This window comes from Rhinoraja longicauda, chromosome 4, assembly GCF_053455715.1.
Source record: "Rhinoraja longicauda isolate Sanriku21f chromosome 4, sRhiLon1.1, whole genome shotgun sequence".
In the NCBI taxonomy this organism is placed as follows: Eukaryota; Metazoa; Chordata; class Chondrichthyes; order Rajiformes; family Arhynchobatidae; genus Rhinoraja; species Rhinoraja longicauda.
The window spans coordinates 84,549,165-84,837,522 of NC_135956.1; the positions used below are offsets into that span (position 1 = coordinate 84,549,165).

The 288,358-nt window shown below is 42.9% G+C and overlaps 1 protein-coding gene across 1 annotated transcript; it reads left to right on the forward strand.

Moving 5' to 3' along the window:
* The first annotated feature begins 46,561 nt into the window (after positions 1–46,561).
* On the forward strand, positions 46,562–172,272 carry mib1 (MIB E3 ubiquitin protein ligase 1). The gene is made up of 21 exons (XM_078398243.1): positions 46,562–46,933; positions 60,977–61,148; positions 69,921–70,050; positions 77,583–77,687; positions 82,498–82,564; positions 84,568–84,772; positions 84,884–85,067; positions 87,853–87,997; positions 90,016–90,149; positions 90,785–90,892; positions 102,784–102,981; positions 104,567–104,718; positions 141,275–141,407; positions 143,789–143,875; positions 145,073–145,234; positions 150,980–151,161; positions 156,060–156,252; positions 157,423–157,501; positions 163,088–163,201; positions 165,928–166,028; positions 168,776–172,272. Exons 1-21 carry the CDS (start codon positions 46,705–46,707, stop codon positions 168,914–168,916), a joined length of 3,021 nt encoding a protein of 1,006 aa, XP_078254369.1. The 5' UTR covers positions 46,562–46,704; the 3' UTR covers positions 168,917–172,272.
* Positions 172,273–288,358: the final 116,086 nt, after the last annotated feature.

Here is a 288,358-nt window from a genome sequence, read left to right on the forward strand (position 1 = left end):
AAAATCAAGGGGGTTTCTGTACGTATGGAAGAAAGCCAAGTAGGAAATGCTGTTTTGACATTATAAAGTTACTCTATTGCTTTTTATGTAAGGTTAAATTACCAACTACTGTGTCAGAGAGAAATATTGAGACATGACATCAGATGTGCGAGTTGACAAATCTGTAACATTTAGATGCCTGAATCAGAATACTAAACATAGCACATGGTCTGATCGAGGGGGAGGCATCAAAGTGAAAAGCACCATGAGACAGCGATCTATGCATTTTGATTGAAAGTAGAACTAGATAGAACAAACAAAACCATCTGAACTGCTGGACTGCCAAGTAACTTAACTTAAAGCGTGAACACAGTTGAAGGAAAAGTTTATGACGTTTATGGAAGTGGCTATGGCAATAAAACAAAACAGAACAAAAATAAAGATGATATTGTATCTCATAGATCACACAGGGCAAGCATTGTACCATACCATAGAGCCTCAAATGAGACCTTGGAGAATAAATTATTTGTACTACAAGCACATTGCAACTTGCCAAGAAATAAAATAGAATTTATTTTTCACACACATAATTAGGAGCAGGGGAATCCTTTAAAAGTATTTTTTAGCAGTGGTGACATTTTTAACAGATAATTATAGATTTGAAGGACTCACACATTAGAGGACACATTATTTGTAGAATAATTGAGTCCAGTCTGAGAAAATACAAGACAGACTGTACACGAGACATGTAAATGCAGATGTGTAAAGCTACAAAAGCAATTTCTACAAATAGTGCATAATTTTAAAAAATCAATCAGGAGGATGAAATGAGCTGTGCAGGATAGAGTGCTGGGTCCTATTCAGAGAAACAGTTGAATAAATGGACCTAGTGCAAAACAAGATCAATTTTGCCTAAAAAACAGCACATAGATATATCCAAACTAAAAAGATTGTATAAGCACAAACAGTAACATTTCTATTTGACTCAGGAAAAATTTGTAGTCCTTCCAAAGCAAGCCAGAAAGTGAGGCAGTGCTTTTGCTCATGTTCTATTGGTGCTCAACGAGAATATATTGAAGACAGACTAAAGGTGTACTTTGAATGTGATGAAGCCGAAGGATGAAGATATGGAATTCTTTCCAGCAAACTAGAAAGATATCACCCTCAACCTGGAAGAATTCCAGAACAATAGATGGGATTGATAAACATACAGCATGAAAGAATCATGAAGATTGAATCATTTCAGCTGTAGGATGTAGGATAGTGCGAGAGTACAGAGTGATTGCAGGGACTCATGGACTCGTTGGGTTGTAGGGCCTGTTTTTGTGATGCATCTCTAAAATCTAAAGGTTCGTTGCAACAGACCACTCCCTCTGCTACATCACATTTGAAACAGGGAAAATGAAATACAACCACTATCCAACAAAATACGAGGAGGGGAAAGGTCAATTTGTAAATGGTCTTTATTAGGGGAAAATCCATAACCTAAAAAGGCTATTGTCATTAGTTTCAATGTCAAAACATGGCAGCACGGTGGCGCAGCGGTAGAATTGCTGCCTTACAGCGAATGCAGCATCTGAGACTCGGGTTCGATCCTGACAATGGGCGCCGTCTGTACGGAGTTTGTATGTTCTCCTCGTGACCTGCATGGGTTTTCTCCGAGATCTTCGGTTTCCTCCCACACTCCAAAGACGTACAGGTATGTAGGTTAATTGACTGGGTAAAATGTAAAAATTGTCCCTAGTGTGTAGGATAGTGTTAATGTGCGGGGATCGCTGGGCGGCGCGGACTCGGTGGGCCGAAGGGCCTGTTTCCGCGCTGTATCTCTAAATCTAAAAAAAATCTAAATCTAAATCTAAAACGCTGGTTGCATGCCAAATATCAATAATTTCATGAAAAAAAACGGGAAACAATTAAAAATACAACACAAGCATTTATGAAATTCAAATATGATATTTTAAATAATTAAATCTCAAATTGTGATAATAAAAGTCTACATAGTTTACTCACCCAGTGAAATATGCTAGATCCGTGAGCACTGATGAAGGGTCACTTACCTGAAATGTTGACTCTTTCTCTCTCCATAGATGCTCTTTGACCTGTTTGGCCATTCTGGCAAGTCTGTCAAAGATACTAGAGGAGCAAGATGAACCGCTCCGTCGAAATCGCCTATACTGAAGTGTAGTACGCAAAAGAGCGTAACGTCCGCCATTTTAGTAGGCAAAACCCGCCGTTCACTATGCCTCTCGCAGTGTAATCAGTGTTTTGGGGGAACAGTATGTGTGATGATACCATAAAAATGCAGAATATATCTCATCTATCAATTCACAGATTTTTGCCCTTTTTTCTTTTTAAATATTTCTGCAATATTCTGCCTACTAAAATGGCGCCATGAGATACTACGGTTTTTAGGGTCGAGTGGTCCATCTTGGTCTGCTCTATTATCTTTGGTATTTATTAAGATTCTGAGACGTCTTTTTATGATTGACATGGAAAGGATGAAGGGGAATATGGAAATAAACATCATCTCAAGATAAGGACTTGTCCTTTTTGAGACAGAGAAAATATATTTTATTCCCTCATAGGCCCATGAGCTAGGCTAATGGCAGCATAACTTCTTGCAGGCAGATGCTTGATAAGTAAGTGGGTGTAAGATACCTCAAGAACACCACTGAGGTTACCAAAGAGAAATTCCTAGGCTGAGAAGAACTGCAGCTAAATGAAGAGAGGGAGACAACAACTTGAAGTACATCCAACAGGTAGTAATGGTATAGGGACTTCAGGATCTGGTGGTTTGTCATCAAACAGTGCAAGTGGTGCCAGTTCCAGGAAAATGCCCACACTCACAGCAGCAATCAGCAGCAGCAGCAGCAATCAGCAGCAGCAGCAGCAGCAGCAATCAGCAGCAGCAGCAGCAGCAATCAGCAGCAGCAGCAGCAATCAGCAGCAGCAGCAGCAATCAGCAGCAGCAGCAGCAATCAGCAGCAGCAGCAGCAATCAGCAGCAGCAGCAGCAGCAATCAGCAGCAGCAGCAGCAGCAATCAGCAGCAGCAGCAGCAGCAGCAGCAATCAGCAGCAGCAGCAGCAGCAGCAGCAATCAGCAGCAGCAGCAATCAGCAGCAGCAGCAATCAGCAGCAGCAGCAATCAGCAGCAGCAGCAGCAATCAGCAGCAGCAGCAGCAATCAGCAGCAGCAGCAGCAATCAGCAGCAGCAGCAGCAATCAACAGCAACAGCAGCAATCAGCAGCAGCAGCAGCAATCAGCAGCAATCAGCAGCAATCATCAGCAGCAGTAATCAGCAGCAGCAGCAATCAGCAGCAGCAATCAGCAGCAGCAATCAGCAGCAGCAATCAGCAGCAGCAGCAGCAATCAGCAGCAGCAGCAGTAATCAGCAGCAGCAGCAGCAATCAGCAGCAGCAGCAGCAATCAGCAGCAGCAGCAGCAATCAGCAGCAGCAGCAGCAACCAGCAGCAGCAGCAGCAGCAGCAATCAGCAGCAGCAGCAGCAATCAGCAGCAGCAGCAGCAATCAGCAGCAGCCAGCAGCAGCGGCAGCAATCAGCAGCAGCGGCAGCAATCAGCAGCAGCGGCAGCAATCAGCAGCAGCGGCAGCAATCAGCAGCAGCGGCAGCAATCAGCAGCAGCGGCAGCAATCAGCAGCAGCGGCAGCAATCAGCAGCAGCGGCAGCAATCAGCAGCAGCGGCAGCAATCAGCAGCAGCAGCAGCTTGGGAAGTATTGTGTGGCGATAGTAAGGAGTAAGAACTGTGTGATCTTCCGGACAAGTTTCGATCGCCTAGCTTGGGGTCGGAGAGGAATTTCCCGGATTTTTTTTCCCAAATTGGCCTGGGTTTTTAATCCGGTTTTTCGCCTCTCCCAGGAGATCACTCAGTTCTTTTGGGTGGGCGGTTGGAGCGGGTGGAGTAGCGGCCGGGCGGTAGGTTTAGTAACCGAGCACGGGGCTTTGTTTGGAGAGTATGACTGCCAGGGCAGTTTTTTGTTCTGGGTGTCGGATGTGGGGAATCTGGGAGTCTGATAGTCTTCCAGACATCCACATCTGCACCAGGTGCGATGAGATGGGGCTCCTAAGGGACCGTATTAGGAACCTGGAGCGGCAGATTGATGACCTCCGTCTGGTTAGGGAGAGTGAGGAGGTTATAGAGAGGAGTTATAAAGAGGTGGTCACTCCAAGACCACGGGAGGTAGACAAGTGGGTCATGGTTAGGGGGGGCAAGGAGCAGAGGCAGGGACTAGAGAGTACCCCAGTGGATGTACCCCTTGGTAATAAATACTCCTGTTTAGGTGTTGTTGGGGAGTATAGCCTACCTGGGGGCAGCGACGGCGCCCGGGCCTCTGGCACGGAGTCCGGCCCTGTTGCTCAGAAGGGTAGGGAAAGGAAGAGGAGAGCGATAGTAATAGGGGACTCTATAGTGAGAGGGTCAGATAGGCGATTCTGTGGACGCAGTCGGGAGACCCGGATGGTGGTTTGCCTCCCTGGTGCCGGTGTCCGGGATGTGTCTGAGCGTGTCCAGGATATCCTGAAAGGGGAGGGAGAGGAGCCAGAGGTCGTGGTACATATAGGTACCAACAATATAGGTAGGATAAGGGAAGAGGTCCTGAAAGGAGAATTTAGGAGGCTAGGAAGAGAGTTAAAAAAAGGACTAGGTAGAGGATTGAAGTGTAGGACATCTAAGGTTGTAATCTCTGGATTACTCCCTGTGCCACGAGCTAGTGAGTATAGAAATAGGAGGATAGAACAGTTTAATGTGTGGCTCAGGAGTTGGAGCAGGGGGGAGGGATTTGTTTTTCTGGATAATTGGGCCTGTTTCTGGGAAAGGTGGGAACTGTATAGGCCGGACGGTCTCCACCTTAACCAGAGGGGGACCAATATCCTGGCGGGGAGGTTTGCTAGCACTGTTGGGGAGGGTTTAAACTAATTTGGCAGGGGGTTGGGATACAGCATGGAGCTAATATAGGGGGTGATGAGAAGGAAAATATAGAGGAAATAACTGGTCAGATTGGGAGGCAGAACAAGAATGCCCCAGCACAATGGGGTAGGGCAAGTCTGAACGACATTTATTTTAATGCAAGGAGTATTGGAAGCAAGGGGGATGAATTGAAGGTGTTACTGAACACATGGGAGTACGACATTGTTGCCATTACGGAAACATGGTTGAAGGAAGGGCAGGACTGGCAGCTCAATATTCCAGGGTATAGAATCTTCAGGAGAGACAGAGAGCAGGGAAAAAGGGGAGGGGGTGTTGCAGTATTAATCAAATAATCTATTTCTGCTGTAAGAAGGGATGACATATTAGCGGGTTCCTCAAATGAGGCTATTTGGGTAGAATTGAGAAATAGAAAAGGGGCATGCACCTTACTGGGTGTATACTACAGACCCCCAAACAGTCAGAGGGAAATAGAAGAACATATTTGTAGGCAAATCTCGGGGGTGTGTGAAAACAACAGGGTAGTAATAGTAGGGGATTTCAACTTCCCGAATATTGATTGGGATAGCCAAAGTGTCAAGGGCCCAGAGGGTGCAGAGTTCCTAAGGGTCATCCAGGAGGGCTTTTTGAGCCAATATGTTGAAAGTCCAACAAGGGAGGGGGCGGTATTGGACTTAATCTTGGGAAATGAGGCCGGACAGGTGGCTGAAGTGTCAGTGGCAGAGCATTTTGGTGACAGTGATCACAATTCAGTGATATTTAAGGTGGTAATGGAAAAGGATAAAGAGGGACCAGAGGAAAGAGGAAAATTTCTAAATTGGGGCAAGGCCGATTTTAATCTGATAAGGCAGAAGTTGGCCCTGGTGGACTGGGATCAGCTTCTCGTGGGGAGGACCGCATCAGAACAGTGGGAGTCATTCAAAGGAATAATTGAAAAAGTACAGAGGAAGCATGTTCCCCTAAAGTTTAAGGGTGGGACAAACAAGTCCAAAGACCTTGGATGTCGAACGATATAGTAGGATTGATTCGAAAAAAAAGGGGGGCTTTTGGAAGGCATAAAGAACTTAAGGCACAGACATCATTAGAGGAATACAGAAGGTGTAGGGCGGTTCTTAAAAAAGAAATTAAGAGAGCAAAAAGGGGCCATGAGATAGCACTAGCGGGCAAAATAAAAGAAAATCCCAAAGTGTTCTATAAGTATATCAAGGGTAAGAGGATAACGAGGGAAAGAGTGGGGCCCATCAGGGACCATAGTGGAAAGCTGTGTGTGGAGCCAGAGGATGTAGGAGATGTTTTAAATGATTTTTTTGCATCTGTTTTTACGAGGGAGGAGGGCGATGCGGACTTAGAAATGGAGCAGGAGGGTTGTGATGTTCTTGAGCATATTGCTATTGACAGGGAGGCGGTGCTGGAGGCTCTGGCAGGCTTAAAAGTGGATAGGTCTCCGGTCCCTGACGAGATGTATCCTAGGATGCTGAGAGAGGCAAGGGAGGAGATTGCGGGGGCTCTGGCACAAATTTTCAGAGCCTCTCTTGCAACAGGGGATGTACCGGAGGACTGGAGGATAGCTAATGTGGTGCCATTATTTAAAAAGGGCAGTAGGGATAAACCTGGGAACTACAGGCTGGTGAGTCTGACATCAGTGGTGGGGAAGCTGCTAGAAAAGATTCTGAGGGACAGAATCAGTCTTCACTTGGAGGATCGAGGGTTAATTAAGGATAGTCAACATGGCTTTGTTAAGGGAAGGTCGTGTCTGACTAACTTGATTGAATTTTTTGAAGGGGTGACCAAGGAGGTAGATGGGGGTAGTGCAGTGGATGTGGTATACATGGGTTTCAGTAAGGCTTTTGACAAGGTCCCACACAGGAGACGAGTCAAGAAGGTAAGAGCCCATGGGATCCAGGGCACCTTGGCAAAATGGATAAAAAACTGGCTTAGTGACAGAAGGCAGAGGGTGATGGTAGAAGGGTGCTTCTGTGACTGGAGGCCGGTGTCCAGTGGGGTGCCGCAGGGATCGGTGTTGGGTCCCCTACTGTTTGTAATCTACATAAATGATCTGGATGTTAACGTACAGGGCATGATCAGCAAGTTTGCAGATGACACAAAGGTAGGGGGGGGGGTGGTGAATAGCGAGGAAGGGATCTGCAAGCTGCAGGAAGATATAGATGAGATGGTCAGATGGGCGGAGCAGTGGCAGATGGAATTTAATCCTGAAAAGTGCGAGGTGATGCACTTTGGCAGAAATAACTTGGAGAGGGAGTACACCATGAATGGAAGGACCCTAGGGAAGACAGGGGTACAGAGGGACCTTGGAGTACAGGTACACAAGTCCTTGAAGGCAGCAGGACAGGTGGACAGGGTGGTCAAAAAGGCATATGGGTTACTGGCCTTCATTAGCCGGGGCATCGAATATAAAAGTAGGGGGGTAATGATGGAATTGTACAGAACACTGGTGAGGCCACAGCTGGAGTATTGTGTACAGTTCTGGTCACCACATTATAGAAAGGATGTGATAGCTTTGGAGAGGGTGCAGAGGAGATTCACCAGGATGCTGCCAGGGATGAAGGGCCTCGGCTATGAGGAGAGACTGGGCAGACTGGGGTTGTTTTCCCTGGAGCAGAGAAGGCTGAGAGGGGACATGATCGAGGTGTACAAGATCATGAGGGGCATTGATAAGGTCGATGGCGGGGAACTTCTTCCACTGGTGGAAGGTTCAACAACGAGGGGACATAGATACAGGGTAAGGGGAGGGAGGTTTCGGGGGGATGTGAGAAAGAACTTTTTCACCCAGAGGGTGGTTGGAGTCTGGAACTCACTGCCTGGGGTGGTGGTGGAGGCGGGAACACTCACAACGTTTAAGAGGCATTTGGATGGGCACTTGAAATGCTACAACATTCAGGGCTACGGTCCAAATGCGGGAAAATGGGATTAAAATTAGACTGTGCTTGGTAACGGGCGGCGCGGACACGATGGGCCGAAGGGCCTCTTTCTGTGCTGTAGGACTCTATGACTCTATGACTCACTGTGCGAGAAGAATGCAGCCCAGAGCCCGGACTTCAGCAATAGTACTTAGTGATCATAATACTTTATAGTGGATTATTGCCTTCATAGTTTTATTCTGATGGCAATCTATTGCTGGATATGGATGTCTCGTTCATCGAGTGCAATCACATTATTTCTCAGTTTAATAATAGGAAGAACCCATTAGGAGGCATCCTATTAGGATGGCTACTTTCGTGTGATCTGGGGAAAGTTGGTCAAGAGGTTTTATAGCTATTTCTATTGTCTGTGTAATGCTGTGCAGCTGTATACATTGGACATTCTATCTCATTTCAATATATATGCCTATAATTGTAATTTTTCCTGTTGGCTCCTCTAGTTCATCACCTTTAACAATATCTGAGATATATGGAGTACGGAGATGTCCGCACTTGTTTCAAAAGGGCAGGATCAGATTTGTCCAAAAGTATGGGCCTTGGCATACAGAACGGCAAGACTGGGCAAGTCTTTAACCTATTCATCATTCTCAGCATATTGATTAGAGTCGTTACTGGAATACTCCTGCTCTGTTTTTATTACATTAACATTGACCTTTCCCCTCCTCGCATTTTGTTGGAAAGTGGCTGTATTTCATTTTCCCTGCTCCAAATGTGATCTGTTGCAATGAACCTTTAGATTTTAGAGATACATCACGAAGACAGGGCCTACAGCCCACCGAGTCCACAGGTCGCAGTGATCACCCTGTACACTAGCACTATCCTACATACTAAGGACAACTTACAATTTTTGAAACCAAAACCAATTAACCTCCAACCCTGCACATCTTTGGAGTGTGGGAAGAAATCGGAGTACCCGGATAAAACCCACTTGGTCACGGGGAGAACGTACAGAGCTCCGCACAGACAGCACCTGTAGTCAGGATGGAACCGGGTCTCTAGCACTGTAAGGCAGCCACTCTGCCGCTGTGCCACTGTGCCACACTGACCTTTCCTATTTGTTTAGGGTGTTGCGAATGACAGAGCATACTCTATGGTGTCCCTTCAGTTTGATGTTCATATCCATAATACCTATAGAATCGCTGAATGTCTTATAATGTCTCTTGGTCTCAAAATAAATATCTTGGTTTACTAAAAAAAAGCACAAAGTGCTGCAGTAACTTAGCATCCCTGGAGAACATGGCGAGGTGATGTTTTGAGTTGGGACCCTCCTTCGGACTTCCAATTCACTACCTGAGTCCCTTTTCTCAATGGGTTTAGTTGTCAGTTCAATATTTCGAGCAGTGGGACTTCCCTCCCAACCATGGAGGAGATACTTCCAGCTAATAAAACATTTTAAACACAGTTATATTTATTAATGAAAAATGTTTAATTCTGAGGAGTAATTTCTACCAAGGTTATTATTTACAAAGGATTTCCAAAACACAAGTACAAAACTTACAATACTAGGAAACATAACAGTGGGTTGCAGGCAAACGAGTCTTTCATTGACGACAGAGGCCAAGGAGTGGATTCTGTGTCATTGCTCTGTAACCTCAACACTCTCACTGCCCTCTAACATTTATAAAGTTTTCCTAAACTTGGGTGACTTGGGCAGGTTGTGTGAGTGGGCGGATGCATGGCAGATGCAGTTTAATGTGGATAAGTGTGAGGTTACCCACTTTGGTGGTAAGAATAGGAAGGCAGATTATTATCTGAATGGTGTCAAGTTGGGAAAAGGGGACGTACAACAAGATCTGAGTGTCCTAGTGCATCAGTCACTGAAAGAAAGCATGCAGGTACAGCAGGCAGTGAAGAAAGCCAATGGAATGTTGGCCTTCATAACAAGGGGAGTTGAGTATGGGAGCAAAGAGGTCCTTCTGCAGTTGTACAGGGCCCTAGTGAGACCGCACCTGGAGTACTGTGTGCAGTTTTGGTCTCCAAATTTGAGGAAGGATATTCTTGCTATTGAGGGTGCGCAGCGTAGGTTTACTAGGTTAATTCCTGGAATGGCGGGACTGTCATATGTTGAAAGACTGGAGCGACTGGGCTTGTATACACTGGAATTTAGAAGGATGAGAAGCGATCTTATCGAAACGTATAAGATTATTAAGGGGTTGGACACGTTAGAGGCAGGAAACATGTTCCCAATGTTGGGGGAGTCCAGAACAAGGGGCAACAGTTTAAGAATAAGGGTTAGGCCATTTAGAACTGAGATGAGGAAAAACTTTTTCAGTCAGAGAGTTGTAAATCTGTGGAATTCTCTGCCTCAGAAGGCAGTGGAGGCCAATTCTCTGAATGCATTCAAGAGAGAGCTAGATAGAGCTCTTAAGGATAGCGGAGTCAGGAGGTATGGGGAGAAGGCAGGAATGGGGTACTGATTGAGAATGATCAGCCATGATCACATTGAATGGCGGTGCTGGCTCGACGGGCCAAATGGCCTCCTCCTGCACCTATTGTCTATTGTCTATTGTCTATTGTCTATAAACAATAGACAGCCTTCTTCCACCTCAAAAACATCGCCCGCTCCGTCCATCCCTCTCCTCCTCAGCTGCTGAAACCCTCATCCACGCCTTCATCACCTCCCGTCTGGACTACTGCAACAGCCTCCTCTATGCTTCACCCTCAAAAATCATCAACAAACTCAAACACATCCAGAACTCCGCTGCTCGTCTACTCACCCACTCCCCGATCCGTGACCATATCACCCCCGTCCTTTACAAGCTCCACTGGCTCCCCATCCCCCAGAGAATCCAGTACAAAATCCTCCTCATGACATACAAAGCCCTCCATAACCTGGCCCCATCCTACCTGACTGACCTCCTCCACAGACACACTCCCACCCGTACCCTCCGCTCTGCTGCTGCTAACCTCCTGTCCCCCCCCATCCGGACCAAACTCAGATCCTGGGGGGACAGGGCTTTCTCCATCGCTGCTCCCACCCTCTGGAACTCTCTACCCCAAACCGTCAGAGACTCCTCCTCACTCACCACATTCAAAACATCACTGAAGTCTCATCTGTTCAGCACTGCCTTCAATCACTGACCGTTACCTCATCTTCTTTTTCCTTTTCTCTTCGTTTACTCATTTATCTATTTATTTTCTTTTATGTTTTAGTAAACCTTGTAAAGCGTCTTTGAGTGTTAGAAAAGCGCTATATAAATGTAATGCATTATTATTATTATTATTATTATTATTAAACCTTGACGTCATCTGTATGAGATGATTTGCAACTACATTGACCAGGCCAAATGGATGGTGTAACTTGATTAAGTCAACATGGGCCTTATCACAATCTTGATATGGCCACTGTGGACACCATGGATCTTTTTTCTATCAGATCTTGGAGCAGTCGGATGATAATGTTAAGGTCATCATGGTCAGTATTGCTTTTCTTGATAATATCAAGATGATGGGCAAAGCATACTAGTCAGAAGCTTATCTTCATCTACTGTAAGCGTTTTGAACCTAAGTCAACTTCTGCTGCTAAGCGAGAAAACTGAGATCGGTAATAAATCTTTTGAACCTGGACAGCGAACATCCATTGCAATTGGTGCTTGTACAGAAATACGAAGCCAATCAAATGTTAATTGTCATGAATGCAGTGAAATCACTCAAACCTTTGAAGCAACATTGGTTCCAGATGAGAATGACGACTATCACTTGGGGCATTTTACATTTTCATCTGTATCTTTATCATAATAATTTATAAGTTGTGAAGGATCTTACGCCATTGATGAATCTACTAAATAATCCTAGCTGTGGTCCTCCCACATATCAAAAACTGAATATTTAAGTTCTAAGCATATGTTGATTATGTTGCTCCTCAGCTAAGAAAATTCTATTGATTACCTTTTGAATCAGACCATACTCACAACCAACCTCATTAGTTGAAGAGAAAATGCCTAAAGCAAATCAGTTATATAAGTGAGAATGCAGTGCCTAAAATGAAAAATGCATAATGATGCAAAATGTTGTTTTAGCACTGTGTACATCAACATTTCAATCTCGTCAAGGAAACTTCACTGTCACAAAATCACACAAGAACATAGAAACATAGAAAATAGGTGCAGGAGTAGGCCATTCGGCCCTTCGAGCCTGCACCGCCATTCAATATGATCATGGGGAGGAGCCAGCGCTGCCCTCGCAGCAGCGGCTTGCCTGCAGTCCATTTGTCTTTTGTGTTTTTTGTTGTTTTGTCTGAATTGTAGTTTAAATATTATGTAGTGTTTGTATGTTAATTGGGGGGGGGGGGGTGGGAGGGAACGGGAACTGTAACATTGTATCTTCCGTACGGAGACGCGACCTTTGTTTCTGTGTCGTGTCCCCGTTCCCGCTGCGGCCTACCACCGGCCATGCACCTGGGACCACCTGGGCTCTGGTTCACAGAGCCCGTGGCCCGGACTCACCACCTGCGGCGCTGGCCGCCTTCGGATGCTGTGGGAGCGGCTGCGACTCGTCTCCGGAGGCTCCGGTGCCGGCCGCCTGGACGTCGGAAGCCCGCAGGCTCTGCCCTGGGTGGGGGCCGACATCGGGAGCTCCGGCAGCGGCAGCGACAGCGTCTTCGCCCGCCCCGAATCGCGGACCTTTCACCACCCGGTGGGGGCTTCAATGTCGGGAGCCCCGACCGCCCCGACGTGGCAACTCCAACAGCCTGACCGCGGGAGAAGACGGCAGGGAAGAGAAAAGACATTCTGGCCTTCCATCACAGTGAGGAGGGACTGGAGGAGACTCACTGTGATGGATGTTTCTTTTGTTTGGTGTTAGTTTGTGATTGTATGTGTTATTGCATTTTTATTGAATATTCTTATTGGTCTTATTGTTGAACTGTGGGTAATGTTTCATTTCACTACACATTTATGTGTATGTGACAAATAAACGACTATTGACTATTGACTATTGGGTGATCATCCAGCTCAGTATCCCGTACCTGCCTTCTCTCCATACCCCCTGATCCCTTTAGCCACAAGGGCCACATCTAACTCCCTCTTAAATATAGCCAATGAAGAGTTGCAGAAACTTTTCGATGAGCTCATAACAGTGTTTACCTCACATCTTGTGCTGCAAGATAATCACATTGTCATCCTGAGATCATAAAAACGGAATATTTTAGTCATTGGTCACGAAGGTGATCACGTAATTGTGAAAATTAAACAGCACAGGGGATAGGGTGCAATTCAGATCATTTTGCTCAATGCAAATTCTACAGGTCTCATACCTGCAAAACTGATACTGATAATGTCAGGGTTCCCAAATAGTCCATAGATTAACACTATGCCCACTTCACACGCGTACTGTATCATGATAATTTGCTTGTTATTCTTCATCATAATGGAATAGAGGAGTCATTGAAATTGTCAGTTCAATATCAGCCAAAGTTACTTTCTCAAATCTTAATTATATTCATAAACAGTGAGGATGGATAGTGATCAGCCATTCGACAGAGATGATCTCAGAAAGTTTAGTCCACCTTAGGGCCTATCCCACTTAGGCGTTTTTTTTAGGCGACTGCCGGCGACTGTCATAGTCGTAGCAGGTTGCCGAGAAATTGGTGACTGGATCCCCCACCAACAATGTCTACGACAAGCTCCAACAACCAACCACCTAGTCGAAGTCAAGCTACGGCAAGCTACCGACAACCGGCGACCGGCGACCCAATCGTCGTGAGTAGGACGTCCACCTATGACCGCACCTATGACCACACAGGCGACAACCTACGACAACCAAAGTCAACCTATGTCCACTTGCGACAAGCTACGACAAGCTACGACCCTGTCGGCGACAAATGAAGACAATTCACGTCATTTTCGCCTCCGGTTTTGACACCGGTACCTGTTGACGTAGGTTGACATAGGTAGTCGCCAATGGAATTCACCGAACTCAGCACCGGTGACAACCTACGTCACCTGACGACAACCTACGACAGCACCTATGTCAGGATACGTCAAGCTACACTCATTGGCATCAAACTCACTGTCGGCGAAAATTTTCAACATTCTGAAAATCCAGCGGCGACCAGAAAGACGTTACGACTCTTTGGAGACGACTCACGACCATGCAGGCGACACCCCGGCCTAGTCGCCTGTAGTCGCCTAAAAAAATCGCCTGGATAAATCTTTTGTTTATTTATTCACAAAATGCTGGAGTAACTCAGCAGGTCAGGCAGCATCTCGGGAGAGAAGGAATGGGTGACGTTTCGGGTCGAGACCCTTCTTCAGACTGATGTCGGGGGTGGGACAAAGGAAGGATATAGGTGGAGACAGGAAGATAGAGGGAGATCTGGGAAGGAGGAGGGGAAGGGAGGGACAGAGGAGCTATCTGAAGTTGGAGAAGTCGACGTTCATACCACCGGGCCGCAAACTGCCCAGGTGAAATATGAGGTGCTGCTCCTCCAATTTCCGGCGGGCTTCACTATGGCACTGGAGGAGGCCCATGACAGAGAGGTCAGACTGGGAATGGGAGGGGGAGTTAAAGTGCTGGGCCACCGGGAGATCAGTTGCGTTAATGCGGACCGAGCGCAGGTGTTCAGCGAAGCGATCACCGAGCCTGCGCTTGGTTTCGCCGATATAAATAAGTTGACATCTAGAGCAGCGGATGCAATAGATGAGGTTGGAGGAGGTGCAGGTGAACCTCTGTCTCACCTGGAAAGATTGTTTGGGTCCTTTGATGGAGTTGAGGGGGGAGGTGAAGGGACAGGTGTTGCATCTCGTGCGGTTGCAAGGGAAAGTGCCCGGGGTTAGGGTGGTTTGGGTAGGAAGGGACGAGTGGACCAGGGAGTTGTGGAGGGAACGGTCTCTGCGGAACGCAGAGAGGGGAGGGGATGGGAAGATATGGCCAGTGGTGGGGTCCTGTTGCAGGTGACGGAAATGTTGGTGGATGATATGTTGGATCCGCTGGCTGGTGGGGTGAAAGGTGAGAACGAGGGGGATCCTGTCCTTGTTGCGAGTGGGGGGAGGGGGAGCAAGAGCGGAGCTGCGGGATGTAGAAGAGACCCTAGTGAGAGCCTCATCTATAATGGAGGAGGGGAAGCCCCGTTTTCTGAAAAACGAGGACATCTCGGAAGCCCTAGTCTGAAACACCTCATCCCGGGCGCAGATGCGGCGTAGACGGAGGAATTGGGAGTAGGGGATAGACTTTTTGCAGGGGACCGGGTGGGAAGAAGTGTAGTCCAGATAGCTGTGCGAGTCGGTGGGCTTGTAGAAAATGTCCGTCACTAGTTTTTCTCCTGTGATGGAGATGGTGAGGTCCAGAAACGGGAGGGAGATGTCAGAGATAGTCCAGGTATATTTAAGGGCAGGATGGAAATTGGAGGTGAAGTGTATGAAGTCAGTGAGTTCTGCATGGGTGCAAGAGGTAGCACCAATGCAGTCGTCGATGTAGCGGAAGTAGAGTTCGGGGATGGTGCCAGTGTACGTCTGGAACAGGGATTGTTCGACGTACCCGACAAAGAGGCAGGCGTAGCTAGGGCCCATGCGCGTGCCCATAGCTACGCCTCTGGTTTGGAGGAAGTGGGAGGAGTCAAAGGAGAAGTTGTTGAGGGTAAGAACTAGCTCTGCTAGGCGGAGGAGAGTGTTGGTCGATGGGGATTGGCTGGTTCTACGGTCGAGGAAGAAACGGAGGGCTTCGAGACCATCCTTGTGGGGGATGGAAGTGTAGAGTGACTGGACATCCATGGTGAAAATGAGGGAGTGGGGGCCTGGGAACCGGAAGTTATCCTGGAGATGGAGAGCGTGTGAGGTGTCTTGGACATAGGTGGGGAGGGATTTAACCAGGGGGGATAGGATGGAGTCGAGGTAGGTAGAGATAAGTTCGGTGGGGCATGAGCAGGCAGAGACAATGGGTCTGCCGGGACAGTTGTGTTTGTGGATTTTGGGTAGGAGGTAGAATCGGGCCGTGCGGGGCTGGGGAACTATGAGATTGGAGGCACTGAGGGGTAGATCGCCGGAGTTGGTGAGGTTGGTGATGGTGCTGCTGATGAAGGTCTGGTGTTTATCGGTGGGGTCATGGTCCAGGGATAGGTAAGAAGAGGTGCCTGCTGGTTGTCGTCTGGCCTCGGTGCGGTAGAGGTCAGCACGCCAGACTACCACAGCCCCTCCCTTGTCAGTGGGTTTAATTATTAAGTCCGGGTTGTTGCGGAGTGAGTGGAGGGCTGCACGTTCAGAAGGGGAGAGGTTGGAGTTAGTCAGGGGAGTGGAAAATTTGAGGCGGGCGATGTCACGCCGGCAGTTTGCGATAAAAAGTTCTAGTGAGGGTAGTAGGCCATACTGGGGGGTAAAAGTGGAGGGGGTCCGTTGGAGACGGGAGAAGGGGTCATCACTGGGGGGTCGGGGCTCCTTGCCATGGTAAAAGGCTCGGAGGCGGAGGCGGCGGAAGAAGAGCTCCACGTCATGGCGGACGCGGAACTCATTGATGTGGGGGCGGAGGGGAACAAAGGTAAGGCCTCTGCTGAGGACCGACCGTTCGGTGTCTGAAAGGGGGAGGTCAGGGGGGATGGTGAACACCCGGCAATGGTGTTTATTTAGTTTTATGTTTTATTTACTCTGTAAAGCGTCTTTGAGTTTCCAGAAAAGCGCTATATAAATTAAATATATTATTATTATTATTATTATGTGGGACAGGCCCTGTTTTCAAACATTACAAAATCACATCTTACTGTCCACAGGTTATTGGTGAAGTGGACAGATCTATATAAACGCGAAAGAATGTCAATTATATTCCTTACGCCAAAGACAAATCTTAGAAGCAAGAACTTTATCACTTTCATAACATTACAGAACGATATATTTAATGATATGAATGCTGCCACCTGCAGTCATTTTCCAAACATATGTACTCCCACAGGCCCCACAAGATGCTTGATTAACATTTTTGCGTGTCTGTCAAAAACCAAGAGAAATAGCATGCAAAAAAATGCTCAGAAACATGTGAAATTAAGATTACACCATGAGATATAGTTCCTGTGAAACATGGCAACCCCTTTGACAAACAAGCAACTTCACGTGACAAGTTACCATTTAAAGTGATTGACATAAAAAGATTACAGCGTCAATTGATTTGTAAAACAGCAAACACATTATTTTTCAGAGCACTCAGACACAATCCACGAAAGGTAAATATGAAATGGATGATCTTGATATCACAGGAAAACGAAGCCACTTCATTTTCAGGATGCAACAGGATGCCTTCACATCATGAAATACTCTCCATTATTGATTGTGTGAATATTAATTCCCTATAGAACTGAATGAATTTTTGAAAGGAGATACAATAAAAATATAAATTCTAGCAATATCAGAAAAAAATTATTCTAAGGGACAATTGTGGTGTTTTATTATCTATTGGTTTTGCTTTGTTGTTATATTTCCCCTTTACTATGAGTATTTTTATAAGTATGTTGTGCATGATTCTGAGTATTCCCAGTGTATTGGTTGCAGCAATAAATAAAGCAGGCATTGGTTACACCGTGTGTAAGAATGAACTGCAGATGCTGGTTAAAATCGAAGGTAGACACAAAATGTTGGAGCAACTCGGCGGGACAGGCAGCATCTCTGGAGAGAAGGAATGGGTGATGTTTCAGGTTGTGACCCTTCTTCAGACTTAAGAAGGGTCAATAGACAATGGACAATAGGTGCAGGAGGAGGCCATTCGGCCCTTTGAGCCGAAGCGTCACCTATTCCTTCTCTCCAGAGATGCTGCCTGTCCCGCTGAGTTAATCCAGCATTTTAGATTACACCATGTTCAGCAATGAGTCCATAAAAAGATAATGACAATTATAAGGTCTAAAAAGAGCTTACAATCTGCAGCTGACTTTTGAGGTTATTAAAAGTTATTCCCTCTGTCAGTGAAATTGGGGATAACTGGTTTGCATTTGTGAGACTTTATTCCTAGCTCTTTCTTTGTTTTGAAAGATATTATGTTATAATTTGTCTTCAGGAGCTTCCTTAGTGCATTTGTCTTTCTCTGTTTTGATCAAAGGCTGGTACCTATGCACCTTGTAACACTGAGACAAATGATACATTATTCCTAATACTGTCGTACTACTGTAGCGGCCAGCTTTATGCTTCCTTATAAAGTCCCAAAGCTTGCCGTTTGATGAGGGAATGGGAGCGCTGATTCTTGACTCAAATAACAACAAAGAGATCTTCACGACGTTGCAGTTAGTTAGTCGTTTATTGAAGCAAAATACAAAACAGGTTAGTATATCTCCCGTCGTTAACTTGTTTGTTTGTATGTCGTAAGAACTTCGTTTCTCAAGGTCACTCCTTCGTATCCTGTTATACTTGCAAAAACCTTATTATCTTAGCAGGCTTGACTTGTATGGCCTGCTCACCTTATATCAGCAGGTTTTTGGCATGTCACTCAGAAGCATTACGTCAGTGTGGGGCAAGTTATACTCATGATCAGACTCCTCCTATGGATTATGCTTCCTTATAAAGCCCCAAAGCTTAGCGTTTGATGAAGGAATGGGAGTGGTGGTTCTTGACTCAAATAACAACAACAAAGAGATCTTCACAACGTTGCAGTTAGTTAGTCATTTATTGCTGCATAGCAGCAATCAGCAGCAGCAATCAGCAGCAGTAGCAGCCAGCAGCAGCAATCAGCAGCAGCAATCAGCAGCAATCAGCAGCAGTAGCAGCCAGCAGCAGCAATCAGCAGCAATCAGCAAGCTGTGTTGCTTGGGAAGTATTGTGTGGGGATAGTAAGGAGTAAGACCTGTGTGATCTCCCGGACAAGTTTCGATCGCCTAGCTTGGGGTCGGAGAGGAATTTCCCGGATTTTTTTTCCCAAATTGGCCTGGGTTTTTTATCCGGTTTTTCGCCTCTCCCAGGAGATCACTCAGTTCTTTTGGGTGGGCGGTTGGAGCGGTTGGAGCAGCGGCCGGGCGGTAGGTTTAGAAACCGAGCACGGGGCTTTGTTTGGGGAGTATGAGTGCCAGGGCAGTTTATTGTTCTGGGTGTCGGATGTGGGGAATCTGGGAGTCTGATAGTCTTCCAGACATCCACATCTGCGCCAGGTGCGACGAGATGAGGCTCCTAAGGGACCGTATTAGGAACCTGGAGCGGCAGATTGATGACCACCGTCTGGTCAGGGAGAGTGAGGAGGTTATAGAGAGGAGTTACAGAGAGGTGGTCACTCCAAGACCATGGGAGGTAGACAAGTGGGTCACGGTTAGGGGGGACAAGGAGCAGAGGCAGGGACTAGAGAGTACCCCGGTGGCTGTACCCCTTGGAAATAAGTACTCCTGTTTAAGTACTATTGGGGGGAACAGCCTACCTGGGGGCAGCGACGGTGCCCGGGCCTCTGGCACGGAGTCCGGCCCTGTTGCTCAGAAGGGTAGGGAAAGGAAGAGGAGAGCGATAGTAATAGGGGACTCTATAGTGAGGGGGTCAGATTGGCGATTCTGTGGACGCAGTCGGGAGACCCGGATGGTGGTTTGCCTCCCTGGTGCCGGTGTCCGGGATGTGTCTGAGCGTGTCCAGGATATCCTGAAAGGGGAGGGAGTGGAGCCAGAGGTCGTGGTACATATAGGTACCAACAATATAGGTAGGATAACGGAAGAGGTCCTGAAAGGAGAATTTAGGGGGCTAGGAAGAGAGTTAAAAAAAAGGACTTCCAAAGCAATAATCTCAGGCTTACTGCCTGTGCCACGCGATAGTGAGAATAGGAATGGAGTGAGGTGGAGGATAAATACGTGGCTGAGGAACTGGTGCAGGGAGCAGGGATTCAAGTTTCTGGATCATTGGGACCTCTTCTGGGGAAAGTATGACCTGCACAAAAAGGACGGGTTGCATCTGAACCCGAGGGGAACCAATATCCTGGCGGGGAGATTTGCTAAGGTAATTGCGGAGACTTTAAACTAGTACGGTTGGGGGGAGGGACTCAAACACAGATAGCTAATAGGCAGTGTGTGGGGCAGGAGGCAGAAAAGGGAAACACTCAGACCCAATATGTAGGAGAGAAAGAAGTGAAAAGAAATAAACAGAATAAGAAATGATGGGTCCCTTAAATGTGTATATTTTAATGCTAGGAGCATTGTAAGAAAGGTGGATGAGCTTAGAGCCTGGATTGACATCTGGAAGTATGATGTTGTGGCGATCAGTGAAACATGGTTGCAGGAGGGTTGCGATTGGCAATTAAATATTCCAGGATTTCATTGTTTCAGATGTGATAGAATCGGAGGGGCAAGAGGTGGGGGTGTTGCATTGCTTGTCAGGGAGGATATCACAGCAGTGCTTTGGCAGGACAGACTAGAAGGCTCGATTAGGGAGGCTGTTTGGGTGGAACTCAGAAATGAGAAAGGTTTAGCAACACTTATAGGGGTGTATTATAGACCGCCAAATAGGGAACGAGAATTGGAAGAGCAAATATGTAAGGAGATAGCAGATATTAGTAGTAAGCACAGAGTAGTGATTGTGGGTGATTTCAATTTTCCGTACACAGACTGGGAATCACATTCTGTTAAAGGACTGGATGGTTTGGAGTTTGTAAAATGTGTGCAGGATAGTTTTTCGCAGCAATACGTAGAGGTACCTACCAGAGAAGGGGCAGTGTTGGACCTCCTGTTGGGAAATGAGACGGGTCAGGTGACGGAGGTATGTGTTGAGGAGCACTTTGGGTCTAGTGATCACAATGCCATTAGTTTCAATATAATTATGGAGAAGGTCAAATCTGGACCAAGGGTTGAGATTTTGGATTGGAGAAAGGCTAATTTTGAGGAGATGAGAAAGGATTTAAAAGGAGTGAAATGGAACTTTTTGTTTTATGAAAAGGATATAATAGAGAAATGGAGGATATTTAAAGGTGAAATTTTGAGAGTACAGAGTCTTTATGTCCCTGTTCGGTGGAAAGGAAAGAATAATAATTTGAAAGAGCCGTGGTTTTCCAGGGAAATTGAACACTTGGTTCGGAAAAAGAGGGAGATATACAATAAATATAAGCGGCAGGGAGTAAATGAGGTTCTTGAGGAATATAAAGAATGTAAAAGGAATCTTAAGAAGGAAATTAGAAAAGCGAAAAAAAGATATGAGGCTGCTTTGGCAAGTAATGTAAAAGTAAACTCCAAGGGGTTCTACAGATATGTCAATAGCAAAAGGATAGCGAGGGATAAAATTGGTCCATTAGAGAGTCAGAGTGGACAGCTATGTGCTGAGCCGGAAGAAATGGGGGAGATATTAAACAATTTCTTTTCTTCGGTATTCACCGAGGAGAAGGATATTGAATTATGTGAGGTAAGCGAAACAAGTAGAGTAGTGATGGAAATTATGAGGATTAAAGAAGAGGAGGTACGGACACATTTGAAAAATATAAAAGTGGATAAGTCTCCAGGTCCTGATAGGATATTCCCTAGGACATTGAGGGAAGTTAGTGCAGAAATAGCAGGGGCTATGACGGAAATATTTCAAACGTCATTAGAAACGGGGATGGTGCCGGAAGATTGGCGCATTGCGCATGTTGTGCCTTTGTTTAAAAAAGGTTCTAAAAGTAAACCTAGCAATTATAGACCTGTTAGTTTGACGTCTGTGGTGGGAAAATTAATGGAAAAGATACTTAGGGACAATATATATAATTATTTGGATAAACAAGGCCTGATTAGAAACAGTCAACATGGATTTGTGCCTGGAAGGTCATGTTTGACTAATCTTCTTGAATTTTTTGAAGAGGTTACCAGGGAAATTGATAAGGGCAAGGCTGTGGATGTTGTCTATTTGGACTTCAGTAAGGCATTTGACAAGGTTCCACATGGAAGGTTGATTAAGAAGGTTAAATCGTTGGGTATTAATAGTGAGGTTGCAAGATGGATTCAACAATGGCTGAATGTGAGATACCAGAGGGTAATGGTTGACAATTGTATGTCAGGTTGGAGGCCAGTGTCTAGTGGAGTACCCCAAGGATCTGTGTTGGGTCCACTGTTGTTTGTCATTTACATTAACGATCTGGCTGATGGTGTGGCAAATTGGATTAGTAAATATGCAGATGATACTAAGATAGGTGGTGTAGTTAATAATGAAGTAGAGTTTCAAAGTCTACAGAGAGACTTGGGCCTTTTGGAAGGGTGGGCTGAAAGATGGCAGATGGAGTTTAATGCTGATAAGTGTGAGGTGCTGCATTTTGGTAGGACAAATCAAAATAGAACGTTCAGGGTAAATGGTAGGGAATTGAGGAATGCAGTGGAACAGAGGGATCTGGGAATAACTGTGCATTGTTCCCTGAAGGTGGAATCTCATGTGGATAGGGTGGTGAAGAAGGCGTTTGGTATGCTTGCCTTTATAAATCAGAGCATCGAATATAGAAGTTGGGATGTAATGTTAAAATTGTACAGGGCATTGGTGAGGCCGAATCTGGAGTATGGTGTGCAGTTCTGGTCGCCAAATTATAGGAAGGATGTCGACAAAATGGAGAGGGTACAGAGGAGATTTACTAGAATGTTGCCAGGGTTTCAGCACTTAAGCTACAGAGAGAGGTTGAACAGGTTGGGTCTTTATTCTTTGGAGCGTAGAAGGTTGAGGGGGGACATGATAGAGGTTTTTAAAATTTTAAGAGGGACGGACAGAGTTGACGTGGGTAGGCTTTTCCCTTTGAGAGTGGGGAAGATTCCAACAAGGGGACATAGCTTCAGAATTGAGGGACAAAAGTTTAGGGGTAATATGAGGGGTAACTTCTTTACTCAGAGGGTGGTGGCTATACGGAATGGGCTTCCGGTGGAAGTGGTGGAGGCAGGCTCGATTTTATTATTTAAGAGTAAATTGGATAGGTATATAGATAAGAGGGGATTAGAGGGTTATGGTCTGAGAGCAGGTAGATGAGACTAGGTCAGAGAGAGTGGTCGGCGTGGACTGGTAGGGCCGAACGGGCCTGTTTCCGTGCTGTAGTTGTTATATGGTTATATGGTTATATGGTTATATTGAAGCAAAATACAAAACAGATTAGTATATCTCCCGTCATTAATTTGTTTGTTTGTATGTCCAAAGAACTTAGTTTCTCACTGACACTCCATCGTATTCTGTTATCTATTTATTAAAACTCTCGTTTGTTTGTTCGTTTGTTCCTGAACTACAGCCAAAATGGTACACGATAGCGCAACAATTTTAGGCCTACCTTACTCACCATTGCCCCTTTGGTGTGAATGGAAGAAGTTTCATTGAAATCGGTGTTATATTTTTTAAGTTATTCACATTTTTAATTTAAAATCTATCTTCTAGGGAGGGAGGGAGGGGGGGAGGGGGTGGAAGGAGGGAGGGGTTGGAGCGAGGGAGAGGGGAGGAGGGATAAGGGGGTTTGAGGGGGATGGAGTGGGGTGGAGGGGAAGGGGGAGGGGAAGGGGGAGGGTGGAGGGGAGGAGGGGAGAGGGAGGGGGGATGGGGAGGGGGAGAAGGGAGGGGGAGGGGGGGAGGGAGATGGGAGGGGGAGTGAGGGGGGAGGAGAGGGGAGGGGGGAGAAGGGAGGGGGATGGGGGGGGGGAGAAGGGAGGGGGATGGGGGGGGAGAGGTGAGGGGGAGGTGGGCAGGAGAGGGTGCTGCACCAATGCAGGAGAGGTTTGGGCCCAACGGGTCCACATGATCTAGTGGACACTAAATGCTACCAGAGCCTGCAACACCCTCATCTCATAAAAGGATGCGTAAGAAAATAACTGCAGATGCTGGTACAAATCGAAGGTATTTATTCACAAAGTGCTGGAGTAACTCAGCAGGTCAGGCAGCATCTCAGGAGAGAAGGAATGGGTGATGTTTCGGGTCGAGACCCTTCTTCATCCTTCATAAAAGGATGCCATCAGTTTAAACAACTAATCTTCTCAGGCAGAATGTTCTTTATTGCTCTGCTAGATCACTAAAAATGTTTATGATTCCCATATTGAACAAGCACAAAAATCCAAAGGATGCTATCAGTTACATTAGATAAAAATAGAAAACATCAATAGTTTCACCGAGTTCATACCTGGGTAAACAAGGCAATGTTTTAAGCCTGTGTTTAATGAACCAATGTGCCTCACAAAATAGGTTGTCTTTGACCGCTTCTGTAAAAGGTCTGGTGTTACCTCCACTACATGGTCTCCTAACCCAATTGACCATGAAGAATTCTACTGGCTTGATGAGCATGATCATGGACCTTAGTGCATGGCTACACTAAATAAATAGATACCATGCATCAACATTGTTAAATGTGTGATTTATCGTTATGATAGGGATTCACCTGAGCCCGGTAAGCACAAAAGCTTTCCCCAGCAATAGGAGGAGACGCTCAGGAATTCTTTAAATTAATCATGCAAAGGACAAAATAGACATTTTTCAAAATAACAGAACGCAGACAAAATATCAGAAGGAAAATAAGCAGTAACTCGCCTGTTTACTTGCATCAAGCCTAAAACAATGGAATCAGGCTCAAAACTGGACCAAATTTGCCCTGAGCAAACAAATAACATTTTTTATAAACTAACGGAATGAAAAATGTATAATGCAATTAAAATCCCTTATCTCCTGGACCTCTTTGGTATCAAAGCAAAATTACATAATTATCAGAAAAAGTTACATCATAATTATCATCATGGTCACGAAAGTGAATTATTTTTCATGAATGAGGTTTGAGGAATGTGCAGCTTTATTATTTAGCAATTTGTTATTTCTCACTCTGGAATACAACTGAGCCTGAAGATCACCATTAGAAATTGGGAACTATATAAATAATTTTGTCTGTCAATTACTGTACCTCATGCAACTCATCCTTTATTTAATTATATTCATGAAATATGGAAAGGTATTTTTAGTCACAGGCTCATCTTTTGATTTGAGTGGGTCTGCACATAAATCATCCCTTAAAAAAAAAATCATATCCACCGCAAATCCAAAATTGTATGAATAATTTTCCATCACTTCTTGATATTAAAGAATAATCTGAGCAAAAATAATGCTCTAAGTGGAGACAAATAAAAAGATCACATTAACTGTCCTTAAAGGGCGGCACGGTGGCGCAGCGGTAGAGTTGCTGCCTTACAGCGAATGCAGCGCCGGAGACTCAGGTTCGATCCTGACTACGGGCGCCGTCTGTACGGAGTTTGTACGTTCTCCCCGTGACCTGCGTGGGTTTTCTCCGAGATCTTTGGTTTCCTCCCACACTCCAAAGATGTACAGGTATGTAGGTTAATTGACTGGGTAAATGTAAAAATTGTCCCTTGTGTGTGTAGGATAGTGTCAATGTGCGGGGATCGCTGGACGGCGCGGACTAGGTGGGCCGAAGGGCCTGTTTCTGCACTGTATCTCTAAAAAAAAAATCTAAAGCGATTTTGCAAGTTACCGAATAGTCTAGCAAACCTCTATCGATGCACTTTAGAAAGTTCCCTGACTAATTGCATCACCTGGTATGGCAATTCCAACACACAGAAATGCAAAATGCAGCAGAGAGTGGTGGTCTCAACCTGGTTCATCAGAGGCACAGCCTTTCCCTCCATTGAAAGCATCTACATGAGGCGCTGCCTCAAGAAGGCAGCATTAAGGTAGACGAATTTCCTGGGCCAGATCAGATATATCCGAGGACACTGTACGAAACTAGAGAGGAAATTGTGGGAGCCCAGGCTGAAATTTATGAGTTGGCATTAATTACAAGCGAGGTGCCAGAAGACTGGAGGGTAGCAAATGTTATGCCTCTATTCAAAAAAGGCTGCAAGGAAATGGCTGGGAAATGTAGGCCAGTGAGCTTAACATCTGTTGTCAGAAAGTTACTGGAGTGTATTCTGATGGACAGGATATACATGCATTAAGATGAACAAGGGCTGATTAGGGATTGTGGGCATTGTTTTGTACGTGGGAGGTCGTGTCTCACAAATCTGATTATGTTTTTTGAAGAAAGAAAACTGTCTGAAGAAGGGTCTCGACCCGAAACGTCACCCATTCCCTCTCTCTTAGATGCTGCCTGACCTGCTGAGTTACTCCAGCATTTTGTGATACCTTTGATTTGTACCAGCATCTGCAGTTATTTTCCTAAACTTTTTTTGAAGATGTGACCTATAAGGTTGATGAGGGCAGAGCTGGAAATGTTCTATATATGGATCTGAGCAAAGTATTCGACAAGGTTCCGCATTGGTAGGCTGCTCTGGTTGTTAAAGAGCATGGGATCGCTGATAGAGATAACTGAATGGGTAGAAAACTGGCTTGGAGGAAGGAAGCAGAGGGTGATGGTGGAAGGTTGTGTCTTGGATTGGATGACTGTGACTAGTGGTGTGCCTCAGGGTTTGGTGCTGGAGCCATTACTGTTTGACATCTAAATGAATGATTTGGATGAGAATGTACATGGCAAGATTAGCAAGTTTGCAGATGATACAAAAAGTGGGTGGGATTGCAGATAGTGAAGATGGTTGTCAAAAACTTCAGCAGGATCTTGATCGGTTGGCCAGGTGGGCTGAGGAAAGATTGATGGAACTTAATACAGAGAAATGTGAGGTGGTGCATTTTGGAAAGTCTAACATGGGCAGGTCCTACACAGAGAATGGTATGCCTCTGGGAAGTGTTGTAGAGCAGAGGGATCTAGAAATGCAGGTACATAGTTCCTTGAAAGTGTCATCACAGGTAGATGGGGTGGTCAAAAAGGCTTTTGGCACATGGCCATTAGTCAGAGTTTTGAGTATAGAAGTTGGGAGGTCATTGCAGAGATATAAGACATCGGTGAGGCCACATTTAGTGCATCGTATTCAGTTCTGGGCACCATGGTATAGGAAAGATGTTGTTAAGTTGGAAAAGATTTACAGGAATGTTGCCAGGACTCGAGGATCTGAGCTATAGGGAGAGGTTGAGCAGGCTGGGACTCTATTCCCTGGAGTGCAGGAGGATGAGGGGTGATCTTTTTTTTTTTTTTCCATATATACAGCGCGGAAACAGGCCTTTTCGGCCCACCAAGTCCGCGCCGCCCAGCGATCCCCGCACACTAACACTATTAACACTATCCTACACACACTAGGGACAATTTTTACATTTACCCAGTCAATTAACCTATATACCTGTACGTCTTTGGAATCTTATTGAAGTGTATAAAATCATGAGAGGAATAGAGCGGGTGGACGCACAGAGCATCGCCCAGAGTGGGGGGTATCGAGAACCAGAGGGCATAGGTTTAAGATGAAGGGGGAAAGATTTTATAGAAATCTGAGCAATGAGCTTTTCATGCAAAGGGTCATGGGAGAGGCCGGAGGAGGTAGTTGAGGCAGGGACTATCGCAATGTTTAAGAAGCAATTAGACAGGTACATGGAGAGGACAAGTTGAGAGGGATATGGGCTAGACGCAGGCAAGTATGACTAGTGTAGATGGGACATGTTGGTTGGTGTGGGCAATTTGCGCTGAAGGGCCTGTTTCCACATTGTATGGCTGTATGACTCTATTGATCATCATGGATCCCCATGATCCAGGCCATGCCTTCTTCTTGCTGATACGATCGGACATGAAGGTCAGAAGCCTTACATTAAATGCCTTCAGCTTTCAGAATAGTTACTCTCCAACAGGTGGCGTGCACAACCTAATCTTGTCTTTTCATTATCACAGATGCACAAGCAAATTTTTCGTTATACTTGTACCTCACCGTACAAGTGACCATAAACTCAACTTGATTTGACTTATTTGTTTGTTTTATTCATTTGTACATCATGCAGATTTTGTTTTATATATTTGTTTTTAGGCCTGCATGTTCCATTGGCTAGACCAGCATTTATCATTTCTCCAAGTTGGTGTTGGTGGAAGGAGAATCTGCTAAAGGTCATTAGGCCCGGGGCATTGTCCTAAGGAACTCCTACAGCGACGTCCTGTAATGACTGATCTCTAATAAGCAAAACCATCTTCTTTTGTGCAATCATGATACCTATTTTCAGTTTTACCAGAGTGCCCTGAAGCCACATTCAATCAAATACTGCCATATAATAATATTTAAATAATACCTTATAATAATATTTTTTTATAATAAAATAATATTTCCAGCATTTTATGTCTTCATTTCAGATCTACTGCACTGACTATCGATCACCCGTTCACACTTGTTCTATGTTATTCTTCTTTCGCATCAACACCCTTCATTCTCATGGCATCTTATGGAGACCAATTAGCCTGCAGACCTGCACGTCTTTGGGATGTGGGAGGAAACTGGAGCACTCGGAGGAACCCTACACGATCACAGGGAGAACATGCAAACTCCACACAGACAGACCCGAGTTCAGGTTCATTCCCGGGTCTCTTGCGCTGTGAGGCAACGGCTCTACCAGCTTTGCCACTGTGCCGCCCAAAGTTGGTTTATTTCCTTTATGAAGGTAATGCCGAAAATTTAACAAGATTGTTATCAGTATGATCTTGCAAAAATCTCGATTCTAACATTATATATGCTGTCCAGGTATTTTAACATACAAATGTGAAGGAAACATCATTTGTCTACTGTTGTATGGTGATGAACTAATGAAATAAATGAAAATAAATGGCTCATGATTAATTTGCTTCAGTTGAAATTAGGTCACAAGAAAGCTGTTGGGTATTTGTTTGGGTTGGGTATTATTGAGCAGTGGGACATAATTTTTCATCCTAATAAAGACCCGATTTTCAGAAGGACTGTTGTCAAGTGAAAATGAGTCAGAGAGAGCTTATGAAACAGCTTGTAGAATGAAGAGAAGAGAATCAATAGGTGGCCAAAGAATCTATTCAGCAGCCATCATACGAGTAAGATTGCATGAATGAGATTGCAGGAGTGTTAAAGCAAATGCATGTGCTCATCCAGCAGACCAAAAAATAAAGCGTGATACGAGATAGTATAAAAATAAGTCTGAATAAAACCATAAGCAAACAGGTTATGCGGAAATGAATAGATATCTAAAAATAATTATTCATTTCAAATCCCATCATGTGAACTAAACTTGTAGCTTTCAACTTAGAGCATTTTTACATAATGTTTCTATTTTATAAAAGCATGCCACGCTGAATCTTAAAAGTGAAAATAATTCCAAAAATTGGTCAGAAGAGAATTATGGATTGACACTGAAACCTACCTTCGAAAGCACAAAGTCAGGTTGCATTATGGTTCTGTCACCAGAAAAAAAGATAGTGTGCAAATAAAGCTGAATTAAGAAGACTGAAACAAGTACACATCTCAGGTGATACACTTGAGAACATGAAGCACTTTGTTGAAAGATTTTGAACATAAAGTGATAGGTGTGGGGATCTGAAAGATGTTAATGGTAATTTTGCAGACAGGGTGAAAGGAAAGAATTCAAACAGCAAAGGCATGAATTTACACAGCATGGTTTACCAGAGACAAGCATAGAGGTCACAAACAGAACAGGAGGTTCAAAATTCATATTTGAGAGCACAATCTAAAGCCTAAATTAAAATAAGATGTTAATTTTTGAAATGGGATTACAGTATTTGCTCACAGTATTTGCTCACGGTATCTTTTCTCTTTCATAGAATGTTGCTTGGGCTTGTCGAGGACAATTTAATTTTGCTGCCTAACTATGTCAAGCGCCGATCTGAAATTTTAAATAGCTTGTGCCTTTTCATGCAGTTAACATGTGCTGATAGCTTTGCAGCTCAGTTCAAACAAATAATTAAGAGTTATGTTGAAATCAACATTTTATTGAACACATCATCCTGAAATTTTAAATGGCATGGGATAGCAATAATTACAAGTGTCAAAAGTGTGTATTTTTTAAAAAGTGAAGAAGAAATTGAAACTGGGAATTAAATAGTATGTTAAATTATTTTTTTAAAAGACACTCCCATTATATGTGTCGAAAAATAACTGCAGATGCTGGTACAAATCGAAGGTATCACAAAAAGCTGGTAACTCAGTGGATCAGGCAGCATCTCAGGGGAGAAGGAATGGGTGACGTTTCGGGTCGAGACCCTTCTTCAGTCTGAAGAACCTTCTCCCATTATATGAAGGAAAATAACCGCAGATGTTGGTACAAACATAAGTCATAGGAGAAGAATCAGGCCATGCGGTCCATCGAGTCTACTCTGTCATTCAATCATGGCTGATCTATCTTTCCCGCTGAACCCCACTCCTGCCTTCTCCCTGTAACATTCAACACCTTACTATTCAAGAACCTGTCAAAATCTCCACTCAAAAAAATATCCATAGAATTGGCCCCCACAGCTGTCTGTGGCAAAGAAATCTACACATTATCCACCCATTGGCTAAAGAAATTCCTCCTCATCTCCTTTCTAAAGGTACGTCCTTTTATTCTGAGGCTGTGCCCTCTGTTCATAGATTCTCCCACTAGTGGAAATATCTTCTCCACGTCCACTCTAGCTGGGCCTTTCATTATTCAGTAAGTTTCAGTGAGGTTCCCCCCTCATCCTCCTAAACTTCAGCAAGTATAGGCCCAGAGCCATCAAAGGCTCATCATACATTAACCCTGGATCATTTTCAGAAACCTCCTCTGACCCCTTTCCAATGCCAGTATATAATATATTCCTTTATTTGTCCCACACTGGGGAAATTTACAATAACAGTATATCCCTCCTCAGATATGGGGCCCAGAACTGCTCACAATACTCCATATACAGTCTGACCATTGCCTTATAAAGCTTCAGCATTACATCCCTGCTTTTACACATTTCCTTAAAGTGACTATGTTTATTAAGTTATTGATGATAGTGGGGGTGATGTGTTTGTGGGCTCTACTAGAAGACCTGCTAAAAGAAAAAAAGGCAGTTGTGAAGTAAAATACACTTTTATAACATAACATAACAGAACTTTATTGTCATTCGGTATAAATACCGAACGAAATTTCAGCAGTCACAAGACACAGCAAAAAAGAAAAGAACACAGGACACACGACCCCAACACAAACATCCATCACAGTGACTCCAAACACCCCCTCACTGTGATGGAAGGCAACAAAACTTCCACTCTCTTCCCCCCCGCACCCACGGACAGGCAGCTCGACCCCTACCGAGGCAAACGACATGCACAGCCCCCGCAAGGGGATGGAAGGCCCCGCGGCCGAGCCGCCCCGGGCACCGAAACGTCCCGCGGCCGTACCGGGCGATGTTAAGTCCAGCGGCCGAGCCGCGCCGGGCGATGGAAGGCCCCGTGGCTGCTGCTAAGTCCCGCGGCCGAGCCGCACCGGGCACTGAAACGTCCCGCGGCCGAGCCGCGCCGGGCACTGAAACGTCCCGCGGCCGAGCCGCACCGGGCACTGAAACGTCCCGCGGCCGAGCCGCGCCGGCGATGTTAAGTCCCGCAGCAGAGCCGCGCCGGGCGATGGAAGGCCCCGCGGCCACGCCGGGCGCTGAACCGTTCTGCGGCCGAGCCGCACCGGGCGATGGAAGGCCCCGCGGCCGAGCCGCGCCGGGCACTGTTAGGTCCCGCGGCCGAGCCGCGCCGGCGATGTTAAGTCCAGCGGCCGAGCCGCGCCGGGCGATGTAAGGCCCCGCGGCCGATGGAAGGCCCCGCGGCCGAGCTGCGCCCCGGGGAAGAGACCTAATAAAAGAAAGGTTTCCCCCACACCCCCACCCCCACACCCACACATACACAGCCAAAAACAGAAACAAAAACCATCTCAACACCGACACAAACAAAAAAAAGAAAAAAAGACAAACAGACTGCCAGAGCCGCAGCCGTTAGGCGCAGCCAGGACTGGACAAGCTCGATGCAGGAAAAATGTTCCCAATGTTGGGTGAGTCCAGAACCAGGGGCCACAGTCTTAGAATAAAGGGGAGGCCATTTAAAACTGAGGTGAGAAAAAAACTTTTTCACCCAGAGACTTGTGAATTTGTGGAATTCTCTGCCACAGAGGGCAGTGGAAGCCAAATCACTGGATGGATTTAAGAGAGAGTTAGATAGAGCTCTAGGGGCTAGTGGAATCAAGGGATATGGGGAGAAGGCAGGCACGGGTTATTGATTGGGGACGATCAGCCATGATCACAATGAATGGCGGTGCTGGCTCAAAGGGCTGAACGGCCTCCTCCTGCACCTATTTTCTATGTTTCTATGTTTCTAAAATGCTGGAGTAACTCAGTAGGTTAGGCTTCATCCCTGGAGAAAATGGATAGGTGATATTTCAATTGGGATCATTCTTCAGACTGATTGAAGTGGAGGGGGCAGAGGGTGGAGGTGGTGGACATCAATCGATAGGAAAAAGGAGAGAGGTGTCAGAGATAGGTCAGGTGTATTTGAGGGCAGGGTGGATGTTGGTGGTGAAATTAATGAAGTCCATGAGTTCTGAACGTGTGCAAGAGGCAGTCCTGATGCAGTCGTCAACGTAGAGGAGAAAGAGTTGTGGGATAGGACCAGTATACTCCGAGAACAACGACTGCTCGACATAACCTTTTATATGTTACACTTTTATATGTGCCTGCCATTCCACCAGAAGATGGTGCTCTTGCACATTATGTCATTGTCTGAATAAGGGTTCCGCTCCGAAAAGTCATCTCTCCATGTTCCCCAAAGATGCTGCCTGGCCTGCTGAGTTGCTCCAGCACTTGTGTCTTTTTTGACATTGTATTCACTATTTATCGAGGCAACTAACCGTAAACTTTAAACCTCCAAAATTAGTCTTTAGTTATTATTTTATGTCTTTCATTTGCTTAAATATCAAATACTTAAAACTACTGCCATCGAATGGATTTTCTTCATATTTCAAGAGATCTGGCACAAATCAGCATTAAATGTTATTGAATAATTTAGGTTTGGTCACAATTCAGTAATCATATAAATATTCAGGGACATTAATACTTTGGCATAAATAATGACGTGAACGAAAGACATTTCGGAATCATAGACTGCCAAGACACAGCAGGAGCTACTAAATGTTGTCTGTTCTTTCTTTATCAGATAAGAAATGACAACTCACTGTGATGGATGTTTCTTTTGTTTGGTGTTAGTGTATGATTGTACGTGTTATTGCATTTTTATTGATTATTCTTATTGGTCTTATTGTTGAACTGCGGGTAATGTTTCATTTCACTACACATTTATGTGTAAGTGACAAATAAACGACTATTGACTATTGACTGAGTAAAATAATCAAAATAAAGTGGAAGAGAATATACTGTATCACAGTTGTTTAATAATAACCAGATAAAAGTAGAAAGGAAAATAATTAGCTGTCTATGTTAACAGGGTGAGAAAGGTTCGGAAGAGGATTGTGTAGAACACAACCTATTGGGCCTTTTTCTTTGCTTCACATTCTATGTAGACGGAAAATATTTGCTGTGTTGGCCAACTTGTGGGAGCTATTTTAATGATGACACTGTATCATATTTTCATCATCTTACTTGGTTAACCTCTGCACATGAAAGTTAAAGCTATCATTTCAATTCACAAAGCATTTTATTTCACTTTGTCATTTTGATTGTTTTCTCCCTTTGGGTTATTCAGGTTTGTATATGACCTACAATGACAATCAAGATCCTTGTATATTGGAGCCCTATTGCAAAATTTGTCCTCAAGGCACAGCAGTGCCAGCTGGAAAGCCCAAGCTGATAGTCCTAAAATAATTGACTAGATATGATATTTAAATTTTCTATATCATTTTAATACTGCATGCAGCTAAGGTTCCCTATGGTAAACTAGGTAAATATTGAGTTTAGTTTGCAAAATGTTGATTAAATAAATTGTTTTGAATGATGTTTAATTAATTGAATGATTACATTTATTCAGGTGTGTGGTGTGCATGACATCCCCTTAGTAATCTGAGCCTTGCAATTGTGAAGAGAATTTGTGGAATCAGGAAGTAAATTATATGTCATCAAGTACACAGCTACTATTCTGCTTTTGTAGCCATTCTTGATGTGGTTATGAAGATTGGAGCAGGTAGCAATACTCTTCCTTGTTGAGAATAATCTTTACCCAGCAGATTTACTTAGCACAAACATTGCCTGTTGTTTGTCAATAGACAATAGGTGCAGGAGAAGGCCATTCGGCCCTTCCAGCCAGCATCATGCTGATCATGGCATGATCATGGCAGATCATGCACAATCAGTACCCCGTTCCTGCCTTCTCCCCATATCCCCTGACTCCGCTATCATTAAGAGCTCTATCTAACTCTCTCTTGAAAGCATCCAGAGAATTGGCCTCCACTGCCTTCTGAGGCAGATAATTCCACAGCTTCACAACTCTGAGTGAAAAAGTTCTTCCTCATCTCCATTCTAAATGGCCTACCCCTTAGCCTTAAACTGTGACTCCCCCAACATCGGGAACATGTTTCCTGCCTCTAGCGTGTCCAATCCCTTAATAATCTTATATGTTTCAATAAGATCCCCTCTCATCCGTCTAAATTCCAGAGTATACAAGCCCAGTCGCTCCAGTCTTTCAACGTACGACAGTCCTAAACATGTTCAAGGTTTTACTATTGATTGTTTACCTGCTTCATTATTGAAAGAGTAATTAAAGGAGCAAATTATGGCAAGCTAACCTTACTCCTGACTATGCGAGGAAGAAGATAACTATAACGCTTCGTTATAGCGTTCTTTCATTTTGGAGCCTAATTTTTCTAGCCGCGCCTTGGCTTCAATGATTGCTGGGGGGTTAAGCATAGAGGTGCTTTTCAAAGTGCTGTAGCGGAGATAAAATGATCGGTCGGAGCCGCTATGTTGGGTGTGCGGAGATGTTTAAGTGGCTGTGCCTCTGGAGTTACAGGCTCCTTCTGCTGGGTGAGTGTGGGTGATTTTCCTGGGAAATGAGGGACATTGGGGAGTACAATGAATGCAAGGGGATTATGGTACAGCATTCCCTCGGGTAAAGGTTCAGGGGCTCTCTGGGTTAGAGTCAGGCGGTAGACACGAGAAACTGCAGATTCTGGAATTTTGCTTAGAATAGTGAGTTCTGGAGTAACAGTGGTTCAGGCAGCATCTCTGGAGGCTCAATTGGATGTGGGAATCTAAGCAGTCGAGGAAATCGGGTATCACTTCCGAGGATCGCACCTCCATTTATGCTATGTTATAATGACTCCTTACAGCGTTGTTTCGTTGAGTGCTCCATTTTCTAGGAACGTTTGTAGAGTGCCCTAGTGAGACCTCACCTGGAGTACTGTGTGCAGTTTTGATCTCCAAATTTGAGGAAGGATATTCTTCCTATTGAGGGCGTGCAGCGTAGGTTTACTAGGTTAATTCCCGGAATGGCGGGACTGTCATATGTTGAAAGACTGGAGCAACTAGGCTTGTATACACTGGAATTTAAAAGGATGAGGGATCTTATTGAAACGTATAAGATTATTAAGGGGTTGGACACGTCAGAGGCAGGTAACATGTTCCCAATGTTGGGGGAGTCCAGAACAAGGGGCCACAGTTTAAGAATAAGGGGTAGGACATTTAGAACTGTGATGAGGAAAACCTTCTTCAGTCAGAGAGTTGTGAATCTGTGGAATTCTCTACCTCAGAAGGCAGTGGAGGACAATTCTCTGAAAGCATTCAAGAGAGAACTAGATAGAGCTCTTAAGGATAGCGGAGTCAGGGGGTATGGGGAGAAGGCAGGAATGGGGTACTGATTGAGAATGATCGGCCATGATCACGTTGAATGGCGGTGCTGGCTCGAAGGGCCGAATGGCCTCCTCCTGCACCTATTGTCTATTGTCTAATCAAGGTGTTGCTGCAGACCTTGGTATCTTCTTTTGTATGGGGAATGACTAGTTTAAAAAAATCCTTGTTGTTACCTACGCAGGGCTATATCGACCCCACTACCCAAGAAAATAATTATTTTGCTGAAAATCAAAAAGATGCAGAAGTAAAATTTGAAATAAAAGGAAAATGCTGGAAACTATCAGCAGTCAGGCAGCATCCGTGAAGAGGAACACAGAAGTAACATTTCTGTTCAATGACTTCACCTGATTGATTCTGTTTCCACATGGGAGGCCAAACCTGCAGAATATTTCCAGTATTTTGTTTAATCCCTTAAATGGAAATAATCTCAGATCAAATGGAAAAGATTTGTTATTGTCAACTTGGCAAAATATTTTTCCTTGATTTTGCTACAGAAAATCTGGACACCCAGGATGAAACCCATCCTACAAATGTTATTGTAGATGGGCTATTGCATGCTAGCCAATCGTAGTGCTTGTTAGTAGTAGTCCCGCCTAGTATGTGCTTTATAATATTAAGAACTCGCCTACGTCAGGCAGTAGATGTAGCAGCTCGGAGCTGTAATGTACTGCAGGTCCTATGATGTAAGTGCTTCAATAAAATGATGCGTTGTATCTTAGCATGGACTTAAGTACTTTATTACATGGTGTCAGAAGTGGCAACTACAACGTCAACGGGACACACAGAAGCGGTTCTTCGACAGGTCCAGTAAGCCACTCACACCTCTTGCACATGGACAAGTGGTTCGTCTGCAAACCGACAAGGGCCATGCACGACTGGGACACATTTACGGACCTTCCAAGGAGCCACGTTCATACCTGGTCGAAGTGGACGGGGTCATCTACAGACGCAACCGTCAACACATCCTTCTGGTGAAGGAACCGCGTCCTGCGACTCCGGGTCCTGACGCCCCGCATCTCGTGTTCACTCCCACAGTTGATTCACCACCAACTGTTGTTCCAGCCGCGGGTTCCCCACGTCGGTCGGTGCCTGGCGTGCCCATGTCATCTCCCACTAGTCCTGTCAAGTCGCCTGTTGCGTCCCCACTCTCCTCCCCTTGTTCTCCCGCGAAAGGAAGTGAGGCGGTCTCTTACCGCACGAGGGCCGGACGGGTTTGTAGGCCACCCGTTAGATATGGCGATTTTGTGTAACTTTGCTAGTATATTCTTCACATTTTTGTTTTTCATTGCTTAAGCTACCGTTGTTTCTTTATTTCAACAAGAAGAGATGTAGGTCCTATGATGTAAGTGCTTCAATAAAATGATGCGTTGTATCTTAGCAGGGACTTAAGTACTTTATTACAGTTATCATTTGAGAGCCAAATCCATATTGACAACTGCACTTTTCTCATGCCTCTATACATAACCTGAAGGCCTAGCAGCTGATTTGGATATCCAAACACGTAATGTTAACAAAAAGTATGACTGTGATAAAAGTTTAGCTAATGAAGGGGTTGGACACGTTAGAGGCAGGAAACATGTTCCCAATGTTGGGGGAGTCAAGGGGCCACAGTTTAAGAATAAGGGGTAGGCCATTTAGAACTGAGATGAGGAAAAGCTTTTTCAGTCAGAGAGTTGTAAATCTGTGGAATTCTCTGCCTCAGAAGGCAGTGGAGGCCAATTCTCTGAATGCATTCAAGAGAGAGCTAGATAGAGCTCTTAAGGATAGCGGAGTCAGGGGGTATGGGGAGAAGGTAGGAACAGGGTACTGATTGAGAATGATCAGCCATGATCACATTGAATGGCGGTGTTGGCTCGAAGGGCCGAATGGCCTCCTCCTGCACCTATTGTCTATTGTCTATTGAACGTATTCAAACTAAATAAAAAAGACTAATGCTAAAACTTTATTTTAAAATCTGTTTCAATAATTTAATGATTATATATTGAACCAATGTATGTCAGAAAAGGTAAATCATTTTGTACAAAGTATTAATGATGAAAGCTAGTGCAAAGCAACTTCAAGCATTTTCAGTGTTTGTCATGAATGCGTGAGATGCCTGTCGGGGATTCGAAAAGATGATCAGATTTCAATGATTAAACCCACCTCAAAATATCTCCAACTTAATCCCAACCATAATGTCAAAAACAAGTCCAGTCGCATTTTTTTGGATGATCTTTAAATTGAATTGACGAGGGCTTAGTTGAAGTTCTCATCAATGCAATTTAAAGATCATCCAAAAAATTGCGACTGGATTTCTAGTCAATGAAGTCATGCTGCAGATGTGTCACTCATATTGGTTTTCCACTCATATTACAGAAGAAATGTCAAACATACACATGAGGAATAGGTTCTACAAATTTTGACGTGTTGTTAAGTGTCTCCTGCAAATGTGAATACTATTTATTTTATCCACCAAACTATCATTTCAGCTTTGTTCTGCATGACATTTTGTGTCAAACATTGTAAAAAGAAAAGTAACAAGTAAAAGGGCAAATTGAAGTCTGATGATCCCAAGGTCTACCCAGGCTCAAATAAAACAATTTTTAAAATGACTTACGAAGGAATAAATAATATCTACTGAGATATTTCAGTGTATTAAAAATGTAAATCATTGTTATTGTCACTCACCTTCAAAATAATTGCTAAGATAATTAATATTTCTGTTCTGCAAGGAAAGGAAGTGAAGTCAAGTTGAGTTTATTGACATATGCAGATGCACGGTGAGGTACAGGTACATTGAAAGGCTTGCTTGGGCACATAGACTCAGCCAACACACGAGAACATAAGTTACACACAAATGACAATAGACAATAGACAATAGGTGCAAGAGGAGGCCATTCGGCCCTTCGAGCCAGCACCGCCATTCAATGTGATCATGGCTGATCATTCTCAATCAGTACCCCGTTCCTGCCTTCTCCCCATACCCCCTGACTCCGCTATCCTTAAGAGCGCTATCTAAATGATATGATTGATATAAGATTGTGAAAAAGACTGTGAAAAAACAAAAATTTAGTGCAAAACACAATTAGAAAAACATTGTGGTATAAGAGCTGGTCTGTACTGACGTGTTATTTAGAAATTAGGATTGAGCAGTTGGTTCAAGAATCTGATGGTGGCAGAAAAATAACTGTTCCTGACCTGGTGATGTCAGGTTATTGGTACCTCCTCCACAATGAGAAGGTGGCGTGACCCAGATTGGGTCTTTGATGATAAATTTTACCTTCTTCAGGCAGTGCCTCATGTAGATGCTTTCAATGGTGGGATCAGCTACACCCTTGATGAACAGAGTGGAGTCTACCATTCTTTGCATGTCGGAATTAGCATAGCGTGCCATGATCAAACATTCAGTGTACTTTCACAAGTGCTTTTGTAGAAGTTTGTTAGAGTATTTGGTGATACGTCAAATCTTTTTACACTTCTTCGTAGAGGCATGGAGCACCTTCTTTGTGATTACATCGATGTGCTGGGCCCAAGACAGCTCATCGGAGATGTTACCTTGCAGGAATTTAAAGCTGCTAACTCTCCACTGTCGACCCACAAATGAAAATTGGCAAAAAAAGACACAAAGTGCTGGAGTAACTTAGTGGGTTAGTCAGCATCTCTGGAGAACATGGATAAACACAGTTTCAGGTTAGAACTCTTCTTCAGACCTAACTTGATCGTTTCGCTGAACACCTTCGCTCAGTCTGCTTGGAGCTACCTGATCTCCCAGTTGTCAAACACTTCAATTCCCCTTTCCATTCCCACACTGGCCTTACTGCCCTAAGCCTCCTTCATCGTCAGAATGAGACCAATCGCAAATTGGAGGAACAGCATCTCATATTTTGCTTGGGCAGCTTACAACCCAGTGGTATGAATATTGAAGGTAGACACAAAATGTTGGAATAACTCAGCGGGACATGCGGCATCTCTGGAGAGAAGGAATGGGTGACGTTTCGGGTCGAGACTCTTCTTCAGACTATGAATATTGTTCATGGTAACATACTTCAGGGTACGAATATTGATTTCTCTAACTTCAAGTAACCCTTGTATCCCTCCCCCATCCAAGTAGTACCAGCTTCAGTTGTCTTGTTGAGTCTCATTGTCTATACTCGTTTTCACCAAGCATATAGCTAACAATGGCCTATTTCCTTTATCGTGTTACTTTTTGCATATGTTTCATTCATTTGTTCTACATCTCTTTATGTCACTGGCTATCTCTCGTTTCCCTTTTTGCCCTGACTCTCAGTCTGAGGAAAGGGTCTCGACCCGAAACGTCACCTATTCCTTTTTTCCAGAGATGCTGTCTGACCCGCTGAGTTACTCCAGCTTTTTGGGTCTATCTTTGGATTAAACCAGCATCTGCAGTTCCTTCCTACACTTTTTACACTTCTTCGTAGATTTTCCAATCCTTCATGGATTGAAGTCTGGTTATCATTTAAAAGTCAGTGACCGGTCCTTTACAGGTAGGCTGGGTGAATGTAACTAATGGAGTGAAACTAAGAGGTAAAGCTCTTAGGCTTCAATTGTTTAAACAATTTACATTAATGATCCTCCCTCTGCTTGCGTACATTTTTTCCACCATCTCCCATTACACACTGTTCCTTTCCCAATCTCTGAATGTGCTCCCCCATCCCTGTTCAATATTCCCCTTTATCCTTCCTCTTACCCTCCCACCTAGCCTCTTCCACCCATATCACTCCCTCTGGCATTACATTTCACACCTCTTTCTTTTCCTTATCCAACACCCTTTTCCCTTCTTTTTAACCTTTAGCCGTTGTGACTAACCACATCCATCTGCCAATCACCTCACCTCCACCCCCCCCCTTCCCTCTCCTCTACCCACTTATCATTTGCCACCCCCACCCCACCTCTTTTCCATATTTCTCCTCCCATTCTCCATTCTCGCTGAGTTTCTATATCCTTTTGTTTTTTTCTCAAGGTCCCAGCAATCTGCAATTCCAAGAGCTTTCTTGTGAATCTCTGTAATGTCATCAGAACAAGAATATATAGATGTTGATGTGTGAGTTTAGGTTAATCATTAAAAAGAGAAATTGGGAATTTGGGTCTTGTACATAATGTAATCTAATATAAATGCACAAACATTTCCTGAACTTCTAAAATATATTGTTTTGGCTTCAATTGGGAGTTTTATCTGCAGTTCTGGTTGTTCCATTTTAAGAAATTAAGCTAACACTAAACATAAGGTGCAGAGAGCCACTGACAGAGCTAAATGGTTCAACCATCAAAACTGTAGTGGCCTATAATCATATACAATGGAAATAGCCAAGAACTGTCAGGCAACTATAGACAATAGACAATAGGTGCAGGAGTAGGCCATTCGGCCCTTCGAGCCAGCACTGCCATTCAATGTGATCATGGCTGATCATTCACAATCAGTACCTCGATCCTGCCTTCTTCCCATACCTCCTGACTCCGCTATATTTAAGAGCTCTATCTAGCTCTCTCTTGAAAGCATCCAGAGAATTGGCGTCCACAGCCTTCTGAGGCATAGAATTCCATAGATTTATAACCCTCTGACTGAAAAAGTTATTCCTCATCTCCGTTCTAAATAGCCTACCCCTTCTTAAACTGTGGCCACTGGTTCTGGACTCCCCCAACATTGGGAACATGTTTCCTGCCTCTAATGTGTCCAATCCCTTAATAATCTTATATGTTTCAATAAGATCCCCTCTCATCCTTCTAAATTCCAGCATATACAAGCCTTGTCGCTCCAGTCTTTCGACATACGACAGTCCCGCCATTCCGGGAATTAACCTAGTGAACCTACGCTGCACGCCCTCAATAGAAAGAATATCCTTCCTCAAATTTGGAGACCAAAACTGCACATAGTACTCCAGGTGCGGACTCACTAGGGCCCTGTACAACTGCAGAAGGACCTCTTTGCTCCTATACTCAACTCCTCCTGCCATAAAGGCCAACATGCCATTAGCTTTCTTCACTGCCTGCTGTACCTGCATGCTGGTAATTACACATCAGAGCAGAGTTCCCCAGGGCTCTATTGTAGGGCATCTTCTGTTTAACATCTACATGCTTCCACTGGCTCAGATTATGGAAAACAACAAACTAAGTTACCATAATTATGCAGACGACACACAAATTTAAATAACCATATCACTTATGGACTATGGTCCAATACAAACACTGAGTAAGTGCATCGAACAAATCAACGATTGGATGTGCCAAAACTTTCTTCAAGACAAAACTGAGGTCGTTGTTTTTGGAGCCAAAGAGGAACGATTAAAAGTCAGCACTCAGCTTCAATCGGCAATGTTAAAAACCACGGACAAAGTCAGCCTACTATCACCTTAAGAATATATCAAGTCTTGCTATTGAGGGCGTGCAGCATAGGTTTACTAGGTTAATTCCCGGAATGGCGGGACTGTCATATGTTGAAAGACTGGAGCGACTAGGCTTGCATACACTGGAATTTAGAAGGATGAGAGGGGATCTTATCGAAACGTATAAGATTATTAAGGGGTTGGACACGTTAGAGGCAGGAAACATGTTCCCAATGTTGGGGGAGTCCAGAACCAGGGGCCACAGTTTAAAAATTACTCCGTGTAGCTTAATTAAATCTGTGCTGATGGCAGAACTGTGGATAACATGCAAAAAAGGCAACACCAGCCTACACTAATTGTGGCTACATCATGATTACACATTTATTACATGCTGCAATATTCGCAAGTGTTGCTTCCACATATATTATCTCTCAGATTCGCACCTCAGATCTCCACATGCAGCTATGTATCCGACGGGACGAAATTCTTCTTGGCTTGCCCAGGTAATCAAAACCCTGTCCAGAAGATTCTAAGGATCATAATTATTCCCAGCAAATCACAATACATTTACTTGAATCAAGCTGCCTTGTTCTACTGACCTAATTCAGAAATCAGCTAAGCTACATGAAGTATTAACTTCCCAATTCAAGATATCAATTACGTTTTCAGATCTTGATCAAATATGCAAAAATATCCTTAAAACTGCAGAGAAAATCTAATTCGATTAAGAATTAGTAAGCACCATTGCTCCCAATTGCGATGCAGTGAATCCTTTTGAAAATGAATTATATGCTGTTTTAGTGGTAATGACCTTAGCACAACTTTGATACGCTTAATAATGCAAATAAATTATATATACATGCATGGTCAAGGTCCACACCCAGAAGTGCAAAAGTAATTGGATAAAATCAATGTACATAAGGTTAACTGTGGTGCTTTACTTCATTGTAGTTCGCTCAACTGACTTTTTGATTGGCAGGCTGAATAATTAGGAAGGAAATGCAGATGCTGGTTTACACCATCATCTGAAGAAGGGTTTTGACCCGAAACGTCACCCATTCCTTCTCTCCAGAGATGCCCCCTGTCCCGCTGACTTACTCCAGCCTTTTACGTAGACTGGGCTATTCTTTCGCTGAACACCTTCGCTCAGTCCGCCTGGAAGTGGAAGTGGCTGCGGAAGTGGAAGTACTCCGGAAGTGGCTGCGCCTTGCAGCTGCGGCTCTCTGGTAGTCTGTCTGTCTTTTTTCTTTCTTTGTCTATTGTTAGCGTTTAGATGTATGTAATGACCTATTTTTAGCTGCGTATATGTGGGGGGGTGGGGGAAACATTAAAAAAAAATCTCTTCCTCAACGGAGATGCGACCCTTTCCCGTGTCGTATCTCCGTTCGCGCTACGGCCTAACACCGTGGAGTTGGCAGCCTCCAGCTGGGATCGACCTTGAAGACTCCGGTCGCAGGGCCTGGACTTACCATCTCTGAGCTGGCCGACTTTCGGAGGTTGTGGTGGCGCTGTGACTGTGGCTGCGACTCCATCTTCGGAGGCTTCGACCGCGGGCTCTGTGGACCGTAACATCGGGAGTTAGCAGGTCCCTGGCTGGCGACCGGCTTTCGGGAGCTCCAGCCTAGCAGCTTCGACCGCCCCGAATCGCAAGGTTCGATCGACCCGTTCTCAGGGCCTTCATCGCCCTGCGTGGCTCGGCCGCGGTACCTTCCATCGCCCGGTGGGGGTTCAGGACCTTCATCAGCCTGCTTGGCTCGGCCATGGGACCTTCCATCGCCCGGCGGGGGTTTCAATGTCGGGAGCCTCGATCGCCTCGAAGCAGCAGTCTGACTGCCTGACCGCGGGAGAAGAATGAGGAGGAGATAAGACTTTTCTTTGCCTTCCATCACAGTGAGGGTGTGCCTGGAGGAATCACTGTGATGGTTGTCTGTGTTAAACTTATGTAATTGTGTGTCTTGTGCTCTTTATTGTTTATGACTGCATGGTAACGACAATTTCATTCAAATCTATTTTTGAATTTGAATTTGACCTACCTGATCTCCTGGTTGCTAAACATTTGAATTCCCCATCTCATTCCCACACTGACCTTACTGTCCTAGGCCTCCTCCATTGTCAGCGTGAGGCTAAACACAAATTTGAGGAACATCTCATATTTCACTTGGGCAGCTTACAACCCAAGGTTGTAATGTAATTAATATTGATTTCTCTAACTTCAAGTAACCCCTGCATTCACTCTCTCTCCATCCCTCCCACACCCGTCACACCAGCTTTTTGTTCTTACCTAGCAAACTGCTAACAATGGTCTGTTTCCTTTATCGTTGTCACTTTCTTGCATATCATTTATTTGGTCTGTATCTCTCTACATCATCCTCTTCGTCTCTCGTTTCCCTTTCCCGTGACCTTCAGTCTGAAAAAGGGTCTCCACCCAAAACGCCATCCATTCCTTCTCTCCAGAGATGCTACCTGTTCCGTTGAGTTACTCCAGCATTTTGTGTCTACCTTCAGTTTAAACCAGCATCTGCAGTTCCTTCTTACATATATATACATTGACACATACATATATATATATACGCACACACACACATATATATATATATATATATATATACACACACATATATATAAATATATATATATATATAAACAAACAATAATAGTGCAAAAAAAGACAAAACCAATGTAGTTCAGAGCTAATTTGGAGGTTGTGGTGTTTAATAGCCTGATGGCTGCACTCGTTCTGGTTGATTACTGCGCAAACACCTCATAAGTGGTTATCTTGCGCACGTCGGAGTAGAGTAGTGATTAAATTTTGAAGTGGGCCTTTTTGACCAAGTTGAGATCTAGTTGCTCAATCCCCTTTTGTAAATGACGTAACACCACACGTGTGTTGGGTGGTAACATATTCCATTCCCTTATCGTCCTTGGGTAAAGGGAAAATTGGTAGCAACGTTTATTGAAATTTAGCGAGTTGATGATGTAGGGACCGGTATTTTGTCTTGTTTCATGGCAGTTGGTGTTCTGGGATGACGGGAGATTTGATGGTGTGATTTTGTGAATCTCCTTGTAAATTGCAATAAGTCTTAGCCCGATTCTGCTGAGCTCTAGGGTATCCCATCCGAGAGAAGTCAGCATATTATTCACGCTTGATTTGCACTTGTAGTCATTACATACAAAGCGGGCTGCTCGGCGTTGTATTTTCTCCTGGGTGATCTTGTTGTGGTTGTTGTTGAAAAGATTCCATAGGGCTCCACAATACTCCAGTTTGGGCCTGACCAAGGACTTGTAGGTGTTCTCTTTGACGGATGTACCTTAGGGACTTAGGCCCCCCTCCCCCCCGGTCATGGCAGACCATTGGTGATGCACCCTAGTTGGCTGCAAGCGGCTAGAGCAGCATCGTTTGTGGCTGAAGAGACCAATGTGGGAATGACAAGTCTGTCGCAAAGGTCACATTTGTACGTGGTCTCTGGTCTGTTGAAGTTGCTGCGCTCCTTTCTGCATGCCCGCTTGTCTGCAATGCATGTAGCACATCATGCGTGAAAATGTATTTTAAGAAGGTCGAGACTTCTATTTGCTTTGTTAAGACACTCGACTAATATGCTGATATCCTAAAAACATGCCTATACTGTACTTACCGTGAAGTGCAACGGTCACAACTCTTTTGACGTGTTAATCGTCGATTTTGTTTACAGTGTTTCCCTCCCCCTGTATGAAGAGCGAGGGTCATCTCTCTCCAGGCATTCATTTCCTCCCGCCTAGACTACTGCAACTCCCTATTAACACTGGGATCAGCCAATCATCCCTGTCCCGCCTGTAATTGGTCCAAAACGCCGCAGCGAGACTCCTGACGGGTACCCGTAAAAGGGACCACATCACCCCGATTCTGGCCTCTCTCCACTGGCTCCCAGTACGGTACAGAATCAACTTCAAGCTCCTCCTATTCACATACACGGGCTTGCCCCCCCCACCCTATATCAAAAATCTTCTAGCCCACCACTCTATCTCCAGGTCCCTCAGGTCGGCCAACTTGGGGCTACTGACTATCCCGCGGTCTAGGCTTAAGCTCAGGGGTGACCGCGCTTTTGCGGTTGCAGCTCCTAGACTGTGGAACAGCATCCCTCTCCCCATCAGAACTGCCCCCTCCATCGACTCCTTTAAGTCCAGGCTCAAAACCTATTTCTACTCCCTGGCGTTTGAGGCCCTCTGAGGGGGCGCTGTGAACTGTTTATGTATGTGTTGTTATGTTTGTGTGCTCATTTCTTAGTACCTGAACTGATGTACAGCACTTTGGTCAACGTGGGTTGTTTTTCAAATGTGCTATACAAATAAAATTGACTTGACTTCTATTTGCTTTGTTAAGACACTTGACTAATATGCTGATATCCTAAAACCTGCCTATACTGAACTTACCGTGAAGTGCAAGCGGTCACGACTCTTTTGACGTGTTAATCGTCGATTTTGTTTACATACAGTCTCCCCCCCCCCCCCCGTATGAAGAGCGAGGGTCATCTCTCTTCACATGAGAATCAACCGACAGATGGATGCGTTGCCAGGATTAAAGATGGCGGCGGCAAGGCGAACAGGCCGTGACCGCACATGCGCGGTGCCATCTTCCCCCTCCCTGTATGAAGAGCGAGGGTCATCTCTCTTCGCGTGAGAATTATCCGACAGATGGACGCGGCGTTGCCAGCATTAAAGATGGCGGCGGCAAGGCGAACTGGCCGTGACCGCACATGCGCGGTGCCATCCTCCCTCCTCTCCCTCCCCCCCTGTATGAAGAGAGAGGGTCATCACTCTTCACATGAGAATCATCCGACAGATGGACGCGGCGTTGCCAGGATTAAAGATGGCGGCGGCAAGGCGAACAGGCCGTGACCGCACATGCGCGGTGCCACCCTCCCTTCTCTCGATTGTGTGGAGGTCCCGGATTTCCCAGCACACACAAAAAAAAACCCGGTTGTGCGGCGTCCCCCGTGCAGGCCGAGGGGGTGCCGCCGCCGCCATCATCCTCCTCCTCCTCCACGGGCCGCGCTACTCCTCGGACTCACCATGAGCGGCACCAGGAACAACCGGGTGATGATGGAGGGAGTCGGGGCCCGAGTGGTGCGGGGCCCTGACTGGAAGTGGGGCAAACAGGACGGGGGAGAGGGGCATGTGGGCACCGTCAGGAGCTTCGAGAGCGCCGAGGAGGTGGTGGTGGTCTGGGATAACGGCACCGCAGCCAACTACCGCTGCTCCGGGGCCTACGACCTGCGCATTCTGGACAGCGCACCGACAGGTAGGTAGGGAGGGGAAGCCGGGGCCGGGGGGGGTCATCATTGTCAAACATCCCTGAAAATATGTACGGTGCATCCAGGGCCAGGCCCCACCCCGACGTCAGGCCGAGAATCCTCATTAAACCCGATGAACACAACACAGTTTAAAAGCTTCTGTGAAATTCCCTTCATTCACAATTAATGCATGGACTCAAATGCAGTGCAATTCATTCGAAATTGTAGCCACAGAGGAGGTAAATCACTGCATTTGAGAGTAATTAACAAATCAATTGACCGTTGTCGCCCAAAATTAAAATAACTCAATTGTTCAGGATCAAGTTTGTTAGAAACAAAAATAACCTTTCTTTTGAGTATGAAAATAACTGCAGATGCTGGTACTAATCGAAGGTATTTATTTCACAAAAATGCTGGAGTAACTCAGTACCTCAGCATTTGGAATTTAATATTTGCGTTATATTCACAAAATGCTGGAGTAACTCAGCAGGTCAGGCAGCATCTCGGGAGAGAAGGAATGGGTGACGTTTCGGGTCGAGACCCTTCTCTATTTGCGTTTTCGTTTTGTGAAACGTTCTCTGTTTCGGTTTTCGTGAGATGCCTTTTTTTGTGCGGTTTGGGAGGGATTTATTTAGTTGTGTAAAAACAGTGTACTTGTAGTTAAAGTTATTCAATTTATTTATAAACCTGGTTGTTTCAAAAATAATAACAAGCCTTGATTGTTTTTATTTGAAATGACACTTCACACACCCCCAAAACCCATCACCAGACATGCTCAGTATTTCTTATTCTATACAAACTTGGATAACATTTTGCATAAGATTTGCAAAATGTCATATAGGTTTTATGGGCGGCTTTAATTATTTGTTATTAAGGCAGAATTTACAGTTAAGCTTTAAATTAAATCACTGTCCAGTTTGAATTGTTTCCAAAGCTTTTTGTGATCTTTGGATCATTGTGATTTTTTTTTCTTCACTTATTGATTCTGGAATTTTCTGCTATTATCATGGACCTTTATATCAAAACTGACTCGATTACATTTGTGTCTCGTATTATCTGATTGGAAAGGATGCAAAAAACAAAGCTTTTCACTGTACACGTGACAGTAAACCTAAATCTAATTATCTAATTGTACTTGTGTAATTCTGCCAGATTTCTTGTGTCAGATGTAATGACTTTCAGAGGAAATGGATATTTGCAGAATCTAGCGATGGGTTGTCATGCAGGTTTATAGGTGTAATAAGCAATAATTAGGTATTACAAGTAGAAATATTAATGTTATAAACTGGGATACTTGTCTAATTTAATTGTTAGAATATCAATATATATGACCAAATACCCGGCTGATACCAAGATGTTTACAATCTAACACTGATAACTTATTACATCCAACCTTGTTGACTATCAAGCTGTGTAGCAAAGTGAGCTGGTAGACAGTTATAAATAATTTATGGTGGTGTATGTGGGTAGTGCAAACAATCTGGCATTAAAGTGTATTGTTGAAAATTGGGACGTTATTTTTGTAGAAAGAATAGAATAAATAATCTTCTTAAACGGTGAGAAAACATGAAAGATCGATTTGATTGTGCTTCTACGGAACACAGGAATGTATGATGAAGATACAATATGCAATTAGGAAGTAAAATAATCTGTTGACTTTTTGAGGGACTGGTAAGGTAGAAATTGAGAGTCTGTTTCCTCCATTGCATAGTCTTTTGGACAGAATCTCCGCAGAGTTGGGAATGTAAATAGCAGTTGATGAGAAATTTCTTCTTGCAGAAGGTTTTATGTCTGAATGATTTTACATTTTGAGCACTATGGATCCTCAAGAAAGATATTTGAATACAAAGGGAATAACTAAATACTGGGAATTGAGCAAGAATTCTGTAGTAATTAGGCCGTAAGCTGTGCTGTCATCTAAACATTTGAGGTCGTTGAACTTGAAACTACTCTATGATGACAATACAAGCATTTGCCACCTTATCTATCACTCAGCTCCAGTTACAGACTTTCAACATTTGTTGCCTTGAATGGATTTTCTGATGTAATTGAAGAAAGTGTTGTTGTTTACTGTGAGAGTAACTTTGGCTTAAGAAATTACATTTGGGGAATATGTGCTTGCATGCATTAATTGCTCCATTTTGCTTTGAGAAATTGAGCATGAATTTCCTCCTGATATTTTGCTGAACCTACTCAGTTTATAAACGATGGCAGAATGAACTCAACAAGCTCTTAACTGAGTGGTAAACATGACCTATGCATTTAGAATATGGAGGAAGCTCAGCTTCAGTGTTACTACAATTAACACTATTTCACAATTATGAATTATGGTTACCAGTGTACCGAGGTTTGAATGAATGGGCCATATTAACATTGTAGCGGGAAGGCCAGAGAAATGGCTCACCTGCTAAATTGGCAGGGTGGACTGTGAGGAGAATGAGATGAGACGTCAGAAAAACAGAGCTAGGTGAAATGAATGACCAAACAAACGCATGGATACAATATGGATATGGAAAATTCTAAATGGTGAGATTTTTTTTAATGTTGGGAGATTGAAAAGTGTTGCTGTTCAAAGGGATATATGTGCCTTTATTCATGGACCCAGTAAACCAAGGTATCATTAATAAAACAAATGGCACCTTGGCCTTTATTGCAAAAAGTACATGAGTAGAAAATTCTTCCTGCAATTATATAACGACCTGGTGACACTGCATTTTGGAATATTGATTACAGGTCTGGTCTATTGGAGAAGGGAACAGTTTTTGAACATTTACTAGATTGCATTCTTGCATAGTGTTTTTATCATATAGGAGAGATTAAGCAAACTGGGCATATAAGAATGAGCAATGTAATTTCACTGACATGTCTAAAATTGATAAAATGCTTGTCAGGGTAGACAAAGTTGATGTTTCCCATCGTTTGGGTGTTTATAATCAAGGGTTTCAGATCAAGGGGGCAAGTATCAAGGATAATCTATAATAAATAGAATGAGACATTTGCCACAACAAAAATTGAGAAGTACTTGAATTTTTTTGCAGACGCTGCCTTTCAACATGTGTTTGTAAATTATAAACTGGCTTGGTATGAATTTCACCACTGAATCAGCAGTTAGTTTGTTCAGAGTCAACTCCAAGACTTCAGCGTCCATTATGTACTAACACTTTAGTGCAACATTGGGAGTAGATGCTGTCTTTCGTCAGAGACATTGGTGTGATCTTGAAAAGGGTCTCGTGATGTCACTTGGGGAATTGTGGTTTTGGCCATGCCATTATCCGTCTCTATGGAAAACCACAAAGGAACAGTTTCAACTATTTCCTATTTGTGAGATTTTTCTTTCGCCAGAAAATTGGCAAATCCATTCCATTAATTTGTTGCATAATTTTAAACACATTTTAGTCCACTTGATGTATCTAAATTTGAGGGAATACAGACCAAATGTATGCAGCATGTCTCCTTAAATCTTTAAGCTCTATTGGATCAATGCTTAGGCCAATATATCTTTACTGTGAAGAGCACCCATACCGTAATGTTGTACTTCAAGTAAGGTTCTACCTAAAGCATTGTACAACAGATTTGATGTTCTGTCCCGAGCAATCCACACCTCCTCAGATAAAGGCAAACAATCAATCTATCAATGTTATTGATTACTTTTGGTAGGATGCTAATGCATGTTAAGTTTGATTTGTGAAAGGTTATGTGTAAGGTTCACAGTTCACAGTTAATCTTGAAAATAAGTTTGCGGCAAACGAAGGAAAGGGATGCTGCTTACACCGTACAGCTTCCAACAGGAGCATTGCATTACAAGCATTAATGGCAAACCCTGATTCAAAATTTAGAACTTTTTTTACAAATAACAAGCCTCTTTGGTTTAGTTTAGTTTATGTACAGTGAAAAGCTGTTTTTTTGCATGCAACTCTACCATTACACTGTTGTGCCACCCTGAAGAGCTGCAATGTAGTCTACTTGTACTGTTAATATTCGATTCTATAGATAAACAACAATACCATAAAGTGGTAAAACATTAGAGTCTTTATTACGCCAGCGGGAGTGGGAGAGTACAAGCTCTAATATCATTTGTGCATTATGTGACATTTTAAGCAATAGTTCATTGAATATCAGCAATAATATGATCCCCCTAACAGCTCTTAAATATAACTTCAGCCTAATAAATTTGAAAAGCATTCTGTAACTGGTATTTTCTAAGATTGCTTTGAAATGCTGTGATCTCGACTGAAAATATTTCCCTTGGCCAGCAGTTGATTATTCAGAGCAGCTCTTTCAACTGTATTAAGACAAATTAGACTGCATGGCTGAAACCTGATCCAGTTAGATTCACTGATCTAAGTAAAGAATGTCTTTGATGACGAATTCTGAAAAAACAAATAATTTATTACCTTTTTTTTACTAAACTGTTAATCTGAATTGGGTAACTTTTAAGTGTGACTGAGATTACTTAGTTACCTGAAGCAGTTTATGATATTGAGGGACAGCTTGCAGTTGCAAAGGTTTTATTTAAAAATTATTATATATTGAGGTAGATGATGTAGCATTGAATGCATGAGACACAGATACAGAATGGCTACAGTGAAAATGTCACTGGGTGTCTTATTTCAATATTAAATTGTGCAGTTTATATAACATCAGACTATGTGCTTTGCTACTAAATAGTATGGTACGGTAAATGCTGGCTCTCTGTTCTTCTTGGCAAGGGAGAAGTTTAGTGAAGCTGATTGGAGGACATCTGCGTTCCCTCAGGGAAAAATGTTATTTCCGTATATTTTTCCACACCTTCCAACAGTTGGTCATTACCTCAGGTTATCATATTGCCATTTATTTGTCTGAACATGTTGAGTAGATTACAATGGAGGGAAAATAAAATCCTAAAAATGAAAGGTTCTGCAGCTAAATTTTATTAGATTTTTAAATGTCGATGAAGATGTTGGAAAGCCTTTGGGGAGAAATAGTTTAGGCCATTATCTGAGATGAATTACCTTGAGGTTATCTGCTTAAACATGCACAGTTCTCGTTGGATTATGAATACCCTAATTTGGGCAACCAATATATACAGGTGCGTAGGAAGGAACTGCAGATGCTGGTTTAAACTGAAGATAGACACAAAATCTGGAGTCAGGCAGCATCTCTGGAGAGAAGGAATAGGTGACGTTTCGGGGGGAGACCCTTCAAACTGTTTAGGGATAAGGGAAACGAGAGATGTAGGCGATGGTGTAGTGAGATAAAGACCAATGAATTAAAGATATTGGAGAGCAGGAAGAATTACAAATGAGGAGCAGCGAGAGGATGTTGGAGAACTCTCGTCAGAGTGAGGAGAAGAGGCGGCACGGTGGCGCTGCGGTAGAGTTGCTGCCTTACAGCGAATGCAGCGCCGGATCCTGACTACGGGCGCCGTCTGTACGGAGTTTGTACGTTCTTCCCGTGACCTGCGTGGGTTTTCTCCGAGATCTTCGGTTTCCTCCCACACTCCAAAGACGTACAGGTATGTAGGTTAATTGACTGGGTAAATGTAAAAATTGTCCCTAGTGTGTGCAGGATAGTGTTAATGTGTGGGGATCACTGGGCGGCGCGGACTCGGTGGGCCGAAGGGCCTGTTTCTGCGTTGTATCTCTAAATCTAAATCTAAATCTAAACTTCTTCAAAGTAGACATACCTTGAGGGGATTTCGCAGTGGAGCAGATAAAATGTGTTGGAAGGTCCTGCAGATGCTGGTTTAAACCGAAGATAGACACAAAAATACAGGCGTGCATTTGAAAGGTCAGCAGCAGACCTCCCAACCCTTCCGAATTTGGCGGAAAGTTACCGCTTTCTTATTTCATTTCCGCCATTCAGATTTCGTATCACATTTTTCCGCAAAAAACATGCCTCGACGCTCGCCTCGACGCTGGCCCGGCCTCGACGCTGTACTCGCCCCGCCGCTGGCCCAGCCTCATCGCTGTTCTCGCCTCGCCGCTGGTCTTGCCTCGCCGCTGTACTCGCCTCGCCACTAGCCTGGCCTCGCCCCACTGCTGGCCCGGTCTCGCTGCTGTACACGCCTCGCCTTGCCACTGTACTCGCCTTGCCTCGCCGCTGGTCTCACCTCGCTGCTGGCCCGGCCTCGCCACTAGCCTCGCCTCATCTCGTCGCTCGCCCGGCCTCGCCTGGTCGCTGGCCCGGCCTCGCCTCGCCTTTCGCCACTGGCCTCGGCTCGCCGCTGGCTGCTCCTCGCTGTGGAGCGTGAGGCCTGTTGATGTTGAGAGGGGATGTGGGGGAGAGGATTAAGGTGTGGGGGAGGAGAGTGGGGGTGCAAGGGGAGTGGGGGAGGAGGGGTGGGGGAGTGGATTTGGGGGGGAAGGGGTGGAGGAGAGTGGGGGGTGGAGGGGTGGGGAGTAGAGGGAGTGGGAAGGCGTGGGGGGAGAAAGGGGTGCGGGGGAGGCGAGTGGGGGGGTAGGGTAGGGGGGAACATGGACCGTTGTGATTTGCTGTTGAAGACCACTGGAGCAAGTATGTCTTCAATTACATTACGTATGTGCTGTTTTTTAAATGAAAATCTTTCTTCATAACTTAGTCATACATTTTATGACCATTGTTCTTTTATTCAATACCAAGAGAATTGGTATGTGTAAGGAAAAAGCAAAATAGACAAGACAAAACAAAACAATTTTTTCTTTGTTGTAAAAAGTGTTTCTGTTCAATAACCTTTCTATAATAGTAGAATATACTCGTGATCGGCCTGACATTGTACATGTAGTCCAAGAACTACAGACTGTTGGAAATAATAGTCGTTTGTCACACATGAATGGAGCGCAACGCGTACGTGCATTTGGCATGCATACTTTTTTTTTGGATGAAAAGTTGCATTACGCGCCATATTAGGAATTTTGATGTAAAATTCTGAATTTTAGACATCAAAATTCTGAATTTGTAAAATCAAATGTTGGGAGGTCTGGACCAGGATGGATGTGGATGGAATTGTCAGCTGCAGCAGGGCTACAGATGACATCTTGCGGGTAGGAACAGGGTGTTTCCACTTATCTTTTCTTCCCACTCCCAGTCCCCAAGCTGTGACAATTGGGTTAGGTCGGGTTGAAACACAGAAACATAGAAAATAGGTGTAGGAGTAGGCCATTCGGCCCTTCGAGCCTGCACCGCCATTCAATATGATCATGGCTGATCATCCAACTCAGTATCCCGTACCTGCCTTCTCTCCATACCCCCTGATCCCTTTAGCCACAAGGGCCACATCTAACTCCCTCTTAAATATAGCCAATGAACTGGCCTCAACTACCTTCTGTGACAGAAAATTCCACAGACTCACCACTCTCTGTGTGAAGAAATGTTTTCTCATCTCGGTCCTAAAAGACTTCCCCCTTATCCTTAAGCTGTGACCCCTGGTTCTGGACTTCCCCAACATCGGGAACAATCTTCCCGCATCTCGCCTCTCCAACCCCTTAAGAATTTTATATGTTTCTATAAGATCCCCCCTCAGTCTTCTAAATTCCAGTGAGTACAAGCCTAGGCTATCCAGTCTTTCTTCATATGAAAGTCCTGCCATCCCAGGGATCAATCTGGTGAACCTTCTCTGTACTTCCTCTAAGGCTAGAATGTCTTTCCTCAGATTAGGAGACCAAAACTGTACACAATACTCCAGGTGCGGTCTCACCAAGGCCCTGTACAACTGCAGAAGAACCTACCTGCTCCTATACTCTTGCGGGTGACATCTTGCGGGTAGGAACAGGGTGTTTTCACTTGCCTTTTCTTCCCACTCCCAGTCCCCAAGCTGCGACAATTGGGTTGGGTCGGGTTGAGCCAAGTATTAGTGGGGGCCCTGAGCAGACTTGCTCATTCGCTGAGGCCAACTGATGGTTGCACATCCTGTGCTTAGTTGCTCTCCCGTCATCGTTCTTTCTGGGATCCTCTCCCACATACTGTATTTGTTCAGTACAGACTGCAAACAGTTCAAATTACAAACTGTTCTCGGGAACTGAATCCCATCGTAACTTGGAGACTTCCTGTATTTGTTACATGACTTCTTTCTAAATTTTAATTGATCTTTAACATATTTAATTGAGTGGTCATTCAAACAATATCACAAATTTTAGCCTTGTCCATTTGCCAATAAGAATAATATATAGAATTTAAGTGATCTGTTCACAATGCTTCTGCAATTTCAAAAGATTAAATGTCATGTTATAATTAAGGAGAAAGGTTACTTTTTCCTGTTGGAGTACAGTTCTACCACCAATGTTCTAGCAACTGCCGGTGTGGTACCTCCTTTAATCTGGACAAAATTACAAGAGTGCTTTTGAAATTCACTGGGAGGCCATGGATGGCATCACGTGTGGTGCGTGCTCTTGCATGGTCCGTCCCCAAAGATAATCGTTTACATCTACTGTTGTTGGTGGTGATCCCTCAGTTTTGTGCAATTCTTAGCTTACACTGAACCCTAGCTATGGCTTCTCAGCAAGGTCCAAGTGACAGTTGTGTTATCAAGTGTAAGTACAAGTCCATATCGAATACAAGACAAGGTAGAACTGTTGAAACAACTCGACCGTGGCGTTTCCATGCAGAAACTGTATGATGCGTATAGCATTGGTTTGTCAACTGCTTTAGAGACACAAGAGGGGTAACATTTGTGGGTATGAGGTGTATTGTTGAATTATTATTACATAACCGCTGTTTGTCTGACTAAACGGATAATCTGACAAGGCTCTGGAACCAAGGGAACTGGAAAATCGTTGGTGGACCTGTACCTATACTGGACCAGTCATTTGGACCAAAGTGGTTGTGCTCTTTCACATTTCCCAAGATCATGTTCACTCCCATTTTGAGGTGGCTCAGGCTGCAATCATGTTCAGCACTTCCTGATGGCACTAAATTTCCTTGGGCTATTAAGATTTGGAAGACATGGCAGAAGTCAAATCCTAACGTGGAATCAATATGTATTTACCAACTATACCAAAGTATTTTACTTGTTTCATTGATTTGAATCTTTTTAAAGCAAAGTTTGCAAAAAATGGAAAATATGGTTTATCATCTATTGTAGTTAGCTCTTTGATTTAAGTAGCCTTTCCATCAGAGAAAGAGAGCTCCATTAAATCCATTTGTAATGAGAAACATTGAATGAAATTCAACAGTATAGAATTTTGTCTACAGAATGTAAATGGGCCTTTTTACCAATAGGTATACAGTGGCTATCAAGTACCCATTTATCCTAATCTTACAGTTATGACTTACTCTCCTGATTCTTGTCAACTGTGCCCCGTTTCCACGAGAAGTTTCACTTACATTGCTGTGTAGCGTTTAATGATTATTTTGAATCTCCAGTTATATATTGTGTATTCTTTTTTCCATCCATGTCCCACAGACAGTTGAAAGAAAGGTTGGGATATAATTTCCCTAAAATTCCAATAGGATTTGGACTGCTTACTTTGTTTATTTACTACCTATTATACCATCCAATTTTATAGATATTTACTTGATTTCTAGAAGGCATTGAAGTTAAGTGAACCTAATATCTGGGAAACTTGTCGATGCTAATTTTTGATGTCGATGCTAATCTTGCCTTAAAAATACCCAATGACTTGACCTCCACAGTCGCCTGTGGCAATGAATTCCACAGATTCACCACCTGACTAAAGAAATGCCTCCTGATCATTCTAAAGGTACGCCCTTTTATTCTGAGGCTCTAGACTCTGGTCCGAGATTCTCCCACTGGTGGAAACATCCACTCCACATTTACTCTTGCCAGGTTTTTCACTATTCGCTAAGTTTCAATGAGGTCTCCCCTCATCCTTCTAAACTGAGTACAGGCCCAGTACCTTTAAACGCTCATCATATGTTAACCCAATCATCCCTGAGATAATTCTTATAAACTTCCTCTGGGTGCTCAGCATCTCCAGCACATCCTTCCTCAGATATGGGGCCCAAAACTGTTCGCAGTACTCCAAATGCAGCCTGACCAGTGCCTTATAAAGCTTCAGCATTACTTAAGCTATCTAGAGGTGAGGCTTATAGATCTGGGCATTTCTCTTCCACTTGATACCAGGGGTATGGGGAGAAGGCAGGAACGGGGTACTGATTGTGAATGATCAGCCATGATCACATTGAATGGCGGTGCTGGCTCGAAGGGCCGAATGGCCTACTCCTGCACCTATTGTCTATTGATGTTTGAAAACTAAAATATTTTATCCATTAATCCCAGTTTGCCTTAAATCGTTTTGATTTGGCTCCAATCACGTGTCTTGTAAGACAGAATAAAAAATAAATCAACTGCCTAATAGTGTTCTGAAAAGCCTTTATTTTTATTGACAATTTTCTTTTTGTGTTTTTTCTCAAAAGCTTGATTTTGAGTAGGACTATCTGTTCCAGACAAACTTTGCCATGAATGATTTATTCAAACTTGACAAGTGCACAGGTGCTACGGGAAAGAACTGGATAGCAACAAGGCGTTCGAATCCTGATTAATATTATTTCTTCTGGTTTCTTGGTCTCAGACCAAAGGGCTCGGGGAGCAGCAAGGTGTTAATAATCAAAAGAGTGTACCACATAACAAAATAACATTGTTTGTGGAAATAATAGGATTCAATTATTGGGAACAAAATGTCAGCTTTGGACAAAAAAAAGCTAAAAGAGTGTGCACAGTGCATTTGTAAAAGATATTGGCAGACAAATTGAATTTTGCTCTTTTGGGTACACTGAACAATTGTTACTCTGCACCACTGTCGAATCAGCTTCCTGGAAATTTAAAACAAAACCGTGAAATTAACTTAAAAGCCGCTTGACGGATTCGTACCAAGATATGTAAGTTAAATTGGGATGTGTGCTTCCCCGCAGATTCGCACTTAATTCTGTGCTCTGCTGACACTTTACAGGCACAGATAGCCAGAGAAGAGGGAGAGACAGCAAGAGAGGGAGGGGACCGAGGGTCAGGCAGCTAGAGAGGGAGGGGGCTGAAGGACAGGCAACGAGATTGAAAAAGCTCCACAAGTTGCACAATACGGTACTAAATCCAGCTGGGGAAGATGATAACTAGAAGGCTGATGGCATTGTTGTTAAACCCTTGTATACATCCGAAAGAGATGTTGTTACTGGAGAGCTGCAAGTAATGTTCACTGAAGCACCTTGTGAATGAAAATATTAGCGGCTGACTGCAAGGGTAAACATGCCATCAGTTTTTGCATTCCTTTCAAAGTCTACATTGCGCCTGAGTGGCTACATTAAACGGTGAAGCTGTTCAGTCAAGTCTTTGATTTTTGCAGAGGTTCTCCTTTTACGTTGGTGCAAGGCAAAGGTAACAGTGAGCATTGTGATGAAAAGTGTATGCAGCAAAATGGCAGGTGTGTCAAGGTGCATGATGGATAAAGGACCCAGTACTGTGAGCAAGATGCTATGAGGTTGCAGGGTGACTTGGACAGGTTGTATGAGTGGGCAGATGCATGGCAGATGCAGTTTAATGTGGATAAATGTGAGGTTATCCACTTTGGTGGTAAGAATGGGAAGGCAGATTATTATCTGTATGGTGTCAAGTTAGGAAAAGGGGATGTACAACGAGATTTGGGTGTCCTAGTGCATCTGTCACTGAAAGGAAGCATGCAGGTACAGCAGGCAGCGAAGAAAACCAATGGGATGTTGGCCTTCATAACAAGAGGAGTTGAGTATAGGAGCAAAGAGGTCCTTCTGCAGTTGTACAGGGCCCTAGTGAGACCGCACCTGGAGTACTATGTGCAGTTTTGGTCTCCAAATTTGAGGAAGGATATCCTTGCTATTGAGGGCATGCAGCGTAGGTTCACTAGGTTAATTCCCGGAATGGCGGGACTGTCGTATATTGAAAGACTGGAGCGACTAGGCTTGTATACACTGGAATTTAGAAGGATGAGAGGAGATATTATCGAAACATATAATATTATTAATGGATTGGACACGTTAGAGGCAGGAAACATGTTCCCAATGTTGGGGAAGTCCAGAACCAGGGGCCACAGTTTAAGAATAAGGGGTAGGCCATTTAGAACGGAGATGAGGAAAAACTTTTTCAGTCAGAGAGTTGTAAATCTGTGGAATTCTCTGCCTCAGAAGGCAGTGGAGGCCAATTCTCTGTATGCTTTCAAGAGAGAGCTAGATAGAGCTCTTAAAGATAGCAGTCAGGAGGTATGGGGAGAAGGCAGGAACGGGGTACTGATTGAGAATGATCAGCCATGATCACATTGAATGGTGGTGCTGGCTCGAAGGGCTGAATGGCCTACTCCTGCACCTATTGTCTATTGTACAATTTCATAATGAGTGTAATTTCATTAAGGAAAACAAATTAACTCGGTATTAAACAAATACTACTCTGATTATATTACTTAAGTTGTGCATAGAAAAATATCAACATCTAATTTATTTAATTTCTAAGCTGTAATATCCAATAAACATCATTGGATTTTTGAAGAACAAACTAATCTAGTGATTATTTTTAAGTGGGAAATGAGTGGCAGCGGCAGACACTGCTGTGCCTTGGCCAGAAAGGTTGCTAATAAAGTGCTGTCTATGGTGTTGTTGAAGCATTCAACAAGCAAAACAAAAACAAAATTGCAGATGCTGAAATAAAAACAGAAAATCCTGGGAGTATTCAGTTCAGGCAAGACCCATGGAGAAAAAAACATTATCTAAGGTTGACTAAAAAAGTTTGAAATCAAATATACTTGAACGATTTATAAGCCTTTCTGGCTATCTCTAAATTGGGACGCTGCTACCACCTCATATTCTCTCCTCTTTAGAACTGAGATGAGGAAAAACTTTTTCAGTCAGAGTTGTGAATCTGTGGAATTCTCTGCCTCAGAAGGCAGTGGAGACCAATTCTCTGAATGCATTCAAGAGAGAGCGAGATAGAGCTCTTAAGGATAGCGGAGTCAGGGGGTATGGGGAGAAGGCAGGAACGGAGTACTGATTGAGAATGATCAGCCATGATCACATTGTATGGCGGTGCTGGCCCGAGGGGCCGAATGGCCTCCTCCTGCACCTATTGTCTATTCGTATAAGAAAATAACTGCAGATGCTGGTACAAATCGAAGGTATTTATTCACAAAATGCTGGGTCTCGACCCGAAACTTCACCCATTCCTTCTCTCCCGAGATGCTGCCTGACCTGCTGAGTTACTCCAGCATTTTGTGAATAAATACCTCCTATTGTCTATTGTCTCTTCACCCTGCTTATCAGCAACATTTGGTCTCTAACTTATCTTTATTCTAATGGAATACCATCAACTTGAAATGTTAATTGTTCCTTCTCCACAGAACATTCCTAATCCGTTGATTATTTCCATCTTTCTGTGGTTACACCCCCTCGCCCCAAAATGAATCAATGATGTTCTATGGAATCATTCGTTTAAATGAAAAACAAATAACAATGTAGAATTTGAAACTGTTTTGATGTGGAGTTAGCTGGGATGTTGGGTATGTTCTGACTTCACAGCTTTATAATTGAATAAATTGATATTTAATTACACCTAATTAATTGGCATGCAGCAAATAGGATGGGAAGAAACAGAACAGTTAAGTTGCAAATAAATATATTTTGAGTGTGCAAACCTGGCATTGGAGTTCTATTGGAATTCAAGGGTATCCACTTTAAATGTAAAAAAGGGAAATAAGAATTTTCTAAACAATGAAAATTAAAACTTGGTGGATACAACACTATTCACGGTACAAATTCAAAACTAACTGCAAGATCATGCGCATGTCCAAAAATCAGTTGAAAAGTTAATAGATTGTGGTCAGAAGCAGACGATGTAATCTTAACATTGGAGTTAGATACTTTGTATATGTCAGGAAGCATTCCTTCAGGTTGAGTGGAAATTTGGGAGTCACTTTCCCCCAAAAGACGAGCTCCATTTGATTGAATGGTATAGATCCCCTGTAATCTGCTGGAATAGTGCTATTAATGTGATGAGCTGAGGTGTCAACTTGTGCTTTTTGGGAGGTGCCTCATGGGGCCAGTGAGCATTTGCTGTGAAAGCTATCTCTATTTAAAATCCAAATGGGAACTTAAGCTAACCTTTCTTTTGTTGACATTTTTCTAAGGAATCAAGCATGATGGAACAATGTGCGATACATGCCGTCAGCAGCCGATTATTGGAATTCGTTGGAAGTGTGCAGAGTGTACCAATTATGACCTTTGCACAGTTTGCTACCATGGCGATAAGCACCATCTGAGGCACAGATTCTATAGAATCACTATTCCTGGAAGCGAGAGGTAAGGTTATGGGTGAATTTGCAAAATTGCTTATGTTATTTGTTGATCTGTATCCTGTTGTGTAAAATGTACCATTTTAGAATAAGTTGTTTGTACATTTAATGCAACTAACTTTAATAGAGGCTTGTTAAACTAGTTCGGTGAGTGGCTAAGCTGTTTGGGCCGCAAGGACCCAGTTTCAATAGACAATAGGTGCAGGAGGAGGCCATTCGGCCCTTCGAGCCAGCACCGCCATTCAATGCGATCATGGCTGATCATTCTCAATCAGTACCCCATACCCCGTTTCATTTCCTAATCTAGTTGAGTTAGCTGATTTCATCCAGGTTGATGGAAGGCCATTGCTATTCGTTTTGGTGATTTGTGGTTGGCAAACATTACTGCTCCTGGCCAGTATTTACAACTGTCAATAACGTGTTGTGAGAATAGCATTGGGATCAGGTATGATATTACCTTCCATTTCTGGTCTATTTATCTAACTGCACTTTTACATGACTTGGATGTAAAGAGAGCCCTTTCACTATGTTACGGTTAAAGCTTTATTTACAACTGGTCAGAGCTGATTGTGATGAAATTACCTTTCTCCCCACTTCACCTTCTGTCTCCTTTCTCTGTTCGTTTATTTATTTACTTATTTATCTATTTATTCATTTCCCTATGTTCTCTAAATCTCTGTAAAGCGTCTTTGAGTATATGAAAAGTGCTATATAAATAAAATACATTATTATTATTATTATTATAAATAAAATAGCACTTCTGCAAATGAGGTGAGAATTTCATTTTTCCTTGATTGTGTTATTTGATTCCTATTTCCAGATCTCATTGTGCAACTCAATAAATTGCTATGCCGCTGTTGCATTCATTTGAAATTCTATGCTTTTGAATGGTTCAAGGTTTGTTTATTGTCACATGTACCAATTAAGGTACAGTGAAATTCAGATTGCCATGCAGTCATACCAATAAAGAGCAACAAGACACCCAAATAAAATTTTAACATGAACATCCACCACAGCTTCTCCCCCATATTCCTCATTGTGATGGAAGGCAAAAAAAGTTCAAACTTCTTCCCTTCTTTGTTCTCCCGCAGTGGGGGAACTCAAACCTTCTGTTGTCGGGGTGATCTTGACTCCCGCAACTGGCAGACGAGCCCTCCGCATCGGGGCGATCAAGCTCCCGCATCGGGGGGATCTCAGCTCCCCACGCCGGACGATCAGACTCTCGAGTCGGGGATGGTCAAACCTCCTGCGGCTTGGAGCTTCCCGACATCAGTCTCTACCCGAGACTGCGAGCTCCTCGGTGTTGAAATCTGCAGGTCGCGTTGGATTGTCAATCCCAGGCAAGGGATCGCAGGCGCGGATGGAAGGTCCACAGACCCATGGCAGGGCTCAAATTCAGTCTCGAGCAAGGCCACCAGCTCTATGATGTTAGGCTGCGACCAGAAATGCGATCCAGAGAAAAATGGCTTCTCCGGCAGGTTAAGAGATTGAAAAAAATCTTCCCCCAACCCCCACATTAAAACAAATCAGAGAACACTAAAACATACTCTTTAACACATAGTTAAAATAACAAAACAGAAGAAAGGACAGACAGACGGTTGGCGAGGCAGCCATTGCTGGAGCCACCCGGTGGATGATGTTTATGTTTTATGTATTATGTTTAGCATTAGCCAAAACTTTGCCACCTCTGCAAATTGCAATGATTGTATGGCACAACTCTTATTACCTGGTGGTTTGGAAATACAGATAGCTGGCTCATTTGTTCAGAATGTGAATCGGAGGTCCAAAGAGTGAAGGGGTGTACAGCTGGAGTAAAGGTCCAGACTGCAGGCTGGATTTTGGCCGGTTTCTATGCTGTGGGCTGGGTTTGCATCTGAAGTAAGAATTTCAGAGTGAAGACTTTACTGTAGCCTTGTTTGGCTCTGTGACTTGTGTACAGTGAGCCAGATATGCAGTTCATTTAGGTGTATTATCACATGTAATGAGTTACAGTGAAAAGCTTTGATTTGAGTGCCATTCAAACAGATCAGATATATCATATATAGATATAATCACTTCAAACTCAAGTACAAAGGAAAAGATAGAGTGCAGAATTGGACTTTGTCTAAGGATCGATGCGCTACAATGTCCTCAATGGGGTAGAGGTGAATCAAAAAGTTACTTAGCTAGACGAAGGACCATTCAGAAGTCTGACAATGGAGGGAAATAAACTGTTCCTGAGTTTAATTGTATGTTTGAGCTTGATTTGATGTTGAAAATGCAAACTGGAACTCACTGTGTTCTATTTCTCACTTTTCGTCTCGCCAGATTAAATGAAAAAAACTCAACTCTGTAGCATGTTATTTTTACAAAAAGGTAACATAATATTGCTTTGGGTATTAATAAAATCAATATCCAGTAGTCCATAAAATCTGTTAGTTCAGCGCCAACAAAAACCTGAGAGCACCAAATAATTGGAATTTTTCTGCAATTCTATTGCTTTGTTGAAATTCTGCTAAACCAAGATAGAAATTACTATTTTGTCAGATCTGGGTTTATAGACAATAGGTGCAGGAGTAGGCCATTCGGCCCTTCAAGCCAGTACCACCATTCAATGTGATCATGGCTGATCATTCTCAATCAATACTCCGTTCCTGCCTTCTCCCCATACCCCCTGACTCCGCTATCCTTAAGTGCTCTCTCTTGAATGCATTCAGAGAATTGGCCTCCACTGCCTTCTGAGGCAGTGAATTCCACAGATTTACAACTCTCTGACTGAAAAAGCTTTTCCTCATCTCCGTTCTAAATGGCCTACCCCATATTCTTAAACTGGCCCCTGATTCTAGACTCCCCCAACATTGGGAACATGTTTCCTTCCTCTAACGTGTCCAACCCCTTAATAATCTTATGTTTCGATAAGATCCCCTCTCATCCTTCTAAATTCCAGTGTATACAAGCCTAGTCGCTCCAGTCTTTCAACATACGACAGTCCCGCCATTCCGGGAATTAACCTAGTAAACCTACGCTGCACGCCCTCAACAACAAGAATATCCTTCCTCAAATTTGGAGACCAAAACTGCACACAGGTGCGGTCTCACTCGGGCCCTGTACAACTGCAGAAGGACCGCTTTGCTCCTATAATCAACTCCTCTTGTTATGAAGGCCAACATTCCATTCGCTTTCTTCACTGCCTGCTGTACCTGCATGCTTCCTTTCAGTGACTGATGCACTAGGACACCCAGATCTCGTTGTACGTCGCCTTTTCCTAACTTGACACCATTCAGATAATAATCTGCCTTCCTATTCTTGCCACCAAAGTCGATAACCTCACACTTATCCACATTAAACTGCATCTGCCATGCATCCGCCCACTCACACAACCTGTCCAAGTCACCCTGCAACCTCATAGCATCTTCCTCACAGCTCACACTACCACCCAGCTTTGTATCATCTGCAAATTTGCAAATGGTACTTTTAATCCCTTCATCCAAGTCATTAATGTATATTGTAAATAGCTGCGGTCCCAGCACCGAGCCTTGCGGTACCCCACTAGTCACTGCCTGCCATTCTGAAAGGGACCCATTTATCCCTACTCTTTGCTTTCTGTCTGTCAACCAATTTTCTATCCATGTCAGTACCCTACCTCCAATACCATGTGCTCTAATTTTGCCTACTAATCTCCTATGTGGGACCTTGTCGAAGGCTTTCTGGAAGTCGAGGTACACCACATCCACCGGCTCTCCCCTGTCAATTTTCCTAGTTACATCCTCAAAAAATTCCAGAAGATTAGTCAAGCATGATTTCCCCTTCGTAAATCCATGCTGACTCGGAACGATCCTGTTACTGCTATCCAAATGCTCTGCAATTTCGTCTTTTATAATTGACTCCAGCATCTTCCCCACCACTGATGTCAGACTAACTGGTCTATAATTTTTCGTTTTCTCTCTCCGTCCTTTCTTAAAAAGTGGGATAACATTAGCTACCCTCCAATCCACAGGAACTGATCTTGAATCTATAGAGCATTGGAAATTGATCACTAATGTGTCCACAATTTCTAGAGCCACCTCCTTAAGTACCCTGGGATGCAGACCATCAGGCCCTGTGGATTTATCAGCCTTCAGTCCCATCAGTCTACCCAACACCATTTCCTGCCTCATGTGGATTTCCTTCAGTTCCTGTAAGGAACTGTTTGCTGTTTGCTGTAAGTTAAGGCTTGAAATTAGCCCACCACCTGTTCTCTGAAAAATAAAATTGGTATTTGGACAACAATTGTGGTTTTCAAGTCATAGCTTGCTGAATGCATGTAAATAACTCAAGCATGAGTTTGAGCCATTACGATCTCAAACAAGGTTTGCTGCGTCGGAACTTGTTTCAAGTTTAATTATCAACCTAATTGCCCCTGAGTTCCGAATAATTTTAGGTAAAGTCATCACACTATTCTGTTGTATAAAATTACAACAAAATGAAGAGTGTGATAAGTTTATCTACTAGTGAGAGAGGACTGTATTCAATTCTGTTTACCTAGGATGTAATGGATGGAATACTTTATCACATGTGACTGGGCACAGTGAAATTCTTTGTTTGTATACCCAATGTATACAAATAGCAGCCACCTATGGCGCTGACAAAGTTACAAAGCACGCTGGCTCCTCCTCTGTTCTCCACCCCCCCCCCCCCAACAACAGCGGTTCCCCCTCACCGGGTCCCCATTGTCCTTTGTTCTCCCACCCTCCCCAATTGTCCCTTGTTCTCCCCTCACCTCCCTCACGGCGGTCCCCGCCATGCCGGCCGGTTCCTGCATTGTTCTTTCCCCCCCCCCCCCCCCCCCCCCTCCTCCCTCACAGTGGTCCCCCCACGCCGAGTCCTCCATTTTCCTTCCCATTCCCCCTCACGGTGGTCCTCCACGCACTCATCGACCGTCGACCCATGTGCAATCGCCGCTGCTGCGAGGCTTCACTACCGCCGAGGCCCCATCGTCGCAAGGCTTCACTGCTGCTACTTCGCCACCACTGAGGCCTCGCCGCTGTCGATGCGCCACTTCACACTTCCGTGGTGCCGACCCAGGCTGCAGTCGTGGGCTCCGTTGCCCGCTCCTCTGTCTGCCCCGCAAGGCCCGGCTCCTCTGTCTGATCCGCGAGGCCCGGCTCCTCCAACCGACCCTCGAGGCCTTGACCCGGGCTTCCACGCGGCGATCCGGGAGGCATCGAGACCGCGGTGCCTCGATAAGGCCTCTGGCAGCATTCCCAGTCCACAGACGTGGCCCATCAGCAAGCCCTGACGTTTGATGTGAAGTTAATAGTGGTATCTGGTCTTTCTTCCCTTTCAGATGGGATGAGAATTAATGATACTGCAGAGTCAAAGTGAAAGCAGTTCAGTTTTATGAATGTCAGGAATATCGCATTATTGTTTGCCGTTTTAAGTCAAGTTACTTTCATCAATGAACAAAATTTAAATTGAGCGTTAAATGTAATACTGATTTTAATTGAAAAGTGATGTTATTTAGTTGGTCTTTGTGCTTAGGTTAGTTCGGGATAGCTCTTTTTTAATGAAAAAAAAATCACTTCATAATGAATTAATTGGAAATATTTGATCCTTTGTTTAAACAAAAAAAAGAATTAAAAACTTCTGGAAATTGAACCATCAGTCCACATGATTGCCCTTTTGATCTCTCTCGCCCTCATTTGACGAAGGAGGCCTCTTGCAATTCAACTTGGTTCAGACACAGGACCCACCTCTACACTGCCTTCCCCAAATGTATTGATCTAATAAGTTGAGGAATGCCGTGGAGTGATCAGCAAGCATCTGGAAATTCTGGTAATGCTCCACTTTAGTTAGTGGGAGGCTGGTGTGTGCAAGTCAATATTGGAAACAGAACAAGCTGTTACACATCAGCAACCTTTAATCAAACCAAGGCTGCCTTATGATTGAGGACCTTCTGCAAAATATAGTTTACCGGAGAGTACCGAAGATCGCCCCTTTTGGAAGAATGGAGCAGAGGAAGGATACAACAACTCTTGGTTTGAGTGGGCAGCAGTGTCTCTGCATCTGTTGCTCTGAACCTGTCATCAGGCTACACTTTTCTCCTACTGGCCTAGCTTTTGCTCCAATCACTTATGGGCAGTGTGAGAGACCAAGAGTTAGGTAGGAGTTTTCCAACTTTTATCAGCAACCTCTCCTGACTATTCAACAAGGCCTGTATTTATGACAGGGTCCTGGCTCCCTGACTTGAGCCTCATGGGATCCATCGACATAAAGTGATGAATGCTTTCCTTTGAAACCTTGAGTTGGAGAAAATTGCATTGTAAAAGCCAGCTGTATCAATGGATGAAAGGGGATGAAGGGGTAGTGGGTTTCAGACTCTCAATACCAAAGATATTTTGCCTGCATGATTTTTTTTTAGAAAGGTCTTTTTAATAGCTGGAAGTTAATTTTTGTAACTGCAAACCTAAAATACAAAAGGCTGCATGTTATATTGTTTAATAGAATATCATTGCTCAAGTGTCACCGCAGTGGCCACCTGCAGTGAAAGTAACAGCTGTGTTCTTCAGTGATAATAGTGTCTAATTGCTGCAGGGAAGTTACATGAAAACAGTTCTTTTTGCTAGCCAGCTTTTTTTCTGATTGTCAATTTCCAAGGTGGTTCTCAAGTTCCTAATTGAAATCATGTTAGAATCAATTTGGCCCACATAATACAAGTGTGAAGAAGGGTGTTGACCAGAAATGTCACCTATTCCTTTTCTCCAGAGATGCAGTCGAACCCACTGAGTTACTGCAGCTTTTTGTGTCTATAATAGACAACAGGTGCAGGAGGAGGCCATTCGGCCCTTTGAGCCAGCACCGCCATTCAATGCGATCATGGCTGATCATTCTCAATCAGTACCCCATTCCTGCCTTCTCCCCATATCCCCTGACTTCCGCTATCCTTAAGAGCGCTATCTAGCTCTCTCCTGAATGCATTCAGAGAATTGGCCTCCACTGCCTTCTGAGGCAGAGAATTTCACAAATTCACAACTCTGACTGAAAACGTTTTTCCTCATCTCAGTTCTAAATGGCCTACCTCTTATTCTTAAACTGTGGCCCCTTGTTCTGGACTCCCCCAACATTGGGAACATGTTTCCTGCCTCTAAGGTGTCCAACCCCTTAATAATCTTATACGTTTCAATAAGATCTCCTCTCATCCTTCTAAATTCCAGTGGATAATCTTTCCTGGTTCATCAATCAGGTATTTAATTTGCGTGATGGAAATGTACATTAAAACAGGACAGGGTGGCACAGTGGTAGTGTTGCTGCTCTACATCATTTGCAGTGCCGGAGACCTGAGTTCAATCCCGACTACTGGTGCTGTCTGTACGGTGTCTGTACGTTCTCCCTGTGACCACGTGGGTTTTCTCCGAGATCTTCGGTTTCCTCCCACACTCCAAAGACGTACAGGTTTGTAGGTTAATCGGCTTGGTATAAGTGTAAATTGTCCCTAGTGTGTAGGATAGTGTTAATGTGCAGGGATCGCTGGTCAGTGCGGTCTCGGTGGGCTGAAGGGCCTGTTTCCGCACTGTATCTATAAACTAATGAAAGGAAGCATGCAGGTACAGCAGGCAGTGAAGAAAGCCAATGGAATGTTGGCCTTCGTAACAAGAGGAGTTGAGTATAGGAGCAAAGAGGTCCTTCTACAGTTGTACCGGGCCCTGGTGAGACCGCACCTGGAGTACTGTGTGCAGTTTTGGTCTCCAAATTTGAGGAAGGATATTCTTGCTATGGAGGGCGTGCAGCGTAGGTTCACTAGGTTAATTCCCGGAATGGCGGGACTGTCGTATGTTGAAAGGCTGGAGCGATTGGGCTTGTATACACTGGAATTTAGAAGGATGAGGGGGGATCTTATTGAAACATATAAGATAATTAGGGGATTGGACACATTAGAGGCAGGAAACATGTTCCCAATGTTGGGGGAGTCCAGAACAAGGGGCCACAGTTTAAGAATAAGGGGTAGGCCATTTAGAACGGAGAAGAGGAAGAACTTTTTCAGTCAGAGAGTGGTGAAGGTGTGGAATTCTCTGCCTCAGAAGGCAGTGGAGGCCAGTTCGTTGGATGCTTTCAAGAGAGAGCTGGATAGAGCTCTTAAGGATAGCGGAGTGAGGGGGTATGGGGAGAAGGCAGGAACGGGGTACTGATTGAGAGTGATCAGCCATGATCGCATTGAATAGCGGTGCTGGCTCGAAGGGCTGAATAGCCTACTCCTGCACCTATTGTCTATTGTCTAAACTAAACTTGTACATGTTTAGTTTGGAAGTTGTTTAGTTCTGAGATACAGCGTGCAAACAGGGCATTCAGACCACTGAGTCCGTGCCGACCAAACATTGCCCATACTCTAGTTCTATCCTGCACACTAGAGACGATTTACAGAAGCCAATTAACCTACAAACCTGCACATCTTTGGAATGTGAGAGGAAATCGGAGCACCACGAGAAAACACGCGTTCACAGGGAAAACGTACAAATTCCGCCAAAATTAAACCCGGGTCTCTGGCTCTGTAAGGCACAACTCTGCAGCTGCATCACTTTGGTACCCTGGTTGTTTTATCAAAAAAATAATGTCTTGATCATCAATTGTGTTTGGATTGGATGTGCGTGTGTTCAGATTAGATTTTAACATTGTTCTTAAGCAAATCTCTTGTACCTCTGATCCTTAAAAGAAGACAGTTTATTGATGTTTTGGAAGATGAGGGAATCGTTGTTTTACTGGATTGAATTAAAATGTTAACCCACATTTTATTTCCAGTTTTTAACTTTTGTTTTCTTTTGATTAGAGTTTTGTTGGAGTCTAGACGGAAATCAAAGAAGATAACAGCAAGAGGCATTTTTGCTGGTGCAAGGGTAGTACGTGGAGTGGATTGGCAGTGGGAGGACCAAGATGGGGGCAATGGACGAAGAGGAAAGGTGAGAAATCTGTTTGAACAACGGTTCGGGTTTGTTTAATGTTCAAGTTGCTTATATGGCAATATTACTGTAAAGTTGATATTAAGTATGTACTGAAAGACTCAGTTCAATACTTAGCATTCCCTCTTCTCCTGAGGTTGTTTTGCATGGACAATTAAATTGCTATTTCTCTAGCACTGCAGATTAATTTCAGTTACAGCCACCTTTTGATTTCTCCCACAATGAAAATGCTTCATTTTCTGAATAATAAAAAGTACGTTCTTCAAGGCAGTGAAACAAACTAAGGGTATCTTAGAAAACATCTAGGGGGTATTTTAGATTACACATAAGTGCCTTGTTTAATTTATCCCAACAAAAACGTGTTGCAATGTGAACATTGTGTTTCCCTTGGAGTGCAGTCCTGTGGTTTATACAAGTGTAACTTAAAAGCAGGAAAAAATGGACATTTTCTACTCTATCTTCGTTTTGCAGCATTAGAACATCTGTTTCTGACCAAATAATATATCGCACTTCTGAGGCAAGTAATTACTTACAAGTAATCATACATTTTAAGTGGTGGAGATTGTATTACTTTCAAGGATTTACATGAACAGGCAAATTTCCAGGTTGATACAAATGGATATAAAGCGATTTAAATTGCAATATATTTTAGCCGTCGATGGTTAATCATGAGAGAGAGAGAGAGAGACAGGAGGGAAAATAAGTTGAATTCGGTATGTTTTAATGCCATGTGAACAGATTAAAAATAAGCACAATGTACTGTTAATTAGATAGTACAGCACAAGAACACACCCTTTGACTGGCGATATCTGTGCCAAATATGACTCCAAATTAAACTAATCCCTTCTGCTTTATGTGATCCACATCCCTCCATTCCCTACATAATCATGTGCCCATATAAAAGTTACATAAACTAACCTATCATATCTGCTTCCACCAGAACTGGTAGCGTGTTCAAGGCCCCTACCACTCTGTAAAAAAAAAACACCTTACCCTGCATATTTCTGTTTTAACTTTCCTTCTCTGACAAAACTAAGCCCTCTAGTATTGGACTTTTCCACTCTGGGGGAGAAAGATTCTGACAGTCTATCCTATCTATGCCTTAATCTTGTGCCCAAGGTAAACGATTATTTCAATATAATTTCTGGGGTACATCTGAATCATCTTTACTTTATATATTGTACTTTACACTGACTTTGAATTTGATCATATGGCTTTTAGATATACCTACTTGTAGGTATATCAATGCATTTTCTAATTTACAGCTGCTTCCGTACAATGAAGTTGAAATAGATCAACGAATCAGTTAATTTTATGTCTGAGGTACATAGAGTGGCAATAAGCAACCTTAAAAACTTGCACATGTCCATGCAAATGGAGAACATCCTGATAAAGCAATACTCTGTACTGAACTCTGGACAATGAGACACAAATTAGTGAGAGTGAGGCCACAAGGTGGCAATTGTATGAGATTTGAAGATAGATAGCAGGATAGATGTTGATTATATGACAAAGATATCTGATAAAATAGTATGAATTACATTAAAAAAAAGTTTGAACTAGTAGCTGATACATATTCATGAACAACATGTGGAGGAAAATAACATGCTGGTACAAATCGAAGGTATCAAAAAATGCTGGAGTAACTCAGCAGGTCAGGCAGCATCTAGGAGAGAAGGAATGGGTGAACAATGTAGTTGTTCACCAACATTCATGAACAATGTAGTTGTTAATGTAATTGAATGAATACGGTTTTTAAGTTGTCACACTTTTTGCCCTGGCCTTGTATAATTAAATTGATCCTGCAGTGGAGATAATTTTAGACTTATTTTCAAGGAGTAAATTGCAGTGGGTTGATTAGCTATCTATAAGCATCATAGTCATGCAACTTTGTTTTAGTGCTTTTTAATTTGCAACGCCTCAAATATTTTAAATGTCTTGAAAATGGTATTGTAATGCTAATATTTCTGACCAAATAAATATTTTGTGTAATATTTTCCAATGATCTATATTGTTGAAATATATAATTTAAAGGCTGCATGGACTTTAAATTTAGAATGGAGAGAGGGGGAGACGATGATGAAAATATACTGAAAAGCAAAGCAATTGCAGTTGCTGGAAATTTGAAATAAGAACTAAAAAAGGAAAATATATATGCTACGTATTTCCAGCATTTTTCTATTATGGGGAGAATTTATTGTTTGTGCCCCAAGCAATGCAGGACAATGTCTAATTAAATCGTTGTTGATATTAAAATAATGACATTCATTACAATTGAGGGAGAAAACAGCTAGAAAAGGTTTTTGTGCAAGACTGAAGGGATAAATACTGGGTTAAAATAAATTCTCCACCTGGTCATTTTCCTCTGATTAAGGTAAGATTCCATCAGAGCCAGGCTATCAAAATTTAAAGTACTCTTGAAAACGAAAACGCTTAATGTATGATAAACAATATCAGTGATAAGTACGTTCATTTAAAAAAACAACTTGCATGCATTAATATCCAGTCGAAATAATAAAGGACCCACGTACAGATGGGTAAATTAATATTGTGGATAGAGAGTGGACAAAAATCACCTTGCGATTGAAGGTGTCGTCCACATTACTGCCTAGGTCTTCAGAGTCCTGTTAATTTTAAAAGTAAAAGCAATAGAGTGGACTGATCTAATAGTCAGATATTGCTTGTATTTTTTTTACCTCTTCTGTGAGTTTTATTGCGTCACTGTGCCTGTTGGTAATAGTTTTCTTCCTTTTGGTTATAAACGGCTTCTGCTGGAAGTGTGTGTGTGAATATTTGTGAATATTGGATGTTACAGTTAAATAGTTTACTTTGAATCCAGGCTCTGAGTTCATTTAAGTGAGCGAGGACGGGAGGAATTTTGCTGAAGCGCAATATTTAAGAAAACTTAATTTCGAACAGGATTGACATTGATCCTCAAATATTTATTATAGAGCAATCGTAGATTGTTTTGTGAAACATTGCTGCAAAAGCAAGGGAGGATATTATTTAATAGCTTTAGAAGATAGGATATGAATTTGGAATAAAAGTGAGGTTTTTTAAAATGTCAGGACATAGAAACATAGAAAATAGGTGCAGAAGTAGGCCATTCGGCCCTTCGAGCCTGCACCGCCATTCAATATGATCATGGCTGATCATCCAACTCAGTATCCTGTACCTGCCTTCTCTCCATACCCCCTGATCCCTTTAGCCACAAGGGCCACATCTAACTCCCTCTTAAATATAGCCAATGAACTGGCCTCAACTACCTTCTGTGGCAGAGAATTCCACAGATTCACCACTCTCTGTGTGAGAAAAAACTTTCTCATCTCGGTCCTAAAAGACTTCCCCCCTTATCCTTAAACTGTGACCCCTTGTTCTGGACTTCCCCAACATCGGGAACAATGTTCCTGCATCTAGCCTGTCCAACCCCTTAAGAATTTTGTACGTTTCTATAAGATCCCCCCTCAATCTTCTAAATTCCAGCGAGGAACATAAAAAGGATTGGTTGAAACAACATGAATGATGAGCTTTATTGGAATATGGAATAATGTAAAAGAAAGTGACCTAAATAGATGTAGAAGAAGAAGAAAGATGGATTCTTAATATTTGGAACACAAAGGCAAGTGAGATGAATTAAATAGCACTGTCCATGCTGTAAAATGTCACTTTTTTTAGTGGCAGCATAACCCAGTTTTGAGCTAGCCTCTGCTGCCTTTTGGACAAGGTAAAATAGTGTCCCAGTAAAGGGCCTGTTCCACTTAGGTGATTTTTTGGGGCATTTCAAAATCCAGCGGTGACCAGAAAAACACGACAACTCTTTGGAGACGACTCACGACCATACAGGCGACACCCCGGCGACCGTGTGGCGACAGCCTAGTCGCTTGTGGTCGCCTAAAAAATCGCCCAAGTGTGACAGGGGCTTAATTTTCCTTGCTACTCTCCAGATGTAACAGATTCTTTTGTATTGTTTTCAAGAAGAGGAATGCTACTTTTCCCCTTAATCATCACCAAAACATATTATCTAATCCTTATCACAATATGTTTGTATTTTTTCACAAAATGCTGGAGTAACTCAGCAGGTCAGGCAGCATCTCAGGAGAGAAGGAATGGGTGACATTTCGGGTCGAGACCCTTCTTCAGACCCTTCAGTCTGAAGAAGGGTCGAGACCCGAAACGTCACCCATTCCTTCTCTCCTGAGATCCTGCCTGACCTGCTGAGTTACTCCAGTATTTTGTGAATAAATACCTTCGATTTGTACCAGCATCTGCAGTTATTTTCTTGCATTATGTTTGTAGTTGTTTGTATTCAATTTAGCTCCTGTAATTCCTACATGACTACAATAAGTACTCTTGATAAGGTGCATCTCCTGGAAGGAAAGTGAAAGAAGGGGTATTGGCAAATTTAAAGTGGATTAATTCCCATGATGTGACCAAGTACATCCTTGAATGTTATGGGGAAGCTAGGGAGGAAACTGGGGAGACTGTTACAGAGATATTTGCATCATAGTTGGCCACAGGTAAAGTTCTGGAAGACAGGAGCGTGGCTAATATCGTACTATTATTTAAGAAGGACAATCCAGTGAACTACAGGTGGTGAGCCTGACTTCAGTAATGGGCAAGTTGTTAGAGGGGTTTCTTAGGGACATGATCTCTCAGCTTTCGGGGTTAGGCATGGCGAAGATTTGTGTATTGGAAGTTGTGTCTCAAAAATATGAAAGTTTAAAAAAAAAAAAGATTGCCAAGAGGATTGATGAGCAATGGACATTGTCTTTATGGATTTTAGCAAGGCCATCGTCAAGGTTCCTCATGGTAGGCTTGTCTGGAAGGGGAGATTACATGGCAAGCTGGTCAATCGGATTCAAAATTGGCTTGGAGGAAGGAGTCCAAGGATACTTTTGTGGAGATACTTTTTTTTCTGATTTGTGACTTGTGACCTGTGGTGTGCTGCAGGGGTCGTTGCTAGGTCTCCTGCTGTTTGTTAATACATTCATGATTTGGATGACAATGCAACTAATACTGTTAATAAATTTGCATATGACACTGAAATAGGTGGTATGTTAGATTGTGAAGAAGGCTCATTCCCAACCTCATTTGGGTTGGGCCAAGGAATGGCATATAGAATTTAACTCTGACAAGTGCAGAGAGTTGCACTTTCGTATGTCAAATCAGTGCAGGATTTGGTGGAGTCCTGGAGAGTGTTGCAAAAGAGAGAGTACTGGGAATGCAGGTACACAGTTCCTTAAAAGTGTTAAGTCAGGTGGACATTGTGGTGAAGAAGGCATTTAGCGGGTTGCCTTCATTGGGTAAGGTATTGAGTACAAAGGTTGGGACATCATGATGAAGTTGTACGAGTTTGAGACCATACTTGATGCCACGTATACTGAGGTACAGTTAAAGCTTTTTTGTTGCGTGCTATTCATTCAGCAGAAAAACCATACATGATTACAATCGAGTCGTTCAGTGTATAGTTACAGAATAAAGTGAATAACGTTTAGTGCAAGATAAAGTCTGATTAAAGATTGTTCGAAGGTTTCCAATGAGGTAGAAGGAGCTCAGGACCGCTTTCTAGTTGGTGACAGGGTGGTTCAGTTGGTTAACAGCTGGGATGAAACTGTCCCTGAATATGGAAGTATTCACTCTCACACTTTAGGACCTCTTGCTTGATGGGAGAGGGGAGAAGAGGGAGTGTTCGGTGTGAGAGTCGTCTTTAATTATGCTAGTGGCCTTGCCGAGGCACTGTGAAGTGTAGATGGAGTCAATGGAAGGGAGGTCGGTTTGTGTGTGTGTGTGGGCTGCATCCACAATTCTCTGCAATTGCTTGGGGTTTTGTATGGAGCTGTTCCCAAACCATGCTGTGATGCATTCTGATGACATATTTTCTACAGCACATCTATTGCGCTTGGTGAGAGTTGTTGGGGACATGCAGTACTTCCTAAGCCGTCTAATGAGTTGGAGGCATTGTTGTGCTTTCTTGACCATTGTTTCAACATTGCCAGACCAGGACATGTTGCTGGTGATATGTGCAGTTCTTGTAGCCCAGCCACAGGAAGGATGTCATTAAATTGGAAAGGGTGCAGAATCCTACTTAAGCTTGCAGGCTTGAGTTATAGGGAGAGATGAGATAGGCTGATACTTTTTTCTTTGGAGCTTAATAGGGTGAGGGGTGACCACATTGAAATATATTACCCTCTGAGTGAACAGATGCCTCTGAGATCCCTCACGAGGTGCATGGATAAAGTTAATGCTAACAGTCTTTTGACAAGTGTGGAGGTTCTAAAACTGGAGGACATAGGCTGAAGGTGAGAGGAAAGAGATTTAAGAGGGATTCGGGGACAACTTTTTCACTGTGAGGGTAGTCTGTATCTGGAATGAACTGTCAGAGGAAGTTATAGAAGTACATACAATTATGACTTTTAAGCAATATTTAGATAGATATATGGATATGAATGGTTTAGAGGGCTATGGGCAATTGCTAGCCCAATATGCCAACTTGGTTGGCATGTACAAAGTAAGCTGGAGGACCTGTTTCAGTGCTGTCTAGTTCTGTGATTCTATGATCTAATTCTTGGCAAACAAAGGTGCCCTATTTTATTATTTTTGAAAGGTAAAACTTCTTGGAAAAGTTGGCTGAAGTTTAGATGGGACAAGTATGAGACAACTCTCAAATATTTATTTAAACTCCTTTCCAATCTCACCACCTAAGAAGCACAAAAAGTTGGTGGCAGCTTTGCCAACTTTGCTTATAAGATTAATACCATTTCTTCAACTGCTATAGTTCTCACACTGCAGCTTGTCTAATCTCTGTTCTTAGCCGTTCTTTTAGTCCATGAGACTATTGTTTTTTCACGGCTCTTGACCATCTAATTTTCTTTTTTTTTAACCTCCATTGTTGCTGACATTGTAAACTCAGATGGAGTAGACACACTCTAAAGTCAATAAAATGCCTACCTTTGAGCCCTCTGTCTTTGAAGCAAACATTCCCATTTTTCAAACCACCTAACCCCTCAAATGCATTGCCATTTGTTTCCCGAAGTTCAATGTGTGAAACACTCCAGGTTTGTTTATAATAGTACTGGAATGGTCATGCTCCATATCTGTGATAATGGTAAATTGGCCTTTTTTTTGTTGCAGATTTCTGTGACAGATTATCTCGCTATCCCCATCTTGGGATCTTCTATCTATTTAAGAGAGCTGTCTACATTTACTTGTAATCTTAGTGGCCCAATTGTAAACTTTCTCATCCCATCACTGCACAGTTGTATTTTGTGTCTCTTGCAATGTTTGTATCTCAAGATAAACTGCTGAAACAGTCAGTGGGTCAGGCAGCATATGTGGAAACAAAGCGATATTTGATGTTTTGGATCGAGACCTTTCCATCCCTTTACCTCTTGGTGCTTTCCCCTACTTCAGTTCTTCTTGTGCATTCCTTACTTCCTGTGGTAGTTTTCTATTCTTTTGCAACTCTGTACTACTTCCAATTTATATGTAGATTTTCTGGCATTGCTGTAATGATGCAATTGTCTTTTTTCCAGGTGACTGAAATTCAAGATTGGAGTGCTTCTAGTCCTCACAGTGCATCATATGTTTTGTGGGACAATGGAGCCAAGAATTTATACAGAGTTGGGTTTGAAGGCATGGTAAGTAATACAAGACTATCATTGGGGTAAAGAGCTGGGATGTTGCAAGTCTTGTTGATTGTAATTCTCTGCCTCAGAAGGCAGTGAGGGCCAATTCTCTGGATGCTTTCAAGAGAGAGATAGATAGAGCTCTTAATGATAGCGGAGTCAGGGGGTATGGGGAGCAGGCAGGAACGGGGTACTGATTGTGAATGATCACCCATGATCACATTGAATGGCGGTGCTAGCTCGAAGGGCCAAATGGCCTACTCTTTGACCTATTGTCTATTGTAATGTGTCTTGTGTAGCAATTATGCTATAATATAGAGGGTAAAAAGTATTAGCTGTAAGACGAGGTTGGACAGCTTTGGATTCTTATCTGTGGAGCGTCGGCAGTTGAGGGACCTGGTAGAAGTTTATATAATTATGCGAGGCATAGCCAAGAAAGACATTCAGAACCTTTTTCCTAAGGTAGAAATGGCAAGGACTCGAGGACATAGCTTTAAAGTCAGATGGGGAAAGCTGAACCGAGATATGCATGGAAGTATTTTTTACACAGAGTGGTAGGTGTCTGGAACACTTTGCCAGGGGCGGTGGTGGAAGCAGAGATGATAACGGCATTTAAGATGCTTTTATATAGGCATAAGAATTTGCAGAAAATGGAGGGAGATGCAGCACGGAGGCAGAGATTTGTTTAACTCGGCATTGTGTTCAGCGCAGGCGTTGTGGGCTGATGTGCCTGTTCCTATGCTGTACTGTTCTATGTTCTAAAGAGTTTATCAATCAAGAAAGATAATGTATGCATAGGTCTTAACAAACAAATAATGTTAATAAAGATTACTGAAGAACTGTGACTTGTTACATACTCTGTGCAAGTTATAATTTTTAAAAATTGCAGGTGGACACAAAATGCTGGAATAAAACTCGGTGGGACAGGGGCAGTATCTGGAGGGAAGGAATGGGTGATGTTTCGGGTCGAGACCCTTCAGATCTCGATCTTCATTTCCTTCCTACACATTTAAAAAATAGCACCTTTGTGCTTTTGAGTTACTTTGCAGAGGCCAAAAAAACAAACATTTTGGTCCGCAATTTAGGTTTTTTTTTTAGTTTTAGTTTAGACAATAGACAATAGGTGCAGGAGGAGGCCATTAGGCCCTTCGAGCCAGCACCGCCATTCAATGTGATCATGGCTGATCATTCTCAATCAGTACCCCGTTCCTGCCTTCTCCCCATACCCCCTGACTCCTCTATCCTTAAGAGCTCTATCCAGCTCTCTCTTGAATGCTTAGAAATTTAGTTTAGAAATACAGTACGGAAGCAGGCACATCGGCGCACCAAACCCGCACCAACCAACTATCCCCACACATTAACACAAGCCTACACACACGAATAATAATTTACACTTATACCAAGTATACAAACCCAAGCCAATTAACATACAAACCTGTACGTCTTTGGAGTGTGGGATGAAACCCAGGATCTCGGGGGAAAAACGACGTGGTCGCGGGTAGAACGTACAAACTCCATACAGACAGCACCCATAGTTTGGATTGAACCCGGGTCTCCGACATTGCAAGTGCTGTAAGGCAGCAACTCTACTGCTGTGCCACTGTGCTGCCCACAACCAGAACACTGTTCCTGGTGAAAACCCGTTCCATTAACGTGAGCTAAAATCCAGCCTGGCACTTCACCATTACCTTTGAAGTTGTTCTTTTTCATCATGATGGGATAGTGAAACATAGAATAACACCGTCTTTGGATTGACTAAGATCTTGCAGTCAGTAACAAATGAAGAGCGAAAAGCAGAGTTGCCCCAATCCAGGTGCCTCAACTACCTCCTCCAACAACTTGTTCCGTACACCCACTACGCTTTGTGATTTAATAAAAAAAGTTACCCTCGGGTTCCTATTAAATCTCCCCCTCTCCTCACCTTAAACCTACGTCCTCTGGTTCTTTTTCCTCTACTCTGGGCAAAAGACTGTGCATTAACCTGATCTATTCCTCTCATGATTTTGTATACCTCCATGAGATCGTTCCTCATCTTCCTGCACTCAAAGGAATAAAGTCCTAGCCTGCTCAACCTCTCCCTATATCTCAGGCCCTCAAGTCCTGACAGCATCCTCGTAAATCTTCTCTGCACCCTTTCCAGGTTGGCATCATCTTTCCAATGACATGGTGACCAAAACTAACACAATACGCTAAATGTGGCCTCACCAACGTCTTCCACAGCTGCAACATGACGTCCCAACTTCTGTTACTCAATACTTTTGAGTGTACTAAAAGCCTTTTAAACCATCCTAACTACCTGTGACGCCACTTTCAAGGAACTATATACAGGTGGTCCCTGCCTTATGATGCTTCGACTTACGATATTTCGACTTTGCGATGGTGCAAACGGCAGCGACCCACTGCGAGCCGCAACTTCCTTCCGGCCACGTGATCACGTGTATTCAAGGCATCTCGACTTACAATATTTTCGGTTTCCGATGGGTTTCTCGGAACGTAACCCCATCGTAGGTTGAGGAGCACCTGTACCTGAATTCCTAGATCCCTCTGCTCTTACACTCCCCAAAGCCCTTACATTCACTGTGTAGATCCTGCCCTTGTTAGACTTCCCAAAATGCAACACCTTACATTTCTCGGTATTAAATTCCATCAACCTTTCCTTAGCCCACCTGCTCAACCGGTCAATATCCTGCTGTAATTTTTGACAACCATCTCCACTACCTCCCACGTTAGTGTCATATGTACTCATTCAGCTTTATCCTGCTATTTTAAAACTTAATTGCACCCAAATGCTCAAACATTTCTATGCGAAGGACAATGGTATAATCCTGAACAGTCGGATACCTCTGTAAATGTCTGCTCTGTTTTCATAATAACAGATGATTGTTTATCACCATTATTCATATCATTGAGTTGAATATTTTTAATCAACAGCCATGGAACTTTCAATTGCCTTGTGGAAAAATTGTATTAATCCAGTCAGTTTAAAACAATGCCCCAAATCCAAGAATGAAATACGTACCATTGCCAGAGGAATCCTTTAAAATTCTGAAATGAACGAGGCTTCGGCATTTATTTAATTAATATTTCAAAACATTCAAAGTGTTCTCCTTTAAAAGAAGTGTTATTTTTATTCCATTCAGTTGGAAGCTGACAATCGCTCCTTTGGACTGAGCGTAGGTGCTTTGCAAAGGGATACCCAGTCAATATATGGTTCCTCCAAAGTAGAGGAGGCCACATTGTGATCAGTGAATGCAGTACACTAGATTGGAAGAAGCTTGAACTAATTGTTCCTTCACCTGGAAGGACAGTGTGGTGAAAGGACAGGGGTTGTATCTCCTTTCTCTCCTTGCGTGGAAAAGCGCCATGAGCCAAGTGGAAGGTTGGGACAGAAGGAGTTACAAAGTGAGCATAGCCATAAATGCTTCAAGGGAGGGGAATTTGCATCTAGTCAAAGAAACAAAGAAGCTTGACTCTAACGTTACAGTTTTATCAGAAATATTCCGTTTGTTCTAACCATACTCATTCACTTCAGTTACCTTCTCTGCCCCTTCAAGTCGATCTGTTTTGTTTTCTGAAACAAATCTAGAAAATGCTGGAAATATGGGAAGAGAAACTGTTTCAGGTTGGAGACCTCTCTCAGAAACAATGACTCTGTTTCTCTTCCCACAGATGCAGACTAAACCTGCTGAGTATTTCCAACATTTTCTGTTTTTGTTATAGATTTATAACCTGGATTTTTTGACATTTGTTTTTTTCTTTCTTTTTCTATACCAGTTCTGATGAAGTGTTCCATACTGAACATGTTAGTTATTGATCTTTTCAGATGCTACCCTACCTGAATTTTCTGTTAGTAGTACTGAGCTTTAGCATCATGCAGTCAGTCAGGTTTATTAGACTAAGCAACTGTTGAATGTTAATCTTTTTTTCCTTAACATCTCTTTGGATTCTCCTTAACTTTATCTGCCAGAGCTACCTTAAGTCCCCTTATGGCCCTCCTGATTTCCCACTTAAATATGTTCCTCACCCCCTCTATTCCAGGAAAATGCTTGATCCTAGCTGCCTATACACCTGACCCACGTCTCCTAATGACCAGAGCCTCAATTTTTCTTGTCATCCAGGGTTCCTTACTCTTGCCTGCTTTGCCCTTCACTATAAAAGGGACATGCATATCTTGAACTCTCACTATCACACTTTTAAAGGCATGCCACTAGCCAGATGTCCTTTTCCCCGCAAACAACTATTCCAATCAACTTTTGCCAGTCCTCTTCTAATACCAACAAAGTTGGCCTTGGCCAAGTTTAGACTTTAACTTGTGGACCAGCTGTGTCCTTTTCCATAATTATTTTAAAGCTAATGGAAACGTGGTCAAAGTGCTTCCCCACTGACGGCTCAATCACTTCCCCTCCCTATTTCCTAAGAGTCGGTCAAGCTTTGCCCTTTCCCTTGTGGGATCCTCTATCTATTGCCCGAGGAAACGACAATGCATTTGACAAGTTCCACTGCATCTTGGGCCTTGGCATGATGGCAATCCCAGTCGTAAATTTGAAAGTTAAAATCCTCTACTATGACACCCCCTGTTGTTCTAGCAGCTGTAGGTAATTTCCCGGCGTTTGGTTTTGTCTCATTAATTGGATTTGGAAGCTCTGTGGTCTGTTTTAGTTACCTACACCAGAAGGTCGAGCCCCAAACCGTTTCTAAAATCGGATTAATATTTCTTGTGTTTGAGTAGAATATTTATATAACTCTTGTTTCTTGTGCAGCAGGAAGCAATGTATGTTTTGCAAGAGTGGTAACATTCTCCCTTTTCCCTCATTTTTATTAGTCCGACTTGAAATGCGTGCAAGATGCAAAAGGAGGTTCCTTTTACAGAGATCACTGTCCTGTTTTGGGTATGTAACTACAGCATCTTTTTAAAAAACCATCTCAGAAGCCAGCTAATTAGATGAATACATTACGCATTAACTCCCTATATTTTATTCCAGGATTCGGGTTTATTAGTCACTGCTCTCTTTCAGTAGTCATCTCAGTTTAAAAGCCACAACATTCTAATAGTGATAGAATTGTGATAACTCTTAAGAAAATCTCATTGTTTTTGGGCATATTCCTATCATTAAACCTATCATTGTTTTTTTGTTGAGAAATATCATTGGGTATGAGGGAATTTGGAGAATAATTTAAACTGCAGACAATTAAATTAAATCACATCTCAATTTGTTTCTTTTGATGCAACTTTATCTCGTAGTCTTTTCTATGGAAACAGAAACACAATTTTATTCCCTTGGATTTAAATCCTGTTGGGGGGTCCTTATTTAATATAAATAACAATATAAACTGTTTTGAGTAGCACTGATGTGCAAATAACGCCTGTTACATAATTGCCAACTGTACAAGACCACTTTACTCCCTAACATTTTTTTGTGTCCGGTGCACATGGATTTCCTCACAAGCACTGTGGTTTGATAGAGTTTTTACCTTGAAAGATTTTACAATACTGATTAAATGAATGCAATTGCATGAGTTTATTATAGGCTGGAGCAATATTTTTGGAGGAATAGAAATGATTAAAAATTTCGACCACCAGGTGGCAGCATTGATGCACACTTGTGACCATTTTCTGACAACATTAATTTTGTTGTACATTGCAAATTCCAAGCAACTACCTTCAATGAGCACAGGTTGAGGCGATCGGCACATACTGTTAACAGTGGGGTAAATCCACCAACTTGTTGTATGCGCATGCGCAGTTAATCATGGAATTCCAGGTTTATGTTGGTAGTTTGCTGATCCTTGCCACGATGCGTTATTTTGTAGCTTTCTGGAACAAAATCTTCAACAATCAATTTAAGTGACATGAACTTTGACTATTAAAAGCTGCTCTTATCAGTCAAAAATAAACCAAAATATTATTTGTTAAATTTGTATTCCTTGTACAAATAAGGTACACGGTTTTCTTTATAATAAACTGAATAATAATATGGTTGATCAGGTAGTATAAGAAAATAACTGCAGATGCTGGTACAAATCGAAGGTATTTATTCACAAAATGCTGGAGTAACTCAGCAGGTCAGGCAGCATCTCAGGAGAGAAGGAATGGGTAACGTTTCGGGTCGAGACCCTTCTTCAGACTGATGTCAGGGGGGCGGGACAAAGGAAGGATATAGGTGGAGACAGGAAGATAGAGGGAGATCTGGGAAGGACGAGGGGAAAAGAGGGACAGAAGAACTATGTAAAGTTGGAGACGTCGATGTTCATACCACTGGGCTGCAAGCTGCCCAGGCGAAATATGAGGTGCTGTTCCTCCAATTTCCGGTGGGCCTCACTATGGCACTGGAGGAGGCCCATGACCAAAAGGTCAGACTGGGAATGGGAGGGGGAGTTGAAGTGCTCGGCCACCGGGAGACCAGTTTGGCCAACGTGGACCGAGCGCAGGTGTTGAGCAAAGCGATCGCCGAGCCTGTGCTTGGTTTCACATTGGGGTCAAAAAATGTTTTAAATGTGAAGTCAAATTACCTTAGATCAATAAATACAATCAATTTTGTTGTTTCAGCTTGTACATGTCCAATTTTTTATTTAACTATGAAATGTTCAATAAATTAATTAAACTTGTGATGTTTTGATTCTTGGTTTGTCAGGAAAGAGTTTTTCAGCGTGATTGGCCACTGTCTATTTTGTGACATAAAATGTGCTGTATACCAGATATATGTAGCTTACACGGGAATCAAGTTTAACACCAAGGGCTAAATGTGCCTTTGAAATTGCTAGGATTTTTTTAGGATGCATGTCATTAATTATTTTGCCACTGATTGCCAAATCCAGACCATTGTTTTATGAGGGTATTTTTTACACGATAATGAAATGATTGTTTATGATTTATTTTTATTTTTGTCTCTAGGTGAACAAAATGGGAGCCGGAATCCTGGTGGCCTACAGATTGGTGATCTTGTAAATATTGATCTGGATTTAGAAATTGTTCAGTCATTGCAGCATGGGCACGGTGGTTGGACTGATGGCATGTTTGAGACATTAACTACCACTGGCACAGTCTGTGGCATTGATGAAGACCATGACATTGTCGTACTGTATCCAAGTGGGAACAGGTATGTACGAGAAAGAGAAAATCCCACAGAAATCATATATGTAAGAAATGAGATTTTAGTTCGTGCCACATTGGTTCTTAAAGTTGGTCTTTATTATTTTTTTGGCTGAAGGTGGACATTCAATCCTGCAGTTCTGACCAAGGCTAACATGGTTAGGAGTGGAGATATGGTGCAGGGAGCAGAGGGTGGATCATCACCATTCAATGTTGGCGATCTGGTTCAAATCTGTTATGATCTGGAACGGATCAAACTTCTGCAGCGGGGTCATGGAGAATGGGCTGAAGCTATGCTTCCTGTGAGTAAACGTTCTCGTGTCTTTAAAGTAGTTTAACATTATAATTTCGGTACAGGTTTAGATTTTTTTGGATGCTAAACTTTGGAGGCTTTACATTGTGTATGAAGTGCAGAGGGAATCCTTGGGGGGGGGGAAAAAAAGATTTTGGCAAATGCAAAAAAGAATATTTGTTCATGCCAGAAATGTGAAATAAAAACAAAATAGGCAACAGATAGATGACATGAATGAGGAGATGCAAAACACTTAATGTTACAGCTTGATGACCGTTTATGTGACAAAATAGACCATGGTTTTGTTGGACGATTAACAAAAAATAAACTGCTGGAAAAAATTCAGCAGGTTAGACTGTATCTGTGGAGGGAACGAAGATGTATCAATGGTTTGGGTCGAGACCCTGCATAGGTTGAGGGGAAGGGGGAGGGGTAGGTGGAGAAGAAAGATAGTCAATATATTCAGCATTCCTACTAATTGTTCTTTAAGATACCCAAGTGGACAATAGACAATAGGTGCAGGAGTAGGCCATTCAGCCCTTCGAGCCAGCACCGCCATTCAATGCGATCATGGCTGATCACTCTCAATCAGTACCCCGTTCGTGCCTTCTCCCCATACCCCCTCACTCCGCTATCCTTAAGAGCTCTATCCAGCTCTCTCTTGAAAGCATCCAACGAACTGGCCTCCACAGGTATATTTCTAGTTTTGTGTTTTGTCCTAACTGTGGCAGAGCACAGACAGACCAGATACAGGGATTTGGAGTTGAAATTAAATGTTCGAGGTTGTCTCCGAGTGTACCCTTGATCTTGCTGATGTAGAGAAGGCCACTTTGTAAGCATAGGTTGGAGGAGGTGCGTGTGAATCTCTGCCTGGCCTGGAAGGATTGTTGCAGGGGAAAGTTCCGGGTATGAGAAGGAGTGGCAGGGAAGTGATGAGCACACCAGGAAATCACCGAGGGTATCCCTGTGGGAAGTAAAAAGGGGGGCAGAGGGGAAAAGGTTACGGGTGACATGGTCTTATTGGAATTTGGGAAAATGGCGTAGGATGATATGCTGGGTGCAGACTCTGATGGGGACCAAGGGAACTCTATCTCGGTTCTGACTGGGAAGAGGGGAGTAACCGATCTGTAGGAAATAAAGGAAATTTGTGTGAAAAATCTAACCATGGCAGAGCGGAAAGCACATTTCCAGAAGGAGAACATTTTGCAAGTCCAAGAGCAGAAAACCTCCCTTTGAGGAGGGATGAAATGGAGAAACTAAGAAAAAGAGATGGTGTATTTACAGGAGAGGGACAAGAGGAAGGTGCCTTCAAAGTAGCTGTGGGAGTCAATGGATTTATCACAGCTATCGGGATGCATCGCAATTTGGTTTGCCAACAGTTCTTCCCAAGACTGCAAGAAATTGCAGGGCGTTGTGGATGCGCAACTACTTGTACCTATGCTGCCCTGTTCATCTCCCCCGTTTTGCAAGTAGGTGATAGCTCAAACCCGGGTGCCATCAGATTCAGGAACAGCTTCTTCCCACTGTTATTAGACAATTGAACAGCCTCCTCTTAAGTTAAGGTTGTAGCCCCAATCTCCTAAATTACCTCTTTTTGACTCTTGCACATTTTTTTTATCTGCACGATCTCAGTAATCGTAAAGCTATAACAATTAATACTATATTGTGCTCTTTTTTTGTTTTTTTTTGCTCAACCTATTATACTTGTGCGGTGGCTTCATTGCACTCATGTACAATATGATTTGACTGGATGGCACGCGATCAAAGTTTTTCACCGTATCCCAGTGCAAGTGTCAATAATAAACCAGTATCAGTTGAGTAAATGTTGGTCATTTGTCTCCTGAGATGGAGACCGATCCAGAAAAGGAAGAGAAGTGTCAGAGATATTTGAAGTGAACTTGAGGGTAGCGTGGAAGTTGGTGATAAAGGTCTTAAAATCTGTGAGTTTCACGTGACTGCAAGACACAGCATCGACGCAGTCTTCAGTTCTGCGAAGAAAGAGTCGGGAGGGGAGGGGGGGGGGGGGGGGGTGTTGCCAGAGTCGGTTTGAAACAAGAACCGTTCCATGCAGCCAACAAAAAGACAGGAGTGATGAGTTTCCATCATTTAATCTGTAGAAAGTGGGAAGAAATGAAAATGAAGTTGTTGAGGGTGATCTTTTACCTGTGAAATGTTACCTCTTTTGAGTCTCCACAGTTACTGGCTAACCTGCTGAGTGTTCCAAACTTTTTCTGTTTTTATTACATTGTCTTCGCACTGGTGTGGATTTATTATTATTGCATGTACTGAGAAATAGTGAAAAACATTGTTTTGCGTGCTTTCGAGGCAGATCATGCTACACGGGTCGTGCAGTGGTCCATCCATGGCTTCCAGTTGGGGATCATGTTTGGAATGATATAGCATACTTATCCAAGTTATCACAAAGTGCCGGAGTAACTCAGCAGGTCATGCAGCATCATGGAGAGAGAGAATGGGTGACGTTTCGGGTCAAGACCCTTCTTCATACTGAACATGAAGAAGGGTCTCGACCCGAAACGTCACCCATTCTCTCTCTCCTAGATGCTGCCTGGCCTGCTGAGTTACTCCAGCATTTTGTGAAACCTTCGATTTGTACCAGCATCTGCAGTTATTTTCCTACACAGCATACTTATCCAATATGTTGTCAAAAAGTGGAATATGATTAAATTTACAATGTCTCGGGTTCTTGGTTTTTGAAACATGTGTGTCATCTATCCACCTTTGACGGTCCCATCAATTGCAGGACATGTTACGTTTTTTGTTTTGTTTCAATGCAGACTTTGGGGAAAGTTGGGCGTGTGCAGCAGATTTACTCTGACAGCGATCTGAAAGTAGAAGTATGTGGGACATCTTGGACTTACAACCCTGCTGCTGTTACTAAAGTAGCATCGGCTGGATCTGCTGTGAGCAATGCTTCTGGTGGTAGGTATAAGCTTCAGAACAAATGTTACTTGTTTTTATCTCTTGTTCACTGTTACTTTTTTTGCATTTTGTTCGCTCCCTTTCAGCCAAGATTGCAAGTTGATACCTCAATTAACATACATCACAAGTAATCGGAACGTCAATTGTGGGAATAGCATGAAAGCCTTGTGCAGCAGGTTTAGGCCACAGCTTAAAGACTGTGTGCGTCTTTTGTGACCATACGATAGGAAGGATGTGATTGTGTGGGAAGGGTGCAGAGGAGATTCACCAGATGTTTCCTGTGATGCAATGGTTAAGTTTTAAGGAGAGACAGGACAGGTTGGGTTTCTTTTCCTTGTAGCAGAGGAGGTGAAGGAGGAACCATGTTGAGGTATGGTTTTATGGTGAGTATTGTTTTGGAGTGGATCTGAGATGGTTGAGGTTTGCCGACCAGACACCGCTCCAATTCCATTTTTAAATTCACCGACGGTACCAAAATTGTTGGACGAATTACGGGTAATGATGAGTTGGAGTATAGAAGGGAGATAGACACAAAAAGCTGGAGCAACTCAGCGGGTCAGACAGCATCTGTGGAGAAAAGGAATATGCAATGTTTTGGGTCAAAACCCTTCTTTAGACTGAGAGTCAGGTGAAAGGGAAACAAGAAATAGACGGTGATATGGAGAGATATAGAACAAATGAATGAATGAAAGATATGCAAAAAAGTAATAATGATCAAGGAAACGGCCCGTTGTAGAATGCAGGCAAGGTGACAACAACAATTATATAGACAACTATATAGACAATGAAACTCAACAGGACGACAGTGAAACTAGTACGACGACTAGGGTGGGGGAGGGGAGGAGAGAGAGGGGATGCAAGGATTACTCTGTTAGAGAAATCCATATTTGTACCGCTGGGTTGTAAGCTGCCCAAGCTAAATATGAAGTGTTTTAGATTTTTTTTTAGATTTGGAGATACAGCGCGGAAACAGGCCCTTCAGCCCACCGAGTCCGCGCTGCCCAGCGATCCCTGCACATTAACACTATCCTGCACACACTAGGGGCAATTTTTACATATTACCCAGTCAATTAACCTACATACCTGTACGTCTTTGGAGTGTGGGAGGAAACCGAAGATCTCGGAGAAAACCCACGCAAGTCACGGGGAGAACGTACAAACTCCGTACAGACGGCGCCCGTAGTCAGGATCGAACCTGAGTCCGGCGCTGCATTCGCTGTAAGGCAACAACTCTACTGCCGCGCCACCGTGCCACCCACGTTTGCTGTTCCTCCAATGTGTTTTTTCGCCCATAGTAAAGATAAGGGAACGAGGGTCAGGAAAATGGAAGTCAATAAAGAGACGAAGGGCGTGTGAGGTATTTTTGACATAGGTCGGGAGGGATTGGACCGGGGGGACCAGGGAGATTGGGGGGGGGGGGGTGTTATTGGAGGAGATCACGAGTTATTTGGATGCTCCTGACCTCGAGAAAGTTTGTTACAAGAAAGGTTGCTTGGGTTCGAGATCCCTTTTACCTTTTGGAATAGATAACGCTGAGTTGAGATTTAAGTGGTGTATGTATATCAGTTTGAGAAACCTAGACAGGTGAGCTTCCTGGCTGACTGGGCAATGGAAGCAGAAGGCTTGAAGTACCAAGGTGGGGTACTTGATGTGTCATTGCCTACGTATCTACAGGCGGAGAGCTGGAAGATCACATTACTTTCAATACTATTGTCGTCTGTTTCCCAACCTACACTGGTTTACTGTATTTGATTGCTGAGTTCCAGTGTGATGGATGTTCTCATTTAGTCTCTATTCTGCATTTGACTGATAACACCTCACAATTTATTACCAGTCTTGGCCTTTGAGCAACATTTTTCCTTTATCTGGTGCAAGTCATCCTCACCCAAGCTGCTGATTTTCAACTCTTGAACTATGTCAAGAGAAAGTGAACAAGTGAAATTGACAAGTTTGTTTGGTTAGAGTGGAGGTTTAATGCTGTGATTCATTATTTTATCCACAATATTTTGTTTCATCAGAGCGTTTGTCCCAACTATTGAAAAAACTATTTGAAACACAAGAATCGGGAGACATCAATGAAGAACTAGTTAAAGCTGCAGCCAATGGTGATGTTGCAAAAGTGGAAGAAATAATGGCACGGCCAGATGTTGATGTGAGTGCTTACAGTGTGTGTATTTCTGCCAGCATACTGATGTATTTTTGTAGAAATTAAGATGGAAAAAAAATTATATAGTGTATTGACAAGTCAGTATTCCGAATGGCTCTGCTTTTGTACATTTTCAGATTTGTATTCCTTGCCTCTAAGTTATTAAATCCAGCAATTACAGTTCTCTGATATAAACTTGGATTGTTGCATGGACAAATTTCCTAGTGGGGCATTTAACCATAACCCCACTGGTGACTGATGTGACTGCAGTTGATAAAATGCAGTTCTTTTACTGGCAGGTTTCATACTGTCAAGCTCACAAGGTTTTAACTGGTAATAAAACTAATGACTGTTTGAAGGACATTGCTGACATTGAATGATTATATTGACCATATTAAAATTCATTTTCTGAATATTTTATAAAATACTAATTTTGCATTATCCAGAAATAACTTGACAAGGAAATGGATTTCTCAATTTCAAGTTTTCAACAGTTCGTTCAGCTGCTCCTTTTAGAGCTGTACATATATATCTCAGTGCGATTTGTGTTGAAAATTTGCCAAGATAGAAGTGTTAATTTAGAATATCAATGGAACAGTGTTTATTGACTTGAATGATGTTTTATTTTCTCAATCGTGCAGGTGAATGGTCAGTGTGCAGGACACACTGCAATGCAGGCAGCTAGCCAGAATGGACATGTGGATGTCCTGAAGCTTCTCCTCAAACACAACGTTGACTTGGAAATTGAGGTCAGTTTATTTGGATGATATAAATATTCTCGGATAGAAAAGTATTCATTGTATTCTAGCAAGGACCAGAAAGTTAGTTCCCGAAATTAACTGCTGTGTGGTGGATGGGTACTGGTGGTACAGGATATTGTATTGGTTCCTTGCTCTAAAAACTAAGACATGAGCACAAAAAATCAATGGAGACACGAAAAATTGCAGATGCTGGAATCTTGAGCAAATCATGGCGGAAGAACTCAGCAGGTCAGGCAATGTCTGTGGACAATGTTTTGGGTTGGGATTCTTTTTAGTCTGAAGACGTGGTGGGGAGAAAGTTGTACAAATGAGATAGGGGCAAGCCACAACGAAGCCTCGAGGGCAGTGGTGTAGAACAGAGGAATCCAGAAGTACAGGCACAGTTCCTGAAAGTGGTGTCACAGGTAGGTAGGGTGATCAATAAGATCTTCAGTACATTGGCCTACAGAGTTTTGAGTATAGATGTTGGGGTGCTATTGTTACAGTTGTACAACACGTTAGTGAGGCCGCATGTGGAGTATTGTGTCAGGTTTGATTACCCTTCTATAGGAAGTATTGTGGCGCGTCGATAGAGGCCCGAAATAAAGGCAAGGAGCCAGGTATTTCGGGGACGTTATGTTTTATTATACCTCGGTTATCAGACGGGTCGAGTCTGCCGGAATGGCTTCGCGCCCAAAACCTTGTCCTTATATACATGGTACCGGACCGCCTCCCTGGACTGGTCCATTCCCGTGCCGAGGGGTCGGTGGTAGTATGGCCCGACCCTTGGGAGCCGCCACAGGACCCCCCCCCAGAACCGGAGGCACGAAAGGCACTGGTGGTCGCACAACCCGACCGGACCGCGTATGGTAATCGGTCGACAGAGGGGCCGGCGGAGGCACAGTTGGAGCGACAGGTGGTGGGTCCCGGAAGGGTGGGCGACCTCATGGCCGAGGCTGGGCAACCCGCACCGGTTGGTCGATGTCTAAGTGGGCCGGCTTCAGGCAGTCAATTGACACGGCCTCCGGCTGGCCCCCCATGTCCAAGACAAGGGTTGTCTGTCCATGCTCCAGCACCCGGTACGGGCCCTCATACGGCCTCTGGAGTGGCGTCCGGTGGGCGTCACGGCGCAGGAACACCTTGTCCTTATATACATGGTACCGGACCGCCTCCCTGGACTGGTCCATTCCCGTGCCGAGGGGTCGGTAGTAGTATGGCCCGACCCTTGGGAGCCGCCACAGTATGTTGTTAAGCTGGCAAGAATGCGGGCAAGATTTATGTGGATGTTTCCAGGAACTGTAGGGTCAGAACTGTCGGGCGAGGTTGGGCAGGCTAGGACTTTATTCCTTGAAGCGCAGGAAGCTGAGGAGTGATCTTGCAGAGGTGTATAAAATCATTGGGTTAATAGTTAGGGTGAATGCATAAAGTCTTTTATACAGAGTAGAGGAATCAGAGTAGAGGCACCAGATGATATAGGTTTAAGGTGAGTGGGAGAAGATTTAATCGGAATCTGAAGGTGATGGATAACATGGAATGAATGCCTGGGGAAGTAGTTGCGGCAAGTAGTATAACAACATTTAAAAGGTGTTTCATGATAGGAAGCAGAGGGTAGTGGTGGAATGCTCTTTTTTCAGATAGGAAGCCTGTGACTAGTGGTGTGCCTCAGGGATCTACGCTAGGCCCAATGCTGTTTGCCATCGATATCAACCATTTGGATGAGAATGTACAAGGCATTAGTAGTAAACTTACAGATAGCAGTAAAATCGTTGGTATAGTAAACGGTGGAGATGGCTATCAAGAATTACAACGCAATCTTGATCATCCAGGCTAAGGAATAGCTAATGGAGTTTAATTCAGATAACTGTATGATGTTGCACTTTGGGAAATCAAACCCGGACAGGACCTTTGCAATGAATAGTAGGGCCTTGGAAAATGTTGCAGAGCCGAAGATTCAAGTACATGTACCTAGTTCCCTGAAAGTGGTGTCACAGGTAGAAAGGGTGCTGAAGAACCCTATTGGCACACTAGTTTTCCCACCCATCAGTCATGGAATGGAGTAATGAAGTTGGGATGTTGTGTTACAATTGTACATAACTACCCCCACTTGTTCATTTTTGGCCATGCCGCTGTAGGAAAATTCCATTAAGCAGGAAAGATTTACGAGAGTGTTGCTGGGACTCGAGAGACAGAGCTATTGTGAAAGCTTGTGCGTTCTCAGACTTTATTCCATGAAGCGTGGGAGGCTAAGCATGATCTAAGTTGTATAAAATCATGAGGGGAATAGATGGGGTGCATGTGCAGTCTTTTTCTCAGATTAGGGGAATCAAAAGCCAGAGGCATAGCTTTAAGATGAAAGAGAAAATATTCAATAGGAATCAAAGGAGCAACTTTATCACACAGGGTGGTGGGTATATATACACCAGACTACCAGAGGAAGTAGTCGAGCCACCTAATAACAACATTCAAAAGACATTTTGACATTTGCACAGATAAATGGATCGGAAAGGTTTAAAGGGATACGGGCCCAACATGGGTAAATGGAGCTTGCAGAGATGGGGCAACCTGATCAGCCTGGACAAGTGGGCCCAAAGGACCTGTTTCCATGCTCGATGACTATGACAACTGGCAGGCCTGTAACACAATCCCCTCTAAAGTGATTTTTTTCCCCCCCCCTTATTTTTCTAAATTCTACAATTTTTTGAGGATGTGACAAGTAAAATGGATGAAGGGGAACCAGTGGATGTAGTGTATCTAGACTTTCAGAAAACCTTTGATAAGGTCCCGCACGGGAGATTGGTGAGCAAAATTAGAGCACATGGTATTGGCGGTAGAGTGGTGACATGGATGGAGAATTGGTTGGCAGACAGGAAGCAAAGAGGAGGAGTAAACGGGACCTTTTCAGAATGGCAGGCAGTGGCGAGTGGAGTGCCGCAAGGCTCGGTGTTGGGGCCACAACTATTTACCATATATATTAATGATTTGGATGAAGGAATTAGAAGTGACACTAGCAAATTTGCAGATGACGCGAAGCTGGGTGGCAGTGTGAACTGCGAAGAGGATGTTAGGAGGTTGCAGGGTGACCTGGACAGGTTGAGTGAGTGGGCAGATGCGTGGCAGATGCAGTATAACGTAGATAAATGTGAGGTTATCCACTTTGGCGGCAAAAACAAGGAGGCAGATTATTATCTCAATGGTGTCAGGCTAGGTAAGGGGGAAGTGCAGCGAGACCTGGGTGTCCTTGTACACCAGTCACTGAAAGTTGGCGTGCAGGTACAGCAGGCAGTGAAGAGAGCTGTTGGCATGTTGGCCTTCATAATGAGAGGATTTCGGTATAGGAGTAAAGAAGTTCTTCTGCAGTTGTATAGGGCCCTGGTAAGACCACATCTGGAGTATTGTGTACAGTTTTGGTCTCCTAATTTGAGGAAGGGCATCCTTGTAATTGAGGCAGTGCAGCGTAGGTTCACGAGATTGATCCCTGGGATGGTGGGACTGTCATATGAGGAAAGATTGAAAAGACTAAGCTTGTATTCACTGGCGTTTAGAAGGATGAGAGTGGATCTTATAGAGATTTATAAAAGGACTGGACAAGCTAGATGCAGGAAAAATGTTCCCAGAACCAGGGGCCACAGTCTTAGAATAAAGGGGAGGCCATTTAAAACTGAGGTGCAAAGGAACTTTTTCACCCAGCGAGTTGTGAATTTGTGGAATTCTCTGCCACAGAGGGCAGTGGAGGTCAAATCACTGGATGAATTTAAGAGCGAGTTAGACAGAGCTCTGGGGGCTAGTGGAATCAAGGGATATGGGGAGAAGTTGGGCACGGGTTACTGATTGTGGATGATCAGCCATGATCACAATGAATGGCCTCCTCCTGCACCTATTTTCTATGTTTCTATGTAATTAAGCCGCACTTGAAGATACCCTAATAATATCTCCTTCGAGCACTGCTGTTATGACCTCGCTGATCAAAAAAGCAACCTTCTCTCTTCTCTTACATGCATCTCCATACGCTGGAATATTTAGCTGCCAGTCCTGCCCTTCTCAGCCATGTTTCTGTTATAGCTAAAATATTGCATGTTATTCTGAAAAAACTCACAGTAAAATGGAAGTTACCACTCATTCGCCCATTTATTATGTGGAAATTTGAGATAGATTGTTCGACCTGTCCAAATTATTGGCTAGCTTAACATTTGTTAAGATCGCTTCGAAGTAAGTAATGTGTCGAGTAAATTCGAGCCTCAACCTAACTTTAACATGATGGCATTTATTGAGGCTAGTCAGCCAGATAGTCATGAGCAGGAGATAAAAAAATCCACATTGTCCAGTTATATTTTGCTGTCATTACAAAGCATAGCACTGGCTGAGATTTAAAGCTGCCCACCGACTATGGGCTTCCAAGGGTAGCTTATTGTCATTTGGCATCAAATGCAGCACATTGAGCTCTGCATGGGGATCTGTGTAAACAGGGCAGATTACAACATGCCTGCTGAAAAAAATCAAATTAAAGATTCCCTCACTGAGTAAACAAATTATTGGTTTTAATGTAATTTAGAATTATAAAATATGCTCTGAAATTCTGGTTGTGAAATATCTGAGGGTGGTGATGGTGGGCGAAAGATGAAATTATGAAATAAATAAAACAAAGGTAAAACACAAAAAAACATTTTAATTGTTCTTTAAAATCTTCAATAATATATATTTGTAGATAGGTTGGTGAGTAAGTTTGCAAATTACACCAAAATTGTGAGAAATTGCAGACTAAGGAATGCTGTCAGAAGATGCAGCGGGATATTGATCAGCTGCAGAAATGGGCAGAGAAATGGCAGATTGGGAGTTTAACCTGAGCAAGTGCCATGTGTTGCACTTTGGGAGGTTGATTGTAAGGAGAATTTATGCAGTTAATGGCAAGACCCTAAACAGCATTGAAATGCAGAATGATCTTGAAGTCCAGATCCATTGCTCACTAAAGGTGGCAGTGCAAGTGGATAAAGAAGGCATATGGTATGCTTGCCCCCATTGTTAGGGGCATTGAATATAAGAGTCAAGAAGCTACGATGTCGCTTTATAGGACTTTGGTTAGGTTGTATTTGGAGTGTATTTGGTGGGACTGTCATATGAGGAAAGGTTGTAAAGACTAGGCTTGTATTCACTGGAGTTTAGAAGGATGAGAGGGGGTCTTATAGAGATATATAAAATTATAAAAGGACTGGACAAGCTAGATGCAGGAAAAATGTTCCCAATGTTGGGCGGGTCCAGAACCATGTCTTAGAATAAAGGGGAGGCCATTTAAAACTGAGGTGAGACGGAACCTTTTCACCCAGAGAGTTGGAAATTTGTGGAATTCTCTGCCACAGAGGGCAATGAAGGCCAAATCACTGGATGGATTTAAGAGAGAGTTAGATAGAGCTCTAGGGGCTAATGGAATCTAGGGATATGGGGAGAATGCAGGCACGGGATTGTGGATGTTCAGCCATGATCACAATGAATGGCGGTGCTGGCGCGAAGGGCCAAATGCCCTCCTCCTGCACCTATTTTCTATGTTTCTATGAGTATTGTGTGCAGTTCAGGTCATTCCATTACTGGAAAGATGTGGAGGGTTTGGAGAGGGTACAGAGGAGGTTTATCGGAATGCTGCCTGGATTAGAGGGTTTCAGCTACAAGGAGAGGTTGGATAAAGTTGGATTGTTTTCTCTGGAACGTTGCTGTTTGATCGAAGGATATAAAACTATGAGAGACAGAGATAGGTAGACAGTCGGGACCTTTATTCCAGGGTGGGAATGCCCAACATTAGAGGGTGAAAGAAGGATGGTTTTATGGAGATGTGCGGGGCAAGTCTTTTTTTTTTTTTACACAGAGTGGTGAGGGCCTGGAATGCATTGCAGATATGATAGTGGCATTAAGAAGCTTTGTACATGTCAGTGGCACATGTCAGTGCGCAGAATAGAGGGATATGGGTCATGTATCGGCAGATTAGATGTGTTTAACTGGCCATCATGTTCGGCACAGATGTTGTGGCTGAAGGACCTATTCCTTTGTTTTACTGTTCTTTGCTCAATGTAATTAAAATCTGAATATGGGGATTTAATGTAAATTGATGTTTATTGCTGGCAGTAATGGACCCTGATCTTTACACTTATGGACCCTGATCTTTCCTGGCTTGTTTCACGGGTATCTGGAGGGTAAATACATAGAAACATAGAAAATAGGTGCAGGAGTAGGCCATTTGCCCTTCGAGCCTGCACCGCCATTCAATATGATCATGGCTGATCATCCAACTCAGTATCCCGTACCTGCCTTCTCTCCATACCCCCGATCCCTTTAGCCACAAGGGCCACATCTAACTCCCTCTTAAATATAGCCAATGAACTGGCCTCAACTACCTTCTGTGGCAGAGAATTCCACAGATTCACCACGCTCTGTGTGAAAAAAAACTTTCTCATCTCGGTCCTAAAAGACTTCCCCCTTATCCTTAAACTGTGACCCCTTGTTCTGGACTTCCCCAACATCGGGAACAATCTTCCTGCATCTAGCCTGTCCAACCCCTTAAGAATTTTGTAAGTTTCTATAAGATCCCCCCTCAATCTTCTAAATTCCAGCGAGTACAAGCCGAGTCTATCCAGTCTTTCTTCATATGAAAGTCCTGCCATCCCAGGATACAATCTGGTGAACCTTCTCTGTACTCCCTCTATGGCAAGAATGTCTTTCCTCACATTAAGAGACCAAAACTGTACGCAATACAACACTGTGATATGTGTCAGTGCCATGTATTCCAATGTTGTGTCTTACACCAAAGTATCATTGAAAGGGAAAGTAAATCAGACAACAAAGGACTGCATGATTTTTAGATATAGAAAATAGGCTTCAATGTACTTCCTAAAGAACATTGTTATTATGTCAAATCCAGACCAATGTCTTTTGGAAAAAATAGTAATTAAAAATGTGCCAGACTTGGAGGCTAATAAACCTCAAGGAGCCAATGATTAACATCCTGGAGTTTTAAAGTTGCTGGCTATGGCGATAGTGGAAGCTCTGGTTATCGTCTAACAAAATTCAGTAGAATCTGGAAATATATTCCTGTGAATTGAAAGGTACTAATAATGACCCTGCTATTTTAAAGGTTAGGGTTAGGTTTCAAAGGTCTTTTATTATCACGTGTGCCAATTGAGGTACAGTGATATATGAATTACTATATAGCCATACTAAAAAAAAAGCAACAAGACACACAGCTACATAAAAGTTAACATAAATATCCACCACACCGGATTCCTCACTGTGATGGAAGGCAATAAAGTCCAATCTTCCCTCTTTATTCTCGTGCGGTTGGGGCGATCGAAGCTCCCGAAGTCGGTCTCTAATCAGGGACCTTGAGCTCCATGATGTTAAAGTCCGCAGGTTCCCGCAGGTTGGAGCTCCCAAATCGATCTCCAGCAAGTGGCAGCCAACTCCACGATGTTAGGCCGCAGTATGGACGGAGATACGATACGGAAAAAAATCGCATCTCCGTCGAGGTAAGAGATTTAAAAAGTTTCCCCCAATCCCCCTCCCCCCAACCCCCACATAAAACAAGCTAAAGAACTCTAAAACATGCATTTAACACATACTATTAAAACAACAAAGAAGGAAGGGACAGACAGACAGACTGTGGATGAGGCAGCCATTGCTGGCGCCACCCGGTAATTGCTGACCTGCTAACTTAACATCAATAGTAGGGAGAATGCTGGAATTGACCATGAAGGATATAAATACAAAACACGTGGAAATAATAACATGCTTGAGCAGACCCAGTATAAATGTGTGCAAGGGAAATTATGTTTAATTACTATTCTGGTGGTGTTTGAGGATATGAAAATAATAAATAATTGGAAACCGGTGTTTGTAATTTCTCCCTTATTTGTGGATTGAAAATTGGTTGTGGGACAGTAAACAAAGAGTAGGATGGGGAGGGGGGGGGGACAATTTGAGGTAAATGTTACAGTTCAAGTTTGCTGATGATACTAAACAATATGAAATTGTTAGGATGGAGGAGAATGTGTAAAGCGGCTGAAGGCTAAGAAACAAGTTGAGTAAGAAGATGAGTACATGGCAGATGGAATACAATGTGGAAAAATATTAAAGCATGAGAAAATAATGTGATTGTAAATGGTGGCTGATTGGGTGGGGTTGATATTCAACAGGACCGAGGTGTGCACGTACATAAATCATTTATGGCCAACATGCAGATACAGCATCAGGAAAGCAAATGATAAGTTTTTATTTGAGAGGCTTTGAATACAGAAGTAAGGTAGTCTTAATTGCACTTGTGCAATGCCTTGTTGAGACTGCAGCTGAAGTACTGAACAGATTTGCTCTCATTGCCCAACAATGATTATCTTGCCTTAAAGAGAATGCAATGGAGAATCAGCAGACCAATCTCAAGGTAGTTGATTTTGCGAATTTGGGAGCCGGCAAGTAGATGAGGACTTTATTTTCTGGAGATTTAGAAAAACGAGAGGGGATCCAAGGACTCTTTTATAAAATTATAATGGGATAAGGTGCAAGGAGGGTGTCTCGGATGGTTGAAAAGTCCAACCGGGACTGTCTGCTTAGGACTGAGATGAGGAGCAACTTCTTCACCGAGAGGGTGGTGAATTGTTGGAATTCTTTATATTAAACAGTTGTAGCGGCTCAGTTTAGTTCATGGATAACGGAGATCAATAGGATTTCTAGATATAAGGGAATCGAGATTACGGATAGCGTAGAAAAATATCATGAAGCTGAAAGGATGTCATTCTGGCTTGGAGATCAGTCACCAGTGATGCTCTGCAGCTATCAGTGAGGGGATCTCTGTTGTTTGATATATGTAAATGCTTTTTGATGAAAATGTGGATGGGTTGGTTAGTAAATTTGTAGATGACACAAAAATTGCTGGAGTTGTGGACAATGAAAAAGGCTATCAGAGGAAACATAGATTAGTTGCAGATTTGGATGGAGAAGAGGCAGATCTGTCTGAAGAAGGGTCTCGACCCGAAACGTCACCCATTCCTTCTCTCCCGAGATGCTGCCTGACCTGCTGAGTTACTCCAGCATTTTGTGAATAAATCGATTTGTACCAGCATCTGCAGTTATTTTCTTATACTACAGATCGCGTTTGATCCAGACAAGTGTGAGGTGTTGCACTTTGGGAATGTACAGACACTCCCCAACATATGTAAGGGTTTCGATCTGTAAACCCTTGTGTAAGTGAGATTTTGTGCAAGTCAGAATCACCCTAAAACTAGGTAGAAGCAAATAAATACAGATGGTGCTTAATACACAATGACACAAGGTGCTGGAGTAACTCAGTGGATCAAGCAACATCTCTGCAGAACATGGATAGGTTGACGATTTGGATCGGGACCCTTCTTAAGACTAATTCAATGTGCTGAGTTATTCCAGCATTTTGTGTAGTTTCACCTTAAAAATAGGCGCCAATGCTGCTGGTATGCGCCAGCGAGCCCTTCGTCGCCAGCTGCCACACCGTGCAGTTGATGCGGCTGTTGTGGTTCACGTTGTAGCCCCTGGCCCACAGCGATTTCACTGCCCTTTTTGTTAAAATACAAATTATGTTAGAACAGTACAGCACAGGACAGGTCCTTTGACCCACAATGTCTGTGCCGAATGTGATGCCTAGACCATCACTTATTTACCTGCACATAATAATAATAATAATAATAATACATTTATTTTATATAGCGCTTATCAAGATACTCAAAGACGCTTTACAGAGCAAACAAGACATAAAAACAAACAAACAAACAAACAAAAGATTTGTCCACATAACCCATGTAATACATTTCCTGTGTGGGAAAGAACTGCAGATGCTGGTTTAAATTGAAGGTAAACACAAAATGCTGGAGTAACTCAGTGGTATAGGCAGCATCTCTGGAGAGAAGGAATGGGTGACCTTTTGGGTGCTGATTGTCCCGCTGAGTTACTCCAGCATTTTGTGTCTACCTTTAGTACATTCCCTGCATATCCATGTGCCTATCCAAAAGTCTTTTAAATCCCACTAACGTTTCTGCTTCAACCACCACCATCCCCAGCACTCGCCACCCGCTTTGTATAAGACCTTACTTACCCTGCACATGTCTTTTAAGCTTTGCCCTTCTCAACTTTAAGCTATGCCCTCTAGTATTTGATTTTTCCATCCTGCTAAACGATTCTGACTGTCTACCCTATCAATGTCTCTCATAATTTCTCATACTTCTATCGGGTCTCCCTGCAACCTCCGATGTTCCAGAGAAAACAATTCCAAGTTTGACTGACCTCTCCTTGTGGCTAATACCCCCTAATGCGACATAATTCTGGTAAACCTCGCCTATATTCTTTCCAAAGCCTCCGCATCTTATAATGGGGCAACCAGAAGTGGACACAATTCTCACTTGCAGCTTAACCATTTAATAAAAATGCATCATAACTTCCTGATTCTTATACTCGATGTCCTGACCTTTGAAAGCAAACATACCATATGCTGCCTTTACCACTCTTCCTGAAAGTGGCAACACTGGTAGATAGTTATGGACTAGGACCCCAAGGTCTCCCTCTACATTGATGCTGTTAAGGGTCATTCTATTAATTGTATATCAGGTATATCCCATTAGATCCTCGGGGATTTATCCACCTTAATGTTTTCAAAAGTCCAAAAACCACCCCCTCTGTAATCTCAAACTGTTCTTGCATATTAATTTTGTTCACATTGATCTCACTGTCCTCCATGTCTTGCTTGGTGAATACAGATGCAAAGTATTTGTTTAGTACCTCACCTACATCTCCAGACTCCAAACACAAATTCCCTCCTTTATCCTTGAGCAATCCTACCTTCTCCCTCATTATCCTCTAGTTTTATCCTCTTGGTATAAAAAGCTTTGGGAGTTTTTTTAATCCTGTCTCAGTTATAATATAGTCACCCTCTGCTAAAGCTGCAGTTTGTTGCAAATAGAGTCATGAATAATCTGAACCCTAATGCTTTGCGTTTGGCCCATCTGCCCAAGATGGTAATACATCTTCATGCCCAGAAAACATATTCAAGGTGATGACTCTATTTTTATGAGATTCTATTCATAATCCTATTTAAAACAACAAAATCTCTTTGGATTGGTCCAACCTGGTCTATTGTCTTTCTTCATCTGTTGTTCCACTGTTAACTTTATTCTGAAATCATTTTTTTTTCTGTGATTGGCTAAATCTACTCAATATATTTACTTTTTTAGTTTAATTTATCTGTTTAATCAATAAAGCTAACAGGTTATGGAATGGTACTATATTTTTCTTTTCATATGGCTGATTTGTATTGATTCAGACATTTCTCTAATGCATTACCCAAATTCCTCCTTTTACCGTAATCCTTGCCAGATTTGATCCACAGTCTGTTTTGTGGAGGTGATAATGTGCATCATTAATTACCCAATTATTTCCATACGCACTTGAGCTTTCTGCAAATTTTCTTATTTATTTCAAGCATGTTGGTAGTCTTTTTATGAATACCTCATATACTTGTGTCATCGGTTGAACCTCGAAATAAAACAAATGCAAAAAGAGTACTAAACTTTTGGCTTAATTCATTTCCCTTTCTGTGACTGAGGCATTGATTTGTGATAAACTAACTGGGTGTATTGCAGAGATCCAGGTGCGTGTTTTTAGTTTTTCATTTAACATCCATTGAAAGCAAACGTATCCATCCAGGAACATCTTGAGGATGTTTGTATTTTAGTCAGTGTTGTGCAGGTGACTAGGTGTTTCCTGTTGGAAGTGTTGGCAATGAACTCCGAAATGGTTAAATGCACTGTGATTGAAGAATGGTGTATTACCAAATCGTGTTATTAAAAAAAATGTTTGCAGTACAGTAAATAGCTTCTTCACAATATTTATAAAAATGTCTATTGAAGGATAAAGATGGGGACCGAGCTGTTCACCACGCATCATTTGGGGATGAAGGAGCAGTTATTGATGTTTTACACAGAGGAGGAGCCGATCTAAATGCTCGGAATAAACGGAGACAGACTCCATTGCACATTGCTGTAAATAAAGGTCATTTGCAAGTTGTCAAGACTTTACTAGATCTTGGATGCCACCCAAGCCTCCAGGTAAGAAATGTATTGTATTGCTTAAGTGTTTTATTTTATTATTTCATATTTCAGATACAGCGTGGAAACAGGCCTTTTCGGCCCACCAAGTCCGCACCGCCCAGCGATCCCCGCACACTAACACTATCCTACACCCACTAGGGACAATTTTTACATTTACCCAGTCAATTAACCTACATACCTGTACGTCTAGGAAACCGAAGATCTCGGAGAAAACCCACGCAGGTCACGGGGAGAACGTACAAACTCCTTACAGTACAGCGCCCGTAGTCAGGATCGAACCTGAGTCTCCGGCGCTGCATTCGCTGTAAAGCAGCAACTCTACCGCTGCGCTACCGTGCCGCCCAACTGTTCAAATGGATGTGTAAAAGATTTGCTGTGTACCATTTTTGGTTCACACCTCTTGGCATTTATTGTTGAGTTGATACGGTTGGTCATTAATTCTAAAACTAATGTTGATTTTAAACAAAATGAAATCCATTTTAAGTAAGTTTTTTTACAAAAGCTCTAAATGTCATTAATTATGGCATGGTTATCTTTTAAAGAATACTCCATATACCCATGTCAATGGCTGAACCCCGAAATAGAACATACATTTTGCAAAAGGGTAATATACCATATGTGGTTTAAATGTGGCTAAAATAAAATGGCAATGATTGTGGCGAGTAATAACCATATAACCATATAACAACTACAGCACGGAAACAGGCCCGTTCGGCCCTACCAGTCCACGCCGACCACTCTCTGACCTAGTCTCATCTACCTGCTCTCAGACCATAACCCTCCAATCCCCTCTCATCCATATACCGATCCAATTTACTCTTAAATAATAAAATCGAGCCTGCCTCCACCACTTCCACCGGAAGCTCATTCCATACAGCCACCACCCTCTGAGTAAAGAAATTACCCCTCGCGTCACCCCTAAATAATATCTACAGGGTGAGAAATTAAAAATTAAATTCTGTATAAACATAAATATTGTTTAATCCTCATGTAAGGGGTTAGATTTTCCCATCTTTTTACATTGTAATGAATAGTAAGTATATTTAATTCACTTTACACACTTTTTAAGAATACAATTTTCTTAGTTTTTACTTCAGTTTTTACTTCATTTTCACCAAGCAATCTCAATATAAATTTAATGTTCTTGGCAACTTGTGGAGTTTATTTTCTAGTTTTTAATCACACCAAATATTTTCATGATACTTACAGAGAAACATCATGCGATATGTTGACAATTTGTTTTGAATTAGTTCATCGTAAAACTTTTTTTATGGTTTGGGGAATATTATGAACAAAATATCATTTGATATATTTGGCACTATTATTTTGGAAAACTGCTGTTAAATTCAAGTGATTTTGGTCAGTAAATTTTCAGTAGTGCTGTTCTTAAACATGTGGTTCCAAACATTTTTTAATACATTTTGATATTTGTTTTTATGAGGAAAGACATAACGGCCTAGATTAATAACACTTTGAAGTACCCTTAGAAAATAATATCTTTACATCAATTGAATTTATTTCTCTACAAGCTTGTTTCTTTCTCGTCCTTTACGACATTCATAATGCATTATTATTTTTGCAGGACTCTGAAGGTGACACACCTCTTCACGATGCAATAAGCAAAAAACGGGATGATATGCTGTCTGTGCTGCTTGAATCAGGTGCAGATGTAACAATCACCAACAACAATGGTTTCAATGCTCTCCATCATGCAGCCCTGCGAGGAAACCCCAGGTATGGCTATTCTTATTGATTGCTAATTAGAGATTCTGCACATTTCAGAATTGGTAGCCATGTCTTTTCATGATGCGAAAATCTCAATTTGTTCTGCCATACTGATCATAAAACATTAAAATATTGCAGCTGTGTTGACTTTTAATTTTCAATTGTGGCTTTTTTTGTATATCTTTTTGAACGGTCCAAATGCAGAATTTTTAATATGCCATCTACTTGTGACAAATGAATAGCTATTCAAATTACAGCAAAAAGTAAATGGTATTTATAAAAACATTTGCAATGCAGTACAACGTTGGTGGATTGGCTCAACATTACTCTTCTACCCAGGACAATATATAATGCCAGTTTGGAGCAGCACAGAGGAATTACTATATTTTTTGTTGTAATTTTTGAAATGAAATATCAAACTAAGGTTTTGTATCCAATACTTTGGACTGATTTTCTGTTAGCCATAAGATAAATGAAGCTCGCTGCTGCCCTCAAAGTTTCTCGCAAAGATCGTTAAGTCTCTGGAACATGTGCTTTTCCTTTCTGTTGACTGCGATTGGTCATTAGTTCAAGAAAAATCTCTTGTTTTGGGGCAATATTGTCTTCAATGAGCACATTGAAAAAATGTAAGATTGAACGATTCTTGTAAAGAGGAAAAAAAATCCTATTTCGTTCAAAAATATTTAAACAAGTTAGCAAGAGCAAAGATTGGAAGTATGATATCATTCTCATTAAATATGAAAAGAGTTTTAAAATCTTGGAATAATTCAGAGAATGAGAATCTTCACATTTTTTAGATTCTGATATTGAAATAAAGTCAAGCTTCATTAAAAAAAGAACTGTAGCGTTTGCATAGTTTTTGTGTAATCTGAAGTTCTTATCAGTCCATTGCAGTCTTAAGTTACTCTGGTAAATCAAAAGAAATCGCGCTCAGCATCGCTGACAGCGGCTTCTGGATTTCTTCAGGGATGCATGATAGTACACAGATTCTCATGCCCAGGGTAGGGGAATCCAGAACCAGAGGACATATGTTTAAGTTGAGGGGAGAAAGATTTAATAGGAACCTGAGCGGTCACTTTATCGCACAAAGGGTGCTGGGTGTATGAGAAGAGCTGCTGGAGGAGGTAGTTGTGGCAGGTACTTTCACAACGTTTAGGAAACATTTAGACAGGTACATGGATAGGACACATTTAGAAGGATATGGGCCAAATGCAGGCAGATGGGGCTATTGTAGATGGGACATGTTGGGCGGTGTGGGCAAGTTGGGCAGAAAGGCTGGTTTCCACCTTGTAAGAAACTATGACTATATATGATGAAGGTGGAAAGTGGTTAGGATTGATGATGCTATTCTGGAGTCATAAAGATGTCAAAAGGGATTTGATAAGAATGTGATTCCCAAGATCTAATGTAGACTTGACTGGCCAAATTACTTCCTTGTGTGCTGTGACCATGTCATAAGTCAATTGTGTTTTATTGTCCAAACAGAACAATTAAATTCTTTCTTGCTACAGGACAACAGATATGTAAATGTAAACACCATAATAAACAAAAAAGTTAAATATATACAAAAACAAGCACACAGTAACAATGCTGCCAAGTCTATGTTGTTCAGAGCTTAGTTGGAGGTTTTAGTGTTTAATAGCTTAATAGTTGTTGGGGGAAAAAACAGCTCTTGAACCTGGACGTTAGAGTTTTCGGGCTCCTACACCACCTTCCCGATGGCAGGAGTAAAATGTAAGTCTAGCCAGAGTGGTGTGAGTCTCTGATGATGCTGGTTCAATATATAATGTACAATGTCCATCTTCAACAAAAATCCCCACATATGGTACTTCTGCAGTTGATTAACTTAACTGGACTTGCCACAACTGCTTTTTGTGGAATCAAAGATCAGAGGTTGTTTACCTGATTCCAAGATTCTTTTCCAGCCATAAGGAAGGAATGTGATTAGAGCATTTGCCATGGTGAATGGCATCTCAACAAAACTTACTGTGTCTTGTACACTATCCCTATATGCATTGTAGAAACTCACCAAGGCTTGATACCAAAATTACGATCTTTGCTAAATGCCTGTGGGTGGTGAGCATTGGGGCAACCACTTTTGTTGTGCTCCCCTCCAATTCATATGATCTAATTTGAAGATTCTTGATCCCAAAGCACACATCCTGAAGTGTACATCCTGAAGTATTCTGCGTTTCAAAAATGCAGTTTGCCACCATTCTAAGACTAGTTGGTGTGCAAAATATTGGTGATACCAATGGTGCTCATATTCTACAAAAAAATAAAAAAATAATGTTTAATGCCTTTGAACTGGAACAACAGTATTAAAGATGGACTTTTGTTTTTAGAACTGCAAAGGGATAATGAAAGATTATTTGCAAATTAGTGTCAAGGGATATTTTCAGAATCTTGGGAGAATGAGTTTATCTAAAATTGCTTTAAATTAATATAAAAATGTATAGAAAGACACAGCCACATGATTAGAATAGATAGATCCAATTGGATGTTTAACTCGAGTCAAATGAGCAATATGACCTAAATCTGTGTTTTAAATTTAATGAACTGAATTGTGCTATCTGGATATTTAATCCATGGGGAACTGCTGGCATGTAGCTGTTCCTTGTCAAGTTCTGGAAAAGTCAGGATTAGAAAATCATTAGACCTGTTGAGCAAGGTTAACATGTTTTTTTGGAAGGAAAATTGTGTTTTCTAAATTTTCTTTTATTCTTTGCTTGAGTCTGTATCAAACAGGGTTGGATAAAGGTGAACTAAGAGATGTAGGCTACTTGGAGTTGCAGAGGCATTTGATAAGGTGGCATGTAAAAGGCCATCAGAAAAATAGGTGCAGGAGTAGACCATTTGGCCCTTCGAGCCACTAATCATCTAAAATTAGTACCCCGTTCCTGCTTTTTCAAGATATCCCCTGATTCCTTTAGCCCTAAGAGCTAAATCCAACTATCTCTGGAAAACATACAGTGCCTTCTGTGGCAGAGAATTCCACAGATTCGCAACTCTCTGAGTGAAAAAGTTTGTTCTCATCTCAGTCCTAAATGGCCTACCCCTTATTCTTAAACTGTGACCCCTAGTTCTGGATTCCCCCAACATGGGGAACATTTTTCCTGCATCTAGCCTGTCCAATCCTTTAAGAATTTTATATGTTTCTATGAGATCTCCTCTCATCCTTCTCAATTCCAGTGAATACAAGCCCAGTCGACACATTCTTTCATCATATGTCAGTCCCGCCATCCCGGGAATTAACTTGGTGAACCTGCGCTGCACTCCCTCAATACCAATAATGTCCTTGCTCAAATTAGATCAAAATTGCACATAATACTCCAGGTGCAGTCTCACCAAGGCACTGTACAATTGCTTTAGGACCTCCTTGCTCCTAAACTCAAATCATCTCGCAATGAAGGCCAACAAGCTTTCTTCACTGCCTGCTGTACCTGCATGCTTACTTTCAGTGACTGATGTGCAAGCACACCCAGATCTCATTGTACCTCCCCTTTTCCTAATCTGAACCATTCAGAGAATAATCTGCCATCCTGTTCTTGCCACCAAAGTGGATAACTTTACATTTATCCACATTCTACTGCATCTGCCCACTCACCCAACCTATCCAAGTCACCCTGCCGTCTCATAGCATCCTCCTCGCAACTCACACTGCCACACAGCTTTTGTGTCGTCTGCAAACTTCGAGATGTCACATTTAATTCCCCCTTCTAAATTGTTCATATATATTGTAAATAACTGGGGTCCCAACACCGAGTCTTGTGGCACCCCACTAGTCACTGCCTGCCATTCTGCAAAGGACCCGTTAATTCCGACTCTTTGCTTCCTGTCTGCCAACCAGTTCTCTATCCATGTCAATACCCTATCCCCAATACCATGTGCTCCAATTTTGCACACTATCTCTTGTGTGGGACCTTGTCAAAAGCTTTTTGAAAGTCCAGATACACCATATTCACTGGTTCTCCCTTATCCATTCTACTTGTTACATCCTCAAAAAATTCCAGAATATTAGTCAAGCATGATTTCCCCTTCTTAAATCTATGCTGACTTTGACCGATGTTACCACTGCTTTCCAAATGCACTATTATAACATCGTTAATAATTGACTCGAGCATCTTCCCCACTACCGATGTAAGGCTAACTGGTCTACTACAATCCCCTGTTTTCTCTCTCCCTCCTTTCTTAAAAAATGGAGTTACATTGGCTACCATCCAGCCCACAGGAACTAATCCAGAGTCGAGAGAACATTGGAAAATGATCACCAATGCATCCATGATTTCTCGGGCCACCTCCTTGAGTACTCTGGGATGCAGACCATCAGGCCCTTGGGATTTATTGCCTTCAGTCCCAACAGTTTACCTAACACAATTTCCTGACTAATCTGGATTCCCTTCATTTCCTCACTCCCACTAGATCCTCAGTCCTCTAGTATTTCTGGAAGATTGTTTGTGTCTTCCTTAGTGAAGACAGAACCAAAGTACTCATTTAACTGTTCTGCCATTTCCTTGTTTCCCCATTGTAAATTCACCTGTCTCTGACTGTAAGAAACCTACATTTGTCTTCACTAATCTTTTCCTTTTTGCATATCTAAAGAAGCTTTTACAGTCAGTTTTTATATTCCCCGCAAGCTTTCTTTCGTGCTCTTTTTTCCCCCTTCTTAATTTAACCCCTTTGTCCTCTTCTGAGTTCTAAATTTCTCCCAACCCTCTGATTTGCTGCTTCCTCTGGCCAAATCTTTGAAGCATGCCTCTTCCTTGGATTTAACACAATCCTTGGTTTCCCTCGTTAGCCACGGTTGAGCCACCTTCCCTGTTTTTTTTTCTCCAGACAGGGATGAACATTTTTTGGAGTTCATCCAAGCGGTCTTTAAATCTTTGCCATTGCATCTCCACCGTCAACCCTTTAAGTATTGCACGGGATAAGTACTTGGTTGCAATATGTTGACATGTTTAGGGAGGTGCTAACTAACTGAAAACAGAGTCAGGATAAATGGGTCATATTTTGTTTGCCAGTCAGTAAATAATGGACCAGACAGGGAATAGTGCTGAGTCTTAACTATTTGCTGTAACAAAATTTGATTGTGATACAAAACTAGATGGACAGCAAGTTGTAGGGGGACACTGAGCCTTAAAAGAATATTGATATATTAAGTAGTGTAGGAAAATAGCTGCAGATGCTGGTACAAATCGAAGGTATCACAAAATGCTGGAGTAACTCAGCAGGTCAGGCAGCATCTAGGAGAGAGGGAATGGGAATTGATATATTAAGTAAGTGGGTAAGATGGTGGCAAATAGAATATATTCTGTGAAAATGTTTGATAATCCAATTTGGAAGAAATAATGATAAAATAATATTATTTAGGGCAAGAGAATGATGTGAGAAAGTGGGCATCCTAGTCCACAAAACAAAAACATTAGCATGCAGATGTGGAAAGCCAGTGGGAACCTAACAGCACATTGGCCTTTTGGGGCATGGAATATAATAGCTAGAAGTATTGGTGAAATCGTTTTGCTGATATTTAAGGAAGAATAACATTTCTTAGGAACCAGCGCAGAGAAGATTCACTATGTTGAATCCTGGGAGGAGTTGATGTATGAGAAAAGGTTGAATTGGTTGGGAATGTGCACATTTGAGTGTAGAAGAATATGGGGTGATTGTATTGAAACACAAGATTTTAAGGGGATTTGACAGGGTGGGTGCTTTTGTGTGCATATTTTTTTATTTTTTTTTATTTTCTTTAATATCTACAGCCGGAAACAGGCCTTTTCGGCCCTCCAAGTCCGTGCCGCCCAGCGATCCCCGTACATTAACACTATCCTACACCCACTAGGGACAATTTTTACATTTACCCAGCCAATTAACCTACATACCTGAAGAAGGGTCTCGACCCGAAACGTCACCCATTTCTTCTCTCCCGAGATGCTGCCTGACCTGCTGAGTTACTCCAGCATTTTGTGAATAAACCTACATACCTGTACGTCTTTGGAGTATTAAATTATTGCTAACAGAAGGTATACCCTGGAACTTCATTGCACCATATAGCTATTGCTCGATAGCTTAATTCCACATTTAGGAAAGCTTCTGACCCAATGTTAATCTTGCAAACATATCACACTGACTTCATGCTTGTTTTTCAATATATACTTTTATTAAAGTTATATAATAAAAGTCACTCAAGTTAAAATTTGTTTTAAAGGTTTAGTTTAACATTGAACTTGCGTGAGCCACCCTTTCTTTATATGTTGTTCATTATATTTCACTTTAACTCGCATTATTTTTTCCTCTATTCTTGATGCATTTACAACAAATCAAATGTAAATTTGTCTTGTCATGACGATGTGCACAATTTCTCTCTGCATGTGTAAGATCAGGGATGACTTGTATAGCTTCAATTTTCTTTCAGGGTTTAAAGTTTAGTTTTTTCTTCATCTGTACACATAGATTTTGAGATAACCATCAATTTATACAAACCTGTACATTTAAAATATTAGTAAAATCTCCATTGCAGCATCCCTTTATTATTTAAGTTATATCATGATTTTCTCCAACCTGTTTGGAGTGTTCCCAGTTGGATCACCTCTTTATATTTAAATTTTCCGGAATGGCGGGACTGTCGTATGTTGAAAGGCTGGAGCGATTGGGCTTGTATACACTGGAATTTAGAAGGATGAGGGGGGATCTTATTGAAACATATAAGATAATTAGGGGATTGGACACATTAGAGGCAGATAACATGTTCCCAATGTTGGGGGATTCCAGAACAAGGGGCCACAGTTTAAGAATAAGGGGTAGGCCATTTAGAACGGAGATGAGGAAGAACTTTTTCAGTCAGAGGGTGGTGAAGGTGTGGAATTCTCTGCCTCAGAAGGCAGTGGAGGCCAGTTCGTTGGATGCTTTCAAGAGAGAGCTGGATAGAGCTCTTAAGGATAGCGGAGTGAGGGGGTATGGGGAGAAGGCAGGAACGGGGTACTGATTGAGAGTGATCAGCCATGATCGCATTGAATGGCGGTGCTGGCTCGAAGGGCTGAATGGCCTACTCCTGCACCTATTGTCTATTGTCTATTGTGTATTTTGGGCCTATGATATGCCCCTTCACACGTATCTTAGTTTTACAATTGTTTACTTTTTACTAGTAGACCATGATGCAGTTCTGTTCTCTGCCATGTTCTGACAATGACCAGCATTTTACTTGACATGAACAAGTGCTTTAGCATTTCACTGTATGTACTTGTTTGCATAATCTCATTGTATTGAGAGAAGGATTCGCATAACAAGTCTTGGGTTTGATGTTGCTGCCTACATCCTATTTAATGCTGCCACTGTTGTAATTACAATGGTTGTGGAAGGAATGCATTTTGCCCAACATTTTTGTCCTGTTCTATGTGACGTTTGAATAGTAAACTGATCAATTAAAAGAAAGTTAACTTTTAAGAATGTGAAAACTCTGGGGGATAATTTGACAATATAAATGTGTCCTGTTGTGGAAATGCTATCTGAAAATTAACCATTCCCAAATCCCCACTCGGTATATATCCTTGTAGATTATAGTTACTCGCTGACTATCCAGATGGTACCAAAACCTATGAGGGTGTCTGCCTCCGTACACTCAATGAGTGGAATAAAATCATCTTTCTTAATCTAATTAAGATCATTAGCTTCATTGCCAAACTTTGTTGTAATGCTTTTGGGTGTTTTGTCTTGCATCACATCAGTGCATTCTGTTAATGCTAATATTTTTTTCTTTTGTGCCTGTCAGCCTTGACTCAGTCAGAAAGAAGATCTACCATCCTAATCAACCCAATTTGGATAAATTCAGTCAGTTCGTTACATTTGGCAGTGCTGAGGGAGTTTGATAGTGCAACTGGCAGAACCTCTATAGTGGCTGCAGGGTATTTGCCAAATAGAAAGTAAAATATGTCTGCTTGCCCATGAACCTCATTCTGGGCCCTCTGGCTTGTCATGGTGACTGCACCAGACTTGACATACCTTTTGCTGAACTGAGGAATGGGTGACAAGATTCTTCTAGTTGTCAGTGGAGCATTGAATTTGTTCAGGATTTGTTTGATCCTGTCAGTGTGTCGAATCTTCCGCTGTTTCACAGATATTTAATTCCCTCACTGGATGGTTGTTATTGTTTCCTCCTGAATGGTGAGAATACTTGAAAGCCAATTTTGGCAGGAATTTATAGATGCATTCCGAATGGGTTAAGAGCTTTCTGTATGTTTATGAACACTGTAGGCTGGTTCCTGTTGTTCCCAGAGCTTTTCTCTGAGGAGTATATTGAGAAGGACGTGGTCTATTATGAGGCCACGAAGTCAAGGGTTTAAGCTGCTCAGAAGAGATGAATACATAATCAAGGCTGGCACACTTCAGATTGGTTGTTAAATCGAGGTCCCGAGTCTAATTGACAGATAAGAGAACAGGGGGATTGTGGTCAACACTTGGCTTTCAATCAATTTTCACTAAAACTTAGTATTTGATCTTATAATTCTGTGTACAAATTGTCTGTCATGTTTGTCTGCAATGGAACGGAGATTATTTTCAAAAATATGTCAATAGTTGTTGAGTGCATTTGATCCTTTTGAGATATGGAAAGTATTTTTGTATATGTTCTATTTTTTCAGCGTGTTTCTTTAATGTTATCAGCATTAAGCTTCAACTGCTGTTACTCTGCAATTTTATAGTGACTTTCAGATTTTGTAATTATTTAATTCTGCTGCTCATAGTTTGGTATCCTCTGCAAAATTGACCAAGGTGTTAATCACGTTTTTCCAAATTCAGAATGCAAATTAGAAACTGCAGTAATCTAGCGTATGCTAAATAAATGCCTGCTCTTTTTTGCCATCTATCAATTTTTAACTCCTATTCAGAATTTGGACAGCAAACAATTATCTTTTATTTAAGCCCTCTCAATTGCCTTCAGAGAATCTCAACAGTTAACTTACCTTGCTTTTCACAAGACATGTAGGAGATTGTTCTCAGCAGGATCTTTTCCAGATCACATACTGAACTCTGTTAATTGGTAATCTTGTAAACACAAATGACTGTTATTTTGAATGTGTATGTAGTATTCACTGCGCTCCCCCCCCCCCCCCCAACCTATTTCAAATAGCAGTGATACTAAGCATCTAATCAAATTTATTTTGTGGTTGATTTTGCATAGGTTTATGTTTACTACTGCCCACTTATTGCCAGTGCATATCGGATTTCCCAATGTGCTTTGTTTAGTCCCTATCCTGAGTAATAAGTGCACTGCTCAACTTGTGTCAGTCAGTAGCTGTAACTGCATTGCAGATGTCTGAGACTACCTCTGTGAAGGTGACAAAAGGATGTTCAAGGATACTGCTGTAAAAACAATGAACAAATTAGCCAGAAGCATTTTAGTTATCTCTTGGTTATACAATTTATCTTTTCGAGATCCTGTATGGACTGTTTCAAGATTTTAAACTGTTGAAATGTGAATTTTAAATCTAAATGTGTGTTTGCAAGGCAGGATTAAAAGCATACTTAGTCAAATACGACAATGAGACCAATTTTAAGTATTGCATTTTTAAGTGTAATCTTAAGTGACTGCTAAAATAGCCATATCAAAGGTAAATATTATATATCAATGTTTCTTGTGTGAACACCTTTAATAACATACTGTACCATGGATTTGCTCTTAATCTAACAATAGGAGTACTCCATACAATACGATGCAATATTTCTTTATTGTCATTGTACAGGGGTACAACGAGATTGGGAATGCGCCTTCCATACGATGCAATAAATTAATTAGCTAATCAGTATAATTAATGTGTTTTAGCTTCCTTGCAGGGTGTTATCATACTGAGTGGTATTGTAAATATTCTAACATTCTTTACAACATGTACTTTATATGTTAAAATGGGATTTTAGTTGATTCATCTTTTAAAATAATGTAGAACTGATCGCCAAATGCCATTTCACAGTTTTAGTTCAAATCAGTTGTAAGTTAATTGTTCTTTTTGATTAGATAATACATTTAAGCAGTGTGTATACTCAGGATAAATATACAAATAGATACATAGTGCAGTTAGGGTATAGTATTTGGATTGACTGTTTAAGAAATATGAATTGGGTCTGAGAATAACCATGAAGATTTGAAGAATGGTTATTAATATCAGCACCTACTAAAGTCTCTTTGTTCGTAGATTGGCTCACATGTGCGGATGTGAATACTGCTTTCAACCCTCCTCATGTTGTGATCAATGCACAGCTACAGCTGGTTGAAGGGGACCAAATCCATTGAAAAGTTGATTTGGTTCCATTTTACCAGCTTTAGTAAAGCATTGGCTGTTGAGAAGGTGAGCAAAAATTACATTGCTAATAGAGATGATGCATACATTGACCTTTTTCCCCCACAATATCTTTAATTGTTTCCAACCCCCTCCCAATTACTGTGTTAATTAAAAATTAAAAATAAAGTCCCAGTTATTTGGTTAATTTTGAACATATTCTATAACATAAAGTCACACAGCACAAGGACCCACAATGTTCCCAAACTTAAGGAAGGATATTCTTGCTATTGAGGGCGTGCAGCGTAGGTTTACTAGGTTAATTCCCGGAATGGCGGGACTGTCATATGTTGAAAGACTGGAGTGACTAGGCTTGTATACACTGGAATTTAGAAGGATGAGAGGGGAATCTTATCGAAAGGTATAGGACTATTAAGGGGTTGGACACGTTAGAGGCAGGAAAAATGTTCTGAATGTTGGGGGAGTCCAGAACCAGGGGGCACAGTTTAAGAATAAGGGGTAGGTCATTTAGAACGGAGATGAGGAAAAAAAATTCAGTCAGAGAGTTGTGAATCTGGAATTCTCTGTCTCAGAAGACAGTGGAGGCCAATTCTCTGAATGCATTCAAGAGAGAGCTAGATACTCTTAAGGATAGCGGAGTCAGGGGGTACGGGGAGAAGGCAGGAACGGGGTACTGATTGAGAATGATCAGTCATGATCACATTGAATGGCGGTGCTGGCTCGAAGGGCCGAGTGGCCTACTCCTGCACCTATTGTCTATTGTCTATAATGTTTGTGCCAACCGTGATGCCACTTAAATATTATTTTAAGGTTTATTGCTTTTGTGTGCTCTTGTATTGGTTCATTCTCAGACAGTAGTTTAGAATCTCTAGCTTTCATATTCTTTGGCAGGACATTCAGAAACTAACTGACAAGAAAAATTGAAAAGTGAATTCCTGCTGTGAAAGAAGGAAACTTGATGTGGAATTGAGCAAGGTGGAGAAAGCAAGCCACAAAAAGCTTTAGGAAAGAGGTGTGATATCTGAGGATGTACTTGTATCGAACCAAAGATTATGGTTATGTTATAAATCTATTTCTACTGGTGTCCTTGGTCCTATTTCAATGTCCAGGTAATATTTTAAAATAAATTATTGTAAAAAGATATTAAAACACGTGGTTCTATTCCAAACACCAAGGATATTTTGAAACAATGCAGTTGGTGCATTGTGCATGAGAATGTACTGTTGTACATATTTCTCGCTGTTCTCATTTTTGCCCCATAGTTTCACCAGTCCCCCTTCCTTCACTAAAATTGTTAAAGTTACACATTGCTATGTCTTTGGCTTTAAACGTAAACAGTCTTATTCTTGGATCCCTTGAGCACATTTTTTGAACAGTATTGATTTGTTCTGAATGTTTCATTGGTTGCATAATTGTGTCTGATATCACATATTTTGGAGTCATCTGTTGGTCCTGCACTTTCTTGGCACATTATCACTGCCATTTTATTCAGGTGCTGTGGAATGGAAAGCAGTCATTAAAGTCAGCTGTAAACTTTGCTAATGACAACCATTGTAGTGATGTGCTATGGTGACTGGTTGAAGAGCAGTGTGCATTCATGCAATGGCTATATCCAGAATCCGTGAGCTAGCTGCCAGAGTACACGTCCGTTACCAGTCTTTGAAACATATTGTTCCTTTCAGCATGGTTCGGGATGCATTTGTTTTCTGGGAGACTGCCTCCCAGCTGATTAATAAGGCCTGGCACAGCAGACTGTATTACAGGATTCCTTTGGCGTGCAAGTGGTCAATTACGCTTCCAGAAGTGCCTTCATCATCATTGAGGGCCAAGCTCACCAGCTGTCAGGACTATCGTTTGCAGGTATTCAAAACTATCCAATGAGTACTAATGAAATACAAGCTTTTAAATAAATCAGAAAATAAATAAATAGATAGATAGACATAATTAGTTTAATGCTGCTTGCAAATATTTGTCCCTTTTCATTGCATTGGGCTGTTTAGAACATTAACATGAAGTTCAAGTGGGAAAACAGAACACATCTGTGTTGAGACAGTGGATGAATCACATCCACTCACACAGCACAGGTGTGGGTGGTACTTAGCTGGAGCCAGAGACTGCACTTCATCCAGTAGATCTATCACTTTTTAGCTTTAACAAGAACTAATAATCAATATATGTTTACTGTGTAAGAAAGATGTCTGGAGATTAGCATATAATCAACAAATGCTTAAGTTTCTTTTTGTGTGACATGATGTAGTTAGGTTAAAAGATGTTAAAAACCTCTTAAAACCTATGATCGTATCTGCTTTCATCTCCACTGACAGTGTGTTTGTTCCTGGTACCTACCACTCCCTTAAGAAAAAAACTTGCCCCTTACACTTTCCCCTTCTTGCCTTAAAGCTCTGCCCTTGCGTATTTGATATTTCCATTCTGGGTAAGAAATTCTGACTGTCTACCCAATCTGCCCCATAATTTTATACATTTATATCAGGTCTCCCCTCAGCATCCAATGCTTCATACAAAACAATCCAAGTTTGTTCAATCTCTCTTTATCGCTAATACCCTCTGATCCACGTAGCTTCCTGCTAAACCACTTCTGTTTCCTCTACAACAGCCTCCACATACTTTCTGTAATGAGGCGACCAGGTAGAACACCAGTCACTGAAAGTAAACCTGCAGGGATATATGTCTCAATCAGGTTGGAGTTGTAGAGGGCCCTGGTGAGACCACATCTGGAGTATAGTGTGCAGTTTTGGTCTCCTAATTTGAAGAAGGACATCCTTGTTATTGAGGGAGTGCAGCGTAGGTTCACGAGGTTAATCCCTGGGATGGTGGGACTGCCATGTGAGGAAAGATTGGAAAGAGTGGGCTTGTATTCACTGGAATTTAAAAGGATGAGAGGGGATCTTATACAAACATATAAAATTATAAAAGGACTGGACAAGCTAGATGCAGGAAAATGGTTCCTAATGTTGAGGGAATCCAGAACCAGGGGCCACAGTCTAAGAATAAAGGGGAGGCCATTTAAAACTGAGATGAGAAAAAACTTTTTCACCCAGAGAGTTGTGAATTTGTGGAATTCTCTGCCACAGAGGGCAGTGGAGGCCAATTCACTGGATGAATTTAAACGTGAGTTAGAGCTCTTGGGAATCAAGGGATATAGGGAGGAGGCAGGCACGGATTACTGATTGTGGATGATCAGCCATGATAATGAATGGTGGTGCTGGCTCGAAGGGCTGAATGGCCTCCTGCTGCACCTATTTTCTATGTTTCTATGATTAGTAAATCAGTGAGCAATAGCTTTCAGATATATGGATAGGAGTAAGATAATTCTTTATACCATTTAAAGAATTGTACCCTGCAGGAGCGTAATAAAATAGTTGTTAGCAATATAAATAATTGATTTATTGAATATTTTACTACTTTTCATTTTAATGCCATGTCAAATGGTTTTTCTTAAGAATTGAGTCAGTTTAATTTACAGCTCTCTAAAAATGAAAACTCTATTCAGTTTTAGGAAAAGGGTAGAATAAGTTCTGATAACAGAGGAGAGATGAGGGGTGGTAATGTACTGAACATAGCTAATTTGGAGCTCCTTTCAGAATGTTTTGGAGCACTTCATAGCCAATTAACTACTACTTTTAAATGTGGTTGCTGTTTCAAAATAGGAAACACAATAGAAGGGACGTATGGTGATATTATGAATCCTTCCAGATAGTCACTGACATTTTGCTTGGATTAATTAGTTATCCACGTATTCAAATTTGCAGAACCTACAGCAAATTTTCATGCAGAAGCCTAGAAAGGAACTTTGTATATTTTAAATCAGATTGACCTCACTCATTTGAACCTGTGCAGTATTATTTCAGACCTCTAACATTACACAAGTTTTCAATCAAAGGGTATGAGAAGGCAGTACAGTATTTAAAATGTTATATGTTATGGCTATTTTACCTATTCCAAATTTAATTATTGATGCATTATGAATATTTTTATACTTTTTAATAAACAGGAGAACTCAAAAGTGTGAAGTGTTAATATTTAATATTTAACAGTTGTAACTGTGCAGCAACTTGTTGAAGATGGGATGTCTCACATTTGTTAACCTTAACTTTTAGCTTGTTATATGCCTTTAAAAAGTAGATGGTATGGCGGCTGTGGATGTTTTGTAATCTTTCAAATTTATTGAAATCTTGTGCACTTACGCGAATGGATACATTGACCAACAGTGTTTGAAGTAACTTAAGCTGCTCTTCTTGTAGGCTCAGATATTAATTTAAAATGGAAATTATTTTTGTGTTAATTGAATATTACTGGCCTTCATTTCTGATCTTCGTTTAGCATTATTTCAAATCTTGCTATTGAGGGTATGCAGCGTAGGTTTACTAGGTTAATTCCAGAAATGGCGGGACTTTCATATGTTGAAAGACTGGGGCGACTAGGCTTGTATACACTGGAATTTAGAAAGATGAGAGGAGATCTTATCGAAACGTATAAGATTATTAAGGGGTTGGACACGTTAGAGGCAGGAAACATGTTCCCAATGTTGGGGGAGTCCAGAACAAGGGGCCACAGTTTAAGAATAAGGGGTAGGCCATTTAGAACTGAGATGAGGAAAAACTTTTTCAGTCAGAGAGTTGTGAATCTGTGGAATTCTCTGCCTCAGAAGGCAGTGGAGGGCAATTCTCTGAATGCATTCAAGAGAGAGCTGGATAGCGCTCTTAAGGATAGCGGAGTCGGGGGGTATGGGGAGAAGGAAGGAACGGGGTACTGATTGAGAATGATCAGCCATGATCACATTGAATGGCGGTGCTGGCTCGAAGGGCCGAATGGCCTCCTCCTGCACCTATTGTTTATTGTCTATAAATCATTTTTAGCGTGAGGCTTATTATTAAATAAAGGACAGAATCCCCTTTTTATTGAACAAGCAAGAAATTTAATTAGCTCCGGTCCTCAATAGGAATTGCGTTTTTAAATGTTAAGAATATATTTTGCTGTGAATAACCAGTGGTGTTTTTTAATGTTCTAATAGCTTTAATAGTGTAAATCCTACTTTGCCATCTCTCCTATTGAATGTTCCATTGAATTCCATTGGAATTTTTTGAGGATGTAACTAGGAAAATTGACAAGGGAGAGTCAGTGGATGTGGTGTACCTCGACTTTCAGAAAGCCTTCGACAAGGTCCCACATAGGAGATTAGTGGGCAAAATTAGGGCACATGGTATTGGGGGTAGGGTACTGACATGGATAGAAAATTGGTTAACAGACAGAAAGCAAAGAGTGGGGATAAATGGGTCCCTTTCGGAATGGCAGGCAGTGACCAGTGGGGTACCGCAAGGTTCGGTGCTGGGACCCCAGCTATTTACGATATACATTAATGACTTAGACGAAGGGATTAAAAGTACCATTAGCAAATTTGCAGATGATACTAAGTTGGGGGGTAGTGTGAATTGTGAGGAAGATGCAATAAGGCTGCAGGGTGACCTGGACAGGTTGTGTGAGTGGGCGGATACATGGCAGATGCAGTTTAATGTAGATAAGTGTGAGGTTATTCACTTTGGAAGTAAGAATAGAAAGGCAGATTATTATCTGAATGGTGTCAAGTTAGGAGGAGGGGGAGTTCAACGAGATCTGGGTGTCCTAGTGCATCAGTCAATGAAAGGAAGCATGCAGGTTCAGCAGGCAGTGAAGAAAGCCAATGGAATGTTGGCCTTCGTAACAAGAGGAGTTGAGTATAGGAGCAAAGAGGTCCTTCTACAGTTGTACCGGGCCCTGGTGAGACCGCACCTGGAGTACTGTGTGCAGTTTTGGTCTCCAAATTTGAGGAAGGATGTTCTTGCTATGGAGGGCGTGCAGCGTAGGTTCACTAGATTAATTCCCGGAATGGCGGGACTGTCGTATGTTGAAAGGCTGGAGCGATTGGGCTTGTATACACTGGAATTTAGAAGGATGAGGGGGGATCTTATTGAAACATATAAGATAATTAGGGGATTGGACACATTAGAGGCAGATAACATGTTCCCAATGTTGGGGGAGTCCAGAACAAGGGGCCACAGTTTGAGAATAAGGGGTAGGCCATTTAGAACGGAGATGAGGAAGAACTTTTTCAGTCAGAGGGTGGTGAAGGTGTGGAATTCTCTGCCTCAGAAGGCAGTGGAGGCCAGTTCGTTGGATGCTTTCAAGAGAGAGCTGGATAGAGCTCTTAAGGATAGCGGAGTGAGGGGGTATGGGGAGAAGGCAGGAACGGGGTACTGATTGATAGTGATCAGCCATGATCGCATTGAATGGCGGTGCTGGCTCGAAGGGCTGAATGGCCTACTCCTGCACCTATTGTCTATTGTCTATTGTCTATTGTCTACAACAAAAACTGAAAGTTATACTTTGCTGATTTCAAAAAGTTAAAATTCAGTTGGATAACTTGTCATTTTAACCAGTCATTAATTAACTATGTGATTTGTATACTTAAAGATGTAGAATGTACACTTAATAAATAACTTCTTTTGTATAGGAATGCTTAAACCTACATTTCCTATTGGCTTTATAATAGTGCAGAGTCAAGCAGAAGATACCAGTCTATGGCATTTATTGCATTCCAAATTTGTTCCCTGTCACATGTATTCGCCATGGAAAGAGAAAATATTGGCATCTATCTCAAGTAGACAATATACATCCAGCAGTTGTTTTTTTTCCATTGTATATTTTGGTCCACGTTTTGGGTGCTTGTGTTCTTCTTGGTTGCTTGTTGCCTACCAGAAATACATACTTCTTTACATTCCATAGTTGTTTAGGGTCATATGGGCATATAAAGAGGTATGTGTTCCAGACAGGGAAAACATTTGCAGATCATCTGTCTTGATTATAAATGCTTAAAAATGGTGAATTTTGATGTAAGATTATCCATGGCTGAAATATGTTTTTCTCCAGTACTGCACGCACAAGAGGCTGAACTTCACATGGTAGAAATACTGTAGAAAATGTTATTTCTCTCAAGCAGTTTTGTCAATTACCTTAAAAAAAATACAGCTGGAGGTTAATCTTTCAGCAACACAAAATCAAATGCCAGCAGTTGTACTTCATTTTCTATGTATCCATTTTTCCCATTTCCTGCAGAAATTAGATTGACCCATGGCAATATATTTCAAAGTTCTAATTATGATCTTGCCCTGTGTTTACATGCACAAATTTTGTGTTTTTGATCATCATTTGGAATTATTTTGTGAGGACCAATGTTTTTTGCAATATTTTTTTTTACATGCAGGATGTTACGGGTAGCAATCACTTAAAATTAGCTCTGGAATACTGTCCTGTAAAGAGTTGTTGTGTTTGATCTATTGGCTTGACTTTTAAAGAAAAATTCTCATCCATTTCTGTTCCCTGTAGCCTTCATGCTGTGCTGTCTAATTGTTGAGTTTTAATGAACTTTGAAATTATCCCTCAGAATATCGAGCTGTGTTATGTGTGGGGTTCCAAGTACAAACAAATTATATGTTGCAGGGAAACTATAATGTTTAGAAAGCATTTCTTTAATGAAGGATATTTGATGTCCGCTCACTCCTTTCAAAGCAGGAAAGTGGCACAAATCTGTTCCAGACGCTTCCTAACAACACGTACATATGTGAAATGAACAGTTTACTCTTAGTGAGTGTTTTTTCTTGGATTCCACAAGTAATTACTGCCTTCGAAGGAAAATTGTTTGCTTCCAAATGATTATACAAAGAACTGCAAAATTAAAGTTTGTGTTCAGGTCAGACTATTATGATATTTGAAATTTGTGTGACATTTAACTGTTAAGTGCTTTGAGTGTGGCACAGTACTTGTAATATTTCCATAAATGTGTTTTGTTCTCTGGACAGTCCCATTCAGGAATTTCAATGACAATTAAATGATGGGTTAAGCATTCTTACTAAATTCTTGCAACACAATTTTTAAAAAAGTTTAGAGGCCGAATTCATCTGGGCTGCAGTTAGAACAGTAGCTGGACAGGCAAAAGCACTGCAGCATTTTGAAAAAGTCAGGCTAGCAGTCTACATATTTAAAATAGGTTATTCTTGTCGCATCCATATCTACAATTTTCATGCATGCAAACTCAGGTTTTAAAACTAGTGGCAACACATTATGAAGGCAAGCAGGAACCCATGACCTTGGTTTTGTTAGCTTTTAGCTACTGCAGTCATTGGGATTCTTGTCGTAGAGAAATGCCTTCAGATCCACCCAAATCTTATACAACTGAAATTGCAGTAATAAATTTGCTCCTTAACTTGGATGACATTTTGTCAGGCACATGCAGATAGCTAACAGCTGATGCTAATAGTAGCACATTGACCATCTCCTGATATAATGCAAAATAAGTTTGTTGGAGCCATGCAGTAATTTTCAATTAAATTAACGGCCATGAAGGCTGCAGTCATTCAGCCAAACTATTTGCTGCAGTAGCTAAATCATCCCATTTATTGCTGGGAAGGCTACACAGATCAGTTACGCATTGATTATTTTTTATTTTAAAAAAAACCCACATGATTCTATTAATGCCAATGGGAAAAACGTCTTAAATGTGCAGTATGCACACAAGCCTTAGCAGCTCTTCTTTTTAAAAAATAGATGAAACAAACAAGAATGGCCTACATTAGTGGGAAACAAATACCTTATGCTTGCCCTGCCAGAAGTTGAACACAGCAGGGTTGTTGCTCAGGTGATTAGCAGAAGCTGAGAAGCAGAAAGATATAGAGAGAGAGAGAGAAAGATGCTGAGAAAGGTTCGACACTTTAGGTGGAAAGATGGATCTTCTGCATGCTTCGACGCTGCACTGCGTCACTTCTCACTTCTGGCTTTACGTATAGATTGAACATCTGTTGGAGACTACAGTGTTTCTTCAGAGGTCAGGTCTGCTACCGAGGTCAGGGTTTCCGCGCACAAAAAGCTGCTGGATGCATTTTACACTCGGAAGGAAAAACTAAACTGTCCTAGCTTTATAGTCAGCTAAACATTTGAAACATGCATTACCAGGCAACCAAGCTCTCCAGTATCGCTCCCTCCCTGACCATATTTAGTCAACCATAGCAAAAAATAGCCTTTCAGCTGTCGATTGTCGATCCAAGAACTGGGGAGTTCTATCGTGTGTTCAGCCTATTGATTGCTTCGCCTGCAGATCCGTGACAAGGCTGTGCCATTTGGCTTCTATTTTTAGTTGAACCAAATAAAGCAGTCTCTCATGTTTCTACTAATATTTCCTGGCTTTTCGATGTTCCTGCACTGCACATGGTAGAGTCTGATGCAATCTGCACTATACTTAGAGGCACTGCAGAGAACCAAGGGAAAGTGGGAAGCAAAACGGATTTTGTAACTTGATCTCATTTTTAATGTAATAGATTACTGGGGAAATGTAACTAGTGTAGAGGATATATTGCAGGGATCCTGTTAAGTTATTTGCTTTCTGTCAAAAGTTTCTAGAAAAACTTAATTGAATTGTGCAGACAATTTCACAATTATATTCTAAGAGCTGTACAGTTCATAAATCGTTGAGTTTAATATTTTTGAAACAAACTAATTTGAATGATGTTGGATCAGGTGTTTTACCATTAACTTTTTATTGCAAATGTAATTGTCCTGAAGGTCTGCATAATATTTCACTGTAGAGGCAAAATTAATCTCTGCTGAAGGTCAATTTTATATCCAGAATGTTGATTCATCTGCAATCGCATTGTGACCATGGAATAAGACCAAATCCAATATTATATTAATATTTAAGACCCAAATTAAATATTGGGGTTACAATGGACTAATCCTTTGTTGTCTGGAACCATTGAAGATATTCTCTTTCTTAGCAGACCACAATGATGAAAATTACAATTAGAGGATTTTAATCAATGCAGTCACTATGAAACAATGGGGAGGGGGGGTCTACATTTGCTTTGCTGATCATGCATGTATGGGAGAGGGGGATTGGCAGAGAACACATTGTAACCTTTCACCAAATAAGGATTTTGTAATGTATATTTTTACACTGTAGTTCCTTTGTAACTAATTGTTTTTGTTCTTCTGAACACTGACAGAGTGGTCATAAACATGTATGAAATTTTCACTAGTGACATTGTTAAGCAATACTTCAGCAAAATTTGTTCGATAAATTGAAGTTAATCAGTATAAGTAATGCCAAAAATGCTGCTGCCTTAGTTCTCATTACTGTTTGAAGTTGTCCCTCCACTGTTCCAGGCCTCCAACTTCGGAAATGGTCTGTTTCTTTGAATTCTATGCAGACCTCAATTTCTCATCCATACTCTTCTATCTCCCCTCTTCATCCCACCAGTGACGACGGATCATTTAATTATCTCTGCTGTTTTCTCCACTATTCTTATTTGCTCCACACTTTTCTACATTTCATTTTATCTTATCAAAACCATTCTTAAAAACCTTTTTTTAGACAAACTGATAGGTGTAGATTTCAATGTAATTCTTGTGCATGAAGTCCTTGATATTTCCTAGAAATGAAAAATAAACTTCTGCTTATTTAGGTTTTTTTGTGACCTCAAGATAATATTAAGTTGTTATAATTAATTTCCAGCAACTTCCAGCAACTTCCAGCAACTTCCAGCAACTTGTTTCTTCTTCCTTGTGTCAGTTATATCTGCTATACAAGATGTTAGTGAGGTCGCACTTGGTATTACATTCAGTTTTGGTCACCCTGTTATAGGACAGATGTAATTAAGCTGGAAAGAGTGGAGAGAAGATTTACAAGGATGTTGCCAGGATTCGAGGTGGACTTTCTTCCTTGGAGCACAAGAGGCAAAGGGGTGATTTTCTCGAGGGTATAAAAACATGATTGCATGGTCCTTTGCCCAAGGTCGGGAAACCAAGAACTAGAGAATATCGATTATTTTTTAAATGGAGAGAGAATCCAGAACTCGGAGATGCGAAGGGACTTGGGAGTGCTGGTGCAGGATTCCCAAAAAGTTAATCTGCAAGTCGAATCGGTTATAAAGAAAGCAAAATTAATGCTAGCTGTACAAAAACAGGGATGTAATGCTGAGGCTCTATCAGGTGCTTGTCAGGCCACATTTGGTATATTGTGACCAATTCTGGGCACCATATCTGAGGAATAATGTGCTGCCTCTGGAGAGGGTCCAGGGGAGGTTTACACAAATGATCCCAGCGATGAGTAGGTTACTGCTTGATGAACATTTGTCAGGTACTCGCTGGAGTTTAGAAGAATGACGGGGGTCCTCATTGAAACGTACAGAGTAGTGAAAGGCTTGGACAGAGTGGATGTGGAGCGGATGTTTCCACTAGTGGGAGAGTCTAGGACTAGAGGTCATAGCCTCAGAATTAAAGGACGTTCTTTTAGGAAGGAGATGAGGAGGAATTTATTTCGTCAGAGGGTGGTGAATCTATGGAATTCACTGCCACAGAAGGCTGTGGAGTCCAAGTCAGTGGGTATTTTTAAGGCAGACATAGATTCTTGAATAGTATGGATGTCAGAGGTTATGGGAAGAAGGCAGGAAAATGGGGTTATCTTGTCAAACTAGTCTCACGTACCCGAATTTGGCCCATATCCTTCTTAACCTTTCCTATCCATGTACCTGTTCAAATATCTCTTGTATGTTGTTACTTCCTCTGGTATCCTTAATTCCTCTACTCTGGGTTAAAGGACTCTGTGCATTTACACTATTTATTCCCCTCAAAATCTCATACACCTCTGTCTCCTGTTCCCCAAGGAATTAAGTCTTAGTCTACCCAAAATCACCCCAGGCCCAAAGTCACTTGAGGGCTCAGGCCCTCAAGACCTGGCAAAATCCTCATAAATCGTCTCTGTATTCTTTCCAGCTTAGTGATATCCTTCCAAAACCAGGATGACCACAACTGCACACAATACTCCAAATGTAGCATCACTGATGTCTTGTACAACTGTAACGTAATATTGCAACTTCTATGCTGAGTACCCTGACTATTGAAAGCCAATGTACCAAAAGCCTTCTTGACCACCTATCTATCTGTGACGCCACTTTCAACGAACTATGTACCTGCATTTCTAGATCCCTCTGCTCGACAACACTCTTCAGAGCCCTGCCACAGACATCCAAACTCCATTAACCATTCCTCAGCCCACTTGCCCAGCTGATCAAGATCCTGCTGTAATTTTTGATAACCATCTCCATTATCTATGACATCAACCACTTTAGGGTCATCTGCAAACTTACTTGTACATTCTTATCTAAATCGTTGACATAAACTACAAACAGCAATGAGCCCAGCACCGATCCTGAAGGCACCCCATGTCACAGGCCTCCAGTTTGAAAAACAACCTTCCGCCATCTGCTTTCTTACATGAAGCCAATTTTCTATCCAGTCAGCAAGCTCTCCCTGGATCCCCGTTGATCTAATCTTCCAGAGCGGCCTCTATGAAGAACCTTATCAAATGCCCTGCTGAAGTCGATATGTTCTACTTCTGCTTTGCTCTTCCAGAAAAGGTGTTTCTACTGCATTTTTATTTTGAGCCGATCATTGGCTACAATTGTGGTGTGACATTCAAGTCTGTTGAGGGTGTCCATGGGGATTGAAGCATTCGAGGTCCCAAATTTCATAGTGAGGAATGGAAAGTCTTAAAATCACAAAAGGTAAAATATAATGCCAATTTTGTTTTATTGTTCCCGGCGTTTGACCTTGAATTATAATTTTCAATTACAATTTTGGGTAGCCACTCAATAGCTATAGTTGTAAATCTGTGGAATTCTCTGCCTCAGAAGGCAGTGGAGGCCGGTTCTCTGAATGCATTCAAGAGAGCTAGATAGAGCTCTTAAGGATAGTGGAGTCAGGGAGTATGGGGAGAAGGCAGGAACGGGGTACTGATTGAGAATGATCAGCCATGATCACATTGAATGGTGGTGCTGGCTCGAAGGGCCGAATGGCCTACTCCTGCACCTATTGTCTATTGTCTAAATAAGTGTTATAACAATTTCAGTTGAGTTGTAAACAGGATTTTATAAATTAAAAAGACGCAATTTTGTCGTACTCGTTTAAGGGTATTGCTGCAATAAAATCTTGCACTAAAATCTTTTTTTATCTTACTACTCTTCACTTTGAGTACTTACAAGATGTTGAACAAAGGAAAGCCCTGACTAAAAATCCCAGAATGAAAGTAAAACTACTGATGAAAAAGCATTTGAAAGTTCATGGTAACATTTAATATACAAAACTCATTGGTGCAAATGGAACAGAGGATGATGGTATTGCAAGTTTAAATTAATTTTGAAGGGTAGGTGGGAATGTAAGTTGTGAGGTGAATAAACTAAAATAATTTCAATGGGATATACAAGTGAACAGAAATAAAACAGACAAGATAAAGTGAGAGTCAGTCTTACAGCATGGAAACAGGTCCCCTTGGCCCAACTTGCCCACACCGGCCAACATGTCCATGTACACTAATCCAACCTGCCTACTAAACTTGTCCTATTCATGTACCTGTCTAAATATTTCTTAAATGTTGCGAGAGTACCTGCCTCAACTACCTCTTCCGGCAGCTCGTTCCATGCACCATCAATCCATTGTGTGGAATAGAGTCCTAGCCTGCTCAACCTCTCTCTATAGCTCAAGCCCTCGAGTCCTGACAACATCCTCGTAAATATTCTTTCCTACATCTGCAACATGACCAAGTCTGAAGAAGGGTCTCGACCCGAAACGTCACCCATTCCTTCTCTCCAGAGATGCTGCCTGACCCGCTGTGTTACTCCAGCATTTTGTGTCTACCTTCAATTTAAACCCATATCTGCAGTTTTCTTTCTTATCCAACTGACTGCTTTGACTGATGGTCAATGTACCAAAAGCCTTTTTGACCACCATATCTACCTGTGATGCCACTTTCAACAAACTATGTACCTGTACTCCTGGATCCCTCTGCTCTACAACACCCCCCCAGAGCCCTATCGTTCACTGTGTAGGTTCTGCCCATGTTTGTGCTCCCAAAATGCGACAACTCACATTTCTCTGTATTAATTTTCATCAACCCGCTGTGTTACTCCAGTGTTACTTCCTCTGCTGACAAGATCCTGCTGCAATTTTTGACCACCATCTTCACTATCTACAATACCACCCTCTTTTGCATCATCCGTTGATTTGCTAACCATGCCATTTACGATTTCATCCAAATCATTGTATGTGTGAGGTTATCCATTTTGAAAGGAAAACTTGAAAAACCATGTATATTTTTACCCATCCTGCATCTATGAGGGAGATTGTACCGGTTGCATGAAAATGCTGGTTGTGTGGAATTGTTCAGAGAAAAAAAAACTTGTTCACCGCACACTCTTATTTTACGCATAAACCTTTAAATTGCTGAACTACAAGCCTTTCTAAATAACTACATTTTACACTGCAATTCAATGTTCAATTGCAATGACATTTATGTAAAGCACACCAAAAATAAATCCAATGAGTGACTGTATTAACCATCACATGAGGTGCCATATCTTCAAAGTAGATGTTGCTGTTAATCAGCCTGCAATTAACATAAATGAATTTAAAATGGCTTTTCGCACTCATTTTGCATAATGTGTAAAGTAAAATTCACCAAGTTTATTTTTAATAAAATAACAAAACAATCTCTAAATTTTTCAGGGTGAGAATTCTCGATGCCTAAATACCAGATAAACAAGATTTTACTGTTTTATTTCAATTGTGCGTGCTCATCTTCAGCTTTTTCTGAAGCCGACTCTTCAAAAAACTGTAAATAGAAAAGTGAAAGTTAATCTTGATTTAATTTCATACATTTATGTTAACTTTTGTCAGTGGTGTGCTATTTATTTTGCACAAGTGGCTAAATTAATCATTTGAATCACTTATGAGAGTAATTTGTGGATTTGAGCTTTATAAAACCATCCTATTCATTTCAGTGAGAAGGAAGCATTGTAAGGGAGAAATAAAGTAGGTAATTTACAAAGTTGAAATAATTTAATCGTCTTCAATTGTTACCAAATATTTCATTACAAGTGCATTCATTAATAAGTTCTTTTCAGTTTATTTCGTTAAGTTTTGAAAGTTCGATTAAATTAAATGTTCTTTTCTATTCACTGCTCATGAAATCCTAACAATTGGATGGGGGGGATGCCTTATCAAGACAGGGTTGTCAGTTTGGGTTTGTGTTCCTTGAAGTTGAGAAGTTACTATTCAAACACAAGATCCTAAAGGGGCTTGATGGTGTAGATGTTCAGATATTGTCACTCATGGGAGATTCAAGAACAAAGGGTTGTCGTTACAAAATAATGGGTCTGTTATTTAAAGATTTTTGACAGTTTTGATAGCCAGTTACCATGTGGGGCTTTCAACAGCCAGCAATTCAGGGGATACTGCTTGCTTTTCTTGTGCTTGTGATTGGTCAGTAATTTATGCTGAGGGAAGAGTAGTGCTGAGCGTCAAGGTTGGTTGTGGGGTGTGGGTGTCAGTTCATTGAGGCTGACTGATTTGAATGATCCCAAAGTTTTCGAGCAGCATATGATTTCATGTTCAAATCTATACATATAATTGGGCAACCATTTTTTTTATAAGAGTGCAAGCATATAATAAATATGATACCAAAAAACAGTTATCCACTCAGTTTACCAGTCTGCATTGATGGTTGTCCTTTGCAACAACAAATAATTTTATAAATTACTGATAAGAATGGTTATAATTGTACGTGGGGTTGAAGTCAAGAATGCAAAGTGTGGAAGTGGCATTGGTGGGAATTCTAGTGGTTAGCAAAGCTTTGTTGGTCCTAGTATGCGTAAGAAGCAAGGTTTCGCAATAGAGATGGTTATAGCTAAGGAGAAGGAATCTATTGAGACCCAAAGGTAGGATTTTGGATTAAATAATATATTAGGAGACCAGGAATGAATATGAATTAGCAAACATAGGAAAAAAGCTGAGAGAGACCTTCTGCTGGATAACAAAAGGGCAACCAAGTTTTGGTTGAATTATCGTTTAAAGTAGCTGCATCAGAAGAGACTGACCCCGAGAGCATTGCACTAATGAAGTTTGAAGGTGGTGGTGATGAGTGTTTTAATTAGTGATCAGAGGCAGAAATGTTAAGTGTTAGGTGGTCTCTGGTGATGATATGGGGTTGAATTCACTTGAAAGGTAAATAGGAACTCAAGGCTTCAAATAGTCCGGTTAAACTAGAAAGAGATAATAGTAGGAAAAGTACACATTTTATTGAAGAGACAGTGGCTTTGCTAGAATCGATGTTTTGTTGAAAGAAACTATCTTTTTGTTTTATCCACATTTAGCTAAAGAAAATTCCAGCTCATTCAAGGCTGGAAGTCGTAATTACTGCAATTTAGCCAAAGTTTTCATTGTACACTGTCAAAAACCAACTAATTCAAATAGTTGTGTAAATACCACATTCAATTTTATGCAATGAAAAAAGAAAAAAGTTTACACCATAGTCTAAGAGGACAAGATTACAGTTTCAGGACTGAGAAATTAAGAATATTAAATAAGAATGTTCTGGTTGATAGCATTCTTCTCTGCAATTCAGAAGATTTGGGAGATAGTCAGTATTATGGCATAGAAACTGCTCATTCAGCCCACTGCGTCTATGCCCGGCCATCATGCAAATCTGTACTAAACCCACTTATTTGCATGAATTCCATTTACCTGTCTCTTGTGGTGTTATTGTCCCTGCATCTGAATGGCAACACGTATAAAAAATGTACTCCTTAAATCTTCTTTAAACCACCTACCTCTCACCTTAAATCTCTGCCCTCATGTTTTAGATACTCCTACCATAGGAAACTTACACTGGTAACCTACCTTATATATGCCTCATTATCTTGTATATCCCTATTGGAATATGAAAACAAATATGTTGACATTTCTGGGTTTGTTTCACCATGATGGAGTTTAAATTTGAATTACATTTATTTTAATAGGGTGGAGAGGAGAACCTGCGTTTATAATCACTTTGTATTCTGAGAACTTTCAGTGGTGCTTTACATTCAGTTAGTTTGCAAAAACTAGTTTGCCCACAAAAAGAATCAAAACAACAGTGAGAAAAAGAATTATTTTGTCAGCCTTATGTGATCATTATATTTTCTTGAGAGCATTGGTGCCAGAGAATTTTTTCTACATTCACCTGAATCGATTCATGAAACCTTGGTTTAACATTTCACAGTCATTAAGTGATATAGTATGAAAATAGCCCTTCGGCCCACTGAGTCTGTGCCAAACGTTAACATCTCATCAAAGGAACATTCCTCACAACTACACTGAATTATCATCTGGGACTGTGGGATCAAGCATGAGAGTACAACTAGAATATGAATTTGTGATTCTGTAGAAAATTTTGAATGCGATACCAAAATATTTGTCAAGGCAAGTCAAATGAAGTTTATTTGTCACATACATATACAAGATGTGCAGTGAAATGAAAGTGGCTTTGCCTGCGGATTGTGCTAAACTACAAAACAGAATAGAAAAAAAAATGTTAACACAAAAAATAAATTAATACAGTAAATTAAATTAGTCCCTGGTGATATGAGAGTTAACAGTCCTGATGGCCTGTGGGAAGAAACTCCATCTCATCCTCTCTGTTTTCACAGCGTGACAGCGGAGGCGTTTGCCTGACCGTAGCAGCTGGAACAGTCCGTTGCTGGGGTGGTAGGGGTCCCCCATAATGTTGCTGGCTCTGGATCTGCACCTCCTGATGTATAGGTCCTGCAGGGGGGTGAGTGTAGTTCTCATAGTGCGTTCAGCCGAACGCACTACTCTCCGCACAGCCTTCCTGTCCTGGGCAGAGCTGTTCCCAAACCAGATTGTGATGTTCCCGGCCAAGATGCTTTCTACAGCTCCAGAGTAGAAGCACTGAAGGATCCTCAGAGAGACTCTAAATTTCCTCAACTGTCTGAGGTGGTCTGAAGAAGGGTCACGACCCTAAACGTCACCCATTCCTTCTCTCCCGAGATGCTGCCTGACATGCTGAGTTACTCCAGCATTTTGTGAATAAATACCTTCGAGGTGGTAAAGGTGCTGCCTTGCCTTACTCACCAGTACGGCAATGTGTGTTCATGTCAGATCCTCTGATGTGGACTCCCAGGTATTTAAAGCTGCTCACCCTATCCACAGCAGTCCCATTTAACTCCAGTGGCATGTACGTCCTCAGATGTTGAGCAGTTATTGAGCATAACCATGATTGGTTATGTTTTCAGTCTGATTGACAATGCCCCAAGGATGATATCAACTCAAATAAATATGTTTAATTATAAGGAACATTAACCACATTATATAATTAAACAGTTGTTACATAGTAATAAACAATTGGCTGCATGAGATTTGATATTGATATACTTATGCATCTGAATTTGGACGTCAACTTTTCACTATATATATTGGTGATTAATGTAGAAATGAAGAATAGTTTGAAATTTGTGGATGAAGTCAAGATAGGAGTGCAATATGTTGTGCAGAAGTGAGGAAGAAATGACAAAGGGAGAGGGCTAAGTCTGGGCAAAGCTGTGATAGATGGAATTAATTGTGGGAATGCATGATGTAATATATACTGGATCTGAATAAAAGAAATTGGAATATTTTTTCTATGGTGAGAGATGAAATATGACCAAGCAAAGAGATTTGGCATTCTTGCAGTTAAATATCTGAAGGCTTAATTACAGGTAATCAGCATATTGTGAAAACTGCACAGCATCGAATGCTGCAGGAATTGAGGGCGTGCAGCGTAGGTTTACTGGGTTAATTCCCGGAATGGCGGGACTGTCATATGTTGAAAGACTGGAGCGACTAGGCTTGTATACACTGGGATTTAGAAGGATGAGAGGGGATCTTATCGAAACATATAAAACTATTCAGAGGTTGGACAGGTTAGAGGCAGGAAACATGTTCCCAATGTTGGGGGAGTCCAGAACCAGGGGCCACAGTTTAAGAATAAGGGGTAGGCCATTTAGAACGGAGATGAGGAAAAACTTTTTCAATCAGACAATTGTAAATCTGTGGAATTCTCTGCCTCAGAAGGCAGTGGAGACCAGTTCTCTGAATGCATTCAAGAGAGAGCTAGATAGAGCTCTTAAGGATAGCGGAGTCAGGGGGTATGGAGAGAAGGCAGGAACGGGGTACTGATTGAGAATGATCAGCCATGATCACATTGAATGGTGGTGCTGGCTCAAAGGGCCGAATGGCCTTCTCCTGCACCTATTGTCTATTGTCTATTATATTGTTTTCCAATGTACGCTGAGTATCCAAGTTATGTTTAAGCAAAGCTCTATTGTAGCCTTTGCCTGAATCACAGTAGCTAGAGTAATTTATTTAGTTTCAGAGCCACCTTTTGTTCCTACAGAATAGTACCTCGTGTATGACTGGCTGTTTAATATAAATATGCACAACTCCTTTTACTTTTTATTATGTTTTCTGTTAATTACACATAGTATTTTGATAATTATGTTGGAGGTCCTGTTCCTGGCTGTCATTGAAGAGTATTTTTATTTCTCTGACATTGAAAATAACCTTCACTTGCATGAATTAGGCTCTGGTTATTGTACCCAGATCCCCAGCTGACTCGGTGGACAGCTGATTCCTATTTTAATGTGTGACAATGACTCCTGCACTTGCCTGTGACACTTGTGTGGCTCATATGGGATGTGTTATATATCCATGGTCTTTTCGGTATCAAATTATTTCCACACGTTTTGAAAATTTTAATAACTAACATGGATGTTTGTGTTATTGCTGCATTTAATTGCTCAAATGAATATGCTGCCTAAATATTTAAGAAAAAAAATCATTAGGGATTGTGACAATACTTAAAATATTCTTCAAATGTGTGTTGAATCTATTAACCATACTTCCCACAGAAGTATTAAGTGTCATCTTGCATGAATGAATATGCTTCAAATTTCTGTAAAAGAGCCAGGTTTTTTCAGTGAGAATCTCAATTCTATTCATACTCGCTTTCTTTATTTAAGCAAGGAACATTACAATCGAGAAATGAGGAACTGCAGATGCTGGTTTACAAAATAAGACACAATGTTGGAATAACTCAGCAGTTCAGGCAACATCTCTGGAGAACATGGATGGTGACGTTTAGGGTTGGGACTCCTCTCCAGACTTATTGTGGGTGGGGAGAAGAAAGCTGGAAGAGAGGAGGGAGAGACAAAGTCTGGCAAGTAATAGTGGGTACAGATAAGAGGTGGTGGGATTTGATAAGCAAATGGTTGGAAAAAGGCCCAAGATGAAAAGACATTAGGTGTGAGTCAAGAATTGAAGAGTTGTGAAGTTAGAGGAGGGAATGTTGATGGAGGGGAGGGGAGAAATATGCGTGAATCCAGGTGGTGCACAGGGGAGGGGATAGGGAACGGGGCCAAGAAAGAAGGGGAGTGGGTGGTTTTGAGATTAGCTAAAATTGGAGAATTTGATGTTTATACCGTTTGGTTGTAACTTGGGTTAAATTAATTTTAAAAACGGACAACCATCTCTGCAATTTGTCTGTTCCTAGTAGTTTTTATGATTTAAAGAAACTAGATGAATTTAAGATTAACGTACCTAACATGAGATAGAGCAGGTTAATAAAATTTGCTTGATTGAAGCACATTTTAAGAATAGGTGAGGGGAAAGCAAATGGAAATAGAACAGAATTGGAAAGTGGATTGATTAATGTTTTTGTTGCAAACAAAATATGGACTGAGCAAATTACTTCAATGTTAATACTTTTTTTGGCAAAAATCTCCATTAAAATTCAGGACTGAATGTGCTTATATAATTTGAGCTTTTAATTGATAATTTTAATTTTATAATTAAAATTTTAATTATAGTTTGAGCTTTTAATGTGGACTGTTTGTTTTCTTTTTTCAAAATGGTATTCTGTACTGTGTGATACAGATGAGACTGTTATTCATTTGTTTTTAATTGGTTCATTCAATAATATTTAAAAGTGGATGTGGTCCGAGAAACGCCTAACCATTCACGTAAAAGCACCAACAAAAAGGTTTTGGTCTCTGTGTAGTGAGTGGTTAGACTCTTATTTAGCCATGTCCTGTTGCTGATATTCTAATCCCATTTCTCTGTTTTCTTTACTTTCATAATTTGTTCATAATTGCTTTGGTTTGTCAGAACAAATAATATAATATGATTTATTCTCTCTACAAATGTTGTTATAATTCATAATTGTCTTTAGTGCAATAGAAACATAGAAAATAGGTGCAGGAGTAGGCCATTCGGCCCTTCGAGCCTGCACCGCCATTCAATATGATCATGGCTGATCATCCAGCTCAGTAACCTGTACCTGCCTTCTCTCCATACCCCCTGATCCCTTTAGCCACAAGGGCCACATCTAACTCCCTCTTAAATATAGCCAATGAACTGGCCTCAACTATCTTCTGTGGCAGAGAATTCCACAGACTCACCACTCTCTGTGTGAAGAAATGTTTTCTCATCTCGGTCCTAAAAGACTTCCCCCTTATCCTTAAGCTGTGACCCCTGGTTCTGGACTCCCCCAACATCGGGAACAATCTTCCCGCATCTAGCCTCTCCAACCCCTTAAGAATTTTATATGTTTCTATAAGATCCCCCCTCAGTCTTCTAAATTCCAGCGAGTACAAGCCCAGTCTATCCAGTCTTTCCTCATATGCAAGTCCCGCCATCCCAGGGATTAATCTGGTGAACCTTCTCTGTACTCCCTCTAAGGCAAGAACGTCTTTCCTCAGGTTAGGAGACCAAAACTGCACACAATACTCCAGGTGCGGTCTCACCAAGGCCCTGTACAACTGCAGCAGAACCTCCCTGCTCCTAAACTCAAATCCTCTTGCTATGAATGCCAACATACCATTCGCTTTCTTCACTGCCTGCTGCACCTGCATGCTTGCTTTCAATGACTGGTGTCATTGCGGTTTCTCATCAACTAGGCCCATCAGCAAAGATGATCATTTGCAAATGAGCATGATTGACCACCTGGTGGGTCCTTTCTGTGGGTCTTGAGATGGTTGACGAGACCGATCCTGGAGCCATAGGATTTATTATAGTGTGCGCATGGATGAGTGGTATGGATGGTGGAATGTGTAGGGCCATCTTTTCATAACTCTCTCCTTTCATTGGTGGCGCCTGTGTTTTGCAGTCTGTTGGAGATTGGATTCATGAGTTCAGTTCCTTTGTGAACAGTGATCTCTGTCCAGTGTTAGAATACATAGAAAATAAGTCCAGGAGCAGGCCATTTGGCCCTTCGAACCGCCATTCATTGTGATCACGGCTGATCATCCACAATCAGTAACCCGTGCCTGCCTTCTCCCCATATCCCTTGATTCCACTAGCCCCTGGAGCTCTTAAGTTCTCCCAGTTAGTGCGGCTGATATGGCACTTTTTGAGGTTGGCTAGGCCAACCACCCTCGAGCGATAAAGAAAGGCTGCTCTTTTCAGATATGACCTTGTGATATGTTAATGGTTTGTGCAGTTTCAGGACCAGAATACATTTAGTTGTATTTGACTTTTATGGAAATCCTATTTTCTACAGATGCTGCAGCAGCTTATGTATATTGGAACATTTATAAAACCTTTGCCTTCATTTTCCAAAAACTTTTTAAGGTTTGTTACTGAAATATACAGCTTACATTCACTACATAACAATAATATGCAGTCTTTGGAAGCAGTGCAGTACAGGGGAACAAAATTATGCTTGCTTTAACATATCTGATCTATAGAAAGTGGTTAAAAAGTTTGAGATTGTTAATGCCGATAAAGTAGATGAGTATGATTTAGAAATCTGATGAGTGTTGGATGTAATTAAATCTCTGGTATTTTTTTAAAAGTTAGACTTTTGAAATATATGCCATGAAAAAGGTGCATACATTGTTTTGTTCTCTGTATTTTAGTGTTCTAACAGACTTTGTGTTCTGATTGTCAGCATCATTAGTTTGGTGAGTGCAGACAGATACTGTTTTCTCTGGATATTACTCAGGCCTGCCATATGATGACATTGGTGAATTAGGTGGATAAGAAATATGTCATTTAATCAGGCTCCTTTGTTCTGATACAGTCCATGTTGCTTGTATTCATTCATTTGATCATGATTTTTCTACATGCAGTGGCCAACTTATTATGGCAAAAACTCGCTATTCAAACGAGATCGTGTGTTCAAAGTGTTTTGCTGAGTCATTAATTGGTTTGTAATATACTTTTTTAAGATTTTGTAAGTGATGCTATTTGTATATTAACCAAAGTTTACACATTGAAAAATATCATACAAACCTATTATTTAAAAATGAGAAAATGCTGTAAATAGTCAGCAGGACATATTGTGTTCATGGAATGAGAAACAGTTAACCATTCAGCTCATTAAACTAACCAGAGTTAGAGAAAGATTACCAACCCAGAAGGGTAACTATTTTGGCCATTATCTGTGTTTGTTCAGAGTTCAAACATTCACAATCTTATGTAGACACAAAATGCTGGAGTAACTCAGCGGGTCAAGCAGCATCTCTGGAGAGAAGGAATGGGTGACGTTTTGGGTCGAGACCCTTCTTCAGACTGAGGAAGGGTCTTGACCCGAAACGTCACCTATTCTCTTGACCCGCTGAGTTACTCCAGCATTTTGTGTCTACCTTCGATTTTAAAGTAGCATCTGCAGTTATTTTTCCTACACATCATTCACCATCTTTTTCTCTTTTGTGATATAAAATGTAATTTTGCCTCTAGTTTAAATAAAACTATAACTGTGGCGTAACTGCCATAATGTTCTCATAATGTAAATCAATTTGATGTTTTAAATAAATTGATCAGCTTAAGTCATGTGAAATATCTGAATTTAAATAACATTTAAAAATTGTACAAGTGCAGACCTAAGGGTAACAAAGTCTGTTACTATGAGACTTGCTCTGCATTTGCTACAGATTAGCGAAGTGCAATTAGAGTTGTTCTTGCATTCCGTAAACCTCCATGAGATGCCATTAAGTGAAGACAGCTGTTTCTGGCAGGAATAAACACTGGCCCAGAGTTTCCACTGATTGAGCTGCCCAAGACCATGTCTCACTTTCCCTCAAAGCACGTTTTGACCTGCAGCTGGTCATCTTGATCACAGCTGATCACCAAGGCCCTACACAATCCAGAGCAATGTCCCTGAGTGAAACTGACATCTTGCACATCCCCTGCCAACAAAATACATCAAGAGCTTGTGAAGCATATTCTGGAAATCTAAATCAAAATGCCAAGTTCTGAAGGTATACAGCAGCTCAGAATGCTGACAATAATACTTTTATTTAATGATGGCATGAATCACACTGGTAGAGCTGCCTCCACAATGCCAGAGATCTGTGTTAGATCCGGACTACGAGTGCTGTCTGTGTGGAGTTTGTACATTCTCACTGTAACCATGTGAGTTTTCTCCGGTTTCCTCCCACACGTGCAGATTTCTAGTTTAATTGACTTCTGTAAATTCCCCCTCGTGTGTAGGATGCGAAACTGGGATAACATTGAACTAGTAAACAGGTGATCGAGGTTGGCGTGGACAAGGTGGGCAAAAGGCCCATTTCCATGTTGTATCTCTAAACTAAACTAATTATTTTAATGTCCCTGGCATTGAGAAACATTCTAAAGCACTCAAAAAACAATAAAAAAGAAAAAAGCTCTACATGTTACCCTATTAAAAATAGAACTCTTAAAACACATGGGAGCAGTTGAAAATAATCTTACTTGAATCAGCTTAATTAAGTATAATTTCTTTCAATTGGAATCAATGGTTCTGCTTGATTGGTGCCAGGTTAATCTGGCACAGGTTTAATAGTCAATTTCCCAGCCTAAGTTTTCTGCTATCTGACTGGGTTACAGACACAGTTGTCTGGGATTAACAATCAGCTGATCTGAAATTCAAGACTTCTGCCTTTGTTCAAGAAACCTGAACTACTGCCAAGTAGGTTAAAGGAGGCTATAACAGGAGCAATTGCCTGTTTCTAACCAGAAAATTTGAGCCACACATAAATGGTGAAATTGCAGTGAATGCAAATGGTTACTATCTTTTGTATCAAAGTAGCAAATATAATGTGGATTTATTTGAAAGCAAAATCTTTTAGGCAATGGGGGACATTCTATTATACGTCAAGCTGGGAAGGGAGTTATTCACACACCAGAGTATCATCAGCCTGTGACATGCTATAATACTGTGGAATATGTGTAGCTCGCTATGTTTGCAATTTGATTTTGTGATCATCATTATCATGAGGGTGATGAATTAGGCATTCAGAAATCCTGAAGAGAGCTGGTTTGGCACTTACCTAATCAAATTACCTTACCTAATTTGGTCATCACCTAATACTTCTGAACGGCATTGTTTTGTGATGGTATGCACAACAATGGTGTACAATACTGACGGTGCCACAATGATTTTATGATGTACCGGCACCTCTTTAAAAAAAGTTTAAAAGCTGTATTGTTGTACATTGGAAATTGGAATTTAAAGATGTCAAAAATAAATGTTATTCTTACTAAATATTTAGTTGGTAAGCACAGTATAAATAGCTTTTGTAGAAACAAGTACTGAATAAAGCAATGTAACTTAAAATTGATAGTGAGAAGTGTAATTTCTAGAGTGCAAGGCATTTTTATTTATAAATGTGGTTCCTTTGACAAAGCTTAATATATTTTGAAATGATAAACAGTCTTAAAATTGGTTCAATGTTTCATCGTACCAATTATATTTTGATTATCTTGTTTTCTTCTTGTGGGATCACACACGTTGTCTCATTATCATTGATTGCTCCACGTAAAAAAGTATAAAATTTCTTAATTTACCACTGACACCTTTCATAACTGTTGCATTTACTGCCATTGTTGGTGTTCTTAGCTTCGCTGGAAACGGTATTGATGTTCTTTTCTTGAAGCTATATCTCATTCCCAATCCATCAATGTCTGCAATAATCGCTATTGTATATTGAACACAGCGCTCTGCCTTAATGAAATTTATCATTAGCTCTTCATTCGTACATCATTCCCTTGTAGTTGCCGAGCTGTTTTCTTCTGCTAACCTTTAAAACCATGTTTGCTAATGCTGATTATAGATCCCCATTTGTTCCCCTGTCTTAGATCAGCTAAATTAATTGCAAGTGTTAGAAACTATAATTTGGAAAATTCCGGATTCATGTGCTGCTCGGTAGATAAACTAGTTGAACTATCAAGTGACTGCACCCCAAAAACAAACAATTCTTTTGTATTTGTACGTGGGCTTCTTATGTTGTTGTTCTTTTAATTAATTGGAAAATGTTGGGTGTTACGTGGAAACTTTCGTGGTATTTTTCAATAAATTTGACATTTGACATGTTTTGTAACTGCAGTGCCATGCGTGTGTTACTTTCCAAACTCCCAAGGCCATGGATTGTGGATGAGAAGAAGGATGATGGATATACTGCTTTACATTTAGCAGCACTGAACAATCACGTTGAAGTGGCAGAATTATTAGTGCATCAGGTATGATTTTGTGCTGAACATGTTTGCCTTTTAATGGAAAATGAATCGTTTTGAGGGAAGATGTGTTCACTATAATTTCACCAGTGCAGTAGTTTACTAAACATGCCCTCGTTTTTTAAATTGATGGAAACGGAGATTAAGTAAGAGTATAATTATGAACACTGGTGTACTTTCAGCAGTACTTTTAATCTAAGCATGATCTACAGTGGCATTACAAATCTCCTCATCTCCGTTCTAAATGGCCTGTTATATGGTCTTTTATAATTGACTCCAGCATCCTCCCCACCACTGATGTCAGACTAACTGTCATAACAAGAAAGTTGGATTTTGGGTGTTTTCCACTGTACACAATGAACGTGAATTAATTTAAGTGATAAGGGAACTGTTATCTAGAAGGTTTGCTTGGATTAGTTTGTTGGAAATGCTGTTCTACAATGGGTTTCTTACTTTTGGAACTGCTTATTATACTTGCATCACAGTTTTGTTTTTGCATCCATGTATTCCTGAAGCTGTCCTTAAATCCAGTTGTTGCAGACTTCCATTCTGCTCCTAGATATTTGCATATTCCATCCAGCAATTCGAGCCTCTCCCCAACTGACAAGTTTCCCAAGACTCAGAAATTGTCTTGGACATTAATAAAGATGGAACAAAGATACAGTCTTGGGTATGGAGCCTTAATAAAATATTTAAGAGCCAGTTTGCTTGCCAGTCCTTTATCCCCATTGAAACTAGAAGTGCTGGGTGTGATTTGAAACATTTTAAATATAAATTTCTTTCTTATCCATTTGCACTTTTTTTTTTCTTCATTACTATTATCTCCTGCAACACTGTCCTAGTCTTCCATTGCATTGCATTCTAACTTGCATGCATTGATCCAAAAGCAAAATAATGCCAAAGATTGAAATTTGAAATAAGTGCTGTTGATTTGAAAATAATGTGCAAGTCATGAACATCTGTGGCGAGAGAAACAGCATTTAAAGTCAATGACCAATCATCAAAATGCAGTTGTCTTTTGAGTTATTGATTTAGATTTAGAGATACAGCGCGGAAACAGGCCCTTCGGCCCACCAAGTCCGCGCCGCCCAGCAATCCCCGCACATTAACACTATCCTACACACACTAGGGACAATTTTTACATTTTACCCAGTCAATTAACCTACATACTTGTACGTCTTTGGAGTGTGGGAGGAAACCGAAGATCTCGGAGAAAGCCCACGCAGGTCACGGGGAGAACGTACAAACTCCGTACAGACGGCGCCCGTAGTCAGGATCGAACCCGAGTCTCAGGCGCTGCATTCGCTGTAAGGCATCAACTCTACCACTGCGCCATGCGTGATGGTGTCACTAGCCCTGACGAAAATAAAACGCTGGCCCCTAATGACGATCATTGAACTTGTCAAAATAAACTTTATTTTCAATTTTATCTAAAATTGGAAGAATATTGGAGTGACACGTGATGAATGGTATGTAGCAGCTATCTGGATATCAAGCAGAACCTCCATAATTTGTGTCAGTGGTGGCATGTCGTTTGCACTTTGAAAGCTTAATTCCTTTCCTTCCCATAAAGCATGCTGCTGATGAGTCGCAGAGGATACCACTGGATGCCAACATGAACTTGTTGGAATCTGGCAATTCCCAAAAATAACAACGTGTTATTGACTATTGGTAACTGCTATGGGAACCTTTATAAGCTAGTCATAGAAATTGTAATTATAATGGATCACAATTACAATAGGCTACCAGATAGATAAACTGCTTGGTTGAAGCCTACCTATCTTTTGATGTGCATCATTATTCTGATTAAGCATGATATAAATACCCGATTGCATTTAAAATACATCGAAACAAACAGCATGCCATAAGTCGTAAACTGGTACAGAGAAATACTTTGTTAGGCCAAATAATCAAAATCTATTCCCCAAGGTTGGGTATCAAAAACCAAGGGGCTTAGATTTAAGGTGAGAGGAAGGAGTTTTAAAGAGATTTGAGAGAAAAGTTTTAAACAGTGATTGATATCTGGAACTTGCTAATGGAATCTAATGCAATTAGTACCTTTCAGAGGCATTTAGAACCACCTAAACAAGCAAATTAGAAGGCTATGATCCTAATGCAGATAAATGTCGTTAGTGCATATGGGCAAAAAGTGTGACATTAGCCACAATGGGTCGAAAGGCCCATTTCGGTGTGTACAGTCCCAACTCTATGATAATTCCAGAATTAAAATAATGTTTGTTTATACTAGCAACTACATTAGAAAACTGGAATGATGACAATAATGTACTATTAGTAACAAGATGTACCTTGATTTTGTACGAGAACTGAGATACGATGTAGTCGGGAAACTTGCTTGATTGCAAATGCATATGTTTCATGTTTTTCAGGGTAATGCTAGCCTGGATATCCAGAATGTTAACCAGCAAACTGCATTACATTTAGCTGTTGAGCGCCAGCATACTCAAATTGTTCGGGTAAGATAGAACCTGTGTATTTTAAGAGAAGGTATTGAGATGTTTGGGGAAATTGATTGATGAAATCGTAGATGCTGAAATTGCTGTACATGTACAAATATATCCATGAGCAACAAAAATGCCAGCACGATATGCAGCACTGCATCAGTGCTGAGTGTTCCTCAACTTATCAGTTACTGTGATGTAGAATTAACCACAAAAATCTGACAGGACTGCTGTTATTATGTAACTGCTTAAAATTTGTTCTGATAAGCAGAAATACAGTTGAACCTGCAGTTAGAGTTTTGAGTTGCACTATTTCATGTTTTGTGTAATGTAGTCAATGTTTTAACTCGTGCAGTACTCTGTATGGATGAAATAGTTAATTAATACTTGGTTAATGATCAGGAGGCACCACCAGGAACAAGAGTCCTCATGGAATATCTACCCTTCCTTCTATTGTGCATGGCTAGACTAGAAAATTGGCGCAAACCTATGCCCTCTGCTGACATTAACGTAGCAATGAATTGCCCCATGAATTGATGTAGAGTGGCTGTCTGTGAGGGCTTCTGTTGGGAGGGTTGGTGTAAGTGGTGTGGCCGCTCAGATGTTGCTACATCACGTCTAGCACAATGAATGATGGCTTTGCTGGAAACGTAGCCCCCGCTCTGTAAATTGGACAGACAGTCCTGATCCTACCGTATTTCTCATCGCCTTCTGTTGGATGTGATGGAAGCTGCTATCTCCCCTTCTGTTTGGCTATATGGTTCCCCTCAGTCAGGACATTTCTCCAAGATAACAAGCTCAATGGCATCAAGCACTGTTGTGAGCAAAATTAAAGTTATTGTATCCACTATTTTGAGTTTAAATATCTTTTTCTAATGAAATAAGGTTATCAGACTTTTAAACTAAGTCTCCATGTCACATTTTCCATGTACTTAATGCTTTGAGTAACAGCTTTAAGTTGAACAGTATATTTCAATATTCCCAATTAACGTTGGATTTATGGGGAATTTTCACTCGTGGATGTCACGTGTGTAACAAATTTCAAATTCATTAATAATTTGACTGAAATCAAAAATTAAAAGTATCAACTTGAAGTTTAATTTGTATTGTTAGGACGGATGCTCATCCAATATAAAGTTTTCGACATTAATAGAATGTAAAGAAGGGCCTTCAAGGGCACGTTGTAACTGTGAATTCTACTTTATTTTTAAGCTATTGGTTCGTGCTAGTGCAAAATTGGACATCCAAGATAAAGATGGCGATACACCTCTTCATGAAGCCCTGCGCCATCACACTTTGTGCCAGCTCCGTCAACTACAGGATATGCAGGATGTGGGAAAAGTAGACAGTGGCTGGGAACCTTCCAAGAACACAGTAAATATAGTTTATTGATTAAAGTGTTGTATGTTTAATATATATGTTTTTTGTATTGAGGAGGAGAATGGATGAGAAAGAGATGGTAATGAACAGTGCAGATTCACTAGAACAGTAAATTGAGGACAAGTTGCATAGTCATTGTGGACGTATTCCTTGGAGTTTCGAACATTGAGTTGTAATCTAATTGAAATCATTCATTTAATGAATTGAAATAGGTAGATACAGTGCAACTAGTTCCTACAGTAGAATCCAGAAGAAGAAAGCAGAATCTTAAAATAGGACCATTGGCAGTTAAAGAGTGAAATTAGAAAGGGCATCCTCATAGGATTGTGGCAATCAGGAACTCCTTCCTCAAAAGGCAGATATTAGATTTTCATTAGGGATTGGTTCAAGGCTTATGAAGCGACAAAGGGTAAAACTGTGATCATTTTACATAGGAGTGAGGCTTGAGGAGCTGAAAACTTAATGCTATGTATCGTGTTATTAGCCATTTTTGAATCAACTCAGCTGATGGATTAATTGAGAAGATTGAAGAATAAATTCTCCTTGTTCTATTGAATAAATCAAATAATTTGTTTATTCTAGTAAGGGGCAATTTATGAACTTTTCTGTGATTGGGTAGATTTATAAAGCATATTGACTATGATGGTATTGGTGTCTCTTTTCAAATTGGACTAATTGTCCATTGAAATAACTTTAATTAATTTAAGTGAATTATGAATTTAAATTTCTAAAAATTAATTTTCCATTTCAAGTGCAATTTATACATGCCCTTTATACATGCCAACTAGAAATGTTATGCCTTATTTGCTCACTTCATCAGATAACATAAATTACTGGATTCTATCTACAACAGAGAAAAAATTGATGTGGCGTAAAATCTTTGGATTTTTTTTTCTTTAGAGTAGAAGTATTGTATGATCAAAGTTGCAAATAATGGGGGAAACAAGATTATTTGTACAAATTATCAAAAGCTTCAAACTGTAAATTGACTGCCATAATATCCTGTGCTGAAAGTAATGAAAGGAAGCAGCCTCATGACTGTATATACTCAAATATTATTCCTGTCCACCTCTATTTTTGGGAAATCAGTTTGGTGAAATTAAGGATGTTGTCATTTAATGTAGTGGCATGGGACTTTGCTGACACTCGATTTAGACAATAAACAATAGGTGCAGGAGTAGGTCATTCGGCCCTTCGAGCCAGCACCACCATTCAATGTGATCATGGCTAATCATTCTCAATCAGTACCCCGTTCCTGCCTTCTCCCCATACCCCCTGACTCCGCTACCCTTAAGAGCTCTATCTAGCTCTCTCTTGAATGCATTCAGAGAATTGGCCTCCCACTGCCTTCTGAGGCAGAGAATCCCACAGATTTACAACTCTGACTGAAAAAGTTTTTCCTCATCTCCGTTCTAAATGGCCTACCCCTTATTCTTAAACTGTGGCCCCTGGTTCTGGACTCCCCCAACATTGGGAACATGTTTCCTGCCTCTAACGTATCCAACCCCTTAATAATCTTATGTTTCGATAAGATCCCCTCTCATCCTTCTAAATTCCAGTGTATACAAGCCTAGTCGCTCCAGTCTTTCAACATATGACAGTCCCACCATTCCGGGAATTAACCTAGTAAACCTATGCTGCACGCCCTCAATAGCAAGAATATCCTTTCTCAAATTTGGAGACCAAAACTGCACACAGTACTCCAGGTGCGGTCTCACTTTAGAACGGAGATGAGGAAGAACTTTTTCAGTCAGAGAGTGGTGAAGGTGTGGAATTCTCTGCCTCAGAAGGCAGTGGAGGCCAGTTCGTTGGATGCTTTCAAGAGAGAGCTGGATAGAGCTCTTAAGGATAGCGGAGTGAGGGGGTATGGGGAGAAGGCAGGAACGGGGTACTGATTGAGAGTGATCAGCCATGATCGCATTGAATGGCGGTGCTGGCTCGAAGGGCTGAATGGCCTACTCCTGCACCTATTGTCTATTGTCACTGGGGCCCTGTACAACTGCAGAAAGACCTCTTTGCTCCTATACTCAACTCCTCTTGTTATGAAGGCCAACATTCCATTGGGTTTCTTCACTGCCTGCTGTACCTGCATGCTTCCTTTCAGTGATTGATGCACTAGGACACCCAGATCTCGTTGTACTTCCCTTTTCCTAATTTAACACCATTCTGTGGCGGCTCCCAAGGGTAGGGCCATACTACTACCGACCCCTCGGCACGGGAATGGACCAGTCCCGGGAGGCGGTCCTGGACTCAGGGATATAAGGACAAGGTTTGGGCGCCAAGCCATTCCGGCAGACTAGACCCGTCTGAGACCCACGATACAATAAATATACCTTCCCGAAATACCTGGCTCCTTGCCTTTATCAACACGCTACATTGGTGACCCCGACGTGTCCTGGTCAAGGGCTCCCACCAGGTGGAAAAACCGGGTGTTATCCACTGTGATGCCCTGCAGCTGGAACTGGCCTCCGCCTTGAGGATGTTCCCCTCGGCCCCGGAGCGACGACGATACTTTGCGATGTGTCGGCAGGTCAGCCGCGCCCCATCGTCCCGGCCGCGTGGCGCAGGAGGGTGTTCGACGTGGTCCACGGGCTGGCTCACCCATCCATCCGGGCGACGATCTCATTGGTAGCTGCGCGGTTCATGTGGCATGGTCTGCGCAAGCAGGTTGGCCAATGGGCCCGCACCTGCATTCCGTGCCAGACGTCAAAAATTCAACGCCACGTCCGGGCGCCACTCCAAGGGATCGGTCTACCCTGCCGCCGTTTCGACCACCTGCACGTGGACATTGTGGGCCCGCTCCTGCCGTCCCGGGGCATCATCCACCTCTTCACGGTGGTGGACCGCTTCACGCGGTGGCCGGAGGCCATACCACTGGCTGATACGTCTACAGCCACATGCGCTCGTGCGTTGGCCGCGCACTGGATTGCTCGCTTTGGTGTGCCGGTGGTCATCTCATCGGACCGGGGGCCACAGTTCACCTCCGAGCTGTGGTCGGCCATGGCCCACCTGTTGGGCGTGCGGCTGCACCACACCACGGCCTATCACCCGCAGGCAAACGGCTTGGTGGAGAGGTTCCACCGGCAGCTGAAGGCAGCGCTGAAGGCGCGACTCGCCGGCCCCGACTGGATGGACGAGCTACCATGGGTTTTGCTGGGCATCCGGACTGCCCCCAAGGAAGACCTGGCTTCATCCTCAGCGGAGCTCGTCTACGGGTCTCCGCTCACGGTGCCCGGGGAGTTCGTGCCCTCGTTGCCGGGGCGAGAGGAACCGCCCTCATCCACCCTACATCGCCTCCGAGAGCGAGTTGGCAAGCTCGCACCCGTGCCGACGTCCCGCCATGGGACATTCCGCCCTTACGTGCCATCGGCCCTCCAGGACTGCGCCTTTGTGTTCCTGCGCCGTGACGCCCACGAGGCGCCACTCCAGAGGCCGTATGAAGGCCCGTACCGGGTGCTGGAGCACGGGCAGACAACCTTTGTTTTGGACATGGGGGGCCGGCCGGAGGCCGTGTCAATTGACCGCCTGAAGCCGGCCCACTTAGACATCGACCAACCGGTGCGGGTGGCCCAGCCTCGGCCACGAGGTCGCCCCCCTTTGCGGGTCCCACCGCCTGTCTCTCCAACTGTGCCTCCGCCGGCCCCTCTGTCGACCGATTACCGTACGCGGTCCGGTCGGGTTGTGCGACCACCAGTGCGTTTCGTGCCTCCGGATCTGGGGGGGGGTACTGTGGCGGCTCCCAAGGGTAGGGCCATACTACTACCGACCCCTCGGCACGGGAATGGACCAGTCCCGGGAGGCGGTCCTGGACTCAGGGATATAAGGACAAGGTTTGGGCGCCAAGCCATTCCGGCAGACTAGACCCGTCTGAGACCCACGATACAATAAATATACCTTCCCGAAATACCTGGCTCCTTGCCTTTATCAACACGCTACAATTCAGATAATAATCTGCCTTCTTATTCTTACCACCAAAGTGGATAACCTCACACTTATCCACATTAAACTGCATCTGCCATGCATCCGCCCACTCGCACGACCTGTCCAAGTCACCCTGCAACCTCATAGCATCTTCCTCACAGTTCACACTACCACCCAGCTTTGTATCATCTGCAAATTTGCTAATGGTTCTTTTAATCCCTTTGCCAAGTCATTAATGTATATTGTAAATAGCTGCGATCCCAGCACCGAGCCTTGCGGTACCCCACAAGTCACTGCCTGCCATTCTGAAAGGCACCCATTTATCCCCGCTCTTTGCTTTCTATCTGTCAACCAATTTTCTATCCATGTCAGTACCCTACCCCCAATACCATGTGCTCTAATTTTGCCCACTAATCTCCTATGTGGGACCTTGTCGAAGGCTTTAGTGCTTGCCGGTTGAATGTATTTTAATATAGACACAGAGTGCTGGAGTAACTCAGCGGGTCAAGCACCATCTGTGGAGAAAAAGGGTGTGTGTCGTTTTGGGTCGGGACTCCTATCCTTTTTCTCCAGAGATGATGCTTGACCCATTGAGTTACTCCAGCACTTTGTCTATCTTCGGTATATATCAGCATCTGCAGTTCCACTGGAGATGAAAAGACAAAAGGTGTGAGTTAAGGAGATGCGGGTGGAAGAAACATGGAATGTGAAGCCAGAGGATGGAATATCCAGGTCGTTGTCTCTTCCCTGTGCCCCACCTGGATGTGCCACCATTTCTCCCTTTCCCCTGCCCTCCATCTCCTTTCACCTATATTCCTTCCTCTGCTTCCCATTACATACCTCTTCAATCCTTGTCACACATTTTTTGACTTTTCACCTCTGGCCTTTTTTTCAACTATCTGCCAATCCACCTCACCTGTATCCACCTATCAATTGCTAGGCTTTGTCCAGCCCCACCTCTATTCCAGCTTTCTTCTCCATGCTACAATCCACCTGAAGAAGTGGATTCAGCCCAAAACATCGCCTATCCATGCTCTCCAGAGATGCTACCTGATCTGCTGAGTTACTCCAGTACTTTGAGATGAAAGATGAGGCTATGAATGAATAAGCAATATTTTAAATTTGAATTATTTTAGTGTTTTGGGTGATATTGGCAAACAAGTACAAGGATGATGGATCAGTGGAATTCAGTACAGATAGACGGTGGTGGCCAAGATAAGAATATGCTGAGTTTTGCATGAATGGTAAATTACATAATAATTGAAGAAAGAACTTATTTTGATTTCAATTCGAGCCTTCTTGATATTAAACAGCACTGCCTGCCAAACTTCTAAATTATTTATTTGTTTTATCATTTTTCCCCGCATACCAGCTGTCTCTGGTGTTGATGCCACAAGCATTCTAGACCAAATACTGTTTTGTATCCATTAGTGTTTCTAGTGTCAAGCATTTAAGTTAATTGGAAGAAGGGGCTGAGAGGGAGAATGTGGGGAAAGTTATCTTAGTTCAAGAGAAAACATTGAAGGTGTTTAGGGAATAAAACTGATGAAGAAAATTGCAGCACCCACTGGAAAACAACTAATGGATGCAGCAGTTTCCTCAAATTTTTTAAAAAATTGAATAAAGAGACTCCAGTTTTGGAAACTTTGCAAGTGATGTCCTATATAACTGGTAAACAGAGAAGCTGTGCTGACAAGATCTCTTAAAATAATCCTGCAAGTTGTATATGAAAGAATTCTTGTTCTGAAGGTTTTTTTTTAATAACCTAAATATTTAATCATGCTTCCATATTTTAAGATTTATAATTCTTTTCTTCAGTTGCTTATGGGCCTCGGGACACAGGGAGCAGATAAAAAGAGTGCGGCTTCTATCGCTTGCTTCCTAGCTGCAAATGGAGCCGATCTTGCTATTCGCAATAAAAAAGGACAGTCACCACTTGACCTTTGCCCAGACCCAAACCTCTGTAAGGTCCTGGCAAAATGTCACAAAGAGAAAGTCAGGTTTGTGTACCAATATTCTTTTGACATTATTGCAGTCATAAATTTATTGTGTTGGAAGTGTGTACAAATTAAACATATTTTTTTAACTTTCTAAAGTTAATTGATTAGTATTAGTCTTTGATATTTTTTTGTTACTTACAAGCTTGTAACATGTTCTGATACCCAGCAAGTTATTGAAAATACCAGTGGTAGAAGATTCAGTAATAATGACCACTGTATCTATATATAGTACAAGATTGTACCATTTTTGAGTAAAAAGATTTTATTCATTGCTCTTTCTGGACGTTTCCTTGTATTACATATAAAACACTGAAAGGCATCTCATATCTGCAATAAAATCCATGCACTGCTAGACTCTGCTGCATAGGATTACAGGACAAAAATTTGTTGTAGATCACAAGTGTCCCAATGTTGCTTTAAATGAGTAAAGACTGCATTATTTTAAAATGTACAGTTTTGTTCTCAAGTATTTACAGTGGAACAAGGATAGCAAATGCATATAAGTATAAGAAAATAACTGCAGATGCTGGTACAAATCGAAGGTATTTATTCACAAAATGCTGGAGTAACTCAGCAGGTCAGGCAGCATCTCGGGAGAGAAGAAATGGGTGACGTTTCGGGTCGAGACCCTTCTTCAGACTGATGTCAGGGGGGCGGGACAAAGGAAGGATATAGGTGGTGACAGGAAGATAGAGGGAGATCTGGGAAGGAGGAGGGGAAGAGGGGGACAGAGGAACTATCTAAAGTTGGAGAAGTCGATGTTCATACCACTGGGCTGCAAACTGCCCAGGCGAAATACGAGGTGCTGTTCCTCCAATTTCCGGTGGGCCTCACTATGGCACTGGAGGAGGCCCATGACAGAAAGGTCAGACTGGGAATGGGAGGGGGAGTTGAAGTGCTCGGCCACCGGGAGATCAGTTTGGTCAATGCGGACCGAGCGCAGGTGTTCAGCGAAGCGATCGCCGAGCCTGCGCTTGGTTTCGCCGATGTAAATAAGTTGACATCTAGAGCAGCGGATGCAATAGATGAGGTTGGAGGAGGTGCAGGTGAACCTTTGTCTCACCTGGAAAGACTGTTTGTGTCCTTTGATGGAGTTGAGGGGGGAGGTAAAGGGACAGGTGTTGCATCTCGTGCGGTTGCAGAGACTCAGAAGGCAGAACTCACTGACTTCATACACTTCACCTCCAATTTCCATCCTGCCCTTAAATATACCTGGACTATCTCCGACATCTCCCTCCCGTTTCTGGACCTCACCATCTCCATCACAGGAGACAGACTAGTGACGGACATTTACTATAAACCCACTGACTCGCACAGCTATCTGGACTACACTTCTTCCCACCCGGTCCCCTGCAAAAAGTCTATCCCCTACTCCCAATTCCTCCGTCTACGCCGCATCTGCGCCCGGGATGAAGTGTTTCACACTAGGGCTTCAGAGATGTCCTCGTTCTTCAGGAAACGGGGCTTCCCCTCCTCCATTATAGATGAGGCTCTCACTAGGGTCTCTTCTACATCCCGCAGCTCCGCTCTTGCTCCCCCTCCCCCCACTCGCAACAAGGACAGAATCCCCCTCGTTCTCACCTGCCACCCCACCAGCCAGCGGATCCAACAAATCATCCGCCAACATTTCCGTCACCTACAACGGGACCCCACCACTGGCCATATCTTCCCATCCCCTCCCCTCTCTGCGTTCCGCAGAGACCGTTCTCTCCGTAACTCCCTGGTCCACTCGTCCCTTCCTACCCAAACCACCCCATCCCCGGGCACTTTCCCCTGCAACCGCACGAGATGCAACACCTGTCCCTTTACCTCCCCCCTCAACTCCATCCAAGGACCCAAACAGTCTTTCCAGGTGAGATAAAGGTTCACCTGCACCTCCTCCAACCTCATCTATTGCACCCGCTGCTCTAGATGTCAACTTATTTACATCGGCGAAACCAAGCGCAGGCTCGGCGATCGCTTCGCTGAACACCTGCACTCGGTCCGCATTGACCAAACTGATCTCCCGGTGGCCGAGCACTTCAACTCCCCCTCCCATTCCCAGTCTGACCTTTCTGTCATGGGCCTCCTCCAGTGCCATAGTGAGGCCCACCGGAAATTGGAGGAACAGCACCTCATATTTCGCATGGGCAGTTTGCAGCCCAGTGGTATGAACATCGACTTCTCCAACTTTAGATAGTTCCTCTGTCCCTCTCTTCCCCTCCTCCTTCCCAGATCTCCCTCTCCACCTATATCCTTCCTTTGTCCCGCCCCCCTGACATCAGTCTGAAGAAGGGTCTCGACCCGAAACGTCACCCATTCCTTCTCTCCCGAGATGCTGCCTGACCTGCTGAGTTACTCCAGCATTTTGTGAATAAATTGCAAATGCATATATTGTCCCAGTTGCTTTAATCAAACTCTCTTTCCCCCAACCTGGTATTATTGACTACTAACACCAGTGTTTACCTTGGCAAGATGTAGAGAGCACCCCTTCCACATTCTGAAATGCAGGGGCATGACTGGCAAGTGTATCCCAAATGCACCAGAAGGTTTAGTGTAAAGAGCCTATCACTAAAATGTTTTGTTAAAAACAAACCTGATGAAAATATTTTAGGGATTGACTCTATACATGTTTGCCTTCTATCACAGCTCAGTGATTTAAATATTTTAATTATTTTAATGATATGATTTTATTGAGATAATAATAAATAATAATATAACATTCAAAAATAATTATTTGCCTTTCTAAAAATATTTACTCTCTCAAAAACTGCTTAAAAAATGCAAACTCTATTGAAATCACTGGGAATATGGGTCTCTATTCCTGATCTGACGTGTGAAAAGTCCAAGTCAACACAATCTGCACCAATATGATAATGTACTGTCCCTGCTCCTAAGTGACTATTTAAAAGAACAAATGAGCTTTCCCAAAACTTTGTCATCTTTATTCATTTACTTTAAACAGTCTGATAAAGATTGAGGCGTTGCTACAGAATCACAAAAACCTTTGTCCTACCAGTCCACTCTTGGCAGAATCCAAAGTATAAGATTTTAGTTTGCATTGGCAAGATATAATGTTAGGGTTTCCATCAAGTCTCTGGGCTTCTGTAAAGTATCCAGCAACAGCTGAGCTGAAAGATTTGGCTCCTTGAATCCGTCAAGGTTTCTAAATTTCAGACGATGTATGTAGAATGGATTTCAGTCAGGTATTTGGTAAAGTCACCCATGTGGGGCTGGTTCGGAAAATTAAGATGCACGGGATTAAGTGATTTGGCCATATGGATTCAGGACTGGCTTACTGATAGAAGACAGAGAGAGTGGTGCAGTGGAATGACCATATTAAGTCTGGAGGTCTGTGACCAGTGAAGTTCTGCTGGGACCTCTGCTGTTTGTGATATACATACATAAATAAATGACTTTGATGTAAACGTAGACAGGTTGGTTAATAAGTTTGCAGATGACACCAGGATTACTGGAGTCGCAGACTGTAAGGTAGGCTGGCACGGTATGCTCCGAGCCATAGATCAGTGCGGAGTTGCACTTCGAGAGGTTAAATGCAAGGGGAAAATGTACAATCAACAGAATTGATGTACAGGGAGATTTTGGAAAGTTGCCTGGATTAGGGGGCATTAGGTATAGGAAGTGGGTGGACAGATTTTGATTGTTTTCTCTGGAATGTCGGAGGTTGCAGGGAGACCAATAGAAGTAAATAGGATTATGAGGCATAAGCAGGGTTGATAATCAGAATCTTTTTTCCAAGATGGAAAAAAAATCAAACACTAGAGTGCATAGCATTAAGGTGAGAGGGGCAGAGTTTAAAGAAGATGTGCGGGACATCCTTTTTTACACAGAAAGAGGTGAGTGCCTGGAATATGTTGCCAAGGTTGGTGGTTGTGGCAGATATGATAGTGGCATTTAAGAGGCTTTTGGAGAATCATGTGGATATGAGGGAATGGAGAGAGACGGATTATGTGCAGATAGTTAGGAGATGGTCTTGGCAACATGCTCGGCACAGACATTGTGGGCCGAAGGGCCTGATTTTGTGCAGTAGTGTTCTATTGGGCAAAAACAAACCCTATTGGGCACACTAAGTATGATTTGACCCAAGGAGTTAAAGCACCAATGCTTTGGGAAGTTTTGGATGCAGATAGCATTAAAAATGCTTTTAAATCCCTGGTATTAATAGCAGTTCTCCATGACTAAGCTGCAATTAAAGCATGGCCTGGGAGACCAAGGAATGGAAACATTGATTTTTATATACTCCTAAAGGACTCTAAATTTTATGCTGTGTCTGGCTAGCTGTCCAGTCCAGAGATTTTACGGGTTAAAATATGTGTTAATCCTTTTAACATAATTATCACAGTTAAAAGGATTTTATGATTTTTCAGTTAATCTTGGTAGATAATAGAAGTGCTAGTTTCATCTGCCATCACTCAGTCATGGAAAGGGAAATGAGCTAGAATTTCCACTATATCCAATTGTTCCTTTCTTATAAAGATATCTGAGAGTAAATGAGTTCTTGGAATCTGTGACAATATCCAAGTCATTTATGCATATGAGCTGTACTCATTCTCGCACATGCTCAGACACGGGCATATAATTATGTAAATCAGTCCTGGAACTTGAAAATTAAAGATGGCACTGGTTTTGTTCCCAACACGAGTGGACTCGAGCCTTACTTCTCCGACTAATATGTTCTAAGAGGGCATAATACGAAACAGAATCATACATGCCTGAGGGCATCTACCCTCTCTTGGTGATGAAAGATGGCTTTTATTGATTACTTAAGTACACCCATCCTTTATTTTTGTGCTTGACATGACTTGAATTGAAAGGTTTAATTGTCTTTTAATATTTGATCCCAATAAGAAACTGATACACAATGATGGAAAATATTAATTATTTTATCCTTATTTCAGTGGACAGGTGGGATCACACAGTCCTTCCATGATTAACAATGACACAGAGACTTTGGAAGAGTGCATGGTTTGTTCAGATATGAAGCGTGATACTTTATTTGGACCTTGTGGGCACATTGCTACTTGCTCCCTTTGCTCACCACGTGTTAAAAAATGCCTTATCTGTAAAGACCAAGTTCAGTCTCGAACAAAGGTAATATAACCTCTTTGTGATTTTGTATTTTGTGTGACTCCTGAGGATAGCGTAATTTCTTTACCACTGCCTTTTCTATTAGCTGTCTCTAAATTGTCTGCATTCAAAACACCAAGATCTATAAAGTTCCAGCAGTTGTTTTGATTTCAGGCTCATGAACAAGAAGGTTTTATGATGTGTGTGCTTGATGTACAACTGAATTTATTGATGTCTTACCATCCTTTACTGAACATCTGGTAGATTTAGATTTAGAGATACAGCGCGGAAACGGGCCCTTCGGCCCACCGAGTCCGCGCCGCCCAGCGATCCCCGCACATTAACACTATCCTACACACACTAGGGACAATTTTTATATTTACCCAGTCAATTAACCTACATACCTGTACGTCTTTGGAGTGTGGGAGGAAACCGAAGATCTTGGAGAAAACCCACGCAGGTCACGGGGAGAACGTATAAACTCCGTACAGACGGCGCCCATAGTCAGGATCGAACCCGAGTCTCCGGCGCTGCATTCGCTGTAAGGCAGCAACTCTACCGCTGCGCCACCGTGCCGCCCTAGAGCTACTGCCTCCCAGATAACTTTATAAGAAAGACGTGCAGGTTTGTAGGTTAATTGGCCTCTGTAGATTTGCCCCCAGTGTGTAGGGAGTGCATGTTTTAAATGGGATAATGTACAAATTGTGTGAAAAGGAGATTTGTGGTTGAAATAGACCCGGTGGACTGAAGGGCCTGTTGCCATACTGTATCTCTGAAGTAAATTAAATAAATCTGCTCATTTTTGCATTCTTATCCCCTGCTTCTCACTAGTTTAGGCGGCAATTTTTTTTCTTGCTGTGAAACATGGAACATTGGCAATGGTAAGAGTGCAAAATTAGGTCCATGCCTTGGTGTTTTGACTTGCTTTCTTTTTAAAGCTGTCTACTTGTTCCTTAATTTTAATTTTTTTTATTTTTAAATGAAATACTTGAGAATTTATGTTACATAATAAACGAGAATTGTTATATTATGCCCTCTTCCTAATGAATATTAATTCATGATGCAAACATTAAAATGACAACAAAAAAAATCAGATTGTACACTAGGAAAGCTTAATATCCCCTTGGAGCAAGGGAATTGGCTATTTAGATTTTAATTTCCAGACTAACATGAATCTAATCCATTTGACCACAGATTGAGGAATGCGTGGTATGTTCTGATAAGAAGGCAGCAGTGCTCTTCCAGCCTTGTGGCCACATGTGTGCCTGTGACAGTGAGTATGATGAGTTTAAATTGCAATTCTATGAATTGACATTTTCTATATTTACCTTGCCTTGGATGTGGAAACCAAACCAATGGCTATTTTCATCTGCCTTTTCACTGAAGCTTTGACATGTTTGATTCCTGTTTCTGATGCGGTGACTACTGTATCTTCTCCACGATGTGTAAACCTTCATGCCGAAGGTATTTATTCACAAAATGCTGGAGTAACTCAGCAGGTCAGGCAGCATCTCAGGAGAGAAGGAATAGGTGACGTTTCTGGTCGAGACCCTTCTTCAGTCTGAAGATGGGTCTCGACCTGAATAAATACCTTCGATTTCAGATCTAGTTTCAGTGATTAATTGATGCATCCCATGCTTCTGCATAATTAAAAATAACAGGCATGCTTAAACAACCTCATCCTTTGAACTCACTAGGGTTCATTTTTGAACCCCTTACTATCTCTGCCTCCCAGCCCAACCTCCAAAACCCCTAACATCCAACTTCTCACTGAGAGTTGGTCTCAGAGTCATAGAGTCAGACAGTGTTACAGTGTGGAAACAGGCCCTTCGGCCCAACTTGCCCACACCGGCCAACAATGTCCCAGCTACACTAGTCTCACCTGCCTGCGCTTGGTCCATATTCCTCCAAACCTGTCCTATCCATGTACCTGTCTAACTGTCTTTTAAACAATGGGATAATCGCAGCCTCAACTACCTCTTCTGGCAGCTTGTTCCATACACCCACCACTCTTTGTGTGAAAAGGTTACCCCTCGGATTTGTATTAAATCTTTTCCCCTTCACCTTGAACCTATGTCCTCTGGTCCTCAATTCCCCTACTCTGGACTAGAGACTCTGTGCATCTACCCGATCTGTTCCTCTCATGATTTTGTACACCTCTGTAAGATTCCCCCGTCATCCTCCTGCGCTCCATGGAATAGAGACCCAGCCTACTCAACCTCTCCCTATAGCTCATAACCTCCAGTCCTGGCAACACCCTCGTAAATCTTTTCTGAACCCTTTCAAGCTTAACAATATCTTTCCTATAGCATGGTGTCCAGAACTGAACACAACATTCTAAATGCGGTCCCACCACGTCTTATACAACTGCAACATGACCTTCCAACTTCTATACTCAATACTCTGACTGATGAAGGCCAAAATGCCAAAACCCTTTTTGACCATCTTATCTACCTGCGACTCGACCTTTAAGGAGCCATGCACCTGTACTCCTAGATCCCTCTGCTCTACACCAGAGGCCTACCATTTACTGTGTAAGTCCTGCCCTTGTTCGATGTCCCAAAATGCAACACCTCACACTTCTCTGTATTAAATTCCATCAACCATTCCTCTGCCCACCTGGCCAATCAATCCAGATCCTGCTGCAATCCTTCACAACCATCTTCACTAAGTGCAAAACCACTCACTTTTGTATCATTGGTCTGTGGGCAGGGAAGAGTTTGGGCCAATGAAGGTGGCAGTTATCAATTAAAAAATATTTGGGGGGATGAGAGTGGTAGACATGACGCTCAATTGTCCTGCTATGCACAAAACCTACATCCTAACTGCTTAATCATGATCTAGATACTAACCTGAAACCCAAAAAATAAAATCCAGACCAGATTGTTCCCTGAACCCCGCCTTATTCTTCCAACCCTACATCTGACTTTGAATTTTCAGTCCAAGCCCACAACCAAGCGCAAATGTTTGGTGACACTTGGTCACGCCAATGTAAATAAGGCCACATCGGCAGCACCAAATGCAGCAGATGAGATTAGGGGTGGGGGTGCATGTCATTAAAGACAGGAGCAGAATTCGTCCATTTGTCCCATCAAGTCCAGTCCACCATTCAATCGTGGCTGATCTATCTCTCCCTCCTAATCCCATCCTCCTGCCTTCTGCCCGTAACCATTGACACCCATACTAATCAAGAACTTATCAATCTTTACTTTAAAAATACCTCCACAACTATCTGTGGCAAAGAATTCCACAGATTCACCTGGAGTACTGTGTGCAGTTTTGGTCTCCAAATTTGAGGAAGGATATTCTTGCTATTGAGGGCGTGCAGCGTAGGTTTACTAGGTTAATTCCCGGGATAGCGGGACTGTCATGTGTTGAAAGACTGGAGCGACTCGGCTTGTATACACTGGAATTTAGAAGGATGAGAGGAGATCTTATCGAAACGTATAAGATTATTAAGGGGTTGGACACGTTAGAGGCAGGAAACATGTTCCCAATGTTGGGGGAGTCCAGAAAAAGGGGCCACAGTTTACGAATAAGGGGTATGCCATTTAGAACTGAGATGAGGAAAAACCTTTTCAGTCAGAGAGTTGTGAATCTGTGGAATTCTCTACCTCAGAAGGCAGTGGAGGCCAATTCTCTGAATGCATTCAAGAGAGAGCTAGATAGAGCTCTTAAGGATAGCGGAGTTGGGGAGTATGGGGAGAAGGCAGGTACGGGGTGCTGATTGAGAATGATCAGCCATGATCACATTGAATGGTTGTGCTGGCTCGAAGGGCCGAATGGCCTCCTCCTGCACCTATTGTCTATTAACCACCCTCTGACTAAAGAAATTCCTCCTCATCTTCTTCATGGAAACATAGAAACATAGAAAATAGGTGCAGGAAGAGGCCATTTGGCCCTTCCCAAAGGAACGTCCTTTAATTCTGAGGCGATGACCTCTAGTCCTAGACTCGCCCACTAGTGGAAACATACTCTTCACATACACTATTCAAACCGTTCGCTATTCGGTAAGCTTCAATGAGGTCCCCCAGCTCATCCTTCTAAACTCATGCGAGTACAGGCCCAGTGCCATCAAAAGCCTATCATATCTTAACCCAAGTATTCCTGGGATCATTGTTGTAAACCTCTAGATCCTCTCCAGAGCCAGTACATCCTGCCTCAGATATGGTGCCCAAAATCGCTCACAATACGGCCTGACCAGCACCTTATAGAGTCTCAGCATTACATCCCTGTTTTTGTATTCTAGCCCTCATGAATTAAATGTAAGATTGCGCTTACCTTCCTTACTACCAATTCGACTTGCAAATTAACTTGTTGGGAATTCTGCACCCGCACTCCCAAGTCCCTTTGCACCTCCGATTTCTGGATTCTCTCCCCATTTAGAAAATAGTTAATGCCTTTATTCAGACTTGTCCCTCTGGCTCGCGTGGAAGGTCCGCTGGGCACATTAATGACTTAGACGAAGGGATTAAAAGTACCATTAGCAAATTTGCAGATGATACTAAGCTGGGGGGTAGTGTGAATTGTGAGGAAGATGCAATAAGGCTGCAGGGTGACTTGGACAGGTTGTGTGAGTGGGCGGATACATGGCAGATGCAGTTTAATGTAGATAAGTGTGAGGTTATTCACTTTGGAAGTAAGAATAGAAAGGCAGATTATTATCTGAATGGTGTCAAGTTAGGAGGAGGGGGAGTTCAACGAGATCTGGGTGTCCTAGTGCATCAGTCAATGAAAGGAAGCATGCAGGTACAGCAGGCAGTGAAGAAAGCCAATGGAATGTTGGCCTTCGTAACAAGAGGAGTTGAGTATAGGAGCAAAGAGGTCCTTCTACAGTTGTACCGGGCCCTGGTGAGACCGCACCTGGAGTACTGTGTGCAGTTTTGGTCTCCAAATTTGAGGAAGGATATTCTTGCTATGGAGGGCGTGCAGCGTAGGTTCACTAGGTTAATTCCCGGAATGGGGGGACTGTCGTATGTTGAAAGGCTGGAGCGATTGGGCTTGTATACACTGGAATTTAGAAGGATGAGGGGGGATCTTATTGAAACATATAAGATAATTAGGGGATTGGACACATTAGAGGCAGATAACATGTTCCCAATGTTGGGGGAGTCCAGAACAAGGGGCCACAGTTTAAGAATAAGGGGTAGGCCATTTAGAACGGAGATGAGGAAGAACTTTTTCAGTCAGAGGGTGGTGAAGGTGTGGAATTCTCTGCCTCAGAAGGCTGTGGAGGCCAGTTCGTTGGATGCTTTCAAGAGAGAGCTGGATAGAGCTCTTAAGGATAGCGGAGTGAGGGGGTATGGGGAGAAGGCAGGAACGGGGTACTGATTGAGAGTGATCAGCCATGATCGCATTGAATGGCGGTGCTGGCTCGAAGGGCTGAATGGCCTACTCCTGCACCTATTGTCTATTGTCTATTGTATGAAGATGATGGTGGAGCCATAGAGACAGCTGTTTCATCTCCTTCGTGAACACAATGTCAGGTTGCTTTTCGACCCCACTCCAGTTGAGGATATAGAAACAGTCCATATGAAAATTTAATAAGACTTTACACCCAATTCTTCATGGTGATATAGCTACTATACTGGCATCTCACCCTTGTGATGGCTCTTTTACACAAATCATGAATACCATTTCTTACAATTATGTGATGAATTTTTGAATTGCTACCAGTAAGAAAAATTAGAATAGAAGGGGGGGTTGAATTGAAATTTAACGAATAGAGTGGATGTGGGGAGGATGTTTCCACTATTGGGAGAATCCATAGGGCACAGCCACAGAATTAAAATGGGCTTGTTTATAGAAAGGAAATTAAGGGGAATTTCTTTAGCTGGAAGGTGGTGAATCTGTGGAATTCATTGCCATAGATGGTTGTCGAGGCTAAATCTTTAGGTATTTTTAAAGCAGATTGATAGGTTGGGTGATTAGTACGGGTGTCAGGGGATATGGGGAGAAGGCAGGAGAATTGGATTGAGAGGTAAAGCTCGATCAGCCATGATTGAATGGCAGAGCAGACTTGATGGGCCAACTGGCTTAATTCTGCTCCTGTGTGTTATAAACTTATAAACATAATTGAGCCAAAGCACTAGATCTTTACTTGCTCTCAGGTAGACTGGAAAGGCCTATATTTGCTCAAACTGGAGGAGTTGCTTTGGAGTAAGGGATCTGAACTGAAAACAAGTGTCAGCATCATCAATATTCCTGATATTTTTGTTACGCAGAATTTTGAGTACCTGCTGACTGTAATATAACTCCAATTATTTTTATTTACTTGCATATCCCACAATTTGATTAAAAAATAAGTATTTCCTTCTTTCATTGATTGATCAGACCATCCTTTGGATTCAGGCAAAGGAAGCAAAATAGTTTGTGGACATTTGTAAACATTTGCACCATTACATTTCATCAGATGAATTGACCACAATGCATTAAATGTAAATGGTCTTCAGATACACCATATCTCAACTGGTCAGGGATGATTTTTTTTTTGCCCCCTTTGGAAATTTAAAATCCTAAAACAGTGTGATCCACCATTCAAGTAACATTGAGGCTGGTTTAATCTTTGATCATTTAAAAAAAAATAGCTCAGTTATGTATTGGAATTTAATCTGGAGACAATAAATTTGGTAGGAATATGTTTTAAGACTCCCTAATCTGCATAAATGATCAACAAGTTTACATTTGTTAAGGGCCTAACATCTGTATGAAGGGCACTTTGGATTTTGTTTTACATGTGCTGGGTCTGACTTGTTCACCTGTCAATAAAACCTTTTTTTTAAACTAATTGCAGATTTGGAAATGTATGTAATTGGTTAAATATTTGCAAATGGTTAATGCTTTTTGTAAACTTTCTCAGATTGTGCAAGCCTCATGAAAAAGTGTGTGCAATGCCGGGCTGTTGTGGAACGTAGAGTGCCTTTTATCATGTGTTGTGGTGGGAAAGGTGTGGAAGATTCCAATGACGATCTCAGTGAGTCATTTCTTAGCACAATCCATTTTTTATTTTCTTTGAAATGTCTTCGCATTTATAACTTGATATATTTTTAGTCCAATATAATAAGGCTGAATATAGAATTCATTCAATTTTCACTCCTGCAACATCATGAAATTTACATCATGAAATTCAAGTGACAGCAATCTGACTGTAATTTTATAAGAAGGTAAATTAAATTAATTACTAATTAGATATACAAGATTTGAGCTTTAGTATTGAGAATATAGCATGTTTGTACATACAATTTAATTGTTTATTTGTTAAATCTTTAAATGTTTTTTTCTGCAGATATGTGATGGTCTGCTACAAATTTTCTATTTAAATAATTGCAATTCAGAAATGTAAAATGAGGGGGAAAAATCACTATTTGTCCCACAGTATAAGGGTATCTAATAATCTGATGTTTGAAATCATTGTATTGTTCAAATATAATTATTCTTTGAGGGAAAGATTAATGTAGCACCTTATTACAACTGATGCTGATAATCATTTGGAAATATGCTAGCATTATATTTTTAAATATGCCTGGAGTGCCTGGAATGTTATGGTGTACCATAATAGCATCTGTAGTATTATAGTAGAGCCTGTACTTTTGAAAATGGCTGTAAATATTTACTCCAGATTTTATAATTGACTTGGATGAAATCAACGTAACTGTGGTAATTAAAATTGATGGTGCCCCAAAGATAGAAAGGAGAGTAAATTGTAAAGAGATGTATGGAAACTACAAGGACATTTTGATGCAATAAGTGTGTTTTTAATTGAAGAGGGGGGTCTTGGTAGGTCTAATGTTGAGAGAATGATACCTCTTGAGGCAGAATCTATAATTAGCTACTTTGTTTAAAAATAAGGGGTCACTGATTTAAGATGCAGAGGACATTTTGACAACTTGGATATTTTAATTTACCAGTCAACCTTATCATTGCAGACTCAAGTATACTTAACATTTCCTTTTTATGGAATGCTGAACAATTCCCTGAGATATCTTGCTATTTTTATAAAGATGTTGCCATTCAAAGGTTTATTGTTTTTAAATTGACATCTAGCTTTCATTCCTGGAAGTTGAGCATCTGCCCATTCAAGATGTTCTGCTTATTTTCTTAGTTCAGGTGGTTTAGTTCAGAAAATCAATCGGTTCCCAATGCAGGCACATTATATACAAAACTGTCCATATGTGAAGATACTGATGAGTAAGTTCCTTACTCACTGAGGAAACAAGAATGTGCAGTGCAGAAATCAGATTTGTATAGAACATGTCCGTAGGTATCAACAAAATTCTGTTCCTAAGAAATATTTGTAACCCGAACTGTTTATAAGTTGGAAATGAACAAAAACAGTCTGTTGAGGAGGATCACAGAAACAGCTGTGACGGGAGAGCGGGAAGAGTGGCTGCCAGCCAGCCTCATTGAAATGGTGAGTGAGAGATTGATTCTGCTCAGCACTTCCAGATCTGCTAGGCTCAACCCAGATCCCAATCGTTTGGCTTGTCGGACGTAGGGGAGAGAAGCCACATGGAAGTACCCTGACAGAAGATGCCTACAGCCCAGCACCAACAGGCAAATTCATCCCCATCCATCATGGTGGTCTCCCAAATACTAGTTCGTATGTATGGAGTGTTTACAAGTTTGTAACCTGGGGAGCATCTGTACTAATCTATTTTCAATCAAAATGTGCATGAACAAATTGAGCACCAGACTAGGTCACAACAAAGTCACATCCATACCACGCATCTCTGCAGGGATTTCATTATTGTCATCTGGGATGTGGTGTCAAATATGAGAGACGTGGTGACATTAAACAGTAGCCTGACATAATCAGAGGTTTGCAGTAATGTATTTGCTGGCCAAGATGCAATATGTCCTGTTATCAAGATAGCTGTGATGGGCTATGTGAATGTTCACCACCAATGGCAAGTATATTTGAATGGTCATCCCCAGTCGGAGGCTGAGGGATGACCTGATAGGAATATATAAGACTGAGAGGCACAAGCAGGGCAGATAGTCAAAATCTATTTTTTCCCATGATTGGAGTATCAAAAACTAGAGGGCATCGGTTTAAAGTGAGAGGAAAACGTTTTAAAGGGAATCGCAGGAGTAATTTATATTTGCACAGAGTGGTTGATATCTGGAGTTGATAGAATCAGATATACTTGGAATGTCTCAGAGGCTTTTAGATAGAAACAGTCATGGGAGAGAAGGATGCAGTCTTAATGCAGGAAAAGGTGATTGATGCAGATGAACAAAGGTCATCATGGACGTGGTGAGGTGAGAAGCCCACGTATGTGCCGAACTGCTCTATGATTCAATGGCAAATGCGACGCTATTGACTAAACAGTCCAGTATTGAAGGATGTAGCTGCCAGTTTGAACATGTGAATGATGACAGAATTAACATGCACCTCAATTCTGTAGGATGAATTGTTCAAATGGTTTAAAAAAACGAGTTGAGTTACCTGAAGACATTCATTGGATTTTTCATGGAGCAGTGTAGTTTGGTGACTGGTGAAGTTAGATAGATTTTGAACCTATGACAGATATTTTTTAGCACCACAAAGATTGAACTACATTACACAATATTCTTGAAAAAGAGAGAAACTACCATAAATTCAATTGACTTGAGTACTTTTTAACATTACCAATGATTTAAACCAAAGAAAAAATCTATTTTAAAAATGTTAGCACAATCTGGACTCTTGTTTTGCAGGTAGTGGAAATATTACACCTTTGCAGCGAGACAAGGACAATACCAATGTCAATGCTGATGTGCAGAAGCTCCAACAACAGTTACAGGATATTAAGGAACAGGTAAAATGCTACCATTAATGAAATAAGCATTTGATTTTAATTTCTGGCTAACAGAATACAGAATACATATACAGAGCTTTATTTGTCATTCGGTACCAAGGTATCGAACGAAATTACATTAGCAGTCACACAAAAAAAAAAGAACACAAGACACATGACCCCAACACAAACATCCATCACAGTGACTCCAAACACCAAACACCCCTTCACTGTGATGGAGGCAACAAAACTTCCACTCTCTTCCCCACGCCCACGGACAGACAGCTCGTCCCCGACCGACCCGCACAGTCCCTGCAAGGGGATGGGTGTCCCCGCGGCCGAGCCGCACCGGGCATTGTTAAGTCCATCGGCCGAGCCGCACCGGGCGATGGAAGGCCCCGCGGGCGATGGAAGGCCCCGCGGCCGAGCCACACCCCGCGCCGTGAGGAAGAGACCTAAAAAAGAAACGTTTCCACACCCCCCACACATACACAGCCAAAAACCAAAAACCATCCCAACACCGACACACAACAAAAAAAAAAGGGAGAAAAAAAAGACGAACAGACTGCCAGCGAGCCGCAGCCGTTAGGCGCCGCCACACGAGAAGAAATAACAATGACATACCTGTGTTTAAATCGAAGGTATTTATTCACAAAAATGCTGGAGTAACTCAGCAGGTCAGGCAGCATCTCAGGAGAGAAGGAATGGGTGACGTTTCGGGTCGAGACCCTTCTTCAGACTGATGTCAGGGGGGCGGGACAAAGGAAGGACATAGGTGGAGACAGGAAGATAGAGGAAATCTGGGAAGGGGGAGGGGAAGGGAGGGACAGAGGAACTATCTAAAGTGGGAGAAGTCGATGTTCATACCACTGGGCTGCAAGCTACCCAGGCGAAATATAAGGTGCTGTTCCTCCCATTTCCGGTGGGCCTCACTATGGCACTGGAGGAGGCCCATGACAGAAAGGTCAGACTGGGAATGGGAGGGGGAGTTGAAGTGCTCGGCCACCGGGAGACCTCCCTCTATCTTCCTGTCTCCACCTATATCCTTCCTTTGTCCCGCCCCCCTGACATCAGTCTGAAGAAGGGTCTCGACCCGAAACGTCACCCATTCCTTCTCTCCTGAGATGCTGCCTGACCTGCTGAGTTACTCCAGCTTTTTGTGAATAAATACCTTCGATTTGTACCAGCATCTGCAGTTATTGTCTTATACTACCTGTGTTTAAATAGTGCCCGCAGTTGCAGCTGTGTTCTTGTTCATTCTAATCAAATTTGAATTAAGTAACCCACTGATGCCAAACTTTGCAAAAGTGGTTTGCATTTTTGTGAAAACCTGGGTTTCATATGTGTCCTCTTTGATATTTCTGACTGATTTTTATGTCATAAAGGTCTTTTAAGCTGTTGTTGCATAAAATAAGAATATCCCAATTTTGTTGGTAAGGCCCATCAAGGTTATGGTATCTGTGCTTGCTCAGTCAAATCTGGAGGTCTTGAACTTGCTCACCAGCGGTTGGTGCTAAAACTCAAAAATGCTTCATCTTGCTAAGATTTTCCAACCTTTCCCGTGGGTTATCAGCTGTTGGATTCTGCATTCAGTTAGACCTGATGCAAAATCTGCAATCTTCTTGGATGAGGGAAGAGTTCCTTTCGGTTCAATACCTATAACGTCATACTGTTTTTAATATTACTTGTTTTTAATCTTAAAACATTTGCTTAAAAATATTTTAATTGTTTTTATTTCAATTATTTCTGAATGTGCGAGACAAAACCTTGCATAATGTTTTAGAAAACCTTGCATAATGTTTTAAAGGGAAAACCATAGGGCGGCACGGTAGCGCAGCGGTAGAGTTGCTGCTTTACAGCGAATGCAGCGCCGGAGACTCAGGTTCGATCCTGACTACGGGTGCTGCACTGTAAGGAGTTTGTACGTTCTCCCCGTGACCTGCGTGGGTTTTCTCCGAGATCTTCGGTTTCCTCCCACACTCCAAAGACGTACAGGTATGTAGGTTAATTGGCTGGGTAAATGTAAAAATTGTCCCTAGTGGTGTAGGATAGTGTTAATGTGCGGGGATCGCTGGGCGGCACGGACTTGGTGGGCCGAAAAGGCCTGTTTCCGGCTGTATATATATGATATGATATGATACCTTTTACAACTAGTGCTCTTCAAGGAGTTGCGGGTCAGTTTTCTCCTTAGTACTATTAAAGGTTCTTGGGGGCTTGTAGCTGCACAGATAAAAACCCTTCATTCCAGCAAAAAAAAATCCTCTGCATCCAAATTAATTACATTTGAATGTGAGATGATTGCAGCTGACAACTGTGCCAGCAAAGTCTTGTCTGTTGTTCATTTTAAACACTGTCACAAGAGCCCAACTACATGGGAAGTGGGTTCTATTGGATTGGCTACAAATCACTTCCAATTAGTTTATCTGGCAGAATACCTTGTCAATGTGTAAATAGTTACATATTTGTCTTGCTATTCATTATATTTGAACTGAATATAAAAAATAAAATGCAATCATTCAGTTCTGTAATTCTATGAAGTGAAAATAGAAAACAATATTCAAGGTACTGAATTCAAACCTCAGATGATTACCTTATTCAGCTTTGATCGTTGATATTTTCTCACATGCTTCAGAATTCCTATTTGATAGAATCTCAGTAGATATCAATTAAATCAAATGTAAAAAATCTAACTTTCCTGCTAAAGTGAAGTGTATTTGATGTTCAGTAGAACAGATAGTTATCAGTGTTTGATATGTAATCTGTTTCAGACTATGTGTCCTGTTTGCCTGGATCGTTTGAAGAACATGATTTTCCTCTGTGGACATGGAACATGTCAGCTTTGTGGTGATCGAATGTGTGAATGCCCTATCTGTCGCAAAGCTATAGAGCGCAGGATTTTACTGTATTGAACAGAGTATTTGTCTGAGTACAAAACAGAGCACTGCACATGTATCATAGTCCCAAATAAATTATTTTTGGTAGTCCTTTTGTTTGTGCTATGATAGTTGAACCATGAAGTCTAGAGCCTTTTCTGTCGTCAAGTTAAGTATGGGAAATCAAAAATTTATATGCATAGTTCTTTACAAGCAGTCATCAAAACACGTTGTTGATGAGGCTGTCTTGTTAGTATCAGCTCTAAATCCAACTCCCAATGTATCCAATTGAATTCCTCCAGTTGATAAAAAGGCTCTTTTGGCTACAATAGGAAAATAGCAATTTTTCTTTCTGAGTTAGTACCACAGAACATAATATACCTGCTGAGTGCTTAAAACATTTTCTTAATATTGTTCTTTAAATCTAACAACTTCAATACAGAAAATTCTTTAATGTATTTGGGTTTTTAAATATATTTCTCTTGCAGAGACACTTAACTCACCTGTGACTAATTTTCTGGAAATAAAAATAATAAACAATGGTTTATCATCTGTATTGTTCAGTAACCCAATTAAACAAAAACCAAACACTTGATACTAAACTGTAAAGCTCTTAAAAAATGATATCTAGCTAATCTGTTATCTGGCATACAGGTGTTAAAGTGTGCTGTTTTAACCTGAATAATACCTCAGAAATTAATCTGTAGAATTGGGAATTTTAAGTAGTTAAAATGTACTTTATATATGCTATCTAATTTTAATACTGCAGTATTCTCATTTTCTACATAAAAATAGCAAACATTGTAAAAATCCTTTGGTTCGCAAGTAAAAAGGGTTTGAAGACCTGCTATTCAATGATACAGAGTTTAAATAGATGGGGGCCTTGTGGTGACAGGCCGGAGCTTAAAGTCTGTAAGCCAATTGAAATTCTAAGTTATATTGTTAATTCAAGGAGGAAAGTGATACTATATTTTTGCATGTTTGGATGTTTCAGTGTACACTAGTTCAAATTCTAATCATGATCATTCTTGATCCATTTAAATGTTGATATTTTTGCAGGCCTCAGCCACATAAAGGTGTGTGAAACCAGATTTTCATTGATCAAGTGCCTCATCTGTGCTTGGCAGCACTTCACAGCCAGGCAAATTTTGGAATTATCATAGGCTGTCTAAATCACAGCAATCAATGGTGTAACGCATTCATACACCAATATGTTTGTATTACTGGACAACTCAAATATTGCTGATCTTTAACTACAAGCATTTTATTTGCAGTTAGTTCATTGTTGATTTATGATTTAAAGAGGAGCAATTTTTGAATGAACATATTATATGAAATTTAGTTTAATGTGGTTTTTTGATGTCCATACACGTGTCATCTTGTACGTTATGTATTTTCTTAATGCCATTTAAAAATGTTGGCTCCAAATCAACTGGATTTGCATCCTTCTCCAATGCATAATTGCACCAGCCATCCATTGTCTTAAATGAACAGTTATAATTTGCAAACTGAAGCTGCCTATTATCTATTATCTCCTTATTATCATCTCCCTTTTGCTGAAATTGAACATTGCATCCTGGAGATACAACATAATAAGCTTCTAAACTTAACTATATGGAACAAATTTGAATGTTCCATTTCCAGATTGGATTTGAATTAAAATGGCTACTATCATGGAAAGTTAAGGAATCTTGATCAAGAACATGTTTTGAAACACCATTGAAATTATTTACAGTTACATTAGCTGACAGTTTAAATATCAAATTGCTAAATATTTTCTACTTTGAAATGTCTGGAGTGTGCAAATCTCCATAATTAGTTTCTAGTAAATCGTGAGATTGGCACATAAATAAACTTAATTCAACAAGGCCCCTGGCTTCTGCTATACATGACAGTAATTTTAAGTCATTGGATACATAGCAGCAGATTGAATAGTTTGTGTTCTTATTTCAAAAGTAGAAGGGGAAGCTTTTTTCAATATCTGGTCATCTTTCTCCTACGTCTTGTTTTTGGATTACTTTGTGACTTCTAGGAATTTAGCAGCCTGCATGGTAATCATGTTTCTTTTCCATAATTTTACAATTAAGTTTATTTTTTTAGATTGTGCTTCAAAGCAACCTCTTAATTGTTTTTTCAGAATGATTTCATAGTTTTAGTTATTTGAATTGGTTTCACTAACATATTTTGAATTTAAAATATGTTGGAAAATGTGGAAATAAGATTTGCACAAGAACTGTTTAATTGTATTTCATAATTAATAATTCCGAATGTCAGTTCTAAACTCTTGGTTTTGCTTGGTAGCCTAAAGATCAGGAAGTCTCAGTAGTCTCGAATTGTCTCTTACAGACTATGAATGTTTCTTTTTTCCTGATTAAGGTCTGCATATATTGTCATTGGAAGTTTGGCAACATTTCAACCCTAATTCACATTATCTGAATAAATACTTGGAAGTTTTTAAGTGATCAAAATAGCCCATCATTACTGACACCAGTAAGCCTAAATTGATCTGCAGTGATAGGCATTGGGGGTTGATAAGGTAGGGTAGGGAAGGAGGAAGATTGTGGAGGGTTTTAATCAAAGAGAACATTTCCGCAAAATCATAATTTGTAGCCTTGGCTCTGTCACCTACAATAGGATTCTGTCAAATGAATGTTCAGGTTGAGGTCAGGTGCATTTCACAACTGTAAAAAAATATTTAAATTGCTTTTGTGCAACTTTTGCTGTACTAGTTGCAACTGCGGGTTTGCTTTGCATCATAAGCGAATCAATAGCAGTGAAATACACTATAGGATAAGATTAACAGTTTTGTAATAGTTTAGAATTTTGCTTAGAATTGATGTAGTGTTTTTCCTTTAGTTGCTTTATCTTTGGTATACGTGAATATCTACTTAACATCAATTTTGTAATAGAATGAAATTGTGTGTAAAGTTGGTAAGTTTATTTTGTTAATTTGCTGGCTATTCACTATGTTGTTATCGTATGTATAGTTACTTATGAAGATTTTGTAATGTTCATGTCAATTGCCTGAAAATACTTGTTTGGCCAAATCACTTTATACTAAAGCATTCAAATGCTAATCACAAATGGATAAATGAACATTTTGAATTTACTTTCTATCCTTTTATGTACAGCCTTGTTTGTCTCTGTTTTGAAAGATAATTTCTCTCCTTACAAAGCAGAATTCCTCTATGAAATCATTTTCCTTTTGTCATGTTTGTTACAATTTTAGCATGGTGGGGTAGGAGTGGGAATTAAAGAACTTCCCCTTTTAAATGGGGATGAATCCTGACCAAACTGTTTGCTCATTGTTTTTGCAATGCTGTTTAGTGTCTGAATGAAGCAGTTCTGTGCTTTGTTAATGAAAATTGCACAACCAGGTCAAAGCTTTAGAAATAAAATCTCATTTATATTCCTTGGTTAACCTGACTGATGTGATTTTAAAAACTAAAAAAAAAAATAACATTTCAATCATAACTTGGGCACAACCAATGGTCTGCAAGAAGTCTTCGAGTCATAGAGTTATACAGTGTGGAAACAGGCCCTTCGGCCCAACTTGCCCACACCAGCCAACTTGTCCCAGCTACTCTAGTCCCACCTGCCTGCGTTTGGTCCATATCCCTCCAAACTTGTCTTATCCATGTACCTGTCTAACTATTTCTTAAATGTTGGGATAGTCGCAGCCTCAACTACCTCATCTGGCAGCTTGTTCCATGCACCCACCACCCTTTGTGTGAAAAAGTTACCCCTCGGATTCCTCTTAAATCTTTTCCCCTTCACGTCAAACCTGGTCTGGTCCTCGATTCCCATACTCTGGGCAAGAGACTCTGTGCATCTATCCGATCTATTCCTCTCATGATTTTATACACCTCTATAAGATCACCCCTCATCCTCCTGTGCTCCAAGGAATAGAGACCCAGCCTACTCAACCTCTCCCTTTAGCTCACACCCACTAGTCCTGGCAACATCCTCGTAAATCTTCTCTGAACCCTTTCAAGCTTGACAATATCTTTCCCATAACATGGTGCCCAGAACTGAACACAGTATTCTAAATGCGGTCTCACCAATGTCTTTCCAACTGTAACATGACCTCCCAACTTCTATACTCAATACTCTGACTGATGAAGTTTGCGGATGACACAAAGCTGGGTGGCAGTGTGAACTGTGAAGAGGATGTTAGGAGGTTGCAGGGTGACCTGGACAGGTTGAGTGAGTGGGCAGATGCATGGCAGATGCAGTATAGTATAGATAAATGTGAGGTTATCCACTTTGGCGGCAAAAACAAGGAGGCAGATTATTATCTCAATGGTGTTAGGTTAGGTAAGGGGGAGGTGCAGCGAGACCTGGGTGTCCTTGTACACCAGTCACTGAAAGTTGGCATGCAGGTACAGCAGGCAGTGAAGAAAGCTAACGGCATGTTGGCCTTCATAACGAGAGGATTTCAGTATAGGAGTAAAGGGGTTCTTCTGCAGTTGTATAGGGCCCTGGTAAGACCACATCTGGAGTATTGTGTACAGTTTTGGTCTCCTAATTTGAGGAAGGACATCCTTGTAATTGAGGCAGTGCAGCGTAGGTTCACGAGATTGATCCCTGGGATGGCAGGTCTGTCATATGAGGAAAGATTGAAAAGACAAGCCTTGTATTCACTGGAGTTTAGAAGGATGAGAGGGGATCTTATAGAAACATAAACATAGCACAAAAAGTAAGGAAATTTGTGTTTGGTAGATTATTTCTTTGTTGTAACAATGTTTCTGGGCAATAAATCTTATACCGTTGGAAAGCCTGTTTATTTCCCTTTTAAATGGTGCCACATTTGTAAGGAACATGCATTTGTGGGATGAGCAGCAGAGCTGAGTATGTGGGTTGCGCCCATGAAAAATCTGCCAAATCTTCTCTGCCAATGCCAAATAGCTTATTCTGCCATTGACTCTTGTTCGGTGTTGTTTGGTGGATTGGATGATTGAAGTCTGAAGAAACAAGACATATTGGCAATTTAACAATTTATTCATTTAATAAACAAGAGCCTCAGTAGCGTGTGGAAGAACAATACACAGCCACAACAGCCTGGCTCCTCCTCCTCATGCTGATCACCAGCCTGGTCACACACTGTTGTGGGATGGCATCCCATTCTTCAACCAGCATTTGTCGCAAGTCAGCTAACGTGGTTGTGTTGGTCACTCTGGCACGAACAGCACGCCCAAGCTGATCCCACAAGCGTTCAATGGGGTTGAGGTCAGGATTGCTGGCAGGCCATTACATCCTCTCCACTCCCAAATTCTGGAGGTAGTCTCTGAGAAATCCTGTAGCTCAAAACAAGAGTCAATAGCAACAGCAGAATAAGCTGTTTGGCATTGGCAGAGAAGATTTGGCAAATTTTTCATGGGCGCAACCCATATACTCAGCTCTGCTGCTCATCCCACAAATGCATGTTCCTTACAAATGTGGCACCATTTAAAAGGGAAATAAACAGGCTTTCCAACGGTATAAGATTTATTGCCAAAAAGCATTGTTACAACATAGAAATAATCTACCAAACACAAATTTCCTTACTTTTTGTGCTATGTTTATAAAATTATAAAAGGACTGGACAAGCTAGATGCAGGAAAAATGTTCCCAATGTTGGGGGAGTCCAGAACCAGGGGCAACAGTCTTAGAATAAAGGGGATGCCATTTAAAACTGAGGTGAGAAGGAACTTTTTCACCCAGAGAGTTGTGAATTTGTGGAATTCTCTGCCACAGAGGGCAGTGGAAGCCAAATCACTGGATTTAAGAGAGAGAGATAGAGGTCTAGGGGCTAGTGGAATCAAGGGATATGGGGAGAAGGCAGGCACAGGTTATTGATTGTGGATGATCAGCCATGATCACAATGAATGGCTGTGCTGGCTTGAAGGGCCGAATGGCCTCCTCCTGCACCTATTTTCTATGTCTGTTTCTATGTCTATGAAGGCCAATGTGCCAAAAGCCTTTTTAACCAGCTTGTGATTCGACCTTCAAGGAACCATGCACCTGTATTCCTAGATCCCTCTGCTCTACAACATTCCCCAAGGGCCTGCCATTCACTGTGTAGGTCGTGCCCTTGTTAGATGTCCCAAAATGCAACACCTCACACTTCTCCGTATTAAATTCCATCAACCATTCCTCAGCCCATCTGGCCAATCGATCCAGATCCTGCTGCAATCTTTAACAACCATCTTCACTATCTGCAAAACCACCCACTTTTGTCTCATCAGCAAACTTGCTAATCTTTTCCTGTATGTTCTCATCCAAATCATTGATGCAGATGACAAACAGTAATGGGCACAGCACTAGTCACAGACTGCCAGTCTGTGAAGCAACCTTCCACCATCACCCTCTGCTTCATTCCATGGAGCCATTTTGCTATCCATTCAACCAGCTCTCCTTGGATCCCATGCAAACTAACCTTCCAGAGCAGCCTACTATGCAGAACCTTGTTAAATGCCTTACTGAAATTCATGTATACACCTACAGCTCCCCCATCATCGACCTTTTTGGTCCCGTATTCAAAGAATCAACCAGATTTGTGAGACACGACCTCCCACGTACAAAACCATGCTGTCTATACCTAATCAGCCCTTGTCCATCCAAATGCCTGTATAACCTATCCCTCAGAATACTCTCTAGTAACTTTCCAACTACAAATATAAAGCTCACCGACCTACAGCTCCCAGCATTTTCCCTACAGTCCTTCTTGAAAAGGGGCAAAACATTAACCACCCTCCAGTCTTCTGGCACCTCTCCTGTATTTAAGGACGACTCGCTTTGAAGTTCACCTAAAACAATAACAGTACAAACGCCTGAAGACCATGACATTTGACGGCATGATATTTCTTTTCAAATGGAATGTGAATCCAAGATATTGCATCAGAGCATTATTTTAATGCAACATGTGAATATAAAGTTTTGTTGTATTTATCAACAATATGCCATGTTTTTGACCTCCAGTCTCCACAAATGTGCATCATCAATTTTTTGTTTATAAATTCTTTTGTACCATTCCCTTCTCTGTTTCTAAGACCTGCCTGCTAACTCTATTTCCCAGCCTGACGCAGTTTCTTTCCTTTGTTTGAGGATTATCCAGAGATTGCACCGTGAGAAATGTCCTCCCTAAATTGGGTTTGACAACTCCTTTCAGCCATGACCTTTCCTTCCAAAGGAAAGTCAGCATGGTGCTTCTGTGTAGAGAAATTGCTCCTTGTCTTAGTAAAATTGGTTCACACCTTTGGACTCTGAGCCCCATTTTTCACTTTCTAGTCAAGGGCAATGGCTTTGCAAAATCTTCTGCATTGACTGTTCAGGATCATATATTTCAAGAGATAACCTCATTCACGTTAACTCTGTAGAATAATTTCATCAGGTACCCTTAGCTGTATCTGCTAGTTAATGCTATTTTATTTGCAAGGGCATCCTAATTCCTCAGGATACCAGAACTTATCTTTTAAAATTGCAATTCAAATATTTTTTTGACTATATAATCCATCTCGCCACCTCATTATACACCATATGCCACTTTTACCTCTGCCACTGAAAAAGGCAATACGGTGAGAAAAGATTAAATACGTAAGTAAACTAGCCAATAAAAAAAGGAACAAAAGATTATTTGGGTATATAATAAAGAGTAAAAAAGAGACAAGAGTGGATATTGGACTGCTGGAAAATGATGCTGGAGAAGTGATAATGGGGAATAAAGAAATGGCAGAGGTATTGAATACATTTTTTGCATCAGTGTTCACAGTGGAAGACACCAGCAATGTGCTGAAAATTCAAAAGAGTCAGGGGGTGGAAGTTAGTGGAGTGACTATCGTGAAAGAGAAGGTACTTGGGAAGCTGAAAGGTCTGAAGGAGGATAGGTTCAAGAAGAGAGCAAAGCAGAAGAGTGGAAACTATAGACGGTTAGCGTGACTTCAGTGGTTGGTAAGATTTTAGAGTCCATTATTATAAAGGATTAGGTTACGGAGTACTTAGAAGTTCATGATAAAATAGGCTGAAGTCGGACTGAGGTGGCAGATGGAATACAGTGTAGAAAAGTGTGGAGTCATACATTTTGGTAATAGGAATAAAGGCATAGACTATTTCCAAAATGGGGAGAGAATTCAAATATCGGATGTGCAGAAGAACACGGGAGTAGATTCTCAGTTAATTTGCACGTCGAATCGGTAAGAAGGCAAACGTAATGCTAACATTTATTTCAAGAGGGCTACAATGCAAAAACAGGGATGTAATGCTGAGGCTTTTTAAGGCACTGGTCAGACTGCATTTGGAGTATTGTGAGCAGTTTTGGGCCCCATATCTGAGGAAGGATGTGCTGGCATTGGAGAGAGTCCAGAGGAATTTACTAGAATGATCCCAGGAATGATTAGATTAACATATGATTAGCGTTTGAAGGCACTGGGCTTGTACTCTGGAGTTTAGACGGATGAGGGGGGGACCTCATTGAAACTAACCGAATAGTGAAAGTCTGCATAGAGTGAATGTGAAGAGAATATTTCCACTTGTGAGAGTCTACGACCAGAGGTCATAGCCTTAGAATTAAAGGATGTTCCTTTAGGAAGGAGACATGTAAGAATTTCTTTAATCAGGGGGTGGTGAATCTGTGGAATTTATTGCCACAGAAGGCTGTGGAGGCCGTCAATGGATATTTGTAAGGCAGAGATAGATAGATTCTTGATTAGTACGGTCAGGTGTCATGGCAGAAAAGGCAGGAGACTGGGGTTAAGAGCGAAAGATTGATCGGCCATGATTGAATGGCAGGGACTTGATAGGCCGAGTGGCCTAATTCTGCCCCTATCACGAACTTATGGTTGTAAAAGCTGTGACAATCTCTTTTTGTATTTTGTTCCGGTTACTTCAGATCAAGAATTAAATATTTGACCATTTGTGTATTTGTGAAGACACAAGGGATTTTAGATGCTAGAATCTGGAGCAAAAATAAAAAGCTGGAGAGACTCAGCGGGATGGAACGGCATTAATGGAGGGAAATAGACATACAAGGTTTTTGGAGGGGAACCTTCAAGTCTGGAGTAGAAGGGAGATAGATGGTTGAGAGGTGAGGGTAAGAAATGGGGCATGAGCAGGCAAGTGATAGGAGCATCCAGTTAAGGCGGATTTGATTGTCAGATGAGTCGGGTGTAGGAGAGAAACATGTAGGTAGTTGTAAAGCTGGTTTGCAGATGTTGGAATATAATAAAAAAGGGAGGCGGGGAGTAAAATGTAGAATCATAGGAAGTTATTGTGCGTTGGTCAAAACACGGGGGGGAGGGGTACTTGGAGAGGTGGAAGTGTGAGCAGAAGGAGGGTATGGAGGAGGAGAAAGGAGCTGGGAGACAGATGGGAGGGCATTGGAAAAAGGTGTGCATGAGATGACATAAGTAGAACTGGGAGAGAGGTTGGTTGGGGGAGAGTGTTAACTGAAATTGCAGCTTTCAATGTTCTTATCATTGGGTTATAGGCTTACCCAAGTGGAATATGAGGTGCCATTTTTTTCCACTGGCCTAACTCTGGCAGTGGGGGAAGCTGAGGGCAGACAGGTCAGCAGGGGCATTGAAGTGGCCAGCAACCGAACTCAGCTGACCATGGTGAGCAGAGTGCAAGTATTTGGCGAAGCAGCCGCCTAGTCTATCCCCACAACCTCCTTGTGCATGCCCTCCAAAACTGCTCAAAACCCAGCATACGCTTGAGGAACAGCTCCTTCCATCCGCAGACTTGTGCACTGAAAACTGTCAGCAATTTCAGGTAATTTGCTTTATCGGCTTAATTTTTCTCAGCCTTCAAAGCGCAACCCATGCTACTGGGTACATTATTATTTTGCAAATGCAAAATTTATTTAACGATATTTTGAAATTATCTAACTTGCAACAAACTTGGTGTATCGTCATTTTCTTTTCCTAGAACTTCACTTTTTGGTTAACTTTCTAAAAAGAGAAAATTTGATTAAATTTGATTAAATGCAAGGAGTATATGTAATAAGGTGGATGAATTAAATGTGGAGATAGTTATTAATGATTATGATATAGTTGGGATTACGGAGACATGGCTCCAGAGTGACCAAGGCTGGGAGCTCAACATCCAGGGATATTCTATATTCAGGCGGGATAGACAGAAAGGAAAAGGAGGTGGGGTAGCGTTACTGGTTAGAGAGGAGATTAAAGCAGTGGAAAGGAAGGACATTAGCTTGGAGGAAGTGGAATCGATATGGGTAGAGCTACGAAACACTAATGGGCAGAAAACGCTAGTGGGAGTTGTGTACAGGCCACCTAACAGCAGTAGTGAGGTTGGGGATGGCAGCAAGCAGGAAATTAGAAATGCATGCACTAAAGGTGCAGCAGTTATAATGGGTGACTTCAATCTACATATAGATTGGGTGAACCAAACTGGCAGGGGTGCTGAGGAAGAGAATTTCTTGGAATGTTTGAGAGATGGTTTTCTAAACCAACATGTCGAGGAACCAACGAGAGAACAGACCATTCTAGACTGGGTATTGAGTAATGAGGAAGGGTTAGTTAGCAGTCTTGTTGTGCGAGGCCCCTTGGGCAAGAGTGATCATAATATGGTAGAGTTCTTCATTAGGATGGAGAGTGACAAAGTCGATACAGAAACAAGTGTTCTGAACTTAAAGAAAGATAACTTTGAGGGTATGAGGCGTGAATTGTCCAAGATAGACTGGCGATTGATGCTGAAAGGGTTGACGGTGGACATGCAATGGAAGGCATTTAAAGATCGCATGGATGAACTACAACAAGTGTTCATCCCAGTTTGGCAAAAGAACAAACCAGGAAAGGTAGTGCATCCGTGGCTAACAAGGGAAATCAAGGATAGTATTAAAACAAAAGATGAAGCATACAGATTAGCCAGAAAAAGTAGCATACCAGAGGACTGGGAGAAATTCAGAGTCCAGCAGAGGAGGACAAAGGGCTTAATTAGGAAAGGGAAAATAGATTATGAGGGGAAAACTGGCAAGGAACATAAAAACAGACTGCAAAAGCTTTTATAGATATGTCAAGAGAAAAAGATTAGTTAAGGCAAATGTAGGTCCCTTGCAGTCGGAAACAGGTGAATTGATCATAGGGAACAAGGAGATGGCAGACCAATTGAACAAATACTTTGGTTCTGTCTTCACTAAGGAAGACATAAACCGTCTGCCGGAAATAGCGGGGGACCGGTGGTCTAATGAGATGGAGGAACTGAGGGAAATCCAGGTTAGTCGGGAAGTGGTGTTAGGTAAATTAAATGGATTAAAGGCAGATAAATCCCCAGGGCCAGATAGGCTGCATCCCAGAGTGCTTAAGGAAGTAGCCTCAGAAATAGTGGATGCATTAGTGATAATTTTTCAAAACTCTTTAGATTCTGGAGTAGTTCCTGAGGACTGGAGGGTAGCTAATGTAACCCCACTTTTTAAAAAGGGAGGGAGAGAGAAAACGGGGAATTATAGACCAGTTAGCCTAACATCGGTAGTGGGGAAAATGCTAGAGTCAGTTATTAAAGATGTGATAGCATCACATTTGGAAAGTGGTGAAATCATCGGACAAAGTCAGCATGGATTTACCAAAGGCAAATCATGTCTGACGAATCTTATAGAATTTTTCGAGGAAGTAACTAGTAGAGTGGATAAGGGAGAACCAGTCGATGTGTTATATCTGGACTTTCAGAAGGCCTTCGACAAGGTCCCACATAGGAGTTTGGTGTACAAACTTAAAGCACACGGTATTGAGGGTTCAGTTTTGAGGTGGATAGAAAATTGGTTGGAGGACAGGAAGCAAAGAGTAGGAATAAACGGGTCCTTTTCGGAATGGCAGGCAGTGACTAGTGGGGTACCGCAAGGCTCAGTGCTGGGACCCCAGTTATTTACAGTGTATATTAATGATTTGGACGAGAGAATTGAATGCAACATCTCTAAGTTTGCGGATGACACGAAGCTGGGTGGCAGTGTTAGCTGCGAGGAGGATGCTAGGAGGCTGCAGAGTGACTTGGATAGATTAGGCGAGTGGGCAAATGCATGGCAGATGCAATATAATGTGGATAAATGTGAGGTTATCCACTTTGGCGGCAAGAACAGGAAAGCAGAGTATTACCTGAATGGTGACCGATTGGGAGAAGGGGAGATGCAACGTGACCTGGGTGTCATGGTGCACCAGTCATTGAAAGCAAGCATGCAGGTGCAGCAGGCAGTGAAGAAAGCGAATGGTATGTTGGCATTCATAGCAAGAGGATTTGAGTTAAGGAGCAGGGAGGTTCTGCTGAAGTTGTACAGGGCCTTGGTGAGACCGCACCTGGAGTATTGTGTGCAGTTTTGGTCTCCTAACCTGAGGAAAGACGTTCTTGCCTTAGAGGGAGTACAGAGAAGGTTCACCAGATTAATCCCTGGGATGGCGGGACTTGCATATGAGGAAAGACTGGATAGACTGGGCTTGTACTCGCTGGAATTTAGAAGACTGAGGGGGGATCTTATAGAAACATATAAAATTCTTAAGGGGTTGGAGAGGCTAGATGCGGGAAGATTGTTCCCGATGTTGGGGGAGTCCAGAACCAGGGGTCACAGCTTAAAGATAAGGGGGAAGTCTTTTAGGACCGAGATGAGAAAACATTTCTTCACACAGAGAGTGGTGAGTCTGTGGAATTCTCTGCCACAGAAGGTAGTTGAGGCCAGTTCATTGGTTATATTTAAGAGGGAGTTAGATGTGGCCCTTTTTGCTAAAGGGATCAGGGGGTATGGAGAGAAGGCAGGTACAGGCTACTGAGCTGGATGATCAGCCATGATCATATTGAATGGCGGTGCAGGCTCAAAGTGCCGAATGGCCTACTCCTGCACCTATTTTCTATGTTTCTATGTAACAATGTCTTTCAAAACTGACTCAACTTCCTCCGTATTCAGTGAGCTATTTTAAAATAGGATGAATATTGCATAGACATTTGTGGCCCTTCTTCAACCAATAAGATTCTCCTGATCTATTATTACATTTTAATCCATTTTGGTTGTGAAGGGCTGGTACACTGGCCACTGTCACCTTTCTGGCTTCTATGTATTTCTGTAGATTTTCAAAGGAAATCAATTTTAGCATGAAGGTTACTTCTAAACAGGAGGTCCAAAGACATTTGTAGAATCTGCATTGGTCAAACATCGCAATGATGTGATACAGTGGGGGTGTTCTCATTTTAGAGAATAAATTATCACCAGATAGGCATCGAAAGACTGTTCTTGTAGGTATTTGACTGTGCTGGCAGGTTTTGGCTATGCTGGAATCAAATTCCAACTTACTGAAGATTGGAAACTCCCACTTTTCAAGAAAGGAGGGAGAGAGAAAACGGGAAATTATAGACCAGTTAGTCTGACATCAGTGGTGGGGAAGATGCTGGAGTCAATTATAAAAGACAAAATTGCGGAGCATTTGGATAGCAGTAACAGGATCGTTCCGAGCCAGCATGGATTTACGAAGGGGGAAAATCATGCTTGACTAATCTACTGGAATTATTTGAGGATGTAATTAGGAAAATGGACAGGGGAGAGCCGGCGGATGTAGTGTACCTCGACTTTCAGAAAGCCTTCGACAAGGTCCCACATAGGAGATTAGTGGGCAAAATTAGAGCACATGGTATTGGGGGTAGGGTACTGACATGGATAGAAAATTGGTTGACAGACAGAAAGCAAAGAGTGGGGATAAATGGGTCCCTTTCAGAATGGCAGGCAGTGACTTGTGGGGTACCGCAAGGCTCGGTTCTGGGACCGCAGCTATTTACAATATACATTAATGACTTGGATGAAGGAATTAAAAGTAACATTAGCAAATTTGCAGATGATCCAAAGCTGGGTGGTAGTGTGAGCTGTGCAGTTTAATGTGGATAAGTGTGAGGTTATCCACTTTGGTGGTAAGAATAAGATTATTATCTGAATGGTGTCAAGTTAGGAAAAGGGGACGCACAACGAGATCTTGGTGTCCTAGTGCATCAGTCACTGAAAGGAAGCATGCAGGTACAGCAGGCAGTGAAGAAAGCCAATGGAATGTTGGCCTTTATAACAAGAGGAGTTGAGTATAGGAGCAAAGAGGTCCTTCTGCAGTTGTATAGGGCCCTAGTGAGACCGCACCTGGAGTACTGTGTGTAATTTTGCTATTGACGGCGTGCAGCGTAGGTTTACTAGGTTAATTCCCGGAATGGCGGGACTGTCGTATGTTGAAAGACTGGAGCGGCTAGGCTTGTATACATTGGAATTTAGAAGGATGAGAGGGGATCTTATTGAAATATATAAGATTATTAAGGGGTTGGACATGTTAGAGGCAGGAAACATGTTCCCAATGTTGGGGGAGTCCAGAACCAGGGGCCACAGTTTAAGAATAAGGGGTAGGCCATTAAGAACGTAGATGAGGAAAAACTTTTTCAGAGAGTTGTAAATCTGTGGAATTCACTGCCTCAGAAGAGAAGGCAGTGGAGGCCAATTCTCTGAATACATTCAAGAGAGAACTAGATAGAGCTCTTAAGGATAGCGGAGTCAGGGGGTATGGGGAGAAGGCAGGAACGGGGTACTGATTGAGAATGATCAGCCATGATCACATTGAATGGTGGTACTGGCTCGAAGGGCCGAATGGCCTATTCCTGCACCTATTGTCTATTATCAGTGAGGTTGAATAGGAAAATAAACCTTGAAGAAAAGAACTTGGGATCTTGATGATGTACTCAAAAAAGAACCTCTTTGCATTCTTCTGAAAGAATAAGATGTATTAATTGAACTGAATATGATTCAAATTGCTGATTCATATATTCATGTTATTATTAAATATAGCAGTTTAATTATGCATCAATTCATTTTGATCTATCTATGGGATAGATTGATATGAAAAGCATGATTCAAGTCAATGATTCATGATTCCAAAGGAATTATGGTTGCACTTCACATAGCTAATATGCAAGCATGAAAGAACCTATGGTTGTCACTGTCCATTAAAGGTACAGTGGATAGGCTGCTTAGAGAAGTGACTAAAGGCACTGAAACCGAGGATGTTGCCACAACAGGTGTTGCATTTTGGGAAGTTGAACCAGGGCAGTTTCTTCACAATGAATGGTAGGGCTCTAGGGAGTGTTGTGGAGCAAAAGAATCTCGGAATGCAGGTACATAATTCCTTGAAAGTGGTATCACAGGTAGAGGGATCTAGGAGTGCAGGTACGTAGATTCATGAAAGTGATGTCACAGGTAGAAAGAGTGGTCAAGAAGACTTTTGGCACATTAGGCTTCATCAGTCAGGGTATAGAGTATAGAATTTGGCATGTTATGTTACAGTTGTACAAGACATGGTGAGGCCACATTTGTAGTAATGTGTTCAGTTTTGGTCTCCCTGCTATGGGAAAGACATTTTTAATCTGGAAAGAGTGCAGAGAAGGTTTACGAGGATATTGCCAGGACTGGAGGGCCTGGGATACAGGGAGAAGTTGGTCAGATTATGACATTATTTCTTGGAGCACAGGTGGGGTGAGAATTGAGTGGGAATTGAAAATATAGCTGCACAGTCTTTTCCCAGCATTGGGAATCAAGAACCAGAGGACATAGGTTTAAGGTGAGAGGGGAAAGATTTTATCAGAATCTGAGGGGCAACTTTTTCACACAGAGGACTGTGTGCAGATGGAATGAGCTGCCAGAGGAGATCCAATAACAGCATGATCCAATAACAGCATGTAAAAGACCTTTTGGACAGGTACATGGGCAGTAAATTTTGATAAGGATATGGGACAAACGCAGGCAGATTTGACGAGTGTAGATGGGGCACCTTGGTTGGTTGGGCAAGTTGGATCGAAGGACCTGTTTCCATCATAAGGGGCGTGGCTGTGTTCTGCAGCTGCGGCTCACCGGCAGTCTCCCTGTCTTTTTTTTGTTTTTTTGTCTATTGTCATCGTTTAATGTACGTTTTGTTCTATTTTTAACTGGTGGTGGGGGGGTTAGGGGAAACCTTTTTTCTAATCTCTTCCTCAACGGAGATGCGACCTTTACCGTGTCGTATCTCCGTTCGCGCTACGGCCTAACATCGTGGAGTCGGCGGCCTCCAGCTGGGATCGACCTTGAAGACTCCAGTCGCAGGGCCTGGACTTACCATCTCGGAGGTTTCGGCCGTGGGCCCTGCAGACCGCAACATCGGGAGCTCGCAGGTCCCTGGCTGGCGACCGGCTTTCAGGAGCTCCAGCCGTAGCAGCTTCGACCGCCCGAAGCGCGAAGTACGATCGACCCGCTCGCAGGACCTTCATCGCCCTGCGTGGCCTGGCCGCGGCACTTTCCATCGCCCGGTGGGGGCTCAGGACCTTCATCGGCCTGCTTGGCTCGGCCCTGGGACTTTCCATCGCCCGGTGGGGGCTCAGGACCTTCATCGGCCTGCTCGGCTCGGCCCTGGGACTTTCCATCGCCCGGTGGGGGCTTCAAAAAGTTGGGAGCCTCGATCACCTCGTGGCACCACGGGAGAAGAATGAGGAGGAGATAAGACTTTTCTTTGCCTTCCATCACAGTGAGGGTGTGCCTGGAGCAATCACTGTGATGGCTGTTTGTGTAAAAATTGTATCTGTGTGTCCTGTGCTTTTTGTTGTCTACTGCCGGACCCTGATGTGAGAGGACGCTGGCGTTGTTTATTCGCCGCTTTTCCGTTAGGATAGTTTGTTTGTTTTTATGTTGATTGTTTTTGTAAAGCGCTTTGAGCACCTGATAAGGCGCTATATAAAATAAATGCTTATTATTATTATTATTATGATGTATGACTAATTTATAAAGACAGAATATCCTTTCAAATCATGAAACAAAAATGACTCGATTTGTGTGTGTGCATGTAATGTAATATATATATATATATATATTGTGCAAAAATATATTGTGCAAAAAATATATATATATTGTGCAGAAATTGTTCAGTCTGAAGAAGGGTCTCAACCCGTAACGTCATCCATTCTCTCCCGAGATGCTGCCTGACCTGCTGAGTTACTCCAGCATTTTGTGAATAAATACCTTCGATTTGTACCAGCATCTGCAGTTATTTTCTTATACTATATATATATATATATTTATATATTATATATATATAAATGATTCCCTAGTTATATACAGATTTAATTGTTGAGAATTAAAAATAACAAATTTATATTTTATTTATTTGATGTAATAAAAGGGTGTTAATATTCAAAGGACTTTATTTCCAATTTGGCTCTCCTGGCAACATCTCATTAAATATTGATTAACAACTTAGTCCCTCATAAATAAAAAACAGCTATCCTCGCAGCACAGAATGCCAAGTAGCTGTCAAATATTTGAGCTGTTTGTATTTCTAATGCAAGCTGTTGCTGTCGGTTCCACTTGGTGGCAGTAAAGGCTGTCTTACTGAGGATGTTCATACTCACGTGACTTCCGATAACAGAAAAAAACATGATTATATAAAAATATGTTGAAATTAGCTTAATAGAACCGATGCTGCTTTGGATTTTATTTTACTGTCGCTGGGACATGAATACAGGATAGATGTTCCCTTTACTTCATGTTAAGTCTCCACAATCCTGTGCACTTACAGCATGCGGCAGAGTTCCAAGGAGCAGATTTCTATTGGTTACAACAACTAACTGGCTCAATAGAGCTGGGGGTTGGGAAAAGAGTTTAGGCTTATAATTCCACGGCTTTTGTAAGAATAATTACTTTTTGAACTGGGTCAAAGACATGGATCTTAAAATTTAAGACTTAAAAGTTAAATCATGGGCATTGGAAATTAAAGATAAAATTATGTTATGGTTATTATGTTATTGTAGGTTGCTTTTTTCATTTTTTTGATTTACATATAACTTTCATTAAAATTACTCTAAGAATTGCTATCCTTTGAAGGTAGGAATAGTCACCTTTAATAGTGATTGAGTGAACATTTAAAGTAAAAGTTAAAAGCTGAATGCTCTAAGTAATTTGCAGTGTAATTTTGATGGTATTTTGGAATCTTTCACAAGCAAGATTTGCTGCTCTCCTTTATGCTTTGGTTAAATTGCACCATTCCTATAGAGAAATTTTAAAAGGCGGCCTGGCATCATTGCATCACATCTATACGTGGAGCGTTCTTGTTAAAATAGGCTGAGGATATGCAGAGATATGGTCAATTGCATCCGCTGTCAATTGCATCCATTACATCCGCTGCTCTAGATGTCAACTTATTTACATCGGCGAAACCAAGCGCAGGCTCGGCGATCGCTTCGCTGAACACCTGCGCTCGGTCCGCATTGACCTGACCTGCTGAGTTACTCCAGCATTTTGTGAATAAATATGGTCAATTATAATGATTTTTTCATAGGTTTTCTACAGGTAGACTTTAGAGGTAAGTTCCTCGTATGTTTTTTAACAAAGTGCATTTTCAAAAGCCTAGATGAAAGCTGTTAACAAAGTGACCATTAATCATAGAATTGAAATCAGATGTATATGAAATCAGTTATTTATTTTGAGAGTACAAATGAAGGTGAAAGTACAGCAGGTAACTCTGACCTTTTATTAGTTCCAGGAAGGCCTTGCATGGAGCCAACCATCACAGTGAATGAAGGGACAGACAATGAAGTGGTCCAAGAAAGAACAACTGTATGAACTCAGTGGGTCAGGCAGCTTCTGTGGAGGGAAATGAACCGTTCATGTTTTTGGTAGAGACCATTTGGTCTTAAATAAGGGGGCTCGCCCCAAATGTCAACTGTCCATTTCCTTGCACGGATGCTGCCTGACCCACTGAATTTCTCCAGCTGCTTTCCGCTCTTTGCTACAGATTCTAGCACCTACAGTCTCTCCTGTCACCATGCAGTTGGCAAGTTTGCCAATGGTGATAGAACACTGATTCATCAAAGATGCAAATTGAATAGGACAATGTCAGAACCGCCAAGCAAGTATGCCCTTTGGCAGACTATGTACATAAGTACCGGAAAGCAGAAGCAGGTAAAAATGGGTCACTTTGTACATATGTCATGTTATCAAAATGAATCATTTTCTTATGGGCCATCTGAGGAAACCTAAACAAGAACACAAGTAGTAAAAAAGGCTGGGCAATTGCAGCTACCCCACCCACAGCCACATGCGTACTTTGATATTCAGTAGATTTAGATTTAGAGATACAGCGGGGAAACAGGCCCTTCAGCCTACCGAGTCCGCGCCAGCCAGCGATCCCCGCACACTATCACTATCCTACTCACACTAGGGACAATTATTTTTACATTTACCCAGTCAATTAACCTACAAACCCGCACGTCTTTGGAGTGTGGGAGGAAACCGAAGACCTCGGAGAAAACCCACGCAGGTCACGGGGAAAACGTACAAACTCCGTACAGACAGCACCCGTAGTCAGGATCGAACCTGAGTGTCCGGCGCTGCATTCGCTGTAAGGCAGCAACTCTACCGCTGCGCCACCGTGCCGCCATAAATTCATGGCTGTATGTTACCATGGCACCATGTCTTGCACCAATTCCATATTCCTTGCTTCCCTTCATATTTAAAAATCTATTCATTTCTATCTTGAATACACTCACTGGCAGCCTGCACAGCATGAGATTCCAAACATTCACTGCTTACCAGGTGAAGACATGTCTCTTCTCATTCTTGGATAGCCAATCCTTTGAGTTAATGACCCTGGTAATAGCATTCACCTGATTTAAAATCAAGGATGATAAGTTTTATATTGGGCTTTACCAGACAGGGAGCCAATGTACTTCGGTGAGCATTGGGGTGATGCATGAGAAGGCTTGGCGTGATTCAGGATACAGAAAACATTATTTTGAACAAGTCTAATTTTACAGAGTGGATAAGACAGAAGAATGCCCAAGAGAGCAAGAGAATAATTGAGACGTGACTTGAAGGAACAGAAGAGCATTTCATTTGTAAAGACTGGTTGGAAAGAGTGATGTTTACAGATGTGGATGGACATAATCTTGGTGTTGGAGAATAAATGAGATTGGATACTGCTTAAATAATACATTCATTATGCTCAAATAATGCATTTCAAATTAATCTCATCTGACTGTTTAGATTGCAATAGCTATACCAGAAATAATTTCAATTAGCGCAGAATTTGCAATAAGCAATGATCCATTCATGCTTTCTGCAGACCTATAAGAGAGGTTTTCACTTATATCATGTAAGTTCCTGATAGAAACACTGTTTGGGGGAGGGAGGTATGTGCATTTACCTGCAGAGTAAATGTTTTAAATGTAGGGCACCTGGTTGTAGATTTAGAACGAGCTTTGCCCATGAAATTGCAGAAAGAATATTTTACAGCTGGCTGAACTGACTGACTGTCAAACATGTCATAAAACTTGGAATATTTCTGCAGTGCAGGATAGTTGAAAAATATTCAGGATCTATTGATACCTATTCAGACAATTAAATTGAGAAGACTTAATACTTAATATCACTAAAATAAAGAAGCAATGTAAAAAGGCCAGAACTGTTCATATTTTTGTACTTTGAAGATGTTCCCTTCCATTGGAATAAATTAATAAGTAATTCTTGTTCCAGGAATAACCTGAAGCAGGTTCTCCATCATATTATAACATAATTGAAATTGTGACTGTACAGGGAGAGATTTTAAGTTGGAGATTAAAGCTTAACGTGTCATTAAAAATTCTAATAATGTCTCATTCAATAAAGCACGATGTTTTATATTTTCTTTACTGCCCAAGGATTGATGGTCAATATGCTTATTTATATTTGGTCAGTAAATAGTAATTAGAGAATCTTGAAATGGGAGCAATGAATCACTGACAAACTTCTGGACTTGTTCAACTGTATGTGTGCACGCTCCGCAGGTTTCTATCTAATTGCCTCTGTTTTGCTGGTGAATGGCAACAGCGTCATTGTTGCTTTCTTCACAGATCCTGGGTCAATAAGGGGGGTTGAGGGGGATGGAGTGGGGGGGGGGCGAGGGGAGGGGGAAGGGTGGGGTGAGGGGGGAAGGGTGGGGTGAGGGGGGAAGGGAGGAAGGGGAAGGGGGGAGGAGAGGGTGCTGCACCAATGCAGGAGAGGTTTGGGCCCAACGGGTCCACTTGGTCTAGTTATATCTGAAAAGTCTGATTACTGGAATTGCAAATAACTTGAGATCTATTTCTCATTAACAAGTGGACAATATTCAAATTTTAAATATTGCATGCTTTGTCAGGTCTAACAGATGGAGATTAAAATTACCTTCAAGCATAACAAGATCATTTAAGTACTGTGGCACTTGTATTTATTGGTAGCTTATTTTGCAAATAATTTGATTATCTGATGTATTATAATGTTTATGCCCTTATATTCGGTTGTGCAAAACTTGCTACGATTTTACTGTACAACTCAAATTAGAGGTTTGCGATGGTTGTGGCACCAGAGTACTGCCCTTCCAACCAAAAAAGACAGTTTCAAACTGCAGCCTGACTGGATAGCTTTGGGTCAGATTGCAGAAGATGTGCTTACAATGGAATCAACCATGTTCTGCAGAAACACACCAGCCTGCTGAAAGCTGAGGACATTGCAGTATTTCAAAGTTTGCCAAAAAATTAATGGCAACGGGTAGACAGACTTGAAAATGTGCAAGAGCATTTCAAAAAGATTTCTGGCACACCTGCCAAATTCTTCTGCAAAGATGAATTTGAAAAGTATATGGGATGCTGCATTTGTGAATAAATATCCAAGACCATTTAAGCCAGTGAGGAAAAAATAATAATTCTAAAAGGAATTCCTCAACAAACATTTCTGAAGAGAAACAATTAATGGTTCAACTCAATTATCTTTCATTGTCGACTGATTAAAATTTTCAGAGGATACAACAAGCAGGTTCCTAATTGTCTCAACCTCCCCACAGATTGGCACTTGGAGAAATAGACACCTGGACTTTTATATTCACCAAACAAATTGATCCTTTTTGCAGATACGCATACTGAGCAGCTTTTATCTGTTTGAAATTTAGCAGGAGTTTAAAATTGACAGAAAATAACTGGACATCACCGCAGCAGTCAAAACATTTGCTGGGGAATTACAGGATCATCATTTCTTATTCTTCCCTGGGCTCATTAAAATATACAAGAGAAGCTAAGCTTTGCAAATTCAAAGACAATTTGTCCTATTTTAAAGTTTAGTCCACTGGGGATTTAAATCCAAGGTTAGATTGGTAAATGTATTGGTAAATTCTGGGGGAAAAAAAGACAAATTGGCTCTATTTTAAAGCCATAATATTTACAGTTGATTTAAATTTTTTAGAGGATGCAACAAGCAGATTCCCTCATTGTCCAAACCTTTGATCAAAGATCTGGTAATTAACAGGTCTGATTCTTCTTGCTGACATTTAATGTGCAAGATATTAATGAAGGTTTTTTATGCAATCTTGGTGTTTTATATCAATATATTGTATGCCAGCATTAATTATTTCTGAGATGAGTTGTACATGAGTATGGGAAAGCTCCTCCCAAACTTGCATATAACTTGAGAAACAAACCAAAGCTTGAAATAAGGAAATCATTAAACGTTCAGAAAGAGGAAATTGTGCTTTGTTTACATTTCCATCTTGTAGTTTGTTTTTAATTGCTATATCCTTGATATAGTCGCAGTGGCAATCGATGATATTGTTCTATTCAGTGTCGATAGCTTTGTTAAGCAGTGAACAGGAAAACATACCAGTAAAAGAATTGTTCATGCTACTTTTCGGACACAGCTCAGAATTAAAAATGCTTAAACCCTTTAAATGCTGGGAAGACTGATGGCAATTATTTATGGGTGAAATCATGCCCATTGCATGACTTCTGGGTGAAATCATGCCCGTTGCATGACCTCTGGGTACGATTAACTCTCGTGTGGCCAAAGGTTTCAATTGCACACTGAATCATGTCATAAGCCATGTGCCACATGTTCCCTCCCTTGTAACGTGGATCTTCTGGGTGCAAGGTACGAAGTCACAGGAGTGCACTGTGTTGTATTGTTGCATTTATGCCCATTCAAATGAAAGTCTGTGGATATTGGAATATCTAAGTGAGCAGCTTCAGAGCTCGTAATAGGCTACTCAAACTAATTCTTGTGTTGATACAGTTTACGTAAGTAATGAGGATTGTGCACTCCAGCATTTAATTGCTAAGATCCTTATTCCTGCCAACTACTGCGAGCTCTCCAAAAGTAGCAGTTCTATCTGGGTTATGGTAGGATCTGCAGCTGTGTCAGTGGGCGACCACTCATGTGTCAGCCACACCGTTGTCAGTTCTCTGCACAATAAAGAATATTATTTTTTATCTAAATTATGACATGGCTCAGCAGAGCTGAAAGGTTCCGAATCATTTAGCCATGAGATTCAAGATGGTCCCCTGAAGAAGGTTCACGACCCAAAATGTCACCCATTCCTTCTCTCCAGAGATGCTGCCTGTCCCACTGAGTTACTCCAGCTTTTTGTGTCTATCGTCCTTGTGAATGAAGCACTAATTTAGAAAAGTTATCCTCCAAAGGAGGTGGCCATTGAGTTGTTGTCATGTGTCTTTGCATAAATGGAAGAGGTGAAGGACATTGAGTGAGCCAAGTGTTACGGGTATTTTGTCAACGGTGGGCTGTGGAGGAACTCGTGGTTGCTGTGGTAATAGTTTCTGCGATCAGCCATGATCGCATTGAATGGCGGTGCTGGCTCGAAGGGCTGAATGGCCTACTCCTGCACCTATTGTCTATTGCGTGTGTGTGTCTGAGATAGTATTAGAATAAAAGAGCAGTATTTCTTTTGGTTTGCAGCTCAACTATATCTTGTGAGATTATATATTGTTTTCGTGACTTGCTCTTTTGTAGAGGGTTTCTCATTCCTGGAGAATACTTTTCTGGCCACTTCCTGCTATGCTCTTCGTGTGGTGCACCTGGCAGGCCTCCTGTCCGCTCCTTGTCACCCAGTACTTGGATCTCCCTCCTTCTCTGTCTTCCTCTCGTCCATCTAATATGTGCCACTATTTGGCTGCCAGGAAAGTGTTCCTTTAAGGATTGATGACCTCCTATCACTTTTGAACAGCAAAGTCTTTAAATGTATACCAATTTACTTGAGGAGCCATGCATATAATTATTTAATGCATGATTCTGGACGTAAACCAGCACAGTGCTGTTTCCAACATATGTTTAGCCAATTTTCGGAATTTTTGTGGGGAATCTCGCACTGCATGCAGAACATACAGGGCACTAATAAAAAAATGTGTGAAATCTAATTAAGCTAATTAATTAAGTATAAACGCAACATTAAAGCAAATGTGGCCATCAGTGTTATTAAATATTCTACTTTGCAGCACAGAGCTATGTATATAGCCCAGTAACTGACCAAGCATGAACCAATTCTCCAGAGACATCTTTCAATATATTTTCTGTGCATATACAGAAGCAGGTGTAGATTGTAATGCCTGTGGTTTATACCAAGAACAACCAAATCACCTTGGAGCTTGAGCATGTTAGTTATCCAAGTTATTGAGCATGTCATCCAAGAACCCAGAGGTTCGAACGGTCAGAAAAGATTGAACGGGCAAGCAATTGTATCAATGGGAAGGGTGAAGGATGATTTTGCAGACGTTGATAAGATTACAAAAGGGAAGAATAGAAATGTTTCAACTTGTAGCAGGATACAGAATCAAGACCCATAAAGACGTGCGTCACGAACAAATTCAATAAGAAGGAATTTCTTTGCACAAATAGTGCTTAGGAAATGGAAGTCATTGTCACATGGAGTAGTTGAGGCAAATGACATAGTTACATTTAAAGTGAGGCAAGAAGTACATAAGGCAGTAAGGAATTGACAGATGTCCTGGCAGGGTTGGATGAGGATGTACAGGAGAGGCTGGCAAATGACAGCTTGGACCTATTTTGCCATTGACTTTTTATATGTTATACATTAAAATCATGTAATTCCCAGCACAACATAAAATGTTAATGCACTCTTCCTTTTGTTAGTAACAATCTTCTATTTGACTTGCAGCGAGACTCCTGACGTGTACCCGTAAAAGGGACCACATCACCCCGATTCTGGCCTCTCCACTGGCTCCCAGTACGGTACAGAATCAATTTCAAGCTCCTCCTATTCACATACAAAACCCTAAATGGGCTCCCCCCCCCCCCCCCCATATCAAAAATCTTCTAACCCACCACTCTATTTCCAGGTCCCTCAGGTCGGCCGATTTGGGGCTACTCACTATCCCGCGGTCTAGGCTTAAGCTCAGGGCTGACCGCGCTTTTGTGGTTGCAGCTCCGAGACTGTGGAACAGCATCCCTCTCCCCATCAGAACTGTCCCCTCCATCGACTCCTTTAAGTCCAGGCTCAAAACCTATTTCTACTCCCTAGCGTTTGAGGCCCTCTGAGGGGGCGCTGTGAACTGTTTATGCATGTGCTGTTATGTTTGTGTGCCATTATATGTTCGTTTCTTAGTACCTGAACTGATGTACAGCACTTTGGTCAACGTGGGTTGTTTTTAAATGTGCTATACAAATAGAATTGACTTGACGACTTGTAAAATGTTGAGTAGACATTATTTGGGAATTGAACACATGTCTGATATTTTCACTAATGAGTGGGGGACTCTTGCATTGCCACATGTATCATTACTCTCATGTCTCTGATTTATTTTCTCTGTAATTGTTTTACCTTTAGTTGATTGGATTCAAACACTGTGCTCTTGTTACAGTGGTGGTCTGGAAAAACTATTTATGCCTGTTTACAACTTGAACTTTAATGACACTTTCAATTCTTGCATGTTTCTTTATTCCGAGATTTAAATTGCACCATGAAATTTCCACAATAACAGCCGAATTAATTTAACGAGCGCATCCGGTTTATTTTGGTTAGGGTGTTAATTATTCCCAACTGTGAAAGTAGGCTATGGCAACTCTTCTTCCCTCTTCAAAGCAAACAGTCGAGCGCGGTGAAAATAATCTTCCCCACATACCCTCTCTTCCATGCTGGCGTTTTGACATTCAATGCTTAAAGTAAAATAATTAATTGGTCACATTTTCACAACCGGTTGTTCAGTAGAAATTTATGCAAGATAAGAGTTCCGGAAAACAATGCGGGCTTCCTGTGTCCTCGTCATTACTAGTTCCTCCGGGCCTGCCGGTTGTCTTCCTGAAAATTTTCGAACAACATGCACTTTGGAGACCTGTGGCCCAACGAGACAATTCACGTTTTCTCAGGAGCACCGGGACAAATTGAAAACTTTTCAGAATGGCTGCGCCTCTTTTCCTGGTCAACCCCACCCTAAGAGTGGCGTTTTTTTCCTTATTCCTTGAACCTGATTGCCCTTGTCGTTGCTTGGGAAATTCTCGGACCAGGAAATAAAGCAAGTTTTATCTCGGGCCCGAGGTGAACTTAATTCCATGGATCACGATGGTTTCTTCTGTATCTGATTACACAGTCTCTAGCCAGGAATGTATTTCATCAAATGCACGTATTCTTGATTTATTGTCTTTCTAATTGCATCCTCGCGGTGCATTGCTATTGTTATCCAGAACTTGCATTTATCCAGCACTTTCAATGTGACAGAAAATTCAATGCTTCCTGAGTATTTCCAAACAAAACGTGACATGGAGCAACTTGAGGTGATAATGCAAGAGAGAGGCTAAACCTGGTTTGAAAAGAGAAGCTTAAGGAATGTCTCAAACTGTGATACAACATTATAGCAGGGAAAGACAGACTGACAATCACAATCACATCTAATGTCTACTTATATTTTATTCAAGCGACACCCAAAATTTAGGTAGTTTGCAAATTTTTGGAGTTTATTGTATGGAGCTGCATTAACATTAGTTTATTGTCATGTGTACCGAGGTACAGTTAAAAGCTTTTGTTGCCTGCTAACCAATCAACGGAAGGACAATGCAAGATTACAATCAAGCCATTCACACCGTACAGATGCGTGATAAGGGAATAACGTTTAGTGCAAGATAAAGCCAGTAAAGTCCGATCAAAGATAGTCCAACGGTCTGCAATGAGATGGATGGTAGTTCAGGACTACTTTCTAGTTGTGGTAGGATGGTTCAGCTGGGAAGAAACTGTCATTGAATCTGGAGGTGTGCGTTTTCACACTTCAATACATTTTGCCCAATGGGAAAGGGGAGAAGAGGGAGTGGCCAGGGTGCGACTCGTCCTTAATTATGCTGCTGTCATTACCGAGGCAGCATGAGGTGTAAATTAAGTCAATGGAAGAGTGGTTGGTTTGTGTGATGGTCTGGGATGTGTCCACAATTTGCTGCAATCTCTTGCGGTCTATGATGGAGCTGTTCCCAAACCAAGCTGTGATGCATCCCGATAAAATGCTTTCCACGGCACATCTGCAGACGTTGGTAAGAGTTGTTGGGAGACGTGCCGAACTTCCAACGCCTTCTAAGGAAGTAGAGGTGTTGGTGTGCTTTCTTGGTTGTTGCTTCAATATGGGTGGTCCAGGAGAAGGTGTTGGTGATATTTACTCCTAGGAATTTGAAGATTTCAACCATCTCTAGTTTGCTGGCATCAATGCAAACGGGTATGTGTACCGCTTCGCTTCCTGAAGTCGATCTCTATCTCCTTTGTCTTGCTAACATTGAGAGAAAGGTTGTCTTGCCAGCAGGACACGAGGTTCTCGATCTCCTTCCTGCATTCCGTCTCATCATCATTATTTGATATCTGTTCTACAGTGGTGGTGTCCTCTGCAAATTTGTAAATGGAATTAGATTTGTACATGGCTGCGCAGTCGTGGGTGCCCAAGGAGTAGAGAAGGGGGATGGGAACGCATTATTGTGGAGTACCAATGTTGAGGGTTATCGTAGAGCATGATTTGTCCCCTATCCTCAGATTGGGTTCTGTTGGTCAGGAAGTCGAGGATCCATTTGCAGGGATGAGTGCTGACTCCAAGTCCCATGAGTTTGGTGATAAACTTGGATGGTAAAATGGTGTTCAATGCAGAGCTGTTGTCTATGAGTAGGAGTCTGACATGGGTGTCTCTCTTATCCAGGTGTTCCAGGGATGAGTGTAGGGCCAGGGCGATGGCATCATCCGTGGACATGTTCTGGCACTAGGCAAACTGCAGTGGGGCAGGTCCGCTGGTAGACTGGATTTGATGTGTTCCATAGCTGGCCTCTCAAAACATTTCATGATGGTGGATGTCAAAGCCACTGGATGGGAGTCTTTTAGATGGGAGATCTTTTCTTTGGCACTGGGATGATGGTGGTCTTCTTGAAGCAGGCTTGTACTCAGAACGGAGTAGAGAGAGATTAAAGATGTCCATGAATATTCCCGCTAGCTGATCCGCCCAGCTACTAAGGGCACGGCCAGGAACTCCGTCTGGGCCAGTTGCTTTCCGTGGGTTCACTCTCAAGAAGGCTGATCTAACGTCTGCAACAGTGACCCTGGGTAGAGGCACACTTGAGTCTGAAGGGCCAAGTGTCACTGCCCTGTTAGCCTTTTGCTCAAAGCAAGCATAGAAAGCATTCAGTTCATCAGGTAGGGCCGCACTATCGCCATTGATGTTGCCTGACCTCGCTTTGCAACCAGTTATTCAGACCGTGCCACATTCTCCATGTGTCCGAGTGATTTTACTAGGACTCGGGTATGTCCCGGTGTTGTCTCTTGGCACCTTGATGGCTTTGCGGAGGTCACGGCGGTCCTTCTTGTACTGCTCGTGATCATTTGACTTGCATACAGCGGACCTGGCCTTCACCTGTGAATGTACCTTGTGGTTCATCCATGGTTTCCAGTTGGAGAACACTCGGATTGTCTTCGTCGGCAGACAGTCCTACAGGCACTTGCTGATGAAGTCAGTCATGGCAGTGGTGTACTCATTCAGGTTAGCTGCAGAATCCCTGAATATGGACCAGTCCACGGACTCAAGGCAGTTGCTTAAGATGTCATCCGTGTTTGTAGACCAGCATTTAACAACTCTCTGTACCGAATCCTCCTGCTTCAATTTTTGTTTTAATTAATTTAAGTAGGCACAGATTAATCAGGGTCAGTCAGCCTGGATCTGTTGAACCGCCGGACTAGTTCGAATTTTTGGAGGGAAATTTTCCAAATGTTCCTTTGCCCACAATCAACCTACTCCAATCAACTTTAAAAAGATTCCTGCCTAATGCCATCAAAGTTGGCCTTGCCGCAATTCAGAATTTTAATTTGCAGGCCCATAACCATTTTAAAGCTAATAGAACAGTGGTCGCTGGCCCCAAAATGCACGCCCACGGCTCTTCAGTTATTTGCCCTTCCCAATTTTCTATCTTTGTCCTTGCCCTTGTAGGACCCTCTACATATTTCCTGAGGACATTTTCCTGAACACATTTGACAAATTCCAGCCTGTCTGAACCCTTGGCACTATGACAGTCCCAGTCTATTTTGGGCAAGTTAAAATCCCCTACTATGCCAACCCTATTAATCTTGATTGTTTCAATGTTAGCAGCAAAGTCCATTGTTTCTACACTTTGGAGGAGAAAAGGTGGTTCAAAGAAGCTGTTTGGTAGTGCAAAAAGATGGTGATAACAATAGACAATAGGTGCAGGAGGAGGCCATTCGGCCCTTCAAGCCAGCATCGCCATTCAATGTGATCATGGCTGATCATTCTCAATCAGTACCCCGTTCCTGCCTTCTCCCCATACCCCCTGACTCCGCTATCCTTAAGAGCTCTATCCAGCTCTCTCTTGAATGCATTCAGAGAATTGGCCTCCACTGCCTTCTGAGGCAGAGAATTCCACAGATTCACAACTCTCTGACTGAAACTGTGTTGGTGGAAACCCATTCCTTCTCTCCTGAGATGCTGCCTGACCTGCTGAGTTACCCCAGCATTTTGTGAATAAATACCTTCGATTTGTACCAGCATCTGCAGTCATTTTCTTACAATAACACAAGTGTACTAATATTTGCAATAAGATTTTCTGACTCGCCTACAGTGACAGAGCTGGGTGACTCCAAGGGTATCTGCGCAGTAAGACACAATTTGTGCTCCACAATTCCAGAAATTGACTAGATTTATGGTATCGCGACGTGCTCTGAGATAACCAGGGCTCTGAACATGCTGTGTGGAGAGAGTGAACAAACACATGCCAATCTTAATTACGGAAACTGTGCAAACAAGCTGGATTATAATTTATAATTTTGCAACATTAAAAACTAAACAAAAAACACGCATAGCAGTGAAGAGTGTCAAAGAGTCCTGTACCTTTAGTTCAATAGTTTAGTTTATTACTGTCAGGTGAAAAGCACTTTGTTGTGCGCTATCCAGTCAGCGAAAAGACTGGATAGCGCACGACAGAAATTATAATCAGGCCATCCTCAGTGTACAGATACAGGATGAAGGGTGTAATGTTTAGTGCATGATAAAGTTCAATAAAGTCTGGTCAAAGATAGTTTGAAGGTCTACAATTAGGTAGATGGGAGGTCAGCACTGCACTCTAACTGGTGAGAGGAGTTTTCAGTTGCCTGAAAACAGCTGAGAAGAAACTGTCCCTGAATCTGGAGGTCAGCGTTTTCAAACTTTTGTACCTCTTGCCTGATGGGAGAGGGGAGAAGAGGTAGTGACTAGGGTGAGACTGGTCTTTAATTATGCTGGTGGCCTTGCCGAGGCAGCGTGAAGTGTTGATGGAAGGGAGGTACGTTTGCGTGGTGGTCTGGGCTGCATCCATAACTCTATAATCTCTTGCGTTCTTGGATGGAGCTGTTCTCAAAACGTGCTCTGGTGCATCCCAATAAAATGCATTCTACGGAACATCTCTAAAAGTTCACGAGGGTTGTTAGGGGCATGCTGAACTTCCTAAACCTCTAACTGGTATGATACCACTGGGATGATCATGGTGTTCTTGAAACATAGAAAATAGGTGCAGGAGTAGGCCATTCGGCCCTTCGAGCCTGCACCACCATTCAATATGATCATGGCTGATCATCCAGCTCAGTACCTGCCTTCTCTCCATACCCCCTGATCCCTTTAGCCACAAGGGCCACATCTAACTCCCTCTTAAATATAGCCAATGAACTGGCCTCAACTACCTTCTGTGGCAGAGAATTCCACAGACTCGCCACTCTCTGTGTGAAGAAATCTTTTCTCATCTCGGTCCTAAAAGACTTCCCCCTTATCAAGCTGTGACCCCTGGTTCTGGACTTCCCCAACATCGGGAACAATCTTCCCGCATCTAGCCTCTCCAACCCCTTAAGAATTTTATATGTTTCTATAAGATCCCCCCTCAGTCTTCTAAATTCCAGCGAGTGCAGGTGGAATTGAAGCAGGTGGGTACCTCAGAATGGAGTAGGGAGAGATTAAAGATGTCCACAAGCACTCCCGCTAGTTGGTCCACGCAGTTCCTAAGGTCATGGCCTGTGACACCGTCTGGGCCAATTGCTTTCCGTGGGTTCTCCCTCAGGAAGGCTGACCTAACTTCTGCAACATTGGCACTGGGGAAAGGCGCACTTGAGTCTGATGGGATGGATGTCATCTGCTGGCCTACTGCTCAAAGCAAGCATAGAATGCATTGCATTCACCAGAGAGGGCTGCACCATCACTCTGGATGCTGCCTGACTGCAGCCAGTTAAAGTATTCAGGCCATGCCACAGTCTGTGGGTGTCCAAATGATTACACTGGGACTCGGGTTTGTCCCGATATTGTCGTTCGGCATTCTTGATGGCTTTGTGAAGATTATAGCGAGCTTTCTTGTACTGCTCAGGATCGTTTGACTTGTACGCAGCAGTCTTGGCCTTCACCTGGCTTTGAACTCACAATTCATCCATGGTTTCCAGTTTGGAAACCCTCGGATTCTCTTCTTTGGCACGCACTCCTCTACGCACTTGCTGATGAGGTCAGACACAGCAGTGGCATACTCTTTCAGGTTGGCCACAGATTCCCTGAATATGTTTATTCACAAAATGCTGGAGTAACTCAGCAGGTCAGGCAGCATCTCAGGAGAGAAGGAATGGGCGAAGTTTCGGGTCGAGACCCTTCTTCAGACTGATGTCAGGGGGGGCGGGACAAAGGAAGGATATAGGTGGAGACAGGAAGCCAGTGGGAGATCTGGGAAGGGGAGGGGAAGAGGGGGACAGAGGAACTATCTAAAGTTGGAGAAGCCAATGTTCATACCACTGGGCTGCAAGCTGCCCAGGCGAAATATGAGGTGCTGTTCCTCCAATTTCGGGTGGGACTCACTGTGGCACTGGAGGAGGCCCATGACAGAAAGGTCAGACTGGGAGTGGGAGAGGGAGTTAAAGTGCTCAGCCACCGGCAGATCCGATTGGTTAATGCGGACTGAGCGCAGGTGTTGAGCGAAGCGATCGCAGAGCCTGCGTTTGGTTTCGCCGATGTAAATAAGTTGACATCTGGAGCAGCGGATGCAATAGATGAGGTTGGAGGAGGTGCAGGTTAACCTCTGTCTCACCTGGAAAGACTGGCAGAAGATGGAGGCGCAGGCAAGTCCGAAGAAAGCAGATGTGGCTGTGGTAGCGAGTCTGGGTCAAAATGTGGTCGTAGAGTAGGAGGGCAGGAGAAATCACAGAGGGGGAGCAGCGAGAGAGCATGTTGCTAAACTCTCGTCGAAGAGAGGAGGAGAACTTCTTCAAAGTGGACATACCTTGAGGAGAAATTGCAATGGAGCAACAGGTAATGTAAGAAAATAACTGCAGATGCTGGTACAAATCGAAGGTATTTATTCACAAAATGCTGGAGTAACTCAGCAGGTCAGGCAGCATCTCAGGAGAGAAGGAATGGGTGACGTTTCGGGTAACGTCGCCCATTCCTTCTCTCCTGAGATGCTGCCTGACCTGCTGAGTTACTCCAGCATTTTGTGAATAAATACCTTCGATTTGTACCAGCATCTGCAGTTATTTTCTTACACTAGATTCCCTGAATATGGATCAGTCCACTGACTCAAAGCAGTCGCGTACAATGTCATCCATGTCCGCAGTCCCACTAAACAACTTTCTGTACCGAATCTTGAATTTATGTTTGTACGCAGGGAGTAAAAGCACAGCTAGATAGCAGGGATCACCTAAAGTGCAAAAATATATAATGCGACACAATACTAGGGGAATTAGAAAGTTTTTCTGGAAGAATGTACTTGGATAGGAAGACCTTAATCAAGCAACACCGATCTGTTTATCCAACAGGACATGAATTGACATTATCAGCCCATTTACAATTCTTAGTTTGACTGCTAGATGGAGCACTTTGAAATTCTGATACATTTCTCTTTGGGGAAAGAGCATAAATAATTTACAGTTCGGTTCCTGTTGCTATAGTTTGGATATAAGATCTTGATGGCTAATTGCAGAATGAACAGGGATAGTGACTGTGCCAAAGACTCCCATCATGGAACTGCTGAGGGTTGCCTTGCAGTGAAAGACTTCTGTTATCTTTAAACTGCAACTAAAACCGAGGCATGGCTGTGGGCCTCAAACACATTGTTGCAAAGCTATTTTTGAACACAGCTGACAATCCAGATCAAACTAAATGTGTTATTTTACTAAATATTTTTAAACAAATCCCTCCTTGTTTATCACTAGAATTTCAATTTTAATAATTAAAAATTATGTGAATGTAAATAGTCGACAAGTGTAATTTGGTCAGGTATTTGATGAGTCTAGTCTGAAGCAGCCTTTTGGCTTTTTTGTGGCATGAGGACAATTTTCAGATAATACCACTTCACAAATCAGAAAATCTCTCCATACAACCAACTCCAAGCAGGGTGGACGTTCCTCACGCCCAACTCTCAAAACTATAGGGAGGTCGGGCAGGTGAGGACTTTATTTCTTGGAGCCCAGGAGGATGAGGGGTGATCTTATAGAGGTGTATAAGATCGTGAGGAGAATAGAGAGGGTAGAAGCACGGAGTGTTTTACTCCGAGTAGAGGAATCAAGAACCAGAGGACATAGGTTTAAGATGAGAGGGGAAATAGGAACCTGAGGGTCAACTTTTTCACATAGAGGGTGGTGGGTATCTGGAACAAGAGGAAGTATTTGTGGCAGGTACTATAAACAACATTTAAATTACGCTTGGACAGGTACTTGGAAAGGAAAGGTTTAGGTGGAAAAGGGCCAAATGCAGATAGGTTGGTCTAGTGCAGTTGGGGCATCTTGGTTAACATGTAGTGTAAGAAAATAACTGCAGATGCTCGTACAAATCGAAGGTATTTATTCACAAAATGCTGGAGTAACTCAGCAGGTCAGGCAGCATCTCAGGAGAGAAGGAATGGGTGACGTTTCGGGTCGAGACCCTTCTTCAGACTGATGTCAGGGGGGCGGGACAAAGTAAGGATATAGGTGGAGACAGGAAGATAGAGGGAGAACTGGGAGGGGGGGGCGGGGGAGAGAGGGGCAGCTGCCCAAGCGAAATATGAGGTGCTTTTCCTCCAATTTCCGGTGGGCCTCACTATGGCACTGGAAGAGGCCCATGACAGAAAGGTCAGACTGGGAGTGGGAGGGGGAGTTGAAGAGCTCAGCCACCGGGAGATCAGGTTGGTTAAGGCGGACTGAGCGAAGGTGTTGAGCGAAATGATCGCCGAGCCTGCGATCGCCAAAGGGCCTGTTGCCATGCCATGTGACCCTTAACTATAATGTCCCTTTTTGTCTCCAGTTGCAGAGTTCCATTTTAAATTTGCAAACTTTGGCTAAGCTCAGTTGTCAAATTTTACAAATGAATGATGTGGTTAATTTAGAGGTGAGGTCATTTTTCATTCTGGAATTTTAATTTGTATGCACCATCAGGAGGAGGTGTTGATGCCATGGTGATTGACAAGATGGTTCACTGCTTTAGGACAGGGTTAAGTGGGGTCACATTTTCACCATGGTTGTTCAGAGTTCATTCAATATTTTACTATGACACTAGCCGTATAAGCTAGTAATTTGCTTTTATCATTCTTATCTTTATTCTCCCAGCATTCTCAGACTTTGCCTTCTGCTTCCCTATTACGAAATTTTCAGGCTTTTTGTGCTCTGTGTGTTGTAAGTCAGCAGGTTCACTTATGATTCCAAAGTCTAAACATAAAGTTTTGTGGGAAAATGCTGCTTTCTCCATATCTTATTTCTTCATTCTTTGACCATTTCAAAACCCTGTCTAGTGGGATTTTTAAAAAGAGTTGGAAAATATTGTGTGTTCAAGATATATCACACATTGGTGCAGTCCAGTGCGGATTGCTACTTGTGAATAGGTAATAGTCGCGTGCACTACCCCTATTTGTGATTAAGCGTCAGTTGTACAGTGAGCAATGCAAATGTGAGCTTTAGAGAGATTGGAATAGGAAATGGTGAACAAATAAAGGATCTACCATTAGGAGATGTAAAATCAGCCACTGGAAGGATGTAACAGCAGGGGTTTGTGGAATTGGATGAAGAGCATTTAAAGAGAGTGAATTTAGGTTCTATTTTCAAGGTCTTTTTCTCCTGTTTGATCTGTCTCAATGTCTCTGGGCAGGTTGTTAGAGAAGCACCAACTATTCGTTTCTTCATTCTTTAGTCTGAAGAGGGGTCTCAACCCAAAACGTCACCGACAGTGCCCTCCATAATGTTTGGGACAAAGACCCATCATTTATTTATTTGCCTCCGTACTCCACAATTTGAAATTTGTAATAGAAAAAATCGCATGTGGTTAAAGTGCACATTGTCAAATTTTATTAAAGGATATTTTATACATTTTGGTTTCACCATGTAGAAATTACAGCAATGTTTATACATAGTTCCCCCCATTTCGGGGCACCATAATGTTTGGGACACATGGCTTCACGGGTGTTTGTAATTGCTCCGGTGTGTTTAATTGCCTCCTTAATGTAGGTACAAGAGAGCTCTCAGCACCTCGTCTTTCCTCTAGTCTTTCCATCACATTTGGAAACTTTTATTGCTGTTTATCAACATGACGACCAAAGTTGTGCCAATGAAAGTCCAAGAAGCCATAATGAGACTGAGAAACAAGAATAAAACTGTTAGAGACATCAGCCTTACCTTAGACTTGCCAGAATCAACTGGAACATCATTAAGAAGAACACTGGTGAGCTTACTAATCGCAAAGGGAATGGCAGGCCAAGGAAGACCTCCACAGCTGATGACAGAAGAATTCTCTCTACAATAAAGAAAAATCCTCAAACACCTGTCTGACAGAACAGAAACACTCTTCTGGAATCAGGTGTGGATTTGTCAATGACCACTGTCCGCAGAAGACTACATGAACAGAAATACAGAAGCTACACTGCAAGGTGCAAACCACTGGTTAGCTGCAAAAATAGGATGGCCAGGTTACAGTTTGCCAAGAAGTATTTAAAAGAGCAACCACAGTTCTGGAAAAAGGTCTTGTGGACAGATGGGACGAAGATTAACTTATATCAGAGTGATGGCGAGATCAAAGTATTGAGGAGAGAGGAACTGCCCAAGATCCGAAGCATACCACCTCATCTGTGAAACACTGTGGTGGGGGTGTTATGGCCTGGGCATGTATGGCTGCTGAAGATAATGGCTCACTTATCTTCATTGACGATACAACTGCTGGTGGTAGTAGCATAATGAATTCTGAAGTGATAGACACAACCTATCAAACAAATGCCTCAAAACTCATTGGCCGGCTGTTCATTCTACAGCAAGACAATGATCCCAAACATACTGCTAAAGCAACAAAGTAGTTTTTCAAAGCTAAAAAATTGTCATTTCTTGAGTGGCCAAGTCAATCACCCGATCTGAACCCAATTGAGTATGGCTTTTATATGCTGAAGAGAAAACTGAAGGGGACTAGCCCCCAAAACAAACATAAGCTAAAGATGGCTGCAATACAGGTAAGACACCCAACAACTGGTGATGTCCATGAATCGCAGACTTCAAGCAGTCATTGCATGCAAAGGATATGCAACATAAACTAAACATGGCTACTTCATTTACATGACATTGCTGTGTCCCAAACATTATGGTGCCCTGAAATGGGGAGGATTATGTATAAACACTGCTGTCATTTCTACATGGTGAAACCAAAAAATGGCCTTTATTAAAATCTGTCAATGTAGAAACATAGACATAGAAACATAGAAAATAGGTGCAGGAGTAGGCCATTCGGCCCTTCGAGCCTGCACCGCCATTCGATATGATCATTGCTGATCATCCAGCTCAGTAACCTGTACCTGCCTTCTCTCCATACCCCCTGATCCCTTTAGCCATAAGGGCCACATCTAACTCCCTCTTAAATATAGCCAATGAACTGGTCTCAACTACCTTCTGCAGCAGAGAATTCCACAGACTCACCACTCTCTGTGTGAAGAAATGTTTTCTCATCTCGTTCCTAAAAGACTTCCCCCTTATCCTTAAGCTGTGACCCCTTGTTCTGGACTTCCCCAACATCGGGAACAATCTTCCCGCATCTAGCCTCTCCAACCCCTTAAGAATTTTATATGTTTCAATAAGATCCCCCCTCAGTCTTCTAAATTCCAGCGAGTATAAGCCCAGTCTATCCAGTCTTTTTTCATATGAAAGTCCTGCCATCCCAGGGATCAATCTGGTGAACCTTCTCTGTACTCCCTCGATGGCTAGAATTTCTTTCCTCAGATTAGGAATGTGCACTTTAACCACATGTGATTTTTTTCTATTACAAATCTCAAATTGTGGAGTACAGAGGCAAATAAATAAATGATGGGTCTTCGTCCCAAAAATTTACGGAGGACATGATATTCCTTTTCTCCAGAGATGCTGTCTGGCCCGCTGAGTTACTCCAGCTTTTTGTGTCTATCCTCATTCTTTTCACAACCTACTTGAAGCTAAAGTCAGTTATCACATCTCCCTTACCCTAGCAGTTTAACAAAAGTAATAGAAAATACTGCTGGGTTTAAGAAAGTATTATTGCCGATGTTTAAAATTAACTAATGCCTTATCTCCTGTTGGCAAGTTATGACTTTCAGAGTTTGCACAGCATAATGGAAATGGTATCTTCACACTTAACCGGTACTTCAATTAAATATTAATGAACAAAGTTGCTCAACTAAATGACTCCCGTGATCGGTGATGATAGAACCTTTACCATAATGGAGGAAACAGCACTGAGTTTGACACCTTCTCATACCTTTACGTTAGATACAATCTTTATACTTTTACAATAATGGACAACCATGAAAATCAGAGGCTTCATAAATAGTCTTTTTAAATGTATAACTGGATGTATAGATCTTATGACAATTCATGTTCTGAACACGGCTTTCATCTTCATGTTTGCTTCAATGTATTACCATTTTTGGACTTTGAGTTTCATAAATGAGAATATGGAAAATATATTTTTCAAAAAAATGCCATGGTGTTCCATCGTAGAATATAAAGGACCGAGTAAAGCTAATGGCAGTACGTGCAAAGTACAATATAAAACATTCTTATCTGTGCCACTTTATTTTCTTATTTTTAGAAAAGCAACTTTACTGACCCGACAACGTTTAATACCAACACTACTCAGGTATTTGTAGAATGACTATTGATTTGGTATAACCCCATGGCTATAAAATTTGATAAATATGTTACTTATTAACTTTTTCTGGAGGTCATCTGTTTGTTTCTCATAGGTTATGTTAAAAGCTCCCACAAATCCTTAAATCAGCATTATTGATTTTTTTTTTGTTGAAACTCCAACGATGATGTGTCAACTTTAAAGTGGGCACGTCAAGGTTAATAGTTCATTTATGCGTTGCATTTTGGGAATGTAAAGGTTTAAAATCTTGTTGCTTAAGGGATATATTCATTGCTTTAAATGCAAAATGTAACAGTATGAGTTAATTTCGTTTGCTGTCACAATGTTCGTTTGGTTTATTTTATTCTAAAATGTCTCCTTGCAATTACTTTTCTCAGGTTTTTGACTTTGATGCTGGGAAGGACTGTGTGTTCTTGCGCCCTTTTCTTGCACGTGTCTTGTGAAGTTTCAACTTATAATGTCACCACAATGGCGCCATTCACAAACAAAAGCTGATCAACACAGCTACTTGTCACGTTGGTAGATTGCCTTTCAGCCTGATAACTATCGAAAATTGTCAACCTGAGTTATTTTAGAATAGTTACCGGCCTAATCTATTATTTGAGTAATAAAAGAAGGCAGCAATGAGATGAAGAGAGCTCTGATTATAAATGGAGCAAATAATAGATTTTTTAATTCAGGCAATATTGAAATAGGAACACGCTTTGAAATGAAATGTAGTTTTGATGGAGTTGCAAGGTACGGAGGGGAAATTTGTAAATGCAAGGGTAACTTAGTCTCTGGAATGAGAAAAGATTGCTTAATTTTGAAAATATTGATCTTCACTCAGCACTTTTTAAGTTATTGGGATGCTTGACAATAGACAATAGGTGCAGGAGGAGGCCATTCGGCCCTTTGAGCCAGCACCTTATTTAAAGCTGAAAGAAATTATATAGAAAATGAAAATATTCAATGAGGGAGAAAATCAACTTCCTGTAGTGCAGACAAAGACCAGACAGCCCATTGAGTTTGCATCACTTCTCAGAAACAATTTGGTCTTGATGAATGCTGCTTAACTTGAAAATGTGCCTCTGTTCCGCACAGATGCTGGCTGACCTGCTGAACACTGTCTAGTTTTTTTAACTTCCAATTTCCAGTATTTTGCTTTTGAATGGAGGTAATCTGACTCTGGATTTCTCCATGCCCTGCAGTTATTTTTCTCTTGGAGAAGTTATCCAATTCCATTAAATCTGTTTATGAATCTGCTTCCATCAGTCTCACGGGCAGTGCATTGCAAATGCATAACGTAAAAAGTTTTTGCTCTGTATATCCTCTGATTCCTTTGCTAATCTGTGACTTTTGATGAGACTACTGTCTTCAAATCTCCATTTTGAGGTTTAATCAATTCTACTTGTACAACCTTTTACTGTTTTATACCTTCAGAGTATCTTTGGATTCCATTGTATTTTAACTCCCAATTGATCAGTTTCTTTGATCCCCATATTGTTTCTCACATTTGTGATTTTTATTATATTCTACCTGATTCTCCCATTATAATATTTTCCTTGGTCAAAACTGCTGCATCTGCATCTTTTCAGAATATCATTTAGGATTATTAAACATCCAGTATCACCTAGTAACAGATCAAATCTAATATCATCATGGAACATTAATGTTATTAAAATTATATTAAAAGAATATGAAAAATTACGAAATACACTGCATACATCTGGATACAGATACTATTAACATTCAAGAAACATAGAAACATAGAAAATAGGTGCAGGAGTAGGCCATTCGGCCCTTCAAGCCTGCACCGCCATTCAATATGATCATGGCTGATCATCCAACTCAGTATCCCGTACCTGCCTTCTCTCCATACCCCCTGATCCCTTTAGCCACAAGGGCCACATCTAACTCCCTCTTAAATATAGCCAATGAACTGGCCTCAACTACCTTCTGTGGCAGAGAATTCCACAGATTCACCACTCTCTGTGTGAAAAAAAAGAAAGTATCTGCATTAGCACTTGAATCATCTGGACAGACAAGATTGGTGAAAGCAGATTCTAAGAGGCACGTGAAGACATGGAAATGGCAGAATATGGACAATATGCAGGTAGGTGAGATTAATTGAAATTGGCATCATGGTTGGCACAGACATGATGCGTCAAAGAGCCTCTTCCTATGCTGTATTATTCTAGATATGCAATGTTCTGTGACATATTCCCATAGAATTACTTGCCAACTATAGGTTACATTTCAAATACACAGTGGATGAAATAAGGTGATCTCTATAATGTAATAAAAGAACTTCTCAAAAAGTCTGAAATCAATTCAGAGAATGCAGGCACATAAGAAATTTGGCTAATGTATATTGTTGCCAGGGAGGGCGCTTAACAGGGAAATCAAGTCAAGAGCATTTAATTGTCATATGTACTGAAAACAAAAAATATATATATTTTCTCTTGCAGCAGCATTACAGGTCTGTGAATACAGTATTCATAGATAACAAAATAAGCAACAAAAAGTTCAATAAATTGAATAAAAACAATATCAGTGCAAAACCTAAGCCCCAGTGCAACCAAGACAGTACTTAGTTCATAGTTTAGTTGGTGTTGGTAGACAAGACAATAGGGGCAGGAGGAGGCCATTCGGCCCTTCGAGCCAGCACCGCCATTCAATGTGATATTTGTAGTGTTCAAGAGTGTGATGGTTGTAGGGAAGAAGATGTTCCTGAACCTGGAGGCCATAGTTTGCAGACTCCCATACCACCTTCCTGAAGGCAGGACTGAAATGAGAGCACAGGGAGCTAATGGAGAAGGAATAGGGAAATGGACTGATGGGGTTGCTATCAGAGCCTATATAGACTTTATAGTTCAAGAAGGGAGTGAGGCAAAAGAGTGGAAACTATAGGCCGGTTTTAAGCCGGTTTTAAGCCGGTTATAAGCCTGACTTCAGTGGTTGGCAAGATTTTAGAGTCCATTATAAAAAAACAAGGTTCCTAAGTATTTAGAAGCACACGATGAAATAGGCTGAAGTTAGCATGATTTTGTGAAGGGGAGATCTTGCCAGATGAACCTGTTAGGATTCTTTGATTAAGTAAATAGCAGGACATACAAAGGTGAGTCCGTGGATGTAGTTTACCTGGATTTTGGGTAGTCAATAGACAATAGACAATAGGTGCAGGTGGAGGCCATTCGGGCCTTCGGGCCAGCACTGCCATTCAATGTGACCATGGCTGATCATTGTCAATCAGTACCCCGTTCCTGCCTTCTCCCCATACTCCCTGACTCCGCTATCCTTAAGAGCTCTATCTAGCTCTCTCTTGAATGCATTCAGAGAATTGGCCTCCACTGCCTTCTGAGGCAGAGAATTCCACAAATTTACAACTCTCTGTGTATCAGTCACTGAAAGGAAGCATGCAGGTACAGCAGGCAGTGAAGAAAGCCAATGGAATGTTGGCCTTCATAACAAGAGGAGTTGAGTATAGAAGCAAAGAGGTCCTTCTGCAGTTGTACAGGGCCCTAGTGAGACCGCACCTGGAGTACTGTGTGCAGTTCTGGTCTCCAAATTTGAGGAAGGATATTCTTGCTATTGAGGGCGTGCAGTGTAGGTTCGCTAGGTTAATTCCCGGAATGGCGGGACTGTCGTATGTTGAAAGACTGGAGCGACTAGGCTTGTATACACTGGAATTTAGAAGGATGAGAGGGGATCTTATTGAAACATATAAGATTATTAAGGGGTTGGACACGTTAGAAGCAGGAAACATGTTCTCAATGTTGGGGGAGTCCAGAACCAGGGGCCACAGTTTAAGAATAAGGGGTAGGCCATTTAGAACGGAGATGCGGAAAAACTTTTTCAGTCAGAGAGTTGTGAATCTGTGGAATTCTGCCTCAAAAGGCAGTGGAGGCCAATTCTCTGAATGCTTTCAAGAGAGAGCTAGATAGAGCTCTTAAGGATAGCGGAGTCAGGGGGTCTGGGGAGAAGGCAGGAACGGGGTACTGATTGAGAATGATCAGCCATGATCACATTGAATGGTGGTGCTGACTCGAAGGGCCAAAGGGCCTACTCCTGCACCTATTGTCTATTGTCATAGAATGTTTCTTCTGGAATAGACTATCCCCCATCTCTCTTCTTGTATGGCGCATGTAAGATTGGAAAAAAAATCCCATCTCTGAAAACCAGAAACTCCTTCCTTGTCTTTTGTTTTTCCACAGAGACACACGGGCAACAGAAGGTCTGAGGGAAATTGGTGACTCACTGATGATGTGCCTTAATAATCACATCCAAACAGTTTTAAGAACCTATCTGAACTCCTCCCCTTTAATGGATGAATTCAGTCTTTCACGGGATTCTGATTGACCCAAGTGGAAATCCAAATGGTGAATGACACAATTCTAGCCATTCAAACAAATGAAGATAAACCCCTGAATCTGAAATGGTCTGGGCCGCAAATTCATCATGATAAGATTTGATCTTCACCGAGTCTCTGACTGCCATAGGTTGCTCCATGTTAAAACTACCGTGATTGAGCCTGATAAGCAAAACATAAAAAAGTGACAGACACAAAATGCTGGAGTAACTCAGCGGGACAGGCAGCATCTCTAGATAGAAGTAACGGGTGACGTTTTGGGTCGAGACCCTTCTTCATGGTGATTAACACTATCTCAACATAGTGCCTGCAATCTTCAGCCATTTATTTCCTGGATGAATTCCCCCCATCATCTTCTTTCGTATACCAACTACAACAATCAAAAGTGGCAATTGGTGCTTCAGAGTACAGTAGTTGACGCTTTGCTGCAAATTTTGCCAGTTCCGTAGAACTACCCAGGGTGGGTGACGAGGATGTAAAGCAGCTCTCACCCCAATTCCCCCCTGTACATTAGCTCTATAAAGTCTCATGCCTCTGAGACGATTGCTGTAGATTCTGGACTTGTATCCCTTGCTTAAAAATCACCCACAATGCCTTCCGAACCCATCTCCAGTATCTCCACACCGAAAATATTCATGTGCAACTTTTTTTAAATAAAAGCAACAAATTGCCAGAAATTGAAGGGTTAATTTCCACTCTTAAGTTATTATTACCTAAAGAAAAATCAAATAAATCCATTTAGGATTCAAATCTATGATTATAATGTAAGGGTCACAGGTCACATGTTTTCATGGTTGCATTGCAATGTAAATTGTTGAAAAAATTATTTTTTTACATGCAATTTAAAAATAAAAAAAATGAAAGGGCATTGCTTAAATATTATTTACAAGTTCCTAAGTCATAGAAAATAGGTGCAGCAGTAGGCCATTCGTCCCTTGGAGGCAGCACCACCATTCAATATGATCATCCAAAATCAGTACCTCGTTCCTGATTTCTCCCCATATCCTTTGATTCCGTTAGCCCTAGGAGTTAATCCAGTGAATTGGCCCCTACTGCCTTCTGTGGCAGAGAATTCCACAGATTCACAACTCTCTGGGTGAAAAAGTTATTCCTCATCTCAGTCCTAAATAGCCTACCCCTTATTCCTAAACTGTGACCCCCCCCCCCCCAGGTTTGGACTCCCCCAACATCAGGAACATTTTTCCTGCATCTAGCCTGCCCAATCCTTTAAGAATGTTATATGTTTCTTTAAGATCCCCTCGCATCCTAAATTCCAGTGAATACAAGCCCAGTCGACCCATTCTTTCATCGTATGTCAGTCCCGCCATCCAGGGAATTAACCTGGTGAACCTACGCTGTACTCCTTCAATAGCAATAATGTCCTTCCTCAAATTAGGAGACCAAAACTGCACACAATACTCCAGGTATGGTCTCACCAGGGCCCTGTACAACTGCAGTAGGACCTCCTTGCTTCTATACTCAAATCCTCTCACAATGAAGGCCAACATGCCATTTGCTTTCCTCACTGGCTGCTGTACCTGCATCAGTGACTGATGTACAAGGACACCCAGATCTCATTGCACCTCCCCTTTTCCTAATCTGAGACCATTCGATAATAATCTGCCTTCCTGTTCTTGCCACCAAAGTGCATAACCTCACATTTATCCACATTTTACTGCATTTGTCATGCATCTGCCCACTCACACAACCTGTCCAAGTCACTCTGCAGCCTCATAGCATCCTCATCGCAGCCCACGCTGCCACCCAGCTTTGTGTCATCCGCAAACTTGGAGATGTTGTATTTAAGTCGTTAATATATATTGTAAATAAGGAGTCCCAGCACTGAGCCTTGCGGCACCCCACAAGTCACTGCCTGCCATTCTGAAAAGGACTCGATTCCTACACTTTGCTTCCTGTCTGCCAACCAGTTCTCTATACGTGTCAATACCCTACCCCCGATACCATGTGCTCTAATTTTGCACACTAATCTCTTGTGTGGGACTTTGTCAAAGGCTTTTTGAAAGTCCAGATACAGCACATCCACTGGCTCTCCCTTCCTTATCCATTCAACTTGTTACATCCTCAAAAAATTCCAGAAGATTAGTCAAGCATGATTTCCCCCTCATAAATCCATGCCGACTTTGACCGTTCCTGTCACTGTCCGATCCTGACTTTGACCGATCCTGTCAAGTCACCGTTTAATGATGTTTCTGCTGGTAATTATGGGCAAGGAATACCTGCGATCTGGTACCACTTTGTTCATGTTAATCAGCAGGGTCAGACCTTTATGCATTCTTCACTGGAGTTTCCGTAGATGTCGTGACAAGTGATACCCACGGGTGGAAACAACACTGAGATATTCCCCCCCCCCACCATCTTTTGATGTATCGATTATTATTGTGCTTAGTATAGTGTGTCACATGGCCTGTACTCCTGAAGCAGCCTCCCATTTATGACATCATTAGCATTGTTATAAGAGCCTAGCTGGAGAATCCCACTCCACTCTTCCCATAAAGCATGGGTTAGCTGGGGGTGAGCATTCATTCTGGTTGGTCTCGCTGTAGAAGTTTGTTTGGTCTGCTTGCTCACTAGGCACATCATCATTATTAGTTAATGATCATGCTGGACTGTCACCACAATTGCTTTGACAGTGATTAATTTGTCTGAAGAGAGAAGAGTGCAATCACTATATCTAAAACAAAGTTTATTTAAGCCTTTCACACTCAAGCTCCTAATTGTTTACCAAATTTAAACATTGGTGTTGCCAACTTATAAGACATTCCCAGATACTGCATTTTGTTGAGGGTGAATCATTGGGAAAGAGTAATTCCAGGTGTACTGTTGAAAGACCAATCGCCTTTTGAACTGGAACCTAATTTTCCATGATACGAAATGCATTTTGAAATGACTAATCTTGACATATTTCCAGGTATACTCAAAGCTCGCTGAAGAAATCAAAGGCTAAAGGAGTTCATCTCTCTCTCTCTCTGTCTGTTTCTGTCTGTTTCTGTCTGCCTCTGTCTGTCTGTCTCTCTCTGTCTCTCTCTGTCTCTCTCTGTCTCTCTCTGTCTCTGTCTGTCTCTGTCTGTCTCTGTCTCTCTTTCTGTCTCTCTCTGTGTCTCTGTCTGTCTCTCGTCCAACCATCCAGTGTATCTATCATGAGTCCAATATCCTTACAATCGCTTGCTTGAGCAATGCAGATTCTAGGAATCTAGAAAGGAGGGAACGTGCTCTGCTCCGCGTCACGCCTTTCCAGAAGACACCTTTTCTATTCCTGGCACTGACGCTTTGCAGAAGGCTTATCTGGATGATTCATGGAATGTGAGCCGGTGTTTTTCTCAGTGCTGGAGCATCTACTCACACGGTTGAATGTTGGGGCATGTGCACTGATGACTACAGTCTGCCAGGGAGGTGATGTCAGTGTCAAAGCATCTCGGTTCTCGGACAATGGTAGTAGGTTAATGTCCAGGTCTTCCATTCCCCAGCCTTCCTCCTGCCCTCCACACCCATGCTCTTCACATGCCAACTCTTCACTCTCCATGAACTGCGTTGTGCTGGAGCATATCATAAATGTTCAAATTCTGCCCTGCGGAGAGACCAATAACATCACCAGAGGGAGAAACAGTTACTCTGGTTTTATCCTGTGCAGTTCCCAGTAGCTGCTCACATATGTTCTGTTGCAGATGACCGAGCATAGAAAGGAAGAACAGCAATGAGTAATAATTGTTTATTTCGCAGAATTCAAAGAAGGCAGTTTGCTGTTGAATTTCAGAATAATCTTCAACTTGTACAAATAATGCAATAAGTTGTGAATATAGTGCCAACAGTTCAAATTAATCAAATAAAAGTTACTTTAAAGCAGATGAATAGTTTTAGGTGCTACAATAAATTAAAACAAGGGGCCACAGTTTAAGAATAAGGGGTAGGCCATTTAGAACGGAGATGAGGAAGAACTTTTTCAGTCAGAGAGTGGTGAAGGTGTGGAATTCTCTGCCTCAGAAGGCAGTGGAGGCCAGTTCGTTGGATGCTTTCAAGAGAGAGCTGGATAGAGCTCTTAAGGATAGCGGAGTGAGGGGGTATGGGGAGAAGGCAGGAACGGGGTACTGATTGAGAGTGATCAGCCATGATCGCATTGAATGGCGGTGCTGGCTCGAAGGGCTGAATGGCCTACTCCTGCACCTATTGTCTATTGTCTATTGTAAAACTGCAAGAAAAAAAAATCAGATTGAAAAAAAAAATACACCTGGTTTTCAAGGCTGGGAATATAAATGGAAGTAGAATGTGATCAAGAGAGTAAAAAATTAGATGCAAATCATTAAATGGCTTGAACACCAGTTGTAGTATTTTTTATATAAAAAAAAGAATTAATTTCAACAAATGTTTGCTCTGCGCAGATTACCAACAATACCATATATTAGAGTAATGGAGTGACACAGTGTGGAAACAGGCCCTTCACCCCAACTTGCCCACACTGGCCAACATGTGCCAGCTACACTGGTCCCACCTGCCAGCATTTGGTCCATATCCCTTCAAACCTGTCCGATCCATGTACCTGTCTAACCATTGCAGTGTCATTGTGATTTTTTTTAGTTCCTACATGATACGGATTTGATTTTGCCAAATCTTGTTGTTGTCCCCCTGATGTTTCTAGGCTTCATCTGAGAAGACCAAAGTGAGTTGCAATGCAGAGATCTGAATGTGAACTTCTATCTGGCCACTCAGAGGCTCGGTTCCTCGTGGTACAAGCACATTGGGCCATCATTGCTCAGCACGTTTTTTTGCCACACGTTTCACCCCTGGTCGACAACTGCGTCAAGTTCAGATGGTAATCACTTCGTGGTTGGGGAAGTTCAGGGCTTTGAGGAATGGCTGGTGTAAAGGGAAAGAGGCTGCCTTAACTGGACAGGCCATGGGATAGGAGTCAATGTGCACCTTTGCACCAAATATGTTTCTCCTTTTAACCTTTGAGGGAATAGCTGGGGGATGATGCTTTTTCAGTAGGGAGTAAGTCAAAGATCATAAATAAACACTTCTGAAATTCATTGGCTGACAAATTTGGAAGTTAATCACTGTTCAGCACTCTGTCTGAAAATTTATTTTTCTTTCCAAAACAGTACATGAGTGTGGATATTACTGCCTTGAATCATTCCACATGGAAGACAAATCACCCTTGGTGGGATTACTGGTGGAATTACCAAAGATGTAGAAGTTTGAAAACGCACACCTCCAGATTCAGCAGCAGTTTCTTCCCAGCTGTTAATCAAGCAGCTGAATCTTCCTACCACAACCAGAGAGCAGTTCTGAACTACTATCTACCTCGTTGGTGACCCTTGGACGACCTTTGATTGGACTTTGCTGGCTTTATCTTGCACTAAATGTTATTCCCTTACCATGTATCCATACACTGTAAATGTCTCGATTATAATCATGTATTGTCTTTCTGCTGACTGGATTGTACTCAGCAAAAGCTTTTCACTGTACCTCGCTCGGCACATGTGACAATAAACTAAAACTGAAACCTCAGGCATGCTTCAAATGATGGTGTTTCTGTCAAAATGTTGCTGGGGAGATTGGTGAATATTGCTGCTAGAATCACCTCCTCGTGAGAACTCTGGTAGCAAAAAGGTTTTAAAACGTCTGTTTTGGACTGTGACCCTATTCAGATATCCAATCACTCCTTCTCAAGTCACACCCATGTCCCTTTTCCCCTTTCTGCCGCTTGACTCGAATTCCAAAGACCATTATTGTAGGAAGGAACTGCAGATGCTGTTAGACACAAAAGATTAAACACAAAAGATTAGACAGGGCGGCACGGTGGCGCAGCGGTAGAGTTGCTGCCTTACAGCGAATGCAGCGCCGGAGACTCAGGTTCGATCCTGACTACGGGCGCCGTCCGTACGGAGTTTGTACGTTCTCCCCGTGACCTGCGTGGGTTTTCTCCGAGATCTTCGGTTTCCTCCCACACTCCAAAGACGTACAGGTATGTAGGTTAATTGGCTGGGCAAATGTAAAAATTGTCCCTAGTGGGTGTAGGATAGTGTTAGTGTGTGGGGATCGCTGGGCGGTGCGGACCCGGTGGGCCGAAGGGCCTGTTTCTGCGCTGTATCTCTAAATCTAAAAAAAAATCTTTCAACAAAAAGCTGGAGTAACTCAGCAGGTCAGGCAGCATCTCTGACCCGTTGAGTTACTCCAGCTTTTTGTGTCTACCAAGAACCACTGCTGGGTCTTTCACTGGACTCATTGTTCAGGTGTGTGAAATACATCTTGTGCTCCACTGGCTTATTACCCCACCGTATCCTAGTCATTTTCATTTCTGTTAGTGATTACATAGTACCATCTCAGAACAGTGATATCAAAGTGTAATGCTGAAAACACCAGATGTTAAAATGTGATGTTAAAATGTGCTGTTTCATTTTTGTCATCATGTTATGTTTGCAGTAAACTATTGCTGCAGAATGTTTAGAGTTTAAAGATCTAGCATGGAAATAGGCCCTTCGGCCCACCACCTCCACGTCGACCATCGATCACCCTTTCACGCTAGTTCTACGTTAATTCTCCCGCATTCTCATCAACTTCCTGCACGTTAAGGGCAATTTACTGAGGACAATTAACCTACACATGCTTGGAACGTGGGGGAAAACAGGAAACCCACACAGACACAAGTAGGATGTGCAAACTCCACTCGGAGAGCACCTGAGATCAGGATCGAACCCAGGTCTCTGGCACTGTGTAGCAGCACCTCCACCAGTTGTGCCACTGAGCTGCCCCATGTTACTTATGTGATTTCTTCTGAGGTACTGGAGAGTCATAGTTAAATGATACATGGTGCGTTTCTCAGAGCCAGCACTAAATTCCTGTCCCTGGTCTATACCCGCTGTCAATACCTGCTCAACTTCCATCTGGAGCCATCTGGAAACTGGCTTCACAGGCTACTGAACTCAGGACATGTAACTGCAAGCTGAGGGATTCGGAGGCCTTAGATCTCATCCAGAGATAACGAAAGTTGTCGGTGAGAGTGGCTGGTATGTGCTTTCCTGAGGTCGAGGTCGGCTGCAGGTCAACCTGCTTCGAATGTGTGCATTATGTTCATTTGACCGAAGCAACGGAGACCAGAGGTCTGTGGTAAGCGTACAGGAGAGATCTGCCTCTTGAGTAGTGAAGGTGTTTGACAAGGACATATTATGCACACACCATGCACCGAACAATTGCCAATCTATAAAGAGCTTACCTTTGGATACATGGGCGGATTATTCTTGACCAATGTGAGCAAACGTGGAGGAGCACAAAAACCACTGTTAAAACATCTGAAGCCATTGTCTGCTAGGCTACAATATTCTGTGTTAACCTGGTGCTGAATGTTGTCCTAGCAAATGAGTCTATCACAAATGCGTGTATAAGAGGGCTGGGATTCTGAATGGGGCTCTTGTGTACCTAAACAATTTGAATATAATTGGAGTCATTCAAACTAGCAGAGGGCTGTTTAGAGATAAATAAGACAAACTTACTTGGAGACAAACAAAGTTCTTTCTTTGATTGTTTTCCTTAAGCAACTTTAGAGCATAAAATGAAAATCAGGTCAAGCTGCGAAATACCCTGACAAGAAGATTGATAGATGTGTTAAAGCTACTGAAATAAAAAGGGTGCCATCTCTTTTGTTTTATACAGAATATGAAGGGTGGCCCTGTAATGTGTTCTTCAGCACATGACCGCTGAACCAGAAGAAAATCAGCTGCAACTTTTACACAGTCACGTCTTATTTCAGTTCACCTACGGCATTTGTGGATGACGTTTTTCAGTTGTTGATGAGGATTTTCAGAGAAAGTTGTTTCTTCTGAGGAGATGAGGGAGGGGGGAAGATGTTCATTGGTTGGGTCAGGTAGTATAAGAAAATAACTGCAGATGCTGGTACAAATCGATTTGTACAAATGGGTCAGGTAGTATCATATCATATCATATATATACAGCACGGAAACAGGCCTTTTCGGCCCACCAAGTCCGCACCGCCCAGTGATCCCCGCACATTAACACTATCCTACACCCACTAGGGACAATTTTTACATTTACCCAGCCAATTAACCTACATACCTGTACGTCTTTGGAGTGTGGGAGGAAACCGAAGATCTCGGAGAAAACCCACGCAGGTCACGGGGAGAACGTACAAAATCCTTACAGTGCAGCACCCGTAGTCAGGATCGAACCCGAGTCTCCGGCACTGCATTCGCTGTAAAGCAGCAACTCTACCGCTGCGCTACCGTGCCGCCTAGTTTGGCTAAAAACCTATTTCTCTGCTTAGGCAGTCCCTTGCGATTGGGGATGGCTTGCTTTGACTGGTTTAGTGGATTCTGAAGTGGCTATGTGAAGTGGCCACTGTGGGTAACTGCAGATAGCATGTGACAGGAAGGTGTATAGTTTGGCGTTCCCATTCCGCCACTTGTGTGGGTCTTCTATGTGCTCCCAATGGACTTAGAAGCCCTGCCTTGGTTCTCAACATCATCCTAAATGCTCCTTCCCCACTTTGAGCAGTCAAAAGATGTAAGTGCTCAGAAGACAGAGGAGACTCATTCACAATGTCAGTGATCGACTGATTTTCCAAAGTAGTACATTATCATGGCTGGTGAAAACTGCAGAAAGATGAACAGTTTGCAAGAAGAACAACATGTGAACAACTGGGTGAAGAGGGACCAGAAAATATTATCTGGTTTATCTAGCCTGCCTGAACTGTTAAACCAACCACTACCATTCAAATCATCTGGAAAAGGTGGGGGAAAATGCAGATCAATTTGAGGAAAACACCTATTTGACCATGAAGACAATCGTTTGATTCCTCAAACAAGCTAACTGCACATTCCTTAAAATGAGGCCATGCAATATCATGGTGGATCTCAACTCGACCTTGACTCCCACTTTGCTGCCTGTTCCCTGCAGTGATGGGTCCGCCTTTTGTATAAAACCCCATTAATCACAGCTGTGAATATATCCAACGATTATGCATCCATAGCTTTCCACGGTGGCAAATTCTAAAGAGTCACAAAACGATGAAATAAGACATTTTTCCTCTGGTTCTGGTTCTGGTTGATCACCGCACAAGCTCCTCATAAGTGGTTATCTCGCGCAGGTCGGAGTGAGTAGAGGAGTGATTACATTTTGAAGTCTTTCAAAAGATTTTTCAGAAGTCTGGAGAAGTCTCCAGAGTGGAGAACTCCCAGAAGATTGGCTGAACGCTAACATTGTCCCCCATCGAGCGCAAATCAAGCGTGAATAATATGCTGACTTCTCTCGGATGGGATACCCTGGAGCTCCGTAGAATCAGGTGAAGACATTGCAATTTACAAGGAGATTCACAAAATCACGCCATCAAATCTTCCGTCATCCCAGAGCACAAACTGCCATGAAACAAGACAAAATACTGGTCCCTACATCATCAACTCGCTAAATTTCAATAAACTTTGCTACCAATATTCCCTTTACCCAAGGACGATATGGGAATGGAATATGTCACCACCCAACTCCCGATGTTCAGTCATTTAAAAAAGGGATTGAGCAACTAGATCTCCTCAACTTGGTCACCTCAGTCTTCTGTAATTGAGGATACCCCTACTCATAGAAACTAATGAGGGCGGCACGGTGGCGCAGCGGTAGAGTTGCTGCCTTACAGCGAATGCAGGGCCGGAGACTTAGGTTCAATCCTGACTACGGGCGCCGTCTGTACGGAGTTTGTACGTTCTCCCCGTGACCTGCGTGGGTTTTCTCCGAGATCTTCGGTTTCCTCCCACACTCCAAAGACTTACAGGTTTGTAGGTTAATTGGCTGGGTAAAATGTAAAAATTGTACCTAGTGTGTGTAGGATAGTGTTAATGTACGGGGATCGCTGGGCGGCGCGGACTCGGTGGGCCGAAGGGCCTGTTTCCGCGATGTATCTCTAAATCTAAAAAAAAATCTAAATCTAATTTAAATCCCTTTTAAAGGTATGTCCTTACCTTGGTATGTCCTGGAGCTGTTTAATATATCTGATCTAAATATGTTTTTACAATATTGTCAAAGTGGTATAAATATGCTTCCTGTTCTATCCATCTAAGATGCTCTATTAACCATCATCCCTTAAGCTCAGGGGTGACCGCGCTTTTGCGGTTGCAGCTCCTAGACTGTGGAACAGCATCCCTCTCCCTATCAGAACTGCCCCCTCCATCGACTCCTTTAAGTCCAGGCTCAAAACCTATTTCTACTCCCTAGCGTTTGAGGCCCTCTGAGGGGGTGCTGTGAACTGTTTATGTATGTGCTGTTATGTTTGTGTGCCATTGTATGTTCGTTTCTTAGTACCTGAACTGATGTACAGCACTTTGGTCAACGTGGGTTGTTTTTAAATGTGCTATACAAATAAAATTGACTTGACTTGACTTGACTTGACTTCTCCACTTTGATAATCCAGATAGCCAGGATCCAGTAACAAGAATCCTATAGTCTGTGGGACACATCTTTCACAAAGACCTGCCTGGATCTGTGGGCAGGTCAGACTGTAATAGGGCTATTCTTCAACATAATCTGTGCGACAATTCTTGAGTGTAAACTACAGCAAATCTTCTCAGTTATTCTGTTTAGAAGAGTATTGCTCTGATTTACCAGCTGTGTGCCTGTGGACTCATAGCTTCCACCAAACCAGCGCCTTCCCTTACAGATTTTCCAGCTGAGAAAGCTGGCTACTGAGTCTGTACAAGGTTAAACTAGTTCCAGTATAGCAGTCCATTAAAATGAGAGGGAGAAATCGGTTACTGGATAGTCAAACTTTTAAACTGTTTTAATTAAGCTAATATTAATATTTATGATTTGTGTATATCTGTGTGTGCGTGTGCGTATTTTAGTCTAGAAGTATGTTTTTGTTTAAATGTCAGAACAGTGTTAACTTTTTAAATATTAATTTTATTTTTAACAGGTTTTGCGCGATTTCGGATCACCTGCTGTCAAAGCCATTCCGTCATTGAAGTCTTCGTTTACACTGGGAGAGACCACCCACTGATGTTGACTGTTTGGGCCTTGCCGATGATAGTCTTTGGCTGGAAAGGCTGCTCCATGACCAGGTGACAGTTCTGATAGTGTTTGCTTGGGCAGTTCTATTTTGGTTATCCAGGTTTGGAGCTATTGTTTGATCCTACTTTATTTTGGGGAAAAAGGCCTGGGAAATCTGTTTTGCCATTCATGTTTTGCCATTCCTGTTTGTAAAATCCTACGTGAGCTTCTGTGTTAGAAACATCGAAAATAGGTGCAGGAGCTGGCCATTTGGCCCTTCGAGCCAGCACCGCCATTCAATATGCGGCACGGTAGCGCAGCGGTAGAGTTGCTGCTTTACAGCGAATGCAGCGCCGGAGACTCAGGTTCGATCCTGACTACGGGTGCTGCACTGTAAGGAGTTTGTACGTTCTCCCCGTGACCTGCGTGGGTTTTCTCCGAGATCTTCGGTTTCCTCCCACACTCCAAAGACGTACAGGTATGTAGGTTAATTGGCTGGGTAAATGTAAAAATTGTCCCTAGTGGGTGTAGGATAGTGTTAATGTACGGGGATCGCTGGGCGGCACGGACTTGGTGGGCCGAAAAGGCCTGTTTCCGGCTGTATATATATGATGATGATATGATAATATGATCATGGCTGATCATCCAGAATCAGTTCTCCGTTCATGCTCTCTCCCCATATCCCTTGATTCCGTTAGCCCTAAGAGTTATATCTAACTCTCTTGAAAACATCCAGTGAGTTGGCCTCCACTGCTGCCTTTTGTGGCAGAGAATTCCACAGATTCACAACTCTCTGGTTGAAAATGTTTTTTTCTCATCTCAGACCTCAATGGCCTACCCCTTAAACCCCTGTCCCACTTAGGCGATTGTTTAGGCGACTACAGGCAACTAGGCTGTCGCCACACGGTCGCCGGGGTGTCGCCTGTATCGTCGTGAGTCATCTCCAAAGAGTCGTAGCGTTTTTCTGGTCGCCGCTGGATTTTGAAATGTTTAAACATTTTCAGCGATTGTTGGTTTGACACCAATGATCGTAGCTTGACGTCCCCTGACGTAGGTGCTGTCGTAGGTTGTCGCCAGGTGACGTAGGTTGTCGCCGGTGCTGACTTCATTGAATTCCATTGGCGACTACCTACGTCAACCGGCGACAGGTACCGGGGTCAAAACCGGAGGCCAAAATGACGTGAATTGTCTTCAGTTGTCGCCGACAGGGTCGTAGCTTGTCGTAGCTTGTCGCGGGTAGACGTAGGTTGACATTGGTTGTCGTAGGTTGCCGCCTGTGTGGTCGTAGGTTGTCGTAGGTGCGATCGTAGGTGGACGTCGACTAGATGTTAGGTTGTTGTAACTTGTCGTAGACATTGTCGTAGAGGGGGTCCGGTTTTTCATCGAATTGCCGGCAGTCGTCTAAAAAATGCCTACGTGGGTCAGGCCCCTTATTCTTAAACTGTGACCCCTGGTTCTGGACTCCCCCAACATGGGGAACATTTTTCCTGCATCTAGCCTGTTCAATCCCTTTAGAATTTTACATGTTTCTATAAGATCCCCTCTCTTCCTTCTAAATTCCAATGAATATAAGCCCAGTCTATCCATTTTTTCATCATGCATCAGTCCCCCCCATCCTGGGAGTTAACCTGGTGAATCTACACTGCACTCCCTCAATAGCAAGAATGTCCTTCCTCAAATTAGGAGACCAAAACTGCACACAATACTCCAGGTATTGTCTCACCAGGTCCCTGTAAAACGGCAGTAGGACCTCCTTGCTCCTATACTCAAATCCTCTCGCGATGAAGGCCAACATGCCATTTGCTTTCTTCACCGCATGCTGTACCTGCATGCATACTTTCAATGACTGATGTGCACTGAAAGTAAGCATGTTCATTGAATCCTGCTTGGCAGCTCTTGTTTTGACACCGAAGATAGACACAAAATGTAGGAGTAACACAGGCAGCATCTCTGGAGAGAAGGAATGGGTGACGTTTTGGGTCGAGACCCTTATCATATCATATCATATATATACAGCCGGAAACAGGCCTTTTTGGCCCACCAAGTCCGTGCCGCCCAGCGATCCCCGTACATTAACACTATCCTACACCCACTAGGGACAATTTTTACATTTACCCAGCCAATTAGAGAGGGAAACTAGAGATATGGAAGGGTGAGGTGTGAAAATGACAGATCAAAGCAGATGGTGTTCAACGAAATGTAGAATGGTTCATTGGTGGTTGATGGGAAGGTGACAACGAGGTGATATAAACAGTAGAATTAATCAGAAGGACAGTGAAACTAGTCGGAGAACTAGGGTCGGTGAGAGACGGAGAGAGGGCGAAGACAAGGGTTACTTGAAGTTAGGGAAATCAATATTCATACCTCTGGGTTGTAAGCTTCCCTCGAAAGTTGCTTTGCCACTGTTGTTATGTAATCCCATCTGGGGAAAACCACTGGACACACTGTTTGGGGTGCTCCTGTCTGAGTTTATCACAGAAATAAGTTCCAGCAGTCAGGTTTTGATTCTACTCGTGGGATATTTGGTTATCAGGCAACTAAACTTTCCTATCATCAATTAGTGGTCCTGAGCTACCATCTCCTTCATTGGAGACCCTCGGATTATCTTTAACCAGACTTTTCTGGACTTTGTCGTGCACTAAAGGTTATTCCCTTTATCCTGTATCTGTACACTATGGGCCGCATGGTTATAATTATGTATATAGACAATAGGTGCAGGAGGAGGCCATTCGGCCCTTCGAGCCAGCACCACCATTCAATGTGATCATGGCTGATCATTCTCAATCACTACTCCGTTCCTGCCTTCTCCCCATACCCCCTGACTCCGCTATCCTTAAGAGCTCTATCTAGCTCTCTCTTGAATGTATTCAGAGAATTGGCCTCCACTGCCTTCTGAGGCAGAGAATTCCACAGATTCACCACTCTCTGACTGAAAAAGTTTTTCCTCATCTCTGTTCTAAATGGCCTACCCCTTATTCTTAAACTGTGGCCCCTGGTTCTGGACTCCCCCAACATTGGGAACATGTTTCCTGCCTCTAACATGTCCAACCCCTTAATAATCTTATACGTTTCGATAAGATCCCCTCTCATCCTTCTAAATTCCAGTGTATACAAACCTAGTCGCTCCAGTCTTTCAACATATGACAGTCCCGCCATTCCGGGAATTAACCTAGTAAACCTACGCTGCACGCCCTCAATAGCAAGAATATCCTTCCTCAAATTTGGAGACCAAAACTGCACACATTACTCCAGGTGCGGTCTCACTAGGGCCCTGTACAACTGCAGAAGGACCTCTTTGCTCCTATACTCAACTCCTCTTGTTATGAAGGCCAACATTCCATTGGCTTTCTTCACTGCCTGCCGTACCTGCATGCTTCCTTTCAGTGACTGATGCACTAAGACACCCAGATCACGTTGTACGTCCCCTTTTCCTAACTTGACACCATTCAAATAATAATCTGCCTTCCTATTCTTACCACCAAAGTGGATAACCTCACACTTACCCACATTAAACTGCATCTGACATGCATCCGCCCACTCACACAACCTGTCCAAGTCACCCTGCAACCTCATAGCATCTTCCTCACAGTTCACACTGCCACCTAGCTTTGTATCATCGGCAAATTTGCTAATGGTACTTTTAATCCCTTCATCCAAGTCATTGATGTATATTGTAAATAGCTGCGGTTCCAACACCGAGCCTTGCGGTACCCCACTAGTCACTGCCTGCCATTCTGAAAGGGACCCATTTATCCCCACTCTTTGCTTTCTGTCTGTCAACCAACTTTCTATCCATGTCAGTACCCTACCTCCAATACCATGTGCTCTAATTTTGCCCACCAATCTCCTATGTGGGACCTTGTCGAAGGCTTTCTGAAAGTCGAGGTACACCACATCCACTGGCTCTCCCCTGTCAATTTTCCTAGTTACATCCTCAAAAAATTCCAGTAGATTAGTCAAGCACGATTTCCCCTTCGTAAATCCATGCTGACTCGGAACGATCCTGTTACTGCGATCCAAATGCTCCGCAATTTCGTCTTTTATAATTGACTCCAGCATCTTCCCCACCACTGATGTCAGACTAACTTGTCTATAATTTCCCGTTTTCTCTCTCCCTCCTTTCTTGAAAAGTGGGATAACATTAGCTACCCTCCAATCCACAGGAACTGACCCGGAATCTATAGAACATTGGAAAATAATCACTAATGCTGCTGGGATGTAGTGCTGCTGGAGCTCACCAGAGCGCCGCTCCGACACCTCTGTAAAAAAAAAATCCAAAATAAACAGCGGGGAATTTTAACAGCGGCTGCAGTGACAGCTCTGGCACCTGAAAAATCAGCACTGCAGCAGTGGTTACATGTGACAATAAACTAAACCAAACTAAACTATTTCATTACGCCGTGTTATCAACCTGAAACCTTCATTGTCTTAAAAAGATTTAACATTAAAATTAAATTCAATGTAACTTTTCATGCTAACAGTAACACAAGGAGGGAAATTGAAGGAATGAAAGGACGTGAGGTCAATGGAAGAAATGGCATTGAGATAGAAGATCAGCCATGATCCATTGTGCAGGAAAGAAATGCCGATGCTGGTTTAAACCGAAGATAGACACAATAAGCTGGAGTAACTCAGCGGGGCAGCATTGGTGAAGAAATGGCAGCATTTGTAAGGAAAAGGAATAGGTGACGTTTTGGGTCGAGACCCAACTTCAGTCTGAACAAGAGTTCCGACCCGAAACGTCACCTATTCATTTTCTCCAGAGATGCTGCCTGAACCGCTGAGTTACTCCAACATTTTGTAGCCATGATCAGTTGCATGTGTCAGAGGCCAAATGGTTTACCTGTGCTTCTCATGTTCATGATAAAAAGGACAGCAATCTCAGTTCTGGCTTTTTTTTGTATGCTCATTGATTTTGCCATAAAGTATCCAGTGAAGTCATCCACTGTTAAATGACTCTACCTCTGGTGATCAGATAAAATTTGATGTAACCTAAATTTGTAAAATATTTGTGAAGCCTGTGTAAACCTTGAGACTGTGATGAAAGTAAATGGAAAATGACTATCTAGTGCTGTGCATTGTGTATTCACACGGTGGTTCCCTCGACATGCTAGAAGCCAAGCGCTGATTAAGTGATCACTTTGCGGAACACCTACATTCAGTTCACAGCTTGATCTAGAACTTCACGTTGCCTGCAGCTTTAACTCCTAATGCCTCTACACCAATGCCTCTCGTGGATTTTTGAACAATATATCTGTTGAGTAAATGAAGGGCTGTAACATTGTATTCAGCCCTTCAGTGCCCAGTGGTGGTGGAACCTTAGATTGTAGGCGTTCCCATAAAGCCTTTGTGTAGACCTTCCCATAAAGCTTGAAAGCAAGCATGCAGGTGCAGCAGGCAGTGAAGAAAGCGGTATGTTAGCATTCATAGCAAGAGGATTTGAGTATAGGAGCAGGGAGGTTCTGCTGCAGTTGTACAGGGCCTTGGTGAGACCGCACCTGGAGTATTGTGTACAGTTTTGGTCTCCTAATCTGAGGAAAGACATTCTAGCCTTAGAGGGAGTACAGAGAAGGTTCACCAGATTGATCCCTGGGATGGCAGGACTTTCATATGAAGAAAGACTAGATAGACTAGGCTTATACTCGCTGGAATTTAGAAGACTGAGGGGGGATCTTATTGAAACATATAAAATTCTTAAGGGGTTGAAGAGGCTAGATGCGGGAAGATTGTTCCCGATGTTGGGGAAGTCCAGAACCAGGGGTCACAGCTTAAGGATAAGGGGGAAGTCTTTTGGGACCGAGATGAGAAAACATTTCTTCACACAGAGAGTGGTGAGTCTGTGGAATTCTCTGCCACAGAAGGTAGTTGAGGCCAGTTCATTGGCTATATTTAAGAGGGAGTTAGATGTGGCCCTTATGGCTAAAGGGATCAGGGGGTATGGAGAGAAGGCAGGTACAGGTTACTGAGCTGGATGATCTGCCATGATCATATTGAATGGCGGTGCGTACAGGCTCGAAGGGCCGAATGGCCTACTCCTGCACCTATTTTCTATGTTTCTATGTTTCTATGTGTCCCAGGCACTAGCATTCACTTATGGCCATCTCATTGTACTGGGACACAAATAAGTTTCCAACATTTATGGGCGGCACGGTAGCGCAGCGGTAGAGTTGCTGCTTTACAGCGAATGCAGCGCCGGAGACTCAGGTTCGATCCTGACTACGGGTGCTGCACTGTAAGGAGTTTGTACGTTCTCCCCGTGACCTGCGTGGGTTTTCTCCGAGATCTTCGGTTTCCTCCCACACTCCAAAGACGTACAGGTATGTAGGTTAATTGGCTGGGTAAATGTAAAAATTGTCCCTAGTGGGTGTAGGATAGTGTTAATGTGCGGGGATCACTGGGTGGCACGGACTTGGTGGGCCGAAAAGGCCTGTTTCCGGCTGTATATATATGATATGATATGATACCAAAATGCATCATTCACTTAGTTGATGATTTTCCAGCAGCCCCTCATGTCCGTTTTCAAATGTATCCCTGGGAACAGCCCGTAAATCATCGTGTCCCCTTATGGAGCTGTTTGTGACAAAGATCTTGCATCATTCTCCCAAGGGCAGCATGCATTGGTTGGCCGGGAAGGATCTGACTGGGAGAATCCCTGGATATTCATCCCCAGGACCAGCCTGTAGATCAGTATGTCCTCTGTAACACAGCATTCAGGGACGATCTTGACATGACATGGACCCAAGTGTTGACTGGGTCAAAACGTTCTTTGCAAACACACAGTCTACAAAGAGGTGTGTGATCGTCTCGTCTTCACCACAGCCATCTCAGGGGCAAAGTGCATTGGGAGTAAGACTCTGATCATCCATGATCTGATGGAGAGGGCTCTTCTCATTAGCAAGTTTTTACCTTTAACCTATTTTTCTTCTGTGTCAGATACCTCCAACTCTTCTGGTTCCCTCCCACACCACCAGAGTGTGGTGAATTGCAGGATCTGAGATCGTTTATGGGAGCGTTAGAGAATAAAACAAGATTAGTGTAGGATTAGTATTGATGAGTACCTGAATATTGGCGTGGTCTCAGTGGACCAAAGGGCCTTTTCTGTGCTGTGTAAACTATCCAGCTCTGTGATTCTATAGACATCTGCCAGTTCTAGTCAAAGGTCACAGATCTGAAGTGTTGACTCAGATTACATCAGTGCTGGGGAAATCTGCCATCGAAGGCTATCTTTGGGAAGCAGTTATGTTTCTCTCAATTTCTTTCAAGCATGTTCATTGTACCAGGGCCTCTATTTGTGTCAAGGTTACTGGCACTGAGGGAGCATATTACATTGGAGATGTGCATTTCATGGAGAGGTTAGTGAGTGGCAGCAGGCGGGAGGGGAAACATAGAAACATAGAAACATAGAAAATAGGTGCAGGAATAGGCCATTCGGCCCTTCGAGCCTGGACCGCCATTCAATATGATAATGGCTGATCATCCAGCTCAGTAACCCGTACCTGCCTTCTCTCCATACCCCCTGACCCCTTTAGCCACAAGGGCCACATCTAACTCCCTCTTAAATATAGCCAATGAACTGGCCTCAACTACCTTCTGTGGCAGAGAATTCCACAGACTCACCATTCTCTGTGTGAAGAAATGTTTTCTCATCTTGGTCCTAAAAGACTTCCCCCTTATCCTTAAGCTGTGACCCCTGGTTCTGGACTTCCCCAACATCGGGAACAATCTTCCTGCATCTAGCTTCTCCAACCCCTTAAGAATTTTATATGTTTCTATAAGATCCCCCCTCAGTCTTCTAAATTCCAGCGAGTATAAGCCGAGTCTATCCAGTCTTTCTTCATATGAAAGTCCTGCCATCCCAGGGATCAATCTGGTGAACCTTCTCTGTACTCCACGTGGCTCCACAGAAGTTCAGTCCTGATCAGGAAGGGTCAGATAGGCCCCAAAGGAGGCATTTAGAAAGAGGGACTTGATTAGATTGTGGCAGATGCGGACGGCACGGTGGCGCAGTGGTAGAGTTGCCGCCTTACAGTGCTTACAGTGCCAGGGACCCAGGTTCGATCCTGGCTACGGGTGCTTGTCTCTACGGAGTTTGTACGTTCTCCCCATGACCTGCGTGGGTTTTCTCCGAGAACTTTGGTTTCCTCCCACACTCCAAAGACGGGCAGGTTTGTAGGGTAATTGGCTTGGTTTAAATGTAAAAGATTGTCCCTGGTGTAGGATAGTGTTATTGTACGGGGATCGCTGGGCCTTGGCGGATTCAGTGAGCCGTAGGGCCTGTTTCCGTGCTGTAATTCTAAACTAAACTAAGGCTGGGAAAGCACATCTCGGACCCACAGACCCTCAGCATAGGAGCACCGCAAGGCTGCGTACTCTCCCCTCTCCTTTACTATCTCTACACCAACGACTGCACCTCCACAGGCTCCTCTGTCAAGCTTCTCAAGTTTGCAGATGACACAACCCTGATTGGACAGATCCAGGATGGGTGGGGAATCTGGTTCTGGGTTCTTGGTTCCTGGTCCTCCAAAATATTCCAAATGGAATTTAAACTGGAGGTAGCGGAGTATGGACGTAAGCAAGTAGGGCTTCTTGGAGAAGAAGAGCTGCCTTAAATTTATTTGGGGGCTGCCTTAAATTTAGTTGCGTACAAACAATTTTCTGCCTACAGACAGGAAGTGACACAGCTGGTGTCTTGGTGCCATTGCAACAACCTGGAGCTTAATTCTCTTAAGACAGTGGAACTGATTATAGACTTTAGGAGAGCTCTCTCCCCACCACCCCCCCCCCCCCCCCTGCCCCCACTCACCATCAACAACACCACAGTCACATCTGTGGAGTCATTTAAGTTCCTTGGAACCATCATCTCCAGGGACCTTAAATGGGGGGCCACCATCGACTCCACAGTCAAAAAGGCCCAACAGAGGATGTCCTTCCTGCGGCAGCTGAGAGAACACAATCTGCCACAGGCAATGATGGTCCAGTTTTATACTGCCATTATAGAGTCTGTCCTCACCTTCTCTATCATGGTCTGGTTTGGCTCAGCCACCAAGCACGACATCCGGAGGCTGCAACTGATCGTTCGATCAGCCGAGAAGGTTGTTGGCTGCAACCTTCCCCCCATTGATGAACTGTACACTGCAAGGGCCAGGAAGCGAGCGGGCAAGATCATCTCTGACCCCTCTCACCCTGGCCACAAACTCTTTGAAGCACTTCCCTGTGAAAGACGACTCTGGACTGTCAAAGCCGCCACAGCCAGACATAAAAACAGCTTTTATCCACGAGCAGCTGCTCTACTCAACAGCCAAAAGTCTGTAGACTCCTTTTCATATCATATCATATCATATATATACAGCCAGAAACAGGCCTTTTCGGCCCTCCAAGTCCGTGCCGCCCAGCGATCCCCGTACATTAACACTATCCTACACCCACTAGGGACAATTTTTACATTTACCCAGCCAATTAACCTACATACCTGTACGTCTTTGGAGTGTGGGAGGAAACCGAAGATCTCGGAGAAAACCCACGCAGGTCACGGGGAGAACGTTCAAACTCCTTACAGTGCAGCACCCATAGTCAGGATCGAACCTGAGTCTCCGGCGCTGCATTCGCTGTAAAGCAGCAACTCTACCGCTGCGCTACCGTGCCGCCCTATTTGCTCTGGTATTTTTAATTCTTCACATGTTTAAATTATGTTTTATTTTTAATTGTCTACTGTATATCGTGTTGTTACTTGTGAACAAAGACCAAGGCAAATTCCTTGTATGTATACATACTTGGCTAATAAAATGTATTCAATTCAATTCAATTCAAGATGATAAGCGGGTGCTGCTTCCACTGAAGCAGAATCCCGGCCGCATTCTTCCAGAGGTGCATTGACTGAAAATCAACAGTAGGCTGAGGGCCAAAGAGAACATCACACAGCTCTACTGCTATGGGAGCAGGGTAGGGTTGCCAACTGTCCCGTATTAGCCAGGCCATCCCGTATTTCGGGCTAAATTGGTTTGTCCCGTATTAGGCCCGGGGGGCGCTGTAGGCCTGGACGCAGTACGTCCAGACGTTGTAGGTCCGGTCGCTGTAGGCCCGGACCCTGTAGGCCCAGACGCTGTAGGCCCGGACGCTGTAGGCCCGGACGCTGTAGGTCCGGACAATGGAGGTTGCATAGCAACCCACCTGCCGGCCCGGGCGGCCACCATTGGTGGAGCGGGAGCAGGTGGCCGCGGGCTGGGTGAGGTCAGGTGGGGCGCGGGGCCGGTGACGTCACCTTGTCCCTTATTTGGGAGTGAGATAGTTGGCACCCCTGGAGCAGGGGGACCTCTTGCAGGCTGCTACATTCTGTGGCAGCAGTTGTGCAGTCTGGGTGGCACCCTTTACACAGACCGTTATCAACAAGGTGCCATGAGAGCCCAGCTAGTGGTGTGAGTACAGGACCCCAGCCTGCTCTGATGATGTTCAGATCTCTCCAGCATCAATAGTCGTAGCCAGCGCATCCAAGCCTCCCACCCCAAGCTGCAGGCATAGCAGTTGGCACCTCTCTGCCTAGCTTGACCCATCAGGGACAGAACATCAGAGAGTATCTCATTATCTCTGAGCGAAGAGAAGGGTCAACCTTCCTTCCACCAGCCATGGGAAACTCTTTGACCGAGTGACCAGGTCAATGACCACATGGAAAATCAAAAAACCAATAGACGCTGGTGGTAAATTAAGAGTATAGGAAGGAACTGTGGGTACTGGTTTACACCGAAGATAGACACAGAATGCTGGAGTAACTCAGCGAGACAGGCAGCATTTCTGGATAGAAGGAATGGGTGACATTTCGGGTCGAGACCCTTCTTCAGACTGAGCTTAAGAGTCACTAATTTAGTAGGCATCACATCAGTGGGTGTTACATTAAGTGGGTTGCAGCTCCATCTTGAAATCCTCAAAATCTTTGAAGCACTTCCCTCTGGAAGGCGACTCCGGACTGTCAAAGCAGCCACAGCCAGACATAAAAACAGCTTTGTTCCACGAGTAGTAGTTCTACTCAATAACCAAAGTCTGTAGTCTCTTTTTTGCTCTGGTTTATTTTCACCCACATGTTTAGACCGTAATGTTGTATCCTTATTGTTTTGATGTGGTTATGCTTTATTCTTCAGATTGATTAGTAGGACTAGATGTTACAATCCCTAAGGTTTGCACTACAATTGACTGGTGTGGTTCTTGGGGGTGACCACTAGGTGACGTTGATACCATTCAGACACATCTTCAGTTGTGTACCACAACGTCACTGGGTGTTATCACAAGGCACCCTCAGTCGAGGCAGGCACACTGCAGGGTGATCAGTCCTGGGTGTGTGTCTTATGGTTAGCCATAAGACTGTGTGTATGTTAACTGAATGTTTGGGTTGCCATTTGTGAGCGGAGCACCAAGGCACATTCCTTGTATATGCACATACTTGGCCAATAAACTTATTCATTAATTCATTCATTCATTCATTCATTCATTCATTCATTCATCTTTCTAAGTGAATCCTTTGAATTTCACAGATTTCAGATTTTGCTTTTCATTCCTCAGTTGCTCACTTCTATACCTTAAGTAAGTCGGGTGCCTGCACATGGGGAGTGTGTTTGAGCAGCTGCCACTGCAGAGAACAAGTTAAATGCCAATGTAAACTGATGCAAATTGAACCCTCTCGTCGTGTGCTGCGGGACTTTTAGTCCTCATTCTTGTGTGATGCTTGTTCGTTCCTCTGCTAAGCTAAGCTAAGCTTTGCAGACTCATTCAAAGGTGAGGACAATAGGGAGGGTGGGATATTACCCTGTGGAAAAGGCTCTCAAACACCAGAAGTGTGTATTGTCCGAAGAGCCCACGAGAGAATCACATTGCTTTGTACCTAGAATGTGCGTACAGATGCGTAGGACCAATTACACCATGAATGTACAGACTAGATGACCCTCTGAATGTAAAATAGCTACTGTATGCACTCTTTCTGTATTTCCTGCATATTTTTAATGAAGAAATGTTATCTTTGGAAAAAAAACAGGGATGGTGAGCCTAGTTTTAAGAAACATAGAAAACTAGAAAATAGGTGCAGGAGTAGGCCATTCGGCCCTTCGAGCCTGCACCGCCATTCAATATGATCATGGCTGATCATCCAGCTCAGTAACCTGTACCTGCCTTCTCTCCATACCCCCCTGATTCCTTTAGCCACAAGGGCCACATCTAACTTCCTCTTATATATAGCCAATGAACTGGCCTCAACTACCTTCTGTGGCAGAGAATTCCACAGACTCACCACTCTCTGTGTGAAGAAATGTTTTCTCATCTCGGTCCTAAAAGACTGCCCCCTTATCCTTAAGCTGTGACAGCTGGTTCTGGACTTCCCCAACATCGGGAACAATCTTCCCGCATCCAGCCTCTCCAACCCCTTAAGAATTTTATATGTTTCAATAAGATCCCCCCTCAGTCTTCTAAATTCCAGCGAGTACAAGCCTATTCAGATGGCAATTTCAGCTTCGTGCCTTCAGGCCACTCAGGTCTGCATTATAGTCTGGGTCAAAGACAACTTCTCTACATCGCTGTTCCAGATGTCAACTTCTCTACAATCGGCGAGACCAAGCGCAGGCTCGGCAATCGTTTCGCTCAACACCTTTGCTCAGTCCGCCTTAACCAACCTGATCTCCTGGTGGCTCAGCACTTCAACTCCCCCTCCCACCGTAGTTCATCAAGGCGCCATTTTAGTAGGCAGAAACTTGCAGGAATATTTAAAACGAAAAATAAAAAAATCTGTGAATTGATAGATGAGATATATTCTGCATTTTAATGGTATAATCATCCATACTGTTCCCCCAAAACACTGATTACACTGCGAGAGGCATAGCGAACGGCGGGTTTTACCTACTAAAATGGCTCCTTTGCGTGCAACACTTCAGTATAGGCGATTTCAACCGAGTGGTCCATCTTGTTCCTCTAGTATCTTTGATTGGAAGCCTGTGCAAGGTCAGCACCTTCCATGGTGGAAGGAGGGTAGCACCCTATTGTGCTGCTGACCAAGCTGGCCCATCTCCTGCCCCACCTCCGGCATAAGCTGTGTGTCCTGTATAGTCCTCAGCAACTCTCAGGGTTGGAGTGGAAGCAACTCGTCTTCCTTCCCAAAGGGATTTTCAGAGAGAAGGTTGTTGGGAGAAAAATCATGGGAGGGTGCAAAAATAAAACTTTGAAGCAATCGTACCATTGATCAATTCCAACATTTAATTTCTTCTGTAGCACCTCCCTAGGAATATGAAGGACTTGAACGTGGATGTCAAAACATGGACATAGATCTTTAGTTATACAAACAAGGAATTTAAGTTGTGTAAAGAAGGAACTGCAGATGCTGGTTTAAACCGAAGATAGACACAAAAAGCTGGAGTAACACAACGGGACAGGCAATAGACAATAGACAATAGGTGCAGGAGGAGGCCATTCGGCCCTTCGAGCCAGCACCGCCATTCAATGTGATCATGGCTGATCATTCTCAATCAGTACCCCGTTCCTGCCTTCTCCCCATACCCCCTGACTCCGCTATCCTTAAGAGCTCTATCTAGCTCTCTCTTGAATGCATTCAGAGAATTGGCCTCCACTGCCTTCTGAGGCAGAGAATTCCACAGATTTACAACTTCAACAAGGCTGCATCTCTGGAGAGAAGGAATGGGTAACGTTTCGGGTCGAGACCCCTCTTCGGACCTTAATTCAGAATTTAAGTTGCTGGTTTACAAAAAAAGGCACAACGATTAAAGGGCCTGTCCCACTTTGGCGATTTTTTAGGCGACTGCCGGCAACTGTCAAAGTCGTAGCAGATCGCCGAATTTTTCTTTTACCCGACGACAATGACCACGACGAGATCCACTACGATTCTTGGAAGACTCCTCACGATCATGCCCGCGACACCTCGGCGAATTGTTGGCGCCAGCCTAGTCGCCGGCAGTCGCCTTAAAATCGCCTAAGTGGGACAGGACCTTAACTTCCTCCCATCCCCCGTGCCCCCCCCCCACCGTCCCCCCGTTCCCCCCAACAATCAGCCTGAAGAAGGGTTCTGACCCGAAATGTTACCTATCCATGTTCTCCAGGGATGCTGCCAGACCCGCTGAGTTACTCCAGCACTTTGTAAATGTTTTAGATTTTTTGTTGTGTAGATCAATATGCCAATGTCAAAGAACTCTCTCTCATTTCAGATGAGATCGTGAGGCCACTGAGTGTTTCCCTTGGCCAAGTAAAATGATGACTATTTGCAGTTGAAAAGCCTAAACATTCCTTTGAATCAAGTTGAGATTAGTTGCTGCCCTTCTGACCTCATTGAGTAGTTCTGCTACTTTGCATTGCTCTGTCCACGAGTGTACTCGACTGTAAATGGCCTTAAATAGGCAATTTAATTTATGCCTGTAAGGTTTGTACACGGGAAGACCTGCACGATGTACTCAATCACTGGCAAGATTAATTCCAGATACAGCAGATGTCGTATGTGAAATGTGATGGTAATAGATGTTCCCAATGTTGGGGGGGGTCCAGAACAAGGGGCCACAGTTTAAGAATAAGGGGTAGGCCATTTAGAACGGAGATGAGGAAACACTTTTTCAGTTAAAGAGTTGTGAATCTGTGGAATTCTCTGCCTCAGAAGGCAGTGGAGGCCAATTCTCTGAACGCATTCAGGAGAGAGCTAGATAGAGCTCTTAAGGATAGCGGAGTCAGGGGGTATGGGGAGAAGACAAGAACGGGGCACTGATTGAGAATGATCAGCCATGATCACATTGAATGGCGATGCTGGCTCGAAGGGCCGAATGGCCTCCTCCTGCACCTATTGTCTATTGAACAATATGAGAACAATATCGCTATGAGAACAATATTGACCGATTAATAAATGTCTCTTGGTCTGAGTAACCTTTATTACAATATTTCCCACTGACTTAGAACTGGTTCGGGAGCTTGAGGCTGCTGTTTATAAGAGAGCAAGTATGCGTTTATCTTCGTCTAAATAATTTTCTTGAAATCATTAATACAATACATCCCAGATAATCCAGCGCCTTCAGGACTTTGATGGTATCGGGCCAGCGGATTTTCCAGATTACTTGTTGCCACTTCTTTTAATGCCCCCAACAATTTTAATGTCACTATTTATAATGTTACGCAGGCTTTTTACTTTCTCCGATGAATCCAACGAGTTTAAAGCGAACAGAAAATGTCCAAATGCTCCAGGCTCCAGACACAAAATCTACCCGCGTTCCCGACCTCCGACGTTCCAAATTCCAGCCTCAGCTCTGGCCAGACGCCCATCCCTCATTCCGCACTCTTGCCCTGCCTCACGCCCCACGTGCGCCCTGGATCCCCAGCTCATGGGCGGCACAGTGGTGCAGCGCCGGAGACCTGGGTTCGATCCTGGCTATGGGTGCTGTCTGTATGGAGTTTGTACGCGTTCCCTGTGACCCCCTTGGTTTCTGGTTTCCTCGCACATTACAAAAGATGTGCGGGTTCGTAAGTTAATTGGCTGCTATACCATTGCCCCAATGTGTGTAGGATAGAACTAGCATACAGGTGATCACTGGTTGGTGCGGACTTGGTGAGCTGAAGGGCCCGTTTCCACGCTGTATCTCTAAACTAGACTAAACTAAACTAAACTAAACTAAACTCACATTCTGGACTATTGACCGAGTCAGATGCAGACCTTACGGCACGGTGGCGCAGCGGTAGAGTTGCTGCCTTACAGCGAATGCAGCGCCGGAGACTCAGGTTCGATCCTGACTACGGGCGCCGTCTGTACGGAGTTTGTACGTTCTCCCCGTGACCTGCGTGGGTTTTCTCCGAGATCTTCGGTTTCCTCCCACACTCCAAAGACGTACAGGTTTGTAGGTTAATTGGCTGGGTAAAATGTAAAAATTGTCCCCAGTGTGTGTAGGATAGTGTTAGTGTGCGGGGATCGCTGGGCGGCGCGGACTCGGTGGGCCGAAGGGCCTGTTTCCGCGCTGTATCTCTAAATCTAAATAAAAATCTACAAATTTCCGAACAATCAGATGCCGGATTATCAAGGTTTTACTGTAGTTCCAGCATGGTTATGATTTAAAGGTGTCAGTAATTAATTAAATTATACAGACTGAAAACTTGCCTAAGATCTGTGCTGGCTAAATTACCTTCAAAGTGTTGGAGATATTTGAAAACGAGTGAATTGGAAGAGGGGCACTAAATGGTGGAGTAACTCAGCAGGACTCAGGCAGCTTCTCGGGATAAAAGGAATGGGTGACGTTTTGTGTCTATCTTCGGTGTAAACCAGCATCTGCAGTTCCTTCGTACACATGAATTGGATGAGGAGAGTGTTTTGGTATTTTCGCGTTTGTTTCAGGTTTGCTTGCAAAAAAGTGGTTGAGGATATTAGGAAGACAAATATCGGTGTGAAGAGTATACAGAGTCACGAGTGCTCTGCAACATCTTCTCTCCCTGCTCCACACCACTGTCTATATCTCTCGTTTATCTTTCCCCTGACTAGTCTGAAGAAGGGTCTCGACCCGAAACGTCGCCCATTCCTTCTCCCCAGAGATGTTGCCTTTCCCGCTGAGTTACTCCAGCATTTTGTGTCTATCGTTGGTTTAAAAATGGTGGTGCAGCGGTAGAGTTGCTGCCTTACAGCGCTTGTAGCGCCGGAGACTCGGGTTCGATCCCGACTACAGGTACTGTCTGTACGGAGTTTGTACGTTCTCCCCATGACCGCGTGGATTTTCGGTTTCCTCCCACACTCCAAAGACGTACAGGTTAATTGGCTTGATAAATGTAAATATTGTCCCTAGTGTGTGCAGGATAGTGTTAATGTACGGGGATCACTGGTCGGCGAGGACCCGGTAGGGCCTGTTTCCATGCTGTATCTCTAAACTAAAACCAGCATCTGCAGTTCCTTCCTACACATACAGAATCTGTGCACCAGTCTGTCCATTAATGCAGATCGAGTGTGGCGGGCTCTTTAAACAGCATAACAGAGCAATCAACATTGTGAAAGGTTGAAGGTATTTATTCACAAAATGCTGGAGTAACTCAGCAGGTCAGGCAGCATCTCAGGAGAGAAGGAATGGGCGACGTTTCGGGTCGAGACCCTTCTTCAGACTGATGTCAGGGGGGTGGGACAAAGGAAGGATATAGGTGGAGACAGGAAGACAGTGGGAGATCTGGGAAGGGGGAGGGGAAGAGAGGGACAGAGGAACTATCTAAAGTTGGAGAAGTCAATGTTCATACCGCTGGGCTGCAAGCTGCCCAGGCGAAATATGAGGTTCTGTTCCTCCAATTTCCGGTGGGCCTCACTATGGCACTGGAGGAGGCCCATGACAGAAAGGTCAGACTGGAATGGGAGGGGGAGTTGAAGTGCTCAGCCATCGGGAGATCAGATTGTTTAATGCGGACTGAGCGCAGTTGTTGAGCGAAGCGATCGCCGAGCCTGCGTTTGTAAGTTGTGTTCAGTCTATTGTTTCCGGCTTTACAGTTATTCAGAGGTTTTCCATCTGCACAAGTCATATTGTCGGTATTGGCCAGAGTCCGGTACTGATGAGCAGTGATCTCGATGTGGAACAATCCGCCCACTTTGCGTCAATTTCCTCCCAGAGGAAATGCCCTTGTAAAATTCTTCTGCATACTTCTCTTCGAATTACTAATTGCCATCAAGAAACAGTTGAATGCTGTATAAGTTCTTGGCTGGTTTAAAAAATAGATTAGGAATTAAATTTTAAAAGTTTTAAATTGCTGTTGAGGCCCATCTGGGAACTGTTTAAGATTCTGCTGCTTTGCCCGGGGCAGAACTGATGCGAAATCAGTGTGAGACCATCTCCTGGAGCTCTTCCCACCTTTAATTGAGCTGACTACAACAGCCCAATTACAAAGATGCCACAGAGCTGAAAATGCTTCTCATTGACACGGACTTAGCAGTCTTCAGCGTGATTCACCTCGCATCTCTTTTTCTTTTCTCCAGGTTAGAAGGTTGTTGATTTTTAGTTGCCGACCAGGTCCAGATTGGGACGGGCAAAATTTGGACCCTGGCTTATGCTGAGCTCCAAACAAATTTGGGAGATTATCGGAGGAGGTGGAAGGGTTGCCGATCTTTATATATGCCCATATTTGGAAACGTTCTATGTCGAAACCAGTAATGCATGGAAGTTAAGTCAAGTCAAATCAAGTTTATTTGTCACATACACATAAATGTGCAGTGAAATGAAAGATTACCCACAGTCCAACAACAAGAGCAATAAAAATAAGCAATAACACACACAATCAAACAAGAAGAAACATCCATCACAGTGAGTCTCCTCCAGTCACCTCCTCACTGTGATGGAAGGCCAGAAAGTCTTTTCTCTTCCCCTGCCGTTTTCTCCCGCGGTCAGGCTGTTGTAGTTGCCACGTTTCAGGCCGCGCCGGACGGTGAAAGGTCCGCAGCGGGCCGACCCAAGCCCCGTGATCCGGGGCGGGCGAAGACGCTGCCGCTGCCCGTCGGGGCGGTCGGGGCTCCCGACATTGAAGCCCCCGCCGGGCAGAGAAAATCCCGCGGCCTATTTCAGGCCGCGCCAGACAGTGAAAGGTCCAGGGCGGGCCGACCCAAGCCCCGCGACTCGGGGCGGGTGAAGATGCTGCCGCTGCCGGAGCTCCCGATGTCGGCCCCCACCCAGGGGGCTGCGAGCTTCCGACGTCCACACGGCCGGAGCCTCCACAGGCGAGTCCCAGGTGGAGGCCGCCAGCTCCAGGTGCATGGCCGGTGGTAGGCCACAGCGGGAATGGAGACACGGCCCAGAACAAAGGGTCACGGTTCCGGCGTACCTGCTACTGGTACCAACTATCTGCAGACGTTGTCAGGACCAACAAGCCATCTGGACTTGGGTTTGAGCTTGCGCACTTAACTCACACTTATGTCTTGAGTCAGTTGTAGGGGGTGAAGGGACTGAGTGACTGCATACTATTTTATGTTTTACAGCCACTGTACCTCTGTGGCTATTGGCTTCTGCAGGGGAAGCTCCAATCAAATAGATTGCTCCTGGATAATTTTAAATTTCCTTAGGATTGCTGCAGCTATGTTATCAGGGAACCTCCAAGCTATAGACAGTGATGGGTTTATAGTTGGTTGTGCTGAAGGTCAGGACAATATATGTAGGAAGGAACTGCAGATGCTGGTTTACACCAAAGATAAACACTGGAGTAACTCAGCGGGGCAGGCAGCACCCGAAACGTCACCCATAGCACCCAAAATGTCACCCATTCCTTCTCTCCAGAGATGCTGCCTGTTCCAACATTTTGTGTCAGCACAATATGGTTGGTTTCCATCCTGCTGATATAACCGATGTAGGATACCAATCCAGTACACACCGATCAGCCAAAACATTATGACCACCTGCCCAATATGCAGCCCCATACGTAGCAGGGTGCGATGTACTGTGTATTGTGATACATTCCTCCCATGACCACCATTAAAATTTTCTGTGACTTGTGGCACAGTAGACCTTCTGTCGGTTCGGACCAGACAGGATAGCCTTCGTTGCCCTTGCGCATCGATGAGCCTTGGGCGCCCAACACCCTGTCGCCGGTTTGTGGTTTGTCCCTCCTCGGACCACTGTCGGTAGGTACTCACCACTGCTGACCGGGAGCACCCCACAAGCCTTGCCGTATCAGAGATGCTCTGACCCAGTTGTCTGGCCATAACAATTGGGCCCTTGTCAAAGTCGCTCAGGTCTTTACTCCTGCCCATTTTTCCTGCATCCAACACATCAACTTCAAGAACTGACTGTTCACTTGCTGCCTAATATATCCCACCCCTTGACAGGTGCCATTGTAACAGGATAACCAATGTTATTCACTTTGCCTCTCAGTGGTCATAATGTTTTGGCTGATTGGTGTAAATATCATTCTGTCCACATTAGCTTATTTTAGTGATCAGTAGGATTCTCTTAGGCAATTAAATTTGAAGAATAGATTTTCACATAGTTCTTTCCTTGTTGAGAAAAGGCATCTTGCAATCCCTTTGGCATTATTCAAGTCAGGCCCTCTCCTGATATTTAGATTTTTTAGATTTTAGATTTTTTAGATTTAGAGATACAGCGCAGAAACAGGTCCTTCGGCCCACCGGGTCCACGCCGCCCAGCGATCCCCGCACACTAACACTATCCTACACCCACTAGGGACAATTTTTTTTACATTTGCCCAGTCAATTAACCTACATACCTGTACGTCTTTGGAGTGTGGGAGGAAACAGAAGATCTCGGAGAAAACCCACGCAGGTCACGGGGAGAACATACAAACTCCGTACAGACGGCGCCCGTAGTCAGGATCGAACCTGAGTCTCCGGCGCTGCATTCGCTGTAAGGCAGCAACTCTACCGCTGCGCCACCGTGCCACCGTGCTGCCCAACGATTGGCCAATCTTTCATCCAAGCATGCCAGTAAGAATAATCAGAGCGGCAAATACCTTGCAAAATATTCTTTGGCCATGAGTCAGAATATAAAACTCGGCTTCCTTCTCTGGAGCTGTGAAGCAGAACATCACCCCTAAATGGAAGGGAGAAAGGAACAATCTTATTGAGCCACTTCATCTTCTTTGTTTTGAAGTTGACACTTATTGGAAATGAATTGGTATATCAAGGGCATATTTATGCCAATGATGTGACACTGTCTCCCAGCAGTTGTAACACAAGAGAAACACCCTTCACTCACTTGGCAGTTTCACATATTATTTCTTCTGGCTCCTTTTTAGAAACAAAACAATTTAAAGCACCCTACTGTTTGTTTTGATTAACTACAATAGACTATGAGACAGAATAGCAACTCAGTCCCCTTCCTCAGTGTGATTGTACAAGCTTGTTTGTTGTTCTTTGTCATTGCATTTTACATTGTTTATGTTATTCCCCCATACGGTCTCCATTGTGATGGCATTCATGAGAATAAACAAAGGAACATTATATAGTAAACTATAAAAAAATGTTCAGATCTATTTAGGTGACACTGACAATGGCAAAGCTTTTTAGAAATGTGATCATTTCAACATTTTTGTCTTGTTATTTCTTACCACCAGTTATACTAACACCATCATCTCCTATCAAGGTGTGGAGTTTGTGAATAGAGCTTAAATCCTTTTTGGAAGGCTCGTCTCCAAACTGGGCTATTTTGAGGAATAGGCTTAGAAATGGTCTTCCTATTTTGGATGTTTTAGAAGGCCGACTGAAGATGAATTACTCGGTAATTGTTATGCCAACAACCCCTTGTGATCGAATGGGAAGTAGATACAAGAACATTAGAAAATACTAAATAAGGGAAAAAATATATTCAACCACTTCTTTAAGTCATCCATCTCAGATCGACCAGGAGCCTACACTAGTATTGCAGAGATATGAGTTCATGTCTCACAATGAATAACTCGAAGGGCCGAGTGGCCTCCTCCTGCACCTATTTTCTATGTTTCTAAGTAGGAACAAGGGAATTTCAATGAAGTAACATTTGAAATGTCTAGGTTTATATTGATAATGATGATAATAAAACCATTGGACTTTGAAGATATATTTAGTTCACTAATAACCTTTAGGGATGCAAGTCCTTACCTGACTTAACAAACCATTCAGTTTGAAGACTTCAATCCAGGGTCACAATCCAACCCATCGACCACCACTTAGTTCAGTTTAGTTCAGTTTAGTTTCTTGTCACATGAACCGAGGTACAGTGAAAAGCTGTTGTTGCATTCCAGCCAGTGGAAAGACTATCGATGATTAGAATCGAGCCATTCACAGTTTGTAGATACCTGATAAGGGAATAGCGTTTAGTGCAATATAAAGCCAGTAAAATCCGATCAAAGGTAGTCCGAGAGTCCCCGATGAGGTGGATGGTTGTTCAAGACTGCTCTCTGCCTCATATGCTGAATTCCTCCAGCAGCGTGTATTCTGTGCTCCAGATTCCAACATCTGCAGTCTCCTGTGTCTCTATTTTAGATGCAATAAAGAATAAAGTATAAATGTTGTTAATTATTAGAATCTTTAAAATGTGGCCACAGACCATATCATATTTACTTTTTGGCTTAATTGCATTTTCTGTGTGTAGGTGCCAATATCCATCAGATTTCATGGGGAATAACAGCCTTTCAAAATGCAACAACTTCCATGTTCCTTGGGATCATTTTGACCCATTGATTTTATGCCAGCTAACAGTATAATTCCATTCCCCCTCTACTTTTTCTGAAAAATCTATTACCCCTCTACTCCCCTAAGATTCTACCACTCACCTATACCCAGTTCAGGATCATTACAGTGGTCAATTAATGAATCAAAGCACACATCTTTAGCATATGGTTGCACAGTGCATTGCCTGGCGGAATCTCATGCGGTCAGGGTAGACCTACTGCCTTAAAGCACCAGAGACCCAGGTTTGATCCAGACTACAGACTACATCTGTATGGGGTTTGGTACGTTCTCCCTGGGACCTGCGTGGGTTTTCTCCGAGATCTTCGGTTTCCTCCCACACTCTAAAGACGTACAGGTTTCCCCACCACTGGCCATATCTTCCCATCCCCTCACCTCTCTGCGTTCCGCAGAGACTGTTCCCTCCGTAACTCCCTGGTCCACTCGTCCCTTCCTACCCAAACCACCCCATCCCCGGGCACTTTCCCCTGCAACCGCAGGAGATGCAACACCTGTCCCTTTACCTCCCCCCTCAACTCCATCCAAGGACCCAAACAGTCTTTCCAGGTGAGACAGAGGTTCACCTGCACCTCCTCCAACCTCATCTATTGCATCCGCTGCTGTAGATATCAACTTCTTTACATCGGCGAAACCAAACGCAGGCTCGGCGATCGTTTCGCTCAACACCTTCGCCCAATCTGCCTTAACCAACCTGATCTCCCAGTGGCTGAGCACTTCAACTCCCCCTCCCACTCCAAGTCTGACCTTTCTGTCATGGGCCTCCTCCAGTGCCATAGTGAGGCCCACCGGAAATTGGAGGAACAGCACCTCATATTTCGCTTGGGCAGCTTCCAGCCCAGTGGTATGAACATTGACTTCTCCAACTTTAGAAAGTTCCTCTGTCCCTCTCTTCCCCTCCCCCTTCCCAGTTCTCCCTCTATCTTCCTGTCTCCACCTATATCCTTCCTTTGTCCCGCCCCTCTGACATCAGTCTGAAGAAGGGACTCGACCCGAAACGTCACCCATTCCTTCTCTCCTGTGATGCTGCCTGACCTGCTGAGTTACTCCAGCATTTTGTGAATAAATACCTCATGTTTGTAGGTTAATTGGCTTGGTATAAATGGAAAACATTGTCCCTAGTGCATGTTGGGTAGTGTTAATGTGTGTGAATCGCTGGTCGGCGCGGACTCGGTGGACCAAAGGGCCTGTTTCCGTATAAATAAAATAGGTATAAAATGACTAATATTGCATCTTATCGAATTATTTAAGTTTACGGTACAAAAGGAGACTATTTAGCCGTTACATTGTGTTCAGTTCTGGGCACCATGTTATAGGAAAGATGTTGTCAAGCGGGAAAGGGCACGGAGAAGATTTACCAGGACGAGAGGGTGTGAGCTATAGGGAGAGGCTGTGTAGGCTGGGACTCTATTCCCTGGAGTACAGGAGGATGAGGGGTGATCTTATAGAGGTGTATAAAATCACGAGAGGAATAGATCTGGAATATGCCCAGAGTAGGTGAATCAAGGACCAGAGGACATAGGTTCAAGGTGAAGGGGAGAAGATTTAATAGGAATCTGAGGGGTAACTTTCTCAAGCAAAGGGTGGTGGGTGCATGGAACAAGCTGCCAGAGGAGGTAGTTGAGGCTGGGACTATCCCAACATTTAGGAACCAGTTAGACAGGTACATGGATAGTATAAAAAAATAACTGCAGATGCTGGTACAAATCGATTTATTCACAAAATGCTGGAGTAACTCAGCAGGTCAGGCAGCATCTCGGGAGAGAAGGAATGGGTGACGTTTCGGGTCGAGACCCATAGGACGGGTTTGGAGGGATATGGACCAAACGCTAGCAGGTGGGACTAGTGTAGCTGGGACATGTTGGCCGGTGGTTGGGCCGAAGGGCCTGCTTCCACATTGTATCACATCGATGACTCTTTTTGCATGATGGTAAAAAATAGGCATTAAGTTAATCTCATTTCCCAAATCTTTTTGGTCAGTTGCTCTGTAGGCATTGGCACTTTTAGATCTCATCCAGGGACTTCTTAAATTAGGGGACAATTTTCAGCTCTACTTCCAAGCAAAACCTCATTTATTTCCTCACTATCTTCTTGTCCTTCTATCAATTACTTTTTTAAAAAAACCACAAAATGCTGGAGTAACTCAGCGGGTCAGTCGGCGTCTGTGGAGGGAATGGATAGGCGAAGTTTAAGGTTGGAACCCTTACTTTAAATGGTGTGCTCCAAAATATTGTTTTCTCCGCTGTGGGGAATGGCATCTAGTCTAGGCCTCTCATAATATTATCCATCTCCATCACATTTCCCCTTGTTTTCTAAAGAAGTCTAGTTACTTTCTCCTCATAATTTGAATTTTCCAGCCCTGACAGCATTCTCATAAATCATCTCTGCAGGTTTTCCTACACTATGGTGAACAGGACTAAATACACCTCCCTCTCCTTTTTCCTCGCCTTCTCTCCCATTCAATTTATTCCCCTTCTTTCATGCATTCCTTTCCACCTCTCACTCTAAAAGCACTAGCCTTCACACACCATTTCCTTTCAATTCGGTTCACTTTACTCATACCTTACTTCCGAGCTCCTTCCTCATCCCTCAGTCCTCCCTCACAGTTTCCTCCCCTTCACATTCCCCGATCTCTCAGTCCTCTCCCTGTTCAGCCTCCCCCATCAGTTTCCCTCCCCCTCACACTTCCCTCTGATCCCTTGAGCTAAAACACATTCTCCCTTCGCTCACTCAGTGTGCTCCCAGGTCTCTCACTCCCTTCCCAATACTTGCACCCCTCTCAGCAACCTCTCTACTCTGAGATCAGTGGACAAGCACTCCAGAATCCCTCTGTTCCTCTTCAGCTCCTCGTATCCCACAGTTTATCATGCAATCCTTTGTCTTGTTTGCCGTTTCCTAATGCATTACCTTACACTTCTCAGGATTGAATTCCATTTACTTCTTCTCTGCCTGCCTAACCAGATCTGGCTGTCGCTAAAAAAAATGCCCACATTGTCACCACACTGCCAGTTTTGGCAACAACATCAAATATATTAATTATGTGAGGCCAAGTTATTTATACCATATAACCATATAACCATATAACAACTACAGCACGGAAACAGGCCCGTTCGGCCCTACCAGTCCACGCCGACCACTCTCTCTGACCTAGTCTCATCTACCTGCTCTCAGACCATAACCCTCTAATCCCCTCTCATCCATATACCTATCCAATTTACTCTTAAATAATAAAATCGAGCCTGCCTCCACCACTTCCACCGGAAGCCCATTCCACACAGCCACCACCCTCTGAGTAAAGAAGTTACCCCTCATGTTACCCCTAAACTTTTGTCCCTCAATTCTGAAGTTATGTCCCCTTGTTGGAATCTTCCCCACTATCAAGGGGAAAAGCCTACCCACGTCAACTCTGTCCGTCCCTCTTAAAATTTAAAAAACCTCTATCGAGTCCCCCCTCAACCTTCTATGCTCCAAAGAATAAAGACCCAACCTGTTCAACCTCTGTAGCTTAAGTGCTGAAACCCAGGCAACATTCTAGTAAATCTCCTCTGTACCCTCTCCATTTTGTCGACATCCTTCCTATAATTTGGCGACCAGAACTGCACACCATACTCCAGATTCGGCCTCACCAATGCCCTGTACAATTTTAACATTACATCCCAACTTCTATATTCGATGCTCTGATTTATAAAGGCAAGCATACCAAATGCCTTCTTCACCACCCTATCCATATGAGATTCCACCTTCAGGGAACAATGCACAGTTATTCCCAGATCCCTCTGTTCCACTGCATTCCTCAATTCAATAGACAATAGACAATAGGTGCAGGAGTAGGCCATTCAGCCCTTCGAGCCAGCACCGCCATTCAATGCGATCATGGCTGATCACTCTCAATCAGTACCCCGTTCCTGCCTTCTCCCCATACCCCCTCACTCCCGCTATCCTTAAGAGCTCTATCCAGCTCTCTCTTGAAAGCATCCAACGAACTGGCCTCCACTGCCTTCTGAGGCAGAGAATTCCGCACCTTCACCACTCTCTGACTGAAAAAGTTCTTCCTCATCTCCGTTCTAAATGGCCTACCCCTTATTCTTAAACTGTGGCCCTACCATTCCCTACCATTTACCCTGTACGTCCTATTTTGACACACCCAAGAAAGAAAAAAAACAAGTGGGACAGGCAACACCGCTGGAGAGAAGGAATGGGTGACATTTCGGGTCGAGGCCCTTCTTCAGAGAGTCTGAAGAAGAGTCTCGACCCGAAACGTCACCCATTCCATAGACAATAGACAATAGACAATAGGTGCAGGAGGAGGCAATTCGGCCCTTCAAGCCAGCACCGCCATTCAATGTGATCATGGCTGATCATTCTCAATCAGTACCCCGTTCCTGCCTTCTCCCCATACCCCCTGACTCCGCTATCCTTAAGAGCTCTATCTAGCTCTCTCTTGAATGCATTCAGAGAATTGGCCTCCACTGCCCTCTCACCAAAGGTGTTGCCTGTCCCGTTGAGCTACTCCAGCATTTTGTGTCTATCTTCGGTTTAAACCAGCATCTGCAGTTCCTTCCTACACAAATTTAAAAAAACAAAACAGGATAAAATAATATAAAACAATCTATTGTGATGATTATAGTTTTCCCACCGTATCTTTTCAAATTCACAGGAACAAATGACAACATTGCCTTTGCCTTGTCCATGAAAAAAGTCAATGGTAAACATTGATTAATAAGCAGAGATGCATGTTATTTTAATAAGCAGAGAAGCATGTTATTTTAATAAGCAGAGATGCATGTTATTTTAATAAGCAGAGATGCATGTTATTTTAATAAGCAGAGATGCATGTTATTTTAATAAGCAGAGATGCATGTTATTTTAATAAGCAGAGAAGCATGTTATTTTAATAAGCAGAGATGCATGTTATTTTAATAAGCAGAGATGCATGTTATTTTAATAAGCAGAGATGCATGTTATTTTAATAAGCAGAGATGCATGTTATTTTAATAAGCAGAGATGCATGTTATTTTAATAAGCAGAGAAGCATGTTATTTTAATAAGCAGAGATGCATGTTATTTTAATAAGCAGAGATGCATGTTATTTTAATAAGCATGTTATTTTAAGAGATGCAATTTTCTGGCTGCTTTCTTTTTCAAATTTTCGTTGACGAATATGCTACAGTTTTGTGGGACGTGGAAAGTTCAACATCTTCTGTGATGCCACTCTGACCCCGTATTTCATATTAAGTTTATTTGATCTACGTACATAAACAAATGCAAAAACATTTTAAGAAGTAGGCTCCTGCTATCTGTTAGAGGTGGCAGCATGTTGAAACGCATTTTATTACCACTTGGATTGACTCGGGTAAAGTTCAATTCAGGTATCACAAAGATAATTAACAGATTTTGCCCTGTTTACACTGCAGGCTCACCAGGGCACCTTGGATTGTTGATAACACTGTGGTGATGGACAGATCCCAGCAGGGTGACATCAAGCACAGCTGACTCTTACCTTATTAGCAATCTCTGTTGCCAAGTAAAGGTAACGCCTTTTGGGATGGGGTCTAGAAATTATTGACATTTCCATGTCTGAAACCTGCTGAAGCAATTGATGACATTGCAAGCAGGACTCCAGCCCAACGCCGAATGCTGATTTCAGAGACACAGGGAACTTCACACTGGAGAGACACTAAATTTCAAAGCACGCCTTAGGATTTTTTTGGAATGATATAATGTTATATAATGTAAATGAAAATTAGAATGTGTAGCTTTTACAGAAGGGGTCAGTGGAATGTACACAGCTTATTTTCAGCTGATTGAGACATCCTCATGCATATTATTGTGTAATGCTGCACATTATACCACATCATCAGTATTTAAAACAAAACAAAGGGGAGATTGTCAGAATCTTTTTCCCGAGGTGGAAATGGCCAAGTTTGGAGGGCAGAGCTTTAAGGTGCGAGAGGCAACATTGAAAGGAGATCTGCAGGCAAGTCTTTTACACAGAGCATGGTGTGTGGTCAGAGCACGCTGCATGTGGTGGTGGGGAAGGCCGAACCAATAGTGGCATTTAAGAGGCTTTTAGATACGCAGGTTGTGGAAGGATATGGATCATGTGCAGACAGAGGAGATTAGTTCAACTCTGCATGATGTTCAGCCATGGGCATTCTGGGCCGAAGGGCCGCTGCACCGTTTCATGTTCAAAATGAATGGTAGTTACTCAGCGTATTTTTAGTTAATAGTGGAAGTGTTGGATAAGATAATCGGGGAACTCTCGAAACCTCAAGTAGCTCTTCCACTGAAGTGAATGGAATGATTGCCGAGGCAGAGTATAACATGCTGAAGCAACTCCATGGCATGTCTGCCGCGATCGACCAGAAGCCAATTGCTCGACGCATATCCATTCAGGGCACTCATGGAATAATTCTCCCACCCAGACCTCGGTGAAGAAGTCTCTGCGAGATGTAGGTGCTTGACTCAGGGCATCTTCACTGATACTGAGTGCAGCCACAGAACTCAGCAAGGCCCACGCTGCCAATCAATGTCAGAAGGTCATGAACTCCCTGGTGGAGGTTGAGATAAATGCAATGTAGGCAGAAACGGTCACTGAAGAATTATTTTCAAGGAGGGATGTCACCATTTCATTCCTTCTCACCAAACAGTACCACGCAGATTGAAAAGGAATTTAGGCTTTGCTTGCATCGGCTGCCTTCATGTAAGCTTCTTGCAATGCTCCACCTATCTGAGTGACGTTAGACACAAAATGCTGGAGTAACTCAGCGGGTCAGGCAGCATCTCTGGAGAGAAGGAACGGGTGACGTTTCGGTTCGAGACCCTTCTTCAGACTGATGTCAGGGGATGGGCGGGGGGGGGGGGAACAAAGATAGGATGTAGTAGGAGACAGGAAGACTGGTGGGAGAACTAGGAAGGGGGAGGGGATAGAGAGAGAAAGCAGGGACGATCTGAAGTTAGAGAAGTTAATGTTGATACCGCTGGGGGGGGGGGGGGGGGGGGGGTAAACGACCTTCAATTTAAACCAGCATCTGCAGTTTTCTTTCCATTCCTTTCTTCGTGATGTGGGTGAAAAGTGCACTGGGGCAAACCCACACAGCCATCGGGAGAATGTGCAAACTCCACACATACAGTTCCAAAGGTCAAGAATGAACCCACGTCACTGGAGTTGGGAGGCACAGCTCACTAGCTGCACCACTGAAACACCCTGTAGAATACATTATTGATTTTGTAAAACAGATTGTTTCATCATACGTAACAGTGACAGCATCCATATTCATTGATTGAATAGGATGCAAAGACATTTCAAACTGGTATACTTATGTAAACTGTGGATGGTGCACATTGAAAATTCATCTTGCCTGATAAAGGCCGAGTTTTCTTCTATCCTACTGGTTGCACTGATTGAATAAATGCTTTCTCATGGGTGTAATTTTAGAAATACGAGTCAGCAAAATGCAACATCGCTGCTGTAGGGCGGCACGGTGGCGCAGCGGTAGAGTTGCTGCCTAACAGTTCGACCCTGACTACGTTGCCGTTTGTACAGAGTTTCTACCTTCTCCCCGTGTCCTGCCTGATGACCCAATTTTCTCACGGTAATCGAGAGTGAGCGCTCTCCACTGACCCAGTTTTTGCCTGACCTTGGCTGTCCCACGCTGGCCAGTTTTTGTTGCACACCTCAGCTCCTCTGAACCAGATCCGTCAGGTAGTCACACCTGATGGTGAAGGGGACGGAGGATCGGTGAGGCCACTTGCCCAAGAGCATGGCCTCGGCTCTTCCTGCGGCTGACTCTGGCTCACGATGCCAACTCAAGCTCCAACGCAAATGTTCATCAATCTGCAGACCAACGGTGAATCTGAGAAAAAGTCGGTGCCGTTGTCCATGCACAGGGAGGTTTCGATATGAGTGCCCCCACTGCCTGGCAATGTCACCCCTCTCGTTCTTCCTGATGGATTCAGCAAATGGTCCTACACAACACACAAACAAGACAGAGGAGGGAGTAGGCAACCCTGCCTGACACCAGGATAGGGAAGCTATCTATTCCCCACACGGTGATTTATAGACAATAGACAATAGACAATAGGTGCAGGAGGAGGCCATTCGGCCCTTCGAGCCAGCACCGCCATTCAATGTGATCATGGCTGATCATTCTCAAATCAGTACCCCGTTCCTGCCTTCTCCCCATACCCCCTGACTCCTCTATCCTTAAGAGCTCTATCTAGCTCTCTCCTGAATGCATTCAGAGAATTGGCCTCCACTGCCTTCTGAGGCAGAGAATTCCACAGATTCACAACTCTCTGACTGAAAAAGTTTTTCCTCATCTCAGTTCTAAATGGCCTACCCCTTATTCTTAAACTGTGGCCCCTTGTTCTGGACTCCCCCAACATTGGGAACATGTTTCCTGCCTCTAATGTGTCCAACCCCTTAATAATCTTAATAATCTTGGACTGCACTACAGATCTCAGTGGAGCGGAGTTGGATCTTGTTCCGCATTCCCTCCTCAAAGTGCATTTTGGTGAGCATGTCCCTTGTGTACGTGTGAGATATCCAGTCAAAGGCCTTCTCCACGTCCAGGCTGACCAGCCAGGCACCACCCTCCTCTGTCCTGCACGTGGGCGATGGTATCCCTCAGCAGCGCCAAGCTTTCCGAGATTTTCCTGTCAGGTCCAGCGTAGGTTTGGTCCGGGTGGATCGCCTGTCCCAGAGCAGACCTGACCAGGTTGTCGATGGTCTTAGACCACGTTCGGCAGCAAGGTGAGTATCCGATTCCTGATATCATCCTGCCCCTCCCCATCCCTTCCTTCTACTTGTAGAATGAGGGTGATGATATCCTTCCTCATGGAGTCTGACAGGCTGCTCGCCAGAAGCTTAGCATTGTATACCTCCGGCAGGATAGATACAAAATGCTGGAGCAACTCAGTGGGACAGGCAGCATCTCTGAATAGGAGAAATGGGTGACATTTCGGTTTGGTGTAAACCAGCATCTGCAGTTCCTTCCTATACCTCCAGCAGGTCCGGGCCCACACAGTCCCACAAAGCCAAGTACAATTCAGCTGGTAAGCCATCACTTTTGGGAGTTTTATTCAAATCAAAAGAATGGATGGAGCCTGGCAACTCCTCCAGGGTCGGTAGTTGGTCCAGACTCTCCTGCGTCCTGTCCTCCAAGACCTCAGTGATAGAGGACAGGATGTTCTGGAAGGCTGTGCGGTTTGTGGCCTTTCTGTCATGCAGGCCCGTGTAGAAGGATCTGCATATCCTCAGTATGTGTGCGTGCAAAGTTGTTACTGAGCTGACCTCTTCTTTAATGCTGTGGATCACAGATAGGGGTGCCAACTATCTCACTCCAAAATAAGGGACAAGGTGACGTCACCGCCCCGCGCCCAACGTGACCTCACCCAGCCAGCGGCCACGTGCTCCCGCTCCACCAACGGCGGCCGCCTGGGCCAGGAGGCGGGTTGCCACGCAACCTACGTTAGGCGGCGCCCGGGCCTCCGGATCTACACTGTCCGGACCTACATTGTCCGGACCTACAGCATCAGGGCGGTCCCGTACGGGACAAACCAACTTAGCCCAAAATGCGCAATAATGTCCCGGCTAATACGGGACAGTTGGCAACCCTAATCACAGAGCTCACCCTGTGAAACCTTTGGAAGAAGAAGCATGAGCATGCCTTTACTGACAATGCCTAAGTCTGCTCATCTTGCTCCAGTTGCACATTAGCTTTGGTCTCATGGTCCATAGGCTCCAAATCTCCTTGCTGCTCTTCATCTGGCACTGGCTGTTGTCCTCAGGGCATTGGGTTGTGCAGCCTGCAGCCTGGAATCATGAAGCCCTCGCACGTACACAACAGAATGTGCATGGGCAGATGCAAGTAATGGCAGCTCATTCCTGGAACATTTTCCACAACAATGTTGGCAGTTGCATAGCTCTTGTAGTATCGGTTACTCGATTAGACTTTTTGGCTTTAGAGATACAGCGTGGAAACAGGCCCCGTGACCCAACGAGTCTGCGTCGAACATCGATCGCCCTATGGGCACGGTGGCGCAGCGGTAGAGTCGCTGCCTTACAGCGAATGCAGCGCCGGAGAATCGGGTTCGATCCTGACTATGGGCGTTGTACTGTACGGAGTTTGTACGTTCTCCCCGTGACCTGCGTGGGTTTTCTCCAAGATCTTCGGTTTCCTCCGACACTGCAAAGACGTGCAGGTTTGTAGGTTAATTGGCTGGGCAAAATGTAAAAATTGTCCCTAGTGGGTGTAGGATAGTGTTAGTGTGCGGGGATCGCTGGGCGGCGCGGACCCGGTGGGCCGAAGGGCCTGTTTCTGCGCTGTATCTCTAAATCTAAAAAAATGTACTAACCTACACACACTGGAGACAATTTGACAACTTACGAAAGCCAATTAGCCGACACACCTGTAACGCCTCTGGAGTGTGGGAGGACACCGGAGCAATGGGAGAAAACTCACACGGTCACATGGAGAACCCTGCAAACTCCATACAGACAGCACCCGTAGTCAGGATCCAACCTGGATCTCTGGTGGTTTAAGATGGCAACTCTTACCGCTGCACCACAGTGCCGTTCTAAAGGGCTAATTGCTCCATAAGATGTGTGGATTGTTGTGTGTAGCCAGGGGGGGGGGGGGGGGGGGAACAGGATCCCTGGCTCAGGGAAATGCAGGTCATGGAAGATCCCTGGTATTCCGGCACTCCCTGATGGGCCCGTTGAATTTTGTGCTGCCTGCAAACAAGCCATTCCCTATGATGAAATTACTCAGATGACTGACCTCCCGCTACTTATAGAGAGAGGAAAACCTCTAATGTCGATAAAAATGCTCGAGTTCTCTCTGGGGGGGAGGTTATTTTGGAGATACAGCGCGGAAACAGGCCCTTTCGGCCCACCAGGTCCGCGCCGACCAGCAATCCCCGCACATTAACATTATCCCATACACACTAGGGATAATTTTTACATTTACCAAGCCAATTAACCTACAAACCTGTACGTCTTTGGAGTGTGGTAGGAAACCGAAGGTCTCGGAGAAAACCAACGCAGGTCACGGGGAGAACGTACAAACAGCACCCGTAGTCGGGCTCGAACCCGGGTCTCCGGCACTACATCCGCTGTAAGGCAGTGACTGCTGTAAGGGATATGGGGAGAGGGCAGGCACGGGTTATTGATTGTGGCCGATCAGCCATGATCACAATGAATGGCGGTGCTGGCTCGAAGGGCCGAATGGCACCTATTTTCTACGTTTCTATGTAACTCTACCACTGCGCCACCGGGCCGGCCAGGGTCTTACAGGCAATTAAAGGCTGTCTATCCTTGTGGGAATCTTGGCAAATCTCAGTGCCTGCAATGTCTCCTGTACCTCAATGAGATCAAAGCAAATTGGAATTATGAATATAGCGTTGGCTAACCTCCCTCTGGGCCCACCCCACTGAGAGTCCAGAGCAGAGGAGGACTTTCAAAGGAGAGGGAGTTAACACCCAGTGAGTGGAAAGACTGTAGATGGAACTAGTGTTCTTTTAATTCATCAAACATTGCAGCATAAGAAATAATCTCAACGTGACCACAGTACCAGCAAGCCTATAGTATTTTATGTATGACTCAGCAGGCTGTGCTGTACTGAGGAGATTTTGAAACTGATTAAAACACTCTGGTGAGCTCTCTGCCACTCTGAGGATGAAACCACTCTGCCACATTACTTCATTGGAATAAGCTGTGGAGACTGGCACGTTGGGGTTTTTAATTGTTAAAAGCTAAAACAAAGCTCTCTCACCGTTAGAAATTTTTAATTGGGTCTTCCAATAAGAGAGTTGATGTTCCACTGGAGTTTTTGTTTGCAGTTTCGTGGAGATATCAGAGCTTTGCACAGCATCAAGTTGTAAGCTGCAAGCATCACAAGGTCACACACGTGCTTGCTCAGTGACGATTTTGCAGGCTTGTTATCTGCAATGTAACAAGTACCAAGGTCATTCTGTTTGTTAGCGGCCGACCCAGTTGAGAGGCAAAAATTTTGTGGAGATTGTGGTCTCCGCCAAAGACACAACAATAATTTCAAAATGAGACAAAGTACAACAGTAAACAAAAAATAATTTTTTTAAAACATTTCTTTAATGTTAAAGATCAGCAGTTGGGGGATTGAGTTACTGCAAGCTCAACTTAATTTCCATCGAGATAACTTTATAATTCTGAACATTTCGCACTAACAAATTGGAATGCCGAACAAGGGGAAGAAAACTGGATCGAATACTGATTTTATATTTAATGATTAACAGCTCACCAGAGTTGGTCAGTACCCTAGTAGCAGACGAACACATGGCTTTAATTATTCACTGCATAATTCCACTTCATGCTGTAATTAACACTAAAGCCAAAAAATAACAAATCCTCGGTGTGAAACTTGGAAAACAAACTTTGGATAAATGGGCCACGCTCCTGAGAGAATCAGCAGAACCGAGTCAAATGAAGCAGCGAAAAATAAATTATCTAAAGGCTTCCGTCTTGGCAGCACGGTTTCTTTTTTAATCAAAAAATGTATTCAATTATTTAAAAACAATATTTACAATACAGTAAACAAAGCAGAACTCACCACCAGAATACAATGCAAACAAATATACCAAATTAAACGATTATGCAATTATATTACAATCCCTATCCAGGATGCATCCAATCCCCCCGCGGTGCCCAGCGGTCCTGGATATCCCCCAGGGTGCCCGTGGACAGCGCACAGTCCCTCTCCAACACCACCCGGGCGCGGATGTAACCCCGGAAAAGGGGTAGGCAGCTGGCTCGGGCAGAGCCCTCTTCCGCCTGGTGCCATGAGTCGCGGATGGCCTGCTTGGCCAGGCCCAGGAGCAACCCAACCAGGACATCTTAGGCCCTACCCTCTCCCCTACGCACAGGGTGTCCAAGGATGAGGGTGGTGGGTGAGATGTGCAGCGAGAAGGCAAGGGGCAGCCCCTTTAGATATTGAAACAGGGGCTGCAACCTCACACACTCCATGTACATGTGGTACACAGACTCACGCACTCCATATACACATGGTACACAGACTCACACACTCCATATACACGTGGTACACACACTCCATGTACACGTGGTACACAGACTCACACACTCCATATACACGTGGTACACACACTCTTCCAGCCCGCAACAGTGGCAGGCGGCTGGCGAGTCTGTGAACCGCGAGAGAAACAGGTTACAGGGGACTCCTCGGTGCAATACCCTCCACCCCAGGTCCCCGATGGAGAGGGGCAGAATCCCTGCGTAGAGGGACCCCCACCGGGGACGCCCCTCGCGACCGGAAGGCAACTCCGACCGCCACTTAGTGTCCGGACGGTGGACATGGGCAAGGAAGTGCAGGGTGTGGAGGAGGAGCCCGTACAGGATACGCCTCCCTCTCGGCAGCATGGTGTCGCAGCGGTAGAGTTGCTGCCTTACAGCGCTGGAAACCCGGATTTAATCCTGACTACGGGTGCTGTCCGTACGGAGTTTGTACGTTCTCCCCATGACCGCGTGGGTTTTTCTCCGAGTGCTCTGGTTTCCTCCCACGTTCCAAAGATGTACAGGTTTGTAGGGAAATGGGCTTTGATAAAAATAGCAAAGTTTCCCAAGTTCGTGGGATGGTGCTAGTTTATGGGGATTGCTGGTTGGCGAGCACTCTCAGTTGGCCGAAGGGCCTGTTTCTGCGTTGTATCCCTGAAGTCGAAAGTCTTGAGTTAGAACAGAGCGGGAATATGGTAGCAGAATGAAGAGATTAAAAACCAAGCAGATAATGAAAATTTAAACTGCAGGTGTCGGGAACCTGGGACAATCACCAAAAATGCTGAAAACACTCAGCAGTCTAGCAACATCTGTGCAAAGAGAAACTGAGCAAATATTAGAGGTCCAAAATCCTTTGTCAGATTGTGAGCAATGGCAGTAATGCAAACATCATTTGAGGGCAATTAACAATTAGTATAAGAACGTAGAACATGGAACAGGCCGAGCACAGGAACAGGCCCTTCGGCCCACAAAGTCCATGTCATGTTAAACTAACCTTCTTGGCCTGCACATGATCCATATCCCTCCATTACCTACATAACTTGTCCAAAAGCCTACATAACTTAACCAAAAGCCTCTCGAATGCCACTATCACATCTGCTTCCACCATTCATGCACATTCGAAGCACATTCCAGGCATTCATTTACTCTGAGCAAAAAAAAAAATTGCCTCACACATCTTTAAACTTTGTCCCTTTCACATTAAAGCTGTGTCCTCTAGACTTTAACATTTCCACCCTGGTTCAAAGGTTCTGAATGTCCACCCTATCTATGCCTCTCACAATGTTATCTATCAGGTCTCCCTTCAGACACATGAGGCAATAGGAAAGCCTCATAGGTATTTTGGGTGGAACTAACAGAAAGAACAATAAAAAGTAGATGTTTTTTTTCCATTAATCTTCCAAATGGGAGCCGATGTAAACAATTAAATTTCAACCATTTCAGTTCATGAATCACTAATGCATTAACACACACAGTAAAGGATACTGTTGAAATGCCAACGGTAAGATTTTCCCTTTTGAGCGAAATGTTTATGAGTGGAGGAGGAGGAGGAGGAGGAGGGGGGTGAAGGGGAGGGGGGGAAGGGGCTTGATGAGAGGACATGTGTGGGCAGATGGTGCAAGTGAGGAAGAACCTGGATGAGAGGGGGGGGGGGGAGTGGGTTGTTGAGAATGGGAAGGGGAGTTGAAATGGTTAGCAACTGGGATATCCAGTAGGCCTAGGTGGGCCATGCACGAGGGTTCAGAGAAATGGTCGTCTTGTCTACAGATTTTAACCAGATATTCTGTTCTGAGATTTGTCAAGTGAAGAAGTTGTCAATCAACAGTGGATACATGTAAAGGATATGCATGCTCAAAGCCTTCCTGAAGAAATACAACATCCCCACTGACTGCAGAGAATCTCTGCACCTTGACTGCTCAAGATGGGATGGGATGAAGAAGCTTGAGGCCGTGCATCAGGAGCGCATGGGAACGCACACGAACAACAGTGGGAGTTTGCCAACTCACAGACGGCCCACCCCCCGCCTCCCCCCATGGGGCACCTCCTGCCCCACCAATGGATGAGTGTGGTTTCTGCATTGGCTTCATTAACCACCTGAGCAAAAACACTGAGTGTAAAGCATCCTTAAACCAGAGGGACTGGTTATGAAGAAGACAACAGCTTTGTCCTTTTTAGACTTCCAGACCTTTTTTAGACTTTTTTTAGACACCGAGTCCACACCGAATATCAACACTAGTTCTACGCTATCCCGCTTTCTCATCTACTTGGGGGGGGGGGAATCCGCAGAAGATAATTAACCTACCGGCCCGCACATCTTTGGGATGTGAGAGGACACCCGAGGAAACCCACGCCGTTACATGGAGAACATGCAAACTCCACACAGACAGCATCCCCCGAGGTCGGGAACGAAACCCGGGTCCCTGGCGCTGTGATACGGCAGCTTTAGCAGCTATGCCACTGTGCCATTCAGTGGAAATGTCCATTTTGGAAACGAAGCAAATTTGCAAAGTCTCAGTTTACATTGGCTTACAATTGCCTTTATGGTCAATTTAAAGCCAATCCCAGCTCCAGATATTTACATTGCCATGGCTTCAATGACCTACTTAAACCTGGAAGAGACCTGTGTAATAACCCAGGAACCAAATACATTTCAGAACTGTAATCTTCTCTATGGCTTTTGAAGTGTAAGTATTCCACTTTGTTATGTGGGGTTAATCCTGGAATGGAAATAGAATAAGCCCTTGTAAGAGAATGAATTGCAGAGCCACATAGAAAGTGTGGGGGGGGATGGGAATGACAAGACAAAATTCACTAGGCCGAGACCATACCTCTGATTGCAATGCAATGACTCTAATGTTACATTAACAGAACTATTCCTGGTTAGCAATGCTACCGTCCGATAGATGTTTTGACACTGTGTACAATTCCCTCAAACTGCCAACATGTCAAGCGGTTTTCTGTTTAATTAAATATTGTTAATGAATAATAATGAAGATTTTCACATATTTTCTGCACATTGGGCAGTTTAGGTCCAGCTGGTAATCCCTACTTTATATTAATTAAGTACCTAGTTCAAAACAAACGACAGTAATTGGATGATACAATGATAATGGAGTTGTAGATTAATTGTAGCAATTAGCTTTATAACAATTTGTCAATAATAGGCCCAGACATGACACAAACAAGATCCTTTGGCAAAGAGCTTCAGGGACAGTATCCCTGATTCATCTGTACCTCCTGCGCATGTTATATATGCCTTACTATGTCTCAAAGTATTGGTATACTCCATCCTAATATATTATTTTCTGAAGGAAATATATCTAACCCGCAATTGTATGTGCCAATCTGTCTTTGCTATGTCCTGATGATGTTTGTATTGCCTGATCGCTGAGGTAATGAATAAGTTTAGATCAAATGGGATATTAAGGTGTAAAACTATTCAGTCTGAGCCCAACGCATTTTGACCTGCCTGCAGATAGACACAAAATGCTGGAGTAACAGGTTAAGCCACATTACTGGAGAAAAAGAATAGGTGACATTCCGGGTTGGAACCCTGCTGTATCTGGTTCTAACAATCGTTGGACTGTTTACAACCTGCTCTATGGTTATTCCATTGTACAGGTGAATATCTTAACGAGTGCTTCTGGTCCAGGTTTGACAGTGGGTTGTTGGTCTATTAGGGTGACAGCCAAAAGGATGCTGGTGCTTTTCCAGCACTACCTGTTGGGCGAGAGAATAAACATACTGGGGCATTTTGAAACCAAGAAGGAGGTGATGTTGGGTCTCTTGAAGAGCATTCAGGAAGATGTCCCCAGGGACTGAAGTGATCCATCCTAGGTAGACAATAGGCAATAGACAATAGGTAATAGGTGCAGGAGGAGGCCATTCGGCCCTTCGAGCCAGCACCGCCATTCAATGTGATCATGGCTGATCATTCTCAAACAGTACCCTGTTCCTGCCTTCTCCCCAGACCCCCTGACTCCGCTATCCTTAAGAGCTCTATCTAGCTCTCTCTTGAATGCTTTCAGAAAATTGGCCTCCACTGCCTTCTGAGACAGAGAATTCCACAGATTCACAACTCTCTGACTGAAAAAGTTTTTCCTCATCTCAGTTCTAAATGGCCTACCCCTTATTCTTAAACTGTGGCCCCTTGTTCTGGACTCCCTCAACATTGGGAACATGTTTCCTGCCTCTAACGTGTCCAACCCCTTAATAATCTTATTTAGTTTCGATAAGATCCCCTCTCATCCTTCTAAAGGTAGTTGGGAGAGGCGAGAGAGGCGAGAGAAGAGATTGCTGGTGCCTTGACAAAGATTGTTGTACCCACTCTAGCCACAGGTAGGGTTGCGGCAGACTGGAGATTAATCCCAGGAATATTTACAATACCTCACACGCATTCATTTCCTCCCGCCGAGACTACTGCAACTCCCTGTACACTGGGATCAGCCAATCATTCCTGTCCCGCCTGCAACTGGTCCAAAACGCCGCAGCGAGACTCCTGACGGGTACCCGTAAAAGGGACCACATCACCCCGATTCTGGCCTCTCTCCACTGGCTCCCAGTACGGTACAGAATCAACTTCAAGCTCCTCCTATTCACATACACGGGCTTGCCCCCCCCCCCCCCCCCCCCCCCCCCATATCAAAAATCTTCTTAACCCACCAGGTCCCTCAGGTTGGCTACTGACTATCCCGCGGTCTAAGCTCAGGGGTGACCGCGCTTATGCGGTTGCAGCTCCTTGACTGTGGAACAGCATCCCTCTCCCCATCAGAACTGCCCCCTCCATCGATTCCTTTAAGTCCAGGCTCAAAACCTATTTCTACTCCCTCGCGTTTGAGGCCCTCTGAGGGGGCGCTGTGAACTGTTTATGTATGTGCTGTTATGTTTGTGTGCCATTGTATGTTCGTTTCTTAGTACCTGAACTGATGTACATCACTGGTCAACGTGGATTGTTTTTAAAAGTGCTATATAAATAAAATTGACTTGACTTAACTTGACACTCATCTCACTCTGCCCCTTGATGTTCCCCCTTGGTGAACATAGATGCACAATACTCATTCGGCACATCACCTACATCCTCCTAGCGTAAATTTCCTCCTTTATCCTTGAATAGTTCCACACTCTGCCTAGATACCCTCTTATTTTAATGTACTTATTCATGCCTTGGGATTCTCTTTAATCCAATTTGCCAATGATATTTCATTGCCCATTTGTTTAAGAAGGAAAATAGGGGTAATCCAGGAAATTATAGGCTGATCAGCCTAAATCTATTGGAGAGGATTCTTAGGATTAGGGTTGACTCACATTTGGAAGAAAATGGGCTAATTATGGACAATAGACCATAGACAATAGGTGCAGGAGGAGGCCATTTGGCCCTTCGAGCAGGCTGCCATTCAATGTGATCATGGCTGATCATTCTCATTGGCCTCCACTGCCTTCTGAGGCAGAGAATTCCACAGATTTACACCTCTCTGACTGAAAAAGTGTTTCCTCATCTCAGTTCTAAATGGCCTACCCCTTATTCTTAAACTGTGGTCTTCTTGTTTTAATGTACTTATTAATACCTTGGGATTCTCTTTAATCCAATTTGCCAATGATATTTCATTGCCCATTTGTTTAAGTAGGAAAATAGGGGTAATCCAGGAAATTATAGGCTGATCAGCCTAAATCTATTGGAGAGGATTCTTCGGATTAGGATTAACTCGCATTTGGAAGAAAATGGGCTAATTATGGACAATCAGCTTGGCTTTGACAAGGATAGGTCATGTCTTACAAATTGGATGGAGTTTTTTGAGGATTTGACAGAGGCGATTGATGAGGGTGGGGAAGTGGGTGTTGTCTATCTGAACTTTAGTAAGGCATTTGACAAGGGTCCCTCATGATAGGCTGGTCCAAAAGATTACAGTGCATGGGATCCATGATGATTTGATTGTTTAGATTCTCCAGAACTGGAGTTGCAGGCAGTGAAGAAAGTTGTCAAATAATGTATCAAGATATAGACCAGTCACAGATATGACAGAGAAATAGCAGATTAAGTATAATCAGGGCAAGTTTGAGATGTTGCATTTTGAGGGGTCAAATGTGTGGGGGTCAGTCTGTAGAAGGGGCCCGAACCAAAGCATCATCTGTCCACCCCCTCCACAGCTGTTGGCTGGCCTGCTGAGTTCCTCCAACACTTTCCTTTTTGCTCAAGGCTTACAGTATAATTAATTTCATCAGTGGAGACAATGAGTATCAAAGTCAGGAAGACATGTTGTAGCTTTCTTTAATTTTGGTTCTGCCGCATTTGGAGTATTGTGTGCAGTTCTGATCATCCCATAGCAGGAAGAATGTAGAGGCTTTGGAGAGGATGCAGAAGAGGTTTACCTGAATGCTAACTGGAAAAGAGGGTATGAACAATAAGGAGAGGTTGGACAGATTTAGATTGTTTTCTCTGAAGTGTTGGAAGCTGAAGGGGGATCTGATAGAAGTTTAGAAAATGATGACAGCCAGAACCTTTTCCGCAGCATGGAAATGTCAAATACTAGAGGGCATAGCTTTAAGGTGAGAGGGAGAAAGTTTAAAGGAGATGTGCAGGACAAATCTTTTGTACAGAGGGTGACAAGTGGCTGGAACCAAAGGTGGCGGAAGAAGCAGATGCAATAGTCGAGTTCAGAAGTCTTTTAGATGGGTTCATGAATATGTAGGGAATGGAGGGGTATAGATTCTACTAGACCAAGTGGACCCGTTGGGCCCAAACCTCGCCTGCATTGGTGCAGCAACCTGTCCTCCCCCCCTCCACTCTCTCCTCAACCCCCCCTCGCCTCTCCCTTCTCCCCCACTCCCCCCTTCCCCCCTCTCTCCCTCCTCCCCTCCCCCTCCCCTCCTTTTAAACGAAAAAATGTGAATAACTTTAAAAATATAACAACGATTTCAATGGAACTACTTGCATTATCACTAAAGTGACAATGGTGAGTAAGGTGGGGCTAAAATTGTCGCGCTATCGCGTACCGTTTTGGCTGAAGTTCAGTCACAAACAAGATAACAAACGAGAGTTTTAGTATATAGATGCAGCCAGAAAGGATTACCTTAAGTTGCCATCACGTTTGGCACAGACTTCGTGGTCCAAAGGGCTTGTTTCTGTGCTGTATTTTTCTATATTCTATGTAAATGCTTTATATATTAAAGCACTTCTAATTCCAAAACAATGGAACACAGAGTATTCACAGTAGTAGTTGGGAATTATTCCATTCCCGATATGATCATTTTTATATTACATTGGAGATTAATAATTGCTTATCTCTCTCAATTTGGCTGGGCTGAGTCCTTCTATTTTCAAGTTATTTGATATTGCACAAGAAATGAACAACTGAGCATTTCACAAGGCCGGTTGCCCTCACATAGTTCATGAGGAAACAAAATGTTCCAAGGTTTCAAATTAACACTGCTTCTCCAGACAGGGACCAGTACATTTGGCAGCAAATCAACACGAGAAGGAATGTGATCATCTGATGGGCCACAAAAATACCCTCATGAACATTGCATTCTTTAGGACCCAGCAGCTTGTTTTCCCAACCCATCTACAACACCCAGCTTCCACTCAAACTATCAAGAATGTTTTTCTTTGTGTTTTTGTGATTTTGTCTTTTGATCCTGCAATCTGATTTTGTACACCGACATCAAGATTCCCCTGTTTTTTTGTTAATCCTTCAATGATTTAAAGATTCAGTTTAATTCAATGATCCTTTAATTCTTGGCTGCACTTAGTAGAGTTAACCATTCAACTTCACTCTTTCTATGCTGGTATGAATGTTGTTAATGTGGCCAAAGGCCATAACTTTGGAACCTTCCTGCCCACACTGACATGTTGGCACCAAAGAGGACTTTTACCTACAATGAAAGGTAAATGCAGATGACACAAAGCTGGGTGGCAGTGTGAACTGTGAGGAAGATGCTATGAGGTTGCAGGGTGACTTGGACAGGTTATGTGAGTGGGCGGATGCATGGCAGATGCAGTTTAATGTGGATAAGTGTGAGGTTATCCATTTTGGAGGTAAGAATAGGAAGGCAGATTATTATCTGAATGATGTCAAGTTAGGAAATGGGGACGTACAACGAGATCTGGATGTCCTAGTGCATCAGGCACTGAAAGGAAGCGTGCAGGTACAGCAGGCAGTGAAGAAAGCCAATGGAATGTTGGCCTTCATAACAAGAGCAGTTGAGTATAGGAGCAAAGAGGTCCTTCTGCAGTTGTACAGGGCCCTAGTGAGACCGCACCTGGAGTACTGTGTGTAGTTTTGGTCTCCAAATTTGAGGAAGGATATTCTTGCTATTGAGGGCGTGCAGCGTAGGTTCACTAGGTTAATTCTCGGAATGGCAGGACTGTCATATGTTGAAAGACTGGAGCGACTAGGCTTGTATACACTGGAATTTAGAAGGATGAGGAGGGATCTTATTGAAACATATAAGATTATTAAAGGGCTGGACATGTTAGAGGCAGGAAACATGTTCACAATGTTGGGGGAGTCCAGAACCAGGGGCCACAGTTTAAGAATAAGGGGTAGGCTATTTAGAATGGAGATGAGGAAAAACTTTTTCAGTCAGAGAGTTGTAAATTTGTGGAATTCTCTGCCACAGAAGGCAGTGGAGGCCAATTCTTTGAATGCTTTCAAAAGAGAGCTAGATAGAGCTCTTAAGGATAGCGGAGTCAGGAGGTATGGGGAGAAGGCAGGAGCGGGGTACTGATTGAGAATGATCAACCATGATCACATTGAATGGTGGTGCTGCCTCAAAGGGCCGAATAGCCTACTGCTGCACCTATTGTCTATTTTCTATTGTCTAAACAAAATCTACTTCTTTATTGATTCCAAGGCTTTTGTCATCGTTTACCTGTTTAATCACAGTCCAGATAGGATAAAACTTCTTTACGTCAAATCACTGGCAAACCATAGCTAGTATTTTCACTCCCAATGGCATGATAAACATGACTTTATCAACCTGTTGGACTACCATCTTAGGTTAGTTATAAAAATTCAAACTGCTGTACCAAGCAAAGCTTTAACTCTCCTTCTGATCCATTGCAAAGATCACCATTCTCCATACTAGTCTATCGTTAATCTATACCCCTGCATCCCCTCCGTCTGTGCCAAGATCCCAATCCTTACCTTAATTACACTAGCCCGTAGAAGCACACTCCAAAAATGGCCTTATTGTGCTTATCCCCTCACTCCCTTCAAATTCTTCATTTAGTTTAGAGATACAGTGCGGAAACAGGCCCTTCGGCCCACCAAGTCTGCACCGACCAGCGATCCCCACACATTAACACTACCCTACGCACACTATGGACAATCTACAATTATGCCAAGCCAATTAACCTACAACACTGTATGCCCTTGGAGTGTGGGAGGAAACTGAAGATCTCGGAGAAAACCCGTGGGGAGAACGTACAATCTCCGTACAGACAGCACCCTTAGTCGGGATCGGACCCGGGTCTCCGGCGCTGCAAGCACTGTAAGGCAGCAACTCTACCGCTGTGCCACCGAGCCGCACTCTTGAGAAATCTATTGTACCTGTGATGACCTTTGCCCAATCCCAAACACTTTGCCATCACGAGAATCAGGGTAAGGTCATTTGTCTATATGAACACTTTGAAATTGAAGTAAAAATAATTGCATTCCCTTTGAACAAGCCTTTATTTTGTATATAGTTATTTCTATAAGAATTTGAACTAATTGAGCTGAATTCAAATATCAGTAAATTAACTTTTATAGTAAACACTTTAAATATGATTTACACACAGAAGGCAGTAAAACATGAAATGCAATGATAACTGAAGATAAATTTGTTTCTTGTCTGATCATGAGGTGGGGAGGTCATGTAGGTAATGTGTAAAGCTTATCATCTGTGATACTCTTAATGATAAATATACTTTTAATAGCGATTAGGGTAAAGTGGTATAATATTTATATACTATTGCTTATCATTTTGTCATTTTACATCTGCCAGACCTAAACCTGTTGTGCCTTGAACTATTTCAACAGTAGGTGTGTATCATTGGACATGCACATATCTCTCTCGAGTGATAAAGTCAATATCACTCACTGCAAAGCATCCTGATTTCCTCCCGCATGTGTTTCCATGTAAGTTTAGAGTAATTGATTCAAATGGGAGAAGGGAAAATTGACACATTTATTTTAATTGGTGATAGGTAGACGGAGGAGAAACCTATGGGGCTAAATTTACTTTTTATTCCTTGTCACGCTGAAATTCCTGTGGCGATGGTGTTTAATGGCCACAACGGATTGCAGCATTAAGCGGGTCACAGCTTAAGGACAAGGGGGAAGTCTTTTAGGACCGAGATGAGAAAACATTTCTTCACACAGAGAGTGGTGAGTCTGTGGAATTCTCTGCCACAGAAGGTAGTTGAGGCCAGTTCATTGGCTATATTTAAGAGGGAGTTAGATGTGGCCCTTATGGCTAAAAGGATCAGGGGGTATGGAGAGAAGGCAGGTTCAGGTTACTGTGCTGGATGATCAGCCATGATGATATTGAATGGTGGTGCAGGCTCGAAGGGCCGAATGGCCTACTCCTGCACCTATTTTCTATGTTTCTATGTTTCTATATTTCTTTCTGGACATTCCAACGGATATAAAATTCAGTCATTTTGATGGAGGCCTAGCTTAGCTTGTTTTTTGGAGCATTTTATATCCTTTTTATCTTAAGCCAAACAAAATGCAAGCTTCTCTTATTGAGGTGATAGCTCCCAGTTCTCCCAATGTCTAGATAGATCCTCTGTCCCTCTCTTCCCCTCCCACTTCCCAGTTCTCCCACTGTCTTCCTATCGCCACCTATATCCTTCCTTTGTCTCGCCCCCCTGACATCAGTCTGAAGAAGGGTCTCGACCCGAAACGTCACCCATTCCTTCTCTCCTGAGATGCTGCTTGACCTGTTGAGTTACTCCAGCATTTTGTGATACCTTCGATTTGTACCAGCATCTGCAGTTATTTTCCTACACGACTTTCTTTTTTCTGATGCTTACTGTAAATCAACCGTGTTTTGCAAATGAACTTCATCCTTGATTCTTACAGCTTCCTTTGCAAAACTCAAAGAAATCTCTAGATTTATTGAGATCTTTTTTACAACTTGCAAAGGAGAGATTTATATTCTGAATCGCTCGGCTGCTTAAACCACACCCACAGCAGCTGTACACTTCAGCTTTAAATCCTGCCTCTCTACTTTTTCCCCATATGATAAAACGATCCAAGTCACTTCTTGTTCCTTTCTTCGTTATGATAAATAAACTAAACTAAACAAAAAAGTAAAAACATTTCATTTGCATTTATAATATTTGGTAAATATTGGTTTTCAACCCTTGGCCTGGATTTTAGCCTGGAAACGAGATCTAATGAAGATGGCTGTGGTTACAAAGTCATACAGCATGGATACAAGCTCTTTGGCCACCCATCACCCACCGATTTACAATAATCCCACTTTGCACTCCACATGTTCCCAATCACTGCTTCTCCTCAACTGTAAGCCACAGATAACTTACAGTTAACCTACCAACTGGCACATGTTTGGGGAATGGGAGGAAACTGGAGCTCCAGTAGGAAACCCACGCCGTTAAAGCAAAAGGTAAAAACCTCTGACAGACAGCACAGGAGATAGAAACATAGAAACATAGAAAATAGGTGCAGGAGTAGGCCATTCAGCCCTTCGAGCCTGCACCGCCATTCAATATGATCATGGCTGATCATCCAGCTCAGTAACCTGTACCTGCCTTCTCTCCATACCCCCTGATCCCTTTAGCCACAAGGGCCACATCTAACTCCCTCTTAAATATAGCCAATGAACTGGCCTCAACTACCTTCAGTGGCAGAAAATTCCACAGACTCACCACTCTCTGTGTGAAGAAATGTTTTCTCATCTCGGTCCTAAAGGACTTCCCCCTTATCCTTAAGCTGTGACCCCTGGTTCTGGACTTCCCTAACATCGGGAACAATCTTCCCGCATCTAGCCTCTCCAACCCCAAAAGAATTTTATATGTTTCAATAAGATCCCCCCTCAGTCTTCTAAATTCCAGCGAGTATAAGCCTCGCTTATACAGGATTGATCTTGGGTCACTAGAGCCAGGAAACAACAGCTCCAATGGGCATCGTGCAGAATTTTGCATTGGGCTTTCATGCACCAACGTGTTGACGAGAGAAGCTCCCAGTTTCTCACATTCAAAGTCAGCTAAAGTTTTCAGGGGAGAGATGGCAGGAGTGGAGGGGTAACACTGCAAACTCAAGTGAGGGTTGGTGCCATAAGCAAAAGTCTACAAGCAGATCAAGGGTAGTGGCTTCCGATGGTGGTCAGAACAAGCAGATGGTCGTAAGGGATGCAGAAGGTGATGATCTGAGCAGTTCCATGGTGGACGCAGCTCGGTGTTTGGAGGATGGTCAAAGAAGACGCAGGTAATGTTTGGGAAGGTTTGAATTTATCAGCAGGGATCAGATTTAGATTTTTAGATTTAGATTTAGAGATACAGCGCGGAAACAGGCCCTTCGGCCCACCGAGTCCGCGCCGCCCAGCGATCCCCGCACACTAACACTGTCCTACACACACTAGGGACAATTTTATAAAACATTTTTACCCAGTCAATTAACCTACATACCTGTACGTTTTTGGAGTGTGGGAGGAAACCGAAGATCTCGGAGAAAACCCACGCAGGTCACGGGGAGAACGTACAAACTCCGTACAGACGGCGCCCGTAGTCAGGATCGAACCTGAGTCTCAGGCGCTGCATTCGCTGTAAGGCAGCAAATCTACCGCTGCGCCACCGAGCCACCGTTCAGACAAAGGATTGGGAGAATCCCGTAGTGGTAACAGCCCAAGGGTATGAAGATCGAAATCTCTAATTTCTGGTAACCTGCTCCTCCACAGTTCCTCCCATCCGCACAATCCCTTCTTTCCCACAACACTCTGATACCTCTCACCCAGCTTCTTCCTCACCCATTCCCATTTGTCCACCACCTGCACACTCTGCTGATCGGGAACTCCTCCCCCAAACTTCCCACGTGCCCATCTCACCTGTAACAAGGCATCCTTACTTCCTTGTGCTGTTTCTTTGAAATTATTGCAACGATTTATTCCGCACACTTTGGGCTACAACGCCACATTCTTTCCCTTCTTTACATTTCATATGTTATTTGTCACTCCTTGACGAGTTGGAATTCTCCTCAGGTGAAACAAGATCCTTAAAATAATTAGATGAATAACCGTTTTGTCCATTTTACATTGTGCTTGTTTGGAAGCCAAGACTGACAAAAACAACAAAGGATTTGAATATTTTCTCAAATAATGTAAAATATATTTATTTAAAAATTAAATGTTATGCTCCAGCACTGCGAAGTCCCTGATTGGTGCATGGCCACACCAGCAGTCAAATGCAGGTACATTAGCATCAGAGTGTATTCTGTTTAGACAATAGACAATAGACAATAGGTGCAGGAGGAGACCAATTCGGCCCTTCGTCCAGCACCGCCATTCAATGTGATCATGGCTGATCATTCTCAATCAGTACCCCGTTCCTGCCTTCTCCCCATACCCCCTGACTCCACTATCCTTAAGAGCTCTATCTAGTTCTCTCTTGAATGCATTCAGAGAATTGGCCTCCACGGCCTTCTGCGGCAGAGAATTCCACAGATTCACAACTCTGACTGAATTTTTTTTTCCTCATCTCAGTTCTAAATGGCCTATTCCTTATTCTTAAACTGTGGCCCCTTGTTCTGGACTCCCCCAACATTGGGAACATGTTTCCTGCCTCTAACGTGTCCAACCCCTTAATAATCTTATACGTTTCGATAAGATCCCCTCTCATCCTTCTAAATTCCAGTGTATACAAGCCTAGTCGCTCCAGTCTTTCAACATATGACAGTCCCGCCATTCCGGGAATTAACCTGTTTCATTCCAAGAACAGCTGCTTTGTGTAATAAAACCACAAAGTCCTGGAAACACTCAGTAGGTTGGGCAGCATCTGTGGAAAGAGAAATAGGTAACATTTCATGTTCGGGACCTGAACTTTGCAGAAGGGTCCTGTACATATTGCTAAACATGCAGAGTGTTTCCCAGCATTTATAGACACAAAAAGCTGGAGTAACTCAGCGGGACAGGCAGCATCTCTGGAGAGAAGGAATGGGTGACGTTTCCATCATTTCCAAACGTCACCCATTCCTTCTCTCCAGCGATGCTGCCTGTCCCGCTGAGTTACTCCTGCTCTTTGTGACTATCTTCAGTTTAAACCAGCAACTGCAGTTCCTTCCTACACAGTTTCCAGCATTTTCTACTTTTTATTTCTGCAGTTTAATGGACTCTCTACACTGCCCATAATCTGATTTGTCTAAATAGGATTGCTAACTTGTCTAAATTAGAATTTATTTCGAATTTAAATCCATTTTAATTTTACATCGGAGCAATAGTACATCTGACATTGTAACATTTCCTCTGTGCAACCTCATATGATGGACCTTTATTTTAAAAAGTAAAATAACTCTCTGGAAAGCAATAATACCATTATTGTTAACAGGGCGCACAGAGTCTTTTACCCAGAGTGGGGAATCAAGTACCAGAGGACATATATTTAAGGAGAGAGGGACAAGATTTATTAGGAACCTGAGGAGCAACATTTTCACTCACAAGATATGGAACACGCTGCCAGAGGAGGTAGTCCAGACACTTGGACAGATACATAGATCGGAATGGTTTAGAGGGATATTGGTCCAACCATGGGCAAATGGGTCTAGCTTAGATGGAGCATTTTGGTTGGCATGGACAAGGTGGGCTGAAAGGCTCATTTTCCACACTGTAAAACTCTCTGACTCTATGAGTTCGAGGAGAATCATTAAAACCTTATTCAATTTCTTTTGTATCAAGGTTTAATGTTGCAAAATAATTTTTAATATCTACTTATTAGAAATCATTGTTTGAGTTGCCCATAGGTTTTTTTTTTTCCTGCTGGCATTCCTCTTTCCACGCTGCCCTTGTTATTTGAGCCCTGGAATTTTTTTTCTCCAAAATTTGGAATCCTAGGTCAAGGTTTGTGTGGTCCATTGCCAAGGCTAGAATGAGTGGAGAACAAAAGATAAACAGGAAGTAGTGGTTAGAAGACGCCAACCTTGAGATTACAAGAGGCAGGAATGAAAGAGAATAGAATGAAAGCTTTCTAAGGAAGCTGATAAATAGTTGGGCAGCAGAGTTGTCAATGTACTGGATGAGTGAGACAGGGGATAAAGGAATATTCTTCATGAATGATCGTCCAGGCATATCTTAAGCTCGTGAAACTGGTTATGAGGTTATGTGTCTTTCGACGGAGTTAGTTCTGAAATTTTTGAACTCTGCCCACTCCTGTTTTTTTTCTCTTTATTACATTGTGTTATGGTCCTTTTATAGCTAAAAAACAATAGGGGCAATCATTGTCAATCTACTTGTAAACGACTGCAGGCACTTTCCCCTGCAACCGCAGGAGATGCAACACCTGTCCCTTTACCTCCCCCCTCAACTCCATCCAAGGACCCAAACAGTCTTTCCAGGTGAGACAGAGGTTCACCTGCACCTCCTCCAACCTCATCTATTGCATCCGCTGCTCCAGATGTCAACTTATTTACATTGGCGAAACCAAACGCAGGCTCGGCGATCGCTTCGCTCAACACCTGCGCTCAGTCCGCATTAACCAATCTGATCTCCCCGTGGCTGAGCACTTCAACTCCCCCTCCGACTCCCATTCCCAGTCTGGCATTTCTGTCATGGGCCTCCTCCAGTGCCATAGTGAGTCCCACTGGAAATTGGAGGAACAGCACCTCATATTTCGCCTGGGCAGCAGGCAGCCCAGTGGTATGAACGTTGACTTCTCCAAGTTCCTCTGTCCCTCTCTTCCCCTCCCCTTCCCAGATCTCCCACTGTCTTCCTGTCTCCACCTATATCCTTCCTCTGTCCCGCTCCTCTGACATCAGTCTGAAGAAGGGTCTCGACCCGAAACTTTGCCCATTCCTTCTCTCCTGAGATGCTGCCTGACCTGCTGAGTTACTCCAGCATTTTGGGAATGATCCTTGTCTCTGGTCTAGTGAAATTATATGAATTTGGGTCAGAGCTGCCCCACTGCTCCACAGTTATAGATTTCTTTTCATTAAAAGTGCATATATTTTTAATTACACTTAAAGCAGCCCTCACAACGAGTTTCCAATGTTCCCCGAGCCATTGGAACGAATCATTTTCACTGAGGCCTGAAGGGAGAATGAAAGGCAATATTAATCAAGGTCCACTCCAGCTTGATGCGAGCAGATTGCAAAGCATCTTGGTTTGAGCACTGAACAGTGAATGGAAAGTGTAGGAACACCAACAGGGCAAGAAAATACTTGGAAATGGAGTGGGAATTTAACACAATAGTGTCATTTTTATCTGTACTAACAGCAGTCCTGGGGCACTGATTATGAACAAGTTACATTTATATTGCATTTTACATGGTACTAAAACATCTCAGAACATTTCACAGGAGCGTAATTAGACAAAAAAAAAGCACAATGCAATATTAATACATTGGTGGTTAATACATGGGTGGTTAAAGAGTGCGATTTTCAGGCACGCCTTAGTTGGTGGGCACGAGGGGCCAGATGGAATTCAGAGCTTATGGTCCTGACTGTAGAAGGGAATGGGCATCAATAGATTCAGATGAGTTCATTCTCACGTACATCGGGGTGTATGGAATTTCCTGTTCATATGAAGCTCACAGAGCAAACATTATACATTTGGTAAAGATAAAAAATAACAATAAATACAATGATGAGTGCGAAGCAGCAGAATGATTCAAGATTGTCGTGCAATCAAAAGTGGTGTAAAAAATATTAGAATATAATAATAATAATAATAATAATGCATTTTATTTATATAGCGCTTTTCATATACTCAAAGACGCTTTACAGAGATTTTGAGAACATAGGGAAATTAATAAATAGATAAATAAGTAAATAAATAAATGAACAGAGAAAGGAGACAGAAGGTGAGGTGACCTTCAGTGGTTGAAGGCAGTACTGAACAGGTGAGACTTCAGTGATGTTTTGAATGTGGTGAGTGTGGAGGAGTCTCTAACGGTTTGGGGTAGTGAGTTCCATAGGGTGGGAGCAGCGATGGAGAAAGCCCTGTCCCCCCAGGATCTGAGTTTGGTCCGGATGTGGGGGGATAGTTGGGCCCAAACCTCTCCTGCATTGGTGCAGCACCCTCTCCCCCCCTCCCCCTCCCCTCTCCCCTCTCCCTCCCTCCCCTCCCCTTCCCCTCCCCTCCCCCTTCCTCCTCGCCCTCCCTTTCCCCCTCCCTCCAACTCCTTCCTCCCCTCCCATCTCCATCCACACCTCCCCTCCACCCCCTCAAACACCTTACCATCCTTCCTCCCTCCCTCCCCCCTTCCCCCCCTCCCCCCCCCCCCATCATCCTCCTCCCTCCATATGAGATACATTTAAACTTTAAAATGTGAATAACTTTAAAAATATAACACCGATTTCAATGAAACTTCTTCCATTAGCACCAAAGGGACGACGGTGAGTAAGGTGGGCCTAAAACTGTCGTGCTATTGTTTACCGTTTTGGCTGTAGTTCAGGAACAAAGGAACAAACAAACGAGAGTTTTAGTATATAGATAACATAATAACTGAATCAGAGTAAGAGCTCATGGTGCACGTCCGAGATGGGGGTGTGCAAGTGGTGATTGGTTCCAGAGCTCAAGAGCAGTGGGGAAGAAATTGTTCTGCAGTGTGGACGTCCGCGATTTAAGCTCCTGCATCTTCACCTGGAAGTAGAAGAGAGAAAAGGGAATGGCCGGCGTGGCAGGCATCCGTGACGATACTTCCGACCTTCCTGATGCAACGCACTGTGAAGATGGATTGGACGGAAGGAAGTGACGAACCTGCGATGGACTGGGGCTGTGTTCACTACTCACTCTCCGCAGGATCAAGTGATCAAGAGCAAAGCATTTGACATATCACGCTGTGATGCATCCTGTCAGAATACCTCCTATGGTGCATCTGTAGAGAATTCTTGTGGACGTGCCAAATCTTCTCAGATGTCCAATAAAGTAAACATGCCGATGTGCTTTCTTGGTCACAGGTATTTATTCACAAAATGCTGGAGTAACTCAGCAGGTCAGGCAGCATCTCAGGAGAGAAGGAATGGGCGACGTTTCGGGTCGAGACCCTTCTTCAGACTGATGTCAGGGGGGCGGGACAAAGGAAGGATATAGGTGGAGACGGGAAGACAGTGGGAGATCTAGGAAGGGGGAGGGGAAGAGAGGGACAGAGGAACTATCTAAAGTTGGAGAAGTCAATGTTCGTACCACTGGGCTGCAAGCTGCCCAGGTGAAATATGAGGTGCTGTTCCTCCAATTTCCGGTGGGCCTCACTACAACACTGGAGGAGGCCCATGACAGAAAGGTCAGACTGGGAATGGGAGGGGGAGTTGAAGTGCTCAGCCACCGGGAGATCCGATTGGTTAATGCGGACTGAACGCAGGTGTTGAGCGAAACGATCGCCGAGCCTGCCTTTGGTTTCGCCGATGTAAATAAGTTGACATCTGGAGCAGCGGATGCAATAGATGAGGTCACAGTATCAGTGGGAAAGGACGGTATTAGGTTGCTGGTTAGTAAGTTTGCAGATGACATTTAAATGGATGGTATCGTAGACGGTGAAGATGGTGATCGGCAATTGCTGTGGCATCTTGATCAGCTGGGCAAGTGGGCAAATGGAGTTCATTTCAGATAAGTGCGAGGTGTTACCCCTTGGGAAATCAAACCAGGGCAGGACCTTCCCAGTACAGAAGTTAGAAAACCCGAGTGTAAATTTTGGAAATTCAATTAGAGAGGCAAGACAATGAATAATGCATAACCAAAGGTATATTTAAGTCAAGTCAAGTTTATTTGTCACATACACGATGTGCAGTGAAATGAAAGTGGCAATGCCTGCGGATTGTGCAAAAAAAAATTACAATTACAGCATATAAATTAAAATTAATACAGAAAAGAAAATATAGTCCCTGGAGTTATAATAGTTAAAAATCCTGATGGCCTGTGGGACAAAATATTAGCATGACCTCTACAATGAATACATAAGAATGTTTAATTGTGCACAAATAATTTATAGGACTAAATAAATTTTGCTTCCTTGCCTCATTACTCCACTTGCCTGTGGTGCCATTATAGAAAATCTTGTTGCTTCTTTCTCTTTACGCGGACACTGTAGGAACATTAGGCAACCGACCATTTACGTTTATACCCAAGTAGAGTTGATGCTAAATTTCTGCAACGATTTTTAACTCTTGCTAGTCCTTTAAATGGATGGTTAGATGGAGCTCTAGGGGCTAGTGGAATCAAGGGATATGGTGAGAAGGCAGGCACGGGTTACTGATTGTGGATGATCGGCCATGATCCCAATGGCTCAAAGGGCTGAATGGCCTCCTCCTGCACATATTTTCTATGTTTCTATGTTTCTATGTTTCTATGTTTCTATGTTTCTTGTGAAGAAAGGAAGAAGTGATGTAATGAGCACCATCAACCTGATCACAGAGTCATAGTCATTCAGCAGAGAAACAGGTGCTTTGGCCCACCATGTTATGTTATTTTCCCCACATTTCCCATCAACATCTGCCAGATTCTACCACTTACATTATACACTGGGGACAATCTACAGCTTCCAACCAACAGGTCTTAGTTTAGTTTAGTTTAAAGATACAACACAGAAATAGGCCCACTGAGTCTGCACCGACCAGCAATCCCCACACACTAACACTATCCTACACAGACTAGGGACAAGTTACAATTAACCTACAAATGTGTACGTCTATGGAGTGTGGGAGGAAACCGAAGATCTCGGAGAAAACCCACGCAGGTCACGGGGAGAACGTACAAACTCTGTAACGACAAGCACCCTTTGTCAGCGTCGAACCCAGGTGTCAGGTGCTGTAAGGCAGCAACTCTACCGCTATGTCGCCATGCCGCCCAATGTCATTGGGATGTGCAAGCAAATCTGCACGGTCCCAGGGAAGACGTGAAAACTCCGCACAGACAGTGTCGGAGGTAGGATTGAACCTAGGATGCTGGAGCTATGAAGCAGAATCTCTACCGCTGTGCCTCCTCAAGCGTACATCATGACAAAGTTATCTAACAGAAATCAGCACCTGGGACAGTAATACCTAAACCATTTGAACAGCTTCCGGTGGTCTTAGCATAAATATACATTGCAGGCTAGTGTACATCACAACAGCTTACATTTCCGTAGCCCTTTTAAGAAAGTAAAATGGAACAAGATGTTTTACAAGGGCACTATCAAATAAAATTTACATGGAGTAAGTGACCAATGGTTTGATCAAAGATGTAAATTAAATGGAGCAGTTCTGAGAGGCAGTGAATTTTAGGGTAGAAACATAGAAACATAGAAAATAGGTGCAGGAGTAGGCCATTCGGCCCTTCGAGCCTGCACCACCATTCAATATGATTATGGCTGATCATCCAACTCAGTATCCCGTAACTGCCTTCTCTCCATACCCCCTGATCCCTTTAGCCACAAGGGCCACATCTAACTCCCTCTTAAATATAGCCAATGAACTGGTCTCAACTACCTTCTGTGGCAGAGAATTCCACAGATTCACCACTCTCTGTGTGAAAAAAAACGTTCTCATCTCGGTCCTAAATGACTTCCCCCTTATCCTTAAACTGTGACCCCTTGTTCTGGACTTCCCCAACATCGGGAACAATCTTCCTGCATCTAGCCTGTCCAACCCCTTAAGAATTTAGTAAGTTTCTATAAGATCCTCTCTCAATCTTCTAAATTCCAGCGAGTACAAGCCGAGTCTATCCAGTCTTTCTTCATATGAAAGCACCCTAGGAATTGTAGGTGCAGGGAATGAGGCGATTCAGCAGGATAGACGATAGACAATAGGCAATAGGTGCAGGAGGAGGTCATTCGGCCCTTCGAGCCAGCACCGCCATTCAATGTGATCATGGCTGATCATTCACAATCAGTACCCCGTTCCTGCCTTCTCCCCATACCCCCTGACTCCGCTATCCTTAAGTGCTCTATCTAGCTCTCTCTTGAATGCATTCAGAGAATTGGCCTCCACTGCCTTCTGAGGCAGAGAATTCCACAGATTTACAGCTCTCTGACTGAAAAAGTTTTTCCTCATCTCCGTTCTAAATGGCCTACCCCTTATTCTTAATCTGTGGCCCCGGTTCTGGACTCCCCCAACATTGGGAACTTGTTTCTTGCCTCTAACGTGTCCAACCCCTTAATAATGTTTCAATAAGATCCCCTCTCATCCTTCTAAATTCCAGTGTATACAAGCCTATTCTAAATTCCATTATATACAAGGCTTGTATTACCTGGTATAAATTATCTCTGGTATGATAGGTTGGACTGGTTTTCCTTGAAGAGGAGAAGGCTGATAGAGGTATACAAATTTATGAGAGACATAGAGAGGATAAATAGTAAGAAACCTTTTCCTTTGGCAGAGATGCCTGAGGCCAGAAGGCATTGCCTGAGATGGTGGTAAAGGCAGTTATGGAGTCATCGAGTCATGTAGTGTGAAGCAGGCCCTTCGGCCCAACTTGCCCATACTGGCCAACATATGCCATCTATAGTCCAGTCCCACCTGCCTGCATTTGGCCAATATCCCTCTAAACCTGTCCTATCCACGAACCAGTCCAAATGTCTCTTAAATGTTGCGATAGTATCTGCCTCAACCACCTCCTCCGGCAGCTCGTTCCATACACCAACCACCCTTTGTGTGAAAATATTACTCCTCAGGTTCCTGTTAAATCTTTCCCCCATCACCTTAAACCCATGTCTTCTGGGTCTCGATTTCCCTTCTCTGGGCAAGAGACTCTGTGCGTCCACCTGATCTATTCCTCTCATAATTATGTACATCTCAAAAAGATCATCCCTCATCCTCCTGAGCCCCTTCTGATTTCCTTTTTTAGTTTACTCCTGAGTTCCTGAAACCTCTCCAGGGATACACTCAATCCCAGCTGCCTTTATCTGTCCCAGGCTTCCTTGTGTGTAAGAAGGAATTGTAGATGCTGGCTTAAACCGAAGATAGACACAAAAAGCTGGAGTAACTAGGCAGGACAGGCAGCATCTCTGGAAAGAAGGAATGGGTGACGTTTCATATCATATCATATCATATATATACAGCCGGAAACAGGCCTTTTCGGCCCTCCAAGTCCGTGCCGCCCAGCGATCCCCGTACATTAACACTATCCTACACCCACTAGGGACAATTTTTACATTTACCCAGCCAATTAACCTACATACCTGTACGTCTTTGGAGTGTGGGAGGAAACCGAAGATCTCGGAGAAAACCCACGCAGGTCACGGGGAGAACGTACAAACTCCTTACAGTGCAGCACCCGTAGTCAGGATCGAACCTGAGTCTCCGGCGCTGCATTCGCTGTAAAGCAGCAACTCTACCGCTGCGCTACCGTGCCGCCCATTTCAGATCCCATCTCCACCCCTTTCCGCCTTCTCAGAGACCGTTTCCTCCGCAACTCCCTGGTTGACTCATCCCTTCCTACCCAAACCACCCCCTCCCCAGGTACCTTCCCCTGCAACCGCAGAAGATGCAACACCTGTTGTTATACCTCCTCCCTCGACTCTGTCCAGGGACCCCAACAGTCCTTTCAGGTTAGGCAGGTGTTGACTTGCACCTCCTCCAACCTCATCTACTGTATCCGTTGTTCAAGATGTGGACTCTTATACATCGGCGAGACCAAATGCAGACTGGGCGATCGTTTCGCGGAACACCTTCGCTCTGCCCACGTGAACCAACCTGATCTCCCGGTTGCTGGACACTTTAATTCCCCTTCCCATTCCTACACAGACCTTTCTGTCCTTGGTCTCCCCCATTGTCAGAGTGAAGCTAAACACAAATTGGAGGAACACCATCTCATATTTCACCTGGGCAGCTTGCAGTCCAGTGGTATGAATATTGATTTCTCCCACTTCAGGTAGCCCCATCATTCCCTCTCTCTCTATCCCTCCCCCACCCAAGTCATACCAGCTTCTCATTTTCACCCTACAAACAGCTTACAATGGCCTGTTTCCTTTATCATCATTACTTTTTTGCATATCTTTCATTCATTGTTCTTTATCTCTCCACATCACTGTCTATATCTCTCCTCTCCCTTATCTCTAACCAGTCTGAAGAAGGGTCTCGACCTGAAACGTCACCCATTCCTTCCCTCCAGAGATGCTGCCTGTCCCTTTGAGTTACTCCAGCTTTTTGTGTCTATCCTTATGTTCGCCTGCCTCGCTCTTCACTCTAACAGGGATGTGCATGTCCTGGACTCTTGTCAGCGCTCCTTAAAAACATCCCACTTTCCTGAAGTTCATTTCCCATCAAACAACCTCCCCCCCAATCAACTCAGGCGAGTTCCTGTCTCAGACCCTCAAAGTTGGCCTTGCCCTAATTTAGCATCTTAACCCACGAGCTCGCTCTGTTCCTGTCCATAATTATGTTATACCTAATAGAACAGTGGTCCCAAAATGGAGGTAGGGATCGGCCAGAACAAATCAGGGCCGGCAATGGACGACCAAGGAAGGGTGGGGCCCACAATGGCCCATTGTTGGCTGGGGAAGAGGTGACAACAAAGGGATACAGGGATGTGAACAGTGGGACTAGCAGGACGACTAGGGTGGGAGGGAATGCAGGGGCTACTTGAAAAAGGGAAATCAATTTTAACACCGCTGGGTTGTAAGCTGCCCAAGCGGAATACGAGGTGATGTTCCTCTAATTTGCATGTGGTCTCACTCTGACAGTGGAGAGGAGGCTCAGGACAGAAAAGCGGTGGTGCTCAGTGAAACGATCGCCCAGTCTGCGCTTGGTCTCGCCGATATATAGGAGCCCACGCTGAGAACGACGGACACAGAAGGTTGGAGGAAGTGCAAATGAACCTCCGCCTCACAAGAAAGGACTGTCAGGGGTCCCTGGATGGAGTCAAGGGAGGAGGTATAAGGACAGGTGTTGCATCTCCTGTGGTTGCAGGGGAAAGGGGGGAAAGGAAACTGCCGTGTGTAGGGCGAATGGATTGAGTGAACCGTGGCCAGAATGAGTACTGCAGTCTTTTGGTCTCCTAATCTGAGGAAAGACATTCTTGCCATAGAGGGAGTACAGAGAAGGTTCACCAGATTGATTCCTGGGATGGCAGGACTTTCATATGAAGAAAGACTGGATGGACTCGGCTTGTACTCGCTGGAATTTAGAAGATTGAGGGGGGATCTTATAGAAACTTACAAAATTCTTAAGGGGTTGGACAGGCTAGATGCAGGAAGATTGTTCCCGATGTTGGGGAAGTCCAGAACAAGGGGTCACAGTTTAAGGATAAGGGGGAAGTCTTTTAGGACCGAGATGAGAATGTTTTTTTTCACACAGAGAGTGGTGAATCTGTGGAATTCTCTGCCACAGAAGGTAGTTGAGGCCAGTTCATTGGCTATATTTAAGAGGGAGTTAGATGTGGCCCTTGTGGCTAAAGGGATCAGGGGGTATGGAGAGAAGGCAGGTACGGGATAGTCAGTTGGATGATCAGCCATGATCATATTGAATGGCGGTGCAGGCTCGAAGGGCCGAATGGCCTACTCCTGCACCTATTTTCTATTGTCATGACAGGAAAAAGGGCGACGAGACGACAAGCGTTGAGGTCCCAGTTGCTGTGAATCCTTGGCGAGGTGGTGCAGAGGATGCTGGCATTTTGTGATGTTAGCCCAGCTCATGTGATGTTAGCCCATATTTCTATGTTTCTATGCAGATTTCAGTTTCTACCTCGAAACTTAATAAGCAGCTGAAATCAACACTGTTTTGTGATATTACATCACGATACAGAGTAATTGTCAGACTAGCCTTCTTTAAAGATATGTAACTAAAAAGAACAATGATTTATCATTTAGTCCCCAGCCAAGGCTACAGTTAAAGTGTTAAGCACCAAAAGATATTGGCTCGTCGGTGGGATCAGCCGGTGAAAGTGGATGCACCCAATGCAGTTCCCACATAACTCTAATACTTGCACCTTTCCTGCATTCCTTCCTGACAACCACCTCCTTTAATGTGATCCAGACATTTACCAGAAAATGCATGTTGACCTCAAAGGGTGCTCAAAGCAAGAATGCCCAGCTCACAGAAGTGAAATATCTGCCTTTAGTACTGCTGGAAATCAGCCTCATTTCTTTGTGACAGCTTTAGGAACACTTTGGCCTTTGTTGTTTAAGTGACATTTTTAATTCATTCAAACTCTTTACAAGGGCAGGTACTGATTCACGACTCTTGTGTATAACAGTTCATCTTCTTTGTTTGTTTAAGAAAATTAAGTTAATCGCTACATTTTCCTGTTTCAAATGCTGCAACGTGAGGTAATACAATGTCGTAGTCGTAGAATCATAGAGAGGTTGTTTGCAAGAACTGTCACTATCAACTATCCATTTACACTATTCCTACTTTGAACACATTTTTTTACTCTCCATGAATTCTCATCAACTCTTCCCAGATTCTACCTATCAGCTCTATACGAGGGGTAATTTATAATGGCCAATTAACCTGCCATCCAATTAACCTAAAGGACACAAAGTCTTGCGGTAACTCAGCAGATTATGCAGCATCTCTGGAGAACATGAATAGGTGACATTTTGTGTTGGGACCCTTCTTCAGTCTGTTGAGTTACTCCAGCACATTGTTTCCTTTTGTGTAAACCAACATCTGCATTCCTTGTTTCTACATCCAGTTCACCACATCTTTGCAACAGGAAGGGAAGTAGAACACATGGAAGAAATGAGTTATTGTCTTCTGCATTGTACAGTTTGCCAATTAACATTTGTCTAACCCACCACAAATTATATATTATTTCTTCTGTTAGTCCCTTTCAAGCAATTAGGTTATTGTCTAACAAACATTATATTAACAGTTACATCTGAAATGTAGATTTTATCTGATGAAGACATATCAAGGAACATGATCACAATGAATAGCAGTGCTGGCTCGAAAGGCCAAATGGCCTCCTCCTGCACCTATGTTTCTTGGTTTATAGCAGAGAAACATGAGCAAAAAAATGTTGGAGTAACTCATCGGGACAGGTGGCATCTCTGGATAGAAGGAACAGGTGACGTTACAGGTCGAGAGGGTCGAGAACGAATGGGTGACGTTTCGGGTCGAGACCCTTTCAACCCGAAACGTCACCCGTTCCTTCTATCTAGAGATGCTGCGTGTCCCGCTGAGTTACTCCAGCATCTTGCATCTATCTTCGGTGTAAACCAGCATCTGCAGTTCGTTCCTACAATGAGCAAAAACACACCGAGAAAACCTAACAACATGAAAGCAGTAATGAACCCAAAGGTAATATGCTCTTGTAATGCTTGTTACTATACTCTCTCTCATGCGTATTCCTTCCCAATCCCAAAAGTCATTTACTTTGTCCTTTACTTTACTATATTTACTTTACCTCCCATGTTGATGAGGTGTTAGTTTTTTCTATTAGTGACAGGAATAAGGAACTGAATGCCTTATTCTGAATGTACTTAGTGGTTCCAATGTCAACTCATCTGCTAAATTTCCAAATGAAATTTTAATGCATTTAGACTAATAAAATTATACAAATCATAAATAAAAATATCCCTGTCTTGCCAAATTGTGACTGAACACACTATGAAGATATAAAACTCCTACAAATGTAAATGCCATGTAAGACCTGGCAAAGCAGCCTGCATGGTAGGATAGTTCAAGTCAAGACAAGTCAATTTTATTTGTATAGCACATTTAAAAACAACCCACGTTGACCAAAATGCATCAGCTCAGGTACTAAGAAACGAACATACAAACATAACAGCACATACATAAACAGTTCACAGCGCCCCCTCAGAGGGCCTCAAACACTAGGGAGTAGAAATAGGTTTTGAGCCTGGACTTAAAGGAGTCGATGGAGGGGGCAGTTCTGATGGGGAGAGGGATGCTATTCCACAGTCTAGGAGCTGCAACCGCAAAAGTGCAGTCACCCCTGAGCTTAAGCCTAGACCGCGGGATAGTCAGTAGCCCCAAGTCGGCCGACCTGAGGCACCTGGAGATAGAGTGGTGGGTTAGAAGATTTTTGATATGGGGGGGGGGGGGGGGGGGGGGGGGTGGGTGGGCAAGCTCGTTTAGGGCTTTGTATGTGAATAGGAGGAGCTTGAAGTTGATTCTGTACTATACTGGGAGCCAGGATAGTTCAAGAAGACCTGGTTCATTGGATTCAAAAGTGTTTTGGCAGAGGGAGTGGTGGAAGGATGTTTAGAAATCTGTGACTAGAGGTGTTCCACAGCAATCAGCACTGGGAATAGACACAAAAACCTGGTGTAACTCAGCGGGACAGGCAGCATCTCCGGAGAGAAGGAATGGGTGATGTTTTGGGTCAAGACCCTTCAGTTCCTTCCTACACAATCAGTACTGAGGACCCTTGTTTGTGATATGCGTTGATATAAACGCAGCAGGTAATGATTAGTAAATTTGTCAATGATATGTAAATTGATGGGACGAAGGATCGTTGTCTAAAACTCCAGCAACACATTAATCAGTTTGAAAGTCAGGCAGAGCTTTGTCAAATGAAAGTTAATTCTGACAAATGTGAGAAGTTTTTGCCATTTAAATTGATTGATTTCTGGACCTAGATTTAAAGATAAATCAGTTCGAGATTTTATATTCAAACGGATCCAAAGCAAGATCTCAACCAGATTGAATAACTAACTACACAAATTGAATATGGTGAAAATGCATAATTATATTTAGACGGAATAGAGATAATTGGATAATACCCTTTTCAATCAAACTTGGTGACGACACAATAGACAATAGGTGCAGGAGGAGGCCATTTGGCCCTTCGAGCCAGCACTGCCATTCAATGTGATCATGGCTGATCATTCTCAATCTGTACCCCGTTCCTGCCTTCTCCCCATACCCCCTGACTCCGCTATCCTTAAGAGCTCTAACTAGCTCTCTCTTGAATGCATTCAGAGAATTGGCCTCCACTGTCTTCTGAGACAGAGAATTCCACAGATTCACAACTCCCTGACTGAAAAAGTTTTTCCTCATCTCAGTCCTAAATGGCCTACCCCTTATTCTTAAACTGTGGCCCCTTGTTCTGGACTCCCCCAACATTGGGAACATGTTTCCTGCCTCTAACGTGTCCAACCCCTTAATAATCTTATATGTCTACGACACATCTGTAAGTCAATCAATAGTCAATAGTCGTTTATTTGTCACATACACATAAATGTGTAGTGAAATGAAACATTACCCGCAGTTGAACAATAAAACCAATAAGAATAATCAATAAAAATGCAATAACACATACAATCATAAATTAACACCAAACAAAAAGAAACATCCATCACAGTGAGTCTCCTCCAGTCACCTCCTCAATGTGATGGAAGGCCAGAATGTATTTTCCTCTTCCCTGCCGTTTTCCCCCGCGGTCAGGCTGATGGAGTTGCCATGTCGGCACGGTCGGGGCAGTGACAGCATTTTTAAGCACATTATTTAAAATATTAGTATTCTCCACCTTGCTACACATGACAACTAATACTAATACCAAAACGACATTTTCACCCTGGGATAAATTACTCTATCTACCCAATCCATGCCTCTTGTCATTTTATCTACCTGTATTAGATCGTCTTGGCCCCATAGCAGAAGCGTCCATGTCGAGTGGCTGGATTCTGGAAGTGTCCTGAGCTAATTCTGCTACCACCATCATCTATTGTACAATTGATGGCTCCCACTGATTGTCGCCGGAAGCTTGTGCCCTTTACAGGACGCACAATGACAGTGATGTAACATTTGAAACATGGATGATGGACACAAAAAAAGAAGAAGCAGATCGTCCTCAGTCTCTGATGATCCAGTGAAAACAATCCAAGGTTGCTCACCTTAAAAGTAAGTTTGCAGATGACACAGAAGTTGCTGAATTGAAGATAGTGAAGATGGTTGCCTAAATTGTGTGAAGTGGAAGCAGATGGAATTTAATCCAGACAAGTGTGAGGTAACGTATTTTGGATCATCCAATACTGACAGGACATATATCATAAAATAGCAAGGACCTTAGAAGCAATGATGGAGTATTGTGTACAGTTTTGGTCTCCTAAAGACATTCTAGCCTTCTGCACGATGCCCATTGGAGCTGTTGTTTCCTGGCTCGAGTGACCCAAGATCAATCCTGTATAAGCGAGGCTTATACTCGCTGGAATTTAGAAGACTGAGGGGGGATCTTATTGAAACATATAAAATTCTTAAGGGGTTGGAGAGGCTAGATGCGGGAAGATTGTTCCCGATGTTGGGGAAGTCCAGAACCAGGGGTCACAGCTTAAGGATAAGGGGGAAGTCTTTTAGGACCGAGATGAGAAAACATTTCTTCACACAGAGAGTGGTGAGTCTGTGGAATTCTCTGCCACAGAAGGTAGTTGAGGCCAGTTCATTGGCTATATTTAAGAGGGAGTTAGATGTGGCCCTTGTGGCTAAAGGGATCAGGGGGTATGGAGAGAAGGCAGGTACGGGATACTGAGTTGGATGATCAGCCATGATCATATTGAATGGCGGTGCAGGCTCAAAGGGCCGAATGGCCTACTCCTGCACCTATTTTCTATGTTTCTATGTATAGATCAGCCTTGGGGTGTAATTTCATACTTCCCATAAAATGGCCACAACGTGAAGAAGGTAATTCACTTGCTTCCAGGAGAATTGAGTAAAAGGGTTGATACATCATGTTAGGGCTGAAGAAGACATTGCTGAGGCCACACTTTGAATATTAACCACAGTTGTAAGAATGTGTGCAGATGAAATTCCACCAGGATGTTGATAGGGATCGGCTTTGGTTACAAGGAGAGATTGGACAGGCTGGGATTGTGCTTATTGGAGAGCAGGAACAAGGGGTGGTGATCTTGCAAAGGTTGAATAAACTCTGCAGGTCATAGATAGGGGAGATAGTCTTTTTCCAAGATAGGAGAACCTAAAATTAGAATCAAGAGTCAAGAGTATTTATTCGTCATATGTACTGGATGTGAATGGAAACAAAGCAATTCTTAATCGCTGCAGTTTAACAGGCGCGTTAAACGCAACAACGAAAACAAAATAAATTCCCTTTCTTCAAGATGGCGGCAGCAGCAGATGGTGGAAAGGGGCACTGTCGGTGAGCGGGCTGGGGGGCTTACACCCCCCCCCCCCCCCCTTGGAGGTGTTCTGGCTGTTCTTTTTTTTTTTAGAGATACAGCGCGGAAACAAGCCCTTCGGCCCACCGAGTCCGCGCCGCCCAGCGATCCCCGCACATTAACACTGTCCTACACAAACTAGGGACAATTTTTTACATTTACCCAGTCAATTAACCTACAAACCTGCACGTCTTTGGAGTGTGGGAGGCAACCGAAGATCTCGGAGAAAACCCACGCAGGTCACGGGGAGAACGTACAAACTCCGTACAGACGGCGCCCGTAGTCAGGATCGAACCTGAGTCTCCGGCGCTGCATTCGCTGTAAGGCAGCAACTCTACCGCTGCGCCACCGTGCCGCATGTTCTGAGGCACACCAGG

Coding starts and splice junctions, on each gene's coding strand:
- mib1 (XM_078398243.1), top strand. CDS start 46,705: ATGAGCGGCACCAGGAACAACCGGGTGATGATGGAGGGAGTCGGGGCC. Junction 85,068..87,852: donor GGGCTGAAGCTATGCTTCCT/GTGAGTAAACGT, acceptor GTTTCAATGCAG/ACTTTGGGGAAAGTTGGGCG. Junction 90,150..90,784: donor TGGCACGGCCAGATGTTGAT/GTGAGTGCTTAC, acceptor TCAATCGTGCAG/GTGAATGGTCAGTGTGCAGG.